The sequence below is a fragment of the Leucopleurus acutus genome (genome assembly GCF_964270905.1).
Source record: "Leucopleurus acutus genome assembly, chromosome: 18".
Classification (NCBI taxonomy): Eukaryota; Metazoa; Chordata; class Mammalia; order Artiodactyla; family Delphinidae; genus Leucopleurus; species Leucopleurus acutus.
In genome coordinates this window covers 24,187,419-24,464,587 of record NC_139160.1, presented here as the reverse complement: position 1 = coordinate 24,464,587, position 277,169 = coordinate 24,187,419, and the positions used below count along the sequence as shown (strand labels likewise).

At 39.2% G+C, this 277,169-nt stretch overlaps 2 protein-coding genes across 3 annotated transcripts in view; both read left to right on the top strand.

Moving 5' to 3' along the window:
* The first annotated feature begins 50,678 nt into the window (after positions 1 to 50,678).
* DGKH (diacylglycerol kinase eta) lies at positions 50,679 to 220,189 on the top strand. Of its 2 annotated transcripts, XM_082859567.1 has the most exons (30): positions 50,679 to 50,882; positions 115,913 to 116,023; positions 121,825 to 121,905; positions 148,295 to 148,399; positions 148,889 to 149,021; positions 153,367 to 153,473; positions 154,169 to 154,294; positions 157,751 to 157,853; positions 158,971 to 159,130; positions 160,948 to 161,056; positions 161,174 to 161,313; positions 165,140 to 165,224; positions 172,080 to 172,165; positions 178,758 to 178,857; positions 180,364 to 180,637; positions 181,329 to 181,451; positions 184,696 to 184,821; positions 191,022 to 191,139; positions 192,137 to 192,247; positions 192,390 to 192,486; positions 198,345 to 198,452; positions 200,510 to 200,623; positions 200,875 to 201,009; positions 202,182 to 202,345; positions 206,232 to 206,337; positions 207,342 to 207,434; positions 210,205 to 210,324; positions 211,507 to 211,615; positions 213,088 to 213,218; positions 218,110 to 220,189. In XM_082859567.1, the coding sequence occupies exons 1-30, from the start codon at positions 50,691 to 50,693 to the stop codon at positions 218,191 to 218,193; spliced, it is 3,651 nt and encodes a 1,216-aa protein (XP_082715693.1). In that variant the 5' UTR covers positions 50,679 to 50,690; the 3' UTR covers positions 218,194 to 220,189. The 2 variants fall into 2 exon arrangements, with proteins under 2 accessions (XP_082715693.1, XP_082715694.1); XM_082859568.1 differs by lacking the exons at positions 50,679 to 50,882; positions 115,913 to 116,023; positions 121,825 to 121,905; ... (2 more) ...; positions 154,169 to 154,294; positions 213,088 to 213,218 and having other exon boundaries at positions 148,619 to 149,021.
* Positions 220,190 to 251,400: 31,211 nt separating this feature from the next.
* The window catches only part of AKAP11 (A-kinase anchoring protein 11), a 48,505-nt gene continuing 22,736 nt past the window's right edge, over positions 251,401 to 277,169 (top strand). The window contains 9 exon segments of the mRNA XM_082859796.1: positions 251,401 to 251,469; positions 263,524 to 263,633; positions 267,653 to 267,769; positions 270,461 to 270,508; positions 271,949 to 272,083; positions 273,480 to 273,744; positions 274,302 to 276,443; positions 276,446 to 276,807; positions 276,809 to 277,165. Of these exon segments, the coding sequence (XP_082715922.1) occupies positions 263,574 to 263,633; positions 267,653 to 267,769; positions 270,461 to 270,508; positions 271,949 to 272,083; positions 273,480 to 273,744; positions 274,302 to 276,443; positions 276,446 to 276,807; positions 276,809 to 277,165 (3,486 nt within the window). The 5' untranslated portion in view covers positions 251,401 to 251,469; positions 263,524 to 263,573.

Genomic DNA, 277,169 nt, shown 5'->3' with positions numbered 1-277,169 from the left:
ACTTCCCATAAGAGTAATCTAGTCAAAATTCTTTATTAATCGTTCATCTGGTACAAATTCTCAGCTGCCCTGGGCAAGTGTCTGAGTGGTTATTGTTAAACCTGCTTTAAAGCAGTAAAAATAATTATCCTTGGATTTCTTTTTCACGCTCAATTTTCTCCTGGACTTTATTTCTGGGCTTTGTAACTTTTCTAAGGGAAATGAACAATGATTTTACTGAACTTTTTTGTGCTTCAAGCTCTTTATACTAAGCTCTGTGTCTAAAGGAATTTTTTCTTTTATTCTCTGTACCATGGGCCAGGAAATATTTTAACCAATGTTTTCTAGAACTTTTATTCTCTGGCTGTTATGCTCTGTGAACAATTTAGCAGTTTTTTTCTACCTGTCATGCCCACAGAAGGAGAGTAGGGTAATGTTGTTCTGTGAAAATATTTGGATCTGATCCCTACAATTGAGAGAAAAAAAATGAACTTAAATGGGCAAGAATCATGTTTATTTTTGTCTGGGTTATTTATTAACACATGACAGGAAATGTCATATTATGAAATAATTCTCTATTAATTGGAAAACATTGTTTTTCTAGGATGCTAAAAGCTCCAAACTTCTAAAGTTTTGAGCAGTATTTCTAGAATGGTTCTTACCAAATTACTTTTTTTTTTTTTTTTTGGAATGGCTACTTTTTAATATAACTTTACCATGACTATTCAAAATTCTCACAGATCTTGATTAAGTGAAGAGAAAAACTTTTATGTTAGCTAATATTATCTTTTATAATTTGAAAATGTGTACCTTAGTAGAATCACAGAACTTACGCTGGAGGAAGACCAGCAGATTATCTAGCTTAACTTCCCATAGAATGCGGAATTCTCTTCAGCCACATTGTTGACATGTGACCATTTAATTGTTGCATGAATGCCTCCATTATGGACAGCTCCCAGGAAAGCTCATTTTAGCCAAACAACTCTGAGATTAAAGAAGTCATTTAATTTGAATCTGAATCTGCTCTATTCCTTCCATCTTTGGTACCAGTTTTCCCTTTTGGAGTGACTCGTATCAGGTCTGCTGTTCATTCTGTACGGTAGCTCTTCATATACTTAAAGATTTGAAGCAAACATCACCTTCTAGTTCTCCTTTCCAGGTTAAACACTGACGCCTCCTTCAGCCATTCTTGGTTTTCAATTCTTTCTCCACCTCACCTAATTCATGGATGATACTCTTGTACGTGACATGCAAAGTTATACTCAATTCTTTTTATGTTTTAACATTTTTAAATTTACTTTTATTGAGATATAATTGACATATAATATTACATTAGTTTCAGGTGTACATTATGATTCAATGTATGTATATGTTGCAAACTGATCACCAAATTCTGTCCAGTTAGCATCCATCACCACACATAGCTACAAATTGTTTTTTTCTTATGACAGAACTTTTAAGATCTTCTTTCTTAGCAACTTTAAATATACAATACAGTATTATTAACTATAGTCATCATGCTGTGCATTACATCCCCAGGACATACTTATTTTATAACTGGAAGTTTGTACATTTTGACCACCTTCACACATTTTGCCCAGCCCACCTTCACTCTCTCTGGTATCCACCAATCTGTTCTCTGTATCTAGAAGTCCAGTTTTGTTTTGTTTTCAGATTCCACATATACGTGAGATCATGTGATATTTGTCTTTCTCTGTCTGGCTTATTTCACTTAGCATAATGCCCTCAAGATCCATCAGTGTTGTCTGTACAAATGGCAAGATTTCCTTCCTTTTTATGGCAGAATAATATTCCATTGTGTGTGTATATGTATATACATATACATACAAATACATAGATATTATTCATCTCAATGGACACTTGGGTTGTCTTAATGTCTTGGGTATTTAAATAATGCTGCATTGAGTATGGTTGCATATATATCTTCTAAAGTCAGTGTTTTCATTTCCTTCAGATAAATACCCAGAAGTGGAATTGCTGGATCATATGGTAGGTCTATTTTTAATTTGGGGGGGAGCTTCCATAGTGTTTTTCATAGTGGCTGCACCAATTTACATTCCCACCAACAGTGCACAAGAATTCCCTTTCTCCACATCCTTAACAGCACTTCTTATTTCTTGTCTTTTTGATAATAGCCATTCTAAAATGTAGGAAGTGATATCTCATTGGTTTGATTTGCATTTTCCTGGTGATAGTGAGGTTGAACACCTTGTCATGTACCTGATGGCAATCTGTATGTCTTCTCTGGAAAAGTGTCTATTCAGAGTCTCTGCTCATTGTTTTAAACAGTTGTTTTTTTCTTTTGCCATTGAGTTTTATGAATTCTTTATGTACTTTGGATATTGACCTCTAATCAGATAGATGATTTTCAAATATTTTGTCCCATTCCCTAGGTTGCCTTTTCTCATTTTGTTGATGGTTTCTTTTGCTTTTATACTCAATTCTTGTTTCAAAGGACACTTTCCAGAAAGTGAAAAGACAACCCCACAGAAAAGGAGAATATATTTGCAGATCATATATCTGATATGAGACTTGTATCCAGAACATATGAAGAATTCTTACAACTTAAGGACAAAAACCAAACAAATAATCCAATTTAAAAATAGGCAAAGGATTTGAAGAGACATTTTTCCAAAGAAGGTATGTTAAAGTACAGTAAAAACATGAAAAGAGGGGCTTCTCTGGTAGCACAGTGGTTGAGAGTCCGCTTGCCGATGCAGGGGACACGGGTTCGTGCCCCGGTCCGGGAAGATCCCACATGCTGCGGAGAGGCTGGGCCCGTGAGCCATGGCTGCTGAGCCTGCGCGTCCCGAGCCTGTGCTCTGCAACGGGAGAGGCCACAACAGTGAGAGGCCCACGTACTGAAAAACAAAAACAAAAACATGAAAACATAGCAACATAATTAGTCACTAGATAAATGTAAATCGAAACCAGAATGAGATACCACTTCACACATGGATTGCTATAATAAAAAAGACAACCATAACAAGTCTTAGCAAGGATATCATGAAATTAGGACTTTCGTACATTGCTGGTAGAAATGTAAAATGGTACAGCCACTTTGGAAGACAGTTTGACTATTTCTCAAAAGTTAAACAGGCCACTTCCATTGACTGAGCAAGACATGAGAGCTGCAGCTCCCAGGAAGGTGTAGGGTGAAGTGTGGCTCTTCAAATTCTTTTTATTTAGCAAGTCAAGTGCATCTTCTAAATCCCGGGATCATATGTGAGTTCTAGAGATAGAAATCAGCTAAAGGAAAAAGAAAGCTTTTATTTAGTAGATCAGAGGGAAACCAAAAGCCCAGATTTCATTTTATTTCTGGGGGGAAAAATTTAAAAATACTAAATTCATTTCCAATTCCCAGCCTAAGTTCTCCACATTAGCTCCAGTTGCCCTCCTGCAGCAGAAGTTTTTGTGTACTGTGTACAGGTGTTTTCAGAGAAAATAAAATCAAAGAGAGTGGAGCCTACACTCCCGGCAGGGCTGCTGTCTTAGTGGAGTTGGGAAAATGTGTGAGCATGTGTCAACGAATGTGTCAACAAATGAAAGCCGAGGCAAGGAAGCCTCAAGATGACTTAATTCCTCCCTCCCTCCCTCTCTTCCTTCCGTAAGGTATCCAACATTGCCCGAAGTACTAGGCTAGAAGAAATGGGACAAGATGCCCTCCTCGTCTTTTAGCAACTTAAATCCCCCCCTACTTAGGATAAAATCACTATTATCCTGACTCCCAACCCCAATCATCAACCATCCTCTTTCCATTTCCTTCTCCAAGAGCATCTTAGGAATTCTATCCCCACTGCTCCTTCTATAGTGAGAGTTCATTTGCATATTTTAAACTCTTCCTGTTCATCTGGGGCAAGCCCAGACTTGTGAGTCTTTTCTGCTCACACACAGCACATAAGTGTGAGCTGGGCCTCCTGTTCACTACCACTGCTGCCACGCGTGAACCTTTATTGAGCACCTATTATGTTCTGAGCATTCTGCTAAGTACATTTCTACATTGTCTCTGCTAGCTCTCAAACAACATCGTGAGGCAGGATCTGTTAGTATCCCCATTTTACAGATAAGGCCCCTCACGTAGCTATTAGGTGAAAAAGGCTGGTTTTCAACCCAAGTGTGTGTATTTCCACGGCCTTGGCTTGAAATTAACATGCTGTTACTGCTCTTCTGTGTTAGAACTCTTTGAAATCTTGGAGACTGAACCAATATCTTTTTCTGTGGTTAAAATATGCATAACTTAAAATTTACCATTTTAAATCATTGTTAAATGTACAATTCAGTGTCATTAACTATATTCACAATGTTGTGCAAACATCATTACTAGCCATCTCCAGAACTTTTTCATCATCCCAAACAGGAAATCTGTACCCATTAAACAATAACTTTCCACTCCCCGTCTCCCTAGCTCCTGGTAACCTCTATTCTACTTTCTGTCTCTATGGGTTTGCCTATTCCAGGTACCTTGTATAAGTGGAATTGTACAGTATTTCTCTTTTTGTTGGACCTATACAATTCTGGGAGGTAAAAGAGAGAATGATTCCGGCCAAATGCAAACCTTTGAAATGCATCTGGACATTCCTGCCCTGTACTCAATGTTTAGCTTTCCTGATTCTCACTATCCAGATAATCTTTCCAATCTTGCATATTTCTCTGACCCTTTTGATCAGGATCCCTGCTGGAATCACCCTGCAGCACTCCAAGTTCTGGCCTCTTCTGCACACCCTGTTCGGATGCCACCATATTCTGAACACACGACACAAATAAGGAACCTCCACATATCACTTCACTGCTTACAAAGTGCTTTATTACACATATCTTTTATTTTCCTGACAATACTCTTCTGAGGTAGCTAGTACAGTATTTTACAAGCGATGAAACTAAGAATTCAAGACAGTATATGACTTACCCACAATTTGATGGTTAGCAAGTGCAAAACCAAGAATCAAGTCTGTGGTCTTTTCTATGTGTCTATCTCTTTGCCTTCCTCCCAAATTCTGTCCCGTCCCTCTTTTTGAAGAAGTTCAACTACTGGGTAGGGCAGAGGAATGCTCAGGGATGCCGTGTGTGTGTGTGTGTGTGTGTGTGTGTGTGTGTGTGTGTGTGATTACACATGCTCACTAAGAAGGAGGGAGAAATGAACTCATTCCAGTGTTGCCCCCATTTAGTCTCCAAGTATGTATTACTGAGTTTCTCCACTTAGGTGTACCTGAATCCTGCTTATTGCTTATTGCTGGGCTATGATTTATAAGAAATAAAATACAGAGAATTATTCCAGCCACATGCATACTCTCCTAGAATTTCTTCTCTGCATCTTTGTCTGCTTTTCTGTCCTATTGAACGAGCTGGAGAGCACAGACACTGTAACATTCGGTGTGTCCTCTTCCTAAGCCTGTGGCCAACACGAAGCAGCCAACTTCTACATTCTCCTCTCTTTAGCCTCACCTGGTTTCCTCCTAAAATGCCAGAATCAAAGGTGTTGCCTGGGCTTCCCTGGTGGCGCAGTGGTTGAGAGTCCGCCTGCCGATGCAGGGGACACGGGTTCGTGCCCCGGTCCGGGAAGATCCCACATGCCATGGAGCGGCTGGGCCCGTGAGCCATGGCCGCTGAGCCAGCGTGTCCGGAGCCTGTGCTCCGCAACGAGAGAGGCCACAACGGTGAGAGGCCCGCGTACTACAAAAAAAAAAAAAAAAAAAAAAAAAAAAGATGTTGCCTAAGCTGACACATACAGCCCACGCCTTCTTCTGCAAGAGAGAGAGCACAGAGGAAGGAGAGGGAAAGATGGGTTTGCAATCGTGTCAGTCCTCCAGCTAGGTGTTGTGGCCCTCAGCCCTGAAGAGGTCTTCCCCGAGGGGCTGAAAGGAAGGGATGAAGCCAAGTATGTGGCTTACCACTTCTGCAGCTGCTGTAACATAAATCACCTTAGGTTTCACCAGCCTATGGATATAGATGGGATTATGTTACCAGAATTTACCTTTGGGTAAATGGACTTCTGCCCCATCCAGCTTACCCGGAGGAGGAACTCCCCTGCAAACACTCCTCCAGATACTTCTGGGAGTCCCCAGACAATATCTTATATGTCCCTGCAAACAAATTTCCTCTCTTCACTGGGTACCCCCAAAGCACACCTGGCATCTACCCACTTGGCTGGAGCGTCAGCACCTCCCGAAGCAGCTGATGACGCATCCGAGCTTTTAAGGCGTCAGAGCGCTTCAGTGTTGTGTTCCAAAGCAGAGGAGGGTGTCTCTTCCGTGTTACGCTCTTAAAGCAGAAGGGAGCCAAGCTTGTGCTGAGGTTCCATGGAGGTAAGGGTCTCCTTTAAGTTTTCTTTTATGGATACCCTCCTCCTAATAACCCAACAGAAGTCCAGTGAGTCCTGGGTCGGGAAACACATTTAAACATCAGTATTTGATACTTGAGATTGATAATTGAATATCAGTGCTGTTTCCATAATACTCCCTCCTCCTCCAACAACCAAAGCTTTCTTACCCAGTCAGTCTCACAATGTCTAGCATCTGCTTTCTACAGGACAAGTTCCTCCCAAGAGGCCTTTCAGAGCTCAGGAAACTGTGCTTCCAGAAGGCTCATCCCACTGTTTTGTCAGATATGCTCAGCCTCATCTGACTTCCCGTTTACCTGTTCTACAGATGTATTATTGCCACAGCGGTCCTTTCCCAGCCAAGAAAGAATATTGGTTTGGTTACAAAGGTGTTCCAGCTACAGATAACATGAAGCCTGACTAACAGTAGCTTAAACAAATAGGATTTCATTTGCGTCTTGTGACAAAACACTCAGACGCCACAGTCCAGGGCCTGTGCACTGGTTCTAGGAGGCTCTCGCTCCTCCTTTTTGCCCTGCCCTCCTTAGCCCATCAGCTTCTATTCTCAGGTATCCCACAGTCACCTTCTGGTTGCTGCACTTCTCAGCCACGGGTCTGCATTGTGTGCAAAGGAAGAAGGAGAAAAGGCACACCTGCAAACTTACACTGAGCTCCCTCCCACCAGTGCCTCCTGCGTTCACTGGTGTGTGTGTGTGTTAGTGGAGGTTGGGGGGAAGTAATTTTAACTTTCCATTTGGTCCAAGCTGGAAACAGATTCGCCATCAGGCATTACAGTGACATCTCCGGAGTGGGATTGTTAGACATTTCCCTGGCAGCAGCTGCTCTAGTGGACTACTGTCTACTCACTTCATGTCCTAGCCACACACCTCATGCCTCACCTGTCTCTGTGTAAATAATAACATGAAGCTAACTACTTAAATGACAGTGGAGGACCTAAAGACTTTTTTTTTTTTTTTTTTTTTTGCGGTACGCGGGCCTCTCACTGCTGTGGCCTCTCCCGTTGCGGAGCACAGGCTCCGGACGCGCAGGCTCAAGCGGCCATGGCTCACGGGCCCAGCCGCCCCGCGGCACGCAGGATCTTCCCAGACCCGGGCACGAACCCGTGTCCCCTGCATCGGCAGGCGGACTCTCAGCCACTGTGCCACCAGGGAAGCCCTCAAGACTTCTTATGCAGTTTTTTCAATGTGATTCTTAGAAACTACTAAAATATTTTAGAGCATTGCTTCAACTAACCGTATACCATACCAGACTATTCACGAATCACCAAGAATTCATCAGTATTTCAGTATTACTCAGAGTGTGTTTTATCGATGTTCTTAAACATGGATACTCATGCTGGAAATGCTACTTCTTGTATCCAAATCTTACAGCTATACAGTGCACATTGGTATGTTAAAGGTTATGCTGTGTGCTTAAAAGTTATTCAGTAAATAAGCTTGTTTGACTTTATTTAAACCATTGCTTCCCCAATTTTTTGGATAAAAAAACCATTGCAGGCATAATGGCAATGAACATGTTATGGAACCAGGGTCTATGGAACACTCTTGGAAAAATGCTAACCTACTCTATTTCTTATGTTAAACTCTAGCTATGTTATCTAACCAAGCTTATCAGATTGAGTTAAGTGTGAAATGTAAACAGTATAATGCTGTGTTAGCAGTTTAGTGAGCCTCTAAGTGATTCCTTTCACCTTTCCTCTTTGAAATTTATTTATACAAACCATTTCCATTTAACAAGAAAACCATAATGCAATTTGTTATTCATATAGATTAATTAAGAAAAACAATGTTTTAGTTTTAATACATGGCAGATCTTTTGAATAAGGAAGAGTTTGGTTTATTTAAAAAGAGGAAGACAAGTGTGTACATATTTAAGGAAAGAAAATAATATAATGAAAAAAAGTTAAATTTAGTAGTATATAGAATATATTAAAAAGGAGAAGAATTTTTTAAAAGAATGCCACAACCAGGAAAAAAAAAAAAGAAGCTAGACTGTGATATCATGGCCACCATGGTGAACTGAAAAGAAATTCAGTAGCTTAGGTCTATAGCCAAGGGGGAAAAAAAAAAAGAAAAAAGTATTGGATTGTAACTGCTGACAATTTTCCACAAAGGTAAACAATTTCAAGGAGTCAAATAATTGAACAGAGCCCAAGTTCAGATTATATGCTTCATTGAAATTTGTGGTCAGTGAACAGAACATTCTCAAGTGCCTCCAGCCTGGACTAATTTTGTATCATGTACACACATTCGCATGCAGAGTCATGGTGATGAAACACCCAATAGAGATAAGTGCCAAATATGGCTAGCGTCATGATGACACTGGAGAAGCGGTGGAGGCCGTGGCCTCAAACCCCACAACATGGGCCCGTGGGTGTCGACAGATTGGGCACAAAAAGGGGGTGCCTTCTGTAGCGCTGTAAGCATTTTGCAATTAACCCTATGTCATATTTAACTCCTAGACGCCAGTCTCTCTGACTCACGGGTGGAGAATCAGTAGCCTCTACAACAGAGTTAGGCATTAGCCTAAGTAATTAGAAATTATATGACTCCAAACCCCTGCCTTCAGAAATAAACAAATGAGTGCTGAGCATTACCATGATATATAAATAATTTTATGTAATTATATATGTATACATATATATAATAATGTATAATTTTACATAAACTTTTAATTGGCTTTTAATGGGGAGTTTACATCTAAGTCCCCAAGGAAGAGTACAAAATATTCCTCATTTTCAGATCTGTTCATTGTTTGCAACAAAATGCTGGTGTTATTTTATCACTATCATAAAAGACAGAGGCTACTATAGAAAATATGTAACCCATTGAGATGAGATTCTTTACTTTAAAACCTTTCTGAGTGTTGTAAAAATCAGCATGGGAAGCAGGGTATGGGGAATTTCAATATGTTTAATTACGTATACGATGACTTCTGAAAGAATGAAACCTCAAATACTATGCTAATGCCAAATTAAAAAATTCCTTCAGGGGTAGAAATTTTAAAATCAAATATTATATATGAAAATTTAAGAAAGAAGGAATTTGCAACGAGGGAGATTAATCTATAGTTTAGAAACAGACTGTAAAATAGGAACTCTCCTAGAAGTGGAAAAATAATGGTTAGCATTGTATGTTCCTAATAGCATTTATTTCTGGACAGGTCTTGGTCATGTTTAGCATTCGATTCTTGCCTGGTCTATATTTAGAACAAGGCATATTCAGCAACTAGACATGAATATGAAGGTAGGTGGAATTTGGAACCCTAATATTTACTTATTTGTACACATATTTTAGAGGAAGAGGAGGTCCTATTATAGATAACCTATTAACACTCTGTGAAGACTTGCCTGTTGGAAACAAGTCCTGGTGTTTGTGTTTTCTCTCTATATCACAATCTAGTCAAGTGGTTGTTTAACAATATGTACCAGACAAATAAAATAAATCAAATATATTAAAATAGTCTGTATTCAGAGAGCTATGCTCCTTTCCAATATGTAGCCAGCCTACGGCTGAAGTTCAGCATTCTTAAAAATCATTAAATTGAGATTGCCACAACATTGTTAATCAACTAGACTTCAATTAAAAAAAAATCATTACATTGAGTTGGGAAAAGTTTTTCCATGAAAATGCTTTAGTTCTGTGAGGATACAGTAGGAATCTCCAGGGAAAGATACTCACTAAGGAACTCTCCAACCTTTTCACTGATACAATCTCTGTTTTTAAAAAAATTTTTTAACATTGTGGTAAAATATGCGTAACATAGAATTTTCCATCTTAGCCATGCTTAAGTGTACAGTTCAGGGGTACTAAGTACATTCACATGGTCGTCCAACCATCACCACCATCCATCCACAGAACCCTTCATCTTGCAAAGCTGAAACTCTGTAGCCATTAAACAAGTCCCCATCCCCTTCTGTCTATGAATTTGACTACTCTAGGTACTTCCTATATGTCACGTCATGCAGTATCTGTCCTTTTGTGACTAGCTTATTTCACTTAGCATAAAGTCTTCAAGGTTTATCTATGCTATAACATGTGCCTACAATCTCCCATTTGGTAGCTGAAAAAAAGGCAGCCGCATTCACTTAAACTTTTCATGTCTATACAACATTTCATATCACTTTACTTCAAAGGGGCTTCAGAAAGTTTGCGTGGGGTATGATTTGAGTCCCCCTTTAAGAGAAACCCAAAGGAACAAAACAGTGTTAGTGGTGGTGGTGGGCTAAGTATATAATAAACAGGAAAAAGCATGAAAAAAAGAGGCAATTTTGACTCTGGGTAAAGATCATCTGCTCTACTCCCAGATTTTCTGGATCCACAGATTTGGATGAAGTCCCAGGATCAATATTTTTAAGAGCCTTAAAAAAAATACAAGAATGCAGAGAATACAAGTTCTTCTTTGTATTCCACTGCACTAGTTCTACCTGTGATTTCCACCCACAGGCAGCTGCTGCATAGATAAAGCCAAGCCATCCTCTTTGAACAGCCTTTCAAAATTTGACTTGGTCTCCTCCTCTTGAGGCAAAGCACCTCAGTTATGCTGCAGCAAGAGACTTTATTTTAGGTGGTTTTCCAGTCCTTTATCATCCAGTTTGCTTTCCTTTAGACATCCATTAGGTGGTCAATATCCATTCAAAAGGAAACATCCAGAACTATGGCTTGTTCAACATCATTTCCCCAGATTCTGCCTGTGCTAGGCAGAATTCTAAGATGGCAGTTGGAATTAAGGTCACTAGTAAGTTGAAAGTAACATTATCCAAGTTAGCCTAACCTAATCACACAAACCCTTTAAAAGCAACGAGTTTTCTCCTTCTATTTACAGAAGTAGTAGTTAGAAAGATTCAAGGCAAGAGAGGGATCCACTGTGAGGGGGGTTCTCTACTGCTGAAATGGAAGGGCCACATGGCAAGGACCTGACAGTAGCCTCTAAGAGCTGAGAGTGGTCCCCGGCCAAGAGCCAGCAAGAAAGCAGGGACCTTGTCCTATAACCTCAAGTCCTACAAGTGCCAACAACCTGAGGGAACATGGAAACAGATCTTTCCCTAGCCAAGCCTCCAGGTGAAGTTACAGCCAGCCAACACCCTGATTTTAGTCTCAGGAGACCCCAGGTGGAGGACCCAGGTGAAACACGCCAGACTCTTAAAAAACAGAAACTGTGAACTGATAAATGGGTGTTGCTTTATGCCACTAAACTTAGAGTAGTTTGTTACACAATAGATACCGAATATACTGCCCCTTCTATTTTATGTTCCAACAATGCTTATCTGCTTGCAGTTCCTGAACACAGGTTGCTCTTTTAGGCTTACATACTTTTGTCCACGATGTTTCCTTGCCTGGATATCCCCTCTTATCTGGTCAGATGGACAAACTCTATTCTTCACACTCAAGACACATCTCAGGCACAACTGCCACCAGAAAATGCCACTACCTTCCCCAGGTAGACTTACTGTGTATTAGGCCCTTCTGACTGTAGGAATTGGACAGAGCCCTGAAAAACTCCACTGACTCCAGTTAACAACTTCACGATTTTATGGAAAAAAATATGATGAGGACTGAATTTGAGAATAAATGTTTAAAAACCTCATAGATATTTTTTATATTCCCTAACTTAATGCAAGCAGTGTACAACATATAATAACATTGATATTCTACACATCATATTAGCAATAATTGGCAGTCTGCTTTTTGTATTTATCACTTTTTGCTAAGTAGAAACTTTTAAGAATTTCTTCCCTCTCCAAGTTTCAATGAGATGCTTGTAAATTCCTCCTGTTTTTGGTCCAGAGAGGGGTGTGTGTGTGTGTGTGTGTGTGTGTGGTCAGTCTCACCTAAATATTCCATGATTTTCATAACTTTTAACTTTGAGGTTTTTTCTCTTCTTCCTGCCTCCTCAATTCTGCAGGCAGTTTTAGTCTAGACAAGAGCAAAGCAGAGTCTTTGCTCTTTAGGGACTGGGGTACTGGTAAAAAAAAGACAAAACTCCCACATGGAAAATCAAATCTGTGACCCAATTACCAGAAGTAGGCCGCAGACTGTGGTTAGGTCTTGAATGCAGTTTTTAAAACTGGAGCAAGTCAGAAATTCCGTGTCATTCTCCCCATATATTTGTGCAAGTATGCAAATACATACATGAAAGGTTGTTAATGTCAGCATTGCTGGTAATAGTGAAAACCTTAGAAACAACCAAATGTTCGCCGGTGGGGTTATATAAAATGTGGTATGTCCCACCAAGGGAAAATTCTGCAGCTCTTCAATTCAATGAGATATCTAGCTCATATGAGCTGATGTGGAAAGATTTCCAAAATGTATTATTAATTGAAAAAAATGAAATATGGGATAACACGAACAGCTTGATATTACCAGTACAAATAAAAGGATATTTCTCTCACACACACACTCACACACACACATAGACACACACCAGTGTATGTTTATTAGTGAGTGTCTGTTCAGGAGGAAAAAAAAAAAACACTTGAAGCATTTCAGACAGAGGAGATTTAATACAGGGATTGGTTAAAAATTGTTGTAGAGCCAAAAGGGAAGGATAAATTTATCCAAAGGTGAGCAATTTTAGGAAACCGCTAACAACTGATGGAGGAAAAGGAAAAGTTGTTTAACTGAGTTCACAGTTGCTATAGTGCTGAGGCTGTTGGAGAATCTGTTTAGGATGAATCGTGAATACTCGACAATCTCAACCATGACGTCCCCTCCACGTGCCTTCTTCTTTCTTTTGGGCTCCCATTAGGCTGAGTCTATTAATATTACACATTTGAAATGTATATTAAATGGCAGTCTATTATTATTATACATTTTATGGACTTAGTACGTTGTGAAAAGGGGAGGGATCTTGCATCAATACTTTGATTTGTTTATTTTTAGATTAAGCTTAGACTTGGTTTCCTCTAAGAAACCTCCTCTTCCTCCACCACGCCAAGATCAAACTAAGAGCCCCTTGATACTCTCTGTAGCAAATACCTGCGATGCTCTGTGCCACATCCTGTGGCCCTACCTGGGGACAGTTTTATGTGCTTTGCCCACTCCCCACATCAAGTCCTCTCTGAAATGTCTCTGTACTTTGCTGCCTCGGAGCTTTCTCTGAATCAAGGAGAAACTGCTCAGCCTGGTTGCAGAAGGAGCATGGAAGTGTGGCAGAAGCTAATAGCCCCAGAGGCAAACCCCAATTAGTAGGGGAAAAGTCAGCGGATCGGGCTTCCCTGGTGGCGCAGTGGTTGAGAGTCCGCCTGCCGATGCAGCGGACACGGGTTCGTGCCCCGGTCCCGGAAGATCCCACATGCCGCGGAGCGGCTGGGCCCGTGAGCCATGGCCGCTGAGCCTGCGCGTCCAGAGCCCGTTGCTCCGCAATGGGAGAGGCCACGTACCGCAAAAAAAAGGAGTCAGCGGATCATCCAGTGCGGTGATCTCAGGCCCTTTCCACACAGTTACTTACAGGGTCTCCAGTGGGACTATGCCCCTGAGGACATCATTGCTCATAGAAGACATATTTTAGCTTCCCTCCTTCTTTCTCTCATTCACCCACTTACCTCTGCTTCCTGGCATGACCACCCAAATAAACTACCTGTATCCAACTATTTTTCTTAGGCTCTGATTTATGTGGATGGAGTTACCCAACTAAGACACGCGCTAATAGTATCCAGTCTACACTGCTGTCGTAGCACTTATTCCATTGAATTATCATTGAAGCTTTACCTTTTTCCGCTTTGCCACTTTGAAATGCCAGTGCCCTGACATTGTGGATTAAAATAGACATTATGTAAATAGGGAAAAGCAGGTAGGAGAGAGAGAAGGAGAGAGAGAGGTTAAGAGAGAAAGAAGAGAAATACGGAAGGAAGGAAGACAACTCTTTGACCAACAACACTTGCTTCGTGCTGTCTGTTCCTACTGAAATACCTCTCACTTTGTGAAGGTAAAAATTTGAATAACGCATTGCATATGTAGAATATTTTTGGAAAGTCATTTGAAAAGTAGGACACAGACACAGAGTAGGCTTTTGATTTGTTTTTCTGTTGATGATAGAGCGATTATGAGACGCAGCCTCTCCTTGGAACTGTGACACACCATCTCAGATTAGCCATGAACAAAACCAGAAAAATAATTCTCTGGGGGACCTGACTAGAACAAAGTACCTGTGAGACAGTGATAAAGATGGACTCAGTAGCGGCACTGCCCTCGAACTGCTTTCGTCTCCCTCAGGACGTTCGTAAGCAAAACGGAATACGGGAGATGGCAGCCAACGTAGGCTAGGCTCGGGGGGGGGGGGGGGGGGGGGGATTAAAAAAAACGGATGAATCCTTTCCTGGAATTTCACAGATGATTTCTTCAAAACAACTTTAAAGAGAGTAAGCTTCACTAGTGAATAATGTGATGCCCTGGCATATAATTATTTATGAAGTTCTCAACACAGTGGCACCTAAATACTTCAGAGGTATTCGAGGTATGGCCTAGATGCACCCAGAGCTTTATTAGACTGAGGGTCCATTTACAGATGTAATAAAGGCAGATGTCTAATGGATTCACAGTAAAAGAACAAAACAAAACAAAACTCACGGCCAAGGCACTTTCAAATGTTCAGTTGTTTCATACTACTCGAATACCAATCTCAGGAGAAAGAGCTGGAACAGACCATAAAGAAGTGGGCTAGAAGCTCTTGGTCTCTGAAGGGGATTGGTGCCGGGAGAGAAAATAATAATTTAGGAGAAGTAAGGATTAGCCTTTGGACTAAGGATTAGTCTTTGGCTCTCTTTGGATGTATTTTTTTCCTTTTAAATTTATTTTTAATTACTTTAAAATTAAGTTAAATCAATTTTAATCTTTAATAATTTTATTTTCCTTTCTCTCATTTTAATATTATTTATTCCACTATTCTTGCCCCAGAAGTTCTTTCGTTTATGTTCAGAAAATCTAGATAGCCGAGGGAATCCTTGGTACTCATCATTTCCTGCTAAAGAGACGTATGAAGTTAACAGATATTCCATTCCTAGCCTGTTCCACTGAGGCAAAGACTACCTATAGAGAAGGATTTTCACACAAAATGAATGTTTTAAAAACTTAAAATACAGCTATATTTGGATCTGTGAGCTATAAACAGCAGGAAGCCTACAAGGTTCTAAAACCTGCTATTTCCCCTTTTATTGTCTCTGTTTTACAAAGCTTTGTGTGTTCCATCTGCAGAAGCTATCTCAAATCTTCCAGTTCAAGCAAATTTACCTTTATCTAGTGTGCAACCTTTGGATTTTTCTGACTTTACCCACAGATGTCACCCAGAAATGATGCATACCCCTCAGTTCAATTTGCACCATTACACAAAAGGGACTCTCCTTGGAAACCTTTTATGTGCTTCTAAAACATAATAGCATTTCAAAGAAATATGTTCTTTTTAAGATAATAACTGCTGTTAACTCCCCCATTAGATCTTGCTGAAGTATTTGACAATTAACCCAGCTTACCACTGGCTTGAAATGATTTGACAGTGATTTAACTCTTTGGGGAAATGTTTTTCTTTAACTTGTACTAAGCATTTTTTTTTCTTTTCAATGTAATTTCGTGCATTTAAATTTCATCTCTATTCTTCCTTTATACTTATTCCCTGGGGTAGGAATCCATTTTTGGTTATGTATGTTTGTGGTTCTTAAAAACATATACAATCATTGAGCTATAAACTGAATTTGTCTCTCCCAAATTCAAATGTGAAAGACCTAATCCCCAGTACTTCAAAACTCGACTGTATTTGGAGATAGGGCCTTAAAGAGGTTATTAAGTTAAAATGAGTTTGTTGGAATGTGCCTAATCCAATCTGACTGGTGCCCTTATAGGAAGAGGAAATTTGGACACACAAAGAGACGTGAGGAATGTACACACACAGTGAAAAGGTCATGTGAGGACACTGCAAGAAGACAGCCATCTGCAAGCCAAGTGGAGAGGTCTCAGAGGAAACCAAACGTGCCAACACCTTGATCATGAACTTCTAGACGCAGCTGTGAGAAGACACACTTTTATAGTTTAAGCCACCCAGTCTGTGGTATTCTGTTACAGCAGCCCTAGCAAAATAACACACGTAGAATCCAAGTGGCCATTCCAGCTTTGGCTTGAGGCTGTTCAGATTCAGGGAATGGGTCGCTCTTCATTACCTGTTCTATTTAGGGAAGCCCTTTGGGAAAGTACTTCCTCCTCTTCTGAGTAACTATGAACTCCTGCGGTAGTTCCACTGCCTGAAAGGACATCACGATATACAAAGGGCCATCCCCTAATCTGCGAAGAAGCCCATGTTTTCAAAATAAAACGATAGTAATTTGATTAAAAATGGCCTTGGGAATTCCCTGGTAGTCCAGTGGTTAGGACTCAGAGCTTTCACTGCAGGGGACTGGGTTCCATCCCTGGTTGGGGAACTAAGATCCCACACGCCACATGGAACGGCCAAAAAACAAAATGGTCTTAAATTTTTAAATGTTCAGGCCATGCCTCTGCACTCCTTTAACTCCTCCATCTTTGAGCTCCTTTGTCTCCACCACATCAGAAGAATATTGAAGAATACTGATGATAATAACAATAGTAATAGTAACAAAAACATAGCCTTTCTTCCTGATTCTCTCGTTCTAGGCCTTAACTACCATCTTGCTGGTTTTCCTACCTACAGTTTTCAGTAATTACTACCCAAAAGAGATGACTTTATGAACGTTGGAGGGGCAAAATCATTGTGGCCTAATCACCCATCACGCTCGCCATTCTTACGTGGTGAGATTAAATTACAGTGAACAATGAGGCCTGCCTTAAAGAGAGAAAGAAGACACCTGGGGGCAGTTCAGAAGCACCACCTAGGAAAGACAAACCCTTTGTCTTGCACAGAATGTGTGTATTGCACTAACCTCTAACGAGGCTCTGTTTCTGCCCCTGCCCTGACAGTCATAGCAACCCAATGATGACGTTAAATTCTAAGTCGTGTTTGCACAACCTTCCCTCCCCTGGGCTTCCCATCGCACTCAGCGTAAAACTTGAGTCCTCATAGTGGCGCCCTGTGAACTTTCTGACCTGTGTGACCTCCTGCTGTCATCAAACACCTCAGACTCCCACACTGTGGCTTTTGCTCTTATAATTCCCTCAGCTTGGAATTCACGCCCCCCAGATATCTGTTTAACCTTTGCTCAAATGACACTTTATTCTTTTACCCTTCCCAAGTCCCACCAATAATAAGAAGAATATTGATGATAATAACAATAGTAGTAGTAATAAAAACATAGTCTTTCCTGCCATGTTTAAAGTTTTACAAGTAGTCCCTCTGTTCGTCACTCTGGGAAGAGGCAGGATTTAAACCTTGTAAATGCAGTAAAGACACAGATGCTCTTTTTTTTTTTAATTTATTTTATCGAAGTGTAGTTGATTTATAATGTTGCATTAATTTCTGCTGTACAACAAAGTGAGTCAGTTATACATATGTATACATTCTTTTTCATATTCTTTTCCATTGTGGTTTATCACAGGATATTGAATACAGTTCCCTGTGCTCTACAGTAGGACCTCGTTGTTTATCCATGCTATGTATAATGGTTTGCATCTGCTGATCTCAAAATCCCAATCCATCCCTCCCTGTCCCCCTTGGCAACCACAGGTCTGTTCTCTATGTCTGTGAGTCTGTTTCTGTTTTGTAGATAAGTTCATTTGACACAGAATTGTCATGTACATGTCATTTGACATGTACCACCCTTGGAAACTCACATGGTGAAAAATATTTCAAGGATACCAATCAATTTTTTTGGCTCTTATTTGCAAAGTTTGTTCCAATCAGACTTTTTAAAATGTTACATTTGATGAAAATACTCTGTATGATATTATAGCAATAGATGCATGTTATTATACATTTGTCCAAACCCACAGAATGTCCAACAGCAAGAGTAAGCTCTAGGTAAACTTTGGACTTTGGGTAAACATAGGTCATCAATTGTAACAAAGGTACCAGCGTTCTGGGGGATGTTGATAATGGAGGAGGCCATGCACGTGTGGGGAAGAGGGTATACGGGAAATCTCTTACTTTCCCCTGAAGCTTGCTGTGAACCTAAAACCACTCTAAAAATTGTCTTTTAAAAGAGAATTTTATTTGCAAGCTTTTGTATGGGTTCATATAAAGGAGTGAATGAATTAATATAATTGGATTGCTCAAGTTTTCATTTCTTTTCTTCCTGGATCTAGGTCAAAAATTTAATTCTTAACTCGTCGTCTCCTCACGGATGAGGTCCTCAGGAGACATCTGAAATAAACCTGATGGAGGGGCTCTCAGTGGACACTGCACCTACAACAGGTCTCGGAGTCTTCAAAGAGTCACCTAAATCCTTGCAGAGTCACCTCTAAGGAACATTTGTCTGGTCTCATTTGTGCTTCTTTGGACATTGAAATGGAGCGTGTATCACACTCTACTGCAAATATTTCTTTATCTGTCTGCTTGGTTTCATATATTCTGACCCTTTAAGGACAGGGTCTTTAAGAAAGATTATAAGATGAATACATGCTCAAAAATTCAAATGGAGTGGAAGTGAAAAGTCCCTACTGCCCCATCCCTTCACTTTTACTCCCCAGAGGTGTCCCTCGTTAAATTTCTGAAATAACTTCCTGAATATCTCTACTTATAAACAAGCATATATCTATACATAGCAGGCATGATTATTTTCAGGACACTACATTCAGAAGTGCAAAAATGTATCTTTTTTAAAAATAACATCTTAAGCTTTATTTTGAGCACCAGTTCTGTCAAGTGGCAGAAAATGTTTGTCAATTCAAAGGAAAGACAGGCGTTTCAGGCTCTTCTCAGTCAACTGAGGAGCATCCTCTGCCCTGGATTGCTGTTGTTCTACATTCCTGAGGTTGGCTCAGAGGCTTTGTGGAGGAGATGGCCAGCCACACGTCAGACCTGCACATGCAGGCATCTACCCTGATGCCCACCACCACCTCTGGCTCTGGGCCCTCTGGATTGGCATCTGGTGGCGGCCAGGTGGCCGAAGCTGCATCTGCTGATGGTGTTGCCTCATGCTGGCCCAAAGGTGTCCACTGGCTGTTGATTCTTTACAGAAATCCTGAGGCTGCTCCCCGGGCTCCAGCCAAAGAAGCTGCCTTACAGGTGTCTCTCCTCTATTCTGTGCCAAGGCAGCAAAAGGAACTCTCTGGGGGCCCTAGACAGGAAGCTGGGCACAGCTCCGCCTTCTCTCAGATGCCCCGATTCTGTGGCTCAGCCCAAGGTAGGCGCTGTGGTTATCCTCATCGCTGTATTTCTCCCACCAGCTCTCCGCTCTCTGCTTCTCTTTTCTCTCCTGGAATATTTTTATCTAGTTTAAAGCAGGAAAACTGGCTCTTCTATCAACATTCATTCATTCAAAGCTATTGTTTTACCTATTGTCTCTGCCAGGAGTTTCAAAATTCTCTTTTGAAACTAAAAAGCTGAGAATTGATTCTTTTGTTTTCTGTTCCATTGTGGCCCAGCTCCCCCAAGGCCTGGGCTGCCCTGGCTGTTGGGGGGGGTGGGGGGGTGGGAGGGTAGAGGTGGGGGAGTGGGGGGGGTGGGTGGAAGGCAGTGGCAGAGGAGGTGATGGTAGCAGGAGGGGGACACATTAGTAAACACTTCAAAGGATTATTCCACCACATTTATAGATATCCTTTGTTTGTTTGCCCACAAGTATAATCCCTCCATTCCCACTGTTCTAAAGCTTACTTTTTTTTTTTTTTTTTTGCGGTCCGCGGGCCTCTCACTGTTGTGGCCTCTCCCGTTGCGGAGCACAGGCTCTGGATGCGCAGGCCCAGCAGCCGTGGCTCACGGGCCTAGCCGCTCCGCGGCACGTGGGATCTTCCCGGACCGGGGCACGAACCCATGTCCCCTGAATCGGCAGGCGGACTCTCAACCACTGCGCCACCAGGGAAGCCTCTATAGCTTACTTTTTTCATTCAATGAAATATCATGGATGTATTTCCAAATCAGTACATGTACGTCTACCTCATGCCACTTCACAGTTGCATAATGTCATTGTCTGGATATATACTATTGTTTATTTGATTGTCTGGATATATACTATTGTTTATTTGATGTCCACTGTTGATGGACATTTAGGTAGTTCCAGGTTTTGACTTTTCAAAAAAGCAACCATGATAATCCTTCTAAGCACATATTTTTGGTTATGTATATGAGATATCCATAGTATACTTTGCTAGAAATGAAATTGCTATATCACAGAGTATATCCATTTTTTCATCTTGGTTCCTATTGCCACACTGTCTCTAAAAATGTGTACCAATTTACACTCCCACAGAAAGTATTTAAGAACATCAGTTTCCTACAGTCGTCACCAGTACTAGGCATTTGTCAAGGTAAAGGTTGTTCTTGGTTTCTTTTTGGCTTCCTTTTTGCATGAATTGCTTGTTCATTTCCTTGGACTATTTTCTTTCTCTTCAACATTCTGTTTTCTTATTGATTTGTATAAGACCTTTCTATATGAAGGAAATTAGGCCTTTGACTGTTTTCCTTGGTATGCTTTGTTTTTAACTCTGTTTATAGCTTTTCTTCTGTATCAAGGTTTGAATGGAGTAAAATCTATGAACTCTCTCAAACTTGTTCTTTTCTACCTTTGGTGACCTACAAAGAACAGCTTACTCCACTCTAATAATAAATGCATATTAATTTATATTTTATTATATATTTTTGGTTTTTCTTTTTCACACTTTAATCTATTGGAATTTACTCAGGTGTAAGATATCAGGTATAAGATGGGGATATAATGTTATCTTTTTCCAAATGTTTCAATACCATTTATTGAATATCATATATCTTCCTATTATGTACTTTTCAGGCAAAAGTACTAAATTTAGTCATACAATTCAGTCAATAATTTTTGGATTATCCAGGTCAGGGTCTTCTCTTCCTCCTCTTTTCCCCGTGTTTTTGATTATCATTTCCAGAAAGTAGGCAGAGGTATATGGTTGCCTTTATGTGGGTCTGGAAAGGAGAAGAGACCAAGGCAAATGACCCCGCTTGTGTCTCCCTCCTCCTAAAGGACCGATGCTCCTGTGAATGAACACAAACGGATGCTCCCAAGAGAGGTCATGATTGTTAAAGCTCGCAAGTTCTATTAGCAGTGTGAGGCTTCTTGTTGAAATCTAAGTGTTATCAGTGACTCAGCAGACCCTTCTATCGTAGGGTGTGCGACTTCCACGGTGTCATAGCCCTGAGCAAGTCCTAGCTAAGACACCTACTTGGAAAATACAGAAAACCTGTCCCTTTAAAAGATTGAAGCCCTGCTGGTTAAAACAGTTCTACCAAGGAGTAAAGAGAGGGCATCTCAAGGCCCCTTCTGGACTTAGAATTTAATGCCTATTTATTGAGAACCTCTCCGTGCGTTTGCTCAGTCCTACGTCAAGATGAAGTTCTCTGTGCCCTAGAAGCTTGGGTTCTAAAAAGGCCACAGAAATGGGTGAGACCTAAAAAAATGCCAGAACAATGCAACGGCCTTAATCAGACTGTCTTTGCTTTGCTTTGCTTATAAGTCACTGACTTTAAACTGACAAAAAATAAAAATAAAAAACATTAAGTAACCGGAAATAAAAAAAAAAACAAAAAACAAAGATTGAAGCCCTGAACCTAAGGCATCTTCCTCCCCTCTTGGCTGATACTGTGTGAACAGAATAAGCAGGTGGTTATGCCTTGTCTCTTTCTCAAAAGTGGGAGGGAGCCTCAAATTCAGCTTAAGGTCTGTCCCAGTAAGCACTAAAGCCACAAATTTATCACGAACATACATGCTATATGGAATGCTTGAAGATGAGAAGTGCTATGGGAAAAAGCAGAGCAGAGTAAGGTATGTGGGAGACCCAGAGTGTCCTGGGAGGGAGGGGCAGGTTGCAATTCTCAACAGGGTGGTCAGAGTTGGCCTGTGGAGAAGGTGACATCTGAGCAAAGGTCTGTAAGACGTAAGCTTGCGAGTCATGAGAGGTTTTGAGAACATTCCTGAGTAGAAGGTCCTCAGGTAGAGCATGCCTAGATATTTAAAGTACAGCAAGGAAGAGCTTCTGGGTTGGTGAACACGTGGAAATTCAGGGAGGTGCCTGGTAAGGGCTTGGGAGCTGCACACCCCTTCTCATATACCTTGCCCTATGCATACCTCTCATCTCACTGTTCCTGGGTTATATCCTGATACAATAAACCAGTGATCCAGTATAAATAAATAAATAAAGTACAGCAAGGGAGAGCAGTGTGAGTGAGGGGGAGGCAGAAGGAGAAAAAGCCAGAGAGTTAAGGAGTGGGACTGAGAGCACGTCATGTGGGGTTTTGAAGGCCTACATTCAAATTATGGAACCATCCCACCTCGTTTTTATCGCTTTTTTTTTTTTTCCACAGTCCAAAGACTAAATCTTAAAAACCAATTCATAGAGCCCTAAAATACTTCACTTAAGCAATTTATGGAAAGTCAATCAAAGTAGCAATTAATGTTTTCGAATGCAGAGTAGGCTGAATATTTACAGTAAAATAATCCAACGTTGTAAGTTAAGTAAGCTAAATGTATTCCGACAAGTGAGTTTGTTGTATTAAAAATGAACTTATGTGAATAAAATTCAATAAGAAATAATTCAAATGAATAATTTTGTTATATCATATAGAAACTCACTAAGTTAAATCTATTTAAGTGAAAACAACTTTTCAAAACTCTAAAAATATCATTAGGGGTGGAGGAGAGAAGGAAATAGACCAGATAGAAATATGCATGTTGTATATAGCTGTTTCTTAACTTCTTTCTCACAGAACAAACAGACAAATAAGTAAATTAAAACTGAAACAAGGACATGACAGGAAACAATGCCTGTTGGCATTTTGTCACTTCCCCGGGAATTTTTATTTGCTTATTATTTGAAGACGTAGTATTGTCTGAGGCCACAGCTCAAAACCAGGAGTCAGGCATGTATAAATGTCACTAGATCTTTGATTTTAACACATTTAAGAGATTTAAGTGCACGACTTCACTTCTAGTCTTGAATTTTTTTCTTCAGAAAAACAAAAAATTGAATTAACTCTCTGTGACAAAGTGCTTAAGCGTTGATAACCTGGAAATCTTTTTAGTGAAAGATTTTCTTTTTTAAATGGTTGCTTAAGTCATATTATAAATATTTGATTATCAGTGCTAATTTATTCAGCAAATATTTAGCAAGTGCTAAGGTAGGTGGAAGTAGAAGACCTTGTGAAGAGCCTGAGAGAGTGTGGTAGACAGGCAGGAGATAGGGGAATGGAGAAGTATAAGAGGAGCTAAGCAAAGAGAAAGTTTTGAGAGGAAGAAAGTGTCCAACAGCTTTAAATATTGCAAAGAAATCAAGTATATTAATGCTGTAAACTGTCCAGTGGATTTGGCATTTAGGAGTTCATTGGGGACTTTATTAAAAATGGTTTCCATTGTATGTGGTGTTGTAAAGCACTCTCGCATGCATTTTATCATTGTATCAAGTTCCATCTGTTGCAGTACCTAGAGCGATGCCTGACTGGGTCCGCATTAATACACAGCACATACCAGCTAGGTCAAGGCTGAAGTTTGAACTCACTGGGTAGGTGCAGTTATGTGGTACCTGCTATCCTTGCCCACCTCTGCTTGCATCACTGACTTACATGGAAGCCAGGAGACTCCTGAAGAGAAATAAAATCTGGCTTCTACCTGGACTGTAGACATAGATGTAGGCACAAGGAGAACTGATGTGTGGGTGAGTTATAAGGGTAGGGGTTGTGAGGAGAGGTGATAAATTACTAGAAGAATATAAACCCTGTGGCAGAGCCCACCATAAAAGGAGTCAAGCACGATGGGAAGAGAGTCAGAGTCAAAGGGGAGTGGTGGCCACAATATGAACGGTCTCAACCAAGACAGATAGTTTGTGCCCTGAGGGGAAGAAGCTGTGTGTAAACCAAAAGACAGACCTTACTATACTCTGGAACACAGCTGTAACCCGTTAATCTTACTGTGGGAGCCCTGTAACAGGCTATCACTCAGGTGGAAGAGAGCCGCCATTCACGTGAGTGTGCCAATTTGTCTTAACACCATGAGGTTTGAGAAGATCTGCACCTTAGAAGGGCAAAGACAGTGTCATCAGCAGAGCCTGGCAACAGCCAAAGAAGGCAACAACTTGGACTGATCACAGCTTCCTTGAAGTACCTTCTAGGGACCTCCCCCCAAATTTTGGGAGAGCCCTGTAGAACTTTGTAACATGTGGAAGTTTCTGCCTGATTGGATGGAGGCCAGAATCAATGTAATTCAGGTTACAAAGACAAGACAATGAAACGGACTTTATCTCAAACTTCTAGGGAGGGAATAATTTCCTGAGCTTTGAAAGAAAAGGAAGAATTCTCAGATTTTGTTTTCTATTTCATACCATGTCATAGCATATCATGTCTATTTCATATCGTCTTTGAAATTTACACTTAGGTTTAAAACCTTGTATACAAATTGTATATGACAGCCTCTAATCATTTTCATATTATTTATTATAGATCTTTCCTTATTTTAGAGTTTTAAATTTGGTTTCTCTCCCTTTTGGCCCAGTTAATCCTGCGGTTGAACGATTTTGGCAACACAGAAAAACCAGCCCTTGCTTCAGTTTATCAATAAAATTGGTTTCTAATTTTCCAATATGTTTATATCCTAGCTTTTTATAAAATCCAGCTTTTTTTTTTCACCTCTCCTTTGTTTCTTTGTGTTTTTACAGATTCTTTTGGTATAGGAAAGGAAGAAAATTAACATTTATTGAGTTCCCTACTATGTACCAAGTTTTATTATAGATTGATTATGTTTATCCTTTAGTATCATTTTCACACTTTAAATTTAGTTCAGAAACATTTTTCTCACTTTTTGTGTTCTCTTTTCGTATTTTGGATTTCATAACAATAACACTTTACTTAAGGTACTTAACTACCTTTGCTGTGATAGTCATCAAAATCACTTAAATTTACTGTTCCTCTCTATAGCTCTGATCTTTTGTAATTTATTTTGTAGATGCAGATTGTGTTCAAATATTCCTTCAGGTTCTGTGTTTGCAAAAGACTTTCTTCTGACTTAAACACAAACAACAACCCCCCCCCCCAAAAAAAAAGCCCAAAGCAAAATAACCAAACCAAACCAAAACAAACAAAAAACCCCAGGGCCATTAGGCCATTATGATGAATTTGCAGTGAAAATCAAGCATTTTCAGGAGATCTATGATAATTTTATTCTTAGGGCTTGCTTATGTCCTCTTTATTGTATAAGTTTAAAAAACTTCTACTCTCAGGATTTCCCTGGTGGCCCAGTGGTTAAGGATCCACCTTCCAATGCAGGGGACGTGGGTTCGATCCCTAGTCAGGGAACTAAGATCCCACAGGCCACAGGGCAGCTAAGCCCTCGCACCACAACTACTGAGCCTGTGCGTGTGCCGCAAGGAAAGATCCCACATGCCGCAACTAAGATCCCGCGTGCTGCAACTAAAACCTGAGGAGGCAGCCAAAAAAAAAAAAAAAATCTACTCTTTGAATCTTTAAGGGATAGCTCTCTCTCCTCTTCAACTGTTTCCGGTAAATATCATATGCCTCTGGGCTTCCCTGGTGGCGCAGTGGTTGAGAGCCCGCCTGCCGATGCAGGGGACACGGGTTTGTGCCCCTGTCCGGGAAGATCCCACATGCCGCGGAGCGGCTGGGCCCGTGAGCCATGGCCACTGAGCCTGCGCGTCCGGAGTCTGTTGCTCCGCAATGGGAGAGGCCACAACAGTGAGAGACCCGCGTAGTGCAAAAAATAATAATAATAATATCGTATGCCTCTATAGTTCAAGAATTTGACAAGTACACATCCAGGAATAGTCCTCCACATACTCAAGACAGACTTCTTGTTCTTTCTTAACTGAGGACAAGTTATTTTCAATTATCTCTTTCAGTACTCATTCTAGAATTTTCTTCTCTTTTTCTCTGGCAACACTGTTCACGGATTCAATTGGAGAGATCCGTTTCTTTGGGCCTACAGGTTTCTCTTGAATTTCTTTAAATTTTAAGACAGCTCTCTTAGGATTTGCTTTTCTATTACTGTTGAATTTTTAAAGATGCCTGCTGTTCTCTTAGTGAGCTTAGGATGGAGGAGGCACCTTGTGTTCTCTTCCTCATTACAGGTTAATTCAGTGGAGCTCCAGATGGCCAGTTAATAGTTTCAACCTCCAGTTCAATAAAAAAATGTTGTAGACTTTGGAGGAAACATTACTTCCTTGAGAACTGTGACCTTAAACCAGCAGAGCCTAAAGTTGCAGGCATACGAAGGAAATATTTGTGAGTGGGTTCTTACATGTGAAAGTGACCCAAGTGGCTCCCTTTCCCTGGATTCCTGGGCTGGCATTCTGGCTGTGAGAGAAATACCACCATATATTGATCACTGGCTCAAAGCATGAAAGGGTGAACTCCATCCTATAGGACAGCATGCCAACCTTGTACCATTTCAGCATTCTCTAAGGGGCCTCTAGATGATGGGGACTTGGTGAGATCAGTGAATTCCATGGACATGAGCCCATTGCACCACTAGTTTGCTGTAAAATTAGTTCCTTGGTCAGAAGCAATTCCAAAATTGGTAATTCTCATTGAGAATTCATTTTGATATATAGTATGAACTATGATTCTAAAAGCTCATTTATAGTTTACCAGAGAAAATGACTTCATTTATACTGTCTCAGTTTCCTCTTTGTCATCATGTCAAAATAAAACAAAAGGAAAAAGATGAAGGAGATGACAGAGGTGTGAAATGCTCTGATTCTTTTTATTCTCATGAGAGTATTGGTCCTTTTTCCAGTTAGTAGCTTAAAATCTATTTGTTTACCTAAAATATGTTAAATAAGTTAGTTACATAATCCTCAGAGGATGCAGAAGTAGAAATCTTTTTTTTTTAACATCTTTATGGAGTATAATTGCTTTACAATGTTGTGTTGGTTTCTGCTTTATAACAAAGTGAATCAGCTATACATATACCCCCATATCTCCTCCCTCTTGCATCTCCCTCCCACCCTCCCTATCTCACCCCTCTAGGTGGTCACAAAGCACCGAGCTGATCTCCCTGTGCTACGAGGCTGCTTCCCACTAGCTAGCTATTTTACGTTTGGTGGTGTATATATGTCCATGCCACTCTCTCACTTCGTCCCAGCTTACCCTTCCCCCTCCCCGTGTCCTCAAGTCCATTCTCTACGTCTGTGTCTTCATTCCTGTCCTGCCCCTAGGTTCATCAGAACCATTTTTTTAAGATTCCATATATATGTGTTAGCATACGGTATTTGTCTTTCTCTTTCTGACTTACTTCACTCTGTATGACAGATTCTAGGTCTATCCACCTCACTACAAATAACTCAATTTCGTTTCTTTTTATGGCTGAGTAATATTCCATTGTATATATGTGCCACATCTTCTTTATCCATTCATCTGTTGATGGACACTTAGGTTGCTTCCATGTCCTGGCTATCGTAAATAGAGCTGCAATGAACATTGTGGTACATGACTCTTTTTGAATTATGGTTTTCTCAGGGTATATGCCCAGTAGTGGGATTGCTGGGCAAAAGTAGAAATCTTAAAACAAAAACTTCTTCAAAGGAGCTTCAACTTTTCTGTATATTATCAGATGGATATTTGACAAATATAACTCTTTGGTACATGATTTATTGGGTAAATTGATATTTGGTTATATTGATTGAGTATATGTGGTATATCATATATAATTTTATAGTTTGGTTTGTGCATGAATATATACTGACTAATCTACAGGTATATAGATTTGGTTATATTGATTGATTGTATAAATGTAGATATTTAGAATATTTTTCAATTAACAAAACGTTCCTAGTAGTTTACTTCCAAACCTTTTTGTGTGCATGTATATGTGGACACACACAAGGGTTTTTGTTGTTTGTTTTAAATATGGCATCGTACTGTACATATTGTCCCATAAATTGCTTTTAAATATATTAGGGACATCTTTGCATGTTAATGTCTACAGATGGATGTAAGTGTTGGGGTTTTAGGATTTGCATTGATTTTGTAGATCAATTTGGGAAAAATTAACATTATATGTAATATAAGTAGTATTATATATTAAATATCTGTATATATAAATATTATATTTATATAATATTTAAATCTTTTCATGCAGGAATAGTATGTATCTGCATCTTCTTAAATGCCCTTTAGCTAAGTTTTATAAGTTTCTTCATATAAACCTTACACATTTCTATTTACCCTAGATATGTTATATCTTTTGTTTCTTTAATGAATAGGATTTTATAAAATTTGTTTTTTATTGAAGTATAGTTGAATTACAGTGTTGTGTTAATTACTGCTGTACAGCAAGGTGACTCAGTTATATCTATAGATTCTTCTTCATATTCTTTTCCACTGTGATTTATCACAGGATATTGAATATAGTTCCCTGTGCTCTACAGTAGGACCTTGTTGTCTATCCATTCTATATATACCAGTTTGCACCTGCCAATCCCAAACTCCCAATCCAACCCTATTTCACCCCCCTCCCTCTTGGCAACCACCAGTCTATTCTCTTTGCCCCTGATTCTGTTTCAGTTTCATAGATAGGTTTATTTGTGTTATATTTTAGATTCCACATATAAGTGATATCATATGGTGTTTGTCTTTCTCTTTCTGACTTACTTCACTTAGTATGATAATCTCTAGTTGCAACCATGTTGCTGCAAATGGGATTATTTCATTCTTTTTCATGGCAGAGTAGTATTCCATTGTATATATGTACCATGTCTTCTTTATCCATTCATCTCTCGATGGACAATTTGGTAGTTTCCATGTCTTGGCTATTGTGAATAGTGCTGCTATGAACATAGGGGATGAATAGGATTTTTTAAAGGACAACTGATTATTGCTATTGATTATTTTTTAAAATTTATTTATTTACTTATTTATTTTTGGCTGCGTTGGGTCTTCGTTGCCGTGCATGGGCTTTCTCCAGTTGTGGCAAGCGGGGGCTACTCTTCATTGCGGTGCGCAGGCTTCTCGTTGCTTCTCTTGTTGTGGGGCACAGGCTCTAGGCGGGCGGGCTTCAGTAGTTGTGGCACACAGGCTCAGTAGTTGTGGCTTGCAGGCTCTAGAGCGCAGGCTCAGTAGTTGTGGCGCACGGGCTTAGTTTCTCCGCAGCATGTGGGATCTTCCCGGACCAGGGCTTGAACCCGTGTCCCCTGCATTGGCAGGCAGATTCTTAACCACTGCGCCACCAGGGAAGTCCCTATCAAATGGTTTTTGAGGGCATTTATTTTGAGATGATTTTTCAAATATTCCTCTCAAGAAATTTGATTTTGAAAATCCAATACCAGACTCAGTCATTATGTTTGGATCTTCATATTACTGGTGTGCAATTGCCAGTTGTAAAAAAATGTCATATTTGTTGAAGAAAACCTTTAAAATCACTTTGATTAATTATAAGGTTAGACATGGTTGTGTGTTAATAACACCCGATTGGTAAACTGTGCCTATTATGGGAATTAATTCTACTGAATTGATGTATAGAAGTCAACTGGTTCTTACAGAAGTCAAACTGAGAATTTAAAAACACAGTCATATGGAATTAAGACTGATTGTTTTTATGTTTCTTCCAACAAATGGTAAAGCTATTATATATTCATGCAGAAACTAAAAACAGCTTTATGATCTTTACAGAGCATCTGCCTAAGTAAATTATAAATACCCCAGTTAAACTTTGAAATTATATTGGAAAATACCATCGTTATGTACCATGGCTGACAAAGAGGAAAAATTATTAGAAGTGTTTAAATACTTCTAAACTCGATACGAATAAAGCACAGGCTCCTAGCTCTAACACCTCGGGAGAAGGGAGCAAAAGGAACGTGTACCGGGAATGGTTAGAAGGATTAAGCAAGGTGGTCTCCAAATACCTGTCCACAGGCTAAAGCCAGTTCCTCCCCGGTGTCCCCTGGCCCACAGCAGCCTTCTGATATGGATCTCTGACTGTTCAGGGCTATTAAAGGCCTGAGCTGGGCAGCCCGAGGCAGAGAGTTCTTCTTGCAGCCTGACCAGCCAGACACCTGGCCTCATTCTCTGAGGATAAGATGGAAACAGCAGCTAAACTTGTGGGAACTGTTGTTCCTTAGCCTTTCTTAGTTCACCCAGAATATTGCTGGATTGTGTAAGAATGTGGCATCCATTGCTCGACATTCTTGGTGAACTGTTAAAAACCACACTACTAGAGCAAGTTGGACATTTGAGCTTTCCTTCCTTACTGCAGTGTCCAATAAAGATGCCAAAGTCAATAAACTTATATAAAAAACACTTACATAAAATGTGTATTTTAAATTATGGTGTGATTTTTCTACATTTGAAAACATTTTGCATCTTCTTAAAATAAGGTTGTCTCTTCCTAAATATTTTATATATTTAAAAGACCTTTCTATTATGAAATGATAGTCATAGTAGTTCTTTCTGCACAATTATTTACTTACAGTAATGATCAGTACTAAAATGAAGACATAGAAGATGCTATGTGAGCTTATGAAAAGGGGTCGGACTTCCCTGGTGGCGCAGTGGTTGAGAGTCCGCCTGCCGATGCAGGGGACACAGGTTTGTGCCCTTGGTCCGGGAAGATCCCACGTGCCACGGAGCGGCTGGGCCCATGAGTCATGGCCGCTGAGCCTGCGCGTCCGGAGCCTGTGCTCTGCAACGCGAGAGGCCACAACAGTGAGAGGCCAGCGTACCGCAAAAAATAAATTTAAAAAAAAAGGAGTATTTGAAAAGGGGTCTAGGAATCAGGGAAGGTGTTCTCAAGGAAATGGCATAGCCACTGGCTTCATTTAGTCAGAATCTGCTATATCAGTCTGTTTACCAACCTAAATGATGGTTATTAAAATTAAGTGGGATGACATCAGGGAAATACAAGGTACCTATGCAAAGAGAAAGGGAAATTTGGTCTAGGATGTTTCCTAGCTTTGAAATATTTTCTTTCCTTCTCTTTCTCGGTGTTTTCTCTCCTTAACTCCATGGTTCTGTCTTCTCCTCATTATCTCTCTGCCTCTTTCTTCTTTTTCCCTTGTTCTATGTAAGACAATGATCTAGAGAAAAAGACATTAATGGAAAATAAATTTCCAAACCATCAAGGCTAATGAATTTAGAATACTGTAACGATAAACTACTGTAGAAATTGAACAAATTATATGGCTACTTGGTAATGACGAATCGTCTTCACGGTAGAGATTTTTTTCTACAGAAGGCAGGCTGGGTATTATTCAGAGGACAGTAGCAAGGAAAAGATAGAGGAGGTGAGCTGACTTTGTTGTTTGCCTTTATTGAAACTGTCTGGAGGATAGAGGAACCTAAGATGTTCTCTGATGCCATGTTTATTAGCTCTCCCTGGGCTGATGTGGGATCGTATCTCCCTTCATTGCCTCCTCTAACTTATGTGTATTTCTGAATGAAAATTGCCACTCCCCACACCCGCACATACACATAGACAACAAAAGTCTTAAGCACACATGAATCTCTGATGCCAATTGATTGGAAAGGAAATCTTTTTTGTTTATAAAGTAATTTTATTTGTCAAACTAAAATAATAGGAAACTCTCTTGGATAGGGTTCTTGGTTGCAAACAAATAAATAAAAATCCACTCTAGCTAATTTACATCTAAAGGGATTTATTAAGTTGAAAAGATAGCCAGTCCTGGAGGCTAAAGAATTGAATTCCAGGTAAGAGTCCCAGAACTTCGCTGCAGAACTGGCTTCCCTAGTGAACAGCGGCTTCTCTCAGGATCAGGAACTTGCCCAATCAGAAGCCACCATCAGAGCAGCTAACACACACCACCCTGTCTAGGCTTAGACCCTTCCCCCAGAACAAGCCAAGATCAAACTCTCCTGGGGGGTGTGTCTTATTGGCAGAACCTCAGTCACAGATCTGAAGCCTAGAGACCAGAGAGGCTGAGAAGTGGAGCTTTGTGGACTTGACTCTGGGAAGGAGGGTTTCCAATATAGAGGATTATTACACGGTGTAGAGGGTATCCAGAAGGTTTTGAGCAGGCTTGAATGACAGCTGTCCATGACAACTTCCACATTGATCTCTCCATTAAACATTTCTCTGGTTTATGAAATTCCAGAGTCTGGGAAATGCAGTGAATGAACGATAATCTAAAAAAGGGAGCATGGGTGAAGCTAAATTTTTAAAGGTCTTGAATACACAGCAAAGAACTTGATTTTGAAAGTTCAAAGAACTTTGAATCAAGTTCAAAGAACTTGAACTTGATTCAGTAGGTGATAGTGTGTCATTGAAGGAGCAGAGGAATATCACTGGAATTCATATTTATACATAGAACCCTTCCCCTTTGAGGATGGGATGGGAAGGAATGTTGTGTGCTTCCACAGACAGAATTAAAATTCTGTGCGTTAGCCAGTTTTTTCCTTTCTCTATCTAGCTTTACCCACCTTGCTTGCACGTGACCTACTGCTGGTTATCTGCAATAGTGGTGAAATTCCACCTGGTCACTGTGGGTCACCCTCAGATAAACAGTGTTTTGATGTGTGAGAATTGTGGCTTTTAAATTGTGAATTGCGTGTGCCTCTGGGTTGGTTGCCCCAGGTCGTGCTCCTTAACTTCTTACTGTTTTTCTATCTTTGCTAGCATCTTCGAGCCACTCCAGGATCAAGGAAGTGTAGTATTCAACTCTGGGAATTCCTCTGGCTCATCAGCAGTCTCTCCGAACTTGCTACCTCAAGCTCACAGGTTAGTTCTAGTCACACATCTCTGTTCTCTGTAATTATGTGGGGAGATAGTCAGAGAAATGAGCAACAAAGCCTGGCTTGGCGATCTTTGTGGTTTGACAGCAGGACCAAAGGAAGTCCCTGTGCATCTTAGATAAGCCTAGATTGTGGCTAAGGATTTCAGGGTCCCAGAGTGGTGAAATCCATCAGTAACAAATACAAAGGAATGGGCAGACTTGTCGCATAGCAAAAGTAATTTCTTCCTGGACAGAGGCAAGACTAAATGAGACCATCAAAAAATCTAAACATTGGCCTTACTGAAAAAAAGTATTTGATGGGCTGGGCTAAGGGGAGTCCGATTGGTACAGAAACAGTGGGACGTCTTTTGTGGGCTGACAGAGGGTGTTACAAATGTATAGAGGGCTGTCGCCCAGGAAACAGTCTTAGCTTTAGACTAGACTTAGCTGAAGGAGAAAAGGATCCAGAGCGGTGGTGGCTTGAGATGTTAGTGGTCAGGTTGGCGTGGTGAAAGGGGGAAAGAATGTGGACCTGGGTCTGACTGCTTTGCAAGATTGAACTGTTCTGTGTTCAAGACTGGTGACTGGATTCGATGTGATTTATAGAGGCAGAGGGAAGATCAGAGATGAAACTAGAATCCCTGCTGAAGAGGGGTCTCATGTCCTGGGAAGGGTGAAAGGTGCCCTCTGAGCGCTGTGGCCAGAGAGACATAGCAAACTCATATGTGGATCTCAAGCAGCTGAGTCCCCTTCTCATGGGTCTGGGGTCCTAGGGGGATAACTCATGGGCAAGGGCACAGGTGGGCAGCAGCCTCTTGGAGGTATAGGCAGGGCTCTTCGTTGCTGTACTGATCTCCTCCCCTCTGACTCACCCAAATCAGGGGAATGCTGTCCCTCGTTCTCCTTCCCCTCTCTGCACTGGGGGTGGGGTGTGGTGGGAGTGGACACATAGACTCACACACACTCACATACACGGGGTGGTTGGAGCATCCCACTATGACGGCACTAGCCACAAAGGTCTAAGATCAGAATGACATTCTCTCTTAACGTAGTCTTCAGCTTTTCCTAATTTCTCTTAGGGTCCTCTGTTTCTCAGGGCTGTTAGGAGGACTGATAGGCTGCAGGGTCCCTCCCTGACCTGGGAAGGCCTCCGTGGGCGACGTAAGCCAAGCAGTATCATCCAGTATTGAAGAGCATAGACTTTGGAGCTAGGCTGCTTGGGTGAAATCCCAGCTCCTTCTTCCTACCTCTCACCTCTACCTTCTCCTCATCTGTAAAGTGCAGAAATCATGGTACCTGGCTCCAGGGGTGCTGTGGGGTTGAAATGAAGACGTATGTGTAAAATTTTTATAACAGTCTCTGACTCCTAGCAGGTGTTACACAAATGTCAGCTTTTAGACATTGAGACAAAGTGTACATCCAACAATAATTTATTGAGTATCTACTATGTGTCGGGCACGTAAGTACTGAGAATAAAGCAGTGAACGAGACCAGATCTGTCCTTACGTGATGCTTAAACATCCTAGAAGGGAGGCAGTTAGTAAACAAATGAAAGAGTAAAAAGACAAGATAGTATTAGGCCGTGATAAGTGCTGTGGAGAATATAAAAGAGGGTGAAGTAACTGAGAGAGTCTGAGACACTACTCTGGTTTGAGTGGCAGGGACAACCTCTTAGGGGAGATAACACTGCATGAAACTAGGGAAGGAGCATCACAGACAAAAGGAACAGCTTGTGCAGAGTCTCCAAGGCAGGAAGATAGATGCTTGACATGTTTGGGGAACACAAAGGACAATGTGGCTGGAGTATAGCGAATAGAGGGAGAGTGGCATGGCATGAGGTCAGAGAAGTGGGCAGGGGACAGATTTAAAACACCTTGAAAATTTCAGCACGTTAGCAAGAATTTTGGATACCTTCTGCGTGGTATTTGAGGCCATTAGTAAATACTAAGCAGATAACTGACATGATTTTATGCTTTAAAAAAAGTCATTCTTTCTGCCGTGTTGAACATGGACTGAGTAAGGGGGGCAATCGTGGAGACCAATAAGGACACTTGTGCAATAGTCCAGTGAGAAATCATGGCGGCTTGCACGAGGGTCAACGTGGAGAGAGCTAGAATCGGAGAGATTGATTCTGGGGGTAAAGTTGTCAGCATGTGTGATGGATTGGACATGGGGGTTGGGGGTAAAAGAGGATTTATTGTAGGTCTTTCACTTGAGCTACTGTGTGGATATTGGTGCCTTTTATTGGTGTGGGGAAATGGAGAGAGAAACAGGTTACAGGCGAAGTCTGTTTTGGATATGTTAAGTGTAATATGCCTATTAGATATCTAAATGGAAATGTCAAGAGTGTAGGTGGATATATGAGAATGGAGTTTGAGGAAGAGTCAGGGTTGGAGATAGAAACGTAGATGCCATCAGCGTGTAATTGGAAGGTAAAAGCCGTGAGGCTGAATGAGAGTCCCTGGGAAGAAAATGTACATAGAGAAGAGAAATGGCCCTGGAATTGAAGCCTGGGACACGTCAACATTCAGAGGATGAGCAGAGGAGGAGGAACCAGCAAAGGAGATGGAGAAGAAGTGGCAGGTGAGGAGGGAAGAAAACTAAACGAGTGTCATTTTCTGGTTCTTTGTAAACATGGATGTCAAGAGAAGGACATAAGTCCAAAAGCAGGGAGTGGTCAACTGTGTAAAAGTCAAGTATTGTTGAAAGGCTAAGTTAGGTGAGGACTGAAAAGGGTCCATTGGGTTTGGCAACGTGGAGGATGCTGGAGAGCTTGAAAAGACTGGCTTCTGTGGTGGGGAAGGGCAGAGCTGCATCGTACAGGAGTTAAGGAGAGGTTGGGGACTGGGGAAGTGGAGGGGGTGACTATATATATATATATATATATATATATATATATATATATTTTTTTTTTTGGACTGCTCTTTCGTCACCATTAGAGTAGTAAGAAAAGAAGGCAAGGAAAAGCCAGTTTGTTTTTTCAAGGAAGAAAGGGCAAAAGAAGCCTGCTTTGGTTCTCAACTGCAGGCCTGCCTCAGCCTACCCTGGCTCGGCAAGGGACTGCATCACGGTTTGGGACAAAGCCTCCTAGTAATTCGGAGGCACGCTGTCCGCTTCAGCATTTTCTTTATCTCTGAAGAACCCTTGAGGAGAGCTGGCCTCGGTGGGCCCTCGGTTTCTGTCACAATCTATCTGCTTCTCTCTCAATTCGCTGAGAACGCTAACCTACAGTTATCTTTACTACTGAGAAGAAACGGTTAGAATATTAATTTCATAAATCACCACTTCATTTTGAGGCGTATAGTTGTTCACAGCTAATGACCCTTTACCTTCAATCCCAGCTTTTGGAAAGCCTTTAATCTTGTTAATGATATGTTTCAACAAATTAAGCAACATGACTAATTCTGTGGCCTAGTCGCTGACTGTTTCCAACAGGAAATTTCTCTTTAGGAAAGTTCACTCTGTAGGTACACTCATCTGATGTCTAGTCATAGATAGGGTGTGTTTTTAGACTGTGAGGCAAGAATATCTTATTCTAATAATATGCCAGGTGAACCTGCAATTGTTTATACGCTTTGATTTCCTTATTCAAAGCAGTGCTTTAAAAGCTACATTATAAGAACTTGTGTTTGAAATAAGTTTCCAACCTTGTCCCCCACCCCCTCCCCAAAGGGTAAAGCCTGCTCCAGCCTGTATTCTTACTCCACCCTGGAGGAAACTGTTAATTTCCAGATCTTTCAAGATGCCAGACTGGTTAGTCAGAGGATTTCCAAGCTTGTTCAAAATACCTCCCTCCCCGCTTCAATCTTCACTCCTATGATTCCATTACTTCTTTAGCCTCCTTAAAAAAACTATTAGAAAAGAGATCTTTAAAAATGGTACCTGTGCTCTCTAGTTTTGAAGACATAATATCAGGGTATTAAAGATGGAAGATAATAAGTTGTTATAATCAAACCTAACTTGCCTTCTCGGAGTTCAAAGGATTCATTAATCAATCAGATGATGTGCTCACTGCTCGCTCTTATCATTATGTTAAAGATGTGAACTCAGGGACTTCCCGGGCTTCCCTGGTGGCGCAGTGGTTGGGAGTCCGCCTGCCAATGCAGGGGACGCGGGTTTGTGCCGCGGTCCGCGAAGATCCCACATGCCGCGGAGCGGCTGGGCCCGTGAGCCATGGCCGCTGAGCCTGTGCGTCCGAAGCCTGTGCTCTGCAGCAGGAGAGGCCACAACAGTGAGAGGCCCGCGTACCGCAAAAAAAGATGTGAACTCAGAAAGCCTTCGCTGCTGTATTAAGCCCTGCGTGATCCATTATCTGTTCTTTTCTTCAGCCGCAACTCTACTTCTCCACCTCATACTGTGGTTAACACCCATATGACAATTCTTTTCAGAACATGAAAGAACCAGCAGAGCTCTCCTTTGCCTCTGAGCTCTTATAGAGAATCCGTTCTTTCCCTCGGCCTTCTTTCCTTCCACGCCACCCCTCCATACCTGACTTGGTCCAGCTAATGAATGAGAGTTAGGTCTCACTTTAGATGTCACTTCCTCCAGGAAGCCTCCCTCAACTATCCGAGATTGGCTTAGGCATCCCTTCTGTGTGCTCTGGTAACTTATCGTGTATCATGGCACTTATCACTCTCTGTGTTAAAGGTCCAGCCATCTCCCTGATACGACGCCTCAGGTATAGTAAGTGCTCAGTACATATTTATTGAATGAATAAACTGAATACCTATGATTTGGTAAGTAATAAATTAAAAAAATATTTTCCTTTAACACATTCCAAAATATTACAATAATAAATAATACGTTAAATAAATAACTTCAGTGTAACCATTTGTAAAGTTCTAAAAGTTCCACACCTCACGACCAGAGACACTTAGCTAATGGGAACTGTTTAACATCATTTCTGGACAAGCCAACGTTAATGATTTGCACAAAGTCAGTGTTCAATGAATTCTTATCAGTAAAGAAATTAAAATGTGAGGTTTTGAGACACTTTCCGGCTGACACAAAAAGTAGAGGTATCATTAAGTGATTTTCAGGTTCAAGTTAGCGGCCCGGTGATATTTCCTCTGGGTGCTGCAGTGCCCAACCCCATCCTCCATGAAGATGAAATGCAAATAGCCCCACTCTTCCAGCCCCCCAGTTTCTACCCTTCCCCCACCTCTTCAGCCTCCACCCTTGTGATCCCCGGCCTGCTGCCAGCCTCACTGGGTGTCCACAGGGGCAGGGCTGCGTAAGTGGGAGAGGCAGGACTGGGCAGATGAATGACACCCGCTTTGTTCTGGGCTCAGTGACAGCTGCTACCCACCAGCTGGGTCAGGCAAAGCTTCTGAGGTCCTGTCCCGTCATCTGCTTGGAGTCCATCAGGTCCTTCCCCGGGCTAAAAAGGCCAGGGTAGGGATGAGAGGAAGGGGCACCTGAGGAAGACTGGCCAGGCCCCTGGGTGGGTGGGTGGGCAGGCAGTGGTGCAGGAAGCAGAGTGGAAGGAAAGCCAACCAAGGAACGTGTCTAGCAAAGGGGTGTCTTGGGCTGGAGGCCGGGGAAAGGGAGGGACAGACTGGACCCGGTCTGGATCAGACCTTTGTACTGAGGGCAGCTGCTGTATCCTGGGGCAACGGGAAAGAAAACACACTTGACGGCTAGATTCCAGTCTAGGTCATGACAACAGTTAACATTTATGGTGCGTTTCTCTTCCTTGATGCTTCTGTTATCAGCTCTGAAGAAACAGAGTTCTATAAGCCTTGCTCCTCAGCCTGGGCATCAGACCTTCTCCCAGGAATAAGTCCCTCTCTCTTTGGCATTTGGTCATTTTTCTTTCCACTAGCTCCTTCCCACTTGCCTAGTAACATGATTGCTTCCCTAGACTACAAACCAACACCAAACTCCGCCCCCCAACCAAGTTCTTGAAGAGTATGTAGTCCACTCTCCTTACTGCTCCTGCCTTTGTACCACTATTCCTGATTCTTCTACATCTTTGATGGGACTCCTACATGCTAAGAACTCGACATGCTGGCTCTGTTTCTTACAAGTTCTGTGACCTCAGGCAAATTGCTTAATCCCTGAAACGTAGTCCCCTCATCTGCAAAATGAGGATGCCAAGAATTACCCCATGTGGTTGTTCTGAGGATTAAAAACAAAGGGTCATTTACTTAAAAGGGAGCTTAAAAAATCTGTTACGTGTAAACTTCGGCAAAATCTATGGTTTTCTAATTCCAGGAGCTGCTAATTGCAGAGTATATGACTTCCCTCATTGAGGGAATGAGAGGCAATGTTCCCCATCTAATTTATGTGACATAAAAGTCATATTCCCTCCACTCCTTTTCCTTTTCAGCTGGAGCTTTTTTTTATGTTTGTAAGGAGCACCTATTTTATGCCAGACATTTTTAGTACAGTATTTCATTTAGTCCTCAAACAATACTGGGAAATTGGTTTTGTTAGGCTTGTTTTACAATGAGGAAACAACTTGCCCAAGGTCTCAAGGTTAATAAGTAGAAAAGCAGGAATTTGGGCACAGTTCACTTTAATAGCAAATCCCATGCACCATCCACTCAATGTTAGTATACCTCAAACGGCAAAGGGCCAAATCTCATTCTATTTGCCTTTATTTCTTCCTTGCGTAGTTTTCCAAAAGAAAACACTCCTAACCTGCTCTGAGAAAACCACTGTATAAACATCAGGGGGAATTAAAAAATACAAGATAGCAATAGATAGTTTATAAGAGAGGAACTTGAGTTAAAGTGTTTTAGTTTTTTTTTGTGTGTGTGTGTTTTAGTTATTTTTGTTTATTTGTTTAAAATTATCTTTAAAGAAAGGGGATGAAGATATTGACTAATCTTAGGTGCTACATCTGTACGTTAGTTTTAAGGGTAACCACTAAAGAACTGAAATAGAATAGGTATAAATTCCAAATCAGTAGAAGTGTTTAGAAAAAGGGAGTATATTAAGAAAATTCAATGACTAGAACAGGAGATGAGAAAGGAGAAAAAAGAAGCAAAGAGGAAGAAAGTTAAATACGAAATGGGAGGGTGGTAATAAATTCAAAGATAATGATCATAATGTGACAGAGTGTGCTAGTTTTCACCAAAAATCCATTCCCTTTCTTTCATGGTTATAGAGTTGTGGTTGAGACATGGCTACCCCGCTAGTGGCCTCATTTTCCTGCTCCTTTGCTGCTAGGTGTGACCATGTAACTAAGTTCTGGCTGATGGGATATGAGCAGATGAGAAGTGTGTCACCTCTGGGCCTAGGCCTTTGGGTTTGGGTTCCATGCTTTTCTCTTCCTCAAGCTGGAATTCCCTAATCTGCTTCTACCATGTAGATAAAGGCAACACCCTGGAGGATGGAATAGCAATATGGGGCAAAGGAGCCACCCAGCTCCCTGGACCGCTTATCCCAAGAGTGTTTTATGAGAGAGAGATAAATATTATGTTTGAGGGATGGCAGGGAGGAAGGAGCCTTTTACCCTAATTAATATACATAATAAATGAAAACTGGTTAACATAGACTACTAAAAGGCAGACCCTCAGATGGAATAAATAATAGCAAAATTCAACTGCTATTTGCAAAAACACTTAAAAATAATGACTCAGAATGGTTGAAAATGAAGAGATGGAAAGATGTATACTAGGCAACCACTAAGAAAAAGAAAGATAATTGTATCAGACAAAATAGAATTTAAGGTGGAGAAAGAATGGACCGATAAACACCTAATGAACTTCACTAGGCAACCTGGGTTATAGCCCTGACTTTGAAATTTATACAGTGGAACCCTGGGCAAATTGCTTTATTCTTTTCTAGTTTCAGTTTCTAGCTCTATAAAAGATGATAATAAGACTATTTGCAGAGTTGGGAGTTAATGCATGGGGAACATTTTCTACAGCCATAAAAATATAGTAAGTCAAATTCGATCATATAATTCACTCATTCGACATTTACTGAGCACTTCCCATGCATCAGAAACTGTACTGAGGGCTTCCCTGGTGGCGCAGTGGTTGAGAGTCCGCCTGCCGTTGCAGGGGACACGGGTTCGTGCGCCAACCCCGGTCCGGGAAGATCCCACATGCCGCGGAGCGGCTGGGCCCGTGAGCCATGGCCGATGAGCCTGCGCGTCTGGAGCCTGTGCTCTGCCACGGGAGAGGCCACGACAGTGAGAGTCCCGCGTACTGCGAAAACAAAACAAAACAAAACAAACAAAACAAACAAACAAAACAAAAAAAAACTGTACTGAGAACTAGGAAGATGGCGTCAGTCATATTACCTGTCATCAGAGAAATTATATGTAAAAAAAAAATGAGTTTAATAAAGTATTCTACAGCATTATGGAGGGAGGGGTGTGCATTTTGTCTAGAGAGAGTGGCCAGCACAGTCAAAAAAGATTTCATAAAAAAAGGTGACTCTTAGGTTGATTCTGGAAAGATGATCGGTGTTTGGACAGGCTGAGTAAGAGGAGGGGTATTCCATGAGAAGGTACTGTATAAAAATAAGTGGCCTGACAGGGAACTGCATTCGAGGAACTCAGAGTGTTTGATGAGACTGGAGAAATAGATGCTGGCTAAGGTATTGGGACTTCATCCTACAAGATGAAGCCATTTGAAGTGCTTATCCAGGGAATGACTTGCTTGATTTTGCATTTTAGAAAGCTTATTTTAGCCATGAGGTGAGAGATGGCAGAGGTGGAGGTGTAACCAGCTGAGGGGCTGTGAAACTAATGAGGAAAGGAATGCAGTGTTTCAGGGGCTTGAAAGAAAGGACCTGAAACCAGGCAAGAGCAGTGAAATGGAGAGAAGGTGATGGGCAGGAATGTCTGGTCCACGGAGGTGCAATGGGGGAGAGAAGGGGAGCCTGGGACAATTTTCAGATTTCTCCTTTGGTTGACTAGGCGGATTGTGGAGACATTTACTAGAACGAGACTAGAGAGAACAGGCAACTGGCAGGAAAGTTAACTCCTGTTTTAGTCAAGCTGAGTTTAAGGTCGGTGGGACGTCTGGGTAGAAATTTCTGATAAGAAATTGGCTTTACAGACTGGAGATCTGGGATAGGGATGGACACTTTACGAGTTACTAGCACATGGTTGGTAGTTGAAGTCATGGGTGGGTCTGGATAGACCAGGCAGCATTAGAAACAGACCAAGGGCAGACTATTTAAGCACTCCAACATGTCAGAGATGGCAAAGGGGCTGAGCAAGATGGTTAGAGAACTGGAAACTGAAGTGTCACAGTGGCCAATGGAAGAGATAGTTTCAAGGATAAAAGTTCCGGTCCCCAGTGACAAATGCTGCAGATATTTTATATAAGAAGGGAATTGGAGGTGGAGGGGGGAACAACCCAACGGCTTAGGGAATTTTGAAAACCCTAGGTGACCTTTGTCAGGGTCGACTCAGAAGAAGAGTGAGCACAGAAGTGGGTTTGCAGGGAAGAATGAGTGGTAGATGAAGAAATGGATGTGAGAATATTGAGAAAAGGCGTTTATCTCCCGAAGAGCCTGGCTGTGAGGAGGTGGGGACTGGAGACAGACTGGATCAATTAAGTGTTTTGAAAATTTCATTTTGTTTTAAAAATGTGTGAATATATTTGACATGATTAGGGGCCTTGGGAAGATGCTGACAGAAGGAGCCTGAAGGTCCAGGAGACGGAATAACCTGTGAAAAGCCATTCTTGGATTGGAAATAGACGGAAACCGTCTTCGATGCCAAAAAGATGATCGGAAACGCTGTGTGAAACGTTGTTTTCAAAGGGCGGGACGAGGTGACTTGCCATTTATTGAGCAGTCACTGCCAGTCCCTTCCCCTCTAACTTGAAGGTAGTGCTCGAATAGGAAGACAGATCGACTCCTTAGCAGGGTTTTTTCCCCATGAAACCGTTAATCATTACAAGTGAATAAAAGAAGTACTCCCTCAAGCTTAACCCCTCTTGCAGATGCTAACCCATCTGCAGTGCTTTTAACGTCACAAATAATAAACCATCCCTAGCGCAACTGGTTCAACAGCGGCTGTGGAATGCAGTTATCTCCCTCGCTCTGTCGAAGTCGGTTACTGTCCAGCGTGATTTCGTTCAAGCCTCAGCGCCCAGAGGAGGGGAGGTGCCTGCCGCGCGGGCCGCCGGCGTCTGGAGGGAGGCGGGCACTGGCTGCAGACACCGGGAGAGGGAGACTCGGGGAGAGGGGCGCTGGAGGCGTCTCCCGGGACTCGCAGCCACCGCCGTTCCCGTCGCCAGCGCATCGGCCGGCCCAGCCCGGGCTTTCCCCGCCGCTCCCCGCGCGCCCGGCTGCGGCTCGGCGTCGGTCCCCGGGGGAGGCCTCTCCTGTCCCCACCGCCGCCCGGTGCCCCTGACCACCCGGCGGCCGCTTTCGGTTCCGCGCCTTATAAGGCCTGACAGGGGGGTCACGTGCGTCCCGGGCCGCCCGCCGGGAGGAGGGGGCGGCGGGGAGGAGGGGCGGGAAGCTGAGAGGAAAAGGGGAGGGAGCCGGGGGCGGAGGAAGGAGCGAGGGGCGGATTCTGCGGCCGTGGGAGGCGGTGGTGGTGGCTGCGGCGGCGGCGGCGGCGGCGGCAGCGGCGGCGGCGGCGGCGGGGAGCGGACCGCTCGGAGCTGGACCGAGGAGGAGGAGGAAGAGGTGGAGGTGGAGGAAGGGACCGGCGCGGGGGCGGGAGAGCGCAGCGCGGCGGAAGCCGGAGACGGCGGGAGGGCCGGTGGCTGGCCCCGGGCGGGAGCCGGGGCGGCGGCGGCAGCGGCCGTGAGGACCGCGGCGAGGGAAGCGCATCCAGCGGCCCCGGCGGCGGCGGCGGCGGCGGCGGCGGCGGCGGCGGCGGGGGCCCGGGTCTGCGCGCTCGGGCGGCCGGCGGGCGCGGGCCGGCGCGATGGAGCCGCAGCACGTGCGCCCCGCGCCCGGCGCCCGCAGCCCGGCCTGGGAGGAACCGGTGGGTACAGCGCCCGCGCCCACCCCCTCCCACTTCTCCTCTGTTCCCCACCCCCGCCTCCGCCCGGGCCGGGTTCCGTTCAGGAAATGGCCCGGGATGAGGTCCCCAGCTGCTTCCCAGCCGGGACAGCGCTTCCTCCGCCGCCCGGGCTCCTCCTCGCGCGCCTCCCGGAGCGCCTTTGTCCGGCCAGCCGAGACTCTCCTCGAGGGGCCGCCGGCGATCCTCTGACCACGGCCCTCGGAGGACTGTTTCCGTGCTTCATCGACTTCTCAACTTTTTACTTGATTTTAGAGCGAGGAGGGTGGGTAGGGAGGGGGAAAGGAGAAACCCACTCTGTGGGTCCGCGTTCATGGCTCGGAGGAAACCGGTTTTCCCTCCCGAGACCGCGCCCTGGGCCGTCACCTGGGCACGCAGGTTCCTAGAGATACGCGCTGGCTAGGCGGATCGCGGCTTGAAGCCCAGAACCACGCCTCCGCCTCGTGTTCGCCGCTAAAGCCCCGGGCTTTTCTAGGGGTCAAGGGGTTTGCCAGGGATGAAGCGGGAAGCTGACCTCGATTTCGACGAGGATTTTCCCTGCCCATACAACGCAGAGGTCGGGTAATTTTAGGGGCCAGAGTAACGTGTGCGTGTGCGTGTGCATTGTGTGTGCGAGGATAAGGATCAGGAGCCCTGGGGGCTTCGGATTTGGTCCCTCAAACTCCAACTTCTTTCTTCCAACTCAGTCAGAATCACCTCGCATCTCTCCAGTGATTCTACCCCGAAACCCCCGTCTCGCTCAGAGCTCTGTAATCCTGTGTGGGCTGCCTTTTCCCTGGCATCGAATTTTGGCTCTCTACGTCCTGCCTCGATGTTTGCTACTCCGCCTTGGTTGAAATTCTTGAACCTATTTGAAAAGCCTCGTCCGAAATTTCTGGCCTCATCAGTATTTTGTTCAACATGTTCGGAAGCTCTTTTCCCAGGGACTCTGCGTTATCTGCTCAGGCTGGCCCCCTGCCTGTTGAGAGCTTCTAGGTCAGGTGCTAGGCTTGGTTATCCTTTTTTTTCTAATATGTACACTCCCAGCTCCTTCAACTCTGATCCATCTGTATCTGCAGCTGTCTTTGCTTTTGTAAATCTGAACATGTTGTTAGGTTGCCAATCTACTCGTATTTCTTCTATTGTGGTTATGCCTGGGGATTAAATTATTCTTGAAACTAAAAACAATTCAGTTTTGGAGTTTAAATCAAAGATCACTGAGAACTAAATTCAGTGACCTGGTTTTGTAACTTTTTTACTTTTAAACTCTCCTATGTGAAGTCTTTTTTGAACTTGCATACTTTAAGCCAACACCAATCACAATGAAAAATACTTTAGGATGCTGATGCCTCAACTACTTTGTGCCTAGAAAAACAGAGGAAGACTTTCATTTTTGCTTTACTTATAGTGACGAAAATGAAAATGTTCATTTATTAGCCTTTGAAGCTAGAGCCCGAACAGAAATACGTGAATGAATTGTGACACTTTGTCCAGCTGCAGAATTCTCCTAAAAAAATTAGGTTTATTTTCTTTAAACACTGAAAGCCTTTTTATTTACTCAACAGGTATTTTGTACAGCACCTACTATGTTCCAGGACTGTTGGAGCTGACAGCACAGGCACAAATCCTTAAATCCTCACAGTGTTCATTCTGAGTAGACAGAATGTCTTGTTTCATACATATTAATAGTTTACATTCAGAGAGTCCAAAAAAAAATCTTCAGAGATCTCATGTGTGGTATAAAATGATACTTTTGACAAAGTGATTTTATTTGAAACCCTGTGGCCAGCTATGTCTGACACAAAGTCTAAGAACTAATAAAGGGGATTCTCACTTAATTTCTTAGAAAAGTTATCCAAATTACTGAAAAGTGGCATATACAAGAAAAAAGAAGGGGTAAATTAGGGGAAATAGAGTATTTAAATGTTAATTATTTCAGACGTGTGGAGCTAAGTGGGGAAATACCAACTTAATCTAAGTATGTTGAAGGACAGTTTTCCTTTCAAAACAAATTGCATCAAAATCAGGGATTCTTGAACTTTTCTTGGATCAGTGATCCCTTTAAGAATCTAATCAAAACTATGAACTCTCTTTCTCCCCAAAATGTACGCATGCAACATACATATAAAAATTTAATAACATTTCAAGGGAATCACAGAATTCCGAAAACCGAATCTGTGGACCCTCAAAGACCTTGGGTTAAGAACATCTGCTTTGATCTGGACTCCATTTTGCTGTCATTTAAAATCTGTTTTTTAAATTCAGATATAGGCAATTTTAATACTTTAAAAGTATACTCATTTACATTTATGAAAAGGAGTATTCAATATTGAACAGGCAGTATTCACAGCACACAGATCCTGTTGCATTATCCCTTACTGTATATGCCAGCATACATGTAAGGATTTACTTTCCTTATCCTTTTTTGCCGGACCCCAAAATGATGTGATTCTACATAAAACTATTCTGACAGAAGAGTAAACATAGTTATCAGGAATCGATGCTGAGTAATAATAAAGAGAACGGCAAGTCTAACTTGAAATGCACCCATGTCTGGAGCTGAGAAGCAGCTGCTGGCCATCGTGACTTTTTTGTACATGGAGATGAAATGAAGTTATTTAGTTAAGTGAGGGCATTTAAATAAACTGTTAGCCTTATCATTACTCCACCTAGGGCACTGGGCCTACAAGAAGATAAATGTTAGCATTCAGGTGTCTGTGTATTTTCTTTAATGCTAGGTCTGGAATGTAATGAAATCAGTGGAAACAGAGACATTACCTAAATTTCTAATTAATTAAAAAATACTTTGGAAATAGGTGGGTAGGAAGATATTTAGCCAAGCAGCCCTTACTTGTAGATAATATCCTGGGGGAAAATGGATAGTTAGAATTCTAGCCAGAACTTAGAAGAGTGTGGGAGTATTTACAAAGTAGTTCTTAAACAGTGCAGGGATACTAGTGTACCTTTTACTTGTTAAAATTTATTTTTATTTCCAAATGATTTTTATCTAGTTGGCTCTGGTGAAACTATTCAGAACTACTGAAAAATTAGGAAGGGAAGAGTTTCAAAGGAAAAAGGGCCAAAACATAACTGAGAGTTTACAAGTATATTTATGTATTAAGTCTAGACGGCCAAAGGTTTTTTGCCTTAGGTACAGTGATGAGCATATGTACATGGAATTGATATCACAATTAATTTTGAAATCTTTTTCGTTGAGGTAACAACTAAGGAAATTTTAATGAAGTTTTGAATGTTAAATTCTAAATGTGGAATAGTGTATTACGGAAGTAGTTTTAAAGTTTGAATGAAAGCAGGTCTGTACCTGTTCAACCTGCAGTGTTCTTTGCATGGTTCCCATTGATTAGAAACTTGAGTCCTAGAACCTAACTCTTTTTAAAGTGCCTATGTACTTGGGTTCTTCAGAATATAAATGTAGACTTATTTATGTTTGATATAATATTTAATGTAAAACCATAGAACATGAGATTTAAAAGTTGCAAATGGATATTAAACCTCTTGTTATGAGTAGTGATCAATAAGAATGTAATTCAAAAAATCTCTATAGATATTAATATGTTAATATTCATAAAGTTGGTATCAGAATGAGAATTGGCTCTAACTTATACATCTTCAATATAATAGTTCTTTTTTTTTTAAATGGGACAGAAAGCCCTATTAAGTAGAAACCTAAACCTAATTTAGTGGTAGCTTCTATTTCCATTTCTTTTTGAATATAGTGTCTATGTGGCTTATGTCCAAGTTTGTAATAGTGTGTTTGTGATATGTTGTGTTCCAAACAAAGATTTCAAAGTAATAATAAATATGTAAGACACATCTAAGAAATTATTTGAAAATCTGAAAACACCAAGTAAGGAAAAATTCAAGGAAATCTTGTAAATTAAAGAAATAATGTAATATGCCACATATTTGAAATTTGTTTTAGTTGCTATTTTGAGGTACATTAAAATGGTTGCAAATATTGAGCTCTTGACATTGCTATTATATTTTTAAGGGAAGCGAAGTGCATTACAAGTATACAATATACAGCTTAAATATTGATTCTGGAAATTTTGCAGATAAAACCTGCGAAGTTGCTAGTGGGTCAGCTACTTTAAATCTGGGATTATTTGAAACAGTTCCTCAGAAGAGATGATTGAAGAAAAGAGGGTTTTTCACGAGCTGCCTTTTGTGGGAAATGATGCAACATTCCTTCACTTGCTTACACAGTATTTCACTCTGAGTATGTGCTAGGGAAATTGTAGAGCAGGGATCATTTATTTAGCATGAGCAGGCTAAGACTGGCTGTTCTTTCAAAGTCACAACCAAATTTTAGAACTTGTTACAGGAGTCTTGGAAGAGCAGGGATAACTGTGAGGTTAATTTTTTATGAAGTAACGAATACCTTTACTTTGAAGCATTAATTGCCGAGCTTTTGCACGGGAAGCTATTTTAATATTTTTAAGCGATCAGTGTTTGAATCAGAGTGAGAAGTGTATTCAGTCTTCTTTTTAAGATCACAGAATAGGCATGGACATTAAACAATGCCTTTTCCTTTAATCACTCTTTGCCTGGCTTCTGGAAAATGTTACTTATATAAAATTTTAAAGCCTAAAGTGTGAACAGAAACATAATTGACGAACTTTTGTTGTATGATGTGGTAAGGTGAATAGAACATTAGAATAAGACACATGATTTTGACTTTGGTCCCGCTTGTGACTTTGGGCCTCAGGTTCTTTACATTAAAAGAGAGGTCTGAACTAGGTTTAGTCTTTCAAAAGGCCCTTTACTAGGCGCTCTTATTTACATTGTCAGACCATTGGACTTGTCAGTGACCAAACAGTTGGGTTGGGATAAAGGCCATTATTTTGATTTTTTTTCTCTGAAAGAATTCCCTTCTCAGCAGTGCGTTCTTTGTAGATATAGAATTGCATTTTTACAGAGCCATAAGGGCTCTTAAAGTTTATTTTGCCACCTCCTTCCCTTCCTAAAGAAGACAACTGAGGCTGGAGAAGTAGCCTTTATCAATTAGTATTACCTGGCAGCAATCTCCTGTCTTTGCACATTCAAACTAATCAGCACATTTTACATTTCAGTCAATTTAATCTACCGTGTGGATAGACAGTAGTATTAGGATTGCATATTGCTTCTTAAAATCTCTTAGAACTGTTAGTTCTGTCACAGCAAATTATTGAGAGTAAGACTGAAACTAAAAACAAACAACAACAACAAAAATCCCAAACTAAAACATCCCTCCCTTAGTCTGGAGGACCCTCAAAGGTCATGTCAGTTGAAAAAATTCGAAGGGCACGAACACGCTAAAGAGACTGAATGCTTTCCTTAAGTGTGAAGAGACTGCATAATCTGGCAGGGACTTTTTGCCCTACTTTAAAACATAGCTAACACCAGTTTGGAATTCCCTGTGGACGACAAGAGGAATCTGTCATTTTAGTCTCTTCTCTCGGAAGCCCTCCCACACCTACAAGGGTTCTTTGGCACGGGGCGTGCACAACGCACCGCGAGGCTGCTATTCCCAAGTGTCCGCTCAGCCCGCTCGCGGGGGACGAGCTGTGAGCGGTGCCTGCCGCCTGTTGATCCCATTTCCTCCTGCTCTAGTCCGGGTTAGGGAGTGGCTCTCCCAGGACTTCCAATGTTTTCGTGCTCGGGCACTGGTGTTCACACAGCTCCAGTGCATTGTTTTCTTCCAGGCAGTCTCGGTTAGCGCTTCAGCTTAGATATTTATTTTGCATTCTGTCGTCTCGGGCTGCGGGTACTTGCTTGTCTCTCCACGCCCTGGCCAGTTTCCTGTTAGCCAAAGGGATCGCTCTTTCTGAACCAAAAGTTGTCAGAGCCGAGTGGAACCTCCCGGAAAATGCTTTTCTCTTCCGTGTGCGCCGGATGGGAGTGGGGGTGGGCCAGAAACTAAAGGCCACGGTCGGGAGAGCTGAAAGGACCCGAACCCCTAGGCGGAGGCGGGAGAGGTACGGGTCAGCCGAGAAGGGCTCCGGGGTCCGGAGACAAAGGGGGCAGCGCCCATCCACCTCGGGGCCGGAGGGGACTTTTACTCGTGGGAACTGTGCGGCGAGGCCCAAGTGTCTCTGGAGACATTCTAGGTCCAGGAGGTGGCGGGAGCACCCAGGGGAGCCGGGAGGAAGCTAGGTTCCCTTTCTACTCCCGGGGCCGTTCTTGCCGCTGCTGCTCGGGAACCGAGGGAGGGAGCCTCGCTACTGCCGGGCCTGCGGGGATGGGCTGCGGAGGCTTCGCGTCTCCCCCGCCCTCCCGTCCGTCCTGGGGACCCCAGACCCTAGGGGAAGTGGGAGGTTGTCCCAATCCCTCTGTCGCTCCCATCCTCTCTACCCGCGCCGGTTGTATTCCGGGTCAGGAACCCTGTAACATCCCGAGGCTGGGTGCGCTGGCGTCCCATTGGGCCTGGGTCCGTGTCCCCTGCGCCCCACCGCGGTCGCCACTCAGGCGGGAGCGGAGCGCGGGATCCTGGAGGGCCCCGGCCGCGGGAGGCGTCTTGTCCCCGGCGACCCTTCCCCCGCGGGGCCGGCTGGGGGAGGGGAAGATGGCGGCGGCGCCTCGGCGCGGGGCTCCGGGCCCGGCTCGAGCAGAGCACACCTACTGACCACCGCCGCCGCCCCCGCAGGGCGGTGCTGTGTCCCCGCAGGAGTCGGAGAGGATGGCGGGGGCCGGCGGCCAGCACCACCCTTCGGGCGCCGCGGGAGGAGCGGCCGCCGCGGCCGGCGCTGCGGTAGCCCCCGCCACTGCCTCGGCCGGGCCCGGAGAGGATTCGTCCGACAGCGAAGCGGAGCAAGAGGGACCCCAGAAACTGATCCGCAAAGTGTCCACTTCGGGGCAGATCCGGACCAAGGTGAGGCGGGCCCAAGGGGAGCGTGGAAGGCGGGAGGCGGCTGGGCGGGGAAGAGGAGAGTGGGCGCCTGGGGCGCAGGGCGATCCCGGGAAAGTGTGGAGCCGAGGTGAGGGCGGGGCCTGGGCCCGGAGGCGGGGCCTGGGGGAGCCGGACGGCGCGCCGCAGAAAGGGATTCCCGGCCGGCGCGCTGGGGCCTCCAGGGTGGGTTCCGGGGGAGATGGGTGGGCAGGGGCGGAGGAGAAAGGAACCAGGGAGCGTGGGAAAAAGCGGAAGCGCTGTTTAGAGTTCCCACTCAGGGATCTAAAAAGGAGTGTTTCATTTTTGGTACTACCTGCCGTGCAGTGGTTTGGTAGAGTGCGTTGCGCAGGGAGCGAAGTGCAGGCTGACCAGCCAGAGCTGCAGTGAACTTCGCCACCTTCCCTTCCCGTGGGCAGCAGCCTGCCTCTCCCTGGCCCACTCTGAGAGGGTGGATGGGGAGGTGACACCTGACAGTCCCTGTGACCCTTTGCTGCCCTTTGGTAAATGATGCTCGCGGTTAACCGCACCCTAACGCGGCACAAACAACAGACCTCGAGTTAGGTTCCCGCTAAGTGCAGTGTTCTTATCTTATCGACACACCCATGGTTAATTTTAATAATGAAAAGTAACTGCTTTGTGTCACGTGGAGATTAGCATGCTGTGCTACTCTTTATGTAGCAGGTACTGTTGACCTGTGAGGGCTCAAAGTTGAGAGTTTTAATTTGATTTTATATGTATATATAGCAAATGCTTACGACTGACTGAGGATTATTTATACACTCTAATTTTCATCATACTGTAGAAATCATCACGCGGAGAGTCAGTTATCACGGGGGGACTTTAACGAGGAATTTGAAAAGGGAACCAATAAAATCATTGGATATGTGTGCTCTTTAAGAATAAATTTGCAGAAGTTAATTCATTCTATACCTATTTTTATGAGAATTTGTTTTCTAAGGTTAATGGACCCATATATGAAAATAGAACTTTTATTATATGTCTGTGGATTCATGTTTGCACCTGCCTCCTTATTTTCTAAAATAAATATGTGTAAGCACACACACAACTGCTAACAAGCTGCACTTAGGGAAGAGTCAGAGATGCTTCTTTTTTTTTTTTTTGGTACACGGGCCTCTCACTGTTGTGGCCTCTCCCACTGTGGAGCGCAGGCTCCGGACGCACAGGCTCAGCGGCCATGGCTCGCGGGCTTAGCCGCTCTGCGGCATGTGGGATCTTCCCAGACCGGGGCACGAACCCGTGTCTCCTGCATCGGCAGGCAGATTCTCAACCACTGCGCCACCAGGGAATCCCAAAGATGCTTCATTTTTAAGTGCACATCTTGTAACCTCCTTTTTACGGTGACATTTTTAATTTAATATAATTTTGATAAATTAAGGATATGGAGTTTAATGTATTTTTAGAAGATTAAGGCTAAACAAAATAGGGACTTTCCTAACAGAGAGTACCTTTAACATTTGAAATCTTAGTTAAAAAAAAAAAGTTCCCAAAACTGTGTTAATAATGGGCAAAATGGCAGGTTTTAAAAAAATGGTATTTTTATACATTCAACTGAAATGGTAAAAATTCCATGTATACTTACATCAAGATTGACCAGTAAATTTATACTGTTTGGAAGAAAATTTAGAGATACCTCTAATTTGAATTGAGTAAAGTCAAACAACAAATTTGTTGGGAGTACCACTAAAATTTGAAGGGTTCTTGAACTCATGATGATAGCTACGACTATACTCTTTAAATTTGATATTATCTGTGGTTTGGGGTAAAGCATCTATATCGAGACTAAGAGTAAATTCAGAAAGCATGTTTATTCTTGGTTTTCCATTTAACTTTCTCACAAAAATATTTAGCACATAATGTTTTGCCATGATTAGGGATAATTAGTGATCATTAAATGAAATGTTCCTTAAATTTCTGAAGATGTATTGAATTTCAGAAGTTCTGTCTTTTATACTAGCTTATACAAGTGCATACAAGTTCATCAACATTATCATATACGGACACATGAAATCAGGGCCTAAACTGGCTGAAACTGGTGGGCCTTGTCCTCCCTGCCTGTCCCAACCCCCCAATCCAGACTGTTCATCTCTGCTACAGATTTCATCAGTTACATCTCTTAACCACAGGTACTGATTCTCAGGGTTGAGGGCAGGACAGTGGACAGAATTCATAGAATGGGAACTGCTAAATTTAACTGTTGGTTTCCAGTCTTCAGTTATGATCCAGATGAGAGTTAAGGGAAAAGATCTTTAGAAAAGGACAGACACGCTTGATCCCTTCCACAGGTGTGTAAGATGGAGGAGACTGGAGGAGAAGGAGGCCCTGAGATTAGCCCAAGGCTTAGTCATATTTAAGACAGCAGGAGCTTGTATATCCCGAAGATAAACCAAGGGACCACTAGGTGTCACAAGTTGTGATTACTAATGGTATCTTCTGCCCTGGTTATGTAGCAGCCTGGGGTGGTGTTTGTGGCACACGCACACGTATTTACACGTACATATCCATGTGCTTACATATGTCTGCACATATATGCTCTCTCTTTGGAAAGCACTTATATACAGACATACAAAGGGCCTACAGCAGAGTGAGTTGTGCATAGAGGTCGTAAGTATTTCTTAAATGAATGACTGTGTGTATATATTACATACATACATATAATGCTTCATATATATGGGTGTTATTGTTAAAATGCAGTGCTTATTTTAGTGTCCTTTAAGATCCTTAGGATTATAAAACTGTTTGGTGTCTAGTTTAGGTTTGGAGTGAAAAACAGCCACTAACTTAAGTAATTACCTTATTTGAAGTGAAGTGAAGTGAAGTGAAGTGTTCCTCTTTGTGAATGCTGGTTAATGTTTTAAATAATTTGAGTGTTAGTGAAGAACCTTGAGTTAATTGTGGCATTTGGAAGGTATCCAGACTTTTCTTAATTGAAAAAGTAACGTGTGCATATAGTAAGACGTTCAGACAGTGTGAGAGGATATTGGTGATGGTAGAGTATCCAGTGAAAAGTAATCTTCCTCCATGTTAGACCACATAGTCTGTCTCAGAGGCAATTGTTGACATTTTCTTGGTGTGTTTCCAGAAAATTTCTATGCACATACAAGGATATATATATGTGTGTGTGTGTGTGTGTGTGTGTGTATAAATATGTAGTATTTAAAAAATACTAATGAGAACATTCTCTACACATTCTGCATCTCGTTTGTTTGAAACATGGAGATCATTTCTCTAATGCTTGACTATGACTACCTCATTCTTTGTAATGATGGCAAAGTATTCCATTATATTAGGTTGAGCTAAGTGAAGTTGCTGTGTCAGTAGGTCAAAATGGTAGAGAGTAGGGCTGGGAGGTGGGGAAAATGGGGAGAAGTACACACTTTCAATTATAAGATGAATATGTTCTGGGGATTTAATGTACAGCATAGTGACTGTAGTTAATAATACTAACTTGTGTATTGTGTACTTGAGATTTGCTAAGAGAATAGCAAAGTATTCCCACCACACACACACACACACACACACACACACACAGACACACACTCTTAGCTGTGAGGTGATAGATATATTAATTAACTTAATTGTGGTAATCATTCCACAATGTATATATCTATCAAATCATCACATTGTGTACTTTAAGTATATACAATCTTACTTGTCTGTTATACCTCCATAAAGCTGTTAAAAATGGTCCAACATGGGAAATTTCATACGGTTTAGCCTGCATGTTATGTTATCATTTAATTAACCAGCTCTCTATGAAAGGAGATATGGGCTATTTTAAGACAACACTAATCTCAGCTTTTTTGCAGTGGATACGATGTACTTTTTTTTTTTTTTTTTGCGGTACGCGGGCCTCTCACTGTTGTAGCCTCTCCCGCTGCGGAGCGCAGGCTCCGGACGCGCAGGCTCAGCGGCCATGGCTCACGGGCCCAGCCGCTCCGCGGCATGTGGGATCCTCCCGGACGGGTGCACGAACCCGTGTCCCCTGCATCGGCAGGCGGACTCTCAACCGCTGCGCCACCAGGGAAGCCCACGATGTACTTTTTAAATAAAGAATAAATAAGACTGGCATGCCTTTTAAATTAGTGTGGTTTAATAAAATGCTCATGTACATTTTAGTACCCTTGTCACATCCTCGTATTGCATGCTCTTTGTTCCCGTTTTCATTTCCCATTTTTTCCTCCTGTTTCTTTGCCTTGCTGTCATCTCTACTATTTTTCTCTTTCTCTGTTTTTCACTTTTTTCCTTTCTCTGTATTAGCTAAATGGAATTTCAGGTAGTCTCATCTAGCTACCCAGGTGCTACACGCTAGATAATTTTATGGGTGCCTCGATTTCCCCAAAGGAAAAAAAAATCACTTATATACAAAAGTTTAAATAGTGCTGATGTGGGGAAGCCAAAGGGAGCTGTAACTCATCAAATCTCTTCCTCTCTCTTTACCCTTGGCTGTTATCCCTAAATTCTTAGTCTTGTTTCAAGGAGAAGCTTGATTTTGCATTCAGATTTACTATTGTAGAGAGTTTCACAGGTGTTTGCTGGGAGTGAGACATTCTGAAACAGCACCGATACAACCTCAGACCAGCTTGGTTTTGAACATGAGTGTGAAGGACAGTCGGTTTGCTTTTTGTCGGCCCATGAATACTGTAGTCTTTCATTTTGCAGCAAATGGCTGGAGGAACATTGGTCAGGCTTATAGACTCGGATTGTTCAACCGTCATAAGCCAAACAGTGTAAACAAGTGGAGCCATCTCAATGACTTTTTTTCACACTGACTCATCTTGGTTAAGGTCTTGAAGCTTCATGTGTCAAAAAATATTTCCTAATTTGGTTTATTATGCTCGCATTTATTTTTTGACATTTATGTCTTCTTACAGTTAATTTTAATGTCCATAAATGGGTCCCTAAATTTAGGTAAAACATACCTAAACACTGGAAAGATATTCAGAACTTTGCAACATTGTATCTGGATTAGGACATCTCTTTCAGCCCATTAAAAGAATAACCACCACATTCTTCAGTTGGTACCTTGGTTTTAGTTTAACACAAAGGATGTATAAATAAACTCTTATATCTTTATGGTAAGGTATAATCAATATGGAAATATTGATTTGTATTTTTCACTGCTTTATGAGATACAATTTGTGCGATTAAAACATTATTTTTCACCATAAACCTTCGATAGAGTAGATTAGGGAAGACTTGCTCAGTGTTTTTCAGGTTGTAGGTGGCAGCCCATTAGTGGGTCATGCTGATTCATATCCAGTATTTAAAACAGAAACAGAATAGATTCAAAAATACTATCTAAGACTTTTAGCCACAGTTCTGCGTGGAAACATTGGATTGGGTAATGATCCAAATAGGACGGGAAACAGAAACAAGGCCAGAAGATTGTTAAGAAATAAAGTAATATTAACAGGTTTATTGTTCAGAAACTCAACATGATGTGAAAGGCAAGTAAGAGTTTTTACATTTTGATAGGTGATGAGCAGGAAGATACCTTGAATTAGAATAATTAACATTCATCTAGGCAGAAATCAGCTAACTTTTTCTATAAAGGACCAGGTAGTAAATATTTTAAGTTTTGTGGGCCGCAGTCTGTGTTGGAATTACTCAGCTCTACTGTTGTAGTATAAAAGCAGCTATAGATAATACTTAAATACATATAGGAAGCTGAAATGTGGTATATGTGTGGTATATGTCTATATGTGGTAAAATGTGACTGCATTTGTTCCAATAAAACTTTATTAAAGGATGTTAACATTTGAGTTCATAATATTTTTATGTGTTAAAAAATATTCTGTTTTTAAAAAAGCCATTGACACATGTAAAAACCTTCTTAACTTGTGGGCTGTATACTATCAGGTGCCAGAAGTATATATGGCCCATGGATTTGTCTTGTGGGCTGTAGTTTTTTGATCCCTATCCTAGGTGATGGAAAACGGTTTGCAAAGCACTACAAAGTTAAGGTGCTGTGAAATGCAATCAGCGTTTAGGGGACCAAAAATAGCTAGATTTCAATCCATTTAAAACCCTCATCTTTGTAGAACATTTTATTTTTAGCTTGGTTTGTGTCTTTGCTTCCATTTTAATGTGAACTAAATATAGACTGGAAACTCTGAGTCTTGGTACACTAATATATGGTATAACAGCTTTCTTTCCATTTTGATTACAAGTTAAACATGATATCCCATTATTAAAGATAAGAGAAGTAATAGCTAATTTACTAAACCTTTACCTATAACTTAAGATGCATTATTTGAAGGTATCTAAATTTAGAAAGGTTTCAGTTAGTTTAAGGTTGCATGTTTGCTATTGTGGTGAGAGTGATGGAAGGTTATATGAAACTACTGTTGTAAATGACTCGGGGCTCCTTACTGTTTCCAGGGTACAGTGTTTCACTCATACTGGATTTGTTAGGTTTTACTTGCTCAGGAAATACGTATATAGCAAAGGTTTTAATTAAAGAGAGTTTGTTTCATGTCTAAAGATAGACCTTTGAAAAAGACCATAACATGTTCATTATATGTCCATGCCCACTACATTTTCCCTTGGCAAATTAGTTTGATTTTGTTGAGTATGGAGTATTTTTTTCTGTGAATATTTAATTATTTGAAACACATTTGTATTTTTTTTTTTTTTTTTTTTGGTATGCGGGCCTCTCACTGCTGTGGCCTCTCCCGTTGCGGAGCACAGGCTCCGGACACACAGGCTCAGCGGCCATGGCTCACGGGCCCAGCTGCTCCGCGCCATGTGGGATCCTCCCGGACCGGGGCACGAACCCGTGTCCCCTGCATTGGCAGGCGGACTCTCAACCACTGCGCCACCAGGGAAGCCCTGCACATTTGTATTTTTGATTTGGTTAAGTGGCTTAAGATGGTCAATAGCCATTGCTGATAATGGCCTTAATTTAAGATTCAATGTACATTGTTTCTACTTTAGATTGTCACTTATTTTTTTCAAATGAATATATATGGCAATAATTCCCCTACCTGCCTCCCCCTCTCCCCCCGCTTTTTGTTAGAAGGATATTGAGAAGACTTGTTAGCCTCTTGTTTTCGTTTTTAATTTTTATTGGAGTATAGTTGATTTACAATGTTGTGTTAGTTTCTGCTGTACAGCAAAGTAAATCAGTTATACGTTTACATATATCTACTCTTTTTTAGATTCTTTTCCCATATAGGTCATTACAGAGTACTGAGTACAGTTCCCTGTGCTATACAGTAGGTCATTATTAGTTATCTAAGCCTTTTGTTTTACACCAAGGAAATATGATTAACTTTATCATGTGTGGAGCTGGAATCTCTAACCTTCTCACTGTGCGGTTTGAATACCAGGACTTTCTCAAACCATCAGATTATAATTTAGTATAATAAAGCTTGGGGCATTTATGTCAGAAATTTGAAGATACCTTTCTCCTTAGCATTTTATTGTTTACAGAGCAGTTTTATGTACATGATCTCATTGAACAGTTGCTTAAAACCATATGAATTTTACAACTGATAAAACTGAGACCAAGTTTGAACATCTGCCGAGTAAATGGCAGGGTTGGAACTCAAAAGCAGGACTTCAAAACAGTGGATGGCTTCCAAACGTCTTGTTTTAAGTCCTGTAAGCTTCTTGGGTTTTGAAACTTGACATCTACAGTGTACAAGTATGGATGTATGCGGGCGTCTCCTTACCTCTCCTGCCTCTTCTCCTCTCCCCTAAATTCCCCTCTCCTCCCCCTTCCCTTCCCTCCTCCTTCCTGCCCAGCCCTTTATTTGTTTGTTTAATCTGTGAACGTATCTGTGACCAATGTTTTAGGTATCCTAATGCCTTTTTGCAATCGAAACCTCTGTTTTTAGTGAGACGTTAAAGAGGGTATGTTTGAAAAGTGAGTTGTGGAATAAAAAATTTCAGCTGAAATTTACATTAATTTTAATTACTGTTGGGCAAATCATGGAATCGCTTTGAAAATGTCTTTAGAAGGACTAATTTAGAAGAAATGCTTATAGCTATCTAACACTTCAAATAGATTTTCAAAGAAAACTGTTAGTTTCACTTTTATAAGGTAAGATGCTATTTTTAAAAGGTCATGGTATAGCGCTAAAAAGAATTATATAAAGTACTTTTCCATTGGCCTATTAAGGCATAGTTGAGGAAAAAATATGAGTAAAATTTATTTTTAAATAAAAGGCTAAGGAATGAAAATGACATTTTGAGGGCCCGATTTTCTCCATCTGACTCTTTTTTTTTTTTTTTTTTGGCGGTACGCGGGTCTCTCACTGTTGTGACCTCTCCCGTTGCGGAGCACAGGCTCTGGACATGCAGGCTCAGCGGCCATGGCTCACGGGCCCAGCCGCTCCGCGGCATGTGGGATCTTCCCGGACGGGGGCACGAACCCGTGTCCCTTGTATCGGCAGGCGGACTCTCAACCACTGCGCCACCAGGGAAGCCCTGGCTCTTTTATTTAGATTAAGAAAGGGTTCCAGGGTGTATACCTGAGCAGGCACACTGTTTTGAGTGGGATTATTTGTACAAACTCATATAGTACTTTAAAATTATGTTATAATATTATATGTATATATGAATATATACTATCTCCGTGGTTTGTGAAGCATAGTGGTAAAATGAACACCTGTGAACCAGCTTTGGAACGAGAACATTTTCAACATCACGCATCTACCTGTGTGCCCCTTGTCTTTTCTACTCCTTTGTTGCCCCTCAATTCATTCAAAAAGATATTTATGGTGTCCATGTACTGTCATAGGTGCCAGGGATAGAGCAGTAAACAAAACCAAAATAGATGAAAACCCCTGCCCTCATGGGGCTCACATTTTAATGCAGGGAGAATTTATAACTTATAAATATGTAAAGTGCATAGTATATTAGAAGGTGAGAAGTGCTATAGAGAAAAAAGCATGAATGGGAGCGGGGATGGGGTAGGAAGGGGAAGGTCTTCCTGAGAAGGTGACATCTGAGCAATGACCTTGAGGAAATGAGCTATGCAGACCTCTGGCGGGGGTGGGGGGGGAAAGAAGTCAGGCAGAAGGAACAGAGGCTGCAAAGATCAAGAAACAAGCTACAACAAGGAGGCGGTCCGTGGGGCTGAAGTGGGGTGGGGGGATGGGAGTGGAGGGGAAGTAGGTTAACAGTAAGGTAGTGTAGGGTTCCCTGCTTGGGGTTCATGCATTCCATAGTCTGGATGGGCTTCAGAGGGCTCCCCAATTTTTATGTCCACGTGTATGCCCCTCAGAAGACTAAAACCACTGATTTGTAGAGGGGAATTGCAGGACAGGCAATAAAAGACAGATTAAAAAAATACAAACACGAACTATAACCATCTGTTATTGTTATCCTTTGGAGAAATGCTAAAATTAGGAGTGGGTTCAGTGCAATGCAAGGAGAAACTCCATTGGACAGCAGAGTCCCTTGGGGCAGTTAGGTAGTGTCGGGTTTGCTTCTCAGCTATTCCACGTGCAATTAGGTGACCTTCACCATGTTACTTAACATGGCAGAGAATGCTGTGCCCCTCAGTATCTGGGTTCCCCCTGTCCTTCCTGGCCTGCTTTTAGACTTCAGTTCCCGCGTGCAGATAGGTGGGGCTGTGTAAACTGAGTTTGGGCCGCTGGAATATGCGTGGGCAGGATGTTTGTCACTTGGCTTCTGAAGCCATTTGTGGGACTCTCCATGCTTTGTCCTTTCTCTCACGTGCCAGACGGATGTCGATTATCCAGTGGAAGGAGCTTGGATCCCTGACTCATAGAGCAGAGCCTCTGTGATCCTGCCCCCAAGCCTCATTGGCCAGATTGGATCGTGACACAAAAGGGAAATGGACCTTTACTGTGTTAAGCCGCAGAGATTTGGGTATTGTTTGCTACAACAGTTAGCATACTCTTAACCAAGACACTTCATTTCTCTGAACTTCAGATTTCTCATTTGCAAAATAGGGATAGTGATTCTGACCTCAAAGAGTAGGGATGAGGATTAAGGAAATACACAGTATGCTTTTGTATCCCTGATGATTATAATTCTTTTCCAAAACTGGTATAAAATCCTGATAATGCAGTTATTCCTGATACACGTGCCTTCTCAATACTGTAATCAGTAGGCTACACAGACCACTGTCCTTTGTTGACTATTTAATGGACTTGATAAAACTATATATGTATATATAATTAATTTTTGCTGTGTTGCGTCTTCGTTTCTGTGCGAGGGCTTTCTCTAGTCGTGGCAAGCGGGGGCCACTCTTCATCGCGGTGCGGTGCGCGGGCCTCTCACTATCGTGGCCTCTCTTGTTGCAGAGCACGGGCTCCAGATGCGCAGGCTCAGTAGTTGTGGCGCACGGGCTTAGTCGCTCCGTGGCATGTGGGATCCTCCCAGACCAGGGCTCGAACCCGTGTCCCCTGCATTAGCAGGCAGATTCTCAACCACTGCGCCACCAGGGAAGCCCCAAACTATATATTTTTACAGACCGTTATTTTGTAATTTGGAAAACTGTCTTTGCTACCGTGCAGGGCCCTTTGGACATACGAAAACCCATACTGCCAGAGCAGTGAAGATGGGCTCCCTCGATGACTTTCATGAGGTCCAACCTTGTTTCTAGAGTAAGATATGCTACAAATGTCTTAGGAAAAAATACTTTATTAAGAACAAACGACCACTTGGAGGTGGAGTGGAGATAATTGGCCAGGTAGGCTTTTAGGTGCATCCATGGCCACGTCTGCTTTTATCCTGGACTGATCTTTACACCTTCCCTTTCTCCCCTTCCTCAGCTCTTCCTCAGCCCCCACAATCTGGCTTTTGCCCCAGACACTTCATGAAAACCTCTTTTGCAAAGGTCACTAATGATCTAATTGCTAACATCCAGTGGTCTCATTTTAGTTTTCACTCAGCTGTGTTTCTTGCAGTTTTGACACTGTTGACCATTTTTTTTTTTCTCACGCCTTCCCCCCTTTTTTCTTTTTTTTTTTGCGCTACGCGGGCCTCTCACTGTTGTGGCTTGTCCCGTTGCGGAGCACAGGCTCCGGACGCGCAGGCTCAACGGCCACGGCTCACGGGCCCAGCCGCTCCGCGGCACGTGGGATCTTACTGGAACGGGGCACGAACCCGTGTCCCCTGCATCGGCAGGCGGACTCTCAACCACTGCGCCACCAGGGAAGCCCACGCCCTCCCCCTTTTGCTTTCAAGGTTTAATCCCTCTTATCTTTCTCATTAGCTTTTACTCCCTCTCAGCCTCCGTCCTTGATTCCTTTTGCTAATGCTGAATGTGTGTGTTTCCTAGGATTCTCACTCTCCTTGCTTTTCCTTGGTTGATCTGATCCATTAGGTTAGGCTTTGACTACCAGCTGCACCCATCTTTCTCCAGCCTGTGCTCTCTCCTGAGATCTGGACCCTTTGCCTACTAGACATTTCCTATGGTGGGTCCTGTAACCGTCTCAGCCTCAATATTTTCACAAACAGATTTAAATACACAAGCTCCCCGCCTCCCTGGCCACATTTTGCTCCATTATTTTTATAGGAAGGATTTGCCTTGTAGTTAACTCTGAGTTTTTGTCTTGCTGATAATATTCGTTAATTCATTTGCTTTTAGCAAGTATGCGTTCAATGCCTACTGTGGCTAGACCGAGTGCCAGGGCCTGGGGAAACAGTGGTGTATAAAGCAGATACAGTCCCTTGCCTCGTGGAGCTCAGTTAGCAGTCACCAAGTTTGGTCAATTGTGTATTTTCATAGATTATCTCCTTTAATCCTCATAATAAAACTAAGTAGGTAGATACAAATATTATCCCCATTTTAGAAACAAGGAAACCAAGGTTTAGAGAAATCACTTGCCCAAGGTCACCCAGCCATCAGGCGACCTGCTGGATGCCTGATTTAACTATTATGATATATAGTACCGTCCCTTTCTCTACTGCTTGTATCTGTGGTGAGTTCATTCCTTCCTTCCCATTTCTATTGCTGTTTCCCCAACCTTCACTTAACCTTTATAATTTAGCATGTGGATTTTTGTCATGGATTTCCTCTCTGGTCCCTTCTCTGCTACTCCTCTGCCAGAGCTACCTTTATAAAAGAGAAGTGTGATCATAATACATTTTGCATCAACTCTTAGTCATTACCCATTACTGGTGGGATAAAGTTCAAATTTCTTAACATTGCTTCCTAGTTCTTTCTCAGTTTAATGCTAAACTACCTTTCTATTCATTTAATCATTATTTATTGAGTACTGTTGTAGTTGCTGGAATGGCAACATCACGTAAAAAAGCCTGCTTACTAGAGCTTGTAGTCTATTGAGGGAGAAGTTAATAAACATGTAAGGAAATATATATCAGATGTTCATAAGCATAATTAAGGAAAATAAAACAGGATAAAGGGAGAGGGAGTGATGGAGCGGTGTGTGTACAGATGAGTGTGTGTAAAGTATTTTGAGTGAATTGGTCCAGGAAAGACTGTCTTTGATGAGGTAATATATATATATATATTTTTTAACATCTTTATTGGAGTATAATTGCTTTACAATGGTGTGTTAGTTTCTGCTTTATAACAAAGTGAATCAGGTATACATATACATATGTTCCCATATCTCTTCCCTCTTGCGTCTCCCTCCCTCCCACCCTCCCTACCCCACCCCTCTAGGTGGTCACAAAGCACCGAGCTGATCGATGAGGTAATATTTGAACAGGGATCTGAATGAAGTGACATGAGCCATGCAGATATCTGGTGTCAGAGCGTACCAGGCAGAGTCAATACTGTGGTCTCCAGTCCTGGCCACTGTTGTCCTGTGGGCAGTCACGCCAAACCCCTCTCTGTTCCCAGAGTCAGGCAGGTGCTGTCACACCTCCAAGTCTTTGCATGAGTTATTCCATCTACCTGGAATGCCTCCTCTTTCCTGTTTCTCTGCCTAATTTATTTTATACCATCATTTCCCCACATCTCTGAAAATATCTGAAGCGGTTTACATTCAATTCTGTGTATCAAGCTTAGGTAAAAGGTAGCTAGGAGTGTAGGACCAGAAGGAAGCTTAGTGGGTTAGTCTATAGAGCAGAGACTCTGCTCTCTCTTTATAAAATATAATATAATATAATAAAATACAATGTATAATATAGTAATGTTTTATATATTATACACAATACATAATATGCACAACACAACATATAATTTTGTAACACTATAATATATAATATATTATGTATATTATATAATATATAAAGATATGTTGTATATGTATATATAATATGATATATATATATAATTACATTTTATAAATAGAATAAAGATAAGCTGTAAATTTGGCCCCAAGCTTCATGGCAGCCAGAGCAACAGGATCACTTACAAAATGTTATTGTCAGTGGTGAAAAAGCCCTCTAGATTTTAGCAGGAAAAACCGTTTTTCTAGATCCCAAAGAATGTGTTGTGTTCTGCCAGTCTTCACGGGGTGGGTTACTAAGGGGTGAGGTAGACACTCCCCTACATCATAACACAAATGCTAGAGGTGTCCTTACAGTGTCTCCCCTTGTAAGGTCCGGACACGATCTAAACGGCAACTTCATGACAGCAGTTCTGGAGGGGATTTAAGTAACGCAGTTTTAGTTATGGCTAAATCCAGGCATAAAATCCAAAATATTTTTGAAGATTGAATAAATGGCATGTACTTCAGACAATACTCCTGTTAAACTGGGCGTCTGCTGAAATACTTTCAAAGTATTGTAGCATCTCAGGTTATCTGAAGTTGTTATTTATTTATTCAGGTTCTCTTGACAAGAGGGGATTGAGTGGTATGTTTTTAGCTGATCTAGAAAGAAAAATCTGATGTTTCTCGGTGGTTCTCCACTTCATATCTCTAATAAAATGGTTCTACATCTAGGTTTTTAAAAACTATGTTTGCAGTGTTTTATGAGTGCAGTGCAGAATATTAAAAACATGTATACGTTTTAGGAAAATTATGAGAAGAGTGTTGACCTCATGGACCCCTGGAAAGGTCTTGGGGACACTTTGACAATTGTTATGTTTGCACAATGTCTCTGGACTGATTTTTTTTTTTTTTTTTTTTGAGAGAGCGAGCCAGGAGGATCTCTGGAGGAAGAGCAGAACAAGCAGAGGGAAAAGCAAATGCGAAGGCCCTGAGGTGGAAACATACCTGAGACAGTCCAAAAATGTTAGGAGGCTGAGGGTGGCTTGGAGCGAAGTGACGGCGGGGGGAGTAAGTTGCAGGGAAGACCCCAAGAGAGGTCAGGGGGACGACAGACATGTTGTGATGATTTTCATGAGACAATATACATATTTAGCCTGGTGGCTGGTACATAATTAACATTTAATAGGTGCTAGTTATTATAGTACTATTAAAGGAATACAGTTGCAAGTTTGATCTTTAAAATAAAAGCAGCCTCTAAAACAAACTCTTTAGAAGTAGGAGAGACATGGAGCCACAGGTAGAGAGAGACCTAGGGCTCAAGTGAGGGCTTCTTTAAAATAGTGAAATGATTCTTTATTTTAGGAGAAAGAAGAGAATATTGGTGGTCTGAGGAGAATAATCCAGTTGAGAGGGAAGATTAGATGATGCAGGAAAGAGAGGAAAATTCCTGGAGCAATGTTCTTAAATACGTGTGGCAAGATGGGATCTTGTGAGTAGCTGGGAGCTCCTTTGCTGGGAGCAGGGCTGTTTATCCATAGTATTGGGTAGATGCAGTGGTAAGCGTTTCTGGAAGTTCTTTTCTGATTCCTTCAGTTTTCTTAGTGGAATAAGAAGCTGGGTCCTCAGCTGAGAAGATATTAGCGATCTGAAGAGAGAGGAAAAGGTATGAAATACTTGAATGGGGAGAGTGGGAAAGTGAATGGAGTAGAGAAATATGGTGTGAGTATCACGTGGCATTTAGGGCACACCTGAAGTGAGGGGCCGTGAGTTTAAGGTAAGCACTGCCAGCCTGGTATGGGACCATGTTTGGCTGCAAGGGTATAAGCACGGAATCAGTGGAGAATTGGATTAAACCAGGGTTAAGGTTTGTCTCTGTAAATATGGCAAAGCAAGAGGGGATGGGGAAATTGAGGGTGGATACTGGAGGAGAGATTATCATGACAAGTCCTGGCATTTGTGTTAGGTATCCAACGAGTGCTTGAAGCAGGTCCTAGGAAGTAAGGGTGGGACCCAGCAGCTAAGGAAGGGTGGAAGGGAAAATCACTGCAGAGTTAAACTTTAGTCATTCAAATTAAAAAAGAAGAAGAAAGAAGATAAAAGAAAGACTACCAAGAGAAGCTGTCCAGTTTTAATTGTTTACATGTTTTACAGATGCATTACTAATAGGTTTTCCTGGAGAAATCGTGAGATCATGTACTCACAGCTTGTGTCCCTCCATCAGTAAAGTACAGAGAATATTTTATGTAGAACATGCAACAAACAGTTCCTCAAAGAAATAAATAGATCTGGTTTGGAATTTTTTTAAATCATGCAAATGAAACCCTAACATGCATGAAGTAACCCATGAGTCCCAGTTCCAGCTCTTATTGGTTAACTTACAGGACCTCTCTAAGCCTTGGTTTCCTTGTATTAAAGCTCTTGTGAGGATCAAGTCCTTAGCTCAATGCCTGGCACACAGTAAATGCTAGTAAATGTTAGCTATGTTATTCAAGCATCTTGAGGTGAATGGCCCTTTTTCAAGAAGGTGCCTCTGTGCTTACAAGTATATAAGTGAGTGAGGTGCTAGTGAAATCTTCAGTCATAGTGAGAAAAATGTCAGGCTTATTCTGCCTTTGGCATGCCAGAGCTCAGAGCTGTTTGATTGTAAACCTTTTTGTTAAGTTGGGAAGTTTACAGAGATTTTATCATAAATCTAGTTAAGATTCCACAGCAAAGGGAGGAATGTTGAAGGAGGAGATTCAACTTTCCCCTGGTACCACTTCTGCCTTATCATCACCCATACCTGTCATAACAGTTCTAAATTATTCCCATTTGAGTATTCATGGTCTTTCCCCTCCTCCTCTTTGTTTTTGGCGGTACGCCGGCCTCTCACTGTTGTGGCCTCTCCCGTTGCGGAGCACAGGCTCCGGACGCGCAGGCTCAGCGGCCATGGCTCACGGGCCCAGCCACTCCGCGGCATGTGGGATCCTCCCGGACCGGGGCACGAACCCGTGTCCCCTGCATCTGCAGGCGGACTCTCAACCACTGCGCCGCCACGGTAGCCCTCCCCTCCTCCTCTTAAAGAAGAAGCACTCTAGCTTGTTGGATCAGCTTCTTCATTCTCCTTGGTTATGGAGCAGGAGAGTAGATAGGATGAACCGACAGGAAGAAATTCCCTATACGGCATCAGTACCTTAAGGGTCTTACTATATGTGGTATAACTGAGAGGCTGGAATGAACAGCAAGTCACATGCGCTTGGCTTTATTCTTAAAGCAAAGTGTGAGCATGTGTGAGACATTCCTTGGGAAATATGTGGGCAAAGGAAGAGGACTGGGGTCCTATGTGAGCAAGTTAGAGAAATAGCCAGTAAAATATGGGTCACTGTCATCATTGTGACTCCATGCATATCTACAGGCTGATAAAGCCTGGGGACTTGATGTACACTTTAATCCAACATCGATAGTATACTATGAGCATGTTATATATAAAATATTTAAATTATAAAGCAGTGTACACCCATGTTCATGGCAGCATTATTCATAGAAGCCAAAAAAGCGGATGGATGAATGGGTAAACAAAATGTGGTCTATACATACAATAGGACATTAGCCTAACAAAGGAAGGAAATTCTGACACTGCTACATGGATAAACCTTGAAGACATTATGCTAAGTGACATAAGCCAGCCACAAAAGGACAGATACTGTATAATTCTACTTACATGAAGTCCCTAGAGTAGTCAAACTCAGCGAAACAAAAAGTAGAATGGTCGGTTCCAGGGGCTGGAAGGGGTGGGGAATGGGGAGTTAGTGTTTAATGGGTACAGGGGTTCAGTTTTGCAAGATGAAATCGTTCTGTGGGTGGATGGTGGTGATGGTCGCACAACAACATGCATGTACTTAACACAACTGAACTGTACACTTAAACATGGTTAAGATGGTAAATTTTACATTATGTGTATTTTACCACAATTAAAACAAATTATAAAGCAACCTTCACAGGAACAGCCCACTATAAAGTAGAATACTAATATTACAAGAAGTTTTTAGCGAAACACTCAAGAAATGTGCAGAACATCAAGACAATTATGAAAACATCAGGAAAACTATGAAACTTTGCTGAGGGACAAAAAGAATTCAAATGAATGGTCTAAGTTTCACCTAATTTATCTGTAAATTTTACACAATTACAAATACATTTGCTATTGGGATTTTGGCTTACTGAAATGATCTGAAAGGTCATACAATAATATCTAGTTACATATTGAAAAGGAAGAGTAATGAAGTGGGCCTTAACCAATCAGATTAATTAAACTTAGCACAAAGCTACAAAAAAATTAATGTGGCTTTGATACGGGGATAAAGTGGGAGATCAGTGGAACAGAATAAAAAGTCCAGAAACTTGCCCGTAACTATATAAGAATATATTTTACTATACAGATAATATTTCAAGTCAGTGGTGAAAAAGATGGATTACTCAGTAATTCCTCTTGTGGCAACTAGCTCACCATTCAATTAAAAAAACTGGAAGCCCAATCCTTACCTCACACTATGGACTACATAGTTTCCAGATGGGTTAAAGATCAAATTTATAATAATTAAATCATAAAAGTACTAGAATACATAAAGGTAAGTAATTGCATAGTCTCAGGGTTGGAGACAATTTTAAAATGTGATACTAAGGAAGAAAACAAAGTAAAAGCTTGTTGAATCCTGACATATTGAAACTCACCATGAGCCAAGTTGCAAGGCAGATGATTTCCCAAATTACTCCTGTGTTTAGCTAGAAAAATTCTCATTCTGAAAAGGGAACCCTCCTACCCTGTTGGTGGGAATGTAAATTGGTGCAGCCTCTATGGAAAACAGTATGGAGGTTCCTTAAAAAACTAAAAATAGAGCTACCATAGGATCCAGCAATCCCACTCCTGAGCACATATCTGGAGAAAACCATAATTCGAAAAGATACGTGCACCCCATTGTTCACGGCGGCACTGTTTATAATAGCCAGGACATAGAAGCAACCTAAATGTCCATTGACAGAGGAATGGGTAAAGAAGAGGTGGTACATATATACAATGGAATATTACTCAGCCATGAAAAAGAATGAAATAATGCCATTTGCAGCAACATGGATGCAACTAGAGATTATCATACTAAGTGAATTAAGACAGAGAAAGACAAATATCATATGATATCACTTATATGTGGAATCTAAAAAAAAGGGTACAAATGAACTTATCTACAAAACAGAAATAGAGTTACAGATGTAGAAAACAAACTTACGGTTACTGGGGGTAAGGGGGAGAGGATAAATTGGGAGATTGGGATTGACATATACACAGTATTATATATAAAATAGATAACTAATAAGGAACTACTGTATAGCACAGGGAACTGTACTCAGTACTCTGTAATGACCTATATGGGAAAAGAATCTAAGAAAGAGTGGATATATGTATGCGTATAACTGATTCACTTTGCTGTACACTTGAACTAATACAACATTGTAAATCAACTATACTCCAATAAAAATTTTAAAAAGATTCTCATATTATGTTTATGACACAAATGTCCAATAATAAAGCATTGTTTAAGTGATTATGCTATATCCATATCAAAAAATCACTGTTCCTTCAGGTGCACAGTGCCTGGCAGAAAGAAGTTGTTCAGGAGGTACATAAATGAACAGATAGACAAATTAATTCGCATCATGTTGACATGGAAGATACCCACAATATAATGGACAGAAAAAGGAGATTATAATACCATGTGTAGCCATGTGTAGCCATGTGTACCCCCGTGGAAGGAGATAACAGAGATACAGTGGTTTCTCATTGTATTACAGATATATGGAGATTTACTCTTTTCTCTTTATTTCTATTTTTAAATTCTTTTTACAGGTTACATGTTTGCATTTGTAATAAGAAATAACTTTAGTTTTTAGATTTGGATATATCTTATTACAGAAAAATGCAAAACAATTTTTGAATGCTCATACACCAAAGGAATTCAGATACCACTCAGTGTGCATTAATAAAATGTGTCTGATAAATAAGTGGCATAATTCTTCATATTTCTAGAGGTGAGTTAAACATTTCTGTAGGAATAATCAAAGGTGGATGGTATTATTCACCTAGCAGCATGCATTAATTTTTCTTCTTCTGTATAAAGGAATAATTGAATAATAATTCAGCAATTTATCATTTCTGTAAAAGCAAAGTCAAACAAAAAACCCCTACGGGTGTGATCCATACTTATAAATAAGATTACTATAAAGATGTTATTGAGATGTTAGAAGCTGGAAGTCTGCATAACCTAATAAAATCAATAGCCCTTAAAAAGGGTGGTTAAAATTTGCCAGATTTGTAAATATGGCTTGTAAGCTGAGCATACCTTAAGACTGACCTAGGCTTTTAATTTGTTTCTTTTAATAAACTTAATATTAACTCTTCAAATTTTTGATAATAAAAAGCCTTGGCTATTGGCAACATTTCTAAAACTTATTTGAACAAAAAATACTTAGCAAATTATAATGTATTGAAAGAACACTAATAGGAACTTGTCTGACAAAATGTACTCCTTTTGTGAAAAATTCCCTTCTTTCAGCCCCTGACACAGAGTATAAGCCTGTCAATTAGAAATGCTTCATATGCAGAAACTATTAAAATTTATCAATAATTTGACATTATAAGACAAAATACATGGCCCAAGTCAGTGATAACATATGTCAAATGACAAATATTAGTGAATTGCTGCCTTTGCGTCACTGTGAGGTCAGAAGTCATACCTTCAGGTATCCAGCAACCTTCAGTGCAACTTGCTGACATCATTGTGTAACAGCACAACATTTAGTATAATTTTTCACATCATAAACAATACTACATGCATTTACTTAACATTTTATATAATGGATCCTCATTATTCACATGGGTTCTGTACTTGCTAATTCACCTACTTGCTAAAATTTATTTGTAACTCCAAAGTCAGTACTTGTGGTGCTTTGGTGGTCGTTCGCGGACATGCATAGAGTGGTGGAAAATTTGAGTTGCTACACGTGCGTGGCCCCAGCTGAGACTGAACCAGGTGAAAACCTGCCTTCCCATACAGTCAACATGTGTCCTTTGTGTGATCTATTTAGTGAGATATTTTTCACAGTTTTGTGTTGTCTCTTGATGATCTCGCTGTTTGAAATGGCCCCCAAACAGTGCTGAAATGCTGTCTCTAGTTTATAAAAGCAAGAAGGCTGCAGTGTACTTGATGGAAAAAAATGTGTGAGTTGGCTAAGCTTCCTTCACGCTTGAGTTATAGTGCTATTGGCCATAAGTTCAATGTTAATGGACCAACAATATGTTTTAAAAGAAACACATAAAACAAGGTTATGTATTGATCAGTTGATGGAATGTCTCATAGGAACTTAATCCTGCATTTCCCCTTGGAGCTATGGTTCAGTATTTGCTAATTCAGTGTTCACAGCAACTTTTTATTTTGAGTTTTGAGGTGTTTTCTTTCTTTTGTTTCTGTTCTATTCAGTTTTATATTTTTAAAACAATTTTTTACTGAGTTATAATTGACATTATATTAGTTTCAAGTGTCACATGATTCACTGTTTGAATGTATTGCAAAATGGTCACCACTATAAGTGTAGTTAACATCTGTCACAATGCAGAATTACAAATATTTTTTCGTTGTGATAAGGACTTTTAAAATTGACTCTCTTAGCAACTTTCAAATATGAAACGCAGTATTATTAACTATAGTCACCATGCTGTACATCACATCATGTTCATGACTTATTTATTTAGAATTGAAAGTTTTTGTGCCTTTTGACTCCCTTTACCCATTTGGCCCCCTGCCCTGCCCTCGGCAACCACCAATCTGTTTTCTGTATCTGTGAGGTTTTTTTTTTGGTTTTTGGTTCTTGTGTTGTTGTTTAGATTCCACATATAAGTCAGATCATACAGTATTTGTCTTTGTGTGACTTATTTTACTTAGCATAATACCCTCAAGGTTCATGTATGTTGTCACAAATGGCAAGATTTCATTCTTTTTTATGGCTGAACAGTATGCCCATCGATGCATGAATGGACAAAGAAGATGTGATCACACCTTCTTTGTCCATTCATGCATCGATGGGCACTTAAGTTGTTTCCAAATCTTGGCTATTGTAAGCAATGCTGCAGTGGACATGGGGGTGCATATATCTTTTTGAGTTAGTGTTTTTGTTTTCTTTGGATAAATACCCAGAAGTGGAGTTGCTGAATCATATGGTAGTTCTATTTTTAATTTTTTGAGGAAACTCCATGCTATTTGCCGTAGGGGATGCACGAATTTACATAACCACCAATATTGCACAAGGGTTCTCTTTTTTCCACTTTCTCACCAACACTTGTTATTTCATGTCTTTTTGATAATAGCCATTCTAACAGGTGAGCTGATACCTTATTGTGGTTTTCATTTGCATTTTCCTAATGATTAATGATGTTGAGTGCATTTTCATGTACCTGTTGGTCATCTGTATGTCTTCTTTGGAAAAATGTCTATTCAGATCTTCTGCCCATTTTTTAATCATATTTTTATTTTTTGCTATTGAATTGTGTGAATTCTTTATATATTTTGAATATTAACTCCTTATTAGACATATGATTGACAAGTATTTTCTCTCATTCTGCAGGTTGTCTTTTCATTTTGTTGATTGTTTCTTTTACTGTAAAGAAGGTTTTTAGTTTGATGTAGTCCCACTTGTTTATTTTTGCTTCTGTTGTCTTTCCTTTTGGTGTCAGATCCAAGAGATCATTGTCAAGATAGATGTCAAGGAGCTTCCACCTATGTTTCCTTCTAGGAGTTTTATGTTTCAGGTCTTACATTCAAGTCTTAAATCATTTTGAGTTGATTTTTGTGTATGGTGTAAGATAGTGGTCCAGTTTTATTTTTTTGCATGTGGCTGTCCAGTTTTCCCAACACCATTTATTGAAGAGACTATCCTTTCCCCATTGTATATTCTTGGCTACTTTGTTGTAACTTAATTAACCATTTATGCATGGGTTTATTTCTGGGCTCTCTATTCTGTTTCATTGATCTATGTGTCTGTTTTTATGCCAATAAAATACTCTTTTGATTACTGTAGCTTTGTAATATAGTTTGAAATCAGGGCGCATGATGCCTCCAGTTTTGTTCTTCTTTCTCAAGATTGCTTTGGCTATTTGGGGTCTTTTGTTGTTTCCATGGCAACTATATAGGACATTACTGCAAATAATGAGAATCAACTGTATATTAAACCACTTGAAAGGAAAAATATCACTAATGTCTATGTTTTTCAAGGAAAACTGAAATGCGCTATGGAGTCCAGTTTAGAAAATGATTCTGCAAGAAAGCATTTATTCAAATACTTAATTTTGTTGAGCTCCTTACTTTTTGTTCTTCAGGAGAAAAGAATTATCAGAGATTTTAAAAGTACTTTTTATTATCCATGAAAGCAAAGCCAGTATTTGAGTTGAAACCCATCACTTCAGAACCCATCAAATCAGAATAGTGTACTGAAAAAATTTGTTCTGTCAGAAGAGAAACTAGTTTGTGTTTTAATTTTCAACACACTCAAAAGAGGAATTTTGAAGGTAGAACACAGAATTACTCATTTCATTAAGAGGACCCATTTTTCTCTACACCAAACACATATTTGACTTTGAGATAATCTGTTCATGTCATAGAAAAATGGCTTTTGTCCCAGAAAGATCATAAAGGCTTGAAATAACAAATAGATATCATTGTGTGTGTTGACCTCAACACTTTATATTAGTTCTTAATCTTTGGGTTTAATTATTAATTATTGCTACAGTTGATCTAGCAATCAATTATACATTTCTCACTCCTATGTTGGTTTAATTTAAAAGGAACTACTCTGAGACTAGATATATTCTTAGAGACAGAAGGATACAGTTTACTTTTGTTTTTATCGGTTACATTTTATTTCCTTTTCCATATCATAATGACACTTCTGGGATCACTACTCACTGTGTTTATGTAATAGATTCCTGAAGCGGTCTTTAAAAATAGGGGCTATTATTTTGCTTCTGTAAGTTCATATTACTTAATATCTGAATTACAAGGAAAGAATTTATTATGAGGTCTCTTTCCCTATTACGTTTATATTTGGACAGTTAATAAGCAGGTATACTGAAATGCTATATAACATAACTGCTCCCTTAAGGCAGTAGAGTGTGGTGATTAAGGACACTTTGTTTTTTGAGAAAGGCCTGGTCTTGAATCCCAGTTGTCCAACTTAACTATCTGAGTGACTTTGGGAGAGTAACTTAATCTCTCTCAAGCAATCTCATCATTAAAATTGGGAAAATAATAGTACCTACCTCATGGAGTTGTTGTGAGCATTTAAATAAGATAATAGGAGTATTTAGAACAGTGGCCAGAACATAACTGGTACTTAATAGTGGTCAGTTATTATATTAATATTAAAGGAATATAGATAATGTACCATAGCAAGTTTGATGTTTAAAATAAAATCGGCATCCAAAACAAACTTTACTGTGTGATGATCAAGAAAAAAGAATGTTTACTTTGCAAAGAAACATAGATCTGCCCATTGTCATCGGACAGTGGCATCCCATTAGTTCTGTTTTAGAGTTTCTAAATTTACTACATTGTGAAATCTCATTATGAAAGCCTAGACAAGGCATTGTCTGTTCTAGTTTTGTTTATAATCAACCTCTTATAGGACATAATGTTTTTTACCATTGAGTTTTTAAACAAAGGAAAAAATATCTAAGATTCTCTTCTTCTCTCAGATGTCTCCTTCTCAGTGAGACCCACTCTGGCAAAGCCGTGCAAAGTTGCAAACCCCACCCAGTCTGGCATGCTCCAATTTCCTTTCCTTCTCTCTTGTTTCCCTTAGCACGGATTACTGTCTGATACCTACGTTGTACATTTACTTATTTTCTCTATTGTTCATCTTCTAACTCCAGAATGTAAACTCCATGGAGGCAGAGATATTTGTCTGTTTTGTTTCCTGCTCTGTCTCCGGTGCCTAGAGCACTGCCTGTCACATAGCAGTTGCCTAAAAAGTGTTTGTTGAATGAATAAGGAAATAGGCATAGTTTTGAGAAATTCTTTCACATATTTTAGTTGTTGTGGTAATATTCATCCTCCCCTTTGATATCTGTGTAGTAAGAGTAACTCAATTTTAGACCAGGATCTGCCTGATAGACACTCTCAATGTTTTATAGTAGGGTATGAAGCCTATTAATCCCTTTTTTTTCTTTGCCATTTATGAAGGGTTCATTCTGTGCTGGTGATATAAAGTTAGTAGAACATGTTCCCTTCTTTCATCAGGGGAGGCAGCCATGAGTACAAATGTAATATATATATATATGGGGACTGATGCATGCTATAAGAGGCAAACGTAGAGGGCACTCTTGCGTGGAAGGCTTCCAGGGGAGGTCACACTGAAGTGAATCTTGAACAGTGAGTACTAGAAGTCAGGCACCAGGGAAGAATGGCATTCTGACAAGACTGAACTGCATACTGGCTTTTTCTTCTAGTACTCTGCTATAATTACTTTGTTACCCTTCCCTTAAGACCCTATGTTTTAGTGTCCACTGAATTCATGGAACCTTTTTCAAGGGTTCACACAGAACCATGGTGCTTTTGTTAGACTGTATGTAACAGGAAAGAGTAATTAGAAAATTTACTAAGTTCTGTTTATACTCATTATGATCTATTTGAATTAAAGATTTTTCTTTTCATTGAGCCATTATGGTTTTAAGATACACAGTAGAAAATCCCTAACAGTTGAAGGATGCTGGTTTATTTGCATTTTTGTGTTTTGGACATAGAGAATTATTACAGAAGTTATGTGTGTTTCTGAAAGAGTAACTTAGGCATATTAAGTAATTCTTCAAAACATGATTTTTGCCATTTAAACCCTATTATTCTTACAGTTTAATATCTTCTGTAAGGTCACCACATTTACCAAAATCTATATCCTGAGGATGATGAAAGTTCAGGTATCTCACTCAAAATCGGTTGTGAAAAGCACTAAATTTCATCTTCCCTTTCTCCTTGGAATAAATTATAAACAAAAGAAATATTTGGAAACTTTTTATTTATCAGTGGCATGTTAAGATAACTATTAAGAAGACACTTGAAACAATCTGCATATGGAAGGGAAAAAAAGGCATCCTTACCCTGCCTTGGCTTACGCACTATAACGTATCTGTGTATCTCCTGACTCAGATAATGTTTCAAAACAGGCTACCGTCCAGTATCCATCCATCCACTCATCCCCAAACAACTTGGACATAGGAACTATTTATGTTCTGGAACTACAAAGATTAATAAAACACATCTCCTACATTTTAGCTGTTCACTATCTGATGTGACTTTTTAATGTTGAATAATACCTCAGAACTTGCTTCTAATAAATCCATAGTTTGATCTTAACAAAACAAATTTTGGAAAAATGGAATTGAATATATGAAGGTATATGTCATTCTTGAAATGAATAGTACCTGGTGCTTTGTTTCACACCCAGCATTCGAGAGGCAATGCATGGTAATGGATAGTGTTGAGTTTTTAAGGACATACAAAGGCCCTTCTGCCTCTTATACTTCCTAGTTGTATGATAGTAGATAGTTAACATCTTTTAGCCTCAGTTTCCTAACTTTAAAATTGAGATAATTCAGTTCCACTTTTGGGGTTGTTATGAGGATTAAATGAGATGAGATTTGGAAAAGTGAGCTTCAGTTTGCTGTCTGTGTCTTTTGTACAGTTTCCTGCTTTAGGTCATATTTCTGCAACATGTTAAATAAGTTCACGTTTAAATTTACTAGTGTTGGGTAAGCTGGGACGAAGTGAGAGACTGGCGAGGACATATATACACTACCAGATGTAAAATAGATAGCTAGTGGGAAGCAGCCGCGTAGCACAGGGAGATCAGCTCGGTGCTTTGTGACCACCTAGAGGGGTGGGTTAGGGAGGGTGGGAGGGAGACGCACGAGGGAGGAGATATGGGGATATATGTATATGTATAGCTGATTCACTTTGTTATAAAGCAGAAACTAGCACACCATTGTAAAGCAGTTATACTCCAATAAAGATGTTAAAAAAAATGTACTAGTGTTGTTTGAAAGTGCAATAATCCTTCCAATTTGGCAGTACATTTAGGATATTAATTTTCAGGCTGGCAGGTTTATGGTGGTTATGCTGCTACGTTGTGTCTCACTGTTTAAAGTGAAGGAACTTTAAAATATTTACTTGATCATAAAAGTGTGTCTCCTGGGACTAAGGACATCAATGAATAAGACATCTAAGTGTAAAAGTGCGATACGTACTCGGCTTGACTTTTGCCATCATTATTTTCGTACCGTCGTTAATCTGTACGTAAAATGCTGTCATTCTCTTCCCTTAACTTGCAACTCTTTCAGAAGCCCGTTTGAAATGTAGCCCTCAATAGATTTGTCAGCTAGTCCCCATAGCTTCTGCCCGTTTGTTTAGACTCTACTTAAATGTTACTTACTAGTGTCTATGGGTTGCTGGAGCCACCAACTGAAATCTAAGGAGGGTGAAGGTGGGGACTCTCTTAGTAACAGCATGAGGCACCAATGGCTGTTCATCCATTATCATAGTTTCCACATCAGCACTTGCTGGTACCTGTTTCAGCAGCTTCTTCCTACTCTTTCCTGTTTTCAGGCTGCTATCTACATTCTACAAACTCATTGGCACTTCAGTTCCATCCCTGTTAACTATTTCCATCCTTGATTTCTATGCTCCTAATTGAACCTTCCTGTTTTTATTTATTTATTTATTTATTTGCCTGCGCTGGGTCTTCATTGTTGCGCGTGGGCTTTCTCTTGTTGCAGCAAGGGGGGGGGGCTACTCTTCGCTGTGGTGTGCGGGCTTCTCATTGCAGTGGCTTCTCTTGTTGTGGAGCACGGGCTGTAGGTGTGCGGGCTTCAGTAGTTGTGGCGTGTGGGCTCAGTAGTTGTGGCTCGTGGGCTCTAGAGTGCAGGCTCAGTAGTTGTGGCGCACAGGGTTTGCTGTTCCGCGGCACGTGGGATCTTCCCGGACCAGGGCTTGAACCCGTGTCTCACGCGTTGGCAGGCGGATTCTTAACCACTGCACCACCAGGGAAGTCCCCTGTTTTTATTTTTGAAGGCTGTAAATCTCCTGAACCATTTTAAACAATGTATAATGTACTAAGCTTGAAATCTCACTCAATAATAGCTTTTTCCAGAATAGTTTAAGGAAGAACAGACTTTCAATGTTTGTAGACATGGGGAGAAGGAAAAATACAGGAAAGGTAAATGAAACAGGAAGAGGCCACGGGAAAGATGAGCACATGTGGAGGAACTGGCCTTAAAAAAAGAGAAAGGATACAAGTTCTGACACAAAAGGGAAGGCAGAGAGCAGATGCACAGAGCACTTTTCAGGAGGTAACAGATGGGGTGAGACAGCAAAGTTCACAGGGATTCCAAATAATCTTCGCAGTCTCCTCATTAAAGGAAGAAAAAGTTGTAGTGAGAATTTTGTGGAGTAATGAAAATTTTTTTGGAACAGTTATCCTTGAAAATGTGAAAAGGTGTTCACCAAAAATGAATAAAAGTGGAGTTAGTATTAGTAAAGCGTGGGCTAAACTCAGAGCAGATTCAAGTACAAAGTTTTATGACTTTCAAAACACACAGACTGCAGCCTGATAAAATAGTCTGTGGGGTGCAAGGAAGCATGGATCCAGTGAGAAAACAAACGCCACCAACAACCAAGGTGTACTCAGAATTCCTCCTCGTGATTGTGTAGGGCAGTGTTTGCCTCTAACTCAACCAGCTTTTTTGTAAGCATCCATCAGTCAGGACCAAGGAAAACCACTTCTTATATAATTTATTACATGTATCATTTTCAATTTTAACTAATTGTTAATATAGCCCCATAAAAGGAAGTAACTGATTTCTGTTTTTAAATCTTGTGATGTTCAAAAACTACCAAATGTAAAACAGATAGCTAGTGGGAAGCAGCAGCATAGCACAGGGAGATCAGCTCGGTGCTTTGTGACCACCTAGAGGGGTGGGATAGGGAGGGTGGGAGGGAGATGCAAGAGGGAGGGGATATGGGGATATATGTATGCAAATGGCTGACTCACTTCGTTGTACAACAGAAACTAACACAGTATTGTGAAGCAATTATACGCCAATAAAGATGTATTAAAAAATAATAGCTTTTTCCTTTTAATATGAGCCCACTTTCAATGTGATTCCACTTTCCATTTTGGATCACTGTATATAATCCTCTTATAACCTTTTTTTTGGAAATTGCAGATGGAAATTGTAAATATTGTACAAATGGCTTTTATAAATAAATTTCTCAAAATTCAGTCTATGATTTGACAAAACCAAGACTCTAGCCTCCTTAAAATAAGCTTAAAAAATTACTTGGCTAGTAAAAATTGTTATTCATGTTGTTTATAGCTTGTGTAACAGACAGCTGTGTTGGAAAGGAAACAGCTCAATTCTTTATTGAGCTACAGAATAAAAGTATTATTGCTATAGACTGAATGTTTGTATCTCTATAAAATTCCTATGTTGAAACCTAATCCTCAGCGGATGGTATTTGGAGGTGGGACTTTGGGAGGTGATTAGGTTGTGAGGGTGCAGCCCTTATGAATGGAATTAGTGCCTTTACTGATGGGACCCCAGAGAGCTCCCTTACCCCCTCTGCCATGTAAGGACACAGTGAAAAGACAGCTGTCCATGAACCAGGAAACTGGCCCTCCCCAGACACTGAATCTGCTGGCTCCCTGGACTTCCCATTATTTTAGACTTCCCAGCCTCTGCAACTGTGAGAAATAACTTTATGTTGTTAATAAGCCACTTAGTCTATGGCATTTTGTTATAACAGCCCATATGGACTAAGAGAATTATTATATGACAAAGAGAATTCAATGTGTGGTATATTTGGATGTATAATTTGTGCTAACATAGTAATTTATTTTCTATTACCTGTAATGGAAAACTTTCTGCACTGGATTTTTGGACAATGACCAGCTGAAGAAAGAAGAGAAAAATCAACCTCCAACATAGAGCTGGAAGGCGAAAGACAAAATGTTTGTATCAGTAGAGTGTTTTGCAAGAAAACATTATAATCTTTTTTATTGTCCATTTTCTCGAAATCTTACTGCTGTTCACATTTAGGTTGACCATGTATTCCCTACAGTTGACTATTCTAACTTTGTTTCTATTTTTTGTGACTGTGGAGTTTTCACATATAGTGTTGTGAATTTGATTACTTTATAAGTAATTTATGGCTATTTTCCAAGAATACATAAGGAACAGAATATTGGTTTAGAAAATATGCCATTCATATGTGCCAGTACAGTTCATCCAAGGGAAGCACCTAAGGCCTGCTAGTTAAAATAATTTGATATAACTCCAGTTTCTATAGCATTGAGAAAGAAGTTATTAGAATGTTTTATGTGTTTTTAAATGTGTATATGTGTGTGTTTTTCTTTTGGTGGTTTGTAACTAAGACTTGTATCCTGTTAAAATGAAAGTCTCCAAGGACAGAATATAGAATTATGCACCACTTTCTCTTCCTCCGTAATGTTTATTCACACTTTTCGCAGTGCAGTTCAGACATCCTTGTTGGCGCTTTTAAGTTGCTTATATTTGTAGTAATCCCTTCACTTGACCATTTAATAAAATCTTTCACATACCCCTTGAGAAACTATAGTATATCAAAAGACTAGAAGATGCTTCTAGTCTTAATTAATCTGCCCATATTATGAATTTTCAACACTTTTTTTCTGATACGGTTTAGATCATCACTTTATTAATACTTAAAAGGATGATGTTGCAAACTTCAGACTAGAAATACATAATTAGTGAAATTCTGTTTAGAGCTTTTGAAAGCTTGTATGAAACTTTACTGTTGATTATTACTGATGGCACTGGGCTTAGTGTTGCAATACTAAGAAATAATAAAGTCATCTACCCAGGAAATTTTAAAAGGATTAATAAGGAATGACAGATACAAATTTCTGAATATTGTTCATCTGAATAAGAACAGAAATTGGAAAGTAATTTTTATCCTCTTTGGCCCTGTCCTTGAACTTCTATCTGTTTAATGGAAATGTTAGGGTGAATAAGGTCAGCCTGTTTAGAAACATCTCAAACTTGTTTGACTTTTGGTTCAAGGCAGTCATCTGCTTTTCCGGCTAAAGAAAGTAGAAGAGACTGTTGACCATCAAGATTTAAATGTTACCTACTTCTATTTCCACCAGAGAGAATTAGGATGAACATATCTAGCTATACGTGTTCCTGCAAGGGCAGTTTAAGATGACTGCATCAGCATTCTCAGTGGTTTTCCCAATTCCAGGCTTCCTTCTCCTCTAATCCTCTCTCTGCAGGTGAAATGATCTATTTCTTTCTTTCACAGAGAAATATTTTTGGAAAAAGGTATAGAAAAAGTTAAAAGAAGATATTAGCCTTTCATATTTCCACTGTTCAGAACTAAACAGCATGAGTATCTTGTCATATTTGCTTCCACTTTTTTAATTTGCTTAAACAAAATCACTGTCTTGTTTTTACAAAAAGAAATACGATACATGTGATTGTAAAGAATAAAAATAAATACAGTAAAGTACTGTACCAGTGAGGTTTCAGTGCAGGAAACAAAACATTCTAGGTATTTTAAACAGAAAGGGATTTAATTCAGGGAGTTGGGTCCTTACAAAAATCCCCGAGAGGCTGGATGAGTAAAAAATAGAGGCGACCCCTGGACTGTAAGTGTTTCGGTGCCATCAGGGGTCCGGAGGCTGCTGTTATTACTAGAAGCACCTCTGCCACTGCCGCAGCTGTCTTATACCTACGAGTCCTTTCGAGAATGGCGCACGGGTTTTTTTTTTTTAACTTCTTTTTAGGTTTGGGAATGTCTGCCTGTTGTCTTTTTACATGAATCACTTGGCAGAATATAAGTCCCATTTTCCTTCCCTTCAAATTTTGTTCCATTGTCTTCGACTTCTGTATTGTGGAAAAAATCTGAGAGCAGCCTGATTTCCTCACATTGCTTTTTCTATCTGGATGTCTGAATAATTCTTTCTTTATCCTTGAAGTTAAATTATGTAATGTCTTAGTTTTCCCTATACCCAAATAGAAAAAGTATGTTTCTGTTTAAACACTGTTATTTAGATTTCTTTATCCTCACCTATTGGTGTCCTTTTCCTTTACGCTTTTTTTTTTTTGCGGTACGCGGGCCTCTCACCGCTGCGGCCTCTCCCGCCGCGGAGCACAGGCTCCGGATGCGCAGGCCCAGCGACCATGGCCCACGGGCCCAGCCGCTCCGCGGCACGCGGGATCCTCCCGGACCGGGGCACGAACCCGCGTCTCCTGCATCGGCAGGCGGACTCTCAACCACTGCGCCACCAGGGAAGCCTCTTTTACGCTTTTTGACATGGTGCATTCCACAGAATAGCTCATGTTTTTCAGACCAAATGGAAGAGTATTAGGGAAGGCATTTAATTTTCCAGTTCTAGATCTAGTCTGTACCTTATGTCTGTACTTTATGAGATGCTGAGTTTTCTGCCATACAGATATGTGAGTACTTGTTGAATGGGTTGGGTTTCTGTCCTCTGGGATAGAAGATCGGACTATGTGACCAGTGACCCTTCCAGCTCTGATATTCCTCAACTAGTATTTTGTGACTTCCAGTATCAGCCTGTAACTAGGCAATATTCTGGTGAAATCCTTTGCTAATTATGCTTGTTGTAATGAAAATGAATGAACTAGTTCCAGTTCTTGATAATCTTTTGAAAACTAGCTTCTGAACCAACTCACCTTTTAGAAATCTTTCTCTAAGAGTTTTAGATTCTAGGAAGGCCATTGAACTTGACTACTGTAAATGTCAGGTCTGCAATACTAAGTTATAACAGAATCCTTCATGTCTATTTTTTTTTGTGTGTGTGTGGTATGCGGGCCTCTCACTGTTGTGGCCTCTCTCCTTGTGGAGCACAGGCTCCGGACGCGCAGGCTCAGCGTCCATGGCTCACGGGCCCAGCCACTCCACGGCTTGTGGGATCTTCCCGGACCGGGGCACGAACCTGTGTCCCCTGCATCGGCAGGTGGACTCTCAACCACTGTGCCACCGGGGAAGCCCCTTCATGTCTATTTTTTTTTCTTGCCCTACATATTTTTCTTGACATCTGAAAGCTCCAGATTTCTGAGCATTTTTCATTAAGTATACCCATTTTAGTTATTATTTAAATTCCCCTCAGAAAATTTTATCCCCAAGATGCTTATCTAAATTTTATAGACTGTAGCTTCCATATAAAATTTTGCTTCAGGGAGAGAAAAAAAAAGATTTCTCGAATTTAACAATTTAGAACCATGAATCTAGTTCATATATCTTTACAGGTGAGAAAACCAAGAATCAGAGAAGTAACTAAGAATTAAGTCCTGGCAGTAAGTCACAGAGCCGGACTCCTAATTTTTATGCTGCTTCACTCACGCAGTGCTGGGAAAACAAAAACTCGGATCATTCTTCATTCCACATTTATCATCTTATATACATATTTTAAAATGCTGTAGCATTTTGGGGGACAGTTATTTAGTATTTGCCAACTGGATTTTCTAATTTCATCATTTTCTATATTTATTAGTTGCTATTTTACTGAGGAAATGTTTTCTCTTCTCTCCATTTATTTTTCAATTTATTTTTTGCACACATCAGTATGGACTTACGACTTTCTATTTTACTCAGTGGGTTATAAGCCATTGATGCTCCCCACAGGGCTGTATAGAGACAGACTTTCATCACCCTGCTTGACCTCCAATAGCTCCTACTTGCCTGCCTTGCTCTGCCCCACCTGCTGGGCTTTTGAACTGAATTAGTAAAGAAGGAAAGGAAAACATTTTTTTTATTGGTAGAAATAATAGTAAAAAGTAAAGCTGTCTTTTGAAATGTTTTTCTAGACCTTCCAACTATATTTTTAGTGACCTTTATGTTCTTAGGATTTTCATATTCCTTAATATTTTTTTCCTGTGTAGTTTGCCTTATTATCTGAAATGATGTTTACCCATCAATTTCCATTTTTATTATTATAGGGTTTTTCCTCAATGTTAATACCTTTCAGAGGCAAAGGCTCAAGTTTAATATTTTAGTTTATAGTAGTGTTTTTGTTGGATGTCATGCATCATTCGATCTTATTGCTTGTCCTGTAGTAGAATTAATGTGTGTAAAATAATTCTGGCTTGTTCCAAGTAGTCACATTAGTATTTTCAAAGCATCATTTTTACCAGGTTCTAGAATGCTGTTTGTTTAATTTTTTAAGAGATATCCAGGGCTTCGCTGGTGGCGCAGTGGTTGGGAGTCCGCCTGCCAATGCAGGGGACACGGGTTCGTGCCCCGGTCCGGGAAGATCCCACATGCCGCGGAGCGGCTGGGCCCGTGAGCCGTGGTCGCTGGGCCTGCGCGTCCGGAGCCTGTGCTCCGCGACAGGAGAGGCCACAGCAGTGAGAGGCTCGCGTACCGCAAAAAAAAAAAAAAAAAAAAAAAAAAAAGAGATATCCAAGTTGTTGGAGGAGGTAGTGTCCCCCCCCATAGGCATCAATAATATTCCATATTCCTCTTTACAAATTGTATTATCAATTTATATTTGTTTTCCCACTACAATCCCCAGCCTTTGCTTGTTTGGTTTAAGTATCTCTGGGGCCCAGCATAGGGCTTGGTGCAAGTCTTTTGAAATGGATTGAAGAGTGTGAAAATGAGCCATCAGTTCTAGATCTTTGGGATAATGGAGAGTTGAGGGGATTTATGCCAGAGGCTCTGGCTGCCCAGACTCTTCCTATTTTTGGTCTAGGAAAAAAGCCTAGAAATGTCTGCATTAGCTAGACTAGTACTAGATAAGATCATGGGAATTTTTTTAAAGTTAATGAATTTAAATTAGGATCTTAGTAAGCATGCTGCCAGTTGTCAGCATCTTAAAATGTTTGAGAAGCAAAAAAAAAAAAAGATTAAAAAGATTTGCTTTTTGCTTCAAGGAACTTGAGACTTGAAGGGGGCAGTGAAACCAGTACGTAGTGATGTGACACTTGTGAGGTCACTGAAATTCTTTCTTCCATTTGTAAAACAGTGACGTGCCGTCCTCTCTTTCTGTTTTATTCAGCTGTGAGATTCAAATGGAGACACGTTAAAAACCATAAAGAGTTACAGAATGCAAGGCTGTGTTATTTTACCATTCAGAATGCAGGGAGTACAGTCATCCCTAGGTATCCAGGGAATTGGTTCCAGCGCCCCCTCATACCAAAATTCATGGACACTCAAGTCCCTTATATAAACTGGCAGAGTACAGTCGGCTCTCAGTATACACAGGATTGGCATCACAGATACAGTGGGCTGACTGTACCCGGTGCTCCTGGGATTCACAGCTGCCACCTCACCTGGCGCTGCAGCTGCCAGCCCGGCAGGGGGCGCCCTGCCCGCCCCAGACACTTGCCAGAGGTTGGGAAAAGTGGTTAACCCAACCCAACAGGGGTAGGGATAGGGCCCAGCCCTCTCCCTTATGGGATGCTCTGTGGTGTCTGTTGCTTCCCGGACGCACTGGTTGCGAATTCATGGCTGGCCCACCTATCCACCCGCTTCTCTTTGGTGACCCCTTTTGCTTTCCTCGTGTTATCCTTTATCTCCTCTTAATGCCTGGGACTCAGTTTTCTCGGGCACCCGAGCTAGGACAGATGGCTTTCTCTGTCTTTAAAAGCGTAAAAGAAATACTGAAAATGAAACAAGCCCCATTCCCCCCAATAAATGAACAAATAAAAAATTGAAAAAGAAAAAAATACCCCAGAAGCCAACATATTTTCTCAAGAATTATACAAAATAAGAAATAAAAGTGAGCTTGGTGTTATACCCAGTTTTAAGTGCAGGAGGCACATGGAGAGGGGCAGCTGGGGATTCCAAGTAGAAGTGGTGACCACAGCATAGGATCAAGTATGAGAGCAGATTAAGGTGAATAGTAGAATAATAGAAACTGGTGACCAGACTTAAATAACAATCTTTACATAGTGATACAAGAACTCCTAGTCATTGATATTTATGTAAATATATTAAATATTTAATATAAAGAACATAGACATTTATACATATGTGTACTTTATGTGTTTATGAATATTTGCACCATAAAGTGACGTAAGACAAAAATTTTTTGAATTGTTTATTCACAGGTATCTCTTGGAAGTTCTTTGCTGTTCATCTTATTGCTTTCCAAACAGAAATAGTACAATCTGTTCTTTTTTCCTTCACTACTACATTGTAGGAAATGATCCCATCTGCTATTCAGTGTTGTATATAAGAGTGCTTGTGTGTTTTTAGTTTAGGTGTAAATATTTAAAACTACCAGGATTTTTTTTCAGGAAGTTATTCACAATAGCCTCATTCATCTTAAAGAGCTTTACTATTTCAAAAAATTGATAGTAATGGTAACTTTACATAAACATAATAAAGTGTGGGTTACCTTAATGTAATATTTAAGCTTTAGCTCAGTAGAGCGCTGCCTATGTTCTTTTCATCCTGAACTAATATTAAAATAACCTCTGTGGTTATATTTGATGCAACCAATACAGGCTTAGAATGCAATTTTATATAGTTATCCTTGTAGGCTGTAGAGGGGTAGCTAAGGATTCGATTTTTGTTTTTTCCAGATTAGTAGCTTAAACATGCTAGATTTTAGTTTTCTGCAATATACTTATAATAATTTGGGTTGTCAGTGTCCTGACAAAATTACAAGGACTTTATAACTGCCTAGGTTCTGAATGTAACAGAGAAGGATAGCAAATTTGGTAAAACAGGTGGTAGTGATCAAATTAATCCTGCTATATTAAGCCAGTGAAAATTTTCATACTGCCTGTTCTCTGTTAGTATAAAATAAACTTTAATCCCATAAATGGATATTGTGTATGCACCCTGGATTTCTGTTTACTATTCTTCTTGCTCATGGTACTTTATGTTGCTATTTTTATCCCTGCTTTGAAATAACTAGCAGTCATCCATTTTGAGCTACTGATCCACTTAATGAATTGAGACTATGATGCAACATAAGAAAAAATGCAAATTTAAGTTATATTAATGTAAAATTATAAAAACGTTAGCTGAGGCATGCTGGATCATCAACTAAATAATAGCTTTGGTGCACTGACCAACACTATGTTGATAGGACATAGGGAACCTTTGAGAATATAATAACTGTAAATCATAATATTTCATTTCATATTTGTAAAATGTCTGTAAATAAAATAGTTTCAAAGATTCCCCTCCCCTCCCTCCCTCCCTCCCTCCAACTCCCACAAAATAATGGCAATCCTGCCTTCGTAAACTGCCCAGGATGGTCATGGCTGCATGGAATACACTTTAAGATACATCGATGTAAGGGGAAAGGTACAGTGATTGTGATTTGGAGTTTGTGGCAGTAGGTGGTTTGAAAGCTCTGATAGTTCTCAAAATAGACGCAATGAGGCTGATATGATGTAGCAGACGTACTTCTTGAAATGTTAAAAGGTGGTAGTTTTGCAGCAGAGCTTGTCTTTTATGTGGATGGAATGGATTGTTTTGGGAAAAAACGTAATGTAGAACAAAAAAAACAATGCTAGGATTTAAGGCTCTGAAACATAGTCCTATGCTTTTTTTTTTTTTTTTGAGGCTAGTGTAGGCAGAGTTTTTAAATTGAAATATGAGTTTTTAAAAATTATTTCAACTCTTGGAAGATCCAGGTATATTTAAAGTTCATAATCTGAGTTCGCTCTTTCCTCTGTGAATTTCTGTAGCACTTAAGATGTACCTTTCCAAAGATATTTACTACATAGTGATGTGTTTGTGTGATGTCTGTATTTTTAGCTCACTTATTATTAGACTTTAATTTTCTTCTAAGAGCAGTAAGAATAGAGATCTTTCAGGCATTTCTGTAAACACCCAAAAGAATCGAAAGCAGTGTCTCAAAAAGATATGTACACTCATGTTCACAGCAGTGTTATTCACAATAGCCAAAAGATGGAAACATTCCAAATGCTAAGGGATGAATGTATAAACAAAATGTGTTAAATATTATATATATATAAAATGGAAAATTATTCAGCCATAATAAGGAAGGAAATCCTGATACATGTTACGACATGCATAAACCTTGAGGACATTATGCCAGATGAACTAAGCCAGTCACAAAGAGGGAAAATTCTGTATGATTCCACTTATATGCGCTACCTACAGTTCTTAAATTCATAGAGACAGAAAGTAGAGTGGTGGTTGCCAGGAACTGAGGGTATGGGAGAACGGAGAGTTGTTTAACGGATATAGAGTTTATGTTTTGCAGGATGTAAAGAGTTCTGGAGATTGGTTGCACAGTAATGTGAGTGTAGCAGACATTACTGAACTGTACACTTAAAGATGGTTAAGACGGTCAGTTTTGTGTTATGTGTATTTTACGACAATTTAGAAAAGCTTGCAGAAACTATATAAAGGTGATTGTTAAAATAGCGCTCAGCGACAATTGATCGGATTTGGTTACACTTCTAGATTTTAAGAAGCTTTAAGAAGCAAACTGTGACTCAGATTTGTAATACGACATTCATCTTTAAAGATACATTTTTTCAGTCATGAATTAGAAAGCAGAATTTAGTGTGGGTCTGTGAAAAGCACCACAGAGTTCACAGAGATTTGTCCTGGTATCTCTGTAGTAATGCTTTGTTTGAATTTTCATGCTTCATAAAGCGTTTATATTTTTCCTGTTTCTCACTGACATAGATTTGTGTAATGAAATGACTGTTATCCGTCGGGTAGAGTTAAGAGACAAGTGTGCAACAGTGTGCCATTTAAGAATCTTATTCAAAAAGGAGATTCAAACAACAGGGTCCTACTGTACAGCCCAGGGAACTATATTCAATATCCTGTGATAAACCATAATGGAAAAGAATATCAAAAAGAGAATGTCTGCATGTGCATAACTGAGTCACTTTGCTGTACAGCAGAGATTGGCACAGCACTGTAAATCAACTCTACTTCAATTAGAAAAAAGAAGTGTCTTTATAAAAAAAAAATAAATCTAAAAAAAGGAGATTCAATTAGATTTATTTAGAAATTTTATGATTTTTATATATATATATATATATTTTTTTTTTGGTGGTACGCAGCCCTCTCACTGTTGTAGCCTCTCCCGTTGCGGAGCACAGGCTCTGGACGCGCAGGCTCAGCGGCCATGGCTCACGGGCCCAGCCGCTCCGTGGCATGTAGGATCTTCCCGGACCGGGGCACGAACCCGTGTCCCCTGCATCGGCAGGCGGACTCTCAACCACTGCGCCACCAGGGAAGCCCTGTTGTTTGTTATTTTCTTAAGAGTTGAAACTTTTTATTTTATGAATAATTTTATTTTGACTTATGCAAATTCAGTAGTTTAAGGTCATGACAAGTCATTTTTGAGAAACTTCAAATTCAGTTCAGATCCCATTTATGTGGTAAGTTTTCCACAATCACTCCAGACTTGCTTATTCTATCCCACCAGTGAATTTCAGTAACTCTAATTTAATAATGTAACATTGCACATTCTCCTATGCTTACTGGGATATGCAAGATGATTAAAGTTGCCAAACCACTGGGAGAGAATGTTCTGGTTGCCTGACTGAGCACTCTCGAGGAGGAGGTATCATTTGAGGTGGAGTGGGGAAAACCACAGGAGAAAGGAGAGTGTGTAGAGATTATACAGAGACAGATGATGCATCTGAGCATGTGGAAGGAGAGGGTCCCGGGCAGGTGGGTTTCCATGTCCGAAGGTGATTCTGTTTTTCAGTCACACCAGGTTGATGGCTTGGCTGGGTTTAGAATTCTGGTTTGGAAATTATTTTTTCCCTCAGAACATTGAAGGCATTGCTCCACTATCCTCTAGTTTCCAGAACAGAGAAATTCTTTTACAACCTGGACTTTCGGTGCTTGGTATATAGCTTTTCCCCCATTCACTTTGGAAGCTTGAAGGATCTTCTGTTTTCCAAGGGAATCTGAAACTTCATAGCAATATTCATGTGGGTTTATTTTCATCCACCGTGTGGGCTTTTCTTTACACCCTTTCAGTCTTCAGTTCTGGGAAACTGGCTTGAATGATCTGTTCTGTGTTCTCTGTTCTTTCTTTTCGGGATTGTTATTATGTGAATGTTGGACCTTCTCCACTCATCATCTCATTTTCCTATTCCCCTCCCCTCCCCCCTTTTCCATCTTTTTGGTTTTTTTGTTCTGTTTTCTCGAAGATGTTCTCAACTTTACTTTCCAGCTCTTTGATTACATTTTCCTGTCTTTAGCTAGCTAGACGCATATACAGGTATATATGTATGTACGTGTGTGTGTATTTGTATGTGGAGGTGGGGGCTTGGGGGAGGAGCTTGAGAGAGAGAGAGAGGGAGAGAGGGAACGAACCTTGAAGCTGAGTGGATTCTGTGTGTGTGTGTGTGTGTGTGTGTGTGTGTGTGTGTGTGTGTGTGTGTGCAGGCGGGTAGAGGCTTGTCATGGTATAATCAGGTTGGCCATTTTGTTGGTGGCCTCTGGTACCATTATCTTTAAGTCTTCTCTTCACTTTGTCAGATCCCCCCAAGAAGACTCTTCCACTGGAACGTTGTAGTCCTGGCTGCCAGCATCCATTGAGGAAAGAGTCTGTTGTGTAGTTCTCCTGTTTTTAATATTACATCCCTGCCTTCAGTTATGCCTGGGCTTCAATTCTAGGCATCCTCTGTGTGATCCTCTCCAGAATAAACCTCCTGTCTTATTCCAGCTTTGGGGAGGGCAGTTGCTAGGCTGAAGTTGAAGAGATCGAGGGTGGAGGTGTTGGGGGATGCAGGGATGAAAGGGGGTGCTGAGTGATTTTAAACAAGACTTTTCAACCACTTCCTTTTAGCTTCACCTTTATCTGGCATCCAGAGGCACCAGGTGCTGTCAGTTCTTAAGCCATTTGGGGATTGTTTGTTCAAGGGGGTTGATTTTCACCTTTTCCTCATTGCTGTCTTACATTGTGCTGAGGAGATCCACACTCATCCATCTGCTTTACATTTACAGAATTTTGCAGTTGTTGTCTTCTCTCATTTTGTTTATCTTTGTGGTTTTATGCCTTTTTAGAAATCCCTTTCTGGGATTTTGAAGTATTGAGAATGAGTAGAGCTAAAAGCATGTGTTCAATCAGCCATTTTAAATTGGGAATTTGGGAAATTAAAACTTCATAGAGGTGGTGAAAGAATGAATATCTTTCTTTTTATTAAAGTATAGTTCATTTACAATGCTGCCTTAGTTTCTGGTGTACAGCAAAGTGATACATATATATTCTTTTTCAGGTTCTTTGCCATTATAGTTTATTATAAGATATGGAATATAGTTCCCTGTGCTATACAGTAGGACCTTGTTGTTTATCTATTTTATATATAGTAGTTTGATCTGCTAATACCAAACTCCTAATTTAGCTCTCCCCACCACCCCTTTTCCCCTTCGGTAACCATAAATTTGTTTCCTATATGTGTGAGTCTGTTTCTGCTTTGTAAATAGGTTCATTTGTATCATTTTTTAGATTCCACATGTGAGTGATATTCTTTCTCTGTCTGACTTACTTCACTTCTCTAGGTCCATCGAGTGTTGCTGTAACTGGCAGTATCTCAAGGAATGAATGTCTTAATTTAAAAATTAATACTTAAAAGTTTGCTAGTGTGTAGTGGCCGTTGGACCATGTTTTAAGAGCCACTCTTTTTGATGACCACCCCAAAATAGATCAGAAGATTCTTAAGTATATGATTCCTCATGTGTTCACGTTCTTTAAATTCGTAGTGTAATGCTGCTCTTTTCGTGATCTAAATATGCGATGAATACTTCAGTAGTATAAATAATTTACTCCTAACTTTTTTTAAAGTAGTATGTGTTTCTGGGACTTCCCTGGTGGCCCAGTGGTTAAGAATCCGCCTGCCAACACAGGGGACACGGGTTCGATCCCTGGTCCGGGAAGATCCCACATGCTGTGAAGCAACTAAGCCCGTGCCACAACTACTGAGCCTGTGCTCTAGAGCCCGCAAGCCACAACTACTGAGCCCATGTGACACAAGTACTGAAGCCCACACACCTAGAGCCCGAGCTCCAAAACAAGAGAAGCCACTGCAATGAGAAGCCCGCGCACTGCAATGAAGAGTAGCCCCCGCTCGCCGCAACTAGAGAAAGCCCCAGTGCAGCAACAAAGACCCAACGATGAAGGCCCGACGCAGCCAAAAATAAATAAATAAATAAAAGTAGTATGTGTTTCTAAAATGAGTTATATTAAAAATCCAATAATTAAATTAATATTTGAGTGCATATATGTGCTAGTGCTATGTGAGCTATTCTTAAGCTAAAGGCTGTGCTTCAGAGCTACTGTTAATTGAGAAAAGTTAAGTTTTATATATTTAAGGGCACATCCCAGGAGTACACTGAAGTGTGTAAGGGTTTAGCAAAAACTTTTCTCGTTGGAACAATTACAAATTCACAGGGAACATGATGAAATGCTAAATTTTATATTAGTGCTATAGAACGTCACAGTAGAGAGAAATTCTTCTGGGCCAAGATAACGAAAGGATGCTTCATCTCGGCTCGGATAGCCTTTTGTCACAAATGCATGTTTAAAATTGAGCTCTTCATCTTCTCATCCACCCTGACAGAGTGTAGAAGGTTTGTGAGTAACTGTAAAGGTACCCAGTTCACCAGCTCTTTCCTGGCCCATTCCAACCCACAACCTCCCCACTAAGAGCTTGTCCTGCATCACAGCGCTTGGGCCACCCTCTAGTGTCTCTGCTTTCTGTAATGGTAGTACCGATTTTGCCGTCCTCCTCTCTCTCTTCTTTACTCTCTGTATCCCATGTTATCAGTTCTTGCTGATTCTTCCTTTGTAATGTGTCTCCAGTTTGCCCATTCAATTCTAGCATCTCAACATATTTGTTTAAGTAACTGATATGTGCCAGGGAGTGTGCAAAGTATTGGGGCTGAAGAAAGGCCATCAAGGAGCCTGTACCCCTTCAGGGTACAGAGATATGGACCTTGAAAATTTCAGGAAAAATGTGGGATGTGTTAGGAAAGTGCTTCGCATAGGATCCTATCGGCAGCGTGGAAGGTTGGTGTTTACCCACTGGGGGAGAAGGTCTGACACAACAGAGGATGTAATGGGTGTAGTTTAGTGTTTGCTGGAATAGAAGGTGGTGGGTCTGAGGCTGTTTTCACTGCAGGCGAAGCAGCACTAGTAAGCGAGGGCGGAGGCTCAGAAGATATTGAATTCATTCATTCAACAGATATTTATTGAGCATCAACTGTGTGCCAGACAACTGTTTCACAATTGGATGCAGCAGTGAACAAGACATACAAAAATCATATATAAATATAAATCATGTATCATCATATGAAAAGCATAAGTATAATAAATAGATTGTGCATCATGTTCGAAGGTGATAATTGCGATGGAAAGCCATAAAGCAGAGTGATGGAGCTGGACATCTTGGGCCCTAACCTGTGGCTGAATGATTTTCACACTGTATTCCCCAGAATGCTGGAGGCTGCAGAGGTGCTTCACGGGATCAATAAGCATTTGTTCTGGATTTCATTTTTTTAATATGTTTGAAAACATTTCAAAAACAGTAATGAGAAACAGCATGGGCAAACAAAGTATGTATGAAGTTTTACACATTAGATACCACCAAAGTGTTGACTGGTGCCAATGCAATAGTCATGTTTGGAAAAAGGCCTGGATTTTGAAACAGTTTGGTCGTGTTGTAATATACAATTTTTATTCATATCGTAATATACAATTTTAACCACTTAAACCGAAAGATGAACTTACTTTACTAAAACATCTCACATATACACTGAGGATCCACTACTAAAATTATTTGAAAACCACCTTGTAGAATTCAGTTTGCCTTCCTCTTGGCTTATCAGAGCTACCTTCAGACTTTCTCCTTTCTAATCTCTCTTGCATCCCACTGCTAGAGTTAATTTTCTTTTTTAAAAAATTTCTTTAAAATTATTTTTTTAAATTTTTGGCTGCACTGGGTCTTCATTGCTGCGCGCAGGCTTTCTTCTACTTGCGGCGAGAGGGGGCCGCTCTTCATTGCGGTGCGTGGGCTTCTCATTGCGGTAGCTTCTCTTGTTGCAGAGCACGGGCTCTAGGCGCGCGGGCTTCAGTAGTTGCGGCGTGTGGGCTCGGCAGCTGTGGCTCGTGGGCTCTAGAGCCCAGGCTAAGTAGTTGTGGCGCACGGGCTTAGCTGCTCTGCGGCCTGTGGTATCTTCCCGGAACAGGGCTCGAACCCATGTGCCCTGCATTGGCAGGCGGATTCTTAACCACTGCGCCACCAGGGAAGGCCGAGTTAATTTTCTTAAAGCGCTGAAGCTTATAATTAAATGCTTGAAACTCAAACCCTATTGTGGGGGAAAGCAAGACCTTAAGCGCATCTTTGTTTTCTCATCTGTAGGTATCTTCTCTGCTCTAAATTTTTATTTCCATGCTTTTTTCCCCAAGCTGTGTCAGTGGTCCTTACGGTCCATGTCTAGCTTACCCACCCAGTGCCCCCGCCCCGCCCCCAATAATCCCTGCCCTTAGAATGTGCCCTAATCTGCTCATCCTCTTCACTCCTGTCTCCTCCCTTCCCCAAAGCACACACCACTTGCTGATTAATTACTCTTTGCATATATTTATGTTGTTTCCCCAGCCCATTCTGGCCTCTTACTTTAGGCCATTGATTTAAATTATGCACACTCTTTAAAAATAGTCTCCTAGGGGCTTCCCTGGTGGCGCAGTGGTTGAGAGTCTGCCTGCCGATGCAGGGGACGCGGGTTCGTGCCCCGGTCCAGGAAGATCCTACATGCCGCAGAGCGGCTGGGCCCGTGAGCCATGGCCGCTGAGCCTGCGCGTCCGGAGCCTGTGCTCCGCAACGGGAGAGGCCACAACAGTGAGAGGCCCGCGTACCGCAAAAGAAAAGAAAAAAAAGTCTCCTAGAACTAATGGTTAAAGAAAAGTTCTTGGAGGAATGTTGGCAGTACCAAATGATGTAGCATTAAGGCAGATTGCAAACTGGGAACAAGCCACTTGATTTGTCTAGACTGTGCTGTCCAGCACAATAGCCACCAGCCATGTGTGGCTATTTCAATTAAAATCAATTAAAATTAACAATTAAAAGCTCAGTTTTTCAGTCTCACTAGTACATTTCAGGTGCTCAATAGCCACGTGTGGCGAGTGCTTCTGGGACGATGCAGATAGAGAACGTTTCCATCGTTGCAGGATGTTCTATGGGACAGCCCTGGTCTAAGAGGTCACAGGTGACTTTTGAGTTGTGTTTCAGAGACTTCTGGAGGAAAAAAATATATTTACAGATGGTCAGAGGAAATGCCTGACGAAAAAACAGAAGAGATGAGTTTAGACAGTTGGTCCTAGAGATTTGACAGTGGCAAGAGGGAGAGACGTAGGGGAACAAGTAATGGCCAAGTAGAAAGAGGTGTGTGGAAAAAAAGTTGTGAGAACAGAAGGACTGGATCTGTTCTAGACATTGGAGGAAGAGTAAGTACGAAGAGGTAGACATACTGGATGTTGGGATAAACAAGAGAAACAGGACGTTGGCATGGGTTTCACTCTGTTTCAGTTTTGGGTGACGCCCCAGAAGATTGCAAACCATAGGTGGCAGTGATATCCACATTGCCAAGTAAGGTTTGCACCTCTTAGTTCACCACCTTGAAGGTGTGGTCAAGCTTGAAGAGACCAAGACAGGGGCTGAGAGGGCGGGAGGAAATGGGATGCTTCCATTTTCACCTGAGTGAGGGTGTTGGAAGGAGACCACTTGGCTCTCTTTTTTTTTTTTTTGCGGTACGCGGGCTTCTCACTGCTGTGGCCTCTCCTGTTGCGGAGCACAGGCTCCGGACGCGCAGGCTCAGCGGCCATGGCTCACGGGCCTAGCCGCTCTGTGGCATGTGGGATCTTCCCGGACCAGGGCACGAACCCGTGTCCCCTGCATCGGCAGGCGGACTCTCAACCACTGCGCCACCAGAGAAGCCCCACTTGGCTTTCTTGACATGATCTGTGTGGACACTGGCTCTGGACTAGACAAGTTTAGAGGTCAAATGCGGTAGCTCTACCTGCCTGCCTGGCTTCAGAGCAAAGAGGCGCAGCTGCTCTGCAGCCAGCTGTGCTTTCGCTAATAACAAGGCAGCGTGTCCATCAACAGATGAATGGATAAAGGGTATGTGGTATATGTATACAATGGAATATTGTAAAAAAGAATGAAATGATGCCACTTGCAGCAACATGGATGGACCTAGAGATTATCATACTGAGTGAAGTAAGTCAGAAAGAGAAACACAAATATCGTATGATATCGCTGATATGTGGAGTCTAAAACATGATGCAAATGAACTTACATACAAAACAGAAATAGACTCACAGACATAGAAAACAAACTTACGGTTACCAAAGGGGGAAGTGGTAAGGGAGGGGGCGAGGAGGGATTAATTAGGAGTCTGGGCTTAACAGACACACAGTACTATATATATATATAATAGATGAACAACAAGAACCTACTGTATAGCACAGGGAGCTGTACTCAATATCCCGCAATAACCTGTAAGGGAAAAGAATAAAAAAATAGGTATATAGGTATGTATAACTGAATCACTTTGCTGTACACCTGAAACTAACACAACATTGTAAGTCAACTATACTTCAGTAAAAAACAAAACAAAACAAAAAGCAAGGCAGCAGGGTTTGTTTTCCATGGACCAGGAGAAGGCCTGGTGGGTGATCTTTTAAATTAAGAGTGGCCCTACTCAAGAGCCTTTCCTACCAGGGACAGTGTGACCTTTGCAGTACAGGCTAGAGGTGTGCCCATCAGACGCAGAGGCTGGAGGGTGGGCAGGCATTCTGAGTGATCACCTGAAGAGGCTTTGCTTGAGCCCAAACTAGGTGGAGCTGCACAAGGTCGTTTCCAGAAGGAAAATCTTTGCAGAACCCATGAAGAGGCCCCTTTGAGGAGACAGGCACTGTGGGTAGTAAATTGAAGGAAGGAGCTGACATATTCAAGGGAAGAAGGCTTTCCGGAACAGCCTGGACTGGGGAGGGGAGAATCTTGAACTTTGAATAAAGTTTCGAGTTTGGGCTGGACATTTTACTTACTGAAATATAATGGTTTTTGTGACTACAGGTGACCAGAGAACTTTGAATTTTTGTGAATGACTGGCAAAGCTTTGGAATGGATTTCATCCATGACGGGGAAGGCATAGGCTTCTGACTGGATTAAAGGTGCAGTGGATGAAGGACGCAGTTTTTGCTGCTTGCACTCCAGGGAGCCTTATTTATTTGGGGTAATGGCTATACTGATTTAGGAGTTTGATGAGAGTACAGAATGTTTAGAAAAGCTTTCAAGAGACTGTGTTGAGAATTAATCAGAAGTAAGCGAAAGGATAATAACCTGCAATGTGCTCCGTTGAAGAGAAACAACAGGGATTAATGGATCAGGCAAGTGGGATTTTTGCTGCTCTTTCCGTGAGTACTCTGTAGTCTGGGATAAGCAGGAGACTGTTATAGATTTATTTGAGGTTTCTAGTTTTGGAATCTTCAAGCCTCACAGTTTTGTGGATTGCCATTTTGAAGTAAGAGTAAAGCGAATGGAAGACGCTGTTTAACAACAGCTGAGTTCTTTTCTGTTTGTGGTGGTTCCAGTGCCTTTTAAAGCTATTAGGGGGCTAGTAATTAAATATGTTTCTTTCAGCTCATGATTAGGCTGGGGTAGTATATTATTTCTATTTTGTTCTTAGGATTGGTTTATTTATTATGTTTGTTCTATGGGGACTCTCGTTATACTTTATCAGTTAGGTGTCACATCCAGACAGCAGACAGAAAACAGGCTCTCTTTTCCGGTATACCAAAAGCAGTCCCTCGCCACCCCCAGACCTCCACTCACATCTCGTTGGCTGGAATTAGGTCTCATCCCACTTCTGAACTAATTACAGATGGCACGGGGAAAGGAATCCTCATAGCAACTTATTAAACTAATTAATATATACTTGCTAGAGCTAGGAATAGATTCAGCATGCCCTAAGCACATGACTTGCAGAGAAAGAGTGGGTATCTAATCAGGGTTCTGTGAGGAAGGAGAAAAAGATATTGGATGCTGGGTAGAGTCTTGTACCTGTTCCTAGAATTATATATACGGACTTATTACAGATTAGATGGTAGGAACATAGTATATGTTGACTAACTTGCTGTCACAAAAACCCCAAAATATAGTGGGTTAAATAATATAGCAATGTATTCCTCTCTCATCAGTAACAGTTCAGAGGCATGTGGTCCAGAGCTGGTGGGATGACTCTCACATAGCTTGAATAATAGAGTTGCCAAGTTGTAATAACAAAGAAACCCCCCAAATTCAGAGACTGAGAGAACAAAGAAGTTTCTCTCTTACATCACAGTCCAAGGAAGGTTTCTGAGGTGAGTGAGTATTTCTGCTACATGAGGCCACTCAGGGACCCTGGTTCCTTCTGTGTTGTTTCCTTGCCATCTCCCCAAGAGATTGTCCTTACCTGGGGGTGTCCCTTATGTTCCAGGTTCCAACCAGAAAGCGGAGGAAGAAAACTTGGAGGAGGGAGGCCCATGTATCAAGGCCTAGGCCAGAGGGCACTCATTACCTCTGCTCAAATCCCATGTGCAAGAGCTTAGCCACAGCGTTCATCCAACTGTGAAGAGTTTGCATTGTACTCTGTTTGGGGTGCTGTAACAAAATACCGTAGGCTGGGTGGCTTAGAAACAAAAAACAATTATTCTCACAGTTCTGGAGGTAGGAAGTCCAAGGTCAAGGTGCCAGCAGATTCAGTGTCTGGTGGGAGCCTGCCTCCCAGTTCGTAGATGGCCATCTTCTAGCTGTGTCCTCACATGACAGAAGGGACAAGGGAGCTCTCTGCGGTCTCTCTTATAAGAGCACTTATCCCGTTCATGAGGGTAGAGACCTATTCACATCCCAAAGGCCTCACTTCCTAATACCATCACATGGGGGTTTGGCTTCAACGTATGAACTTCGGGGGGACACAAACATTCAGCACCTGGGAAATGCAGCATCAGTGGGCACATTTCAAGGTTGCATCACCATTGCCAGCCAGCAGAAACTGGGGAAAATATAGTCCAAATCTAGGCCGAGTGTCTCTAAGGGGATGACACATGAGTTGCCCCCATCTCTTCTACTCACTTCCCACTGGCCTAAACTTAGTCACATGGCTGCATATAAGGGAGGCCAGGAAATGGAGTTTGTGGCTAGAAGGCCAAGTACCGGGGAAAGGAAGAATGGGCTGTGGTAGACCACTAGCTGTTTGTCTCATAAAAAGGTTTCTCTCTGATCTACATAGAATCTTTCTATCCTGAGACTGCTTACTTATTAACAAATTTTTATATAATGCTTAAGACCTATAGTCTCCCATCATAACGTTTCCGACTTTAGTTACTTGCCATCTTTCCACCATAGGAAAAACTGATATTAGTAATAAAGCAGTATTAGTAGAGTCATTATGAAAAAAATTTTTCTGAAGGTGCTTTTCATAAAAAAATATACATGACCTTGGCCTTCTAAAACAATGTGTATAGTTGTGTGCGTGTTTGTATGTGTGTGTAGTTTTTAAACTTTTATAACCTCAGGTTATACATTTGATAAAAGTAAACAGGCATCTTTTTGGAAGTGAGTGGTAAATTTTCTTCCTGTAGCCCATTTGGATTTAGGTTCTGCTACTCTGAGGTGATAACTTACTTTCTCATGTAGGAAATTATTCTTTGAGTGGTCATAGGATGTTGTCCTAAACTTTTATATGTATTCTTTCGCATGCTATTTTCAGACTTTTGGGTTCATACTTACAAACTAGTTTAGTGAGGTTTATAAGTAAATGAGTAGATTATACACACCTTTCATTTCTGGTTAAAATGAAATTAGATGTTGTGAAAACCCTTTCTAGAACCTTAAGTGTGATCTCCAATATACTATTAGCTCCAAGAAGGCAGGCATTTTTATCTGTTTTGTTTACTGCTCTATCTCCAAGGCTTAGAATAGTTCTTGACATGTAGTAGGCATTCAATATGTGTTAAAAGAATGCAAAGATATGTAAAATACGATATAATTCATGTGTGAATCGTAGAACCTGATTGGCACCTCTGAACTTAAGGAATTTGTATTAGGCATCGGAGCGAAGTAGTCTTTGGTTGCCTCACCTTCCAGGGGAAAAGTACAGCAAGCCTTAGAATCTTCCCTGGCTCTGTTTAACCTCAGCAGACAAATTCTATGTGTACACGGAGAATGGTGTACAATAAAGGTAACACATATGTGATATGGCCTAACATAGGCATCAAGATGTAGGGATATGTGAATTGAAGAGAGGGAAAAAGAAATGTTCCACTCCAGGCCAAAAACCAAACATTCACTTTTCTCAACACAGCTTTTCTCAAGTGGATTGGAGTTTGAGTAGGATGAGGAAGAAATAAAATAATTTGGATCCTAGAATGACTTTTGGGGGTTAGGGAGATAGGGTTAAACTATCGTCTACAGACCGAGTGGGTAAGTTGATCTGTTTTATGATTTATTTTTTTCTCATACTGTAATTAATATATTTTTCAGAATTCACGTGCCACTGATAATATTGAAAATGAGAGATAAGCTTTTTAGAGTAAACATAATCTGAGCACATTGCTCTCCTCTGCGAATCCATTACCTTTTGCAAATTGGGCTCCATGAGGACTGAGCACATGGAACTGCAAATGAGTGAGCTCTACATAGGTGGTGCATTTGGAAAGGAGGGTGTTTAAGCCCAGCAGTTAGAGGTGAGTCAGTGAGGAGGAAAGATCCTGGGGAAAAGCATTCCGGGCCTCTGGAAAGACATGTAAATGTGGGTCCCAAGATAGGAGGGTCCGTGTTTTGTTCAGCAAATGGCAGGTAGACCAGTAAGCCGGGAGCATAAGCTGCAGGACCAGTGAGGCTGGATGCTGCACGTAGAGAGGGGGCTACGAAGTCAAGTAAAGATGTAGACAGTCAAGGGCCTCAGACGCAGGGTTTTTGTTTTACTCTGTGGTTTATGAACAACCAACCACGATTTTGGACAGGGAAGCGGCAGGATGAGAGCTGTATCTTAAGGAAACAATTCTGGAGGAGAGGAGTCTAGAGAATTAATTAGCGCGGACTAGATTTCCTTTTATGAACAATAGGGAACGTTTGTTGGATTGTGCTGTTCAGTTGAGGCCTTCGCAGTAAGCCAGCATCCCTGTGAATGAAGAACAACTGCGAGGAAGGTTCCTCATGGTGGGTTTTGTTTGGAGACCTTGAATGTGGTGCCTCTTGAGCTCGTGCTCCTTGGCGGTCAGGGAACATCTGGTGTGCACCTGCTGGGAGAGCCAAGACGCAGAGGTCCTGGGTCCCTCTCTGGGCTCACAAGCCTGGAGGACAAGAGATATTTTGTTCATATTGTCTGGCAAGGTCTCCTCTGTGTTTCGTCCTTTTGTTATCGCCAGCCTTCGGTAAAGACTTGTTTGGGTGTTCTGTCTTGCCCCCATTTTATTGTGGGTTATTAAGAGTGGAGCTGTTTTCCACACTCGGGCCAGACTTTAAGGGGAAGCAGTCACTTCCAAATGAAGGATGGGTACTGGTGGCAGGCTGGCTGCTGGTCCAGCTCTGTCTCCAGCAGGAGATTCTTTCTGCACTGCTGTTCTTCATTTCTCCATAGGAGAAATCACAGGAGGTGTCTAGGTGAGAAAAACGGAGCTACCAGAATTGGGGCGCGGGCAGCAGGAACAGACAGGAAGACCGTGTTTCAAAATCATTTTGATGGCAAACTAAGGAATTTAGGGGCAAGAGAGAATTAAAGATAGTTCAGAAGTTTGGGGATTATGTGCTTAGGAAAATGCTGCTGCGGCTGCTGACAGATGGGGTCACAGGAAGAGGAGCAGAGCTGTCGTGGGAAGGTGCCGAGTTCGTTTTGAATTCCAGATTGGGTGACTTTTACCCAGTGTTGTGTAGTTATTTCCCAGAAGTTTCAGAATTAGAATCTAGGTTTCCTGGACGAGACAAGTGTGTTTTTTAAAATTACGCAAAAACATATATTACATGAAATAAAATATACTTGTTGAGTTTCAGCTGGTGATAGCATCTTCATGGAGCTGGAGTTAAAAAAACTGAAAATAAATGGAGAAATTTGTTTTAGGAGATCTGTATCTACTTAGAGGACATAATGGGAGGATAAGTTCACCCAGAGAGATTTGGCAGGTAGGATGTATTTGGAAATAGCCAAGGGGCAGTTTTCTTGAAAAAGGAGTGAAAGCTAGGCATTAAGCCTGAAGAAGATGAAAGAGGCAATAAGAATACTCTACTTTTTTAAAAAAAAAGAACTTTAAAGGAAGTTTAAAGGAGAGGCAAGCATAGATTGGATTCTGGGACATAATCAAGAGGTGAAACAAGTTTATACTCTTTAAGAGCAGACATGCTGGGGGAAAGAACGGGTGGAGAGGGAACAATCAGAGATGGAAGACAGAGGAAAGAGTTCGGTTCCGTTTAACAAACAAATTATAAGTACCACTGAGGTGATGGGCATGGTGTTGGGTACCAGGGATACAAAGATGGAGTAAACGCGGTCCTGCCTTTGGGGAGTTACTGCCTCATAAGGGACAGGAGCGAGAATAACATAAGACCAACTGATATCTGCTGAGCCCTATGTGCCAGGAAGTGTTGTAAATACTTTACATGAATACATTGACTCATTTAGGCCTTACCACACCCCTACAAGTTAGTTATCGTTGTTATTACCCACAGCTCAAAGGACAAGAAACTCAGGCACAGAAAGGTTAAGTAATTTGCTCCAGGTCTTTATCAACTGGTCAGCTGTGGAGCTGAGATTTGCACCCAGACTGTACAGCTCTGCACCCCTGTGCATCACGCCAAACAGATGACTACGCTAAAAGGCAAAGAGAGGAGTAAGAACAATGCACAAACATAGCACAAAGAAGGGAGGAGTTAAGTTTTTCTGGCAGGGGATAGAGTAGGGCAGGGAAGATCTCAGAGGAGGAATAAATGGAGGACAGGAAATGGGTCCTGATAGAGGAGCACACTGTTATGACCGAAGTATGGAACCCGTGTTGGTATGCGTGTGTGTGTTATCGTCTTACTTAGTGATTTGCCCAGACTTCGTCTCTCACCTTTACTCTGCCCTGTTCTGATCACAGAGGACAGTCACATTTGATTTTATCCATTTGGGGGAACAATTAAGATGGTCTTAAAAAATCTACTAGAACCGAGTTATCCTTTTAGGGGTATCAGTCCTGCCAATTGAAACCATCATTAGAGTGTAGTTTATGATTTTAAAAATAATCCCTCCCTGCCTCCCTCATTCCTTCCCTCTCATTCTTTCTTTCCTCCTTTTTTTCTTCCTCCCTTTCTTTTTTTCTTTCTTTCTTCCTTCCTCTGTCCCTCCCTCCTCTTTTCCCTTCCTTCCTTCCTTCCTACCTGTCTACTGACCTACCCATCTACTTACCTACCCATCTATCAATGAATTCAGAGAACTGGCAGAAATGTAACAGATTTTCTTTTGCACTTGGGACCCAGATAATCTCTGGGGAAGAACCAGTGAACTTGAAGAGCAGATTATTGAAGACTACAATTGAAATTCCAGAAAATAAACAGATATTTTACACAGATTGGTTAATAGCCCTTTCTGAGATAAATATATGTGGTAAAGATAGGACTCCTTGTTAGAGTCCTCTAACCAGAGGGCTCTAGGAGGAAATGGAGCATCACCCCATTTCCCGTCCCATCCCCGACTGTCTGGACCCTTTGACCACTGACCCCTCGGCTGCACTGCCGTCTGAACTGGGAACACAGGGCAGCAATATTGCGACACTTGGGCATGACGTGAGGTCGTTTGTTATGCAAACTTACTAGTTTAAAACAAAAAGTAATGTTCAGTGGTTTATTTTAGCCACATCAAAATGCCCCTGCATCAAAATAGTTGTGTCATTGTGGCCGAGTGGGAAACTAGTTACATCAAAATGTCATGTGTAGGCAAAGGGATTATTCTTGGAAGTGAGTGAATCCTTCCTTTAATAAAGGCAGAAGTGAATTCAGGATTAGAAGGATAGATCTGTTTACCCCTTTACAGCAGAGTTATTATGTGCCACTCATGGGATCTAGGCAAGGATCCGTCTAACTCTGACAAAAGGTCCATCTATGTTCCTGGCTCTGAAAGAAAAAGCTGGGCATCGGGCATAACACCACTACCACCCTGTGGTAATGTGTTGTAGTTCAGGGTGTTTCATGAAAAAAAGGACATCTGATGTGTACACAGCATGGACATTTTGTTCCTTCTCCTTTGAATAAAAGTATAAGAGCTCTTTATAAAACCATATATTTTTATCACTTTAATATTAATCCAAAAAGTAACATTTAGAAACTCCTAAAGAAGGAACATATTAAAAATGGAGAGAAAGCTTAATTTTAGGAACGAACAAATAAAACTTCACAAAATAACCACAGTCTCAGGAAGGTAATCATATCTATAGCTTTTCTCAAGACAATTACAAACCAGTGTAGGGGACAAACTACTTTCATCATCGTTAGATGGTCTGTTGACATAGAGGGTAATTAGAATATGTTGGTATAATGTCTGTTAGAATGCATTAATTTATAAATATAGTGCATTCTAAACTATTACATGTAGCATGGATGAACAGCAAGGTCCTACTGTATAGCACAGGGAACTATATTCGATATCCTGTGATAAACCATAATGGAAAAGAATATGAAAAAATATATATGTATAACTGAGTCACTTTGCTGTACAGCAGAAATTAACACAACATTGTAAATCAACTATACGTAAATAAAATAAATTTTAAAAACTAAAATAAAAAAACAGTGCACGGTCATATATTCTGATACACAAAACTGCTTGAGGACAACTGCTTCAAGTGGCAGTTTATAGAAAGGGAAATATTTTGTGGTGTAAACAAGGCACCTGCATCACCTTACTGCGTTATCCTTAAATACTGGTTCCGGGAACACATGCTGTCTCCATTCTTCTGTAAGCTGGGATCTTGCTGGCTCACTGTATTATCCTCTGGCTCCTGACGGAAACATGTCCTCATCATTGCCACTGCAGTTCCTCTGCCAGTATTCACTTTCTCAGTGAGGTCAGGCGGGTGCCAGCATGGGTTTGGGGGGTGGTGCAGGCTGGAGACATTATTCAGGAAGGGGGAAGATTAAGCATCTAGGGCTGCTCTTTTCTGTCCACGCGCCTCCACCCCCCCGTTTCCCGCCACATGGTCGTGTACAGTGCAGCTCCCAACTCCTCGTTTCCTCATCCAGATTAGCCTCCTTCTGCAAATCAAATCTGTTTAAGGGAAGAGCTTGAGTGAGCATGCTCAGTTATTAAACCCAAATGGCTCCCCCCACTGGCTGGAGCAGAGCCAGTGGGGTGGAAAGAGGGCAGGAGTGGTACACTAATGGGGTTCCATATACAGAGGAAAGAAACATTTTGAACATAGAGACACAGTACTTCCTAAAGCCATGTTTTAGAAAGATTCTAACACCAAATCTGTAAAATGTTCAGAGCTAAATAAGAGTAAATAATCAGACTGAATAGCAATTAAAGTGCTAAATTATATCTTTTCAAGGTTTTATACAAATTATTATACTTAAATATGTTTATGAGAGTTTATTAAAACTGACTGATCATCATAATGACGAACAGAGATTTTTTAAAATTTATTTATTTTTGGCTGCATTGGATCTTTGTTGCTGCGCGCGGGCTTTCTCTATTTGTGGCGAGCGGGGGCTACTCTTCGTTGCAGTGCACGGGCTTCTCACTGCGCTGGCTTCTCTTGTTGCGGAGCACGGGCTCTAGGCGCGTGGCTTCAGTAGTTGTGGCTCACAGGCTCTAGAGCGCAGGCTCAGTAGTTTTGGCGCACGGGCTTAGTTGCTCCGCGGCATGTGGGATCTTCCCGGACCAGGGCTCGAACCCGTGTCCCCTGCATTGGCAGGCGGATTTTTAACCACTGCACCACCGGGGAAGCCCACAAAAAGAGATTTTAATATGTGTAGGTTCATATACCCTACTCCAGACCTGTTGAATCAAAACGTCCCAGATATGTAAATTGGTGCAGCCACTATGGAAAACAGTACAGAGCTTCCTTAAAAAACTAAAAATAGAACTACCATACGATCCAGCAATCCCACTCCTGGGTATATATCTGCAAAAGACGAAAACTCTAATTTGGAAAGATTCAAGCACCCCAATGTTCATAGCAGCACTATTTACAATAGCCAAGACATGGAAGCAACCTAAGCGTCCATCAGCAGATGATTGGCTTAAGAAGATGGGGTATATATATACAGTGGAATATTACTCAGCCATAAAAAGGAACGAAATGTTGCCAGTTGCAACAACATAGATGTACTCAGAGGACATTATGTTAAGTGAAATAAGAAAGACAGAGAAAGACAAATACAGTATAATATCATTTATATGTGGAATCTAAAACATAATACAAATGAATCTGTATACAAAACAGAAGCAGACTCACAGACATAAGAAACAAACTTATGGTTACCAAAGGGGAAAGTGGGGGGGACAAATTAGGAGTATGGGATTAACAGGTACAAACTACTATACATAAAATAGATAAGCAACGAGGATTTACTGTATAGCACAGGGAACTATTTCAATATCTTGTAATAACCTGTAATGCAAAATAATCTGAAAAAATATATATATATAACTGAATCACTTTACTGTACACCTGAAACTAACACAATACTGTAGATCAACTATACTTCAATTTTAAAAAGTCCCAGATGAACGGAGGCTGTTCATGTTTATAAAGTTCTCCATGTGATTCAGATGATGAGCCAAACTTTAGAATAACTGGTGTATTTGATAGAGCTTAATGTCATGTATTTAACAAAGAGGCTTAAATTTGTTTTTAAGACAGTAGGAAATTCATGGTGGGACAAAATTCAGAAGGGGAAAGAAGAATACAGGGCACAAAGCCAAAGGGTCTGGAATCGAGAGGAACTGAGGGAAATTTGGAGGCTCATAGAAAAACCAGGCTTTAATCAATTTAATACTTGGATGGTAAAAGAGATTGACAGACTGGATCAGAATGACACCAAATGGTTTACGTTGCAAAGTCTTAAGATGATGGGCAGGACTTCCCTGGTGGCACAGTGGTTAAGAATCTGTCTGCCAATGCAGGGGACACGGATTCGAACCCTGGTCCAGGAAGATCCCACATGCCGCTGAACAACTAAGTCCGCGAGCCACAACTACTGAGCTTGTGCTCTAGAGCCCGCGAGCCACAACTACTGAAGCCCGCGCACCTAGAGCCTGTGCTCTGAAACAAGAGAAGCCACCGCAATGATAAGCCCGCGCACATCAACGAAGAGTAGCTCCCACTCGCTGCAAGTAGAGAAAGCCCACGCGCAGCAATGAAGACCCAACGCAGCCAAAAATAAATAAAATAAAATAAATTAATTTAAAAAAAAGGTGATGGGCAGTAGTCATTCAATATAAGTTCTGGCATATGTGTGGAGAAAAATAGTTCTTGTTTTATAATCAGGCAAAACATAGAGGAGCTAATAAAAGAACAAAGTGATATTGTCATAGAAGATGCATACGTTAAAGTGCAATCTGGTGATGAAGATAGACTTTTAGTTTAGAGATGTAGAGTAGAGTTCAGATCTGTGTGGTTTGCATTTGACCTTTCAAGCAAATGTAAGTTTAGCTGTTGGATAGAATAGGGAAGGATAGAAAGTTTATTACAAATAATCATCGATTTACACATTTTATAGATGTAAGTCTGGATACCACCCAAATACAATATTAATGCTGATGCGATAGATGGCCTTCCTTAGCAATGATGGAATGGTAGTGAATAAAAGCAGAATGGCTTTCAATTTGGGAAAAAAAGAAAAACCCAAGAGAATAGTCAACAACTAATTGCTTAAATTTGCTGCAGGGACATTTTCAAATGAGAAAGAGATGGCCACAAAATAAGCACCTCTGGGTGCAGTTCTCAGAATGCTGTCCATTTCCTGCCCAGGCTCTCCTTTAAAAGCTCTTAAGACAGTGTACAGTTCAAGTTTCCTCTAAAAGACGTTCAACTGCTTTATTTGAATATCAGTCTTCACTTCATTTATTCTTTTGTGCGATTAAGAGCTATTCTCTCTGCTAGGACCTATGGTAAGTGCTGGGGCTACGGTGGTGAATAAGGTGGGCCTGGCCCTACTCTAATCTAATGGGGAGATCAGTTTGAGCCTAATTGAATTTTGAAGAGTCAGTGGCATCCAGGTGGAGTTATCCGACAGCAGTTGTCATCATTTTCTAATTCTTACTGGTAAATAAGCCTGATGTTCTAAAAAAGTAAAATACTAACACTATATAGCAGTTTTAAACTCTGCTCCATTATTAAATACAATTTCATGATTGATTTCTCTTATGTAAAAGTTCAGAAAACTATACATTTTGGAACTGTATACTTTATGTGATTAAAGCTGATCTTTGTGGGATAATTTCTCTAAATATAAGCATTGGGCTTTTGTTCAGAAATGGTCTGTCTTTATTGAACTGTGTCAGTCCCACTAAAAACACATTTTCCCACAAGTATGACCTGTTAAAATAGTACCTTGCTTATTAATGACACTTTATACAGCATTTGGGAGTCTATGAAAGATATTTACACTTCATTTTGTTTTGTCCTAACAACTCTGAAGAATACAAGGCAGGTGACAGTGATCTTCACCTTACAGGTAGGGAAACTTAGGCTCATAAATGTTATTCCTCGTTTGCAGCCACAAATCTAGTAAATGGAGCCAGAAATGGAACTCAATCCAGGCCTTTTTTGGGGAGTCAGGTCTATTTCCTTTGTGCTTTCTGACAGTATATTGACTTGCTGGAGAGAGAAAAATTGAAATATTTTTCTCCACTTAATTCCTCAAGTTCTCATCAGAAACATATGTTTTAGTCCTCTTAATTTCTTACTTTTTGTTTCCTAATTATTGAATAAATTTATTAACATATAGTCATTATTTTCTTAGTATCAAGTCCATGGTTATATGTGTAGGATGGAAAAATCAGTAAGATACAGGAGACAGAGAGCCATGAATTGTTTAAAATTCCTATTCTACATGATAAATGCTATAAGTTATGTGTGGGCATAGCGCTGTGGATGCACCCAGTATATGGTGGCCGCCTGAGCCTTGGAGGATGATGGGATGGGGTGGGAGTTTTCTAAGAAGAAGCAGAGGAAACTATTATGAGTAGAAGGAAGAGCTCGTGTAAAAGCTTGGACGTAGGGAAGCATGGAGGATTTGGGGATTCGCAGGTACTTCTCTTTTCCTCTCCTGTTAGAGGAATTTAGGAGGAATGCTGAAGATGAAGCTGTTACAGAAAGTGGGTCATTTATGGAAGGAAGAGTGTGTGCCCAGCTCACAAGTCTGGGATTACACTGTGGGTGATAGGAAAGCACTGAACATATTAAAGCAGAGTTTGGCGGGATCAAAAATATTTCTTATGGATAATTCTGTCCATGGTGGGAACAATGGACTGGTGGTGGGAAAGACTGATCGCCTGGAGGACATGTAGGGTACTGCTGAGTTCAAGGAAGTGAGAGGAGCTTGAACTAAGGCAAAGGCAGGAGGAGTGGAAAGGGATGGATTGAAAGATAAGATCTGTTCTGTAATAATGCTTAGCACGGGGATGAATGTTAATGATGATGGTATCTTGTCATACCAGCCTTTTAAAAAATTATGTATCCTTTCAAATCCATTGTTTCACATGTCACAACAGCACATAAAGATGTACAGCATATAAGGATATTTCCACTTTAGAAATTAAAGTCTGTAAAACTAAAGATGCTTACCATTCAAGGAAGTCTAGACTCATGATGTTATAGGTTCTGTACATAGACAGCTTTCCTGGACCTTATATAACAAAATGGGTACGGCAAAGAAAGGTATAAGACAAAGACTAATTCTCTGTTTGGGAGGGTGGAGTAAGATAGAGAGTTAAAAGAGATAGGAAAGAAGTGATTACATACAAAGTATAGAGTGGTGAAAATTCTCTTGACCCATGTCCTAGTCTGTTCAGGCCGCTGTAACAAAAATGCCAAAGACTGGGTGGCTTAAACAATAAATATTTATTTCTCACAGTTCTGGAGTCTGGGAAGTCTAAGATCAATGTACTGGGAGAGATAGCCATCTTCTAGCTGTGTTCTCACATGGTGGAAGGGGCAGGAGAGTGCTCTGGGGTCTCACATATAAGGGCATTAATTCCATTCATGTGGGCTCCACCCTCCTGACACAATCTCCTCCCAAAGGCCCTACCGCCTAGTACCATCAAATTGGGGGTTAGAATTGCCCCCGAACATTTAGTCCATAACAGCCCACATCTGCCATCACAACAAATTCCATTCCCATTCCCTAGAAGAGAAATTAAGAGGTCGTGTTGGGGCAAGACTAGGAGAAGCTCGAGATTCTTCTGGAACTTTTGAAGGCATCTGTAAAAGAAGAGTCATCACTGACGTTTCCAGTTCTCCACATCAGGCTCTTCACCACACCTATTTGATGTCCCCCCAAAAGCCAACATAGGAAAGTGTACGTTTATCGGATAAATCAGGCAGTAACTGATGTTTTCAAAGATTTTTAGCTTTACAGAAAGGCTCACTGAAGGGCTCACCATCAAAACAACTTCAACTTGTGACACAGAGGTGTTTCTGAAATGTTAGGTGAAATCCTAGAGCACTCATGTGTGTATAATTTATAAGAGAAGTTACTTTTGTTTGCTTTTAGCGAGGGGCGCGAAATGAGCGATTGCACAGCTGTAAGACATTGGACAGCAAACAGTCTCAGAAAGCCAGATAGAAGAGAGATCTTAAAACTTTTAAAGCTTATTTTATTGAAACGATTTTTTTTTCAAAGCCACATTCATTTAACTTTTTGTGTTTAATATTTTGGAAACTGGGTTATTGGATTACGGTTAGGGGCTATACAACTTCACTGATTTTTCATGAAGGTCAGATTGTACTAAACCAATCTCTGCCAGATTATATGATGAAATGGCCATTAAACGCAAATGTTTCTAAGCCTTATTTTGAGGGAGGGGAGAGCTCATCCCTTATCCTAGAAATTGTGAACAAAATAAAATTAAAATCGAATGCTTATTTTTCATAGATTGTTAATAATAACGGATCATAGCTAATTCTTATGTCTGTTACTAAGTTCAATTTGTTATTCTAGTTGAACATTAATATTGAATATAATAAATATTTTGATTTTCAAGAAAGATTCCTTGTTTCTTCCTTTAGTTTGCTCATTATTTTGAGATTTTTCAAACCACAGCATTTTTCTCTGAACCATGCTTTGCCTATGTGGTTATATTTGCAGGAGCTGTTACAGATTAATCATTTTCGCTATGCTCCTTCTTTTATGAGAAGTGTTTGTTTAACTTGCCATATATAAACAGACGTTTATTTTAAGGATTAACTTTCATGTGAAAAACTGCCTCCTAGTTAAGTCTTTTTAATCACATCTCTAGAGGAAAGCAAGCTAGCTTCAGATGTTTTTCTCTTTCTTTTCTTTCTTCAAGAATTTAAAATTGACTGTTTGTATATTATAGAGAAGTTTGTAAATGCATGTATTCTCCTCAGCCTCACACACTGCAAATAAATCCATGCTTGTGCAAGATTTAAAGGACATAAAGTTATATAGTAAAACACAGATAAATTATTTGCCTTGAAAGTGACTATGTAAGGAGCATCTTTAAATTATCAGTAGCCATAATACCAGCATAGATAGACATTTTCCTGTTCCTCTGACTATCTCTCCCCAAACCCTCACCCAGGGAGTGCACCTCGGGGTCCACATATACTTTTTTGCATTGTATTTGCTGTTTTTTATATGCAGTGAAAAGAAGCAGACCTGCTGAATGCTGGAAACCATAAAATCATTTATAGCCATTCTTTCCTGTTTTCTTTCCTAATTCTATCTTCGTTTTAAAAGACAAAGTTATATACCCTTTTACACTTTAAAAGCTGTTTGGTTTAACATTTATGGAGGCCTTAAAGTGTCAGCTAACGTGTTATTTGGTGATATTATTAAAATACATAGGACATGGTCTTCGCTCCATGAAGGTCACAGCCTGGTGGGAACACAAACATGCCATTCAGTTGTCATAGGCGCTGTTATACAGGTAGAAGGACACATTCGAGAGACAAAGGTGGGAGTGTTCACTTCCTCCTAGGGGGTGGGGAAGTCTTCCAGAGGCGGTGGCACTAGATCAGAATTGAAATGATTGGGCGCTTTCAAGACAGGCGATCGAGGAGGGGGGGCATTTAGGGCAGAGGGAGGAGCCTCTGGCAGGAGGGGCAAGCGAGAAGGTTGGACAGCATCATGCAGGGGTCTTCTCTGATACATATAGAAGTTTGGACTTTACGCTGCAGGCAAAAAAAAAAACAAAAAAAAACATACAAATGAATTCATTTACAAAACAGAAAAGGAACCACAGACCTAGAAAACAAACTTATGTTTGTTACCAAAGGGGAAAGAGGGAGATAGGATAAATTAGAAGTGTGGAATTAAAATATACATACTTCTGCGTACAAAACAAGACAAGCACAGGGAAGTATACTCAATATTTTGTAATAACCTTTCAGGGAAAAGAACCTGAAAAAGAATATGTGTGTGTGTGTGTGTATATATATATAATTGAATCACTTTGCTGTATACCTGAAACTAACACAGCATTGTAAATCAACTATACATCGATTAAAAAAAAAAAGATAGAACTAAGGAAGGATTTAAGCAGTGGCATAATGTAATCAGGTTTTCATTTTAGAAAATTACTCTAGTAACAATGTGAAGAAATATTAGGTTATTTATGCTTTTTAGAAACAGCCTGATAGAACATAAGTAGACTAAACATTAACTTTTCTTCCTCATTGCCTTCAACAGAACTTTACAAAAATCTTAAAACACCCACTTTTATAATTTGAATTGCCAAAAGATGTGTTCTCTGGATGAGTTATATTTTTATAGCATTTCAAGACTTTGTGATCAAGTTTAAGAATATAGACTTTCTACCCTGGGTAACTTTGGATGCTGCAGCAGGGCAGCTCACCACTTAACTCTTCCTTATTAATACCCTTTTCTCTCACAATCTTTTGCATCTGGTTGCCCAAGGCAAATGCTTACACTTTCCCTTGGTTCTTTTCTCTCTCTTGCCCTTCACGTCTATCAGCAAGGCCGGTAGATTCTGCCTTCAAAATAACGTCTCAAATTCCTCTACTTCTGTCGGTCTCAGTGATGCTACAACCTTAGTTCTATCCTCCCTGGTCTCTCCCTGGGACTCCTGCAGCAGCCTCCTAATTGGTCCTCCACTCTATCTCACCCATTTCCCCATTCTCACTGTCCCGCTTCAGACAGTTCACTAGCTTTTTGCACTTTGAATAAAAAGCAAGCTCCCCTCTGTGGCCAGCATCGCCTGGCTGTTGTCTCCCTTAACCTCATCTCTTGACACCCTCCTTCTGCTCCAGCTGTTATTTGCTCTCACAGAGGCCTGCAAACACTTATTCACTTCTTCCAAGAAGCTCTTATAATTTGGTGCCTGGCAAATACTCCGTGAACTTAATAGCATAACGATATCATAATAACACTTTCTGCCATTTATTAAATATCTTCTGTAACCCAGATAGTGTGCTAAGTGCTCTCCAGGCATTATCTTATAATTAAATTAGATGCAACGAGCTTGTGAAGTTGGCATTATTATTTCCATATTTTAGGGGAGGAAACTGGGCACAGAGAGCTGAAGTAACTTACGCAGATTTATACTGCTAGCGTGTAGCGGAGCCTGGCTTGAAGTCTGTCTGTCTGATTCTAAGTCGGGCTCTTTGGTACTGAAGTTTCAAAAGTATTTTGTTATCATTAAATTTTAATGCTCTCACAATTCCTGGAGGACCATCTGAGAGCAGGCTCTAGAGGGAATCTTTTAATGAAACTGAAAGTAAACATGAGTGTGACCTAACTACCATATTAGAGACAACAAACTTTTCTCAATATTTTATGTCTTGTTGATAATAAAAGAGAGTATAGTGTAAAAGTTGGAAATAAACTCTGGAGTTCAAACAGACATGGGTTTAATCTCAGCATCTTCTATTCATTCATATGGATCTCCATATCATATGTGCCAGATAATATTCTAGGTATTTGAGACACATCAGTGTGCAGTCCAGTGGGATGGATATAAAATGTTGGTTCTGTAAGCTGTTTTTGCCCTGGAGATTCACTGTAGCATTACTGCTCTTCTGTGAATTCAAGATAGATGTGATCCATCTTGGACCCCCATCCCAAGGGGATCTATTTGAGTCAATCCCATGACATATTTCCTAAGGACAGTCTCATAGGAAGGCTGTAAGTTTAGTTTGCTATAAATAAAGTGTCCTTCCTTCTTCCTTTTTTTTTTCCTTCCAGTTGAAATGAAACATTAAATTTAACTTTATTAGATATAATAAACTCAGGGAACTTATATTCTAATAGGGGTAGCACAATAAATAAATAAGTAAATTACATTATACATTAGAAGATGGAAAGTACTTTGTGTGGGGAAGTAAATAAGATCTGGATGGGGGAAAATATGGAGAGCATGTGCAATAGGAGGTCAGTGAGGTGGGTCTCATTAAGAAGGTGAGAGACTTGAAGGAGGTGAAGGAGTTAATCAGATGGATATTTGAGGGAAGAGCAGTCCAGGAGGAGAGAATAGGTAGTGTCCAGTCCTAAGGGACGTGCATGCACGACCACTTAAAAGCAAAGCATCATTGTGAATGGAGGTGACCAAGTGAAGGAGAGATACTAGATGAAGTCAGAGGGGTTCCAAGGATGTTGTTGGTGGCAATAAAATGAACTTGTATACATAAAGCACTTAGCACAGGGTCTAGCCCAGATTCCCAGAGCCCCTGCCCACCTCTTCCAGCCACAGCTCTTGCTGCTCCCCGTTACAAGCTCTACCCTGTGTTTATAACCAGAAACTCTGTGAAGATTCCCCAAATATCTGTGCTGTTTTATACCTTTCTACTTCTGCACACACGTAAAATACCCTTCTCCCACTCCTTATCATTCTGATAAACTCCTTCAAGACCCACCTAAGGCTTTCCTCTGCGAGGACAACATCACTGACTCCCTCTGAGGCAGAGCTTCCTTCTTTGGGTTGCCATGCACCATGCTTTGAGTATGTGTTTGTTACAATAACACATAGCTGATGGTAACTGACATTTAATGAGCACTTACTACGTGCCATGCAGTAAATACCTTTACGTGTTTTTAAAATTAATTTCTCACAACAACAACCCTATAAGGTATGTCCTGTTGTCATCCCTATTTTATAGATGAATAAATAAAGCCATGAAGTTTATTGACTTGCCTAAGATCATCCAGCTACTAAGTGGTGGCACCAGGAGTTGATCACAGGTTTCTGGCTCCAGAGCCCATGCCTTCTTAACCATTACATTATACCGCACCTCCACCCTTCCACCATTTTACTATATACAAATATATATGTACTTATATATGTACATGTACTCATCACACTGTATTGAAAAGTATTAGTTTTGTGCATGTGTCTTCCATAGTGTTTATGACTGCTTTGAGTCACCATGTTGAATTCACCTTTGCTCTTTGGGACTTTGCACATGTGTTCGCTTGTTGAATGGGGAGAATAAAATATTCTCTCATGTAATTTGCAAAGCATGAGAAATAATATTCAAAACGTTAATGATAGTGTGTCATTAATTTTGAAATTTATTTGGTTTTGAATTTCATTTTAATCATGTTGTTGTGTTTCTGCTTCTCCCTAGACCAGTATTAAAGAGGGACAGCTGTTGAAGCAAACCAGCTCTTTCCAAAGATGGAAAAAGCGATATTTCAAACTTCGAGGTCGTACACTTTATTATGCAAAGGACTCAAAGGTAATTCGAGAGAATACTAGTTGCAAGGCCTCGAAGGCTGTAGATGGAATTGAAATTTTGGTTCTATAAACTGTTTTTGTCTTGGGGCTCACTATCATTACTGCTCTGATATAAATTCCATATAAATGTGATTCATCTTGGACCAAATCCCAAGGGGGTCTATTTGAGTCAGTTTCATGCCATTTCCCCTAAAGACAATCTTATAGGATGGTCCTAGTGCAGTTTTCTTTCTTTCTTTTTTCCTTCCAAGTAAAATGAACAGTTAAGTGTAACCTTATTATATATAATAAACTCTAAATTTGGGTTCCCCCCTTTCTTGCTACTTTTTACCCCATAAATCTTTTCCTGAAAATGAGAGAGAGAATTGCTGTAGTTGCTAAGAGTTCATACTCTGGTTTCAGACAAGAGTTTGTATCCCAATTCTAGCACATTCCAGTGGAGTGGCTGTGGACAGCATGTTGTTGAGAGGAAGCTTAAATGAAATTACATACATGAAGTGCTTACATAATACCTGGCACAAAACAATCACTCAATTATGCTAGCATTTAGAAATAAAAATCACAGTGAAATAAAATCAAGGCTTAAATAATTTTTATATACTAATTGAATGAAATAAGAATGATGTAGCTTTGGAAGAAAAAAATTGTAATGATGAGCTTCCATTTAAAATGGATATTTTACTGTTCCTTCAAAAATAAACATTAAGGTGGGTACCCTCAGCTGGCACTGGAGCCCCACCAAAACAGCCCCCTGCCCTGTTAGACCTGGTGGACACCTTTGGCCAACACTAGTGTCCCCCTAAAGTGGCTCCTGCCCCAGGGGTCAGCCCCACACACCAGAGCACCCACAACAGTTGCAACTGGGCCTTGCAGCCAGCCACACTGGGGTCCATCCTTGCGTACAAGCACCCCCTCAGCAAGTGCAGCTGAGCCACAACAGGAGGACACATGCAGCCCACAAAGGGGACACTCCTGGAGCATCTGGCCTTGGTAACCAAGGGAGACCATGCTACTGGGCCCCACAGGATACCTTCTACACAAAGCCACTCTCTCAAGACCGAGGGACGTAGCTGATCTACGCAATATGTAGAAACAAACACAGAAAGTTAGGCAAAATGAAGAAACAAAGGAATATGTTCCAAATGAAAGAACTAGACAAACCCTCAGAAATAGATTGAATGAAATGGAAATAAGCAAACTTCCAGATAAGGTGTTCAAAGTAATGGTCATAAAGATACTCACTGAACTCAGTAGAAGTATAGAAGAGTGAGAATTTCAACAAAGAGATAGAAAGTAATAATGGAAATGAAAAATACACCAGAGGAAACCAACAGCAGAGTAGATGATGCAGAAGAGAGGACCAGTGGTCTAGAAGATAAGGTAGTGGAAATCACCCAATCAGAACAGTAAAAAGAAAAAGAAACCAAAAAATGGATAGTTTAAAGGACCTCTTGGGCAACATCAAGTATACCAACATTCCAACATTCACATTATAAGGATCCCAGAAGGGGAAGAGAGAATGAAAAGGACAGAAAACCTATTTGAAGAAATATGGCTGAACACTTTTCTAACTTGGTGAAGGATACAGACATTCCAGGCCCAGGAAGTACAGAGAGACCCAGACAAAGTGAACCCAAAGGGACCCACACCAAGACACATTATAATTAAAATGCCAAAATGTTAAGCTAAAGAGAAAACCTTAAAAGCAACAAGAGAAAAACAACTAGTTACATACATGGGAGTCCCCATAAGACTGTCAGCTGACTTTTCAACAAAAACTTTACAGAAGGGAGTGGCACAATATATTCAAAGTACTCAAAGGAGAAAACTTATAACCAAGAATATTCTATCCAGCAAGGCCATCATTCAGAATTGAGAGAGAGTTAGAGTTTCCCAGACAAGCAACAGCTTGTCTACTTTATAGTTCATCACCACTAAACCAGTCTCACAAGAAATGTTAAAGAAATTTAAACAGAAAAGAAAAAATTATAACTAGAAATATGAAAATTATGAAAGACAATATCTCATCAGTAAAGGCAAAAATATAGTAAAGGTAGTGGATCAACCACCTATATAGCTAGTATGAAGGTTAAAAAACAAAACTAGTAAAACCATATATATCTACAATAATTAGTAAAGGGATACACAAAGTAAGATAACATCAAAAACATAAAATGGTGGATGGAGTAAAAATGTAGTGCTTTTAGAACATGCTCAAACTTAAGCAACTATCAACATAAAATAGACTGCTATATACAGAGGTTGTTGTGTAAGGACCTCATGGTAACCACAAGCCAAAAACTGATAACAGATATACAAACAATAAAGAGAGAGGAATATAAACATAATACTAAGGAAAATCATCAAATCACAAGGGGAGGGCTTCCCTGGTGGCGCAGTGGTTGTGAGTCCGCCTGCCGATGCAGGGGACACGGGTTCGTGCCCCGGTCCGGGAGGATCCCGCATGCCGCGGAGCGGCTGGGCCCGTGAGCCATGGCTGCTGAGCCTGCGCGTCCGGAGCCCGTGCTCCGCAACGGGAGAGGCCGCGGTAGTGAGAGGCCCGCATACTGCAAAAAAAAATAAAATAAAAATCACAAGGGGAGAGAGCAAGAGAAGAAGAATGGAACAGAGAAGAACAACAAAGATAAACAGAAAACAATTCACAAAAATGGCAATAAGTACACACTTATCAATAATTACTTTACATCTAAATGGACTAAATGCACCAATCAAAAGACACAGCGTGGCTGAATAGATACAAAAAGCAAGACCCATATATATGGTGCCTACAAGAGACTCACTTCAGATCTAAAGACACACACAGACTGAAAGTGAAGAGATGAAAAAGATATTCCATGCAAATAGAAATGAAAAGAAATATGAGATAGCAATACTTATATCAGACAAAATAGACGTTAAAACAAAGACTGTAACAAGAGACAAAGAAGAGTATTACCTAATGATAAAGGGATCAATCCAATAAGAAGATATAACACTACTAAATATATATATGCCCAGCAGAAGAGCAGCTGAATATGTAAACCAAATATTAACAGACATAAAGGAGAACCTGACAGTAATACAATAATAGTAGGGGACTTTAACACCCCATTACATCAATGTAATGTAGTCATTAGATCATTCAGACAAGATCAATAAAGAAACACTGGCCTTAAATGACACATTAGACTCAATGGGACTTAATAATATGTACAGGACATTCCACCCCATAACAGCAGAATATACATTCTTTTCAAGTGCACATGGAACACTCCAGGACAGATCTTTTATTAGACTACAAATCTCAATAAATTTTAAAATACTGAAATCACATCAAGCATCTTTTCTGACCACAACAGTATGAGACTAGAAATCAACCGCAAGAAAAACTGGAATAAAACTCAAACACATGGAGTCTAAGCAACAAACTCAGTAACAACCAATGGGTCACTGAAGAAATCAAAGAGGATATCAAGAAATACCTCCAAACAAATTAAAATGGAAACACAGTGTTCCAAAATCTTTGGGACTCAGCAAAGGCAGTTCTAAGGGGGAATTTGATAGTGATACAGGCCTACCTCAGGAAACAAGAAAAATCTCAAATAAACAATCTAACCTTACACCTAGAGGAACGAGAAAAAGAAGAATAAACGAGTCCAGAGTTAGTAGAAGGAAGGAAATAGTAAAGTTACGAGCGGAATTAAATGAAATAGAGACTAAAAAACCCCACAAAAACCTAAGAGCAGGTTCTTTGAAAAGATAAATGAAATTGATAAACCTTTATCCAAAGTCATCAAGAAAAAAAGAGAGAGAGCCCAATAAATAAAATCGGAAATGAAAGAGAAGTGACAACTGACATCACAGAAATACAAAGGATCACAAGAGGTTACTATGAAAACTATATACCAACAAATTGGACAACCTGGGAGAACTGCATAAATTTCTCAAAACATACAATCTTCCAGGACTGAATCAGGAAGAAACAGAAAATCTGAACAGACCAATTATTCGTAATGAATATAATGAAATATTAGCCATAAAGAATGAAATCTTGCCCTTTGCAACAACATGGATGAACATAGAAGGTATTATGCTGAGTGAGTGAAGTAAGTCAGAGAAAGACAAATAGCGTACAATCTCACTTATGTGTGGAATCTAGAAAACAAAACAAATGAACAAACAAACCAAAACAGAAAGAGACTTACAGATACAGAGAACAAATGGGTGGTTGCCAGAGGGGAGGGTTAAATGTCATGGGGGTTTAATGTATAGTATACGGAATATAATTAATAATATTGTAATAATTTTGTATGATGACAGATGGTTACTGGACTTACCATGGTGATCATTTGATGATGTATTTGATTGTCAAATTACTGTGTTGTACGCTTGAAACTAACATAATATTGTATGTCCAACTATACTTCAATTTAAAAATAGTAAGATTTATTGTTACTGTGCCAGTAGGATAATCGATCATTTCTATGTTAAAAAACACGTGTTTGTGATATAATTAGTAGAGTTATACACCAGGAGGTAAAAAATAAATAAATAAACAAACAAACATAATTCTTAGTTTATGCAGCTGTGGAAGTAATAACAAAATAGAATAATCTTATTTTAAAAGTCATTATGTTCATGGTTATCCCTGATCTGGCTCCATTCTGACCTCTCACATTTATCTCCAGACAGCACTGACCACTTGATAGTCTACAGCCTTGCCCCATGTTTTCGATCCCCAGGATGATTTTTCCTCTATCTCCACTTAAAGAAATTCCCTATTTTCTTTAAGGTCCCCCCAAAATTGTCTTCATTCCGTTATTCGCAAGAGAAAGCATTTGTTTTCTGCTGTGACCTTCCATAGCACTTTGTAGTGTCTGCTCTTCCACTTTTAATAGTCTCCCTTACTTAAAACGAGTTGTGTCTATTTCAGCTCCCGTGCTAGATGATAAATTCCTTGCAGTCAGGGAACAAGTCTTACGGTCAGATTGGTTGGGTTGAAGTAGAGTTGCATAACCCCCTGGAGATCTTGGGGGGTGGTGAACGTTACTAGATAAGGGAGCCTCTTTCTAGCAGTCCTAGAGGAGTGGTGTTATACCCGCCTCACTGGAAGAACATGGAATGACCGTGAACAAGGACCAACTCCCTCAGAGTGGGAAGGATACATGTATTTACTAGAATTTCCTAATTTTTCAATTGTCCATTTTAAAGATTTTAGCTCTATGGAGTTTTTACCACTGAAACTTTTTTGATTAAAATCACTTCTAAGCTTAAAAAAAAAAATGTTGGAGCCTGCAAAAAAAAAAATTAAATAAATAAATAAATAAAACTTTTAAGAGTATAAAAGAAATGTCATCTTATATTTACAGAGCCCATGCACCATCTCATTTGAACACATTTACAGATGAGGAAGGTCACGTTCAAAAAGTTCAGTAACTGTCCGTGATCTGAGCCAGGACTAGTTCTTCTCATTGTGGGGAGTGTGTGAGTATGTGTGTATGTCATACACTGAGTAGTAGGTTTCCCATAAACGATGCTTCTGGAGAGCACAGAGCATTTTTCAATGAAACAGTATGCCAGGGGAGTTCTTTAAAGTCCTTTACAGTTTGGAATTTATGTATTCGTTGAACTTTATGGTTTTACTCACCAAGCATCAGTAATTTCAGTTTTTCTTCAGTTTTTCTTTCTAATTCCTGACATAGCTTCATGGTCATGATGTGACGGTTAAAAAAAAAAAAAAAAGTACTAAGGAGCATTCAGTTAGGTTTGCACTTGACATGTTTGTGTTCTTTTCATTAACAGTCTCTGATATTTGATGAAGTTGACCTCTCAGATGCCAGTGTAGCTGAAGCAAGCACAAAAAATGCTAACAACAGCTTCACGGTATGGTTATACTCTGGTAACTCCCCCCCCTCAAAAGTTACAGAATGATCTTTCGTGAGCTTGTACTGAACGCCCTCTTTAATTGCCGGCTGTGTGTCACACGTGTTGGAGTTCTCACCAAGAACAGTAAACTTGATAAGTACGTTGTAGACGCTAACACCCAACGTGTCATGATTGTTTGGGTCAATAAACCAATGTATTAAATGTATTTTTTAAAAGTATTTATATAGTTTTCTTTTTAGACCTTCTAATTTTAGTGCCTTAAAATTTTCATCTCCCTTTAATGTTCAACTAATTCCACTGTTCTTAAATATTCAAAAAGTTTGGTTTTTTACCTTCAGTCTTAAAAATAATATTTTCTCCTTTCAATCTACAGTTACTCTAGTTGCTGTAGTTCAGGCCTTCGTTTCTTCTCACTTAGGTAATTCATCTGGCAGCTATTTAAAGAAGTGTCCTCTGTTCCAGTTAATTTTTTTCCAATTGCAAATCACATTGCTTAAAAGACCTCACTGGCTCGCCACCGCCTGTCAGGTTGCATCTGTAACTCCGCCGTAAAGTCCTGTAAATTCCTTCCTCAGCATTCTAGCATACTGATAATTATTTGTCCTTATACATCCCACCAGTCCAGCAGTTCTGTCTGAACCTAATGCTTTTTCCATTCCCTCTGACTTAAATGATCCCTCCTCCATCAACAGCTGTTGAAATTCTACCAATTCTTCAAAGCTTATCTCAGATATCCCATACTTTTTCTACTGCTTTGATTACAAAAATATGAATTAAATATGAATTGAGGATCCACCATTGCTAGGCACTCGTGCTAATAAACACAAGGGATTCAGAGAAATAAAATATACATATATATATATATATATATATATATATATATATATATCTCACTTCCCTCAAGATATTCATGGTGTAGTTCAGTGAAGTTCATCTGGGATTCTTTTTCTTAAAAAAATATTTAAATATTTATTTATTTATTTGGTTGCACCAAGTCTTCGTTGCAGCAGGTGGGCTCCTTAGTTGCAGCTCCCGGGCTCCTTAGTTGTGGCTCGCCAGCTCCTTAGTTGCAGCCCGTGGGCTCCTTAGTTGCAGCATGCATGTGGGATCTAGTTCCCTGACCAGGGATCGAACCCAGGCCCCCTGCTTTGGGAGCGTGGAGTCTTATCCACTGTGCCACTAGGGAGGTCCCTGGGATACTTTTACAGCTACATTTTCCTTAGGTCCTCTCAGGTGCAGTGTTCTTGCTAGGTCGCTGACCCCTTCCACACTCCTAGCCCCTGCCCTAGGGAGCTTCCACTATGGACAGCAGTGTTTTGTGTTCATCCCCTAGGCGTGCCAGGGCAGGGAGGACAGACAGATAAACAAACACAGAGCAGTGCCATGATGGAGGTAAGCACTGGTAAGGGTAGGGGATGGAGAAGAAGCAAATGAGTTCGGATTTAGTCTTATTGATTTGTGGGTATGTGCGATAATTCATGCTGTGAATATTCCTCCCCACCCCCTCCCCAGGGACCGTTGAGTTTGAGAAGAGAGAGGACAGCCAAGAATAGAATCCTGGGAAAAAGTTAAAATGTAAGGTTTGACCAGTAAAGACTGAGAGAGAGCATTCTGAAGTATAGAAGGAGCATCAGGAGGCAGTGATATATAAAAAGTCAGTGGAAGGGAGTTTCAAGACGGAAGTTGTTAAACATCAAATGCTGTAGAGAGGTCAAGTCAAAGAAGAAAGGAAAAGTGTCTGTTGAATCTGTGAATCGGGAGGTCATTTGGTCACACTGATGTGAGTAGTTGCAGTGGAGGGTGGCATGCAGTAGGCTGCATGGCGAATGCTAAGTGGAAAGGCAGAGAGAGCCAGCACGGACTCCTTGTCCTACAAGTTTGGCGGTTAAAAGAAGGAGCAGGGCTTCCCTGGTGGCGCAGTGGTTGAGAGTCCACCTGCCGATACAGGAGACACGGGTTCGTGCCCCGGTCCGGGAAGATCCCACATGCCGCGGAGTACCTGGGCCCGTGAGCCATGGCCGCTGAGCCTGCACGTCTGGAGCCTGTGCTCCGCAACGGGAGAGGCCACAACAGTGAGGCCCGCGTACCAGAAAAAAAAAAAAAGGAGCAGACATGTAGCAACAAGAATGTTTAGGTCTGAAGAGGCAGTTCTGGTGTTGTTGTTGTTGAGGATCTTTTGCTTTGTTTTTAAAATGAATTTTGAGTGTGTCTATATGAAGAGAGGAAAGAATTGTTAGAATCAAAAACTGAAGCTGCAGGAGAGAAAGGAAATAATTGTTGGAGCGTGATTGCTGAGTAAACTGCAGGGGGTGGGACCCGGAGCACAGGTTAAGAGATGAGCCTTGAATAGGAGACAGAAGGTTTATGGAAGTAGGTGTGGGCAGGAAGTTCCTATATTTCAAACCCAAACACTACTGTTTTCTCAGTGAAATTGCAGATTAGGTCATATGCTATGAATAAGACTTTAGGAGGGTGTGGAGGAGCTTCTATAGAAAATAAGAATCGAAACTGAACAGGGACCAGTAGAAGATTACTAGGTAGTAGATAGTGTCCACCAGAGATTGGAGATAAGTAATGTTCTTAATTCCTGGGCCTATAGCATTTTCTTAAAGATAGGAGTAAAGGAAAACAACTAGATTGGCCCAGGATTGATGGTTTATAGGGCATACTGGACAGAAAGATAAAAAGGGATTGTTGGGTGTTTGAGGGATCAGTAACTGATCCATCTTCCCCCTCTGAGTTCTCGGTTTTTGAGAATGGAGCATAAGGAATACGGGATGACTTTATTAATGGCTGAACAGGGTCCAATAACCACTAAATACAGAGCTTCTGATAAGTTGTTGGAGGCCGGAGGGCAAAATGGTGCTTATTCTTCCTTCCTCCCAGGTGAAGGTCAGGTAAGGCGATTAACCTATCAGATTAACCACTTGTCTTCCCTGGGAAGTGAGCAGTAGTTTTCTCCCCTCTGTGGAGACTCGTGGTGGGGTTGTGGATAAGGGATTCTCCCCGACAAGGATCTAGAGTTTAGTCTGAGTGAGGGTTCCGAAATTTAAGATTTGGGAGAGGTTATTCAAATCCTTCGTACAGCTCTTTCTTGGACCTCCAACTGCATGCAGTCTCTCCTTTTGTACCTTCTCACGGAACTTACTATATTGCCTTGTGTTTGGCTAAGTACTTATGTTTCTTATAACCTCCTTGAGGATAGGGACACTGTTATACATTTTTATCTCATAGTACCTTATCCGTAAGTATTTGTTGATTTTAATTAATAAGATGAAAGTTCATCTGGGGCATGAGGAGACTTTCGTTGAAATATTTTCGAGAAATTTCCAATGTTTCACTCAACCAAACTTCGTTTCTGAAGTTTGTTGGACGAGAAATGCGAGACTAAACTGTTAGGCAGATTGCTTAGAGGTTTATAGCGAATCAATTTGGTAGAACTTTCCAGGGTATAAAATGGAATAAGAGTTATGTTTTCAACCAGTCATTGACAATCCTTCCTATCTTTAAATATTTAAATGTTCCACCTTCCTGGGTTCCAGTGACTGCTACTCGTGGTGTTATTTTGGCCAGTTCGTGTCAGAGGTTAATGGTGTAGTTTGGTGGTGTTATGGCTGGGGAATCCAGCGACAGCTGAATTCTGCCTCATTACAGCCACTACTCTTTGCCTTGAAGTCCCTAAGGATGATGTATTGACAAGGGATAATAGTAAATGGAAAATCTATAATTAGTAAGTGGAAAGTGGAAGAGCTGTGCTTTACCCAAAAACCCAGCGTCAAACTCTGTTAAAATGGGTTCTACAGGGAGTGTTCTAGAGGGCAGGGCAGAAACTGACTTAGCTGGGGAAGTCATTCTGTGGTTATGAGCAAGCACTGAGACTGCCTGAGCTTCCAGAGGAGGGGACACAGACATCTTGAGGGTGGTGTCAAAGGATCTACAGACATGGTTCTACCTACACGATGATCACTTTTAAACAGGCCTATGCTCCCATCCCTGGAGTGAATAATTGTCTTGTTTTTTGGGTTGTCTAAATTGCCTCAGGTATTGTATTAGTTTTCTGTTGTTTCGTAACAGATTAGTGGCGTAAAACAATGCCTGTTTATTATCTCACAGTGTCTGTTGGTTTCACAGGATAGCTGGATTCCTCTGCTCCAGGTCTCACAATGTCAAAATAAATAGGTATGATAAATTAAATACACACACATGCGCGTGCACATACATATATACTTTTTAATTACCCTACATTGGGCTAATTTTGACCTAAGTTTGCATTTCTGGTTTTACAAGTGTCTTCTGCATCAGGCAACAACAACAAAACCTACTAACGTTGAATGCATTTTCTGTGACGTTAGGTGTCAGTGATGTGATCGGGGGGCAGAAAAGAGCAGTTCCGGACAGCCTTATTGGCATTTTATGAGCGTTTAGGTTAATGTTCACAATTAATTTATTTGTAGTTTAAAATTCTACCATGACATTTTCTATGACTGTGGAATCAGTGAAACATTCATTTTTTTGGTCCATTTTTAATTTTCTTTTTTATTTTATTGACATTTGCATGGTGTTTTGGAGTTTTATTTTCACTTTAACCTTTTTATCTTTAACATACCTCTGTGCTGTATGTGAATGTGCTCTTCTTTTATTAAACTAGAGAGAATTGATTTCCCTTTGGTCATACTGATGCCCCCCAGGGAAGGGATTGCAGATCTCCTGTTTAACTCAGGGCTCTTTCCTATTGCACAGTATTCTTTCCGTCTGGAGTCTTTGCCTCTGTTCTCTTTCTTCTCACATCCACAGCTCTCTTTGTCTCTTTCTCACTAATCATGGCATGTCTATCCCCAGCTTTTTTTTTTTTTTTCCAATTGCAGAGCTTAAGACTGAAGTCAAACAGCCGGGGTTTGGGTCATGGCTTGGCCGTGTCCAGTTAGGTGATCCTAGACAAATTAGTTAACTGCTATAAATCTCAGTGTCCTTAACTTTAATTGAGGGTAATAATGGCATCTGCCTCATAGGTTATGAGGATTAAATGAAATGTGATAGTGCACCAAAATACCTAGCACCGTGATGAGCACGTACAGTTTGATACATGTTGGTGGCAACTGTTATCACAAACTCATTACCTCTTGATTCCCTTCACAAGTGACAGTATTGCCAACTTTTAAAAGTTTGGGAATTTTGAAAGAGAATATGGATGAACTTTATCTTGAGAAAACATTCCATGCTGCCTATTTCTCAGAGGTGTAGTGAAGATTTATTTCCACCTTTATCTAATATTAATAAGTATTGTTGGGAAAAGCAACCATTTTGTAACAAATGGAATACAGTTGTTCCTTGTTAGGTAAATGTTATTTGCTAAAGAAGAGCTTTTTAATGATTTGAAAGCCATCACAATGATGTGGTATACATTAGGCTTTCAAAGTGTACTGTTCAAATGACTGTTTTCTTTAAATTTTAATGAAGTTTGGGCTAAACCTTAAATAAGTGAGTCATCATTTTTAAAGAAATTGTATCAACATTGGTAAAACTTCTTAGGAAGGTTTGTAAAGAGAGCTTTTTTTTTTTTTTTTTTTAACTAGAAAGAAATACAGAGGTAATTTATTTTGTTTATTTAACCACCCTTAGCATTGTTAGTGAGTGATCTACAAGTGTGTTTGAAGTCCCATGGTTACTTCATATCCATGCTGGCTTAGTTGTAGGGAAACAGATGCCGTGTGGCAGTACTTATTTTTAGAACTAAATGAGCACTGAAACAGAGTCATTTTAGTTCAGGGGTCACTTGCCAAGGTAGACATGACCGAAAGTTGATTAGCATTAGATGATGACTCTTCTGATGAGGTTTTTAAAAGTAGACATAAAAACAAACCAATACAGAGAATACTCTTACTGCACATAAAGTACTGAAAATTATGCATTCATAGTGTAGTCGAAATGAGCGGACTGTGTTTTCATGGAAGGGGAAAATGTTAAGAACTTGTTTCTTTCATGTTTACTTTCTGTTTATTCCGTTTTCCTCTTAGCTTCCTCTCTGTTAATATAATTCACTTCATCTTCTCTCTTAAGAGAGATATCACATCCTTTGAACCTAAGGAAGTGTCAGTTTACTTTTATCCATTAATAACTCAATCTTTAGATACATGGAGATAATGAAAAGTTATTTTCTTTTTACGTCATTTGTGAATGCACATTGCAAAACAGGCATTTAGATAAACATGTTAATATATAATCACTTAGATAAATAAGTTGCCTATTTTATTTGATAATATTTAGTCTACTCTGTACCTCTTATAACTGCTTTATGTCTGATCACTCATTCACTTTTTTATATCAGTCTTATAAGGTAGGTTCTATTATGCTTCCCATTTTATAGGGGAGAAATCTGAAACAGAGAGGTTAACATCCAATACATATAAATAGCTAGAATCTGAACCCATCTGGGTTATATGGCCTCAGTCTGTACTCTTGACTGCTCTGCTATCCTGCCTCTTTATTGTGGAGTTGTAAATGAGTATGATTCAGATAGTATTCCTGTGGTTGCTTTTTACACGTTCAGTTGTCTTTTCTCTTCCAAGTCAATCATAGAGTCTTTTTTTTTTAAATTTTATTTATTTATTTTTGGCTGCATTGGGTCTTCATTGCTGTGTGTGGGCTTTCTCTAGTTGCAGCTAGTGGAGGCTACTCTTCATTGTGGTGCACAGTCTTCTCACTGTGGTGGCTTCTCTTGCTGTGGAGCACGGGCTCTAGGCGCGCGGCCTTCAGTAGTTGTAGCACGTGGGCTCAGTAGTTGTGGCTCACGGGCTCTAGAGTGCAGGCTCAGTAGTTGTGGCGCACAGGCTCAGTTGCTCCTCGGCATGTGGGATCTTCCCGGACCGGGGCACGAACCCGTGTCCCCTGCATCGGCAGGCGGACTCTCAACCAGCAGGCGGACTCCCAACCACTGTGCCACCAGGGAAGCCCAAAGGGCACTTTTTATTTTAAAGACTTGGGAAGATGTGACATCTTTTCAATATTTGAGGGATTATTATGGATAAGAAGCAGTAGACAGGTTTGGCGTACAGGACAAAGATCCGTGGTTGAATTCACGGAGGGACCGTTTCAGCTCTACACAAAAGAGAACTTTATAACTGTGTCATCAGATAGAACTGGCCTCTTTTGAGGTAATGGCTCTGCCCATTATTAGAAATCTCTAGTCATCTCATTCCCTGTGATCGGAAAGTGGCCTTCAAGAAGAGAGTCCTCAGAGCAGACTCAGGTTCAAGGAGCTGAAGTGACTATCTCAAGGTTGGATGACTGACAGCTATGTGCAACTAGTACAGAATTCGGGGCTCTCAGCTCTTGGCGCTTGTTGGGAGTAAGGAGCAAGGAGCAGTGGATGTAGAGCTTGCTCGACTCCATGCTGGACATTTTACACACTCTGTCTCATTATAGGACACAGCGGGAGCTAAGGGACCTTCCTTCAAGAATGCTGTTGTTGCATGGTGTGTGTATGTGGGAGGGGAGATGGAGGAGACTGAAATTTCCTTAGGCACAAAGACTGTCTTCTTCACCACTGAATCCCCAAGGCTAACACAGGGCCAGGCATAGAGTGGAAAGACAATAAATATTTGTTAAATGAATGAAGGAATGTATCTTGTTGAAGGAATGAATGATATTTGTAAACTCTAATTTTTCTTTGAGAGAAAGGTGTTATTTCAAGTTTTAGCCTAGAGAGCACAGTTTCCTAATTTTCCCCCGTGGTGTAGTATTATAATATACCCATAAACATGTGTATCCTTGTTTGAAATCTACACATCATGACTCAGATTATTTTTATACCGACAATAAGTCTTACAAACATGATTCTTGCCTATGATTAACCATTGCAGTATTTCCACATAATTATTAGATGCCAGGTAGTAGCAAACCTCATATTTTTTAATGTCTATGTTGGTTAAAATATTGTATTGCACTCTCAAGTGATACCACGTTCATGCGATTTGAGGGGTTATTGTTTTCCCTTTTAAAGTTGACTTATATACAGTTTAGGTTAGACTTTATACTATGAATCTGATAATTTATACGTTAAGTTTGAAATTTGTATTTGGTTTTCTATAACTTTGACACCAGGCTTTTATAAATGAAATGTCTTAGCATTGTTTCTGTGGGAGTATCATGTTTATCTTTTCATTGAGTGATGTAGATCTTTTCCAAGAGTATAACCCAGAGAACTACTTCTTAGCATTATGGTGAGCTTCCTTAGGCCAAAGTCTTAGGGGGTAAGAAAATATTGGTCCTTTTGTAGCTAGACTAAAATCTTGGGGTGGAAATAAGGTGTGGGTGGGAGAAGTGTGTCTTTGTCTTCACCTTCATTAGTACTCTTCCATGAACCTTTCAAAGAGATTAACTGAGGTCTCCACCATCACTAGTAACCTTCCATCCATCTTTCAAATGGACTTTCTAAAGTAAGGCAAGAACCAGTGAGCATGTCCTTGAGTTTTCTGGCAGCTCGGGAGCTCTGGGAACCTGGGCTTGGTTGCATAATCAGACCATGGGTCTCCAAATCAGTTTCATCAGACAGACCCTCTGATGAATGATGGTATGAATAGACACCATCAAAATGTTGGGAAAGAGGGCTCATCATCGAGAGAACTGTGTCCCTGGAGGTCCAGACAGGGTACCATGTTAAGTAGCCGTGCTCGGCATTACCACTTGCCCCTTACCCTGTCCTGGCCTTGCTGAAGATCCACGACTCAGGGAGAGAATGGCGCTCCTGGTCAGTAACCTGCACCTGCTGCCTCTATACCTTTCCTATCCCCCTAGGCTGTTGCACAGCAGCCCACTCCCCACCTGGTCCTCCACTTCCAGAACTGCCCTTAGACATTCGTTCATTCATTAGCAAATAGTTATCAAAAGCTTGCTGTATATATCAGACACTGCGCTAGATTCTGGATATGCAGTGGTGACTAAAAGGAATTGGCCACTGAGTACCGTATTTTGAAAAAGTTTAAAAGCCTCCAGGAGTAGGTCCCTGTCTTTAGAGTATGTGGCCTTAGAATAGGATTCTTCGGATGCAAAAAGCAATGAACTGCCTCCCAACTAAGACTAGAAACTGTGTCATCACAGGGGCCCAAGTTATAGGTAAGAGAAGAGATTACGCAAACTCTTTGACCATTCAGGATTCCATAGACAAAATCCTCTGGACTGCTTCATCTGCTTTTCTCCGCAAACACATACCCGGTGTCAGTATTTCTGCCACCAAAATATGGTGAACCATGTAGAACTGCTTATTCCTGACCCTAAACACCAGTGTTTTATGAAGCTGGTTCCCTGGGAAGCCTTAGCCTCAGGCACCTTGGGGATGGCCAATGGAAGATGTCCACCCAGATGAAAGGTCAGGCCTGTATCATGGAGGGTTGACCTCCACAGTGCCCGTGCCGTATTGAGGCTCCCAGTGAATGGCTACATGCTGCACAGCCTCCTGTTCTTGGGCTAGTTGTAAATCTACATTTCACTGATACGTTCCACGTACTAGGCCTTTCCCAGGTTCCAACTAGATGGTCCTGAGCTGATGCTATCACTCGCACCATGATCTTGGAGACAGCAGCTGTAGCTACGTGGACTTAAACTTCTAGATCCATTGTCTCTTTTGAGAGATTCTGCGTGATGACGGGCAAGGGTTGCTCAAGTTTCAAAAGAGCAGCCCCAGGCTGACCAGCCATCCAGTTGTACAGAGGCTTCTAAGCTGTGCAGACTTCCACAGGAGATCTCTTCATTCTGCCAGCCTGGCTGCTTCACCATGCCCCTTTTGGAGAAGGGCTATGCGATTTACTTGGTCTTCACTGTGGTCTTAACATGGCTGAAGCCTCTTAGTTGACGGCTCCTTAGTTCCATACTCATTTAGGTTAGCTCTGATCCCCGTTTGTGGTACAGAAGGAAACCTCAAACCCTGTAAGAGATCATATCCTGTCTCACAGAGGTACCTGGAATAGAGGCCTAACATGGGAAAATAAACTACTAGTAAAAAAAAATTAAAACAAAAATAACCAAAACCATCATCAATGTCTGGATATCAGCTAAAGATACCCTGTTATCTTGTGGCCTCTGACTGAAACAGCAGAATCTTGAAGAGTTTTAGTATCTTGGAAGTTCTATACTGACCAGCAGGGTAGAGTGAGTCCTGTTTTCTAAGGAGTCTGACGTTCCAGATCTCCCAGGAAGTCAGAATCCTTGGTTCCCTGTTAAAAAACTGGGAATAGTGAAGAGCCGTGGTGGTGCTCAAACGCTCCAGAAAATTCCAGAGATGTTCGCCGTCCTGGGCCTTATGAGTGGTCCAAGCCTCCTGCAGTCTTGAATCACCCTGACAAAACCCAAATGATGTGCACACAAAAAGGGCTGATTTGTTCATCACACCTGGTCTTATTGATGACTTCAGAATCTGGCCTTGCATCTGGCATGAAATGCGCTAAAAATGAGAACACGTCATTACGCTTTTCAGATTTTGGCTCCATTGGACAATTTAAAACAACCACTTATTTTTTTTTAATATTAAAATAGTTTTAAGTCCTCCTTGAATGTTAATGAAATATTAAAACAGTACTAAGGAAAGGCTATTATTCTACATGTTTTAAAAATTTAAGGTGTTTATAATATAGATAAGAAAAATAAATGATTATTCATTTCCAAAACCTCTTTGGTCGGTCCTGTAACCCGCAATAAGGAGTAATGCGCACATAGCAGGTAATTTTTAGTTTATATCTCACCTCATTATCTCATTAAGCCCATGAAGTAGTTATTCTTCCTTCCCTTCAATAGATGAAGAGGTGAGGTTCAGAGAACATAATTTTGTAAATTTATGTAGTTAACAAGTAGGATCATTAATATTTAAAGCCTGTGATTTTTCCATGAGGATGAATAGCATATTGGAATTTTATGGGTGCAATAGCAGTAATCAACATTTTAAATAGGATTTAGTCCAGTCCGGCCATTCCTAGTGAATCCTCACTACCTTACAGGTGGAAAGAAGGGTGTGTAGACCGGTGTACCAGCTAGCAGTGATTAGAGTGCTTGCTTGGTTGCCACCCAAGGTCAATGTTGGTGATAGTCATTAGGTGAATTATCTTTAATGGAAGAGAGAGGATTAGCAGTTTTTTGGGGTTTTTTTGGGTTTTTTTTTTTTTTTTGTGGTACGCGGGCCTCTCACTGCTGTGGCCTCTCCCGTTGCGGAGCACAGGCTCCGGACGCGCAGACTCAGCGGCCATGGCTCACGGGCCCAGCCGCTCCGCGGCATGTGGGATCTTCCCGGACCGGGGCACGAACCCGTGTCCCCTGCATCGGCAGGCGGACTCCCAACCACTGCGCCACCAGGGAAGCCCGGATTAGCAGTTTTGATTGCTCTCTGCATTGTGACAGGTCTCTGGTAAGAATTTAATTTGCAACAAAAAAGTGTTTAAAGGAGAGATTTTTCAGTTCAGTAGTCTCTGCCTTAAACATTTCTATGGACCCAGTTTAAACTTTGCCAAGATCAAATCTCAATGCATGCAGGCAAAGGTAGGTTTTTACTCCTGGAAAACAGATTACAATCTAGTCAGCAACAGACAGGGGGCATCAGAAGCAAGACCTTCCTATTGACAACATGCAGGTGGATTGCTCTCCGGTTGGAGATATTGTTCCTTTTTAGTTTTTCTCGTTGTCACAGGATGAGACTTGCTGGTAGCAGATCTGAAGGCTTTTGGACAGTCCTGACACTCAGGCTGTGTTAGCTGATCAGGGTTTATGAAAGATCGGGCAGCTGTCTTAGGATACTCTCAGAAGTTTCTTGTAAGCTGCCCCCCGCTATGGGACTCAAGGCAGAAGATGGTCTTTAAATCTTGGAGAGAAACAGATTATTATCAAGACGCTATTAAACAGAGCTGGCATCTTAGAGTAGAGGCTGTGGCCATAGGATAACCTGGCCCTTGACATCAGTGCTTAATTGGGCCCCTTCCAGCAAGGTTGAGTTATGTCTTCCATTGATCCAGACACTGGACATCACCTAATGACATGGTCTGTCTGGATCAGTTGGTAGGGTATCTTGTCCCTGCAAATGGGATGCTTTTGCACACTTCACTAATGCTTTGTCATAATCTAGCACAACCCTCTACAGTATGAATGTCTGATGGTGGGTAGTTACTGGGACAGTAACCAGAAGTCATATGGGCCTGCTGCTAATATTTCAGGTGGGAAGAGTCACAGTATTCTCTACGTTGTACGGATGTATGTTCTATGGATCTCATGTCTATAAGCGTTGAATGTTTGGCCTATGTGGTCTGGTTTCTGCACAAATGGCCATTTTCTCTTTCAGAGTTCCATCAGTAAAAGATGCCAACAATAATGAATTTTTCATAGTTGCTCAATTAGGACTTCCCTATTTGTTAGGTTCATAATATAAGAAAGGCTGTCAGGACAAAGCAGCAAATCCTTCTCCCTTTGGAAACCTTTGTAAAAATCAGAGTGTTTTGTTTTGTTTTGTTTTCGTACAGGTAAAGTGTTGTTCCTGTGACGATGTTCTAGGTTGCATGTGCCTTTTCAGGATGGGTAGAAGCATGCCCACCAGCAAGTACTGACATGAGTACTCAAAATGACTGCTGAAAAAAATTTTAACCTGGGCCTTAACACAATACGATCAAGATACATACTTTAGGGCTTCCCTGGTGGCGCAGTGGTTGAGAGTCCGCCTGCCGATGCAGGGGACACGGGTTCATGCCCCGGTCCGGGAAGATCCCACATGCCGCGGAGCGGCTGGGCCCGTGAGCCATGGCCGCTGAGCCTGCGCGTCCAGAGCCTGTGCTCCGTAACGGGAGAGGCCACGACAGTGAGAGGCCCGCGTACCGCAAAAAAAAAAAAAAAAAAAAAAAGATACATACTTTATGGAGTAGATTGTAGAGAAAGTTTTTTCAAGTCTTTTAGATTCATCAATACCTTTACTGCCCACATCATCCAGAATTAGCAGAGGTGATGAAATGTATCAATTATGTGTGCAAAGACATGTGTACAAAGATATTTATTGCACATTGTAATAGGGAAAGATTGGAAACAATCCAAATGTGCAAATTAGAAACTGGTTGAAATGAATGATGAAATATATCACACGGTAGAATGTTATGCAACCATGAAAAAGAATGAATCAGCTCTCTGTGTAACAATACACACCAAATTCTCAAGTTTTATTCAGTGGGAAAAGCCAGATGTGAAACAGCATGCATGTATAAAATGTCACTCTGTGTGTGTGCATACACGCATACATTTAAACCTCAAAAGACCACATATGTGTTGTAAATGCAAAGAATGTCTCTGGAGGGGTAACAGAAGCTTACAGATATTTGCTTTCAGCAAGGAAACTTGGTAGCTGGGGACACGCTCGAAAAGGGAGAGGTACTTTTCCTTCTAAATACATTTTGAATTTTTTTTTTTTTTTTTTTTTTGCGGTACGCGGGCCTCTCACTGTTGTGGCCTCTCCCGTTGCGGAGCACAGGCTCCGGACGCGCAGGCTCAGTGGCCATGGCTCACGGGCCCAGCTGCTCCGCGGCATGTGGGACCTTCCCAGACCGGGGTACGAACCTGTGTCCTCTGCATCGGCAGGCGGACTCTCAATCACTGCGCCACCAGGGAAGCCCTGAAATATTTTTTGTACCACAAATTACTTATTCAAAAAAATTTTAGATGCTACATGGGAGCCCTTTCTGACAGCTTCCTAGCAGATGCATTTGACAGGAGTGATGGATCCAGTAGGAAGCCCAAGTTGAACACTGCTGCAGTGTCAAGGAAACCATGATAAGGGTACATATCAGAGCACCTGTAATAGGAGGGAAGGGAGGGATGGATGAGAGTTGTTTTGGGAAAGTCAGGAGAACTATGGCCAAAGGGAAGGGAGAAGGGAGAGGAGCAAACTAACGTAGGGTTGTTGAATTTGGGGGGGTCGGTATGTAAATGATGCCTTTAGTTAAGGGTCAAAAACAAGAATACAAGCAGGTCTGTGGGGCCTGAAAAGAAGACATTGTGAATCGGACACTGAGAATTTAAAATGATGGTAAGATATCCTGGTGATGTCTAGGAGGTGATTGATGGAGATGCTTTAAAGACTATTAAAACGATTTAAAGTACTTTTTTAAGTATCGTTTTCCTGGCTCTTTTTACATTTCTAGCATATTCAAACATCTTCCCTATTCCTTAAGTATGATTATGGTGTAATGGAAATTTTAGATTTTAGACATGTTTTCGTGTTGTAGTGAACAGTACAATCAAGATGATTATTTTGTTTTGACAATTCCCATCGCATATGTGTTCTGTCCAGAGCAATGTGTGGTTACAAACCAAAGGAGCGGTGCCAAGGGAATGGGGCCAATGCGTCATTCCAGCTGCTGGTGCAGCCGAAAAATATTAGATGAGTGGTAAATCTTTTACTGTGTCCATTAACACACAGCCACTGCTAGTTTACGGGGGAAGTGTGTGTTACAGCCTCCGTAAAGAATTTCTGAAATCACTGTGCTCCTTGTTACTAAAATTAATACTGAACAAACAGAAAAACCTTTCAGTTTCCCATGGACAGTGTAATACTTCAAATACAGTGCTACATATGATTATCTAATCTTGTCAAAATTTTGTTCTCCAAAGGTGTCTGGTTTGCAGAAACCTGTCTATATTAGTAAACTAAATTTATTATTATAATTTTACCAGTACCTTTTCTTGTTCGTCTTTAAAGAATGTACAAGTACATATAGGATTGAGATATAACTGTAGTATCCCTGATTATCTTTTAAGGGGAGAAAAAGTGAGTAGCTTGTGCAGCCTGTTCTATCTGTCCTTTTAGGATAATGCCGGTAAATTCTTTGCTATTCTTTCATTCTCTAGTAGATGGCTAGGAAAGCAGACACAATTTAGTTTCAAATTCTACGTGTGCTTTGTGACCTTGGACAAGTTACAAACCTCTCTGAGCCTTAGGTTCCTCAAATGTAAAATGGATGCTACTTTTTGAGTTGTGTGGATGAAATTTGATATGGTACGATATGATATATGATGTGATATGGTATGCTATGATATATGATATGATACATTTTAGCACACACAGATCCTGGCCTGTTATAATTACTCCATAAATAGTATTTTGGGCTTTAAACTGATTTTCATTCTAAATGTGAAAACTGGAATCATCTAAACTGCTCCCTCATTATCTCTCACAGCCAGTCACCAAGGCCCGTTAATGCTGCCTCTGAAAACGCTATTAAACCCATAATCATCTCTGCTGTTGGCTCCAGTCTTCATAGACGGCTTCTCTCCACAGCAGCCCCATCGCCACCCTGAACTCTTGTCCTGTCTTGCCTTTCCCACAGTTTCGTAAGAGTCTTCTCCCCTGTCTCTTGACTGCCCAGCTGACCCACCCCATTGCTGCCAGAGTTATCTTTCTAAAATAAAGTATTTTGTGTCTCTTTCCTGCTTACAGTCCTTTCGTAGTGCTGTGTCACTTTGAAGATCAAATCCAGACTCCTGAGTGTGATTAAAAGGTTTTTCGTAACTACCTCTCTGGTTTCTCTTTGTTCTGCAACCTGTGATTGTCATATCACACTACTTAAAATACCAGTCCTTACCTTGACCTTTCTTCATCTGTGTGTTTGTGTGTCCCTTCATTTGCAATATCCCTTCCTCCTTTCCCCTTCTCTGGCTTCCTCCCCATCCCCTCCGAAATCTTACTTGACATTCATCCTTAAATGCTTGAGTGTCATCTCCCACAAAGCTTTCCCTGATCCTTCAGTTTTGGTTAGCTGCCCTTTCACTGTATTCTAGTTGCACCCTGGGTGCTGAGAGCATAGATAAGGGTCCAGATCTTGAAGGATCTTTTAAGTCAGGCCAAGTGGTTTGGAAGATGACAGGAACTGACTATATTGAAATTACGTATCTGTGTTCCCCATTGTACCATGAGCTCCTTGAGTGAAAGGACAGAGTATTTCCAGGGCTGCAATATTGCTCGGCATATAATAGGCGCTCTTTACATTTTCTAGTGACTGAATGAGTAGTTTGATGGATGGATTCAAATAGAGAGTGTAAGTTTTTAAACTATCACCGTAGGTAACCTTCAGCACTTTTCTCGTAATGTTATGGCTCATCTAACCCATTATCTTTGCCCATTGCTTAAGACATTAATATGCTCTGTGCTACACTTATGTTTGACTTGTATTTATTATTATTTATTTATGTTTTGTGTGTATGTGTGTGTTTGACTTTTAGAATACAGTTGTGCAACAGACATGAAGTGGATGGAGTCCGAAAATAATCAGATGTTATTATCTAAATGGAGAAAAGTGCTATAAAGGGGAGAATAGCACCTTGTGGTGGAGAGTGAAAGTGGGACCTTAGATAAGGTTATCAGGTTATTAGTCAGCTCTGATTTTCAAACACTTGGGTGTTGGATTCATGGGGAGCTTGCAAACTTGCAAACACTAAGCAAACTACATAGAATTACACAGCTGATTTGTGTGGCCCGACTTTCAGTTCTGAATTCTTTTAATTCCCTTTGGTAGTTGTGAAATAGGCTTGCTTTATATTGGCAGTGTAAGTATTGCTTGATTTTGGTCTCCTCTTAGAATGCTGATCAGTAATTTTTAGATCTTATTTTAAACCAATTTTGGTGAGCTAAGTGTATTTTTAGTGATATTTTAGTTATAAATACTATTATATAGTTAAATGAAGTTGTAGCTTAATTATTTACAGGAAATATTATTTTGTTATTGCTAGTCTGAAACTTGCGTTATCCTAACCCTTTTGTTTTCAGTCGACATAATTGTTTTGATGACGCTTGGTTTCTGAGAGTTGGACAGGTCAAATTATAGCACAAGAGATTTCACTTTCAGCAGGGTTGTATGGTGCACATAAAGGCAGCTGAGAAACAAGCTCTACTTGTCTGGTTTAACAAGGAAAGAGGTTATGATATGAAGCCGGAAGTTCTGACTGTAAACTCTGGCTCCCCTGTTTAACGAGTTTGTGATTTTAAACAGGCTAAATTTCTTTTTATCTATCACGTAGGCCAGCTATAGATATGGATGATTAACTGAGATAATGTATGTGACCATATTGACAGCAAGGCACTCTGAAAATGTAGGATGCTGCGGGAGTAATACTTCTGTTTATTTATCAGCATGAGAGCCTCCTATTTTTAAGGAACTTAATTATTAATTCCTTTGAAGAAAAGTTGTTTGCACCCATGGATATTAATTAAAATTGTGACTATAATAAGAAAATATAGTAGAGTTGTCATTGATTTACCAGTTCATTATTGCAATATCAAAAGTTATGACTGTGTATTATATTTACTTTGTGGGTGTGGTAAGCTGAATAATGAACCCTAAAGGTGTTTACATCCTAATTTCTGTAACCTGTGAACACCCCTTTATATGGCAAAAGGGACTCTGTGGTTGTGATTATGTTACGGATCTTGAGAAGAGATTATCCTGGATTACTGGAGTGGGCCCAGTGTAATCACAGGGGTCCTTATAAGAGGGAGACAAGAGGAATCAGAGTCAGAGAAGATGAGACTGTGGAAGCAGAAGGTTGGAATGATGCAAGGAAGGCACCACAAGCCAAGGAATGCAGGCAGCCTCTGGAAACTGAAATAACAAGGACATAGATTCTCCCCTACCATCTCCAGAAGGGATGCAGCCCTTTGACACCTTTGATTTTAAACTTCTGACTACTACAACTGGATGAGAATACTTTGTTATAGCAACAATAGGAAACTAATACAATAGGGATTGACTAACATTAATAATTATAGTTCATTTGAATTCTAAGAGACTTTTAGTACTGACTTGGATCCAAACTTTCTTTATTAGTCTTCAAAGAAACAGTGGTTTGTCATTGTACAAGTAATTTATCTATGTAAATGATACAGTAGCATACTCCAGCAGGTAACACTTACAGCCTTTCCTGGTAGACTCCCTGAAACCTTCGCCTTGTCTCTTTTTCCAGGGAGAGCAGGGAGAAGAGCACAACCTCAAAGGGACTGTCGTCTCTACCCTGTAAGATTTCACTATGTCCTTCTACCTTTGGCTCTCTAGTGAACCAGATGCTTCTGGGAAGTGACGGTTAGGACCATTAGTATGAAACAAAGCCTTAAAGACAAGATATTCCCATAAAGATGTTAAATAGACTGGTTTCTTTTACAGTTTTTGTAAGGATTCTAAGACTATGTAAATTATATAATGTTGAGTTCAGTTGCTCATTTGAAAAATATTTGGATTCTGCCAGCTTACGCGTCTCTGTTTTATTGTGTTAACATTTCATTAAATGCTTTTCAATAAAATTTTGATTTTAGAGTATTTTATATTTTTAAATTCAAGTAAAGGGTAGCTTTGCTTTTTAGAAAGTGAGATCCTGTGGAAATACTGAGAATATTGGTACTGATAGTATTGACATCTGTGGTTCCTTTTTTCCTGGAAACAGGTACCAGAATTTATGTTTTATTTATATTTGAGGAAAATCAAATTAGCACAGAAAACGACATTGTTGTGAAGCCATGATTCCTTAGTCAACTTTTATGATCTACAGAACTAATCTTAAGCAGAGTCATTGAAACTCCAGAATTAGATGGAAGTAAAATTCGCACAGCTCCCTGCAGCTTATTTCCACCCCATCTCAGTCAGTGATCAGAAGTCTTACTTCACTAGCTCCTGTGGACATCTTAGGTCACTTGAGAAAGGGAACCACGTTACTCATCTAATTTGAGTTTGCTATGGGAGAAAGAGGTAGGAGGTCAGAAGGCTTGGGTCCTGGTGGGTATGGCCTGCAAGCTGAGACTTAAGACACCCACGTCCCTCATCTTCTTAGTTCCTTGAAGGGTTTTGCTTGGGGTTCCCAAACATTTGGTCCGTTTTTTTTTTAATTGTGAAAAATTTCAAATATACACAGACTCAGGATAACTGTGATGAACGCTCACATGCCCACTGCCCAGCTCTTACTATTATCTAGATTGTTGCCACACTTGCTTCATCCATTCTCTCTTCCCTATTTTATCTGAAGTGTTGTAAAGCAGATCCTTCACATCATTGTATTGGCCCCTCATTCTTCAGTAGGCATCCCTTAAAATATGGTTGCCAGTTTTAGCTCTACCTCTTTTCCATCTTTCTTCTCAAACAAAAGCCTAGGTATGGAGAAGCTGTGAAAGAGATCTACTGAGTTGACCGTAGTTACTCAATTCAGTATTTTACAGTGAAGGAATAATCTTTTTTTTTTTTTTAATTTGCTGTAACACTTTTTAAACTCCTCATGTAGGAAGTGGGTTAAGTAATTGTGGAAAACTCATTGAGCTTCTAGATTTTTTTTTTCTCTTCAATATGTTGTAACAAAATTAACACCATACTTAATTTACAGAGATGATTGAAGAGTCAATGTGTTACTGCCTTTTTGCCATAGTCTGTAGTCAAGTGTTCTTGTAGATAAGAAGACACATAGTCCTAGCAAAGATGTTCTGCTCTCATCCAGGAGTCTTTCCCTTTCTATAATTAGTAGATTTTTCAGAATAAATGTTTTATGTACTTACAAACAAATTTCCATTAGAATTTATTTTTTCAATACTTGCAATTTTTTCGTAGAATCTTGCCCCAAGGGATTAACGTTTCATATCTATGCTACAGAATTCTCAAATATTTATATCAATGTATAGGTAGTTATTGTTGTAGTTTGATTTTTGAAATTAATATCATATCCAGATGATATATACCTTCTTCTTGGATAGGATAATAAGCAGCTTTGAGACAGGTTTCCTCAAGTCCATGACTAATGCCTCCCCCTTTATTATGAGAGCCTATGGGGACGTTTGATACGTCCTACTCTACATTCCAGGAATGCCCACTAAGATCAGTAGGTTGTTATTCAGCTGAAAGGACTCATCAGCTAGGAGGATGATCACTCAGCCAAAAACAAAAGCGTAGAATGATTTTCAGATATCCTTTTTGACTCTTTCCATACCATACTCTCCGTAAAGGGTCTGTGTGTGTTTGTTTATAAATCTAAACGTGGTCCTAAACAGACATATGAAAAGATTTTTAGATCATTCTGAAAGAGAGTAGGGAAGACCTTAGTTCAACTACCAAGCAATGTGAATTAGCATCCTATTGATATTTACATAGTGTGCCGCCTGCATAGCAAAATTGCTTTATAAATTCCAGCTGTAGATTGATAGGTTCTCCCATGTACGTGAATTACCTGTTGATCTCGGTCTTACCATTAGTCCCTTACATCTTTATAAGTTATTTTACATTATTTTAGATATTGTGAAATTTGGGTTCCAGGATTTCATGGAACCTAGTCTTTCATCGTGAGCACTTACTGCAGACTCCACAGCGATTACAGCTATAAAATGAATAATGTTTATGGTATTGCGTCAGTATGAGAAAGTCTCTTCCTAATCTAAAATTCTTTTATTTTAATTATACTATCTGATTTAAATTACACTATCTGTTGAAAATACCTGTGGTACTTCCTTTGGTCTTGGTGCCAGAAATACATTCGTCGTGACCTTCTGTACTTTTATTAGTCTCCTGTTAAAATTCAGGCACCCTTAGGAGAAAATAAACCTTTATCGTCTATCAACACCTCAGAAAAAATTACTCTTTAGATCAGTAGTTGTCACCTGAGAAAACCGATGGGGCTTGAGGCGACTGTAATAAAATAGGGAAGCACTGACCCTAGAAGGCAAAGGAGTCATGGGAGTTTGTATAGGATTTGCAAATTCAGATGCCTCCATGGACCGTTACGTGTGTGGAGTGGCCAGCTGAAGAAAATAGATTTAAGCTGCTTGTATTGTGATGAGCAAAGAACCTGTCTAATGTGATGGATATTAACTTGTTGTTTTACAACACAGCACTTCATGGTTCAACAGAAATGGCCACAAAAACCTCGGAGATCACCACTTTGTAAACTCTGTTATATCACGTGGGGTGCTATAGGTGGGAGGCTATTACAGATGGGTCCCACACAAAGAAATATTACTAGGGGCAGATGAGACACTGGAAATTTGGGAGCAGAAGGGTGCAGAAAAGGGAGATAGGGGCCCATAAAGATTAAGAGCACTTTCTTTACATTATTTTAGACCGGATCCTGCTTTGACTAATGGGAAAGTTGGATGCTTCTGTTACCGACCCTTCGTGGTTGATAAATGGGTGTGCACCAGAATTACCTGTATAGCTTTGCCAATGTACAGTTATTTCCATCTGAAATTATCCACGTCTCCCCCCAAACTAAGATTTTGATTCACCAAATCTAATTTGGAGTGTGGTTGTCTATGTTTTGAAAAAACTCTTGTCTTGATTCAGGTACAAACACATCATTAAAGACCTATGCCCTTGGATGTAGTGATCCCTATTTACTCTTTGAAGTATCTCTGCTCTCAGAATACATAAGATGTATTTTGTAGAACACTAGATATGTGTGTAGTGTTTTGCAACTACGTTGCAGTTTGGCACATCTAAGCTGTTAAAGTGAATTACTTCATTCCAAAAATGAAGAATGGAAAAAAAAAAGGAACATATATAATTTAAGAGATGGATATAGACGTTATGAGGAAGGATGGAAGAGGAATATTAAGACTGAGCTTTAGGCAATTTCAGGTATAGCAAACCTAGTGTTATAAAGACACGTGTTTATACCTGATGGGGCTTTAACAAAAGTCAAATTATATCCCCTAAGTTATAGTAAGTATAGACAACAAACATTGTTATAGCGCAACTAAACTTTTTGTTTGTCCTGCTCTCCAAGAAAGGCTTCTCACTGCAAATGAATCCTTATTTCAGTCAGGGCTATTCAGGATTAATCACTAAAGATACAACAATAAGTATGCCAGGGTGCGGATGTGATCAGTATGTTGTAAACAACTTGAGATTAGAAATAAGAATTTTTGAACAGAAGAAGTTGTTGGACCCTTAAAGTTACACAGAAGGTTGCAGAATTTCCTTCATTGCAGAATCAGAAATCTGAGTTAAAAGGAGGAACCCTCTATCTTGAACAGTTTAGGCATGATACCTACTAGAGACGGCATTCTGAACTCTTCCACTGCTGTACTGGGATCTCATGCTCTTTGGTAAGCCTTTTGCCGTTATATTCCTGCTTTGGGTAAGGTTAGACGCAGTGCAATGAAGGGGAGGGGAGACCATTTCTTCTTAATGAGTTTGTTGATGTTTTCCTAATGTCTTCCAAGGCATAGGTCATTATCTTTATTTCTGTTTTGGTGGTTTGCTAGTCAGTGACTATTCCGTTGGCAAAATGCCTCCGTTTTTGTCCTAAGCTCCTGTTACTTTTGTCTGTGTACCGCACTTACATAAGAAATATATACCTTATAGAAGAAAGCTGTAAATATGTACATCATCCCTGTCAGCGCTGAGAATAATTGTGATGCTAATATTTAGTGAGGCTTGGCTTGTAACAGACACTGTGCTGAAGGCTTTGCTTGGGTTGTCTCTCTAACCCACACCACACTCAGCAGAGCTCTTGCAGATACGAAACCGAGGCTCAAGGAAACGTTCATAGCCACACACGTAAGAAGGGATGCTGTTGGTATTCATCCTGAGTCCGTCTGACTCCAGGGTTTAGGCAGTGAATCACTCTGCTGTTACATGAGTGGTTTCCAGTTGGGAATTTGCAATAAAATATCTTTAGAACACAGGTTCCCAAAGTTGGCTGCACTTCAGACTCACCGGGGAGTTAAAAAAAATAAATCAAAAACTGGTAGGTGAGTCCCACCTTCATAGGTCCTGAGTTCATTGGTGTGGAGCATGGCCTGGACGTTGGGGTTTTTAAAAGTCTCCCATGCGATTTTAAAGTGCAGCCAGGTTGGAAAACTCCAGCTTTGGAACAGTGCAAAGTTTTAAATTCTAAATTCCCATTCTTCTGTTAGTAAAAAAATTAAAGAATGTTTTTGTTACTGAAACACTACCTATTTACTTTAGAAACCATAAACCAACCAAAAAAATCATATTTAAATGATCTGCAATTCTTTCACTGAAAGATAACCAGTACGGTATTTGGGTTTTTTTTCCTGTGCATGTTTATATATTTAAAGTCTTAACTATAATGGTACTCTTTGATGGAATTTTATATATTTAATGCCAGATTGTTTTATGTCTGTTTTATGTATTTACATGCTTTCCCAGACTGAGAAATTCTTGATCCTTATACAACATAATAGTGTTGTTGGATTAACCCTTAGAGGCCAGTAAGTCTCAAAGTAGAACAATATCTCTATTCCTGTGGAGTCTGTATATTATTTGAAGTAGCACTTAGAAAACGAATTTAGATGTCTTTCCTTCGTACTCCATCTTATATAGCACTTTTTCGGACAGGCAAATCTTGGTTTACTTACCCATCTCCCTTACAGATTGGTAAGGCAAAGCCCATATGGTTGGTTTGTATGCCCAGGCTCTGGCATGCAGTAAACACTCAATAAATGCTGGGGTGGATGACAGGTGTATTTCCCAGGACCTGAGATGGGAGTGGTGGTTATAGTTTGAAGAAACTAATTACTGACGTAAGTTCAGATGTGCCTGAAAAAAGTCATTTGGGAATGTTGCGGTAGTGGGAAGAGAGGGTAAAAGGGTTAAGATGAGGCCAGGGGCTAGGGGACACTTTAGGGTAGATAAACTGCAGATCCTTCCAGAAAGTTAAAGAGTCCTCTAGTTCTAGAAACATCCTGGCTTTGGCCCCCAGCAGGCTCAGAGAGTCTTCCCTGGGAATAGCCCCCACCTCTATCCTTCCATCTCCCCACCCTACTCCCTTGTCATAATAAAAAGGCTTTCAGAATTTCAGATAAATTTCAGATAATTTTCAGAGTCTGCGGCTCCTCAGATATTTTCCTGACAAAGATTTGGATGAGGAACTACTGTAGTGTAATGAGGTTCAGTGAGGATACAGCTAGAGCCTGTCAGTTAGCAGATGGGACTGTTGGCATATTCTTTTCTACAAAGGTCAGCGATGAGGAAGAATTTAAGTAAAAGCTGGGGAGGGGACTCAGAGCATTGGAGGCCTGAGGAGTGATTAGCCCAGAGAGGAAAGGGACAATCTGGGAGATGTTACAGGCTTGCTTGGTAAACCAGCCTTGTCTTCAGTTGGGCCGAGGCTGCTCCCTGAGGTATTTTTCACCCTGCAGCCACAAAGCGAGACATCTCTGCATCGCACGATTTATGAAGGATTTTCTTTCCTTGTGTCAACATCTTATAATGTCACTTTATAATAGATTTCGTAATCACAATTATTTATAATTTCTGTTTGGCTCTTAAAAACTTAGCTTTTATTTTAAGAATATGTCATGATCTTTACTTATTACTGCCTATTTTAAAACACATATTTTTAAAAAAGGAGAAATTGCAAATGTAAACGTTTTACTTCGTCAGCGTATGAGGTACATGCATGATTTATGTTGCCGAAATCCTTTAGAGTTGAGGCATTTATGTAGTTCCAAAAGCTACAAGAAAAATTAGAAGCTATTTCTCTATCTTTTCCCCTCTTTTTATTGAATTCACAATGGCTTTTAAAGAATAGAAAGGCATTAAAGATAGTTAAAAACATCAGACATCCTGCTTTACTTAGAATTCAACAAAAAAACAAAATTGAAGAATACAATAGAAAGCCTGGTTTATTTACCTAAGTAATACATGTCTCACTCACTCTAAGATCTTAATGAGAGAGAGGGAATCCTTAGCGTTACATCATATAGTATAGCAGAAAATTTAAATAAAACATGCTAGAGGTGATATTTATTCAGATAAATATCAGATTGATTCAGTCAGTCCATTGACACACAGATTTCTGGAGTGCTGTGCCAGTCATCAGAGCCAGGGGTGTATTATGATTTAATGGTCCCTCTCTGCGGCATTTCATGAGCTGTCCTAGAAAAACATTTTGAAGCAATAAAGCATCCATTTGGCTCCGAAGTAATGAGGGAGGCATTGCTCTTTGCATTAACTATTTATTGAGGAAGAGGAGTGACCAATTGCTAATAAGCTTTATCCAAGGAGCGTAGTGGAAAACAGAAGAAAATGCAAAAGTGAGGTTCTGTTCAATTTCATATGCAATTAACAAATATCCAGTGCTGAATGGTTAATGCTTGAAGTCCATGTGACGTCTGGCCGGCTGTATTTAAGCATGAGTGCCTGTCCAGTGTATTAAAGGCCCCTTAGTCTATGGAAGGATTGTGTAGCCTAAACTAATGAGAGATGAGAGGAAGCAGTGACTGGTGAGTAGCTACAACTGCGCTGAGCCCTATAGCTTTGAATAATGGACTTATTTTCTAAGATGAACACTAGTGATTGAGGCTTGCTAGTTTACTCCTTTTGGGAAGGGTTCCTTTTTTTTTAGAGATAATTATTGCTTTTCCGTAACTTGGGAAATCTGCTCTCTCTACCGCAATATGTAGATTATCACTTGATCAAATGGCTTTTAACCTGGGAAAATTTCTAATTTTCTCTACAAGTAAATATATAATTTATTATTTGGAAATAGGTTCTAGGTGGGAATGTAACATATTGCTTTTCTTTCACAAATACGTAAATGGTCTCTTCTTTGAAGTAAATGCTTAAGATTTAGCAACTTCAGGGTTGCAACCAGAATATTGTATTCACACATAAATAGGGCCTGCTTTCAAGTCATTTCAGAATCTTACTTGGAAGTTTCTGGTGCTGTAACAGCATGAAGTTTTATTCCTCTTGCTTTAAGATTCTTGATATAATTAATTTGCCTTCTTTGGTAACATGATAAAAAGATGAAAGTCACAATTATTTTCATCCCTTAAAGCCAACTAAAGGACTTATATGCTAATTCTTCTTCCCTGTTCTCGCCAAAAAGTAGTACAGTGGAGTTCTACACAATGGGAAGAAAATCCGTCACATAAATCATATTAAAATAGGCCATGGAAAGGATCTGTAAACCCAACATTATTTAAAGTAGAATAGTCTTGATACTATTATAAACCAATTATGAAATCATTTAATAGTGAATTCCTTTGATTTTTCAAAATTTCCATATTGAAAAATATGGGTTAATTCTAGCTTACTGTGAATTATTTTGATTTCTATTTAGAATCCATTTTCAAGATATATTACATGAAACAAGAATATCCTGCTTATATGAGTTCATAGCCTTGGGTAAAAGGCTAGAAAGCCTGATAAGTAAATAGCATTGAAGGCAAAGAGAAGAAAAGTCTCCTTAGACTTTTTCTTTCCTGGACCACCTGGTATCACACTGAGAACTAAATCCATTTACCTTACAGAGAATCTTACTTTCTTCATCAAGGAAGTAAAGACTCAAGAGATTAGAAATGGTACCACCTTGTAAGCTGTTAGGTCTTGCAATAATCTCTCTTTGTTGGTTAATAACAATCAGGTTGCACTATCCCTTTCAGATAATCACTCCATTCAGAAGACTAATGCTTTGCGCTGAGAATAGGAAAGAGATGGAGGATTGGATCAGCTCGCTGAAGTCTGTACAGACCAGAGAAACTTACGAGGTAAAGTAGCCTCTCTCCTGTCATCTCGTGTTCTTAGAGAATAAATGTGAACCGTAGCGCTAAAGTTATATTCTGCGAAAAAAAAAAGTATGTGTAGATTCATTCAGCAACTTGTTTAAACCTGGTACTGATTTTTTTTTAAGTTAAAGCAAAGTGTTTTAGTTTTAAAAATTGTGAATTTGAGGGCTTCCCTGGTGGCGCAGTGGTTGAGAGTCCGCCTGCCGATGCAGGGGACGTGGGTTCGTGCCCCGGTCCGGGAAGATCCCACATGCCGCGGAGCGGCTGGGCCCGTGAGCCATGGCCGCTGAGCCTGCGCGTCCGGAGCCTGTGCTCCGCAACGGGAGAGACCACAACAGTGAGAGGCCCGCGTACCGCAAAAAAAAAAAAAAAAAAAAATTGTGGATTTGAAATTGTAATCATAACTATATACATTCCAAACGTAGTCCTGTTCTCTTGTTTTGCAAATCTGTGCTAACGTCTCATTTCTAGGTGGCCCAGTTTAATGTGGAACATTTCTCAGGGATGCATAACTGGTACGCCTGCTCCCATGCCCGACCCACTTTCTGTAACGTCTGCCGAGAGAGTCTTTCTGGGGTCACCTCCCATGGCCTGTCCTGCGAAGGTACGGTAACATCCAGGGTTTGTTCTCCCTTGACACTGACCTTACTGTAAACACGCTGCCACGGGTACATCTGTGAACAGAGAAACGTCATCATAGGAAGACATTTCCCTTGGGTGGAAGCAGTAGCTGGGAGCGTGTCAGTGGGACCAGAGTGTTTTAATTTTACTGTGGCTTAAAGTGAAGGTCTGCACACATAGGACCAACTTGGAAAATATTTTGGCTCAGGAAAAGATAACATAAAATCATTTGAAGGGACGTATAAATCAAAATGTAGCATTTCCCTCCTGAGGAACTAGCAACTACCCTTAAAGAAAATTCTTTAGACTTTGGGTATCCTTCTAATTTCCTAGTATTCTTTTTCTGTTCTGTTTAATTACAGAGAACAAAACTTTCTGTGAGGACAGTATGTACTTTTTGGCAGGATTTAGATTGTTACTTATGTTGCATTGTTTTAAATGTTTTATTTCATTTATGTTTAATTTAAACGGATGTCATCCTTTTAAATTTCTTTAAAGTTTTCTAAAAATAAGGTCTATGCTGCTGTTCTCATCGCAGGATTTGTGGGTTATTTTTAAATTTAAGAACAGCAACCACTTAAAAGAAATACATTAATAGTCAACAAGAGAAAACTCATACGTTCTTTAGATTTATTTAATCTAATACCTCAGTGATTCCATCACTGTGTACTACTTTTGAACTACATATAATACCATTATTTAGCTTTTCTCTCTAATACAAAAAATTCTTAGGTAATCTTGTAATAAAACTATATCATAAGTAAATAATAAAATAGAAATGGAGTCATAGTTTTAATTCATTTTAAATTACAAAATCCAAGATATGTCAGTACTTCAGCTATTTAATATGACAATGACACAGCCTAGTGGATAAGAATAGAGCTCTGTAGTTAAACCCTGTGGGTTCCAATTCCAGTTTTACCACCACAAACTATGACCAGGAGTAGTTTAACCCTTTTAGACTTTTGCTTCCTCATCTGTACAATGGGGATAATAGTCATTTATACCTCACAGAGTACTATGAAAATGAAATGAGAGAGTACCTACAATAACACTACTTTTCTAGTCAAATATATGGTAGACATTTGTGACTGCGTTATATAAGAAGTTCACCAAGTAAACAATTACAGATTGCATCATGGCTTGATGCATTAAAATTCATGAAAATGAGAATTTGGAGGAGGCATTAAACTTTTTTTTAGATTTAAAGAATGATTGCAAACAAAGATATAATTGGTCTTTATGACTTTAGTGATCTAAAAGTGTTCCTGTAACTCTACTAGGGCTGTAATATTATATGGGGTTATTTTGAAGGTCTTTTTACTATTACCTTATAGTCTATTATCCTCAAAATGCTAAAAAAAAAAATCAGATCTAAAATAGCCTTAGATCTGATCTGTGGTATCCTTCTGTTTTGAGAGTTATGTGTTATTAAATATAGTTAACTGTTTAGGAATTGAAGTTAATAGTGGGATGACTGAATATTTTTCTAAGCATTTTAAAAGAAAAATGAAAATTATATTAGCTGGTGAGAATAAAAAACTTCAAAGTCTTTATATATATGTGTTAACATTATTCTATTACTAAGTAAGTTCCTGACTTTTTTAAAGTCTCAATTATAGTATTTTTAAATTATATTTTTAGGGGAATATATGTTAGTATTCATTTTCTCTGCTAATAAAAATTCTAAATCTGCAGCGTCTTGCCCATGGAGTATTTTTAAAACTGCAGCAGAAGGTTTTAAAAATCCCAAGGGTTTTATGAATATACAAAAAAGTTGCCTTTTTATTTTATGAGACTGTAGTTATTTAGGATATTTTTACTGTAAGCAAAGTTAAACTTTAGAAACCCCCTTGAAATCTGAATAAACTGTTGCTTGATAAAACTAAGGGCTTAAAATACAAGACGCTTTAAAAGTTATAACAGAGATGCAAATACAGGAAAAATTCATTCAACAATGACAATGAATAACATTGTATTAGAATGGAATCTCGCTTCCAGTGTGTAACGCCACCACTAAATTTACTTAATCTTTCTGCCCTTGTTTTCACAGTAAAGAGTCTGTACTGATTTGTCTTGTGTTGAATAATAACTAAAATTATGATTTTAAAGCCTTGCATATGCAAAGTATATTAATGAAAAATAGAAAACAGAAAATACATTTCATAAATAATCCCCTAAGTCAATTGAGAATGTTAATTATAATTTCAGAGCATAATTGTGTTTCACAGTTATTTATACAGCACTCTTAAGAATAAAAAGTTAAGTGGTGATTTTTTTTTTAAATCAACAGCATAAATATCTCCACATGGGTACTTATTTTTATGTTAAGTACCCATGAACACTTACAAAGTGGTAAAGATTGAATATTGCAATAAAGAATCATAATTTGTTTCATGTCACTGTATTTTTTATGTTTTATGGTCTTAAAATAATGAATTTACAGGTCAGGAAAAAGTGCCTTATTTCAGAATAACTTGTTAGGAGAAAATTAATTGTCAGCTAATTACTAGGCACAAATTAAGGTGCCTAGTAATCAAGTCCATTCCTTAGTGTCCATAGTTACAGCTCAGTTTGTTTTATTTTTATCATTATATGTTGTATATGTTGTATTAAGCAACTTTGTAATTCTCAAGGCTCATTGCATGAAGAACTTTATTATTACAAAAGTGATTTTTATTTTTAATGAGCTGTTTGATTTTTAATGGCAAAATCTTCAAAAAGCCATGAAATTATACTCTGTTGCCCTCTTTTTACTTCCTTCTTTACCTCTTAGAAAAAATACTGACTGTTAACATCAAGTACTTATTTGTACTTAAAAAGCAGCCTGCTTTTTAAAACTAAAACTAGAACCATGCTCTTGAGAAATACAGTAACAGATGACAACATTTAAATAGTTTAAAATATTAAGTAATTTAAAAGTCACTTGGAGCAAAAAGGAACGGTCATGCTAAATTTTTTTTTCAAACTAAGCTAATTTCCTATGGTGCTGTTTCTTTATACTGTTGTTTATCAGCAGTAAAATTCAGTTGAAAACTTGTTTCCTATACGAAGTCTGTGCTTAGTCACAAAGTCATTTATAACAAAAATAGTATGATTTCTAGGAAAGAACTTGTCATTGTACACAAAAGAGCAGGTAAATGAAACATTGCCAGTGTGTATAGACTAATATTTTTAAAGGAAAAACCAGCTCAATTTAAGTGGCCATTTATTTATATATCGGCTATTCATGATACTTGAAGCATTCTGAACATTTGGCTATAGGCATCTTAGTTATTTTACTTGACCCTTTCGTTTTCATGTTACATCAAACTAGGACAATTTAAAGAGAATGGTGCGTAACCCGTCATTTCAAATTTGTTAATGATTTACTGGTAGAAATTCCAAAACCATGTGATAAGGAGCCGCCTGAAAAGTCAGAAACTCTTTTATAATAACATCAGTATCCATTAACGCTTGGATAATGTGTGTCCCTAGAGGGATGGATAAGCTTAGTAGGAGTCAAGTTCTGATTTTCATAAGCAAGAGTTAATTTTTCAAATCATCTGTGGTTTATTTGTTTTCTCACGTATGTGCGGCTTCTGTCTCGGTTGTTTCCTCTTACTTCTCCTTTGCAGGCACCTTTTTGATAATATGGCCTGGGAGAATTAGCGATGCCTGAAGTAGGAACGTCACTTCATCATTCCTTTCTTCTACATTGTCATGTAGTCATCCCAACAGGATACTTTCAAGACAGTGCCATCTTTGTGACCCTCGTCAACCTATTTCCCATGATGCCTGGATATTTTCTTGACGTACTTGCACTTTAAAATTCCCCTGAATTATCTTGGTCTTTATCTCTCTGGTAGTTTCAAACTTTTGATTTAAGTATATTATACGTACAGAAAAAAGCAAATATCAGAAGTGTGCACAGCTTGTTGCATTTTCACAAATTAAACGCATTCATGTAGCCAGCACCCAGACTTAGAAACTGGCTGTTACCAGCCCTCCTGTATTACTGAATTTTATTTTCTTCTGTTGTGTGTATGTTGTCTCCCTCCTCCTCAATAATTTTTTTTTTGCATTTATTTCCTTTCTTTTCTTCTTTTAGAGTAAGTGGAATCTCTTTAAGTAGCAATCCATAGCTTGATCAAAGTGCTTCATAAACACATAGCCATATTTGCTTTTTAGAATATCATTGAAGAGTAATAGAAGCTTTTACAAATATTGTTTTTCTTCTGCCCCCCGACCACTTTAAAATTTCATGCTGTGATTTCCTTTCATTGTTGGTCCAAAAGTGCATATTCATTTAGCAATGGTTCACTTTTTTTGTTTTCTTTTTTTTTTAGTGTGTAAGTTCAAGGCTCATAAAAGGTGTGCAGTGAGAGCAACAAATAACTGCAAGTGGACGACCCTGGCCTCCATCGGGAAGGACATCATAGAGAACGAGGATGGGGTAAGCTCGTACTGTCTCCCACCTCTCCCTGGCACCTCCACCTCCGCTCTTTTATTCTCCTCTCCTGTGGAAATTAAGTGGGAGCGTCTATTAGTTCAATTACGACAGAGGGTTCAGCGGAAGTGTTTATTATTATGATTAGATGGAAGGTTTTGGTTGATTGTGACTTTTTATTTTCAATCCAGTTCTTTGCAGCTTCCTTCAGCTCTTAAGTTTCAAGGGGAATGTTGTGTAAGGGCTTAGGAGTGGTCGCTGTGCTGGGCTGGTGCTGTGGGCCCTTATCTGGCCAACTAAGTTATTCTTTAAGGCTCAGCTCAGCCGTTTACTCAGATGTTCACTCCTGAGACTTTGGGGCCTCCTCTCAGTGGTGCCCCCCACCTTCAAAACCTTGACTGCCTTGCATGTGAATCGCTGATAACACTTCGTGGTCACTTTATGATATTCTCTCTATGTGCCTTTCTCCTCAGCGAGACTGCAAATCCTGCAGGGCAGGGGTTTAGTCTTACTTATCTTTATATCCCTACAGTGCTCGGGGCATAATAGATGCTCAATAAATGTGGGGGAAATGAACGTATGCCACGAATGATACATGGTGCTGATTCCATAGAGTAAGAAATCATTGTATCTCTTCCCTTGGCTAAGAATGATGTCCTCCATGGTCTTTAATTTGACTGCCCTTTCTTCCTGCTGCACAGCTGGCTATGCCCCACCAGTGGCTCGAGGGTAACTTGCCCGTGAGTGCCAAGTGTGCTGTCTGTGAAAAAACGTGTGGCAGCGTTCTCCGTCTTCAAGACTGGAGATGCCTTTGGTGTAAAACGATGGTGAGAGTTTTATAATTATTTTCCATTTAAAATGTTTCTTTCTGTACCTTTTCCATCTGTGTGGTTTAGAGACAAAGCTAAGAATTTATGGCAGAGCAGAGCCTGGTAGTACACGCACCCGTTTGTAAGGTTCATCTTTTTTCAAGATGCGTTCCTTCCACTCTGGTTACTTTTGCAAATGCCCTTTGTGTGACACCTACTCTTGTCCCTTTGTGTGAGGACCTCTTTCCCACAGTTTTATTGTTTTTCATCAAGCTTTAGCCACACTTAAGTGGTTTGCTGTTTTCAGCCTGTTTTACTACCTGTTGCCCACAGAAAGCCACCAAATTTTGATTAACAGGCCAAGTGTAAGTTTGCTACAATCCCGTGTGTGTTCTCCGAGAGAAAGAAGCCGAGTTCAGTAGGCTGTGCACTGATATAATTTAGGTTATATACATTTATGTTATATAAGTAAGTAAATATTTGAAAACTTCTTTGCATGTGCAAGAAAGTGGTGAGAAGCAGACACAGCGTAACGTGGAGCCAATGGCAAGCAAGGGTCCCATCTCTGCCAGACTGTGTGAGGACTGGGCCTCCACCCTGCAGGAGGGCAGTCGGTGCAGGAACTCAGAGGGTGACCTCACGCCCCTCAGAGGGTGATGTGGGGCTAAAAGACAGCAGGACGAGGAGGCAGTGAGTGCTCACCTGAGCGCCGGGTGATGCTGTCTGATTACGATGCTGATTGCCTTGCTTTGGGGCAGAGTTGTTTGGTCGTGTTTTGAGTCTTGGAAGTCAGCCCCTCTCCCGCCAACAAAAAGACGGAAAACCATTGCTTTTAATAAGCACGGTGAAGATGAGCAAATGCAAGAGATGTGCGTGTGATATGTTGATTTCATAATCAATGCGATTGAGTCCATAGGCCACAGAGAAAAAGAAGTCCTATAATTTTTTAGTCAGGCCTGATAGACAATCTTGTGTTTCTTTTTTGTTTTTGTTTTTAATTTTTTTTGGCCGCGCTGCCCGGCACGCGGGATCTTAGTTCTCCACCAGGGGTGGAACCCATGCCCCCTGCAGTGGAAGTGAGGAGTCTTAACCACTGGACCGCCAAGGTAGTCCCCTCTTTTTCATTTTTGAATCGAACATGATTTTCTTCATCCCCATGCTTTTGTTATTCTTCATCGATTGCCTCTTTTATTGACATAGATGTTACTTTTTATTTCTTTTATCCCATTTAATATAATATGCAGACTATATTAGATACCTCTCTTTGGAGTTTTGGTGCAACCCTAACCCTGAAAACCCCCTTCTGCTGTTCCTTATTTTAAAGGAGTGCTCACGTAAACAGGATTTTAAATCAAGATTCCATCCCACCTAAGATTTCTTTTTTGGGGGGACAACCACTGATGTATGCATCTACCACTATTTTTATTAGTCTGCATTTACTGAAGTCTATTTCTCTACTTCTGGAACTTCAGCTGTTCTTTTCTAATTTTTTGAAAAGAAAGCAGGTCATCTGTGTGATAAATTATTTTAGAAAGGTTTTGTGTAAGTTGTCTTTACCTGCAATATATAGGTCTCTACTTGTGTTTAGTCAGTAGTTGTCTTTTTCTATTGTAGTTGATTTGCAATGTTGTGTGAGTTTCAGGTGTACAGCACAGTGACTCAGTTATACCTACATATATATGTTTATATATTCTTTTTCAGATTCTTTTCCTTTATAGGTTATTACAAAATATTGAGTATAGTTCCCTGTGCTATATAGTAGGTCCTTGTTGGTTATCTATTTGATATATCATAGTGTGTATATGTTAATCCCACACTCCTAATTTATTCCACAGACATAGCAAACAAACTTATGGTAACCAGAAGGGAAAGCGGGGGAGGGATAAATTAGTCAGCAGTTTTTAAACTTTATTAAGTTTAACGGTAGGAGTTAGAAAAGCAGTAGGAGTTAAATTAGGTTTTTTACTTGCTTGTTCTACTCTCTGCCACATTTTTAAAATTTCGCAAATGGGACAGAAGTATTATTATAGACTGTAGAAGGGATGATTCTGGAATGTCTTTCCTCTTTTTTCCTGGCAAACTTAAATATCACCTTTGCACGAAATCATTCCATGTGTCAGTTAGACATGCAGGTTTCTGGGCCGCCATCACTTTTGTTACATGCCTCTTAATCTTGTACTTCCTATACACTATCATTTATCCATTATGATACTTTGATGCCTTTAAAATATGAGTTTCTAACAGCAAAACATCTAGTGTCTAAACATAGTCACCTGGTTCAAAACAAAACAAAACCATAGTTCCACAATCCTAATAATTCTTAATTTTTCCAGCTGTTGTCCAATCTCTGGGCATAGTTTTACCTTTTCTGTAAAAATAGTGAAGATACAATTTTATCTCTGCTTTTCTCATTTAACATTGTTGTAATCATAGAGCAAAATACCCTATGATTCTCATACGTTTTAGATTCCTTTTAAAACTATCTGTGCCTGCTCATTTTTCTAAAATCCATTTGGATTGTTAATGATTATAAGTCATAACAGGAAATGGTCCAAAATTAGGTCATCAGCAGAACAAGAATCGCTATTAAATTTCAATTATTTTCTCAAAAGTTTTGATAAATACATGTTTAATTGATATGCCAGTTTTCTAAAAGGACTAATGAAATAAAGCCTTGTTAAATAAGTGCTTTAGGAAGTGCCTGCTCTTACTAATAAAACATTTAAAGGCTCTCTAGCTGAGTACATTAATTATTCTAAATTGCCTGGGTCCTACTTGATACGTTTGCCCTGCTTGCGTGACCTTGAAACTTTTTGTTCTATAGAGTTAACACACTTGCTGAGTGCCTGTGATGTGTATCATTTTCCAAGATGAGGGGGCAATAATAGGACCTTTTCCTTTTCCTTACAGAGCCAGAAGTCTAGCTGAGAACATAGGCACGGATGTACTTATAAGTATAATAACATGACAATATTATAAAAGATGTGTGAATAGAAAGTTATAGATCACTGCAGAAAGAGCAGACACATTACAGATTGTATTAATCTTCATTAAATTCTGTAAGAATTTTATAAGATAGATGTCATCATCATTTCCTATGGACAATTATATTGACACTCACTGGTTCGCTTCCCTTCTTCCTTCCCTCCTCCTCCCTTCCTTCCTCCCTTCCTCTGCACTTCTTCCTCTTCTCTTCTGCTCTCCTTCCCTTCACCAAGCATTTATTGACTACATACTACTTGCCTGAGACAATCATGAAAACAGGCTGTACAGACAACATCAAATTCCCATCTCTAAAATGATTAGGCCATTCCTTAGAAGTATAAATATTGTGCCATTAAAGTAATTTATGAATTACTGAACATTTTGGGATGCACTTGATCTTCATTTACCAGTTCCTTAGATATAATTTATACCATAATAAAACATTGATGTGTTTTTATGATTCCTGAAGGTTTATTTCATTGTTGTTAGGTACACACTGCCTGCAAAGATTTATATCATCCTATATGTCCACTTGGCCAATGTAGAGTATCCGTCATACCTCCAATTGCACTGAACAGCACCGATTCTGATGGTATGTAGCAGTAGTGTAAGTATGTATATTCCTGGTATATCAAATGTTGATATGTACGTCTATTTTCCTAGAATAAATAGAACTGTAATTGGTTATTCTGGTTAGTTTTTATATAATAATTCCATTTCAATTGCAGAACAGTACATTTAATTTATAAAAGAACGTTTTAAAATTAAGGTGTAAAAACATAACTATTAACACAGCGGTGAAATTACAGTGTATAAGATTTACATTTCAGCAAATAAAATTGTTATTCCGTAACAAAATGCAATATGAAAAGATTAATTTTTTATAAGCAATTTTTCCCCCTCCGTAATTGAAGCTGCCCGTTAGCATAGCTCTTATTGAAATGTGTTTTCTTACCATTTCATTGTAGGAATTTATACTCCTATAAATTCATTCACTTTTTCTGGAATTTTACAACTTAATTGTACGTACTGAAGAACCTGTTTACAGCACTGGTTTTGGAATAGCATACTAATAACTTCCTTGTAAGCAAACCATATTACAAAAGGCTTTTACCATGAACTCTTATCAATGTTTTGCATCGATAAAGTGCCTTATGCTTTTCAAACTTTTTATGTAAATGATGCCAGAGGATATCATAGATATTATAAGCTGCAGAAAATATGATTTGTTAACCTGTGTTATTAACAGCCCCCCAACCAAACCCTGATATATCAAAGTTCTGTTATTTATTATAAAATTTTAAAATATTTTCTAAGGCCTTATCAAGGAGGAGTTAAATGTAATGCCGAAAATGAACATGAATCCTTTAACAATTGTGAATTTATAGACTATGACTGGTTTCTCTTAATAATTAAGTGTTGTTAAGGCAGGTGGTAGATCTCAATTTATGTATGATTAATACTTTTACCATCTTTGGTATGATTTTTCATTATAGTGCACATTTTAAAGGATAAGTTCTATGGTCTTAGTGTGTAAATAATAAACCTATCTCCTTTTGGGGGCGCTAAATGATAACATTGTTAAAGTAATAAACAAGGTTCTTTATTTATGAATTTATCTTTTTTCCTCTGAAGTTTTTTTAAGAGTTTAAAAAGAGAAAGCTGTACGTATTGATCTTGTGCTGTGTTTTGTTTCTTTTTTTTAACAGGTTTCTGTAGAGCAACATTTTCATTCTGTGTTAGTCCTCTATTGGTTTTTGTCAATTCTAAGAGTGGAGATAATCAGGGAGTAAAGTTTCTTCGCCGATTTAAACAGTTACTAAATCCAGCTCAGGTGTTTGATTTGATGAATGGCGGTCCTCATTTAGGGTAATTGATTATTGATAAATCTCGTTTGAATGATATGTAGCACTGAGCACGAAATACACTTGGTTTTTCAGCTGATGAAAATTGCAGATTCATCTAGACATCTCTGTGTTGATCTTCTGACATCTCCCTTTTTTTAAAGTTCTGATTATAAATTTTAACATAAACTTTTTGATATTTATATATCTTCCTTGGGTGCTGAAAGTTCTAAAGTTTGTTTAGAAAATGTTTCAGAATATATCCTACATCAAACAATTCTGTTTGCTTAGCTCTACAAAGTAGATCAACTTGTGTAAATATAGAAATACAAAAAATAACTTGAGAAAATGATTTGCATGGGAGGGTAGTACTGAGTTGTATATAATACAAATAATCAATTATTTAACCAAAGCACAGATACGGTTGTGGGCCTCAAGGACAGGCCCTCAAGGATTTCAGACTCAGTTCCCATACATGACAAATAAGTACTTTTGTTCATTGTTCATTTCAAACTTTCTGGAATGTCGTATAACCTAAAAACTGGGGGGAAAAGCTTAAATATATTTTCAAGAGGGAAAATATGCCTTGAGGCACTTTGAATACATTTTGTGCCTCAATTTGAATCATATATATACAGTGTATATATATATATGATTTTTGTTGAAGAGGCGATATTGTGTCATCTGACCCAAGAGCCTGTGATCTCCTTATAATTTACTTACGCCAACTCGGCTTTTCTCTTGGGTTCCACTGTCACCTTAAATCATAAACACAGAAGTAGAAATGAAGATTTTAGATACCAGTTCCTGAGAAGGCCTTTGTGTTTTAGCACTCTCCTATCTTCTCTGTTTCTCTCCTCAGTCTCTCTTTGTGCCTCTTTTCACTGTGTCCTTTCAGGGTCTTCCTTCCCATTTCCATTGCCTTTTTCTTGCTGTCTCAAGCCCTTCTGGTCCCATGAGTGTTGGTCTTCTTCATTTGAACCCAGCTCTTTCCTTATGTGCTCGTACCTCCCTTCCTTTCTCCTGCATGTGTCCTGGCACTTCCTCATCTAGCCTCTCTCCTCACCTTTGTCTCTCCCATTGCTGGTTAGCTTTGTCCCCCTTTCTAGCATATCTGTTTTATAATCCTCGATGGTTCCAATATCTTACCTTTTTGACATTTATTTTTTCTACCCATCCTCTAAAATTCTAAGCAACTCCCTTTGTGAAACTTCTCGAGATTGTCTCCATATTTTTTTCGATTTTCCACAATACTTGAGGTGTACAAAGGTACATTCTCAGGGTGAAATGTGTCAAAATTTGAGATGAAGGAAGACAGAAGTAGAAAGATTGACCTGAGAATAGGAAAAGAGGAAGCAAAACAGCTACAGGGAGTATGGCAGGGGTACATTGGGCAAGGTTTGGTGGGTCTCTTGAGGAACTGCCCCTGTGCCACTCAGGAGCACCAGTGCCCCAGATTCTTCTCCCTAGTTTGTAATATGCTACTCATGGAAATAACATATCCTTGTGAAGTAAAGAGAAAAGTCAGTACTCTTACCGTCTCCTATCGCTTACCTTTCATTCTCTTTCCTGGGTTCTGCTTCTTTTTTGTTTTCTCATTTCTCACTCCCCTTTTTTCCTAATTTTATCTCCGTTTCTACTTATAATCTCCTTTCCGCTTTATGATTAAGACATTTTCTTGAGTTACACATTGCACTCAAATTGATTTTTATAGTATAATTCATATGTAAGAGTTCCTATATTTAATCTGAACATGAATACCAATAACTAACAGAATGACAAAGAATTGGGGAACGTGATTTTTATTTACTTACACTAAAATAAAATACTTTTTTCTTTCAGTTTAAGATTATTCCAGAAGTTTGACAATTTCCGGATTCTTGTTTGTGGAGGAGATGGAAGTGTAGGTTGGGTTTTGTCAGAAATTGATAAGCTCAACTTGAATAAACAGGCAAGTGGTCATTCCTTTCACTGCTAGTTATCCTAACCTGCTGACCAGTGATGTACAGAAATGTCAGAGTCCCTATGTGTCAACTTGTCTGAGGTCTCCTGTGGGGCTGTCTTTCAGTGTCAGCTGGGAGTACTGCCTCTGGGTACAGGAAATGACCTTGCCCGGGTTCTTGGCTGGGGAGGCTCATACGATGACGACACCCAACTTCCTCAGATACTTGAGAAGCTGGAACGAGCCAGCACCAAAATGTTGGACAGGTAATAACAAATTCTCTTCTAAAATTGTACTGACGGTAACCCCTGACGGGGGTCCACCCCTGAGGTCTAGAACAGAGCCTGGCACAGAATAGACACTCAATAAATATGTTTTTTTGAGTGAATGAATGAATTGTAAAAAAAAAAAAAAAAAAAATGAGGAAACTAGTTTAATGAATCCATTATTATTATTATATATATATATTTTTTGGCGGTACACGGGCCTCTCACTGCTGTGGCCTCTCCCGTTGCGGAGCACAGGCTCCGGATGCGTAGGCCCAGTGGCCATGGCTCACGGGCCCAGCCACTCCGCAGCATGTGGGATCTTCCCGGAGCGGGGCACAAACCCGTGTCCCCTGCATTGGTAGGTGGACTCTCAACCACTGTGCCACCAGGGAAGCCCTGAATCCATTATTTTAAAGATAATGTAGAAGGCTATGTTGATACTAATTACTTTTAACTGCTATTTGGCTCAGAAAGCTTAAATAGTTAGTGGGGGGGGCTTTTGATGAGTATAATAGGTATGGTCCCTTCATCTCTGGTTTCATTAAAACTAAGAAAGACATATAAACTTTAGATTTTTTAGAATATCTCTTCTTAATTATACACATTGAGAAGGAATTGAACCAACAAAATACTAAAAAACAATCTTTTCCCAGGGACAGGGAAGTGTTAGGAAGACAGATTCACATGAAGGAGCTATCACTGATTTTATGTTATCCTCGACTGCATCTCTTAACTGCTTTCTCTCTAAACGCCCCACATGTAAAAAAGCAATCGCTGTGTGTGTGCCCTGAGTATTATGCAGGAGGTGTTTAGAATTGGGGTATAGGGAGCAACCAGGGCTCAGTAACCTCCATCATAAGTGGGACACAAATGTCAAAATCTCATTATAAATTGGAGCTAGCATGAATCAAAACAACTTTGATAGGATTAGCCATCTGTGGTACTCTTCCCGAAAATAATGAAATCCCATCAGGGAGCCACCAATCTAAAATGTAATTACTCTAAAATAAGCTATAACCTAATTAATTGTAACCTTGCCTGACATAAGGTAATGTTGTAATGGCTAATTCTTTTGCTGACAGAAGATTTAGAAAGAAAGCTGGGCTGGCAAGCATTTGTCTGTGTTTATCCCAAACCAGTCATGGGAGGGATCCCCCAGTAGTTTGGGAGCATAAAGTGGAGTCAGTTTCCAGTCTTTAAGGAGCCTGGAGGTGATTTCCCAGATGACTGCCCAGTTCAGTGCTAACCAAACCCCACAAGGTATTTTAAATGGCTTTTTGTTGTAAATTTAAATACCGCTCTCCCGGCAACCTAGGAAATGCTGTGAGGCATTTCCTCTGCTCTGGGTGTGTGCTTTCCCCTTGTAAGTTATAAAAATTAATTTCTCTAGGTGGTTAGCAGAGAAACAACACCCCCTTGGTAAAATTCCTTAATACAGACCTGCAAAAAAACCCAAAAAACCACAAGAAAAAACAAATCAAAGGGGATTTAAAAAGCTAGGACTGTTGTTTAGAAACATAAGAATATTTTGTTCCAGTGCTTTCCTTACTAATTTAAGAATACCATTTGTAAAGAACAGGTGAAAAAATTGATGTTTAATAATATTCTACATCATATATGCTTTTTCATATATATTAATTTATTTGACCCTCAAAACAACACTGGCTAAGAAAAGCATTGTTATGACTGTTTTACAAAGATGAAAATTGAGTCTTGCGGAGACAGTGGAGTAACAATGAATAGTATTTTTTGTCTGCCTGGCACTTCTAGTTACTTTACTTGATAGAGTATCATCTCCTTTAATCCTCACTGTACATTTAGAAATGGCTAATATCATTATCATTCCATCTCACAGGTGAAAAGGCTCAGGAGGTTTTTATATTAGCAGTGTCACATAGCTAATAAGTGGTTGAACTGGCTGTCTGCAATGAAATCCAGACTCTACTTCCCAGGGGCTTTCAACACTGCACTCTCTGTTTAATGCACATACTCACCAAATGGGTCTGTAACTTCTGCTTTCAACTCTACTTAGCTGGTACCAATAAGCATCCCTTCCTGACTTGTGCTGCCACTTTCTCCTATTTCATCAGCTCCAATCATTGCCTATAAAGGGAGGAGGTATAGCATGGAAGGTGCAAGGACATTTGGGTGGATTTCTTTCCCAATTCTTTAACCATCCTTTGAACAGAGAAGTATTGCCAGATATACGGAACTGGACTTTCATGTTTCCAATTGTGATTTTCCCTATTTGAAAGTTTACAAAGTTTAATTATTTTACTTGTTGCTTGTGTTACATCTGTTACTGCACTAGAATACAAGCTTTATTAGAAAAGTCTTATTCAATTTTGTATTTCCAGACTGACCCTGGAATACTGTCACTTTGAGACGTTCAGTACATACCTGTTGCGTGGATGAATGAAGGAATGGATGACTTTTTGTGCTCAAATGTGTATTTACAGTATATTCATGTCAAGAGTTGAATAGTAGCTATACACATCTATTTCATTTATACATCCTAACATATAACCTGTGTCTTTTGGGGAATTCTCTCAGAATTTGAATTTTTATGCAAAGACTTATCAGTCTGAATGATACACTAGGCTCTCTTTACATACTGATGCTAATCTTGGGATTTTCCTCTAGGTTCTATCACTGGCATCCACTGTGATATGCTTTTCTTAAAATCCATGTGTTACAGTACTGCTCTTATTATGCTTTGTGTCTTTGAAAGACCTTTTATTTCACATCCTGTTACTGACAACAATAATGTCCCTACCCAATTGTTCTTCCCAAATTTTGAAATTAGTTTAGATAGAAGACTGGATTTATCTGGAGTTCATTGCTTTTCTCTAACACCAAATGATTCAATGTTTGGTTTGAAATTAATATTTACAGCTAATTGAAATAAAGTTGTCTCAATTAAGTATTATTTCTATTAATTTTTTCCTCTCAATCCCATGCTTACTTTCTTAATGTAAGAAGGACTATTTATCTAATTTTCATAATTTTCATTTCATGTCTGTATAAGCTGACTTGGCAAGACAGATTGTTACGTGCAGAATGATTTATTTTTCGTAGGTACTACGCGTTTGTTTAATCTAGGACATGTTTTAGAATTTGGGGCTGTGACCCATTAGCAACTTATATAATCTAGTTAAAAATTGCAGTGAGCGGGCTTCCCTGGTGGCGCAGTGGTTAAGAATCCGCCTGCCAATGCAGGGGACACGGGTTTGAGCCCTGGTCTGGGAAGATCCCACATGCCGCGGAGCAACTAAGTCCGTGCGCCACAATTACTGAGGCCCAGGAGCCTAGAGCCCATGCTCCGCAACAAGAGAAGCCACCGCAATGAGAAGCCCGCACACCGCAACGAAGAGTAGCCCCTGCTTGCTGCAGCTAGAGAAAGCCCGACGCAGCAAAGAAGAACCAAAGCAGCCAAAAATAAATTAATTAAATAAATTAAAAAAAGAAATTGCAGTGAGCATTATTTAAAAAGTGAGACAGAAAGGAATAGAAAAGTCAGAATGCTTTGCACCCAGTGAAGAGGAGAGGTCTTGTTACATATCTACATTTCTTACTGTGGGCCATAGCCTTCAGATGTTTGGAAGTCACCAATCAGAGAATTGGTAAGATATGGAAATCATGAATTATGAATTCAGCATTTTATGAGATTACCAAAAGTCCATCTCTTCCCATATTTGGTTATTTTAGACACAGCAAACCATAGTTCATGAATATATGTGCATCTGTGTGTATGTGAGGTAGGAACAAAGTCAGTTTATTAAATTTTAAAGGAATTTTAGACCAAGGATTTTTCTCCCTTCAGGTGGAGTATAATGACCTATGAACTCAAATTGCCAGCAAAGGCTTCTCTACTTCCAGAACCTCCAGAAGCATCTGAAGAATTTTATGTAAGACTTTAACTCTTTATCTATTTGTCATTTGAAAACGGGGGTGAGTGTCTTGAACAATAAAAAACATATAAGATATGGTAGTATGTTCACTTAATGGTAATTTTTCTTGTTTGGGGTTTGGTCTCATTGACTGCTTCTGGTCTTCTCCTCCAGAGGAAAGAATCCTTACCATCTAGGTTAGTGTCCTTCCATGACAACCACCCTGGGCGTGTGAATTCAGCCACATCACTCGCCTTTGTGGGTCACATCTTCATGGACCTCAGCTGTTGAGGAGACCACAATGTTGGGAGGATTAAAGGAGGTGATGAGTGTGTGGAAAGCACCAGGCATGCAGGTTCCCTTGCTCCCACCCTAATAGTTCTCCCTGAATATTCCACCTGCCTATTTACTCGTACCAGCCAGGCTCCAGGGAAGCCAGCTGATGCCAGGCTCCTGTTAGCTTTCACTCATCTTCTGCTTCACCCAAGAGCACCTGTTTGAATATTAGATGTTCGCCCAGCTCCAGACACACATCAATGCTTACTCGTCACCAGAATATTGTATTAGAATTTCTCTCTTCCTGCTTTCCCTGCTGTGTTGAGGATGCATCAGGACAGGCCTCTAGGTTAAGTCTGTGGATCAAGATAAAACAAAGGAAGACAGTGCACTTCATTCCATCCCTGCTACAGACCATTAATAACTGCATTTTTTAGACGTTCTTAAAGATTCAGCATTCTGATTAAACCTCAAAGCACTGGAGATTTAAAACAACCTAATTTTCAAAGGATTATTCTCTGACTCACTAAGACCATTTGATCTATGATAGCTTATTTTTCCCTCTAGGAAAATTCATCTGTTTATTTTACAGTTGAAATCTTTGTTTTGTCATCAAGAAAAATTAGGATCATGTCAAAACTAAGGAAAGGAATGATAACTAGAAACATGGGCTATTCCTTAAAGAAGCTAACTGTATTTAAATTTTTTCCCTGATATAAAAGTAGCAAAAACTGCTTCTAAAAATTTTGGAAAATACAAAAATATATAAAAAAGAAGGGAAAAATTTTATTTACAGTCCTGCCACCCAGAGGTAATTACTATGAAAGATTAATATATTTACTACTTTGTTTCCAGCAGCATTTTTGTTTATATTATTATTTTATTCAACTATAAACATGTTTTCATAGGAACCAATCTTTTTTCTTAATAGTATTTTTTAAATGTTATTAATTTTCTCTCCAAAGAGACAAAAGGGGCATTATTTTGCTCTTCCTACTTCAAGATGTCCATTTCCTAGCATATAAGATAAAGTCAGACAATTTACTTTTATCATATATGTAGTCACTAAATATGAGGTACAATTGTAACTACATGGAAGAAAGCTCTTTTTTAGTGTAAAGGAGTTTTGAATGAAACTTCATGTATTTTGCTTTTTTATTAAAGTATTTCATAACAAAGAGATAGTGTGCCTTAAGATTACAGGTTAAATGAGTGTTCTTTGTCACTCTGACCAGTCACTTTGTGACTTCTTTGCCTTGAAAACTGAAATAAAAGTGAGCTAAATATTCCTTCTTCGTAGGCTCAATCTAATGTTCCAGCTTATATTTTTTAAGTAAAATATTTATTTTGGATTCCCTTATGCATGATTGTGAAATTACTGTTTTTTTCGATTTTCCCTGAAAGGCCACAAAATGTGGTCGATCTTCTTATTAACTGTTAGCATTCTGCTGGCGCCATAGAATTATAGAGCTTAAGGAATTATGACAGTTTTATTGATTAATTCCTTATGGCCATAATTAAGTAATTCTATTTGTTGTTGTACTTTTTGAACATTGTAAGAATAGTGATTCCATGATTTCCTTCAGTAACAATGATTCTATTGCTTAATGCTCACTATCAGAAAATGTATTGTTTACATTTAATGTAAAATCCCTATGCCATCAGGTTCTTCTCTCCTCTACCCCTTGGCGAATGAATATGCATCTCTCCATTGGCCTCATACTAATTCACTCTGTTCTCACCTCAAGTCTCAGCTTAGGTATCACTCATTCCAGGTGTCCACCACTCACTCCAAGTGGTCATCCCTCATCTCCCAAGTCCTACGTCTGTGTCTTTCTTCAGTAGTTCCACAGCCCACTTCACCTTCCATCATCTTACTGCTATCACACTGTAAGGATCAGGCAATGTATATTATTCACTCACCATTAATTATATTGTCACTCACCATTAATTATATTGTCATCTGGTACGATGACTAGCACAAAGTAGACAGTGAATTAAAAATTAGTATTGTTAGGGAATTCCCTGAAGGTCCAGTGGTTAGGACTTGGCACTTTCACTGCTGTGGCCTGCGTTCAATCCCTGATCACGGAAATAAGATCCCACAGGCTGTGCAGCACGGCTTAAAAAAAAAAAAAAATCATATTGTTAAATTTCTTTTAATCTAAATACCAAACTGTATTAGAACAATGGACATCTTGACATCAAAGCCCTCTGGCCTTATGTATTCCTTGGAAGCCAGATTCCTACTGCTTTCTTGTTGGATTAAAAGCTTTTTGATGCAGAGGTCATGTTTTTGGTCTCTTCTGTATCATTCCCCAATCATACAAGTCTAGTAAGTCTACAGATGCTTGTTATCAATGCCAAGGTAATCAAAGAGAAGGTGTGAGCTGCTGTACTCCAGTCAACTCCCTGAAAACACAGGAGAGAATGGCCTCAAATTTCTGGAAATGAAAATCTTCTGATTAGTTTATTTCTAAATTTACTCTTACTGAATAATAAAACTTCTTTCCCCTCAATTCTGTCTGTTTTCTAGCTGCTTGGCAATAGCATGCTATGAAGTTTCAACTTTATGTTTTCTTTCCTTCATTCAACAATATTAAGTGCCTGTTGGTACCTGGGACTGGAAATAAAAGACTTACCCTCTAGTTTCAATCAACTTAGAGCTATGTTTGCCAAGCTGTGTGCCAGGCACCTCAGTGAACTCAGAGGGCTACCATGAGATTCTTTTAAATTTCAAAGAAAACATTGTAATACTCAACATCTGTTGGACATCACAGAAACTACTAGCTTGAGGTAGCACACAGTTTAAATATTAGGTTGCACTACATTCCTTTTGATGACATTATGTTTTTGTGCAGCTGGATTTTCAGTAGCTGCTGTGATATAAAGCAAACTCCACACAAAAATTAGTGTTGAATAGGAAATGAGGGTATCACGGTCCAATCTGATTCTAAGGTTTGAGATGTATACAGTGCCCACAGGCTCACGACTAGTTATTTAAGAATGAAATGAGGTATTTCTTTTCTTTTAATTTATGTGTATTATTTTTTCAAATAGTTATTAAGTTGTCAGGACATAAATACTTATTAAGCTGTTTGGACTTAACTACTACTAAGTATTTCTTTTGGCCCAGGGGCACTGTGACGAAATCACTAAGACGCTAAGGATGCATGAGCCCAGAAAGTTTGGGAATCTCTGGTCTAGTGGGAGGGCCAGACAAGGAAATGACCAGCAATGTTTAAGTTATTTTCAGGGTATAATGATTGCACAGAAGAGCGGGTTCTTAGCCTGGTAAGTTCAGTGACGTCTTTACAGAGGAGGTTGTACCTAAACTGGGTTTTCAGCACAAAAAAAGAGAAGTAAGAATTAGCTAGTTGAAAAAGAGCATTACGCAGAGCTTGATAGTAAGGACCTTGGTACATCTGGGGCACTACAAGTAATTCTGTAGAGTTAGAGCGTGTGGTGCAGGGGAAGGGTGTCAAAAGACAGGGCAGAGGAGAGGAAAGGAGGGTTCAGATCATGGAGAGTCTTACATGTTAGCTGAAGACTTTTGACTTTCTCTAGAAAACTTAGACATGTTAAGCTGGGTTGTGGCATGATCAGAGTTGTGCTTTAGAAAAAAAAAGCACTCTGTTATGAAGTGGAGAATGGTTTGAAAAGGGGCAGGAGAGACAGAGGAACCAGGAGGCTGTTATAGTAATACACCTGATCAATTATGAAATTTATATTTGACAGATACAATTAGGCAAAGACCAAGACTTGCTTGGTCCGGGTGTGTGTGGGGGGTGTGATGGAATAAGCTCCAGAATCCCTACTTGTAGCTTGTCTGCTCTTCATTAGCTGTGGTTCTTGGGCAAATCACTCACCTGAGCCTTAGGTGCCTTGGCTGTAAAACAGGACAATGAATAGAATAAATACATACAAAGTATTTAATCACAGTGCCTGGTACACAATAAAAAACGTCAACTGTTATTACTTTACCTTCCTACGGCTGCTAAGTGACTACATAATAGCTTAATAAGTGGCATCAATAATTTTATCCCAGCTTCCCTGGTGGTGCAGTGGTTAAGAATCCGCCTGCCAATGCAGGGGACATGGGTTCGAGCCCTGGTCTAGGAAGATCCCACATGCCGCAGAGCAACTAAGCCCCTGCGCCACAACCCAGTGAGCTTGTGCTCTCAACTGGCGAAAGCCTGCGTGCAGCAACGAAGACCCAGCACAGCCAAAAATAAATAAATTTATTTAAAATAATAATAATAATTTTATCCTTGGATATAGAGGTTATTTCCTTTTCCTCTGGAAAAGGTTGTACTCTATGCCTTTGGTTACTTTTAATGGACAAAAACTTGGATTTTTTAAATGTAAATTCAAATGGAATTGATAGTTTGTCTCGACCCTCTTATGTGCTATGACAGTCTACCCTGTAGGGAAAAGAAATAAAATCAATTTTTTGGAAGAATATTTCCTTCCTTTGCTTTTTTTAAGAAGATACATTTTCATTTTTCTGATCTTAACTGTAAAGATGTAGTTTTTAATGTTTAGACCAGGGATCAGTAAGTAGATTTATCAGTCAATACAATATTGTGTGAAACTTTGAGGTTCCTCCCCTCTCCTCCTTTCTTTCAGGTGAAATTTCTTTTCCATATGTGCTCTGCCTTTGAAGGCAGTAAGATAGAAATTTAAATTAGTAGCACACTGGTTGCCATTGGTGGCAATGGGTGTAAAGCAGGACTGAGATTGCTTTGGGAAGAAGCTAGTCAGGAAGGCTTTATAGGGGGACGGGTAATTGAATCTTCATTTGTGTGTGAATAAACTGATGCTGATTGGTAAAAAGCAATGAAAGGTTACCTGAGTCAGAAGAGCGTTGGAGGCCAGCTTGAATAGAGCAGATAGTTTATAATGGACATTTTTGAGCTGTGTGACATGGAATAGAGTAGAGGCAAACATTTGGTGGAAGGCTCTGAATATGAGGCTGTTTAAATATTGTGCACATTTTTACGTATTAGGAAGATGTGTTCTTTCAACAGAATGTTAAAGTTTGAGTCAAATAGATCAGGGGATATGGGATTCCTTTAGCATTTTGATTATTTCGTTGAGAGAAATACTTATTTACATGATTGAATGACATGGATTCAGCATTTTAAAAACTTTTTATTGAATTACACATACAGAAAAGTGCACATATCATAAACATACAGCTTGGTAAGTTTCCAGAAACTAAATGAACGCATGTAATCAACACCCAGACACAAGGCAGCATTACCGGTACCCCCCCTCCGCCCCGTGTCCCCCTTTCTTTCATCACCCCACCTCCCACCCCAGTAACCACTATCTTAACTTTTAACAGCATAGGTTAATCTTGTCCGTTTTTGTACTTTATAAAATAGAATCATTTTGTATGTGTACACTCCTTCATTTCTGAATTCTTTCCCTAAATATTATGTCTGTGAGATCCATCTATATTGTGGCATAGTGGTACATCATGCATTCTCATTGCCCTGTCGTATTCTGTTGCACGAATATACTACAGTTTTTTATCCATTCTACTATTGAATGGATGCTGCTGTGAACACTCTAGCACATGTCTTTTGGGAAAGCACACCTGCCTTTCTTTTGAGTACAAACAGAAGTTGAATGGCTGAGTCCTACAGTGTTATGCATACGTTCAGCTTTAATAGATACTACCCAGCAGTTTTCTAGAGTGTTTGTATCAATTTGTGCCTCCACCGCAGTGTACGAGCATTCTGTTGCTCCACAACCTTGCCAGCACATGGCATTTTCCAGTCATTGCTGTTGTTTTCCTTTTGGCTATTCTGCAGATATACAGGGGTGTTGCATTGTGGTTTTAGTTTCTATTTCCCTGATGGCTGATGAGATTGATCACCTTTTCATCTGCTTATGGACCACTTGTATATCTTCCTCTTTATTTATTTTTTTATTTATTTTTCATTTTTAAAATTTTATTTATTCATTTTTGGCTGTGTTGGGTCTTTATTGTGGTGCGCGGGCGTCTCATTGCGCTGGCTTCTCCTGTTGCAGGGCATGGGCTCTAGGCGTGCGGGCTTCAGTAGTTGTGGCATGTGGGCTCAGTAGTTGCGGCACACAGGCTTAGTTGCTCCATAGCATGTGGGATCTTCCCAGACCAGGGCTCGAACCCATGTCCCCTGCATTGGCAGGCGGATTCTTAACCACTGCGCCAACAGGGAAGCCCTATCTTCCTCTTTAATTTCTAGTCTTTTGCCAATTTTTATTAGATTGTCTCGCTTTTTTTGTACTGACTTGTAAGAGTTTTTTTTTTATATATATTCAGCTATTTGACATTAGTGAAATTTTTAATGGATTTTATGGATTTTTCTAAGAATATGAATTAAAGAATTCCAGAAACAAAGAGCCTTTCAGAGAAAGGAAATATTTATCTATTTTGTATAATGACTCTTTCATATATATTATTTATTTCATTAAATCCATTTATATTTCATTACAGCCATTACCATGTGTCAGATGAGTCAAAATGGTCCCATTTTTGAAGCAGTAATAACTGAGTTGTATAAATGCCAGAAACGATAATACAGTGTGAGTTTTTTATTTTTTCAGATGACAATTTACGAAGACTCAGTTGCAGCTCATCTTACAAAAATCCTCAATTCTGATGAACATGCAGTGGTCATATCGTCTGCCAAGTGAGTTGTGGAGTTCAAGTCATGATATAGTTATATGGTGAAAATGAAAGGAAAGCTGTTTCCTACCACTTATGACATTTCTTCGTGACTTCCGCCCCCCAAAATATCTGTGAAGTAGGTTATAGAACTAGATATACTAAATTCACACTGGTGTTTTAAAAGCCACCTTAGCATCTTATTTGCAGTGGAGTTTATTTAGAGGCTATTTTTTTGAGGCTTAATTCGAAACATTTTTGTCAAAAAGGTACAGTGAATGTTTAGAATTTGATTAATCTAAGTTCTTATGTAAAGAAACATTTATGATTAATTATGATGTGGAAAACACATTCACTATAATTCATTATTTCCATAAACACTATTATTCAGAGATTGTTTACACCAGGAAAAGGAAAATAATAAAGAGATTTTTCAAAATGACATTTCTCAGTATGTTTAAATGATGTAATTATATTTGAATTCAAAGTTATCAGATTTTAGTTAAGTTGATTCCGTACATGGAGCCAAAGCTCCTTGATTTTATTATCCCGAATGTTGCCTGTCTGGCATTTAGGATTTAGTCTTGAAGCACCCTATACTGCTGTCATGAGAACTGGAAAGTCAAACTACAGGAAGGAGTGAAACCCACTGAAATTTTCAACTGACGAGCAAAAGTAACAGCATGCTTTAGGATTCAGGCTTAGCAAGGAAATATTACTGATATACAGAAAGAGGAGAGAAAGGGAAGGGAAAGAAAGGGAGTGGGGAAGTGATGGAGGGAAAAATACACAAACTTTACATGTTACATACTTAATTTGCAGAGAAGTCAAGGAAAGACAAAATAAATCACGAAAAACAAATTTGCTTGTGACCAAAGCACAGATGTAGTGACAGTTGCTTTTGGCGCCATAACCTTCAGCAACAGGAGATAGGACTGAGCAACAGGAAAAGAGTTAACAGCAAAAGGCAAGGGAAGCACACTGGTTGCCCAGATTAGTGGGCTCCAGATGCACTTTATTTGATGGGCAGTGATGCTGATGGGTTTTTTGGTTGATGCCTCGATTGGGTGTTTTTTAATTAGTTAGATTGCTTTATGGTGAAATGTACAAATCTCTACTTTGTCCCAGGCCTTAGCACTCCCTATCGTCTTTCTCCTCTTGGGCCAAATTCACATACCAAAGTTACTTCCTCTGGTATTTCTTAAGTGACTTCTATGAGGAAGACATTTGCATTTGCCACCCTTGCCCTATGAGTCAAGTGCCTCTTTATGGGACATTTTAGAGGACGTGACTAGAAAAGATTGAAAGTTGCAATGGAAACTTTTTAAAGGTATAACAAGTTATAGAATTATTCTTTAATACAGTTAAGTAAATATTTTATTTGGCCACCTTTCTTAGTTCAGATGTTAGCAAAGCTTTAATATTGGCTTTCGGGTGTTTGATTACTGCCTCTTTTACATTTTATGTGTTTTTTATTTTTATTTCTTTAAGATGGTAATTGACTTATAACTGTCTTTTTTCAAATAAAATTTTATGCAGAATCCCAGTATTAAAAAACTAAAATTTTATTTTGTTGGCATTAATACATTGGATAGGATTAAATTATTAGTTATTTAACAGAGAAATAAGCAATAAGGTTATAGGTGGCAGTTTTATGTTCTATGCAGTTTCCAGTTATTTCTGTATTTTATGTTGGTTACATGGTCGTAAGGATGCCATTTTTATTTAATCGAAGACAATTTCCTTACGACCATGTAACCAACATGAAATACAGAAATAACTGGAAACTGCATTAAATATAGTACGAGATTTGCACAAAAAAATAGTGAATTCTAAAGTAAAAGCTCTTGTGTACCTAACAGTTATTTTAAAATGTTAAAATCTTATATTCTATATTTTAAAATGTTAAAAAATTATATTCTAAATGAAATTTTAATCAAGCTTTCGTGAAATCCTTGAAATATTTCTGAAAAACAGCTTGAAAACCACTGACATAAGTCACAGTGCTGTACTATGTCAGTCTGAGGCCCTAGATGAGATTCAACCATTTGCTGGCTTTGTGACCTGTGCCTGTTTTATCAAGTGTAAGAATGGAAAGAATGCCTGTCCTTCCTGCCTCATGGAACTGTTAGGGGAATTCACTTGAGTAATGAAATAAAATGAGAGCTTATAAACTACAGAGTGCTGTATTAAATGATGGTATCATCACTTCATGTTTTACCCAACTGCATTTCACAGTTTTTCCTTGACCTTCGCCTGGCTCCTTGTCTAGGCTCTACTCTTAGCTTGGCTTTGGATTCCTCCCTGACTAGCTCATTTGCCTTTAAGCAGATTCTATTACAACCGTGGTCCCCTCTTGTCACTTGTCTGAGCTCCCAGGCCCACCCAGATGCCTGAACTGTACAACAGCAGGTTAAAATTCTGGGGGATTTGCCATAAAGAGGTTCAAGAGAGAAAAGAGAGGACAATATGTAATAACTTTGTACCAGTGAAATAGTATATTTTTACTTTGACTTTTGTTATGGATTTTTTTCAAATATGCAAAACAGTAGAGACACTAGTATAATGATTTCCCACCATACCCATCACTCAGCTTCAGTATTTATCAACATTTTGTCATCTACTCCCCACTTTCTTTTGCCGGAGTATCTGTAAGCAAATCCCAGAAATCATTTTATTCCACCTTCAGTATGTATATCCAATAATCTTTTTAAAAAGTCTAATAAAATTAATAATAATTACTCAACCGGGCTTCCCTGGTGGCGCAGTGGTTGAGAGTCTGCCTGCCGATGCAGGGGACACGGGTTTGTGCCCCGGTCTGGGAAGATCCCACATGCCACAGAGCGGCTGGGCCCATGAGCCATGGCCGCTGAGCCTGCGCGTCCGGAGCCTGTGCTCCGCAACAGGAGAGGCCACAACAGTGAGAGGCCTGCGTACCACCAAAAAAAACTAAAACAAAAAAACAAAAACAAACAAACAAACAAAAAATTACTCAACCTATATTCCATTTCCCCTAATTTTCTTGAAGGTTTTTTTAGACAATTGATTCGTTCAAATCAAAATCCAAACAGGGCATGTATTGCATTTGGGTTTTATGTCTCTAAGACTTAGAAAATCTATAATAGTTCTCCCTACTTTTAAAAAACTGTGTTATTTGAGGCACGACATATACACAGTAAAGTACTCAAATCATAAAGGTACAACTTTATTAGTGATTAGAAAAAGATAATACACACACACATTTACATCTACATTCTTTTAACTACCACCTAGATAAAATAAAGAATTCCCTTCTTTTGTTAATGCCATTTACTTGTTGAATGATACATTAAGGCAGAAGGTTTTAACTAAACCTCTTGTGTATGTTTATATTTGTTTCATAAAATAGTAATTCCCAGTAGCTTAAGCTATTTTTAACCATGTTAAAATGTTGAAAATGCTGATGGAAAAGCTGTATTTCATCAGCATAGCTAATAAGTAGGTTAACTAACGTAGTTCATCAACATAAAGTCAACATTTCCTTGACTTTGTAATTTTGTCAGTTCAGTAATGGTAACATGAGTTATCTTCTGAGATTCAGAAGGACTAATTAGTCATTATAGATGTGATTTATTAATAAAAATAAAAAACAAGTTATTAAGTAAATGCAATTTATTCTGTAGACAAAAATTCTCAGGGACTTCACTGGTGGTCCAGTGGTTAAGAATCCACCTTCCAATACAGGGGACACGGGTTTGATCCCTGGTCGGGAAACTAAGATCCCACATGCTGCGGGGCAACTAAGCCCATGCACTGCAACTACTGAGCCCTTGTGCCTCAACTAGAGGACCCGCATGCCACAAACTGCAGAGCCCATGCGCTCGGGAGCCTGCGCGCCACAACTACAGAGCCTACAGTACTCTGGAGCCTGCGTGCCACAACTAGAGAGCCTGCACACTGCAACTAAGACCTGATGCACCAAAAAAAAAATAATAAATAAATAAACATTTTTAAAAAAACCTCTCAGAAAATGGGAACATTAGCAGGAAAAAATAATAAAATTGGAACCATTGTCATAGAACCATAGAATTTTAGATTTAAGATCTATCTTAGAGATAATTTAGGCAAACGCCCTCACTGAATAGATGAGGTAAGATATGTAGTTAGAATCTTTCCTCAGAGCACATAGCTAGGGGTTTTAATATATTATGCATTGATGTTTGTAAATTACCTTTAATTTCTGATTGGAACTTTTAAATATCAGATTAAAAATGAAGTTTTCAGGTACTGACTACCAACTTGTGGTTCTGTTTGGGCACCATTGCCGTATTTTTCTTAGTGTAGCATTTGCATGTTTTATTGTCATTTACCCCTATTAAAAATAAGTGGAAAACTGATAAATGAAGATGCTGTTACCAGTGATAAGTATAGATCCCATATATAACATAATTAAGATGATAGTGGAAATCATGAAGCATGCTAGCTGTGTGGACTGTTGTTAGCTTCAACCGAATAATTTGACCATGTTCAGCTTGGAAGAGAAAGAGCAAAACGAAAGAAGTACAGTGCTGGATATACCTCATCAAAATGATAACTAATGTTAATTAAATGTGGAATTAGGAATTTAGAATATTTTTAGCTCTATGTGAAGGTCCAGTTTCATTCATTTGATTTTTTTACATATTTTCTGGAAGTCTTTATGTGTTAAAGTGGGAAACTATATCAGTTGGAGGATGTTTTTTGTGTTACTATAGCAAATACATCTTAAAACTGTTTTTCCCCAAGTTTGCAAGTTCCTAGTTGGTGTGACTTTGAAATCCCACTGCTTTTAAGTATACGTTTTATTTCTATTTTAAAAACCTCTGCATTTACCATTTAGGTATAACAAAAAGTGAATTAATTCCTCCAGATTATAAATATCCTCTGTCTTCTGGAATATGGAACTTAGTGGACCATAAGATTCCCCCAACTAAGTGGCAAGCGTTCCCTAACACAGTACCCTCCTCTCTCCCTGAGCCTCTGTCTGCCTCAGCAGCATGGCACAAGTGAGGAAGCACCTCTGCTGCCCCTTTCATTCCTAGACTGATGGACCGACAGGCTCTGTCCCTAGGAGTTAGTGAAACGCCAGCAAAAGTATCTATGATAATGTTACGGCATTATGCAATTTCACAAATCCAAGAGGAAAATTTATCAACACAGTGTTGTAATAATAACAAGGAAAACTTTTATTTTGGAGTTCCGTAAAGAGGAGGGAATGTCATTGTTTCCTCTTCTTAAACGTGGGACGTCTTAGAAAAACTTTCAGTAAAGTTCATAGAAGAAATTTCATAGTAGCCTGTCTGAATATTTCAAGAAATTCCATAAAAGTATTATACATGAACAAAGAAGACCAAACTTGACATGAAACACATGAATGAATCTCTAATAAATGGTTAGCTAGAGTCTCTGTAGAAATCTGTTTAAAAGCCCAACCAAGAAGGTTAAAGGTTAGGAAGTATTACCTTTTGTCCAAGTGAAATCTAGAAATGGTTGCCAAAAATAACAAACAAAACAAAAAATGTTAGGAGTGATTCATTTATTTCTTAGATGATAGATGTGAAGGTTTGAAGACTGTGTGTGTGTGTGTGTGTGTGTGTGTGTGTGTGTGTCTACTGTATCTATTGAATGGCTCGATTTCCTAAGACTTAAGTATCTGGAAAGTTTATGTCACTCCCATACCAGAGAAAATTGTGAGTATAACAGAAAAAAAATAATTGCTGTAATCTGGGGTTTTTTTTCCCTAAAATTCCTCAACCTTTATCAATGTTAAAGAGAAATATTATTATTTTAAAATAGTCTGATTTTGTTTTCAAAATCACTTTATAAGTGCTTGCTACAAAAAGCTGGTCCTATACCATTCTGTTGGTTGTAGTTTCTAATCCAACACCAGTTCTAAAGACTTTTGACAAATTTTTTGATGTTTCAGATTTTTTTCTTCTAGTCTATTTCTATTGCAAAGAAACCAAATGTAATTAAAAGAAACAAACAAGTAAACCATATATTGCTGACACGAACAAGACCTAAATTCAGTTAGTCTGCATGGTATTACATTGGTTATCTTAAGGGAAAAAAATGAATGGATTTACAGAGACTATAACTCAAGTCAAGAGGCAGGTTGGTTTCCAGCATAACGCACAACCTCTTTCCTCTTCAGGAAGAATATAGTTACCTATATAATGAATAAGAGAGCAACAGTGACACCATTAGTGACAGATTTATTCTTGTCTGCTCAACACTGAAAGTCCTGTTATAAGGATACATAAGGTGCGGAAGATAATGCTTTCTTTTTTAAATAAGGTCTACAACTACTCTTCTCAAGAATTTAAAAAATTTAAATATTTGAGAAAGGCTTGTTATAACCTTAAAATGACTTATTTAAATTATGTACAGCAAGGTTTATTCATGTATCCGTTTATCACTTCTAATGTCTTGAACTTCTATAGGACATGTTACACAGCAAATACAAGTATGGGTTTCTAAACAAATGATCCCGGTATTTTAACAGTTTACTTAATTGTGCTTATTTTTAAATATGTTTGTAAATCAAAGCGAATCAGCCTACCGAGTTTCCTGAATTGCACAATTTCTTTTCTTCAAAGGGTACTTTGTGAAACTGTAAAGGACTTCGTTGCCAAAGTAGAGAAGGCGCATGAAAAAACGTTGGAAAGTGCTGTTGCAGCCGATGCCGTGGCCAATAAAGTAAGCGGGAAGTGTTCAGGACATGAAGGTTTTTTACTGACAGTGTTAATATTGAACTGTGTTTTACAGCTAAATTGATTAAGTGGCTTTCTGGCCAAAATATCTTAAACCAAGAGAAAAATTACTTTTGAATCAGATAGGAGGGTTTAACACATGCTTTATGGTTAGTCCCTTTAATATGTAGGAAAACTGCATTGCTGAAGACCAACACGCCGAACTTGATAACTCAACTCCTTTTTCCCACTGATTGACATTTTGAAGGAGAAATGCACAGTAGTCGGGTCACATGGGGGGAAATGCTGGGAAGTTGGCTTTCCAGTGGGAAGAGGAATGGTTTTCCACTTCCAGGCAAACCTTGGCCACTCAAGTTCCCTCCCAGCATCACTGCTTGGATTTCCCAGATGTTATGATCCTCGGCCTCTTTCAGGGTTCTGTTTCTTGCTTTGCCTTTTTCTTTATAGATACTTCTTTTCTGTTGTGAGCTTTCTGAGGCTAAAATAAGAATAGTTTACTGAACCTTGAAAGCTATCATCTTTGCTTTCATTTGTTCACGACAGGGCATTCTCACAAAAGGCTTGGCTCTCCTGGGCTTTGCAAAGGAATGATCTTCCCCAGCTGTAGATAGTGGTTTGATTGAGTGGAAGGAAAAGAAAATAGAAATATACATTTGAAGTTTTCAGCCTCTTTCTCTTGTTTTTCTGCTCTGTGGAGAGCTTCAGAAAACAGAAACCCTCTGTACTCACACTTTTTTCTCGTAACTATCTCTGCTGTAACTCTTTTGGCATGTCATCAAAAACAAAGGGAGGCGGAAGGGACTGGAAATTGTGTGGAGGTAGAATGTATATTAGGCAGTAGCATCAATAGCTTCAGTTCTAAATGTTTCTTTACTCTTAAAAATTCAAGAAAAGCAGAAAGAAACAAGGGCCCAGTACTTGTTTTCTTTCTGTATCGTTCTGCATCGTTCTTCCTTATCCTGTGCATATTCCTTTTTCTCTTTCTTTGAGCCAATAATCCCTTAAGTACTGTCACTCCTTTGCAAGCCAAAGGTTTGAAGGTGAGTTTACAAGACTCAGACAGGCTTGGCAGTGCCGTAAGTTGATTACTTAAAAAAAAAAGTTTATGCAATGTTTTGTATAATGTACAGCAAAGTTTGTATAATGTGTAAATTGTTAACGTAATGTGTCACTTTATCGTGAAGCTTTCGTTGTTTTCTTTTAAAGAAAAATAGCTTTTGGAAGATTGTAAAGATTTTCACGTGTGCAGTGGTGCTTGAATAGTTCTGGAAGTATAAATCAGTAAATTTACAGAATAATTGTGCTGTTTTTTAAAAAAAATTATAAATTATTAAGTCCATAGCTGTCTAAGATATAATTTATAATAGATAACCAATTAATGATAAATATCAGTGTAGGCATCTTTCCTCTAAAAATCAAAAACCATTCATTTAAACTATCACTTTCCATCTCCACTAAATGAAGATTCATTACCACGTTTTTGTTTTCTTAGTGTTCAGTTCTAAATGAGAAGCTTGAACAACTGCTCCAGGCTTTGCACACAGATTCCCAGGCTAGTCCGGTTCTCCCGGGCATCAGCCCTCTCATTGTAGAAGAAGATCCTGTGGAATCGTCCAGCGAAGAATCCTTGTGTGAAAGCAAGGAACAACTCTTGGATGACACTACAAAACCTTCCTCCCAGAAAACTGTCAAACCGAGGGAAATAATGCTGCGGGCAAACAGTTTAAAGAAAGCAGTGAGGCAAGTCATTGAAGAGGCCGGAAAAGGTACACATTAACAAAAGTAACTTCTGAAGAAGGGAGCAGCATTCCCGTGGCAAGCACAAGGGAATTTTCCTATTGGTCAGTCTGGACACACTTTAAAAAGTTTCAGAGATAAAGTACACTGGAAACATTAAAATAAAATTAAAAATTACCTTTAAATCATATTTCTAAAATTAAAAAATTTTTAAACTGGAATCTGTTAAATTCTTAAAGAATATCAAACCTATAAACTACTTTGAAAATATTTTAACATTTATTTCCTAAACGTTGATGTTGCTTTTTTAAGAGTTTATAAAAGTTACACCTATATTTTAATTTTTTGTATTAATGTAACATGTATACTTCTCTTAGAATTTTAGTAGTAGATTAGAAGTTAACTTTAATATAAATAATTAATATTCAGAAACAGATTGTAACTTGTAATTGGACTTGTATTTCATTCTCTAAAGTTCTTATATTTTATTTTTCTCTTCCACTAAAAATGTAATTTTGACAATTTAAAATATTTCCTTTTATAATCTCTAGTGCTTAACAGACATCACATGACCCCAAAGTTCATTGCCAATCAGTGCTTATTTGTGAATGTGGAATCTCTTTGGGTTTCTATTTCAATTTTCCTTTTTTAAGCATATTTTAATATTTATGGATCTTATTTTTGCTTGTTCAAACATACTTCTCTTCTGGGTACTTAAAGTGATGGATGACCAGACAGTTCACTCCTCTGAACCAGTTAATCAATCATTTGATTACGATAGCACAGAAACAGATGAGTCTAAAGATGAATCAAAAGAAGATGATGCAAAAGCGTCATTAACTGGTAAGAAAACTGTGATAAAATTATTTTGGAATTAAATAAAATGTAATTCTGCTTTTAGTTTTTGAAAGGCCTATCAGTTTGAAATAAACTATTTGTATTTTTATTTTTAACAAGGTTTTTCAGAAGTTAAAGCTTAGATATTCATGAATGCTAAAATAAGGAAGGTAACATTATTTAGACCGTTGTCAAGTACTCTCACATCCCTTTTTTATCACATGATCTAGAAATCATCATAATAAACTAAGGATTTGGGGACCAAATGTGGCTAAATATCTTAATTTTCCTGAAGAAAGAGTAAACACCAACACAGCAGATTTTAACCTATTTTAACCCTCAGATTCCTTTGAGAATAATATGGAAGCTGCAGGCCTCACATGCATAAAACTTGACATTTAAATAATTTATCAGTCCCTTGAGTTCCATTGATCAGCCTAGATGGCTGATATCCTTATCGCTAAATTAAGTTTTTAAATCATAGGACATCTAGTTACAACCCTATCTCTACTGAAATTATTTTTGCCAGGAAATTATTGTGTAGTTGCTTGGATAATATTGCTTGAATAATATTAACTATTTCTCTACCTTTTAGGTTTTAATTGAAAATGAATTTATACTTTTAATTTTTCATGTTGTATGAGGGAAAAAGTATTAATTTACTAGAATAAAACAAGCAGAAATATTAATGAAGATGAGAAGATAATATGAAAATAATTACATAGTACTAATGAAAATCAGTTGATATTATATCACAACTGTTTGCCATCATTAAATTTTCGCTTTTACTTTCATTACATATAAACTTGGATAGATTACTTAAGTTCTCTGTGCTTTCCTCATTTGTGAAATGCTATAATGATAATAGTGATAAAATGATAATAATGTACCTACTTGTTGTGACCTTTAAATTAGTTAACACACATTAAGTGCCTAAAATAGCACCTGGTACATTGTGCTGTAAAGGAATGTTTGCTGTCATTATCACTATTATGATTATTGTTACTACTTCCACTGTTGTTGCTAACTACACTAACTTTGAAAGAGTAGTCCTTAATCGTATTTAAAACTCTTAGAAACTTTGAAATTAGACCATATTATAGACCTCACGTGTCTGACATACAACCAGTGCTTTTATATTCTACATCCTTAGTCCTTTTAGACCTTATGTGTACCTATTCCAGCACACAACCCAATTTTATAACCTTAGATCTTTTAGACCTTAAATGGCCCCATTGCAGAATATAATCCAACGCAGGCATATTTTACAACCTTGACCGATGGTCACTGAGCCTTCGGACTACTCACTTTCACTTCGTCCCCCTCTTATGGTTAGCTCTAATTCTTAGGAAGTTTTTTTTTTTGTTAATGTATTGAGCTTTATATATTCTTCCTTAAATTTCTACCCATGATTACAGTTATTATTAATAAACTTTTATGTATGATAATGTTAACAGTAACAACTACTGACATTTGTGTAGGGCTTTATGGCTAGTTTAAAAGCAATTTTACACACATCATTTCACGATATCGAAGATGACTCTGCTGTGCGGCAACCCTGAAATGATACTGAAAACAGCTTTCATGGCATCATAGTCTCTTCCCACACATTACATCTTCTTTTCCAGATTCTCTCTCCTAAATTGTTTTACCAATCTAATTTGATGATTTTATACTTTTTTTTTCTGGTTGCACCCATTTGGTCACTATGATACCCCATTAAAATACGATGCTCCGTTTTGAGCAATATTCTCCAGATATTTCTGTAATGCAAGAATACTCCAATACCTGTACGCTACTCATTCTGGACATAATGAATGGCTCTCTTTGGAGGATTGGTTTTTCAGCACTCATTGGTAATGGTTTTCTAACCAGCGACCATCCCACCTTACTATACTCTCATGAATTTGACACTTCCATTATAGCCTGCAAAGGAAACCAAAAAAATACAGATATAGTGGTGTAGATATCGTTATTGAAATAGGCATAGATTATACAAGTCTTTATGGAGCAGTATTTGATCTTATTTTTTGGCTAGTAATCCAATTTAGTGGGAATCAGTAGCAGTAGAAGTGTTTCTGTATTAATCATTAATTTTTTGAAGCATATTCATTGTATTATCATTGAATAATATAATAATTCTTACATCTGAGATGTGCAAAATACACATTAATATGATCAATGAGATGTTATGTTTAAGAAGAACCATGAAACATTAATTCAGTTACCTGCAATGGAAGATCAATCTTAGTCACTAGAACACACTCTGTTTTTTATCAGAGATGAATATCAAAAGGTTATTTTTATTAGAAATTAGTTCCAGGGCTCCCATCTGTCAAAAAAAAAAAAAAAAGTGGCTGTTCTGCTACTTTTCTTTAGTGCACCTGGACTGTTTTTGAACAGAGAGATGAGTGTGTAAGATTAATATAGTTAGTTTGTAATTAGTCTTAGGGAGAGTAAAGATAATTAAGTTTTAGAGTATTTTTAAATTGAGTTTGAGGATTACTGTTTTTTTAAACACCTGCCGATCGCTCCTAAATTAGTTAAAGATACTATTTGCTCTCCATTAAATTGCCCCAGTTTAGATAGAATTAAATCTCTCTTTTTGTTGTTTACTTTGAGAGTAATTCTGTTTTGGAATAATTTTTTAAACATATTGAGCTTTTATAAAAATATGATAAAACTGTTTTGGACAAATCATTGTCTTGAGTAAATAATTAATTGGGAAGTACAGGGAAAGTATATTGGTTTCATTTGAAAAAATAATATTTTTCCTTCCAAGTGTAGAAGAAAATGCTACTCATGTTTCACTGTTAGCTCTGGGAATTACATTCCTTAAATTTTATCATTTATCCAACATTTTTGAGAAAAGGATTGCATTGGTAGTATACACTGCAACACATGTTCCGTTTTCAAAAATTGTCAGGCTTCAGAATTTCCTTTTTTTTTAATAATGGGTTTCTCACATTCAAATTATGAGTATCACTGACCTTTAATTACAGTAAGCATCTATTTTTTATTAATTGCCATCTGTTCAAAATGGGAGATCAAGACTTCTAACTGTGGCAGACTCCTTCCACATAGTAAATCCCAAGAAAATGAACAGAAAATGGTAAAAGAATAAACACAATGTAATTATTTTTGGTTCTACTGATTAAGCATGTATGAAATTGTTTCATGTCATGAGTGTGTAAGGACTTGCTTATTTTTATAACTTTATCTCCTTTTAATCTGGACTTTTTGCCAACAGTTAAAACTGCACCTCGGTCTCCAGATGGCCGGGCAAGTCGTTCCCAAACTGACTCTGGCTCTGGTCCTGCTGTGGCAGCCAGTAAAGAAAACCTCCCAGTGCTCAATACCAGAATAATCTGCCCAGGTAGTACAGATTCTGAAACATGGTGTATTTTTAAGTATTTCCGTGAAAACGTATAAGTACTCATTTTCCTGAACTATAGAACTGTGTTCTTTTTTTTTTTTTAAGATTTATTATTTATTTATTTTTGTTTATTTTTGGCTATGCCGGGTCTTAGTTGTGGCACCGGGATCTTCGTTGAGGCATGCAGGACCTGTCGTTGAGGCGTGTGGCCTCTTCATTGTGGTGCGCAAGCTTCTCTCTAGTTGTGGTGTGCGGGTTTTCTCTTCTCCAGTTGTGGTGCGCAGGCTCCAGGGCACGTGGGCTTTGTAGTTTGCGGCATGTGGGCTTAGCTGCCCAGCGGCATGTGGGATCTTAGTTCCCTGACCAGGGATCAAACCTGCGTCCCCTGCATTGTAAGGCGGATTCTTTACCACTGAACCACCAGGGAAATCCCTAGAAATGTGTTCTTAAAGGTAAATATTCCTTTAAGAAAATGTTCTTGGTACTCTTGTCAGTCAGAGTCCAGATCCTTAGACTTTGGTGTGTACAAGAGTTGCCTAGGAAGTATTAAAGCAAGTGTTTCTGAACCCTGCCCCGAGAAATTCTGATTGAGTAGTTCTAGAGTGGAGCCCAGGAATCTGCACGTAGGTACTCATGGTAAATTTGATCTTATATTCTACTACCTTTTATGTATCTCCATAGCCTTCCCTGGATAAAGACTTGGGATTAGGATAATATTAGCAGAAACCAAAGGACTTGTGTGGAAAGGATGGGATGTAGATGTAGATGTCTCAGAGGTCTCCTTTAGTACCATTTGTTTGACTCAGTGAAAACTTTCCAGATTCGTTCCAGAGTAGATTGGAACCCAAATTACACCCTGAAAATCAATTTCTCCTACAAATTATTTTTAAAGGTGAATCATAATTCAATAATAATAGTTGGAGACTTTATTATCCCACTTTCAGTAATGAATAAAACAACTAGACAGTAAGAAGGAAATAGAAAATTTGAAAAACACGTAAGACAAGTATAGCTAATATGTCTACAGAACACTCCACCTAACGATAGCAAAATACACATTCTTCTCAAGTGCATATGGAAAATTCTCCAAGATAGACCATATATTAGGCCATAAAACAATTCTAAATAAATTTAGAAGGATTGAAATCATACAAAGTATGATCTCCAACCACAATGGAATGAAATTAAAAATCAATAACAGAAGGAAATTTGGGAAATGCACAAATATGTGGAAATAAGTGGGTCAAAGAAAAACAAATCACAGAGAAATTTTAAAAAATACTTTGGTATGAATGAAAACAAAAATACATCATACCAAAATTTATTTGATGCAGCTAAAGTAGTGCTAGAGTGAAATGTATTAAATGTCTATATTTGAAAAGTAGAATGACTACAAAAACCTAACTCTCCACTTTAATAAACTAGAAAAATAAGAGTAAACAAACCCATAACAAGCAGTAGGAAGGAAATAATAAAGTTTTGAGTGGAAATAAGTGAAATAGGAGAATATAAAACATTACAGAAAATCAATAAAACCAGAAGTTGGTTCTGTGAACAGTTTAACAAAATTGATAAGCCTTTAGCCAGACTGACCCAGAAAATAAGAGAGAAGATTCAAGTTCCTTAAATCAGGAATGAAAGAGGAGACATTGCTATGGACCTTACAGAAATAGAAAGGATTGTAAGGAAAAACTATAAAATATTGCATGCCAACAAATTAGATAACTTAGATGAAATGGACAAACTCCTAGAAACAGGCAAACTACTGAAACTGATTCAAGAAGAAATAGAAAATCTAGCTGGATCTATGACAAGGAAAGAGATTGAATTAGTAATCAAAAAACTTTCTCCAAAGAAAAGCCCAGGCCCAAATTGCTTCACTGGTGAATTCTACCAGATGTTTAAAGAAGAATTAATACACCAGTCCCTTACAAACTCTTCCAAAAACTAGAAAAAGAAAGAACACTTTTCTTAACTTACATTTTATTTATTTTTAATTAAAATGTAGTTGATTTACATTATCATGTAAGTTTCAGGTGTATAGCACAGCAATTCAGTTTCATACATATATTCTTTTTCAGACTCCTTTCCTTTATAGGTTATTACATAATATTGAGTATAGTTCCCTGTGCTATACAATAGATCCTTGTTGGTTATCTATTTTATACATAGTAGTGTGTGTATGTTAATCCCAGCCTCCTAATTTGTCCCTCCCCCCACGTCCCTTTCCCCTTTGGTAACCGTAAGTTTGTTTTCTTTGTCTGTTAGTCTCTTTCCGCTTTGGAAATAAGATCATTTGTGTCTTTTTGTTGTTGTTGTTGAAAGAACACTTTCTAACTCATTCTATGAGGCCAGTATTACCCTGACACCAAAACCAGTCAAAGACATCATGAGAAAGCTATAGACCAATATCCTTGATGAATAGTAACACAAAAATCCTCAACAAAATCCTAGCTAACTGAATCCAACAACATATAAAAAGAATTATACACCATGATCAAGTGAATAGTATCCTACTATTGCAGAATTGATGCAACATATGAAAATTAATCAATGTAATATACCATCTTAATAGAATAAGGAGCAAAAACTATACAATCATCTCAATAAATACAGAAAAGGCATTTAAAAAAAATTCGACACCTTCCAGTGGTAATACCACTCAACAAACTAGGAACAGACAAAAACTTCTTTAGCCTGAGAAGGGCATCTATGAAAAACCTATAGCCAACCTCATATTTAATGGTGAAAGGCTGAAATCTTTCTCCCTAATATTAGGAACAAGACAAGGATGTCCAAACTAGCCACTTCTATTCAGCCTTGTTGGAGCTGGAGCTTCTAGCTTGGGCAATTAGGCAAAATAAAAAGAATTAAAGGCGTTCAAACTGGAAAGGAGAAAGCAAAACTGTATCTCTTCATGCTTTGACCTTGTATATAGAAAATGCTAAGGAATATACACACACACACACACACACACACACGCACAATTAGAGCTAATAAACAAAAACAACAAGGTTTCAAGATAAAAGAGCAATATATAAAAAATAATTGTATTTCTGTACACTAGTAATGAACAATCTGAAGATCTTTAGAAAATAATTTCCAGTAGCATCCAAAATAACCCAAAAAACTGAGTAAATTTAACCAAAAAGCTGAACTATTTGAACACTGAAAACTACAAAACATTGTTGAAAGAAATTTTAAAAGACCTAACAAAATTGAAAGACATCTGTGTTCATGGATCAGAGGACTAGATATTACTAAGATGGCAGCTCTCCTCAAATTGAGCCAAAGATTCCACACAACCCTTATCAAAATCACAATTGCCTTTTTTGAAGAAATTGATAAGCTGACCTTAAAATTCTTAATGGAAATACGAAGAACTCAGGAGAGCTGAAAAGTCTTGAAAAGGAAGAACAAAGTTGAAGGAAAAACACTTTCTGATTTCAAAATTTCCTCCAAAGCTACAGTAATCAAAACTGCATAGTGCTGCCATGAAAATGGTCATATAGATCAATAGAATAGAACTGAAAGGCCAGAAATAAACCCCTACATTTATGGTCAATTGATTTTCAACAAATGTGCTAAGACAATTATTTAATGAGGAAAGAATAGTCTTTTCAATCAGTGGTACCAGGGCAACTAGATATTCACATGCAAAGAATTATGACGGACCCCTGCCTCACACCATATATAAAAATTAACTCATTATGGATAAAAGACTTAAAGGTAAGAGCTAAAAATATGAAACTATAAAATGAAAACATAGACATAAATGTTCATAACCTTGGATTAGGCAATGTTTCTTAGCCATGACTCCCAAAACACAAACAACAAAAGAAGAAAAGATAAATTGGACTTCACTAAAATTAAAGATTTTTGTGAATCAAAGGGCACTGTCAAGAAAGTGAGATCCAATCCACAGGATGAGAGAAAATAGTTGCAAATAATATATCTGATAAAGGACTAGCATCCAAGATATATAGATAAATCTTAAAAATTCAACAATAGAAAGACATATCCCAATTTAAAAATGGGCAAAAGATCTGAGTAGACATTTTCCCTAAAAGTTATTCACATGTCCGATAAGCACATGAAAAGATGCTCAACATCATTACTCACAGGGAAATGAAGTCAAATCCACAATGAGATACCACTTTACCCTATTGGGATGACTATCAAAAAAAGACAGATAATAACAAATATTGGCAAGGACATGGAGAAATTGGAACTCTCACACACTGCTGGTTAGAATGTAAAATGGTGCAGCCATTTTGGAAAACAGTTTGGCAGTTCCTCAAAGGGTTAAACACAGAGTTAACATATAATCCAGAAACTCTACTACTACATATATACCCGTAAGAACTGAAAATACATGTCTGCACAAAAACTAGTACATGACTGTTTTTAGCAACATCGTTCATAGCAGCCAAAAAGTGGAAACAACCCAAATATTCATCAGTTGATGAATGGAGGAACAAAATGTGGTATATCCATACAATGGAATATTAGTCAACCATTAAAAGGATGAAGCGCTGATATATGCTACAACATGATTGCCCTTGAAAACATTATGCCAAGCAAAAGAAGCTCAACACAAAAAGGCACATATTATATGATTCCATTTACATGAAATGTCCAGAATAGTCAAATCCACAGAGAAAGAAGATAGTTTAGTGGTTCCCAGGATCTGAGAACAGGGGGCAATGGGAGGAATGGAAAATGACTGCTAATGGGTAAGGGGTTTCTTTGGGGGAGTAATAAAAAGTTGTCAATTAATAGTGATCATTGCACAACTTTGTGTATATACTACAAACAACTGAATTATATACTTTAAAGGAGTGAATTTTATGGTATGTAAATTATATCTTAATGAAAATATTAAAATAAAAAAGATAAATCCAGGACACATTTGGTTCTGGAAAGGCTTCCATGTCTAGAGGTCATATCTCTCTTCAAACCTGGAGCCCTGGGATGAACCTTTCTGGGCTGAAGCTGTAAATATGGCTAACCTTAAAACATTTTAGAAAATACTATACTTTTCTATGGGGCATCTGAAATATGACTCTTCACCTCTTCAAACTGTTCTTTTCTCTCACCAGCATGGTTGTTTTGTTCATCTGTTTACTTATTTAGACATAAAGGGAACTGTCATAGCAGAGTATACCATTGCATATTCAAAACTATGAAATTAAATGACAGAATAAAATTCATCTTGATTTTTTGATAATCAGCTAAACTTTGTAGTTAAATAATGAACGTCTTCTAAGAGGAGCACATTGTTGAGGAAAGAAATGTTTGCTAACGAAAGGACTTTTTTTCCTCGTGTTTCTCAATTGCATGACATATTTTTCTGAACTATTCTTTCCCTTTTGTCGATCTGTTCCCTTGGGTCCCTATTCCTTTGTCTTCTCACCAGACTTTAGTGCTTCTAGCCTTAATATTGGGTTTGTAGATCATAAACTTCGTTAGCTTTGAATACCACAACTAGTTAGTCGAAAGCTAACTAGTTGTTGAAATGAATTTGAAGTTTTGCATATTTAGAGGTAATATAAATGCTTCATTTTTATGTTCAATACTGTATTCTTCTAAAAGTCATAAATACCTGTGTTTAATATTTTGCTACTTATTCTTGACACCAAAACTGAATTTTCACCTTAGCATGTCAACATTTTTACTTGAGTATCATTATCTATGTTTTGAGAGTATGGGAGTGATAACTCTATGACATTCTGGATAATGCAGCCTTTATTGTAAATTCCTTACAGGCTTACTACCTTATTTGCTAATAAAAAGGAAGTAATATTTACTTGTTGAAGTTACAGAATCATTGATGGTAAATAAGAAACTGTCACAAAGAGATTCCTATTTAGGTCCTCACCTGCTTCATTTTTTATGACAACATATAGATCCCAAGAAGCATCAACAACCTTGTATTTACCATGTGTGGCTGAGTTGTTTTGCTGTGCACCTGATACTATCACAACATTGTTAATCGGCTAGACTCCAATATAAAATAAAAAGTTTAAAAAAAAACCTTGTATTTACCAACGTCATAGTTCTTAGTTATGACTAATGAGAAGAACAGAGACTGAAAGCCATGCTTTGGGAGCAAGGTGTTTCTGATTAGGTCTAAAAACAATGGACTGGCTCTTTCTGGTTTTCTCTTAACATGTGATCCTGTATTTTTTTCCGTCCAGGTTTAAGAGCAGGACTAGCTGCCTCAATTGCTGGGAGTTCTATTATCAACAAAATGTTACTAGCAAATATTGATCCTTTCGGTGCAACGCCATTTATCGACCCAGATCCAGATTCAGTGTAAGAAAATACTTCTGCAAATATTTTGTTTTGGCTTTCCTTGTTTCTGTTTTATACGAATGGTAACATTTTAAATGCATTGCAGTAAATATAGTTTCACATCCAAAAAGGATCATCAGAAAATTTCAAAAGTCGATAATGATGAGTACGTTGACCCACTTGAAATACAGTGGTTTTCATGATCTGAGGTAGGTCCCTTCCAGTGCGTGGTCTTGGATAACAACCCAATGGCGAAGTGAGTCACAGCTCTGCACACTTTTCCCTGGAATATTTTATTCATCACTGCCTTCCTCCTCACATTTTGCCTATTCCTTTCACCTCATTTTTTCTCTGTCTTGCCAATTCTGCCATCTTTCCACATTCGGCCTCTAGGTTTACTTATTTCAGAAAGCTTCTGGCCCACCTTGGTCCCTTCCCTTCTCAAAACTCCTTAAAAATATTAGCTGTTCAGTATGTACTTCTTTTTACTTCCATATTTAATTTTGCTTTTGTTATGTCTCATTTCTCTAATGACACTCTTGAAGGACACTACTGTACTCCTTTGTATTTACTTTCCAGAGCACCTAGAAGAAGGGACTCGATCTAGTTGTTTTCTGCTCAATAAATGTTCAATAAAAGTACAAGTGTGGAGGAGACTTTCTAATTAAAAAAAGAGGACAATTGACATCTGACTGCAAGGCCCTCCCATCTGTGTGCATAGTGAGGGGCTTATGTGGGAGGTAGAACGAAGATTTTGTTACAATTAATAGAAAAGCATTACCATGACTCTGTCTCTGCTTTGCCCTGCCCACCATCACTTTACATCATATGTAGTGAAACTCACAGACATGTACTGGGGTCATGCGCATGGCATGTGAATAGGAAACGATTCCTGCTAAGCTTCCCTTTCTTCTATAAGAAATGGAGGCTTGAATGGTGTTAAGCGCTATTTTGTGTGCAGATTGTAATTGTTTTTAGGAACCAGAAATTGACTTTTATGTACTTTTCCTTATTATAGAGATGGATATTCTGAAAAATGTGTCATGAACAATTACTTTGGGATTGGATTAGATGCAAAAATTTCATTAGAATTTAATAATAAGAGAGAGGAGCACCCTGAAAAATGCAGGTAATTTTGGTAATAGCAATAATGTAATTATGCAAAGGCAATTTTACGTTAATTTCGTTTACTACCTCTTTTGCTCTCTCTGCCTTTCAAGAGTAAATAAATGATAGTTATACTGAAATTCTCTGCCAACATTGATTTTCAGGAGCCGAACTAAAAACCTGATGTGGTATGGAGTCCTCGGAACCCGGGAGTTACTACAGAGATCGTACAAGAATTTGGAACAGAGAGTTCAACTTGAGGTAAGTTCATCTGGAAGTCAAGACATTTCCGATTATCTTACTTTCAAAAAAAAAAAGATTTATTTGTGAAGCTGATTTGGCCTCCGTTTCTCTTGAATAGTGTTTAAACACCTGAGGGGAAAAAATAAACGTGGTTATCAACTTCACACCAAAGGAGGTATAGACACTGGATATGTGTGACACAATTACCATTGTCATTAGATCCTGAAATTTGGAGGTTCCTGTGGAATTGAGGTGCTCTGTGAAATGGTAGGGCCATGGGAGTACATATATATGGGATAGCGTTTTTTTTAAGACGTTTTTTGATGTGGACCATTTTTAAAGTCTTTATTGAATTTGTTACAATATTGCTTCTTCTTTTTTTTTTTTTTTTTTTTTGTGGTACGCGGGCCTCTCACTGTTGTGGCCTCTCCCGTTGCGGAGCACAGGCTCTGGACGCGCAGGCTCAGCGGCCATGGCTCACGGGCCCAGCCGCTCCGCGGCATGTGGGATCTTCGCAGACTGGGGAACAAACCCTTGTCTCCTGCATCGGCAGGCGGACTCTCAACCACTGCGCCACTAGGGAAGCCCAATTGCTTCTGTTTTTTATGTTTTGGGTTTTTGGCCAAGAGGCATGTGGGATCTTAGCTTCCTGACCAGGGATCAAACCTGCACCCCCTGCATTGGAAGGCGAAGTCTTAACCACTGGACCGCCAGGGAAGTCCCCAGGATAGCATTTTAAACAGATTTTTCCATTTTAAGTTTCCAAATTCTGACCCAATTCTACAATGCCTGAAGTTTCACAAATCCCTCAAAATATCATAGTAAATAGAACCTTTTAATTTAAATGTATTTTTTGTTTTAATTATCTCTAACAAGTTACTTAAATGAAAAGAGATTTTGAGCATTTAAACTTTTTAGTATTTTTAAACTAATTTAAATAGTAAATTAAGGACAGCAAAAGTTATTTAATCTCTGATTAACAGGAAAAAGACAATTGGGGACATGACTCTGAAAAGTCTACTGCTTTCTTAGAATGTTATTTTCTTTCACCTTTGATCCAGGGCTCACTGTTTATGCTGATAAGCATGTCTTTCCTATCTTGTATCTTTTTATAACTAGATACTTTAAATTGAGGTATAGACTGCATACAGAAAAGTGTGCAAATCTTAAGTTGAAAACTCAGTGTATTAAACAGGATGTTTTTATTTTAGGTGTTATCTTGATAGTGGAACGTAGACTATCAAGAGGTGCCTGGCTCATTCATTATCAACTAAATGTCCTAGTAAAGATAAGCCTGTTCTACCTTCCACTCTAGAGCATAACTACATGATCAGCTGGTTTGATTTATCATTGCTTGTAAAATTAAGATAGACGTTACTGGCTGAAAAGGTACAAAATGAGGAAGGCTCACACTTAGTAAACACTATCCTTGGCAGCCCCGTCCGTTACTCAACTTGGGTTCTTGCCTGTGGATTGTAGTGTAATCATTCATTTTCTTTATTCACGTCCCCTCGTCGGCCACACTCTCCTGAAGGACAGGTAGGAAGTTGTGTTCATCTTTGTTATCCCCGTTGTCTTGCACAGTTCCTGGCCCTGAATTGAGAAGGAAATAGGCAAATGATCATTTTACCCTAATTTGTTAAGTGCTGTGATCAAGACCCGTAGCTGGGCATCTTTAAGATTTAGGGAACTATCTGGATTCAGAATGACTCCATTGCCTTTATTTCTGGAAGAGTCTTCAGCTCTGCAGAAGTACTACTTCTGTCCTTTTTTACTGGTGGTCCAAATTCTGAACAATATCCTACACAGCTGCTTTGTAATCTCCATTTAACGGAGGTTCTTAACACTTTTTGAGCTGTGGACCCCTTTGGCATGCTAGTGAAACTATGGACCCCTGCTTAGAATATTATTTTTAAAGCATTAGTTAAATATATATACATACAAAAGAAAATAATATTGAAATAAATTAACGAAATATTTTTTAAAGTGTTATAGAGTATTATATGTGTTTCTTCATTGCCACATAAAATGACAAACCTCTAACAGCATATATAATAAGTACCATACTTTTGAAGTAATGATGAACAGAGATCTTAAGAGATATCTGAAACATCTGTAATATAATAGAAAACATCTGTTTCTAATGGTGATGATGTCACGGGCATTGCTAATATGTTGATTGCTATCTACATTTATAATTGAGTGCAATGCTAAATTTCAGAGGTTGCTGACCATAAGAGATAAGTTTTTACCATTCCGGTTAACAGACCCCTGAATCTATCTGAATCTATCCACAAATAAAACATTTAACATAGAAGTTTACGTTGAATGATTAAAAGGAAAGTAAATTTAGTAAAACAAGATGAATGAAAGCATGTTAATATACACAAAAGGTAAAGTAGAAAAATTAGAGAATTCTTTGCCAGAGTTAAAAATAAACAAACAAAACACCTGCTACCCCTGAGGACTATGGAAGGTCCGTTGTTTAAAAATTCATTTCCCTGATGCCGGATCCCTTGGGATAAAGGTAGAGAAGAAGACCCAAGGCTTGGGAAACTCTGCCCAGAAAACGTCCCTTTCACCAGGTGCCAGTTGTTAGCAAAAAAACTCTTAACATTTTGCTCAGAAGTTTTCCTTCCCCTGTTGTGTTGTATGGAAGAAGTGTCTTGACTTTGTGCAGAAGAAAGACTTTAACCTTGGTTTCTCCATCTGCAAAATGGATAAAATAATGCTTTTGTGCAGAATCATAATTCATCGACCTAATGTTCAAGAAATCACAGTTTAAACTGAAAAGAATTATGCAAATATAAACCCTGTTTTCAAGCCACATAAACTGTGAATCTGATACATACCGGAGCTTTAGAACATTTGAGTGAGGTTTACAATCCTCTCTACAATCATGGGAATGCCAGAAATGCAGAATAACATTGTAACATCAAATTTTCCTAATTTTAGAGGAGAAACACGTTTGACCTATGAATGAAAACCGTCGTTAAGATTCAAATTTTTTTCTTAAGGATGACTTTTTTGTCCAGATATACCTAATTTACATGTATCTCGCAGCTTGTTCTGTTTTTTAAGTGAAATAATGATCAAATACTGTTTTGAGTCCTTTAAATACTAAGATACATGAAAGAAAAAAACAATGTTCACCTGTAATCTATAATGAAATGCATGATAACAAATAGTTAATTCATGTTTTTTACTTCATGTTTTTTGTAATTTCACATATTTCCATAATCTCATAACATGTCTCCATAATTTGTTAAATTTGGCTTGTTATATAATAGTACTTTCTATCTTTGTTTAGTTCATTCAATAATAATTATTATAGCTATATTTTACGTCATAATAATTGAAGTTTCCTAAATGCTTCCTATCAATACAAATCACCTTTAATTCTTAAACTTTATGAGGTAGTTATTTTCATTCTTTATGAGGCAGGTATTATTAGTTATTTCAGAAGCATGAAGTCACTTGCCTAACTAAAATCAAACAGTTGATAACTGGAGAAGCCGAAGTTTCAACTCCAATGTTTTTTCCCCATAAAACATTAATTCGTAATTGTGACTGAAGAAAGACATTTACTGACTCCTTACTATGTGTTTTAGATGCTTTCCTGTCCCTTACCTTATTGGCCACACTATATGGACAAGGTATGGCAAAATGAGTCTCTGAAAGTTTAAGGCTCTTGCCCAAATAAATGACAGAGTTCAAAACGGGCCCACTATCTTCCCACTACACCACATTGCCTAGTGAAAGGAGCAGAAAAAGCAGACACTAATCAGAAAAAAAAAAAAGTGTAGCTGCAGTTTTAAAGCATTTTGCCACATTATGGGCCACAAGTGGAAATGTGGGGAGATAGAGAAGATTATAAAAGAATGTAAGACTACTGAAGTTACTCCCAAATATGAGAGCAACAGTTGAGTCAGGTGACCTTAATTTATTGAATCTGTACTGCTCCTTTTTCCCTATGAGACTCTATGAAATGGATATTAAGCTCTTAACCATGGGTGTTTTGCCTAATGCATATATATTAAACTCAGCAAAGTATGTGGAACTTCTGACAGCTTTCATCTTTTTCCATATTATGCTTGCAAATAGTGTATCCATTATAAAATCTTTAAGGACGTCTCTGAATTTTTTTTTAAATATGCCTTTTATATTTACAGAGGTAGCATTTTTTCCATTTCCTTTGTTAGCCATATGATATTTGTTCAATTTCTGGGTTCAGAAAAACGTTTATTATTCCACTAAATATTTTCATTTAACAAATACACATCGATCACCAGTTATGTGCCAGAAATGGCCCTAGGTGCCTAGATACAGTGTGGACCTTTGAATGTGTTTTTATGTAAAAGAAAAGAAAGGTTGTAAAAACACCTGTAAGGGTTAGTGTTAGGAAGTATTCTCAGTTATTTAAAATATTTGAAAAGTGGGTTCAGACCGGATTCTCATTTGTTCTAAAGGTTGAAGATAATTTTCATTGGGCATTAAAATGCAATTTTTCTAAAATTATGTTAATTATTTTTAAATTTGGGAATTACTTAATGAAAATATAGCATCTGTTTTAAGTATGACATCTGCAAACTCCTCTCTTAAAAACGAAGGCTTAAACCTTCTCTTCAGTAAGAATTTACTCATATGTCATATGTAATTACTTTGCCAGCTATGTGATAGTGTATGTTTCTTTTAATTTAAGTGGTAATTCATTTTCATTTACGTGATTAATTAGAAGGCATGGAGTGTAAAGTGCTTTCTGACATACATGTTTTTTCCTTAAAAAGCTCAGTCTTGAGTTTAGCTAGTCACCAGTTAGTTACAGAGCACAAGCAAACTACCAGAGAGTGCGAGAGGTGCTAGGTGAGATGGTTAGGAGCCAGAGTTTACCCTCAAAGAGCCTGCTTTCAATGTTTAAAGTAAGAACAAAGATGACTATTATGCAATTAAGAATATCTTAAGTGACTTGGGAGAGACTCATGAAAAGTACTGCCTGATTTTGGAGGAAAGAAGAGATAAAACATTTGTTTTCTTTTTCTTTTTTTGATGTATAATTGACATACAACATTATATCAGTTTCAGCTGTACAGGATAATGATTCAGTATTTTATATGTATTACAAAATGATCACCACAATAAGTCTAGTTAATAAATATCACCATACACAATTACAGAATTTTTTTTCTTGTGATGAGAACTTTTAAGATCCATTTTCTTAGTAACCTTCACATACTCAATAGAGTATTAACTATGGTCGCCATGCTGTACTTTACATTTCAATGACCTATTTATCTTATAACTAGAAGTTTGTACCTTTTGATTCCCTTCACCCATTTTGCCCACTCCTTACCCCCTTGCCCCTGGCAACCATCAAGCTGTTCTCTGTATCTATGAGCTTAATTTTATTTGTTTGTTTGCTTTGTTTTTAGATTCCACATATAAGTGAGATCATACAGTATTTGTCTTTTTCTATAACTTATTTCACTAAGCATAATGCCCTCAAGCCAATCCATGTTGTTGCAAATGGCAAGATTTCCTTGTTTTTCATCGTTGAATAATAGTCCATTTATATATATATCACAAGTTTATAATATCACACGTTTTTAATCTATTCATCTGTCAGTGGACACTTCGGTTATTTTGTAAAACATTTTTTCAATTTGGTTTTCTGTAACAACTTCGGCTATAATTATTTACCCTTTTAAAATTTTTAAATTAAAACAATAAGATAAAGGTAATGTGGAGGAATATATTTACAGGAAAGCACACATTACGCACAAACCTTCCTCCATCATCCTTTGTCGTTGGTATTCTAGTATCTTCCAAACTTGTGGTTTTGCTCTTTTTATCTGACCTCTAAGCTTTTGACCTTACAGTGTGATGGGCAGTATATTCCTCTCCCCAGTCTGCAAGGGATAGCAGTGTTGAACATTCCCAGCTACGCCGGAGGCACTAACTTTTGGGGCGGAACTAAAGAAGATGATGTAAGTATTTCCTTGCTCTTTCTAGAAGCTGCCCACATTCCTTGGCTCAGGGTCCCCTCCTCCATCTTCAAAGCCAACAAAGGTGGTTGAGTCCTTGTCACGTTGCTTTACTCTGATCTCTTCTTCTGCCTCCCTCTTCCGCTTCTAAGGATCTTTGTGATTACACTGGGCCTACCCAAATCATCCAGCATAATCTCCCCATCTCAAGGTCCCTAATTTAATCACATCTGCAGAGTCTCTTTTGCCATGTAAGGTAACATTCACAGGTTCCAGGGATTAGGACATGGCCATTTTGGACGGCAGGGAGGAGAATATTATTCTGCCTACCAAAATACCTTTCTATACCTTTAATTTTCCAGATTTATATTATTATTATTATTTTAATTTTTAGAAATGTCAAAGGGCTCATTTGACCATTGAGGTTTAGGGCTATTTTTGTTTTTATACTTTCCTGTATTAAAAAAGAAGAAAACACAACCTAAGAAATGCATTTGTGCCAGGGACTTCCCTGGTGACGCAGTAGTTAAGAATCCGCCTGCTAATGCAGGGGACACGGGTTCAAGCCCTGGTCTGGGACGATCCCACACGCCTTAGAGCAACTAAGCCCGTGCGCCACAACTACTGAGGCCCGCGTGCTCTAGGGCCTGCGTACTGCAACTACTGAGCCTGCATGCTGCGACTACTGAAGCCTGCACGCCTAGAGCCTGTGCTTCACAACAAGAGAAGCCACCGTGATGAGAAGCCCACGCACCAAAAAAAAAAAAAAAGAAATGCATTTGTCCTAAAGATAATGAGAGAAGGCACAATTATGAAAGTATATATAACAATAAAAATGAGAAGTTTACCATGATCTTTGAAGAGTCACATACACTGAATGATAAGCCCTTTGACTTGAAGCTCATGATGTAGTGGTTCCACTGAACAAATTTCTCAGGGCTCTTAAATGTGCAGGCAGGGATTAAAGTATAAAATAAATTGGAAAGTATTTTTAATTTTCATAATGTGAATATATTCCAATCCTATTGGAGTATAAAAATTTAAATTAGCAACCAATTATTTGTCAGCCCATCATCACTCTTAAATATTTTAAGGAGAAGAAATCAGTGAGATTAAGATAAATAAAGATAGGCAGACAGGATTCTGAGAGCTTCACATTCATAACTTAATACCCTCAATTTTTATCTAAATTTTATCAGTGAAGAAACTGACACAAAGTTCACACAGTTCATAAGTAGAAGAGACAGGGTTTAAAGCCAGGCAGTCTGATAACGAAAAGTTCCCAAATTTGTGTCCTGATATTTTCAGTAAAAATTTTAATTATGATACTACTTCATACTGAATATTTTTTCAGAGGCATAATTATTTATGTTATAGTAAAAGAGGACATAAAAGGAACAAAGTAATACAACTGAAATTGAAAATTTTTAGGTTAAGTTGATTTTGTGAAAATGCATTTAACATCAAAGCAAAGTAAGCCCACGTGTTTTCATCCTTTGAGATTTCTTTCCATGTTCTCAAATGTGCTGAAAAGTTGTTGTAGATATAAAGCACATACGCACATTGCTTGTAACACCTTGAAAGATTTCCCTTAGAACATATCAAGTGAATTGGATCATAATTTGCATGTTCATTAGCTTTAACTTTATGAAATCTGCATCACCTTTTGAAATTTTAAAGTTTCCTAAAGTTGCATGCATCATTGTATCAAGATATCTGAGTTAGTATGAACAGGTATTTAATACATCTTATATCAAGATGAATTATGTGGAAATATATTAGTTCATTGGTCCTACGAGTGCTTTATAAGAGGGACATGGAGTATTTTATCTGTGTAGGTTTTAAAACATTTTTATTGTGTTTGTTTATTTTAAGCTATGTTCAGTGATTTTTTTTTGTCCTTAGATTATCATTTCATAATAATATTTACTTACCGTTCTGCTAATGGTTTTTATAAGTTTTTAAAAATATGTCTGTTGCAGAGTTTACATTGCTTGAAGTGCCACTTCACCTAAACCTTAACTTTATCCATGGAAGTGTAATGTCGGTTTTTCTTTTAGATATTTGCTGCACCATCATTTGATGACAAGATCCTGGAAGTCGTTGCAATATTTGATAGCGTGCAAATGGCAGTTTCAAGGGTCATTAAACTGCAGCACCATCGAATAGCCCAGGTTGGTTTCTCTACTCTAACCTGACTTCACTATTTGGGCTACTGAGAAAGCTATTCCAAATGACTCCTACACTGTATATTCATCTGTAAAATAATGGACTTTCTTGTCATGTCAGTTGTTACCGTGTTGTCCTAAGTGGAAAAGCATAACATTACATTCCACAGAAGGGATTAAAAGTCAAGTGTGAATACAAGACTGAGTGTCAGCTTCTCAGGATGATTTGTACTCTAAAATAACTTGTTTTATTTCAGTGCCGTACAGTAAAAATCACTATATTTGGCGATGAGGGAGTCCCAGTGCAGGTGGATGGCGAAGCATGGGTTCAGCCTCCAGGGATTATCAAAATTGTGCACAAAAACAGAGCTCAGATGCTCACAAGGGACAGGGTATGTAACAAAACAACATTCTTCTAAATTTTCCTTTAAAAAGAATCTTAAATTGTTTTGAAAAATAGAAACCAAGGGAAAAGATTTAAATTGTCTTTTAAGTCTGACATTTAGATTGTGCTTTAAAATATGAACAAATATTTATTTAGTTCTTAAAATAATTAGCTTATATTTTTAGGTTTAGAGAAAAATTGAGCCGAAACTACAGAGAATTCTGATTCCATTCCCAAATACCTCCTCACCTCCCTATTCCCCTATTATATTCCCCTAGTGTGTTCCCCTTAACATCTTGCTTTGGTGTGGTACATTTATTACGGCTGATGAGCCACTACTGATACATTATTATTAACTAAAATAGTAGTTTCCATTACTCTTTGTGTTCTACATTCTACAGGTTTTGACAAATGTACAATCACTTGTCCTCCACCTACCCATCCTCTCTTATCCCAACCCTGGCAACCCCGTCTTTTTACTGTCTTTATAGTTTTGCCTTTTCCAAAATCTGTATTTTTTTAAAAATTATATTTTATTTTTGGCTGCGTTGGGTCTTTGTTGCTGTGCGCGGGCTTTCTCTAGTTGCAGCGAGCGGGGACTACTCTTCGTTGTGGTGTGTAGGCTTCTCATTGCGGTGGCTTCTCTCGTTGCAGAGCACGGGCTCTAGGCGCTCTAGGCACACAGGCTTCAGTAGTTGCAGTGGGTGGGCTCAGTAGTTGCAGCACGTGGGCTTAGTTGCTCCACGGCATGTGGGATCTTCCTGAACCAGGGATCAACCCCCTGTCCCCTGCATTGGCAGGCGGATTCTTAACCACTGCACCAGCAGGGAAGTCCCCAGAATATGTATTCTTAATTAAGGTCACACCCATAACAAATAAGGCTGCAATATCCATCCTCTCTGTTACGCATATAATAGTAAACATTGAAGCATAAATTGAAGCTGTCTTTTTAAAAACTTTTCAGTCATATAATCATCATCATCAATTACATTACTTTTTATTAGTTGCAGTCCACTAGAAAACTTTAAAATATCTTTTTTGTACTTATAGATTTAATGAGATGTTAGATTAGGGAAAACAATAGTCATTTCAAAGTCACTCACGTACTATCTAAATACACATTTATTTGGGCCTCGGAGCTCTAAACTAACAATTCATTGCAATATTGATTTTAAATAGGCCTTTGAAAGCACTCTGAAATCTTGGGAAGATAAGCAGAAGTGTGATTCTGGTAAACCAGTTCTTCGAACGCATTTGTACATCCAGCATGCAGTTGACCTGGCGACAGAAGAGGTGTCTCAGATGCAGCTGTGCTCACAGGCTGCAGAGGAACTCATCACCAGGTACCGAAGTCCTGTGAACCTTGGGAGCTGTGAGAATGCTGGTCTTGGCCAATTTTGGTTTTTGTATTATTTTTTTAATAAATTTATTTATTTTGTTTATTTATTTTTGGCTGCGTTGGGTCTTCGTTACCTCGCACAGGCTTTCTCTAGTTGCGGTGAGCGAGGGCTACTCTTCGTTGCGGTGCATGGGCTTCTCATTGTGGTGGCTTCTCTTGTTGCAGAGCACGGGCTCTAGGTGCACGGGCTTCAGTAGTCGTGGCACACGGGCTTAGTTGCTCCGCAGCATGTGGGGTCTTCCCGGACCAGGGCTCAAACCCGTGTCCCCTGCATTGGCAGGTGGATTCTTAACCACTGCACCACCAGGAAAGCCTGGTTTTTGTAGTTTTAATACATCATTGCAGTTGTTTGGGGTATCTAGAAGAGATGCCTTTACCCTCCTTCTTCATTTGCTGCTTCATTTATGCCTCAGTATTCACTGTTTTTTTCCATCAGCTCGCCTCCAACACACACGTGCACAGACCTGTGTTCTCCACAGGCCAGATCTCTGACTTCCTGAAACACAATGGAGAACTAGCCTAATGAACCCTGTCATGTTTTATATATATACATAAAACCCTTCCATTATTATTTCCCCAGTTTACACATAATCTTTACACTATACTACTCACTTATATGGTGCCTCATAATTTTTAAGTGTTTATGGGAGGTAGAAGGAAATGCAAACATTAACCATGCAAAAAACCCCCAAAAAAGTCAGGGGGTGAACGTGGGAAGAGTCCAAGAATCAGTTTCCGGCAGACGTATCACAGAGTTTGTGAGACCACAGAAATTAATTTTAGGAGACAGAAAGAGACGATAAAAATAATAAGTTCTGTGACTGCAAAACGGCTAAAAATCACTATGACCAGGGGCAGACTTCAGGGGGGAGGAGGGACGGTGGGCAAGTTTCTTATCTCCTCCTCACCTAAATCTTATCCACCAAATGGGGATACAAGCTGCCTGACCAGGTCGCTGTGAAGGTTAAGTGAGACCCACCATGTGAAGTGCTTATTAGCACAGCATGTCTGGTGTATTCAGTGTTCTGAGCATGGTCACTCATATTTTTCCCACACCTTCACCTGGTCACTGATCAAAATGTTGAAATAGAAAAGAAGGAAAGGGGCTTCCCTGGTGGTGCAGTGGTTAAGAACCCGCCTGCCGATGCAGGGGACGCAGGTTCGAGCTCTGGTCCAGGAAGATCCCACATGCCACGGAGCAACTAAGTCCATGAGCCACAACTACTGAGCCCACATGCCACAACTACTGAGCCCACGTGCCACACCTCCTGAAGCCGTCACACCTAGAGCCCATGCTCTGCAACAAGAGAAGCCACCACAATGAGAAGCCCACGCACCGCAATGAAGAGTAGCCCCTGCTCGCCACAACTAGAGAAAGTCCACATGCAGCAATGAAGACCGAATGCAGCCAAAAATAAATAAATAAATAAATAAATTTAAGAAAGGAAAAAAGTGAAGTTTCACCAGATTTGCTTTTGGTCTACCTAATTTGATTCCCCATATCTCTTTATAAATTTTGCAAATGATGAAAATCAGGATCACTCATTAATTTTCACAATGTATTCATTCAATATTCAACAAATAATTTTGAGCCTCTTCTGTGTGCCAACCATCATATTAGGCACTGGGATGCCACGATGACTGCAGTCCCTCTTCATAATTTGCTGGCAGAGTAGTAGGAGGGAGATGTGTGGCCAAAGATCTGTCACAGTGGGCACTGTGGATGCCCAGAGGAGGCCAGAGGCAGTGAGGGAGGCCTGCCTGGAGGAAGTGACTTCTCAGCCTAGTCTTGAAAGAAGAATAAGAGAAGGAGTAATCTAAGAATGGGAGCCAGCCTGGGTAATAAAACCCAGAGGAGTGTGAGTGCATGGTACTTTTAGGAAATCTCAGGGTGTTTGGAGTGACTGAAATGTTAACATGGTATATTTGAGAGTGTGGAAAATGTGGACAGAGAGTTGAGCGGCGGCGGGGGGGTGGGCAGATCTTTATCAGGATGTTTCTGGAAGCAATGTGAAGCACTGTCCACAGAACAGCAAAGCTGGGGCAAGGGTGAACACTGTCAGAATGGTCCTGTTAGGAAACAATGGACTGAGGCAGTAGAGATGGGAAGGAGAAGAAGGATTTAAGATAGGTTAGGGTCTAAAGTTGGTACACAGACACGTTCAGGATGATCCTAAGTTTCCTAGTGAATGGCTGGTTAGACTAAGGTGCCTTTGATGAAGCCATATTATTCAGGAAGAGGAACAGATTTTGAGAGGGAAAATGATGGGTTCCATGTTGGACTTACAGAATTTCAGTTACATTAGAAATACCTAGGAGGAGATTCAGTTAGCAGTTGAAAATGTTAATTTGAAGTTGATTTACAACTTTCTTTTTCCTTGAAAATTAGAATAACGTTTATCTATCTCTGTTCTTCTTGTTAATAACCTCTTCTTCATGATTTCTCAAGGTTATTGGTAAGGATGCTTAGGTGACATTTGCAAGTTCCTTTGTGCCTTGGATATCAGTGTAGGATCCTTAAGAATTAAACTCTTGATTCAGCCATGTGGGGCTTCTGTCTCTTCTTTTGTTCTTCCCTTTCCAGATTGAAGATCATTTTCCTTGAAGATGTTAGAAGCAAAAGGATTAGGATAGTCTTACCTTCTTGTCACCTGCAAAGCTTGCATCATTTTCTAGCAATCAGTAGAACTTCTCCTCCTTTTTATTTTTTTTGGCTGCGTCAGGTCTTAGTTGCAGCGCACGGGCTCTTCATTGTAGCACTTAGGCTTCTCTCTAGTTGTGGCATGCGGGTTTTTTTTTTCTCTCTCTAGTTGTGGCACATGGGCTCTGTAGTTTGCAGCAGATGGGCTCTCTCGTTGAGGCTCCCGAGCTCAGTAGTTGTGGCACGCGGGCTTAGTTGCCCCGTGGCATGTGGGATCTTAGTTCCCCAACCAGGGATCGAACCCGCGTCCCCTGCATTGGGAGGTGGATTCTTTACCATTGGACCACCTGGAAGTCCCTCTCCTCCTTTTTCGTCTTGGCCTCATTGCCTCCAGAATCGTGTCATTCTAGGACTGTTCTTGAAGGTTTATATTCCAGAGGACAGTGGCACTACAGGCTTTGGCGTTGGATAGACGTAGATTCAAATCCTGGCTCTATCACTGCATGTGATTTAGTATCACATACTAAATCTTTCTGAGCCTCAATGTCTTCATCTATAAAGTGGAGAAAGGTAACCACAGCTACCTTTTAGGTTGTGAATATTAAATTAGATAATGAATATAAAGCACTTAGCATATAGAAGATAGATGTGGCAATGTTTTTCCCCTAATCTGTTGTATTTGTGCCTGGTTGAAGTTTCAGCGAATAAAAGATGTGTCTACGCTCTACATTTGGGACCCCTCTCAACTTTCCAGTGATACAGCAAAATGAAATGTTACTATGCCCTCTTCTTCCAAATAACACCTCACTATGCTTATCTCTGATTCTAGGTCTAACTTTTTTTATATAGAAGATTTGGGGTTAGTATTTTTTGTTGCAGTAGGGTTTGAATTTTGTAAATCTACCCCATGCCATTCATAATCGAGCAGTTATTAAATAAATTTCCTTTCATGACCTTTTTTTTTTTTTTTTTTTGCGGTACGCGGGCCTCTCACTGCTGTGGCCTCTCCCGTTGCGGAGCACAGGCTCCGGACGCGCAGGCTCAGCGGCCATGGCTCACGGGCCCAGCCGCTCCGCGGCATGTGGGATCTTCCCGGACCGGGGCACGAACCCGCGTCCGCTGCATCGGCAGGCGGACTCTCAACCACTGCGCCACCAGGCAAGCCCATTTGCCTCGTTTTTGCTTTCAGGATTTGTGATGCAGCCACCATCCACTGTCTTTTGGAGCAAGAGCTGGCGCACGCAGTGAACGCATGCTCCCACGCACTGAACAAAGCCAACCCACGCTTCCCAGAGGTGAGGAGCCAATGGTAAATGCCCATTCCGCAGAGTTTTTGGTGTTCCACATATAGCTTGATACAAAATGTGCCACATCCTTTGAAAGAACATAATACTAGTCTATACGCGTCTCAGCCAGAAGCTTATCATTCGATTGTGGCCAGGTTTTTCTTTATTTTCCTTTTCTGCTGTGTTTCCATTCCTGCTCTTTAATTTGCTTCCTTTGTTTCTATTTCACTTTCCATCACTTGTCACCTTCCCATCTTTCTTGTGCTCCTTCTCTTTTTAAGTACTACCATTCCTCTTTTTTACCTTCTCCCCTGCACCTTCGTATAGGGCAAGCCTAGATATCATGCATTTAACTAGAGCTGTTCATGCGTTTTTGAGGTTGTCCACTGAAATTATTCTCCATTTTGTTTTAGTAAATCAGTAAATTTAGTTAATTTTCTAATGTAGAAGTTAATAATAGAGTGGATAGAATATAAATGTGATGAAATGTGGTGTATGGCATAGAGAAAACTGGTAACATTATTTTTACCCTTTCAATTATTCAGTTGATTTACCTAAGTTATTATACAAATAAATGTGAGTCCTCAAGATTATTAAAATCTAAAAATCAATCCGGTTGGAACTATGGAGAGTGATACTCAATGGATAGAATTAATTATGATCAGATAATGTCCCTTTTAAGACCTAATTTTCTTTGACTTAATTCTTGTGGGAATATGTGTCTGTTGTCGCCAGCATATACATGTTCGTGTGTAGGAGATGTGGTCCTGGGTGTATTCACTGCAGTCAGTGCATTCTTCTGGCTCTGTGCTCACAGAATTAGAAGAGGTAATCATGCTAACGAATGTGAGTGTGAAATTTTGCAATTACCATAGAATTTTGGTAGACTTTTTAAAGTATTTGCGATGTGAATTTAAATCGGAAGAGTAAAGTGTAAAGTACTCGCTGATGATTGAATCCCAATTTAATACAGAACTACTTGTCTTTGATGTTTTGTTTTGTTTTTTTCCTAGAGTCTTACGAGAGACACTGCCACTGAAATAGCCATCAATGTGAAGGCCCTGTATAATGAAACAGAGTCTTTACTAGTTGGCAGGGTTCCTTTGGTAAGGAAAAGAAATGGTGGATAACATCAGAACGATGATAAATGTATGGTTCTTGTGTTCATTAGGGAGCACGCATTCATCAGATTCTAATGCACAAGCAGCCTCCGGCCTCCATCCCTAGAGCTTCCTTTTTACCTAGCTTTTGCCTTCAAGAAAATTTATGGCTACACCTGGGAGTTACACTTTAGGCTAACAGGAGTAGAGATTTCCCCTCATCGTGGTTTTTTTTGGTTTGTTTTTTAATAAATCCTTATTGGAGTATAATTGCTTCACAATACTGTGTTAGTTTCTGTTGTACACCAAAGTGAATCAGCCATATGCATACATAGGTTCCCCCCAGTCGGCTTTGAGAATCTTGAACTTTACAGAGAGTGGTAGACATTCCCTAGGGACTCATTAACCCATTAACGCAGAAAAGTAGAGGAAATCATGAGTTGTGTTCCTGGAATTAACATTTGAAATATGATTGTTATTTTCTAGATTTGCTTAGATGATGCTTTCTAGATTCCGTGTTTCAAGAACTAAATTTCAAGAACTAGACCTATTCGTAGATTAACTCAAGATTGGTGTTGGAAATCAAGTTGCAGCCAAGTCTGAATCAGACCACAAGTTCATGGACCTCAGTCCTTTACTAATCAGCCTTTCTTCCCTCACCCTTGAAATGTTCTAGCACGTTGGGTCTTTTCGCCACCTAGTGTTCCATTGTAGGTTATTCACACATGCTGTGGTAACTGTAGAAGGCCAGGTACATTAGCTATTGTTTTCTTCCTTGTAACAATTTTGATTAATTGATAGGTGATGATCTTAAAACATTTCTCTTTACTGTAATTTTATCTCTTTCTTGGGAAAATGTATACATCTAAATAAAAGTGAGAATAAAAGTCATAGCATCTGGCACAGTGGAAGAACGAGAGGTGTGTTCCATAGCCTAGCCAACTGTAAGTGATTGGTTGGAATACCTGCTTGACTGGAGTCCAGAGTAAAATGTATCACCCTTGGAGCATCCTTTGCTCTTAGAAGAGAAGCTTCAAGGCTGCATGAAGTCCATTGCTTTTACCCACCTCCGAGGGAAGCTCAAGTATAACTTCCTTGGGGCCAGAGGTGGCTGCCTCTGCTATGGTCGTGAAGAGAAATTTTTAGGAAGAAACATTGAATATCTCTTCTGATAAAACCAATGGGAAAGTCTTCTTGGCTGTTCTTGGCACTTCTATTATTAACCTGAATTCTTCTTGCTGCTTTTCTAAAATTAGTCCTATAGGAAAGCCAGTGGGCTGTGACCTTGGTCCCAGTTATTGGACGAAGGACATGTATTGTTTTCATGTTATTTGAAATACATTTAAGATAATTTCTGATTGACGAGAACTAAAAGCATAACATACGCTGTATTTTAGCTCTCTACACTGAAAATACCCATTAAATGTTACTTGGTTAATATTAATCAATTATATTATGTTAACGTATAAGGATTCCCCTCCACTTTTAATTCTTCTGTCATTGTCAAATATGGATGTTTGGTTTGAAATGTATACCAGTGAATTTTTTTTTTTAATATTTGGCAATATTGATATCAAAATAGTCGTGTTTGAGAGCAACTAAGTTATATTCTTCATTTTGCTTGTAGAATGAATATGCAATAACCATTTTATCAATTTTGTAAGACATATATTCTTAGACTTAAAGGAAAGTGGTAAATTTCATTTGACCTGGTGGAAAATCTCCATAATTTTATGAACTTCTAGAAATGCTAGATCCCTTGAATAACAGAGGGGGAAAAATAATGTCCCTAATAAATAACAGTAATATTCTCTCTGAACCTTCAGCTTAAAATTCTGTGAACCTATATGTAGGTACCCTACAATTTTAAAGTAGTTTATAAAAGTATTGATTAGCTGGAAGAGATCTTAGAAAGTGTGTAGTCACTTTCTACTATTTATTGAGAAGGAAACTTAAGACCCCTGAAATCAATTCATCTTCCCTTGGTTGCATAGTTAGTAAAAAGGCCAGGACTAGAATTCAGTCACCTCCCTTTCAATTCTGCACCTAACAGTGTTTGTTTCACCTTTATTCATTTACTGAATTTGTAAGTGACTTTTAATAACTGCTTCAAATGGGTGGATAATAGGTGACCAGTTAAATTCTCTTTAAAGTTTGCTAGCCCTCTTCCAGGTTACAAGCCATTTAGCTTTTTGCTTTGCCCTGATTTGTGCAACAACTTTTTGTCACAAATTTTTCTGAGATCCATGGGTCTTTTTTTAACCTGTTATTTTAATTATCCAGAGGATTTTTGTGCCAGGCAGTTCTTATTATATGACATATTTTTGACCAATTTAAAATATTATTATTTGTTCACACAGCGACCTATGTAAATCAGAATGATTTTTGCCACAAAGAAGTAGAATAATGAGATTACTCCCTAGTGCAAGCCGGCAGAATGGGCGGATGGATGCATGGATAGGAAGGGAGGAGGGTTGGATTTACATAGAAAAAACATCACCATAAGTAATACTTTTCTCTGTGAAATTATTAAAGTCACACTAGCTACTTATATCATCTTTGGGAAGTAAGGAATAAATCTATTCAGATTTGCTTAAATGAACTCAGTATAAAATAATTTGTCCTTTTTTCCATATTCTTTTGTATTAAAACCAACAACAATCTAGCCTCGTCTGATAAGAGATGAGGATGTTCAGTGTCAGTAAAATCATTTATTCTATTTGAGGTTGGTCACTGAGGCTTGTTTTATTTTGTTTTTAATCTGCTGGTCAAATAGCAGTTGGAATCTCCACATGAAGAGCGGGTATCCAATGCCTTGCATTCCGTGGAGGTGGAGCTACAGAAATTAACAGAGATCCCTTGGCTTTATTATATCTTACACCCAAATGAGGATGAGGTATGTAAAATTTGTCCTGTTTCTTTATAAATGTGTACGCTTTGTGACAATAGAATTTGAATGCATCCTTTGAAAAAGAGATGTTCAGGAGAAAATACATTTTGAATATAGTCGTTCTCCCTTATCTGCAGGAAGTACGTTCCAAGACCCCCAGTGGACCTCAGAGGAGTACTGAACCCTATATATACTATGTTTTTCCCTATACATACATATCTAAGATAAAGTTTAATTTATAAATTAGGCACAGTAAGAGATGAACAACAATAACGAATAATAAAATAGAACAATTATAACAATATACTGTAATAAAAGTTATGTGAATGTGGTATCTCTCTCTCTCTCAGAATATCTTATTGTACAAATGTAATGCCTTTTCCATATCAGCTAAGCACTTCTCATGCACTGTGGCTATAACCTTTGCAGTTTGAGATGCAACAGCAAAACTAGCATGAATTTCTTTTTCCTTCTTCACAATTTCACAGACAGAAGATTCGTTCTTACCGTAGGTCTTAGCAAGCTCAGCATACGATTTTTCTCTTTGCTTATTAAGTCGAGAACTTTCAGCTTTTCATTAAAGGAAGCAATTTTACAGCTCCTTTTTGGCATATCTGAATTGCCAGCTTCACTACTCTTGTGCCTCGGGGCCCTTGTTAAGTAAAATAAGTGTGACTGGAACACAAGCACTGTGCTACCACAACAGTTGATCTGATAACTCAGATGGCTACTAAGTGACCAACAGATGGGATACGCTGGACAAAGGGATAATTCACATCCCAGACGGGATAGATCAGGATGGCTCACGATTTCATCATACTACTCAGAATGGTGCACAACTTAAAATTTATGAATTGTTTATTTCTGGAATTTTCCATGTAATATTTTCAGACCGTGGTTGACCGCAGGCAACAGAAACCGCGGAAAGGGAAACCACAGGTCAGGGGAGACTACTTTCAGATGCACTTTTCTTGAACCAACAAGAAAAAGCTTTTATGTGAACAAAGGCATCTTATGGGAATCAGTACCTTTTCAGGAGTACGTAACATCGTGAACTTTTGGGGAAGAAGTTATCACTTCAACAATATTTTGTGTGGATAACTTACATCTATGTTATCTGTGCTATCAGAGTGGGTTTTTCTTCTCCTAATATCCTGAGAAAATTCTCTTCTTGCTCGACTCGAACAGGAGCCCCCCATGGATTGCACCAAGAGAAACAGCAGAAGCACAGTATTTCGTATTGTGCCCAAATTCAAAAAGGAAAAGGTTCAGAAGCAGAAGACAAGTTCACAGGCTGGTAGGTGATCCACACGGGAAGGGAAAGGATAACATTATGAAAAAAATAACGTATTGAGGTGGTATCACCGAGGGGATGAAAGTGATCTGAGACTAGAGAGTGGTGCAGCATGTTATGAATGTACTAAATACCACTGAACTGTACACTATAAAATGGTGAATTTCATTTTATGTTCACTTTACCATAATAAAAAAGTCATATCACACCTAAAATAAATCCAAACACGAGTAGGAGTCTGTAGTCATGCAGTTAACAAGTCTACAGGGCGGTTGCCGATTTGCTTCTACTTTGCTGAGTGAACGTCAGCATGTCTGTGAGATGGGTCTTCGTCTTGCTAACAATAATTCAAGGCTTGTAACTCGTTTTCCTTCTTCAATGTGCAAAATCGGTATCATTTTGATAAATGGAACGTAGAAACTTTCGTTTACTCCTTTAACTTGCTAGATATATTTTCCACCTCAAGTTATATATTCTCTTCCTTCTCTTTTAAGGACTTACGATGCCATTTCAGCCCCTCAGTAATGACAGTCCACTGTGACACTTGTATTCTCAAGCAAAGATTAAACTCTCTCTTGGGTATTCTTTCAAGTTCCCTTTCCACCTTTCCTTAGAGATTAAATTTAATGCTGTACTACTGCTAAAGACCTTCAAGTTCTGTGTATATGATGGTAGGTGCCTTTCATAATCAAATCATTTTGTAACTCTTCTGAGTTAGCCATCTCATTTCGAAAAGTGATACATAACCTTATTTTTGACAGTCGTAAAGCAGCTATTGAAGGGCATTTTAAAACCAAATGTGGCAAACAAGGAGACTTTTCTTAAGCTAATCAATGTTGGGTAAAATGTATAAAAGAGTGATTGTACATACTGTAAAATAACAACCCAACTAATCTTAGAAAGCGGTGTTGACAGTTTTTAGATGACATTAAATTGATTTAACAATACATTTATTGCTATAATTATCAATAATGGTAATCATCAAAACCAATAAAGGCAGTACTTGAAGTCAGCAAGACCTGAAGCAGAAATCTGTGTAAAATTGTACCCTGTGTCAGATTTTAAATTTTAATTAGCATTTGTAGCTAATTAAACCATAATAAGTTTCATATATGGTCCTTAAGGAAATCATCAGAGCTTATTTAGACCTTGTACTACTGATCCTAATCATGAGAAATACATTTTTTATACATACTGTGCAGTTTGCATGGCTTTAAGGAGGAAATTGAGCTAAAGAGAAAGGCACAGGTGCGCAGCAGTGAATGTCCTTGTAGAGTCAGATCCTTGTGTTGACTGATAGTCTGAAACTTGCATGGGAAAACGTGGAATTGCAGTTTTGTTGAGACAATACCTTGAACCTTTCCCTTTGCTAGCACTGCCGCTGTACTCTGTTTCGCATCTTCTTTGGCCAACCTGTGCTTTGTAATGCATTGAGCATGTAGAAATTAAGGGGCTTTTGCTCTTAACTTTGGTAGTTCAGAAATGGGGCACAGAGGAAGTTGCTGCTTGGCTGGATCTGCTCAATTTGGGAGAGTACAAAGAAATCTTCATCCGTCATGACATCAGAGGGGCTGAACTCTTGCATCTGGAAAGGCGAGATCTTAAGGTATTTCCTTTGTGCTACTTCTGCTCTTAAAATTTTTCTTGCAAAACAGACTCCTTTCTCCTGTGCTGTTCTGTTCTGTGCTTATAGCTTGGCTTATGTTATGCAAACGTGCAGTAATCTAATATGCCTTGTCCTGTGGTCTGAGTTCCTGGTATGCATTTTGAAACAAGAATGTCAGCAATATTCTTCTGTCAAAATCATTGACTGTTATAGCTAAAGCTTAGCATGAACTTAGTAAGTTTTCTCTGCATCCATTGGTATGGCTGTTCCTGTGCTAATATCTCCAAATGGATCATATTTCCCTCAGCTCATTTTTTTGGATCAACGTGAAAGGCGATATTTGTTGCTGAAAATATCTAATAAAAGGTTAACAACTAAAAATTAATTCAAAATACCAATAACAAAGCCTTTCTAATATATGGAACTAGATGAGAGACTTACAGCAGTGGCTACTTGGAATCCTATGATTTGGTTGTGTTTCAAAATTGAGCTTTCAGAGGTCACATGAACAACTAGACAAATAAATTCAAATTTCCTTTCCATGACTTATTATTAAAATTGTATTCTTCTCAAAAATAAATTTATTATTTTCTTTAGTAAATGAAGTAAAAATTATGCCTTGTTTTTGCTAGAAGGCAGCCCAAAGTCTATTTGTCTTTTATGACAGGGAATGAAAAGTATTAATTCATGGTCTGCAGCAGTTCCCTTTTATTCTTTGGGTGGAGACGCAACCATAGAAATGGCCAAAGAAGCATATTCTGTCCCAGGGTTAGAAGTAGGATTTTGTAATGTTATATTTTCTTACCCCACGCTGCCATTTAAAAATTCCAAGACTGATTCGTAAGCAACTGACAAAGCCTTCAACATTTGTTGGATTGATTCCTTTCCTGTAGACCAGGTTCTAAAATGCGTAGAATTACGAGACAGTAAATTCCTGATAAATTCATGAACGGTTGTGCCTTTATCTACAAATACGTTAGCAGAGATCTTTGACCCCCATGATGGGTAACCTAAAGTATAGATTTTTATAAAGCAGAGTCATAAAGTTTTAGCACATCAAAAGTAGACACCACTTATACCTAAACATTTTTAGCCAGAATAATAATAAAATAATAGATTAACTAATTATCTTAGTTGAGAGTCCCAAATCTGGAACATAGCAAAATATAGAGTGTTACAGTTCATAAAGTAAAAATTACTTCAACACTTGAATACACCAAAAACTAAATGTAGAGGATCATTACGTGGAACATATTTGTGTAGCTTCTGATATCCTTGGCAGGCAGCAATATTTATTGAATAGCTACTGATTAATATATTATGCCAGCTTCTCTAGGTGGCATCTGCCCTCTAGAAGCTTGCATTCCATTTGCCGTGAATAATCGTATGTTCAAGGAAAAGGCTGTGTGTGTGTATATAAATAGACATGTATATGTTACATATATGTACATATAAACATATATAAACATACACACACAGTGAGTGAAGCAGTTATTTGCAGAGTGAAAAAACAAAGCTCACACAGAAAAGTCAAAGTTAGACTGATAGGACCTGGCTGGAAAAAAAATAAGAGTACAAAGGAGCTGCTGATTAAGAATTATGTTAGTAAAATTTCTATTTAGTTTTTCATGAAACTTTTTTGTTGTTTTTATTTTTAATGCAAATTACATTCTTTCCCTTAAAACTTTTCTTTTAGAAGTTTTATTGACATAGTCCATTTTAACTCTTTTGGTTCTAAAACAGGGTGTGGGGCAATGGGAAAGGAAAGTAATTTTACAGAAAGAGCCTTCAGTGGAACAAAACCGAGCTAGAGAACGAGCTATCCTCGTACTCTGTGGTTATAGCTGTAAGAGGGAGCAGACCCTTCAGAGGAAAGTCTCTTAATGTTGGTGAAGGGTTACCTACTCCCTAGGTAATCTTGTCCGTTCCCATTGCTTCGAATACTGTCTGAATATATCAGTGGTTCACAAGGTTGTGACCTCATTTGTAAACTTTAGGATTATATCACCAACTCTACTTGCTACTTGGCCATCACACAGGATGTCAATCTTAACGTGTCCACACCAAACTTCTACTCTCCTGTCCTACTCCCATTCTGCCCCTTCTCCAGTGCTCTACATCTTAGCAACTCAGGGATGTGAGCTAGAGAAACCCAAGGTCATATTTAACACCTTCCTCTTTCTTATCGTTTCCCCCCTAACTCATTAAACCCATCACATAGTTTGACTTTAATCTCCATACATTTCTCTTTCTCCTTTCCACAGTCCTTCCTCTTGCCTGTGTAAGGTCAGTATCTTCCTAACTGGCCCTCGCATTGCTACTCGTGCCCTCTCTCGTCCATTATCCACATTGCACAGTGACATTTTAACATCAGGTGTATCACTTTTCTGCTTAAAAGCTTTTAGTGGCTTCCCATTTCAGTTAGGATAAAGACTCGCATCTATGGGAGGCCTACAAGGTCTGCCTGTATAGTCAACATGCTATGGAATACTGGCCCTTGCTGGGCTATATACCCTTCCACCCTGGCCCTATTTCATTTGTTTAAAAATACTGACCTCTCTCACCTTAAGGGTGTACCCTCCTATGGTATGCTTCCCCCCCCCCCCCCCCCCCCCCCCCCCCCCCCCCGTCACCTGGCTAACTCTCCTCAGATCTTGGCTCAGGTGTTACTTCCTTATCATCAGAACAACTAGAGATAGCAATGTGACAGTCTAAAGGTGGGAACGGGGAAATACTGCTAATGTGTTTTAACAGACAAATAAACTGATTGCATTATTTTACCTCCTAGAAGGCAGTAGGAAAAAGTGAGGGATAACAAAGCAAATGGTAAAGACACAGGGGTTTTGTTTGGTTGGTTTTTTGTTTTCTCCATTTGGAAAGTTGTATATGTGTGCGTAGAAGGATAACAGTATCTACAAAGCATGCCTCTGCAAAGTTAAAGCTATTCATCCAAAGAAAGAAAAAGTCAACCCTAAAGAATATGAAAAAAAATAAATACATAACAAACATCATGGCATAACTTTATCACAGCCTAACTCCTAGAAGATGTGAATGTATTGAACTCAAACTAAAGAAAATATAGCTAAGAAGTTAGTGTAACTCTAGGGAAAACATTCATCTCGAGACACCAAAATAATAATTCTGGGTAGAGTCTGCATCTCTCAAAGAAGTTTTTATTCTTGAGAATACAGTGGGCACATGGCCTAAAATAAAATATTTAATATTAAAGATATTTCTTAATCAGATAACTATGTTATCACAAAGTATAAAGAACATTAAAATATGCCACTCAAATCAAAGAATCTAAACGCCTCTGTAAATGCATCTGCCTTTCTATCTTCCTGTAGGGTTTGGCCTTGCTTTTAAGTTTGCTGTTATAGCACACACTGAGGAAATGTGTAGTTGCCTTAAGACTAATTGTGGATGACCTGGTATCATATGAGCAAATATTTTTCAGGGTCAGTTAAATATTGTAAGAATGATACCCTGAAATTATCTCAAGCTCAAAAAGAGCACTGGCTGTGGAAGGAGTATTTTCCAGAAGGATTCAGAATCATCAGTGGCATTGCTGCTATAGAATTCAAGGAGATCATAAAGTATATGGGAGAGAGAGAGCGCGCGCGCGTGTGTGTGTATCTTCTCAGACAAATAATCTTGTGGTACCTTATATTTTCTAGGCTGCTTTGAAAGTCATCTTTTTCCTAATTTTCAAATATTTCACATTCTTTGTTTTGTGAAGAAGTTGTCTGACTTCACACAAATTGATTATGCCCATTACGCTTAAAGAAGCTATAGGGAGGCCTTCACCATCTCTTTTAGTTTTTCAGACAGCAAATACTATGGCTGTCTTGGATGGGTCTCATTTATCACTGCAACAAGTATTTGTTTGCCAAGCTCCTGCTCTGTGCTGCACACTCTGGAATCACCATTCATTTCTAAAAACTAAATATTGGTTCCTTGGTTCTTTTTTAGGAAGATAGTCCTTTAAGAAACAAGAATTCTGAGGGAAAGGGTCAAAAGTGTTTTGAGGAAAAGCATCAACCCACAGATACATACCAATGTTTATGTAATTGTTTATACTTATACATTACAAAGTATAAGGAATATTTAAATATTTCACTCAAATCAAAGGCTCTAAATGCAAGTTCAAATGCATTTGGATTCCACATTTAGGTCATGGGCACTGGAGTCTTCCCTGAGGATCAGGCCTCACTTGTAAGTTTAATATTTTAGCAAGGAAATGTATAGTTGTTTTAAGACTAATTGTGGATACCCTGGTGTCACATGTCACTTCTTTCAGAGATCACAAAAGGACCTGTGGTTTTCTTGTTTGTTTTTTTGTTTTCTTGTTTTTCGGTACGCGGGCCTCTCACTGTTATGGCCTCTCCCGTTGCGGAGCACAGGCTCCGGACGCGCAGGCTCAGCGGCCATGGCTCACGGGCCCAGCCGCTCCGCAGCATGTGGGATCCTCCCGGACCAGGGCACGAACCCGTGTTCCCTGCATCGGCAGGCGGACTCTCAACCACTGCGCCACCAGGGAAGCCCGGACCTGTGTTTTTTAAAACAAAAAAAAAAGAAGAAGAAAAAAGAGGAAGTAATTTTGACTCTTAAAGAATTGCCCTTGTGTATAACTTATGAGAATGTTACATTTAAGAGTTGTGTAAGATGTTTTTACCGGTTGGCAATTTTTTAATGTCAGGGTTTTTTTGGTTTTATAAACTTACTTTTCTAACTTTTACTTCCTAAATCATTGAATGTAAACTAAAATGAATGAGCTGAATGCTAACTGTGTTATTAGCTAGTTAAATATTTAATCCTCAGTTTTTCTCTTGTCAGTAAACTTCTTCCTCTTTCTCTTTTCTTTCTTTCTACCTTTTTTTTTTATTTTTAGGACCTGGGGATACCGAAAGTGGGTCATATGAAGCGAATTCTCCAGGGAATTAAAGAGCTTGGAAGGAGCACACCCCCAGTCTGAGGTGTAATCATATTGGTGCTGTTCCTTGGAAGGAAAGTAATTGCTACTTAATACAAAGTGCTTGGGAGCCATTGGCTGTTCTTGTAGTTTTCTGCCTAGATAAGTAAGCACCACTGAGGCACCTCTACGGCTTGATATGGGTGAAAATTTTGATTTGAGGTATTAGAAAATATTTTGTGCCACAAAAATACATTCCACAAAGCCATTTTCTTATTGTGCAAACCTGACACATTCAAATTTGCTCATATTAGTAAAAAGGTGGGAGGAATCTGAGACAATTGCATTGTCCAAAAGGTGGAATTGCACAATGTTTACTTTCCTTTAACCTGGTCAGATGGAATGTTCTTACCGTGCAAACACATAACAATATGTAGCTGAAATTTCTTGGGTTTCATTATTGGAGGCACTGGCTTCTTACTTAAAATCACTGGCTAGAAGACTAAGATGTAAATTAAGTGGTGTTTTGAATTGGTATCACCTCAGATTCCTAGCTCTCAGTGGTCAAAGAATATGGTTAAAACCCCTCAAATACTATGAATGAATGCAAATCTTAATGCACGATGTTCCTGCCTGAATTGTCTTTCTGTTTCTTGCATGTCACATTTAATATGTAACACTTAGCTTTAATGTCAGTTTTAATGGAATTTAATTTATTACTACCTAAGTACCTTTTGGTTGGCTAAAGGCACTTTTCTGTTCTTTGATGTGGAATTTTGCATAAATATTCTATATCTAAGAATTTGTGAACATGTGTCTGTGCCCTAATCAACAAATGATATATATCTTATGCAAGCCAATTTTATACCAACCTATCATAAACAGTAGGTGTGCACATTAAGAAAATTCTCTGGATATTTTCATAAAATTATATGTTCTGTTGCCTAACAAAACTTATTATAGCTCTCCGTACCAAAATTCCCACATTCTGTTTTAAATTTTTCATTTCCATTAAATAATTATTTAATACTCTGTTTGCATCTATAATATAGCAGACTGTTGACATCCAGGAATTTCCCCAATGTCTCAACTGGGATTGGTATACTGATTGGTCACCCAGACTCGTCCACTGGCTAAAGGGACTCCTGACACAAACTTCCCAACAAAAGAGATTTAAATTTTTTCTTAAGGGCTTTCCATTATTTATTATTATCTCACTTAATTCTTATATTCTATCAGGTAGATATTATTTTCCTTTTTGTAAACCACTATACTTCAGTCTAGCGCATGAGGAGTCAACATTACAATGATCAAAATCTTTGAAAGCCAAAGGCATACATATCAAAAAGTCACAAAAATGTCCTTAAATAAATTTTCTTTAGACATTACATACCAAAAAATTAATTCTAATGTTTAAAAATCTTCCATATAAGAGAAGTAAACAGGGTACTACTGACCCAGTGGTTAACAATTTTCATAAAGTAGCCTTCTAGGTAGGTGCTCAAAAGATATACATATATACACGTATACATTTATATGTACATTCACACTTGTGTACATGTAATCTGAACTACACTCTCATTGATATTTTCTAGACATTTATTTTCCAGATGCTTAAAGAGAAATATAGATGGGAAAACATTTAAAATGAGCTATTGTCTGACATATAATTTAATTATATCAAAAGGGTTTAAACATTTGATGCTTATCCTTATTTATAACTTGAGTATTTACTAGTAAAAATCACAAAATTTGGGCATCTGAAAAATAAATGAAACTTGATAGGTTCCTGACCAAGTGTGTCTGACTATATATTTTACCTAAGTTGTGAATAAATGGAAATTTTCCAAAGCGAATTGTATCAGGTAGCTTCAAAGAGCAAAGAGCTACTCAGTTAATTTTAATGTTATCCACACTTAATAAATCAAAGGTCTTCCTTTCCAGTCCCTTTTAGAGTCCCTCACCCTGCAAAGTATCCTGCTCTTTCAAGCACTTCCCTGTGTTCTCAGAACTCTCTGCTGAGATTGCGGATCCCTGTCCACAAAAAAAAAAAAGGAAAGGCGGAGGCAAGGAGGCAAGAAATCCTAGAAAAGAATGAATTAATGCAAAACTCGTTACCGATTTTCACTCTCCCCAAATTCTCCTTTGCCAATAGGAAAGATTATCTAGTTATCACATGTTCAGAATTTAAGAGTAAGATGTAAATGATTAGATTTTGTATTTGATGTTGCTTTTTCACTCTTGAGTAACATCCATTATATATGTTGAACCTCAGTTAACAGAATCCTTAGCTAGAATTTTCCAGCAAATGGGTTTTGAATAGGAGCATTTTTCACTGTATGCATTGTCTGTGCATAGCTATGTAGGACCCAAAGGACATCACTCACGCCTGTTTGCCAGGATGGTGCCCTCAGAGCCTCCAGAGGCCAGTGTCAGCCTCGCAGAGGAATCAGCTTCTCATGGTAGATGGGGTTACAACAAAGATAGGAAGAGCTTCTCCACGTGGCCTGATCCCGGCTCTGGGGAGTGCAGGTGGGGCCTCTGCACTTTGGTCCATGTGTAAGCTGAGGTGAGAAGCTCAAGCCTGGGCCTGATTGCCAGCTGTAATTGCCGTCTTTCCTCCCCACCAGACTCCGCTGCATGTAGATAATTTGGGAGGGCTGGAGGGGAATCACAGATCACATCCACTTCCTTTCATTTTCCTTCACTGCTCGTTTTCCTGAGGAACAACTTACTTGTCAAGAAAGGGACAGGGTCAGGCCTAAATCAAATTTCAGAGTACTCAATTTTTCTCTTCCATCTGTCCCTCCACCTCACTTTCTGAGTTGCTTGCTTATTTCCTGGCTTCCCATTTTTCCACGTGCCCAATAGAGATGGTTGCTCAAATTCTCACTGCCACGTACTACCCTTTCCTCATCAACTGTCCCACTACAAACGGACTCCTTTTATCTTGCCCCACCTTAGCACCCACTGTGGGTCATCTAGCCAAGTGTTAGGAAGAAAACAATGTAAAGAAACTGATTTTACAGTTTGCATTTTATAAAAGGAAAGTTACTAATCTAAATGAATTGATGGATTAGATCATTTGAGGACCATCACATATATTGCTGTGGCTGAGAAGAGGTGATCCCTGAATGTCTAAGATCTGTGCTGTCCTACATGGTGGCCACTAGCTCCATGTGGCTGTTTAAAGTTAATTTAATTAGAAATTAGTTTCTCAGTTGCACTAGCAACATTTCCATCACTCAATAGCCATAGTAGACAATACAGATGTTGAATAGTTCCATCACTGCAAAAATTCTACTGGATAGCACTGCTCTGCATCATTGCTACTCAAAATGTGGTCCATGCACCAGCAGCATCCGTATCACCTGGGAGCTTATAGAAATGCAGAATCTCAGTCCATTCCAGCCCTGTTGAGTCAAAATCTTCCTTTTAATAAGATTTGTTGGGTGATTAGCCCTGGCCTAGATGCGTTTTTCTCTCTCCTAGCTAGGAGGGATCTGAGGTCTTTGAAGTTTCTCAGAATAGCTTGCTGTCCAACCCACTGTTTCCTATCCCTTCTCCAACTAGTCCCAGAAATGAGCTGAAACTCATTCATCACCCAGCTGAGTTTTCTTCTCAATCCTTATTCCTAATCCAGGTTCTAGATGAGCCCTACCTACCCAGTATATATTTTGGTTATATTTTGGTAGATAAGGTGGCACACAGGAGATTGGCCAACACAACTGGCCTCTCTCCAGCCCCTCACCCCACATCTAAGTCACTAACAATCTGCATTTGCTCATGTGACATTCTCATTTGTTCACAACTTAAGTCACAGGGAACATTTCAGAAGAATATGTACTGAGATAAGTAAAGACCGGGTTGATCTCCAACAACTTGTACTTCTCACTTTCGTTTATCAGTAGATTATCCTATTGACATAGTTCATGCTTGAGGACACATGCACACATTAAATGAATCATTAGGCATGCAAAAAAAAAAAAAAGAGAGAGACCCAAAATGATTACAGGTAAAGTGAATGCGTCACTAAGACCCTAAAAGAAGGCATGTTTTGCTAGACTAAAGTCTGGCTTTCTTATTATGCTAACTTATCCTGATTTTCAGATAGTTAATAATTCCTTAAAATAATGCCTGAAAAATAATATATTCTTGACCCTCAAAATACAAATTATTTAATTCTATAATAAGATCTGTCCGAGTGTGACATATGGTCAGTAAGCCTTTACTTAATTTTTACATAGTTATATAATTGACCAAAACATTATTGCCTAGAGATTCTTTAGCTAATTTTAATGAATAAAGAGACCACTACTTTAATCTCCATAGAAGTTATTTATAACAGGAATTGAGGAAGGAAATACCCATGCAAAACTATGACTTAGAAAATTAGAGTGGAAACGTCTCTACATCATTTCTAAAGTAAATGACCTATTATCTCCCACTGGGTTGACAACATAGTGGGCTTTTCTGTTGTATAGATGTGAATTCCTTAAAGATACCGCTTTTCATTAAGCTGTAGAAACATTACATCTTTCAACCTTGACATCTAGGATCTCTCCTGCTCGCTCCTTCCAAAATGAACTTACCTTGCATTTTTCAAATGCAGGTTGGATGAAACAATGGGTTTAGAGATTGATGATATTAGTGGCAGTTCTTTAAATCAGCTGAAAAGAGTAAGAAGTGAAGATTCCTCAATATTATTGGTCAATGGAATAGCTTCCCAAGTGGTTTCCAGAGCTTGGCTGCCATGCCTCTGCCCTCACTGCCCCACGCCAAGTGCCATGGGGCCTGGGGCTTGTTTCTCTCTGCTATGGCATCTCCCCCAGTGACTCTTGTATAGCAATCTCTGTGTCAGTTGGGGAATATGTTGCCCTTGCAATAGGATGCCTTTTAAAGAAACAAGCAAAACTTTAAAGAGGCAATGATTATTGATTTTTCTAATACACAAAGCATTCATTTTTATTGTTATTATTGTTTCCTCTTTATTTCCTCCAAGTTTTGTTGAGAGACATCTCCTTTAGAATAAAAAACTGTAAAGGTTTATTGTGACAGAGAACGGAGAGATAAAAAGACAGCTGGACTGTACCTATTTGTATACTTCTTTCTGTTATTTTCAGGAAAAGAAGTTTAACAGAGTAACTGAGGCTGCCTTAAACTCAGTAACGATGTTTAAGAAAAACCCCATATTACTAATATAGATGAACAGGTTAATTCCCTTTATGTAATTCAGATTCTATTTACATATATTTATATCCTCTCCCTCTTAATTTTGTATGCACTTCCAAGTTTTAGTTGGAAAAATAGAAACCAAGCCACTACTCAGACGTTATAAAAACTCCACATAAAATATTTCATTTTAGCTACAAGTTATTCATTGTATAGGAATTTATGAATAGTCTGGATATTTCATAGAACTGCATTTCAAGAGCAAGTTAATCAAACCTAAAGGAACATAGGGTTACTTTCTCAATGGATTAACGTAAGTTTCATACGCAGTTGATAATGCCACTGAAGTAGGATAATGCAGTTAGATATTCAAGCTAAAAAGGAAAACAAATATATTTTGTTGTCCTTACTGTTTGCACTATTGTTTGCCACTGCTTAGCCATATCTGTTTCTATATTCTAAGTATTAAGCTGATATGTAGCTAAAGATTTCTTACAGTTCTGGTAACTGGTAACTAGTGCTGTGAAAGGTTTTGGCGTTGTAACATTCCCAGTTTTGTGAGTTATATATTGTATATTGAAGATGACTAATAAATTGGAGTAATATATTTATCTAGAGCTGGGAAAATATAATTATTTTCAAATCTTCAAGTAAGTTGTATCGAATTTTTTCTTCCTCTTAAGTGAAATGAAAGTCTCAGTTTTACATTAAAATGTCTATTTATACAACAGGTTTCTCCTTTTACTGGTTTTATTAATTTTCATATTAAAATTTTTCTTATCTTTTTATACCAAAAAACTGGTCACGCTGGTGATTCAAACTGCCAAGATGTATTTTAGTTTGTAGGACTTCTGGCAGACAAAGTATTTAATAACAAACCAGCTTTGTATATTTTGTGGCTTTGGGGGCAAGTATTTTACCTTTTGAAACTCTATGCGAGGCAGTGCTGATATCAGCAAAGTCAGTAATAGACAGTATTACTCATAATCATCAGTAGAAGGTTTTTACAAGTTGTATAAATCAGTGCATTTATTTATTATGTCGTGAAATGTAATCTTTATACAAAATGCTTATGCTAGATCTTTTCTTTGTTACTGCTGTTGCTTAGAGTGTAACAGCTCTGTTAACGATTTACTTACGTACTTGAAGTACTCATTTCTGTCAAACAGATGCCCAGTTTTTTTCCGTGTAAAAATCTGATTCTTTACCATCATAGATAACTGAAAAGTAATAGGGAGTTTGTTAAAAAAAAAAAAAAATTCCATGTTTAAGATAAATATGGAAAAAGGCATAAAGCCAAAAATGAAATCACCAATATTAAGTATTTACTGTAACCAAGGGATTCATCATGCTATATTTTGCCAATATATATTTTATCTTCAAGTCAGGACTGCTTTTCTGTAGTAAATTTTCAATTTTTGTTGTAAAAGAGATCTCAGTTGATTATACTGCCAATATGACATTTGAATGAACATTAAAAATCTGGAACCCTCCAAATTTCACATACCTCCAGCTCTAGGTTTCAGGGTGTATATTTTTAACAGGTTTGCATTTGACTCTGGGCTGCTTTAGTCAGAGTACTTATGAGGAATAATGGTTTGTCTGTTTCTGTCAATTAAGTCAGTGAGATTTTAATTGAGTTTTGAATTCTTTCTGTTTGAAAATATTCTCTATTCAACTTTTAAAAAACTAAAAATGTTAAACATAATAGCACAACATGCCACACAGAATAAAATCACGTTTTCAAGGAAGAAAAATAACTGTTCTGATTTACCATGAGGCTGTGTCATATACCAAAGAAATCACTTTAATAAGCCCTAAATTCAACTGTTTTATTGGTTTACAGTGTAAGCAGTAGATGAAATGTAAGCTATTTAAGAACTATAGTAGAAGATTAAGAATTAATTTACTAGAATTTAAAAGACATAGTTTTATATTAATTTTATTGTTGCACAAGCAATTACTGAAGGCAGGAAAAAAGAAAATATATGAGAAACATTATATGGAAATTAAAGGAAAAAGGAGCTTGGTAATTGGTGAAAGTTTTGGAAATCAAGAGTTTGAACATAGGTATCTTTCAGTTTATATTATAAAAATGCAAAGCGTGTGAGATGTATGGTGAGCACAAAAAACCACAAAAAACAAAAAAAAAGGTCACACTGGTGAAGTCTGGGATTGTATCTGTATCTTTTCAAAATAACCAGTGAGTTTAGGGAGCCCATTCTACTGTTGAAATTTGGAAGTCAATTAAGCAGGTAGTTTGGATAACCTGATCATTTGTGTTTATTACATGAGGCAAATGTCTGTATTTTCTCAACTTAGTAAGTGATGTAGGGAGAACTAGTCAGAAGGGCTTAGCAACTTCCCAAAGAAGAACTCTGGTACATGTAGGTCAGACCAGACCGTACAGAGTAAAGAGACTGATTTTCATGAACCTTTCAAGGCTTAGAGGCTTGAAATTTGTTAGCAAGGATGGATTTTCCTTTCATTTGAAACAATAAAAAAGTATTCAAATTTATAATATTATAAATAGCTAAATTCTGTGATTCTGGAGATGGGAATATGGTTTAGGTTTATTGGGTTCCTCAACTGACTTTGGCGCTGGCTCAGTGTGTCCTTACTACGAGCGAGATGTTTTGGTGCCTTGGTTTCCCTGATTAGAAATGGCACACAATATGATCAATTATAAGTACTTGTTAATTTTTCTTTTACAAAAGGAACTAGCTAAGTGTGAATCATACTTAAAGTTACTACTTCTTTCCCACTGTCGTTTTAGATGTGTAGAAAAGCTTCCCAGACTTTATCCCATCACATGAAAATTAAAAGCCCAAATTAATATCCCTTTCTGTTCATTTTTAAAATGAGTGAAGTTACATTAGTACTATCAGCACCAGAGAAGGTTATGGGTATGTTCATCTGTGTACTACAGGTTCATATTATTCATTTTAGTATAGGCTAAAAACTCACTTCTAAAATCTTCAGAAATTTAGAGTAACTTAATTTTTTTACACTCACCCCAGACAACAATTTTATAAATATATATATATTTTTAGCTAAGACTTTCACATCTTTTCTTAGATTAACTCCCCAAAGAGGAAAATGTCTCTTTAAATCAGCGTTTTTAAAAACGGAATACCGGACTCCCTTACCTTGTTTTACTCTGTGACGTCACTTACTTTCTATACTAAGTGAATTCTAAATGGTTTCCTTGCTGTTTGATCTGAAGCATGCATCACTATCTACCTTCTTTGGCCATGGAATGGTACTCTCTCATGCAAAGTACCTTCAAAACTTCCTGTAAAGAAACTAAGCTAGAGATTGTCTTAATTATTACCATAATGGAAATCTAAGTACAATTAAGGGGAAAAAATTCGAACAACCTAGTTAAAATTATTAAATATAGATAAGGGTAAATGAATATTGACTTTATTTTTCCCTGACATTTGAATTCAGTCACTGTCTGATCCTTGACTTAAAGATTTCCTTGCGGGCTTCCCTGGTGGCGCAGTGGTTGAGAGTCCGCCTACCAATGCAGGGGACACGGGTTCGTGTCCCGGTTTGGGAAGATCCCACATGCCGCGGAGAGGCTGTGCCCGTGAGCCATGGCCGCTGAGCCTGCGCGTCCGGAGCCTGTGCTCCGCAACGGGAGAGGCCACGACAGTGAGAGGCCTGCGTACCGCAAAAAAAAAAAAAAAAAAAAAAAAAAAAAAGATTTCCTTGCTAAATTTGGTATTTATTTACAACATTGGAGCTCCTGCTACATCCCCCTCCCCTAAAAATGCTGGAATTTTAAGAGGGTGTAAGCTGCATGACATAAGGGAAGAGACAGATTCAGAGCTCATTTGCATATATTTTGATCTGTCTTAATGGCACAACTTAGTTTTCATAATAACAGATCTCTAAATGATGATTCCAGAATGATTTGGTACAGTGATGGGAAAAAATTATTTTTTCTGGAAATTTGCTTCCTGCAATGACCTGATATACAGTTGACCTTAGTATAATTAAAATTAATTATCATTTTAATTAGACCCTACCCTGTTTACAGATTTCCATTTTGCAGCAATTTTTAAATATACATAATGATGAGCATGAAAGAATTGCAAACTTGAGCAGTTCTTTTGTTTCCTTGCCTCGCCTCCTTTTACTTGAAAAGCTTTCAGAAAGCTTTTGAGAGATGACACAGTTCTCATAGCAACATTATGTGATTATGTTTTTCTGCCAAGACACTCATAAGCTAAAATATGGAACAAAACACTGGCTTAACTTAATCTTGCTTTGGAATTGTATAAGCCAAAGCCTTTTCTATATCAAAGTGGTTTTTTAGTATTTATACAGTTGCATATTTTATTTTTTGTCCATCTCAAAAATTGAATTGACATTTTATGTTGTATTTCTAATTAGTTGCAGTAAAGCAAAGCGCTAATGCCTTGGTTCAGACTTTTATCAGTACAAACCTTTACCATTTTTCTCTCCTATGCTTTAAATTTTTTTTTAATTTATTTACTTTATTTATTTTTGGCTGCATTGAGTCTTCTTTGCTGTGCGCGGGTTTTCTCTAGTTGTGGCGAGCAGGGGCTACTCTTCGTTGCAGTGCACGGGCCTCTCATTGCGGTGGCTTCTCTTGTTGTGGGGCATGGACTCTAGGCGTGCGGGCTTCAGTAGTTGCAGCATGCAGGCTCAGTAGTTGCAGCACATGGGCCCTAGAGCACAGGCTCAGTAGTTGTGGCGCACGGGCTTAGTTGCTCCACCGCATGTGGGATCTTTCGGGACCAGGGCTCGAACCCATGTGCCCTGCATCGGCAGGCGGATTCTTAACCATTGCACCACCAGGGAAGCCCCTCTCCTATGCTTTTGCCAAAGTTTTTCAGCGACCAGTTTTCCTACCTTCATTCTCCCCTGCCTCTAGTCCATCTTCCACATGGTTGACAGATTGGTCTTTTTTTTTTTTTTTTTTGCGGTACGCGGGCCTCTCGCTGTTGTGGCCTCTCCCGTTGTGGAGCACAGGCTCCGGACGCGCAGGCTCAGCGGCCATGGCTCACGGGCCCAGCCGCTCCGCGGCATGTGGGATCTTCCCGGACCGGGGCACGAACCCGTGTCCCCTGCATCGGCAGGCGGACTCTCAACCACTGCGCCACCAGGGAAGCCCCAGATTGGTCTTTTTAAAACACAGATTTGTTTTGTCATGCCCCTGCTAAAAATTCTTAACTAGACTCTCCCTCCTTTACAGCATGGCAACCTAACTCCTTAGCGAGATGGATAAGGGTCTCCATGACCTTGCCTCTTCCCACCATTTTTAGCATTGTCACCCACCATTTCCTCTAGAGACCTTTTGTAACCCAGGAGTTTGGAACTTCTCACAGTTCAGTGCTTTGCATAATCACATGCTGTAGATCAACTCATTCAAGACTCAGTTCAAATTTTACCTTCTATGACACTCTACCTGACTTCCCAGGCAGGTTAAGTATTTCATCCATGCTCCATAGCCTCTTGAAACTTCTTCTATTAAAATAACATGGCATTTCAATAATTCAATATATATATATCACATTTCAGTAATTCAATATATATATATATATATCTGCTTGCCCACAACTGGATTTCTCTTTGTAGTCTCAGTGTCTAGCTAGCACGTAATAGGACTTTAATAAATGTTGAGTGAATGAAGGTAATATAGGGCCCAAACTTCTTTGTGTTTTTATACTTTCACAAATGAACGCTTAGACTTCCCTGAGAGTCCACATGAGGGGGATGTGTATTCAGAAGCCCGCATGGACTCTGGGAGAAGCAACAGAAGAGAAACAGCAGGGAAGAGCAGTTGCTTTGTGAAGGATAATCATTTGTTAGCTATTCATGAGAAATATTTACCAAATCTGAATTCTTGTTTCTAAAATTGAAGCTTAGTAAATTTTCACATAACTGCCAACTTCTTCTTATTCATAATCCATAAATATGCCCTAAAGATGATCTCTCTCTTTGGCAGGTATTCAGTGTATACAATCTACATAAATACATGCACTAATTACCTACACAAAATAATGAGACTTGAGAAAGAATTTTTAAAAAGGTAATGAAAGTGTAATTTTCTGAAAAATAGTTTTCAACCAGAGATAGAGACTGAATTTGTGCAATATCAGGTCATCTATAGTTAATGATTATTTCATTTTTTATTATGCAAATATAAGAAGGCTTGTTTGCCACTGCTATCACCCCATATAGAACATAAAGACTAAAAACTATTACCTAAGGGTTTGTTTTCTCTTTTGTAATTCTATAAAGGCGTTCTTCCATGTCTCCAAATTATGATAAAGGTTAACATAAAAAGCCCTATATCGGAATTCCCTGGCAGTCTAGTGGTTAGGACTCTGCGCGTCCACTGCAGGGGGCATGGGTTCGATCCCTGGTCAGGGGACTAAGATCCTGCATGCCACCTGGCATGGCCCCGCCCTAAAAAAGAAACAGCCCTTTAAAGTCAATAATTTTAAAAATTAAATAAATCCAAAATTTGCATGTAATTAAATGGCCTCTTATTTCACTCACTTAATAGATATTTTTCTACCTGCTCTACACTTGACCTTTGATTAATGCTGGGGATACCAAGAAAATAAGACATAGCTCTTGTCTGAAAGAGTTCAAGTTCGTTTTCATGATGATTCTTCTACAGTTTGTTTAAGAAATTGGGAGGACATGTTTTTAAATCAAGTAGTATTCCTCAGATTTTTTCAGGGAAGTGGTCACCTTCCACCCAAAACACTAGATTCTGTGTCATAAATAAGTAATCCCATTCTTATGTCCACAGTTTTTGTATTTTCAGGTCAACCACAAATAATTTTTGACCATCACTTGTCAAGTACATCTTTCATCAATCCTACAGAACCCCATTTCCACAACCATAGGTGCTATGTGTGATCCAAGTGACTAATGAGTTTGTAGGACACAAGTTCAATTTTAAGTCCATTTTAGGAAGGCATGTATCCTCATTAATGACACACACACCAAAATATATGAAGTATACATTGGGAACCCACAGTAGAGGGGAAAAATAAATAGTGCTTTCTGGTATACTTCAAAGGCTCCACTTGAAGTTATGGGTTGATGTTTCCACCTCAGTTATTTTTAATGGGGAGTAGGGAGTAATACTACTTAACAGGTAGCATACTTATCTAAGCATATAGTAAATCTACTACTGGTATTTTTGTGTCACAATGCACTGATATATAGATGAAACAAAACAAAAATATGTGAGTTATAAAAAGTTAACTTCTCTGAATATTTATTGATGGTTAGGCAATTGGGTTCCTTTATGAGAAGGAAAAAACTATTGTCGATCAGTATGGAAAAAACCTTACTTGTATGTACATTTACATTTTGATAGGCATATTTGGAAGTCACCGTTTTCCATCAGTATAAAGTATCAACCATTTCTATGTTCTCTAGCAAAAGGAAATTCTTAGTTTGATAGAGCTTTACTCTTCGTTCGATGTTGTAAAAGGACCACAAAAGAAAGAGGCTCAGAAGGCTGGACACTTGACCGTCATATTCAGCACATTCATTCTACCTTTCAATAATCAGTCATGGGACTTCCCTGGTGGCACAGTGGTTAAGACTCTGAGCTCCCAATGCAGGGGGCCCAGGTTCCATCCCTGGTCAGAGAACTAGATCCCACACGCATGCTGCAACTAAGAGTTCACATGCCACAACTAAGGAGCCCACGTGCTGCAACTAACACCCGTCGCAACCACATAAATATTTTTTAAAAAGATAATCAGTCGTGATTTACCTCCTATTTATCATCATGTTGAAAACCTAACAATATTGTTCCTTTTGTCCCTTGCATTGCAGAAGATAGTTGGGATCTAGCCTTTGCCATATTATTTATAGATAAGAATTTACTACATTTTGGTAGTCTGTTTTGAAACTTGTATCTGAAAGATGGAGATCCTATCTATTTATTACACAGTGGGCTCTGTTTGCTGCAGAAAAGAGTGAAACTTTAAACTGCTTAGTACACTTGCCAGTGAAATATACCTGACAGAGCAGAGGTTATAACTTTAGCTCTAATGACTTTTAATAATGGTAAGAAAACGTGAGTTTTGTTTGTTTACATGCTGTTTACAATGGCATAATTTTTAAAATATATACAATTGAGATATTTATTGCATACTATTTTAAAGATGTTTTATGTGTTTTCACCTTTGGAATATATTGTTACAGTTCCTTATACTGATAATTTGGGTGGCTTTGTTAATGTAGCTAGTAATTTTTATGACTACTAAGTGACCAGGTTTCTGTGCCTTTTATTGTGGGATGCATGATTATGTATTTATTGTATGAAAGTCACTGATGCGTGTATTTTTGTACTTTGCCGAGAGTAATGGTTGATCTCGATGTACATGATGATGAGAGATGCCTTTTCCAAAGGGCACTGCCTTGAGATCGTCCTTCTCAAATAAAAAGAATGCATTTGGACAATGTGTGAAGTCTCCATTCTTTTTGGTTGGAATCCCTCTTTTTTTTTAAATTAAACCTTTTATTTTGAGATAATTGTAGATTCACATATAGTTGTAAAAAAATAACAGAGAGAGAGAGAGAGAGAGAGAGAGAGAGATCCTGTGTACCCTTTACCCATTTCTCCCTGGTGATGACATCTTGCAAGCCTATATATAGTACAATATTGCAACCAGGATATTGACACTGACACAGTCAAGATGCTGAAACATTTTCTCATCACATGGACCCATAACAAAGATACCTCGTGTTGCCCTTTTATGACCACACCTACTTCCCTCCCACCTCCACTTCCCACCCTTAACCCTGGGAAACCATTAATCCATCTCCACTTTTATAATCTTGTCATTTCAAGAATGTTATATTAATGGAATCATACAGGGTGTGACTTCTTTATTTCACTCAGTCTAATTTCCTGAGATTCATCCGGTGGTTGCATGTATCAATAGTTTGTTTCTTTTTATTGCTGAGTAATATCCCACCCGGTGGGGGAATTCATGGTAAAAACATAATTCGATTTATCCTTAATGAGTTCTTGAAGTTCACCAATAAACACTTGTTCAGAACCAAATATGTGACAGGTGTTGTTTCCAGTGGAAGTGATCTATGAATAGTCCTGTCTAGTGAGAAAGAAAGCTTATTGTAACACAGAGTGTTATGTGCAGTGATGAAAATCTGCAACCAAGTATGTGGGGAGCAGAGAGGAAGGGAGGATTTAGAGGAGGTTTAGGGGCACCTTCCTGGATACGTGACCTTGAGTTGAGTCTTCAAGCAGTTAGCCAGGCAAAGTGTGTGTGTGTGATGCAGGGGTGACAGTGCAGCAGAAGACAGCGAAACAGCATGGTGGGTACAGCTCGGTGTTGCTGAAGCATGAAAGGAGTACAGCAAGAGACCGGAGATGGAACTTGCGTAGGTGAGGGCAGAACAGTGCAATCAGATTTGACCTCCGTGGGTGGAATTGACCTGCAGAGGACTAAGGACAGGAAGATCAGCTGGAGGTCTAAGAAACAGATAATGAGGGACTTCTTTTTTTTTTTTTTTTTTTTTGCGGTACGCGGGCCTCTCACTGCTGTGGCCTCTCCCGTTGCGGAGCACAGGCTCCGGACGCGCAGGCTCAGCGGCCATGGCTCACGGGCCCAGCCGCTCCGCGGCTTGCGGGATTTCCCGGACCGGGGCACCAACCCGTGTCCCCTGCATCGGCAGGCGAACTCTCAACCACTGCGCCACCAGGGAAGCCCTGAGGGACTTCTTTAGGGCAGTTTTAGTGGAACTGGAAAGGAGGGAACAGATCTGAGAAATACTGAGATGAAAATGGCCTGCGCTTGGAGACTGGCGGTGGATGAACAAAAAGGAAAGAAGAATTCCAGGTTTCTACCAACTGAAAAGGAAAGTACCTTGGTCAAATTCATATTCGGGCATCATGGGTTTAAGACGACTGTAGGATGTCCATAAGATACATGACAATGTTGGAGAGAGGCATGGGAAAGAAATACAGATCTGGGAGCCTCATCTGGTGGCTTGAAGCCATTAGAGAAGATGAAGTTATGGGAATTCCCTGGCGGTACAGTGGTTAGGACTCGGTGCTTCCACTTCAGGGAACAGAGGTTCGATCCCTGGTCGGGGAACTGCCAAGATCCTGCAAGCTGTGCAGAGGCCACAAGAAAAAAAAAAAAAAGATGAAGTTGTCCTGAAAGACCCCCAGGGACTCAGAAAAGGGGCTCCACAGATCTAGGACTCATACCTTGGAGGAGGAGTTGCTTTCCAGATGGTGCTTCTGGGAGATGGGTGTGATGAAGCTGGTTCTAGGCTGGAGAATGGGACCCACTGCCCTTCCAGGGTGAGAACTGGCGCCCAGGCGACGCCGGCAGCAACAGTGAACAAAACAGGAAGAGTAAGCCTTTTCCCCTCCCACTTTCCAATTTCCCTCTTGTGTAGCCCATTGGCAGAGCGGGTAGAAAACCAGCTGGCAGGGAGCAATGCCATTTGTATTGCAAGAGCCTTAACCCCAGCATCGCAGAGCAGACGATCAAAGTGGGAGCTGAGAGGTAACAGTTCCTTAAGTGGCCACTTAGTCTAATAAGGCACTCTTCTTTAAGAACAGCAATCTTTATTACATTCAGTGGAAAGTGGGGCAAGACGCTGCCCCAGGAGGATTAGTTGAGGGACTGGAGGATTCTTAGCTTGAAAAAGAGAAACTGTAGGGTTGGGGAAAGGAGGTAGAGGTGGGAGGAGATGAGGTTGTACGTAGAATTGATTTAAGTATTTGAGGGACCGTTGCGGGGAGTTGGACTTGCATAAGTTCTTTTATACAATTTTTAAAGGTTATGTTCCATTTACAGCTATTACAAAATATTGGTTGTTAGTGTGTTCTGTAAGATGTAGGTATGTTGATTGCTCATCCTTATTTTTGAGATTAAAAAAATTTTTTTTCAAGTTTTATACAACGTTTAAAGGTTCCGCTCCGTTTACAGTTATTACAAAATATTGGCTATATCCCCATGTTTTACAGTACATCCTTGTAGCCTATTACAATACATCCTTGTAGTTTGTACCTCCCACTCCCCCCACCCCTGTATTGCACCTTCCTTCTCCCCACTGGTAACCATAGGTTGAGTCTGCTTCTTTTTTGTTATATTCACTAGTTTGTTGTATTTTTTAGATTTCACATATAAGTGATATCAAAGAGTATTTGTCTTTCTCTGTCTGGCTTATTTCACTTAGCATAATGACCTCCAAGTCCCATCCATGTTTCTGCAAATGGCAAAATTTCATTCTCCCTTATGGCTGAGTAGTATTCCACTGTGTGTGTGTGTGTGTGTGTGTGTGTGTGTGTGTGTGTGTGTATACACACACATACTATTATCCATTCATCTATTGATGGATACTTTTAAATGAGACAAGCAAGTGAAATTGACAGGAAAAACTATGATATCCAAAGATGCCCTGGACTGTCTCATTGAATGAGTTCCCCTTTGAGAGAAGGGTTCAAACAGAGGCTGAGAGAATGTGAACTCTGTGTAGGGAAGAAAATGTTTTCACCATAGGACCAGAACATCTTGGGGTCCCCTTCAATTCTGCAGTTGACTATATATAAAGGAAAACTATGCAGAATCCTAACCAAATTAGGAAACAAATGAATCAGAGTTTGAACTCCAAAAAAAGCTTGTTATACAGCTTCCTTTTAAAAACAAGTCACTAGTAACCAAAACTTTTATGCATCTCCATGGTGACCCTGAGACACTGCCTGATTCTGAAGGACTTTCTGAGTCACCGTATTAAATTACTTATACTTTAAAAGGCAAATTATATGTTATTCTGTAATAATTCTTTAGTCATTTGTTTATATAGCCATAATTCTTGATTAATCAGAAGGTCAATTCCCTAATCCTGGCAGCTAACAGTTTATCGTCTGTCTTTGTCCATTTGGGCTGCTGTCACAGAATACCATAGACTGGGTGGATTTTAAACAACACAAATTTATTTCTTACAGTTCTGGATGTTGAGACGTCCAAGATCAAGGTACTGGGAAATTCTGTGTCTGGTGAGAGCCCGTTTTCTGGTTCACAGAGGACCATCTTCTCCCTCTGTCCTCATACGTTGGAAGAGGCCAGGAAGCTCTCTGGAGTCTTTTATATGAGGGAGGCACTAATCCCACTGATGAGGGCATAGCCCTCATGACCTAGTCACCTCCAAAAGGCTCCGCTGCCTAATATCATCACCTTGGGGGGTTAGGATTTCAACAAACATTCAGACCATGGAATAGTGCTAGGAAATTAAATTTTCACTGGGAAATCTAAATACAGTAGATTTCTCTGCATTATTATTATTATTATTATTTTAGAAATAAGAATTGTCACAGTAGTCCAAGAATCTGACTCTATCTTTCCTTCCCTAGCTCTAGCCTTGATATCTGTCTCCCTCAGTCCTTGTGCCACCGCTGGTACATTCACAAAATGTGACAATCAGTGCTATGGTTGGTAACATCCTGGAACTTGTCTATGGCTGGGGTGTGGATTCCAACCACAAGAAAGAGAGGCTACAGATGAAAAATTGTAGCGTCCTGGCCTTGTATAGCACTTCTTAGTTTGAGACACTCTATGTACATTTAATCCTCATCACAACCCTGTAAGTTTAGTATTAGTCCCATTTGAAATGTCCTCACACCCTCACACGACTCAGGTTGGTCCTACTTCTGGCAATGACATTATGGATAAATACGGGCATTGAGCACTACCTTTCCTTAAAGGAGAGACACTGACTTACTAAGTAGGAAGCAGCCCCTAGAAGCATGGTGTCAGTAAAGCACGTTCTCTGCATGTCTCCTCTCCCCCCTAGACCTCCCTCCCACCCCAATCCACGCTGCCATAGCGCCCTAGCAACTGAGAGAAGGTCCGCAAAGGGAAGGGACCAAAGATCTTACTGTTTAGGGTTTTTTTAGCTTTTTTGACTGCTACTCACAGTGAGAGATACGTTTTTTTCCCAGTATATACAAATATATACATATGTGTGTGTGCATATATATGTACAAACATATATGTTTACATATTAAGTTTAACAGAGCAGCACTTATGCACATGCAATGTGCTTTAATATTTTCTTTTCTATTTTGTTTTTTTAAATACCGGTTGCAACCTATTAAAGTGATTTTATAACCTGCAAATGAAAGGGTCAGCAAACTTTTTCTGTAAAAAGCCAGGTAGTAAATACTTGGGGCTTTGTGGGCCATGTGGGCTTTTCCAGTTCTACTCAATGCTGCCACTGCAGCAGGAAAACAGCCACAGACAACATGTAAATAATGGGCACGACTGTGTTCTAATAGAATGTTATTTACAAAAACAGACGGCAGCCCAACCACTGCACTAACAGGTCACAGCCCATAGTTGTACAGTTTTAAAAATGCAACCTTGGTTCAACAGTTTCCAACGCTCAGCTGACTTCCCAAGAATCATCTGAAAAGCATGTTAAAAAGTGTCCAGGACCTATGGAAGTAGAATCTCTGGGGAAGGGGTCAGGGCACCATTTTGATCACCCTCCCTGGATGACTCTTACCTTTGACCAAGGTTAGGAATCACTGATCTGATCTAACCTCTCCACTCAGCCCCTAGTTTACAGAAAATAAACTAGAGCTTGAAAGGCTGATTTCTGGGCTTCAAGCAATTGTCAACAAATTTAAAGAACCCAGGTCATACAAACTAGGGACTCAACCACAGTGCTGTTAAGTTGGAAATTAATAACAAGAAATATGCAACAGAGCATAAAGCTTACCTCTTATAATTTGTTCAATACATATCCCTGCAGAAATTCAGCAAAAGTGACAACCAATTAAAGGACAGAAGCCAATGCCCATTAAGCTGACAATAAGAATACTAAACATCTCAAGACTACTATAAAAAATTGTAATACTAATACTGCAGACTAGAGAATGGACTTGAGGACACGGGGAGGGGGAAGGGTAAGCTGGGATGAAGTGAGAGAGTGGCACTGACATATATACACTACCAAATGTAAAAGAGATAGCTAGTGGGAAGCAGCTGCATAGCACAGGGAGATCAGCTCCATGCTTTGCAACCACCTAGAGGGGTGGGATAAGGAGGTTGGGAGGGAGAAGCAAGAGGGAGGAGATATGGGGGTATATGTATATGTATAGCTGATTCACTTTGTTACACAGCAGAAACTAACACAACATTGTGAAGTGATTATACTCCAATAAAGATGTTACCAAAAAAATGGAAATTATAAGAGAATATTTTGTGTTGTTGGGCTATGGAAGGATTATTTTAAGTAAGGCATAAAAAGCGTAGCCCATTTTTTAAAAAGGATTCAAAATCTCACTGAATAAAAATGTTAAGTTTCTGTTCAATAGTAAACAACATACAAAAGTTAAAAGACCACAGACTGGAAAAAATACTTTCCAACATAAAAACTACCATGGATTAGTATCTATTATATATATACACATATGTATATATGATATATAAGCACATATCATACAGGTATATATAATATATATACATATATCCTATAAATCACTTATTTTATTTTTAAGTCAGGTTTATTGAGGTTTTGAATTTTATTTATTTTTTAATACACTGGGTTCTTATTAGTTATCCATTTTAAACAGATTAGTGTATATATGTCAAGCAGTCAGGTTTATTGAGATATAATTTTCAAACAGGAAAACTCATCCTATTCCGTACAGTCCTATGAATCTTGACAAATGCGTAGAGTTGTGCAATCAGCTCTATTATTAAAGTAGAGAATATTTATTTCATCTGCAAAAAAGTTCTGTAAGGCCTGTTTCCAGTCAACCCATCCCCCCTCCCACAGCTTGTGGCAATCATTGATCTATATTTCTCTGTATATTTTTGCCTTTTCCAAAATGTCATTTAAATGTAATCATATGTATATAGCTTTTAGAGTCTGGCTTCCTTCATTTAGCATAAAAATATTTTGAGATCATCCATCTCATTGCTTATATCAGTAGTTTTTCCTTTTTATTGTTGAGTAGGATTCCACTATATGGGTTTACCAGTTTGTTTATCCATTCACCTGTTGAAGGAAATTGGGATGTTGCCAGGTTGGGGTGATTATGAATACAACCACCATAAAAAATTGTGTACAGGTTTTATATGAACATGTATCTTCCTTTCCTTCAGGTAAACACCATAGGATTGCTGGGGCATATGGTAGATATATGCCTCTATATCTACTTTATAATAAACTACCAAACGGTTTTCCAAATTGCTGTGCCATTTTCAATACCACCATTGATGAATGAGTATTTGTACCTGTTGCTCCTGTCCTCATCATACTTGGTATTGTCAGGTTTTTTTTGTTTTTTTTTTTTAATATTTTATTTATTTATTTGGTTGTGCCGGGTCTTAGTTGCAGCAGGCGGGCTCCTTAATTGCAGCATGCGAACTCTTAGTTTTGGCATGCATGTGGGATCTAGTTCCCCGACCAGGGATTAAACCTGGGCCCCCTGCATTGGGAGCTTGGAGTCCTAACCACTGTACCACCAGGGAAGTCCCGGTATTGTCAGTTTTTAAGGCGGTTCTAATAGGTAAGTTCTAGTAGGTGAGGTTATCTCATTGTGACTTTACTCTGCATTTATTTAATGACTAATGATCTTTTCATATGATGCTTTGACTTCTGTAAAAATTCACATAAAATGATTTTCAGAAAGCAAACAGTCCATTAGAAAAACGGGCAAATTGTACGAACAGGCAACTTCCATCAAAGGAATTCAGAATAAGCAATATCAACAAACATCTAAAAATATGCTCAATAATACTGTAGTCAGAAAAATGCAGGGAAATGAGATATCATTTTAGACCCCTCAGGTTGGTAAAACTGTGTGATAACACAGGTTTTGGCAAGGATAAAAGAAAATGGGAATTCGTACACCCTGCAAATGGAAATGTAAATCAGTACAACCACCTGGAGACCTATTTGGTAGTACCTTATTAGTTGAAGATACCTCTGGTCTATGACCAAACGATTCCATTCCTAGGTATGTACATATGGGCACAAAGATATGTACGAGAATGTGTATTGCAAGATTGTATTAATGAAAAATAGAGACATTTAATAAAAGGAGAATGCATAAATAAACGTGTCTATTAATACAAATCAATGAATCGTATAAACATGCATCAATCAGTAGGTTGGATTTTTTAGTGTTGAGTGAAAGAATAAGCAGATTGCCAAATATGTACACACCACATGATACCGTTTATGTAAAAATTTAAACACTCAAATAGCATATATTGTTTATGAATTCATATAGTAAAAGCATAAAAACATTTGTGGTGATGATATGCATCAATTTCAGGATGGTGGTTTCCTATGGAAGGGAAGGAGAAAGCACAGTGAGAATAAAGCTTTAACTGTACCTGGAACATTTTACTTTAAAAAAAATCTGTTATATTACCTTTAGTTTATTTTATTATTTTGAATGTTTCATAATTTAAAACTATAGTTCCCATCATCTACCTCCATATTCTCCTGGCAAAACAACCTGAACCAGGTTCTAGGATTTATCCTAACTTCAAAACTTCTGTTCACTCTGATCTTATGTCTCCATTTAATACCTTGGTTGCTGATTCATACGATTGATTCCTCTCTTTTCATTGAACCTGAGGTCCTTGGTAACTAAGGAGTTGATCCAGGAACGTAAGCTTCCCTTGTTTGGGCCATTTCTCTTCCTCAACTGATGTCCTACTTCTGCACCCATATGGATAGAGATTATTTTATTTGTTGATACACATTCTTAGTTCCTGCCAGCTGTCAGCCTGGATTTCTGAGTGTCTCCGGAGCCTAGGTTCCCTGAGCTTGGATTTGTCCACTTTTTGGATAACCTCTTATACTCGTTGTTAGATCCTTTGACACCTGCTGCATTCATGAACTATTTTGGGGATATGGAACTCTGAGTTCCAGATTGGATTTCCACCCAGCTCTGTTGTCTAAAACCTGTCCCAATCTAGTGGATGAGTGTAATAGATAGCCCAGCTAAGAGTGATGAAAATTCACAGCTCTCAGTACTTGCTAAGCTTTCAGACTTCCTTCCTAACCTGTGTCAGACTGATCAAATTAAATGCTCTTGAGATCCAGGCCTTCAAAATAAAAACCACTTATTAGGACACAGCTGTCTCTCTTAACCTTCCCTCACTTCTTAGACCTAAAGGTCTATAATATGTCTATATTTCTTGGAAATATAATGCTGTCTTAGAGATGACTGGGGCATCATGAGTCCTTTAAGCGTACACCCAGGATGGCATGCTTCCAAGCTACTTGCCTTGTGAAATACAACATGTCAGCAACCCTTTGCCTTAGATCTCCTGAATAGCCCTGCATTTGAACAGTGTGGTCTTTCTGCTCTCTGAAGATTCCTCTTTGGCTCTACCTAGGTTTCTTCTTCTAAGACCTCTCTGTTTATTGCACTTTTAGAGACTACTACAGCTCATGCCTGATTTAGACTCATTAGCAACTGGATCACCCGCACCCTGGAGCTCCACTATCCTCAAGGCTACTAACTCTGATCCCAGAGCTCCACTTTTTGTTGCCATTCCTCGCACCAAGCCTCCAGACCAGCGTATGAAAAGAGAGGGCTAAAAGATATAGTGGAGCAGCAGAGATGAGTCTGCTGCCCAAACGATGCCTATTGCCTAATTCTGTGACAGAGGAAACATCAATTATAAACAACACACAGTCCCTGTCTGCCTTCAAGTAGCACAGCTGTCAAGTAGGTTGCATAGAGGCAAAGATAATGGGTGAAGCAGGAGCTAGGCAGAGTCAGTGTGGAGAAAAATTTATCCTATGGAGACTTCCTGCCAAATGCCTTTTCAGGAGTTCTCAGGGGGAGTCAGACCTTTGGGGATAGGAGGTGATGCCACTTCCTCCAAGTGGACTAATTAGTTTTCTAGACACCAGATGGCAGTAGACATCTCAGCATTATGGGATTCTGCATCTGTGTAGGGCAGTGGCCAAAGACTCCAAATGACAAGCAGAGATGAGATGGTAGGCTCTCAGCTCTGGTCTTCTGCTTGTATACCATTTATTGAAGTACTGGAGTTTTTTCCAGTGCATCCAAGAATCTGGTATGACATGAACTATGTATTCCTAAATATCTTTTATTAGTGTGAAGGGTGGGACTTGAATTTGGCGGGATAAGGGAGAGGCTGTTAGATTTGAGAGTTGTAGAATTTGAGAGCATTTAGGAGCTGTAGTTGTAGGTCACCAATATGATAGGCTTAATGCTGAGAAGATGAGAAGGGTGCCATGTAGCTTTGTGAAAGGTTGTAAGGAGTGAAATTACCAGGATGTTATTGAGATTAGTAACATGCCAATAGGGTTGTCCCTGGGTACCACTGCTGACATAACATTTGAAGGTCACTTTGGCTTCCCTGAGAAAGCTTGTCAGTTACCCTTTGTGGCTTAGAATTCCTCAACATATTCTATAGCTACAAACACTGACAAAGGAATAAATCCAAGAAGTACCTTGGTTAGAAAATGTAGTTCATGTATATTTGATATTCTGAGGTAAGTGTGGATGACATTTAAATAAACAATTTAGATGGTGGGAAGGAGAAATGACCAATTAGTTACCTTGGTAGTGGGAAGAGTGAGGCTGAAGATATAGCTTTAGGCCTGGCTGGTTATTTCTGTCTGGCTAGCAGTCTGGGGTGGTATCCGAGACAGGTCCATTTTGACCTGGCAGGTTAAAAAAGGGTCTGTCTAAGGCAGGATATAAATAGGATGTCATTATAATTTAGTTTACGAACAGATTTTTTTGAGAAAGAAAAGAGGCATTAATAACAGCAAAAACTGTGATTATACCAGGATTGTGTATGATTGTATCAGGCAAAAACAGGATGTAAAGTGACCCTGCATATAAATACTGGGGCCTGGGGGGGAGGGAGTGGTCCTCAGACTGGAGCAATTTTGTTGATGCCTTTATAGAGGTAAAACATGACCAATATGAGTATCCCAGTGGCTCCTGGCATAGGTGGAAGTGAGCCACTTGTTATTGGAACAGCCATGAAGTTGGTGTTATATCACTGAGAGGCAGGGTGTTTAATGAGGAAATCCATCATGAAGGTGGCCCAGGGAAACTGAATGCTTGGCATGGGGCACAGAAAGCCTTTGGCTTCCCCCAGCAGGTGTTTGTTCTTATGTATATCTTGTACATCATTACATCCTGTAACTTTCACTTTTTGACCTGCAGGTATTAGAAGTCGTGAGTCAAGGAAAGTAGAACCCAAGTTGGCCGAGGTGGTGAACAAATGAACAGAGGGCAGGATTCATGACAATCTTCTATGGCTTGCAGGTAATTTGAGAGAGACTTCTCCCTGAGGGCAGGTGGAGGATTTGCTTGGTCTCTTCATATATTATTGCCATTTCAGGAGGAGGGACAGGAGGTGGAATACAGGCTGGATCAGAGGACGGAACATTGTGGTGTCACAAAACCCTGTCCCCAGGGGAGGTGGTGAATCAGATTGTTAAAAACAAGGAGAGGAAGCATTTGCCGCGTCCTGGCAGAAGGGACTGGTGTACAGATTCCGAATGGTATCTGAGAATCAATTATGTCTGCAGAAAGAGCTCTCTGTTTGCAAAATGGCATTGTCCGGTCGTGTTTTAATGAAGGGATGCTGGAGCAGAAAGCTGCATTGACTTTTTCGGTAGAGACCAGGTAGAAATGCAAGCACTTCAGAGGATGCTGGTGTGGAGAGGTAATAATGATCCAGAATCGAATAGGATAATGTATGTTTCGGCAGACATCAGCTGAGGACATTTTTTCCTCTTGGAACTTAGCTGAATTCCTAGAATCACGTAAAGTGAGCAAGAAATGTTCATGATAATTAAGAACAGTTATAAAAAATTCAGACTAATATTGAAGTTGGCAGGGCACAGGGTTTGACACTAAAGCCCAAGTAGTACCTTGTAAAATGTTGACTTCTCTTTCCCATAAAAGAATGACATTTCCTCAAGCCATACACAAAAGGTGGTGTGGTATTCTATCATATTTTATTTATTGCACATCTTATTTTCATCAAGAGTTTATACAGGAGTTTCAGAATAGCTACTGACCATCTGAAAAAGAGAGCAAGAATTACAGGTGGTTAGAGTGTAAAACAGGACCTCTGTAGGAATCTTGTTACACCCATTATGCCCTGCCTTTAGGCATGATGTTTCGAGATGACAAGATCTTTGTAAGAATCTTATTACAGCAACTGATAAGGATAGCAACCTGCACAATCAAATGTGAGATAAGGACAGGCTTTAAAAAGGAAGAACTTTTAAATCAATTTAGAAATAAGAGCAAAATATGACAAAGTCAGAGATTAGGCCCTTACCAATTTGGGCTCTAAAAAGCGTATCTTAAAAATAAATTGCATGAGCGTGAGGAAGTGAAGCTCAATGTGAGTACTTAGTCCAAAAAGGAAAAGAAAGAATACAAAAAACCAAGATATAAAAATAAAAAATTGCACATAGCTCAAGAAATTTGACATCCACTGTTTATAAAGATAACCCATTGCATTCTAAGACACTGCTAATTATTTTCCGCTTTATATTTGAACTCAGATCTACTCCCTTCCCTCTGGAAGAACAGAGTCTAAGACATTTCTTGTATGACAGTATTTCGACTTCAGTTTATTATATCCCTGTGAATCTTCCCTTTTCCAAGTGAAATACACAGGTGAAATTTTACTTATGACATATTTTCTTACCCCCTCACCTCTGGTCATATCTCACTGGTTAATGCAGGTGTGGACTGACTAACTTAGAGTAGAGTAGGGCCACCACCTCTTTTGTTCTGAGCATCATACTAGCATTCATGTAGCCTAAGGTTGCATTTTTATATTTCGGTAGCCACATCCTTCAGAGGAAGAGGATAGTGCTGACCATGAAGTGATGTAGGCCAGTAAAGCAGAGATGGTGGGTTGCTTTGAAGTTCATGAGAACTGACTATGAGGACTCCTAGTTATCCTCTGGAAGGTTGGCTGATTTCACAGGTTTCATTGCTGGGAAGAAGAGCAAATCTGTCTAGGACAACCCCAGGGGATCCAAAACAAATAGGGATCAAAACTAGTATGGGGGGGCTTCCCTGGTGGCGCAGTGGTTGGGAGTCCACCTGCCGATGCAGGGGGCGCGGGTTCGTGCCCCGGTCCGGGAAGATCCCACATGCCGCGGAGCGGCTGGGCCCGTGAGCCATGGCCGCTGAGCCTGCGCGTCCGGAGCCTGTGCTCCGCGACGGGAGAGGCCACAACAGTGAGAGGCCCGCGTACCGCAAACAACCAACCAAACAAACAAAAAACTAGTATGGGGCTAGACTAGACATCTCTAGCACAATTTAATGGCTTAAAATCCCACAAAGAACAGGGATTTCTTAAAGCCTGGGAAGCATTCAGGGTATCTTAAAAGTTCTGTGATTTTTCAGCCTAGATTTTTACTACAGTGTTTAATGCTTCTGCGGCCAGAAGTAGGCATGCAGTATTCATATTTCGCATGTATGAGTATTACCTACTTTTAAAGATTTAATCACATAAGGATATTTCTGTTGAATTTCATGTGAGTTAACTAATGAATACAGATGCTCTTATCTCATGTTAATGTTTCATTTGAAAAGCAAAGCAGCCAAGCAACAAGGAATGATAGTCCCAGGAACAACTTGTTCTAGGATCTGTTTTCTCTTGTCATAAGGTGATGACAATATTCAAAGGACTTCCCTTGCCCTTTAGATACCTAATCCAGGGTAAGTCATCTAATATCTTTTTTTATGTAGTAAACATATATGCTGTTGGCTCATATGAAGAGGAAGTCTGTTTCACATTTTGCAAACGACATTTTTGAAAAGTTGTACATAAATGTTTTTGTAAATTATTTTTCCATTTAATTATGCTAAATGCTTTAAAAATTCTTGATTACATTTGTGCTTCTCTGAATTAGAAAGGTCTGTAACATAAGTGTTTTATGAACCTTTGCTCTTCTATTTTATAATTAACTCTATACCAACTATTTAAAATCAGAAAGGCACTGATATTTTAAAAACTGTCTTATGAAGTAATTACATTTAGACATGATTATTTGTTCTTGAATTTCAAACAATACACATTATGTTTTCTTAAAAGATGGTATATCTGTATTTTACATATTGGAAGTTAAGTTAGTAATCTAGCCATACCTATGATGTTTTAAATCAGAAGAATTATTATATGTGAGTAGGATATATAATAGTACTCAAATTTATTTTGCTAATTCAAGATGTCTAATTTGGAGTGGCACTTCTGAATTATCACCTGTATTATTCATATATATATATATATATATATATATATATGAAAACATTACTGGGATAAACCATAATGGAAAAGAATATTTTAAAAAGAATGTATGTATATAACTGAGTCACTTTGCTGTACAGCAGAGATTGGCACAGCATTGTAAATCAACTCTACTTCAATAAAAAAAAATTACTACGTATCATGTTATAAGAATGGTTAAGATGAGTTTTATCCTTCAAGAGACTCACTACAAAAGAGTAAAGTAAGTATAAGTTATAAACGATACAACAGACTGTGGTGTAATATACATGCTAGTAAAACAGTCATGAATGAGAAACTTCACCTTTTAAATTTAAAAAGCATTTTTGTTTTTAAATGGCTGATGAAATTATAATTTTCATATTTTCCCACTTTCCAAATGTTTTACATTGGTTTATTATTACTAAATAATGTTTGTAAAGCAAGCACCAGAAAAGGTAGTCTGCTCTATTATCTTTTCCTGTATCCTTTGTAGTCAAAAGGTCATTAGGAGGATGACAATGAGTAGCTAGCTTTGTGCAGCACGCCTAGTTCTGTGGAAAGGTAGAACCAGATTGAACCAGCTAATTTTAGTCAGAACTATGACATTTAGTGCCCCCAGTGACCAAGAACAAATCATTCATCCGTGCTGGGCCATAATTCTTTCATGCGCTGATAAACCAAACATCTTGGCTCCGTCAGGCTATGTAAACAAATGAAAGTAACATTTCCATTAAATAGCAAAATTACTTTGGAGGAGACCCCACCAGCTACTAACTTGATTGCTAGAAATTAGCCCACTAGAATGTGTCCTGGGGACGTGTGAGGCTTTCCTAGGCATAATGTTAGGTGCACTTAGACACAGCCTGTGTTCTCTGACTTGTCACTCTGCTGCCTCAGCTTCACTGTACACCACTGGCCTTCCCCTCTCTATACCCCCTTCTGCAGGGAGCGTGGGCAGGGGACATGTGTGTCCCCTGCTACACCATCTCAAGCATGGGACAGGCTTTCTACTAATTCCCTTTGGCACCGCACAGATTGGGCTTACAACATTTATCAAGACTTTACTGAAGATTCCTGGTGTTAAAAAAAAAAGATTAAAGAAAACAATTTAGGTGATACAAATAAACTACCTCTTCATGAAGCAGACGGTCTCCATTTGGAGAACTGCCAAATGGCGTGGAAGCCAGGAAGCTTTTTATAGAATAAAGAATAAAGGACACGGAAAAGAAAAATAGAAAATATCTGATTGGGGGGCCACAGAGTTGATCTTGCTTGGGGAGAGAAGGAACAAGGAAATAAGTCCAGAGTTGGCTTGGCATTTGGGGATTGGCTGACTGGATATACTGTTTCTGGTCTAGTGGACAATGTACAGGGACATGAAAGTTCTCTAAGGTTTGGTTTGCTGAGGTGGCACTGTGGGCCCAAGAGCCTCCATCGTGAGCCTAAAATTTAGTTCAATTCTAGCAAAAGAGGTAAAACAGAACTCCTTTCCTTCCTTTCTTCCTTCCTTCCTTTCTCCCTTTCCTCTTCCTCCTCCCTGTTCCTTCCTTCTCTCCTCCTACATCTCCCCTCCCTCCTCCCCCCTCTCCCCCTCCTCCTCCTTTTTCTCTCTCTCTTTCTCTCTCTTTCTTCCTCCCTCTCTCCCTCCCTTCCTTCCTTCCTCCCTTTGAATAGCTATTGAATAACTACTAACACCCGCTATGTACCAGGCATGTATAACTAAAAACAGATGTGGTTCTTGCCCAGGGATCCTACTATCTAGCAGAGGATAGAGACAGACGTTAACCAAATAATTACTCCAATAGGAATCATTGTAAGTTGATGAATGCTTTGAAGAAAAAGTAGAGTCCTAGATAAGGAGGATCGTACTTAGTCTGGGGAATTAGGACAAGAGTTCTTGAGGAAATGAGAGTAGAGCAGGATGCTGAAGGATTCATGGGCATTCAGAGGCTAAGGGGGGGATGGAGAGAGAAAGCACATTACTACTGAAGGAACAGCCTGTGGGAAGGCCCTGAAGCAGGGAGGGTCTGGCCCTATTTCAAGCAACCGAAAGGAAGACTTGTCCAAGAAGGAGAATGATATCAGAGCAGAGGAGAAAGTTAGGAAGGTCATGGGCCGAACCATAATAAGCCACTGAATGGTTTTCAACAGGGGAGTGACATGGTCAGATGTGAATTACCCAAGTAGAAATGCCAACCCTCTGGGGATAGAGTGCACATATTTCAAACAGCAGGCAAAAAAGACAAAGCTAGGAGAGAAGTAGCTGTGCTAGAAAAAAAAAAAATATGGACTTTGTAAACTGGATATATTTTATTTTTTAAAGTATTAAAAAAGAATAAGCAACATCCCCACAAAACTTGTACACAAATATTCAAAGCAGCATTAGTCAGATAGGCAAAAAGTGGAAACAATCCAATGCCTATTAACTGATAAGTTGATACATAAAATGTGCTATATCTATACAATGGAATCACGATTGGGCAATAAAAAGAAATGAAGTGCTGATAAATGCTACAACAGGGTTGACCTTTGAAAACATTGTGTGAATGAAGTGAGACACAAAAGACCACATATTGGATGATTTTGTTAATATGAAATTTCCAGAATAGGCAAATTTATAAACGCATAAATAGATTAGTCATTGCTTAGGGCTGGGGACAAGGTGGAGGATTGACTGCTAATGGGTATGGGGGTTCTTTTGTGGGGGAAAATACTGTTCTAAAATAAGATTTTGGTGATGATTACACAACTCTGGGACTATACCAAAACCACTGAACTGTACATTTTAACTGGGTGAATTGTATTGTATGTGGATTATAGCTCAATAAAGCTGTTAAAAAAGAAAATAAAAACAATCCAGGAACTAGGGACACCTGTAGAAATGGATTTCAACCCTAATTTCTTCTCACTTTATATTCGTTGGATTCAAAATAATGGTAGCTGGCAAGAGACACCACAGTGACTGTCTTGCTAGTGTGACTTGGGAGGATTTATGGCTGTATTAATTTAGGTTAGAATGGTAGAGCTGAGCCCATTGTTCATCTAAATTAGCAGTAACAAGCAGCTGTTTCAGTTAATCATTGTAAGGACTGCAAACAGCACTCAAAGGAGTACTCAGTTCCTTCAGCAGTTTAAAAGAATGATCTTAATGTGTTAAAATAATACCTTTTCTCATTCAGCACTTTTCCTTTCAAAAAAACGCTACAATGTTTCTTGAAATCTTATTTTCATTAAAACCAAGGTGTAAAGTTTAAAATATTGCTCCAGATCTTTTAAACATTTCTTTTCTAGTTCTTAAATCTTGATTAGGAAAAGGTGCATCATTATTCACTAAATACTACATAGGTTCAAAATAGCTACAGAGAAAGGGAGTATGAGGTTGAGCAGGTGGCAATGCTTCCGTTTTCACACTCTGAGAAGGCCAAGGTTTCTTAGGGAAACATTCCTGGTATCTGTATTAATCAGTTTCATAGTTCCTCAGCTGGTGTGTGTGTGTGTGTGTGTGTGTGTGTGTGTGTGTGTGTGTGTGTGCGCGCGCGCGTGCGCATGCATTTCCAATTTCATTTGGCATGTGCTGACGACTCTGTTAGGTTTTCATAAAAATTCATTTCATTTCCCTTTTCAGCTTCCGTCTTGCTGGTGTGTGCATGCCAAAGTGTAATTCAGGCTTAACCACTTTGCGTGTAGGTTAGTTCATTGCCTTGTTTTTTGTATGAGGAAGCTGAGATTCAAGGATGATAAGGTACTTCGATTTGGTTGAGTTAATGAGTTCTTCCAGTTGGAACTCAGGTCTCCTGATTTCTGTTTCTGTTAGTGAAACATCTTCATTTTCTAGCCTTCAACCTCTATCTTTTCAAATCTTATACTTAGGAATAAATATCTGCATTGAACATCATTTTACGTTGGTTTTTCTTAGAACTGACTTTTGGACAGAAGAGGTGGTTATCTGTGTGTTGTAAATGGAGGAAAACAAATCAAAGGTGACTTTCCTTTTGGGCCATTCATTTTCCCAAGTAACAAAATTTTCCATTTATTTCTCCAACCGTAATTAAACAGCAGTAACTGAAGGATATCTAGATGTTCTTAACAAAAAGTGGCAAACAGAACCAGGACTCTGACCTAATGGATTTTAGAGTAGGAATGTCAAGGTCATTGGAAATTAAAAATTTTCAGGAGTCTCTCTTACATAGATTACAAATCTCCTAATCTCCCTGCTTCCTCTGTGGTCTCCTTAAGATCCATTCTCCACAGCGAAGAGCTTAAAAAAAATTAAACCATAGGTGTCTCTCCCCTATTTAAAACTCTCCAGTGCTTTCCACTGCACTCAGAATAAACTCCCTAATTCCTTTATTGGCTTACAAAGCCCTACAGGATGTAACCAATGCTTGTTTACTTCTCCAAGCACATTTCCAAGCTTATTTCCTCTTACTTTCTCATACCTTCCCCCTCAAACCCTATTTAGGGCCTTTGAATTAGCTGTATCCTTTGCCTGGAATGCTCTTCCCTCTGATATTTGCATGCCTGTTAAGCCAACCACTTCTTAAATGTCTCCTCCTCAAAAGGGTCACCCCATCACAATCACCATCACATCATTCACTGTATTTCCTCTGCACAGAGCTTAACACTAACGACATTTTTCTCCCCTCCCCCCCATAAGCTCCCTAGAACCTAGATTTATCTGTCTTCGAGGCAGCTCAATCAAGAGCCTGGAGGAGTGCCTAACATATGTAGGAGCTCAACAAAAATTTGTTAAATGAACATACAAATATACCCTTTCTTCCCTGCCCCTTTCTCCCAACCAGGGCAAAACTCATAATGAGGATACACTTAAAAACGTCTTTCTCATCTATCAGGTATTTCCACCCTTGAGGGATAGATGTCTTCGAGGAGACTGCAACATCATTGGATTCGCCCTTCTGATTCTACCTTGTTTCTACATATTAGCTTTTCATCTAGAGCTTGGTTTCTCCGTGACCAATGCTTTACTTCCCGATTCCGATATCGCGTAACGACGGAAGGGTGAGCACTAGGGCCCGGAGATCCCTTGATGCTAATCGTTGAGGTTAGGATAGGGCAGTTGGCCTGGTGCGCTGTGAGTGATCCTCCCTAGAGATGCTGGGGAGAAGGGGCGGAGCTATCCCAAAGGATGAGCCTTTCTTGGGCCGTCCGATCTGGTGGGGCTGCCGCTATGAGAAGGGCCCCGGGAATCAGAAGAAAGCAAAGCTAGCCTGGGGCGAAGAGGGAGCCCAGCTGACCCCAGGCGGTAAAACCAAGGGGACTAAGGAGAGGTGGCAGGGCCTTAAACCAAAACTGCAGAAAGAAAGTCAAGACTTGGATATTTTGCCAGAGGAAAGGGTTAAACAGTTTCCAAGGTAACGGACCAGGAAGCGCGCAAGACGTCTGCAGCAGGTTCGAAGGTCAGCCTCGAGTTTAAAGCTCCCCTGGCCCAGCGGATTCTGGCCAATGGAGGGGCAGCTGGGTGTGGTCACATGATGCGCGGGGCGGTCCTGCTAGCTGCCCTGGAGCACGTGGGAAGGTTTTTCCTGTTCCTTTTTTCCTTTTTAAAAAAGCCCACCCACTTTTGCGCGGGCTTTGGCGCGGGGTTCTTCTCGCGAGAGGCGTGCCACCCTCTCGCGTGAGTGAGTGGGAGGCGTGAGGACTAGGAGGTGTTGCGGGCTGGAGTTGCTGCGGCGGAAGCCGGGGGTGGGCAGGCCGGGGGCGGGCCGCGGGGCGGGGAGGGGGGGAGGGCTGGGGGGCCGCTGCGGGAGGGGGCGCCCGCCTGCTCTGCAGCTCGTGCGGCTGGTCGTTGCGGGCCGGTGACATGCCTGTGAGCTGCGGAGGCTGCGGCCCCCAGGTGAGCCGGGCGCGGATCCGCCCGCGGCGTGAGCAGCGCCGTTGGCTGGGGTGGAGGCGGGGTGTAGGGCCGCGGTGGATATAGCGGCCTGGCTCGGGCGCCGCAGCCCCTTCGTCTACCCGCAGTCCCTGCCCGACTTCGGAGCTGCCCCGAGCTGCGCCTTCGTACGGCGGTGGGAGGAGGGCGGGAGGAGCGGGGCGGAGGTAGGAAGCTCGAGGCACCGGGCCGTGGGGGAGGGGTGTCCTCGGGCTGGAGATGGGTCTTCCAGGGGTCCGAGTGTGGCGGCGGAGCAGCATCCCCCTTGGATGACAAGCTTAGTTTCCATCCCCAGGGTGGTGTTCAGAGCCGGGTCCCCTCCGTGCGTGCTGCTGCGTATGCTTAGTTTGTGTTCGTGGTGCGCGCACAGGAGCATATGGAGGAGGAGGACATTGCACTTTGTCCTCGAACAGCATCCTTCACTGTCAGAACCGTTGAGCCCTGGAACCAGGCACAAACCAAATCTTGTGACAGAAACGGAAAGCGTCCAGCAGCTCCTCGGAGTGTTTTGATTTGGATTTGCTGTCAGATTTTCTTCAACGCTGTTACATGGCTCAAATGCTGGCCATCAATGTTCCGAATGGATTGGGTGTACTTACGCTTTTATTCCAGGCACTTAAACTGCTTTATTAAAAAAAGTGTATGTGACCAAAGTATTAAAAACGTTGGTAAAATGACAATGGCAGTAGAACCTAAACCACAGTGGTATGACGTGGTAGCAGTTCTGCTTTCCCTCCTCGGAGACCTTATTAAACTGGAGGTGGTTTAGCTTAAGATGCTAAGGAAATTTCAGGGTGAGAAATACTGCTGAGGTACATACCTAATGGCTTTAGTGCAGATTGTAGTTAAAAATTCTGGTTCTCTTTTCAGCTTTGTAATTATTCAGCCCCTTGCAAAACTCATAAGCTTTCCCTACCTTATTTCCACCTCGTTAAGGATGTTATATTGATTGATACTGATTTTGATATGTCTGGAAATAGAAAATATAGAGTACTCAGAAAATTTAGGGTACTCAGCAATGCAAAGAAGATTTTAATGTGTTATTATTATTTATGATTTTAGGATAAATGGCAGCACAGTTCCTAGCACAATCAGTGTTAATTAAAATAGTGCCATTTAATGAATCATTTTATATACACAGTCACGTTTTTCAGTTAGTACGCTGGTTATGCATACTTTTTTATGGTCCTTCTGGCAGAACTGACCCAAAGGTTGACAGTGAATTTCACTGTTAGTTGTAGCTGTGACTAACAGTTTCTAAGTGATCAGAGAATGTAAGGCAGTCAGAACAAATGGCTTCCCAGGCTGGACTGGTAGTGACGAGTGTCTGTACCCACATAGCTGCACTACTAATAAGGGCCTAGTGGTTTACCTCCAGGCTAATGATATTTCCCAGCTGTTGAGGATATGGGACTTGCTGAAGTCCCTGAACCACAGTGAGAAATTCTCTGGCTTCTGAACTCCTGGGATAAGTCTAGAAGCTGAAGAAGTCTTCCTTTGCCTTTTGAGGCTGGTAAAAGGATAGTACGTTTAAATTGTCTTTCTTTTTTTAATTAAAAAAAATTCCAGGAACTTAATGTCTGGGAAAGTAAATCAAACCAAATCAGATGATACATTTTAGGTTATTCTTAGGAAAATTTCTAGTTATAAATAGGCAGTGGAGCTGTCTATACTTGGAGAAAATGTGAAAAACTTTAGCAGTGTCTTTTTGAGAATGGGCGAAAGAGACATGTTATAGAGTTAAGAAGTTCTCTGCCATTTCATCTTGGCAAACTGATTCTCAGGGACAGAAAACCGGAACTTTTTGCTGGTCTTTATCACCGTTTGGCGAGGGTTTCAAGCTTAGGATGTAGATACTTGTTTCATAGTGCCTTTGAAAAGTAATTGAAGTCACTTTGGGAAAGCTAAATATTTAGGTAAGCTGAATTATCCTTTTTCTGTTAAGTGGCCTGAATTTTAGTAGTCAAATCAGCCATTCGGAGGAAATGAGGGGTGGGACAGGTCAGGAAAAGATCTAAGCTGGCCTGGGCTTGAGTTAAGGGTGTATAAACTGGTAAAGCAAGGAGACAAAAACACTTTATCAATTTAAGAACAAACCAAACAGATCTGCCACTCATCTTTATATATACACAAGTTTATTTTATTATAAAATACTAGCATAAAGGCATTTGAAATGTATAGGTTAGAGACTGGACAGAAGAAAAGTTAACATTTTTGGATTAATCTGAGAATGTTTCATGGGGAAAAAAATAAGATAAATGGCATAGAGGCTTGGAATGGATTGGATGTTATGTGAATGAAAATGAGGTACCGTGTAAAAGAGTTTGTGTTTGGGAGTCCAGCAGATCTGTTCATTGATGTTAGTGGAGCTCTTTTTCTTCATCCCTGATAGGAGAGCTAACAACCTCAAAGTTACTGTGAAGCACATAGTGACTGCTTACTCAGTGTTTTTTCTTTGACCTCTTCTGATGTCTTGAGATTATTTGGCTGCAAGGAACAGAAACCACTTGAATTAACTTACTTAAAAAGGGCGTTTGTCCTACAGTTGCAGGACTGCCTCTGAAGCCCAGCTCAGCGTCCTGGAAACCAGAACATCCTGAGGCAGCTACTCTGCCAGTTTTTCTCTGGAAACACATGACATAGTCTTGTGTCTCTATGACTCTGTAATGTCTGTTACAGTTTCTTTCAGATTGACTCTCTTTAAAGCTCTTGGTCTCTGCCTCCCCATACCTTTGGTTTGCATGAAACTTTGGTTTGCTGTGGTGACAACACAAGATATTTTGATGTTGTAGCATGGTTCTCAACAAGTATCTCCATATCTTAATTCAGAAATTTCTGGAGAGATACTTCAGTTGGTCAGGTACCTACCTGTAGTCCAGTTGGCTGAGGGTGGGGGAAGATGGAAATGGGAAAACGGGTGGGGGAGGAGATGTAGGTGTGTCTCACAGTTTGTACTTTTTCAGACTGGGTACTGCAAGTTCTCTAGTGCAGGGGGTGTGAACAAGGGGAGAAAAGGTGGGTACTTCTGGTGTACTTCTAACATCCTGCAGTTTTGAGTTTTTCCCTAGTGCTGCGCTAAATTTGCTCTCAGCAATGATCTCCTTCAGGACAGATTCTCCTAGGTGTGTGAGGGCAAATTATGTAAATGTTTTGTGCCTCAGTTTTCTTATGTGTAAAATGGGTGCAACAACAGCACCTTCTGTTGTGAAAAACATGGCGTGACTGTGACTGAGGGCAAGCTGTGTGGCGGGCACTGTGGCGCGGACTCCTGCAGCGTTTGGAGAAGGAAGGATATCATTCCTGCCCTCAGGAGTTTACAAGTCTACTGCTGACCACTCCATGCTTAAAACTGTTTCTTGACTTCAGTGACACCTAAATTCTGAATCTCTGCCTCACCTGCTTTGACTGCCACTTACTTGTGGTTCTTCGTTTACCTGCCGGGAACCCTTTATCATGGTTGTCCTCTTAGATTCCCTCTTGATCCTCTGTTTTTTCCCTGTCTCTAGGATCAGCTTTCAAGCTCTGGATATGCGGATGATTCCTAGAGTAACATCTCTAGCTCTCACCGCGCCAACTGAATGTATTTTTTAGGTGCCCTTTGGATAGTACCTTGACATAAAATAATGCTGTCTGCCAGTTATTTCTTCTAGCTCCCCAAGCGTGAAACCTAGAAATTATCCTCCACACTCTTCCTGTTTTTATGCCTCATGTATTGTCGGTTAATAAGTTAATAAGTTAATAAGGCTTTTAGAATGTCTCCTCTGTGCCGAGCACTGGACCATCTACAAAGCAGATCCGTTCACTCATTCCTGCCGCTGGCAGCTTAGGATAGAGCCTTATTACTATTTGCAAGAGCTGCTTAAATGCTTTTTCAGCCATATACTCTTAAGAGTCGTGGCATCACAGATGTTACTGATAAGGAAAACTGTGTTCCTGAGTTAAAATTCTGAACATATTTTTTGTTAAAAATAATCTTGTAGGTGGGAGTTATGCATAAGGTTAAGAACATTATTGCTCTACCTTCTAGGGAGCGTATTCACATTGAAAGCACAGCCTCAATATTTTAGGGTTTTTTTTTTTAAAGTTGTGTTTATTGTTGGTGTACAGGAAACTATAGAGAAGCAAATATCTTAATAGATAATCAATTAGGTTACAGTGACATCTTTTTTACATGATTGACTATTGTTTTGAAAGACAAAGTAGTAACTGATAGCTGTGGTATTTTTAGATTTTGTAAGTTAAACAGCAGGTCTGTACGCAAGGAAGAAGCTAACATTTCAGTTCCTTCTATATGAGGTACTGTTTTTAAATGTATTATTTAATTGCATTCTCATAGCCATCCTATGAAGATGAGCCTCAGCTTCCTTATCTGCAAAAAAGGGATAGCATCCCCTTCACACCACTGTTTGCTTCTTAGGTCTTATTCTGGTTTGTTTGTGATGGTTGCTCTGGGGTTTACAAGGTAACTTAGCAATATCACTTCTTGTATAGTGTAGGGACAGTATTTTTTCAGTTCCAGCACACCATATGCTATGTGTTATTTTATCATACGCTTTACTTCTAAACCCCATATTACACTGTTATTGTCAGTTTAAAGTTGTTCTTTAAGGAATTAAAAAAGGAGAAAATATTTTTTTATATTACCCTCATATTGACCCTTTGAGGTATTACCCTTAGTTTAGACCCAAATTTCCATCAGGTATTGTTTTTCTTTTGCCTGTGGAATTTTTTCTTTCTTGTTTTAAACAGTGATTCTAGTGATGGTTGGCTGGTGATGAATTCTCACAGCTTCTTTTAGTTCAAATTATTTGCCTTAATTTTTGAAAGATATTTGGGTGTGGATGTCTGGGTTGACACTCTTTTTAGATGTTGCTCCATTGTCTTATGGTTTGGCATAGTTTCTGATAAGAAATTTGTTGTCTGTCTTTGTTCTTCTGTATGTAATGTGTACTTTTCTGTCTGGTTGCTTTTAAGATTTTTCTCTTTATCACTGGTTTTCAGAAACTTGGTTATGATGTATATTGGTGTGGTCTTCCTTGTGTTTATTTTTCTTAGGGTTTGTTAATCTTCCTTGCATCTATCGGTTTTTGGTTTTCATCAACTTTGGGAAGTTCTGAGCCATTGTGTCTTCATATATTGCCCCCTTGCCCCCCCCCCCCCAATTTTTAGGATTCCAGTTATTCACCTTTTACAGTGGGCCATCGATGCTGCTTTGCTTGTTTGTTTTTAAGTTTCTCTGTGCAGCATTTTGGATAGTTTCTATTGCTAGGTCTTTAAATTCACTGAACTTTTCTCTTGCAGTATCGAATCTGTTATTAATTGCATCTGGTATGTATTTTATTTTCGTCTCTAGAAGTTCAATTTGAGTGTCTTCCCTCTTCTTTTTCTTTCCTTATCATGATCATGTTTTCCTCTCCCTTCTTAAGTGTATGGAGCACATTTGTTCCAATAATATAGTTTTAACATCTTTTCTGTTCATTCCATCATCTCTTTCATTTCTGGAGCTGCACTTAGTGACTTATTTCCTCCTGCTTATAGGTCATATTTTTCTCCTCTGTTGTATACCTGATAATTTTTGACTGTGTGCCAGTCACTGAATTTTATGCTGTTGCTCGCTCAGTTTTGTTGTAATCCTTAGGAGTGTTGGGTTTAGTTGGGGTTAATAGGTCGGTCATTTGGAATCTGTTGGGTTGTTTTGAGGCTTGCCTGTAAGCTTTGTTAGGGTGAGTCCAGAACAGCCTTCCGCGTAGTGCTGACTTAGTTCCTCAACTAAAGCAATTCCCTTCTGAGGAGTCCATCCATTACCTGATACATTACAAAGTTTTCCCACTGTGGTTGGTGGGAATGCGGACTGGTCCCAAGCCCTGTCTGGCTGCAGGTGTTGTTTGGCCTACTGCTCTCTAGTCGTTATTTCCCCAACCTCAGCTACTCGGCACAGATCAGCATTCGGTCAGGGACCCTAGGGAAGCCCACCTGCAGATCTCTAAAGCTCTCACTCTTTCTGAGCTCTCCCTCCAGTATATCTGCCCTGCAAGTTCTAACCACCTTGGCCCTCCCAAACTACGACCTCTGTTTCTGCAGCTCCATGAGACTGCAGACTGCTTAGCTTTCCTCTCCTTGTGTTGTGACCTGGAAGTGTTTCTCTTCTCTCAGGGATCATAGTCTTGCGTTGTCTCTCGTCTGATGTTTGAAAAGCAATGTTTCATATATTTTGCCCTGTTTAGTTATATTCAACAGAATATTTTTAACACTTGGACATTTGGGATTTGGCCAAAATATGTACTTGGAGCATTTATTATAAATATTATAAAAGTAGAAATTATTGGAAACTTTTAATTATATTTTCACAAATAAGTCATTAAATGTAGAAGTGTCCATTCCAACATTTAAAGGTCAGCTTTGCTCTTTAAAAATAATTGCTTTTTATTTATTCAGCGGACGTTTGAATGCTTACTGTGCTAGAATACAAATACAATAAAAAACACTTGTGTTCAAAACTCACAAAAGGAGGGAAGCATGCAAACAATGGCATCAAAGGAATAAAGGACAAACCACTGTGGGGACATAAAGGAGGTGGCTACTTGTTCCGGCAAGAAGGGATACAGGAGATGAGCCAAGCGTTCTCAAGAAGGGAGGTCCTTGAACTGATGTGTGAAGAGTAAGTAGCAGTTCAGCTGATGGAGGAGAGGGTACATCTGAGGGAAGTTCAGGAGGATGATGGGTTAGGGTTTGGTTATTGACTAGATGTGATAGTCAGTAGTGACTGAGGGAAAGACCTACTGGCTTGACTGGTTTACTGGGTGTTACTGATACAGAGAAAACAGGAGGAGATTGTTTAGAGAGGAAAGTTTTATTCAGTTTTTGAACATGCTAATTTTGGAGTAACTGGGATATTTACTTGGAAGTATCTAATAAAAATTGGGTATAAGGAACTGAAACTCAGGTGCAAGAACTGAACTGGAGATATATGTTGGGGAGTTATTTGCATAGTTAAACCAGAGGTAGAAATAAAATATCCTTGGAAGACTAAATAAAATGAGTACCAAAGAGGAGGTTAGAATTATTAGTCCTTGAGTAACGAGTTATGAAATAATTTTGGAAGGAGGCTAATGTAATGGCTAGAGAGATAGATAGACAGCTGTTTCTCAGTCAGAAACCACATAGGGTACTTGTAAAAGATACAGATTTCTGGGTTCCATGTAGACTTCCTGAATTCAGATCTTGTTGGAGGGAGGTAATAGATTTAAGCTGATCCGTACAGGTACGGAGAACTAGTGCAGGAGGAGGAGGGTCAAAATAGGACAGTATTGTCGATAGAGGGCTAGGAAGGAATTTCAGAGAGTCCTTGGCTCTGTTAGCTCATGGTAAAAAAAAGATCAAGAAATATATGATGCTGACCTGAATACTTAGGCCAGAGGAGAGGAGAGGAAAGACTTTGGAAATATTTTTCTTATTATAAAAGAATTTATGCACATCTAGAAACACATAATTGCATCTACCCAGATAAAGCCAGTGTTTATACCCACCTAGTGTATGTTCTCTTTTATATTGCATGTATTATATAAATGCACACATGTAGTCATAGAGGTTTTACACAAAATGGGATAATGTGAACATGCTGGAAGCTGCCTTATTTTATTTAATAATCTATCATCTTTCCATATTATAGGTATTTGACATTTTATGACGTTAAAAAAAATCCTAGTTGTCACAAGTGGCCACTATCATGAGTTTAGTCTATATCTATCATAGTATTTCCTAGGCCTGTACAAACACACAGGAGTGTCAGTTGTGTGTGTATATAATTTTAAAAATAAAAAATCTCAAGTAGAGAGCACACTATTTACATTGTCCTGTAACTTGCTTTTTCCCTTAATATATTGTGGACATGCTGTCACATCAGTATGTGTTGCTCTCTTTCCAACAGCTGGGTAATAGTCATGAAAGTATTATAATTTATTTGAATTGATGGGCTTCTAGGTTATCTTTAGCTTTTCATCCTTTTTTGTTTTCGTGAATATTCTTTCACATATATCTTTGTGAATTTTGTGCAAGTACACATGTAGGATAAATTTTCAGAAGTGAAATCGCAGGATCAAAGGGGTAGGTGTAATATATTCAAAGTGTCCAATACCTGTTTACTGTTTATAATTGTTTCTCTATCTTTCATTTGTTTTCTTTTACGTTCTGTGATATTTCTTAAAACTTTCTTGGTTGTAATGTCTATTCTGCTTTTTTGCTGCTTCTCAGGGGATTTCATTTATTTTATGGTGGTGTTTTTATATCCTGTGGCTTTCCTGAGCTCCAGCAGCTTACTTTTCAGTTGTCTGCGTTGCCCATCTGTACTTTGCCTCTGATCTGCCTTTTAAAAAATTATCCAGGTTCACTTTAATTTATTTGACTCTAGGGAAACACCCTTAGTTATTCCCTATTTAGGACTCTTGTTTACTCACCAAGAATGGGACACAAAACAAAAAAGCATTAAGTGAAAAGTTTATTATTGTAACATAAAGGTGTTCCAAGGGAAAATACTGTATTTTTGCTCCATTTGTGAAATCTGTCTAAAACTACGTTCTCTCTAATTATAAAAGATGGTGAGGGAACCCTGCTGTGTTACTTTCTCCCCCCATCTGCCTTTGTATCTTTTCAAAGATGATTTTTGTTTCTTTGCTTTATCAGAAGTATGAGTCATGTCATCTCATGCTGGATTCACTTTTATGGACTGTTGCGTAGATATTCTCTCATAGGTTTTTTTTCTTTGTGAGGTTAATATTTTACTTATGTTTTAAGTTGAACACGAAGCTATGGAGTAGGATTCAGTAAGTGTATTTTTCTTCAATGAGTGAAGCGAGTGTAAACGTGGAACTAAATTTAGTTTCTTTTTTATTAATATAAATTCTGAGGTACTATTCTAAAAACAGATAATGTGAGTTTTGGGTGGCATGAGTATATTTGTCTGGAGTGTTTTTCTTTCTTTAGTATATCTCTTATGTGGTTTTTTGTTTTGTTTTGTTTTTAAATGATTCTTCATAGGTCCATACTGGATTCTTTAGTACTCAGCTTTGAAAAGGGTGTTCTATTTAGGTCGGCTGTTCAGGAATGTTGCAGGTAATGAACTGGGGTAGCTTGAGGTGTCAGATCCGGGATGTTGTATCAGAGCCCCCTGATCTTCCCCTACTTCCGTGTGACTGTTTCTTCCCTCAGGGGCTTGGCCTGTTGCACCTCCACCTTCAGGTGAGGTAATGGGTCAGTAGTTTCTTGCCTGGTGAAGCCTCCAGTGAGTTCAAGTTTAATCTTTGCTCTTGTTGACTTTAGTCAGCAGCTGCAAAGGTCATTGCTGTCTCTCATCTCTTTTCCCAACACCGCCCTCTCTGCAAGGTTAGGGGTCTGAGAAAGTAAAGATGCTCTGTGTGCTGGTCCTCTGTCCTTCCAAGTTGTGTGTAATGGCTGCCCTCCTGGCATTGTGGGAATGCACTCTAGGTAATTCAGTCTCTCTCCTGTTTCTGGCATCTAGAGTGCTTCTTTATTTCCCTCTATTACGAAGTGTGGTGAACAGCTTTTCAAGCCTGTATACACTATAGAGAAGAGGGTAAGAGCCTGGGTGCTAGAATTTGAAGATTTGGATTTGCACCTCAGCCCTCTACTGCTTACTGTGTGGGCCTGGTGAATTGTTAACCCCTTCCTCTTGCCTCTGTTTTTCTTATGGTAGAACTGGAGTACTGCTCTGCCAGTCCTAAGGATTAAATGAGATGTGCAAGGAAATCTCTTAGCACAGCAATTGGTGCATTATAAACTGTCCTTAGAACCCTCGCTGCTCCAGGAGCATCAGTTCCTTTGATGAATTCCCAGAAATAGAACGGTTGTGTCATAGGATAGGAATATTTTCAGGGTTCTGACATGCAGTACAAAATTGCCCTCCAGAAAGGTGGTGCCGGTTTACTCAGGAGATGAATGTGAGTGTTTCACTTTGCTGGCACCCTTGTGTTGGCCTCTATATTTTATATGTTTTATGTGAAGTTTGAGGCAAGTCCACTTGCCCCTGAGGGTTTTTGGCAGCTGAAAAGAAAAGGAGAGTGACTTGGCCTGGGACAAAGAAAAGAATTATTTTCTTGCCTTGGTTACATAGACCTGTGTATTTACACCTTGTTTTGAGAATTTGGGTCCTTTTGATCATTTTGGTCCGTAAGTAAATATTTAATTTTCTCTTACCTATGTTCTATGGTTTCCCAAGTGCCTCCCCTAAATTTTCCATTTGATTCTTACAATAAACTTGTCCAGTAGGTAGGGTAATATACATCGAGGTAATATACATCATACACACCTATGTAATATACATGGAGGAAACAGATGCAGAGATATTGCAGTTTACCTAGAGGAAACAAAGCTAATGAGAGGTACAACAGGGACACAAATGCTACTTTTCTGCATCCTGGTGTATGGTTCTTTATCTTGTGCTATCGGGACCTCCCTTGCCTTTCTGACAATTTTGCTGCAATTCCAGTCATTAATCAAATTTTATTGTTAAAGAGACCACTAGGATTTTTCTTAGTTCAGAATAGAATAGGAATTTTTTGTCTAAAAAATAGAATTCTTTGTGAAAAATCAGAATATAGAAATCTCTAAAGGGAGGTGCATGTGTGTGCCTGCCTGCACACACACTTAGTTTTATCTCTGTTGTGGAAGAATATAAAATTAGAACTCCACTAAAATTTAGGGATTTTTTTTTTCAGTTCTGCAGGGGACTAGGTTGTGGTTTTGCCTATAAATGTCTTCATAGTATAAATTGATATTAAGTAAATGTCTTGAAAACCTCAACTAGGTAATTCTTGAGAAGACCAGTTTGATTGAAACTAATTAGCCATTTCTCAAATCTTTATTGATTCAATTATTTTAGTGTTTAGTGATTTAGTATTCAGTTCTCACTCCTGCCCTTTACTGTAATAAAACATTTTCCTTGTAAGACTCTGATCCAAATGGGCTATATTTGCCTTGTTCTCCTCCGTATCTATAGCATGTAGTGCAAGTAGATTTTGAATGAAGGGACAAGTTACTGTGGTCAAATGTGGATATTGAGTGGTTAATGCCCAGGTTGATTTAAGCTCTAAAAGATATTTCATTAAAGCATTGATAAAAAGCTGAGACTTAGTTTCAGAGTTTCTCCCAAGGAGGATGTGTATAAACACATGTCTGTGCATGTGTTTTAAATACTACAGTATTAATCATTTAACTTGGATGTTTTTGAACTCTCGTCATTGGTATGCTGTTGAGATTCCTATATAAGGGCTTTGTTTTTATCTGATTTTATTTGATATGTACAGATTTCGTATTCTCATTTGTTTATTATTAAACCTTTCTGCCCAAGAAATAAGAATGTTTAGAGCATTCACAGTTGCTGTAGGGATAGAGTGACTTTTAGGAGGCAAGAAGACTGAGATTCTTTTTGTGACATTCTCTGCTTTAGATTTTTAAAAGGCTTTTGAAATACTTCTTATTGAGGCTTTCAAATACTTTCTTATTTGTAATAAAAAAGGGCAGTGAGGGCTTCCCTGGTGGCGCAGTGGCTGCGAGTCCGCCTGCCGATGCGGAGGACACGGGTTCGTGCCCCGGTCCGGGAGGATCCCACGTGCCGCGGAGCGGCTGGGCCCGTGAGCCACGGCCGCTGGGCCTGTGCGTCCGGAGCCTGTGCTCCGCGACGGGAGGGGCCACAACAGTGAGAGGCCCACATACCGCAAAAAAAAAAAAAAAAAAAGGCAGTGAGATTGACTAGATAAGGATAAACTAGTTTATAATCATTTTGGTTCACTAAAAAGATTTTTGTAATAATTTGGTATCTCGTTAAGGTGCCAATATTCATATTTTTCAAATATTCATGTTGGATTGCTTAATAAATTTTTACGTCTCAGAATTCTTATTATTTTTTTTTGTAAATGACTGAATTTAAAGAAGTTAGCACAAAATGCTTGCTTGAATCACTAAGATCAGTAAAATAGTTATTTTCTTTTCATGTTTTTTCTTTAGGTCTTTTGTGGACTAACTCTTCACTGATTACTTACAACAGCAATATAGTTATGGCGACCTTCCAGACTTTCAGAAACAGTCACATGAAAACTAGAGCATCTGTCAGAAAAGTAAGTTCACTGTATTGGATTCCTTTTAGTGATAGTTTTAATAAAAATGTTGATCAGTTTTTTTGAAGTCGAAGTCTTGTTAAGCAGCTATGCTATGGTATTCTTGTTTTTAAAATGAATCTTATTATTGAAATGAATAATGATAAAATACTGCAAAGATTGGCATGTATGAAAATAGTGATATGAAATCATGAACTTTATTTCCCAAAGATCACATCTCCCTATTTCTTCTCAGCCGATAGTTTCCTCTCTTCTTTTTAGCAATATAAGCATCAGGTGTGACGTTTCTTACACATCTTTAGCTTTACCCCAAAATATTACCATCCATTCATTCACTCAGCAAATATAATATAAATTTGACTGCTGCTTATGCGCCAGGCCCCATGTTACGTATTGGCTGTACAATCAGTAGTGAGCAAATTAAATGTGATTCCTGATCGTCTCTGCTTTCTAGTCTGAGGAAGAGCCCTCTCTCCTTTCCTCCCTTGAGACGATTTGGTTACCCTTTCATTTCTTGACATTTTTGTCTTTGCTAAAACTGTGTGTGGGGGGGTGTTACTTAAAGGCAGAAAGGAAGGATGAATACTGGGGGATGGTCAGCAGTCTTGGTGAACCCTTTTTTTAGCTTCATCTTCTGCATTATATGACACTCTTGACAAGTCCTTACATGTTAAGACGGCCTTTGACTTCTTTCGTTACAGCTTCTTTCTTTTCTTCTCTCTTACGATAACACTTGTCTCCTTTGCACATCTTCTGTCCAGCTTCTAATTGTTAGTGTTGTAAGCTGCTAGGCCTGCCTTTTCATTTATTTCCTCATTTCTTCAGAGATCTGAGAAATGTTTGGATTTGACTGCTAACTGGAAGAGAGTGGTTGTCAAATCGAAAGGTGCCGGCGGAGTTGGAAAACAGAAAGTAAACTTATTTTGGAACAGTGTAGTAATTACACTTTTAAGTAATATGCCCCATGTGTTTTCCAGGTACCTTTAAACTTAGAAGGTCCCATTTTTAATTTGAAAAAAGTACAATAAAAACTATTTTCTCTATTTCTTCTTTCTGTAAGCTAGAGTATATTGTGACTTTTTTTCAGATTAGCAATTGGACCCGTAGCTTTAAATTAATATTTAAATTGTACTGATTGCTTTAAATTAATAATTAGAACTAAGAAATATATATATACAAAATATAGTAGTGAGCTAGTGATCTTGTTCTTCAGACATTATACTACCTACCTACCTATTTGACTTGAATTTCCCAATATATTCCTGAGATAAGGAATTAGGCTGCAGCTGAAACTTCATGCTATTAATTTCATGTCTTTTTTATTCAGATCATTATTTATATTAGGTCCATGATAAAGATTTGGTTTGAATTCACTTGAATACTTGGAAACCCTTTTAGATAAAAATACATGAATGTAAATATTGTATTATATACTATTGATGTGTATGTGTGTTATGCACGGCCTCATAATTCTTTGATTGCTTCCTTGCTTTCTAGGACACAATTGACCCAGTTTCACTTTCTATTTTACCTTCCTCGGACCTAGAAGGGGCTATTTCTCCAAAGAACCCCTGAATAGTATTTCTGCCCTTTGTTCCTTCACTGTCATGAGTTTATAATGATTGCTCATGTTCAGATTTCACATTTCATATTTTTTCCTTTTTTCAGTTCATGTTCATATCTTAGCCTGAAAACTTACACTTATTAATGAATCACTTAAACTTTTGAATATTCAGATATTGGGGGAATACACAGTGCAATAAACACCACATATACTCTTCACTTAGATTCACTCTCTGTTAACATTTTGCCACACCCATTCTGTGTGTGTACATATATACACACTTCCCTTTTGAAACCAAATGAGAGTAGGCTACAGACATTATTTTACTTCTCTTCTTAATATATCAGCATGTGTCTCTTAAGAACATCATTATTACCACCCCTCAGGAAATCGTTAATTCAGTAACACTGTCTAACATGCAATCCATGCACAGATTTCCCCAGTTGTCTCAAATATCCTTGTTACTTTTTCCTTGTCTCTCATCTAAGATCTAAGCGAGGTTGACACTCTGTGTTTGGGTATTGTGTTTCTTTGGTCTCCCCCAGTCTGCTCCAGTTCAATGGTCTAGATTCTTTTCTCATGATGGCAAATCTTTGGACGAGTCTGTACCAGTTATCTTGTAGAACATTCCCATATTCTGAGTTCATTTGTTTTTCCCTGTGGTTCGTTTCAGCAGGAACACCTCAAAGATGATGTCATGGTCATTCCACTCTGTCAGATTAGGCGGTGCATATTGTTAGTGCCAGGCTTGACCAGGTAGATAAGTTGTAACCACCAGATATCTCCAATCTAAAGACACATAATCCCTTTGTAATTAACACTATTAATAAATAATCTGTAAGGTGATGTTGCAAAACAGTGTATCTTGTTCCCCAATAGCTTTTAACGCAGTGGATTAGGGTAATGGGTGATCCTTTCCTAAGTCAGTAATTACGTTGGAGGGAGTTACAAACGGAATTTTTAAATTTTGTCATTCTGTTCATATCTGTTAGCCAGTATTCTAATGTAAAGTAGCGCACTCCCCCAATCCCCACCCTTTTTATCTGTCTCTTTTAATGGACTTGTAGCTTTTTTTTTTAATTCAGTTGTTATACTCCATTATCATTTTTATTTTTTGATGCTCAGATTATCCCAAATTTGGCCAATGGGAATTCCTTCAAGTTGGCTTCTGTGTTCTTTTGAAATAACCCAGTTAATCTGCATGCCCTTGCATTCTTTCACAATAAGATGTCCCAGCCACACTTCATACATTTCTGCCTCAGACCTGGAACCAGCCATTCTGTCAAGGGGGATCTAGTTCTTTTAATTGGTGGATGGTGTTTAGAGATCAACATCTGTGTGCTGGGTATGCTCATTGCTGCTGAGGGTCATTGCTTCTGTGATGTATCAATGGGAAAAGGTAGTACATGTTTCTAAAGAATCTTGAGTTCACATTGAAAGTTCAAATTTAACATTGCATTTTTTCTTAACTCTTTGATTTCATATTTGTATCCCTTCTCTTGGATAAGATTTCCACTCATTTTTAATTTATTAAAATTAGCGAACATTTATTGAGTTCATCTTGTATGTGAGGTACTGAAATCTGGGGAAATAAATAGAGTAAAAGACAATCTCTGACCTCAGTAATTTGGTTTAATGGGTAAGAAAGACAGATATATGAAAGCAGTTATTATAATATGTTGTGATCTAGGTTAAATGATCTTCATGTGCAAACAATACAGTAGGAACTTAGAGATTTATTATGACTGAGGGATGGGAAAATCTTCACAGGTCTTGGGATGGGTAGGATTTCTACAGGGGAACATTGGGAAGTAAGGACATTTCTGATAGAAGAGCAGATCAACAAATCAGAAGGTAGAGAGAAATTAATGTTCTGTTTATGTGCAAATTTAATACCCATTTTTTAATGTAACTTTTTCCTCCCTCTGTTTCTTTGCACTTGTGACATCTTTCTCTTTCCAATCTGGAATGCCTTCCTTCATTTTCATCATACAGCTGCTTTAAGACCCCTGAAAAGCTGTGTTTTGAGTTATTATATCTTTCTTTTTTTCCATCTCCAACTTTGTTATGAGAGTCATCACGTTGTTAGCATACCTTACTGTTAGCTTCCACATCATCTCCTTATATAAATTGTTGCTCCTGTTCTGCCAATGACTTGGAAATCAGTTACGTGATCTGTTAGGTTTTAGTGCAGGGTGAGTGTGAGAGAACCTGGCTGAGGACCTCGTGGTCTCCAATAGGTTGAGTGACTGGGCTGTGGTATGTGTGTGTTGAACATGTGGAGCTCTACTTTAGCCTTTTGTTCTTTCTTCTCTCAGCTGAGTTGAGTTCTGTTACATCAAAAGGTTTCCAGTGAATATCCATTGGAAAGTTAGTGACGCTTCATTTAATCCATCACCAGGATTTTTTACCTTGTCTTAGAATTAAGTAAATTAAGAATATCTTTTATTTTCAGAGCTTCAGTGAAGATGTGTTCCAGTCCGTAAAGTCTTTATTGCAGAGTGAGAAGGAGCTATGCAGTGTATCAGCAGAGGACTGTTTAAAGCAGGATGAACATGCCAGTTTGACTGAGGTTTGACAGATTACACTAACCCTTTCCTAATACAGCACAATGTATTTTCATGTAGCTTTGTAGAACTGCATGGTCTATTTTTAGAATGCCTAAAATCTCTGCACATTAATACATGTGTGAGAAGTACCTGTTCTAAATATTAAATACCTGCTAACATTAGTGTATTATAATGAGCACATTTAATTCAGTGCACAGGCATTACCGACCACTCATCAGACACACAGCACTATATTAGATGACTTCTGCTATGTTCAGTAATTGGGACTTTCATACTAAAATTTTCTATTCTGAAACAAAATGTATACTTATTTCTTATATTCATTTTTTGGGTTATTGTTTTCTTGCTTGTTTAAATTCAGTGCCTTGGTTCAAAATGAAAAAGTAATGGTACGTTTATTTTGAAATTAAGATATTTACCACTTAAGGATACGATAGACTACTTGCTCATCTGTTTCTCTGTTGCATCAGCGTTTCCAGCCTCTGTTTGAATTTATTACTATAAAAAGGAGTAAAGTTTTTTCAACAACATTGCCATAGTCCATTAATACATTTATGTTACCAAAGAAGAGAGATAGGGTATTGGGCCATTGAAGCTCAAAACCAATAAATATGTGAATTAAAAAATTTTTTTGAAATCAGGGTTCTAATAAAAAATCTTGATTATTATTTTTGGGAATGATTTTCTTTCATATTCCTTGAGAAACTGTATTTGAAGTAGTTCTATAGGGTGGTGAGCACACCTTTCAGACCCTGTAATGGTCTGTGACCTGTGCCTCTTCTTTTTGTATCAGCTCAGTGCTGTGGCACTTGGCTGTTCTCCTCTTTTTTATCCTTTTTTACTTTATTTTAGTAAAGCCAAGCCACTCCTAATATCCTCAGCTGTTGCCAAGCGTGACAAGTCTTCTGTGTCCTCTGCCCTCAAACAGTTTTCCAGCCGTCTCTCTCTAGTTGCTTACACAGTGCCCCTCTGAGCCCACATTCCTTAATCAATGGGAAATTCAGACTTCTGCTGGCACCTTCAAAACCCTATGCCAGCTTGTCTTCTCTTTTGTATTCAGTAAAAGGAAACTTGAAAGAACAGAAGGATTTTCTCATTTTAGGCTATAGATATCTCCAAGTATCTTTTTGAAGAAAGGAAGGAAACTTGTTATTTGAGTGTCTCTTTGTTATCGAGTGCCTATGATGTGCTGCTAGGCACTTTCCTTCACATTATCCAATTAATCCTCACAACTGGGGGAGAGGAGGTGTGTTACCTTAAGTTTTATAGGTGAGGGGACAGTTCCTGCAGGTTAATAACTTACCTAGGCACCTGGAAATTAACTGTAACGTTTCTGTGAAGTGGTACCCATAATTAATGAGAATAAAGATTCTGGAATAATCTAAGATTCTGACTTGCTTTTTAATTATCAGAAAGAGATCAAAAGTATATTGAGTGTTGCTCTGTATTTCAACTATGCTGTTTTCCATTAATTCTTGAGAATTGATTATCCATATTGCTGCCATTTAAATGCTTCATATTTTTAGTCACAGTACTTGCTTAGTAGACAGTTTACTAGTCTATCTTCAAGTGGCCAGAATTTCTCCTTATGATGTCAAAGACATAAAGGGAATATAAATTTTTAAAATAATACTTTTTCAGGTTATAAAAGTTTACATCATCTATATAGAAAAATAAGAAATACTGAAAGCATAAGAAAGAAAATGACTGTCATTAATCCTGTGAATTAAGAAAGAAAAAGCCATGGGGGAAAAGAGTAGAGGAAAATAAGATCACTTATAATTCCATCACTGAGAGTTAATCACTGCTTATAAGTTGGTATATTACCGTCCAGTATTATTTCCATGCATATGTTTTTAAAAATAAGGTTGAAATTGTGTGCATAGTCTGTATCATATTTCTGTAACTTGTCCTTTTTACTTAATAATGTGACATTTCCTCAGGCCATTAGATTTTCTTCAGTAACTTAATTTACATAAAATTTTGCAGAGAAATCTCTGTGTAAAGGCATTGAAGGAAAAAAGTGATGATATCCCAAAGAGTCAATCAGGAGGTAGCCTTGGGGTTGCCCAGGGAAGGCGTCTCTGAGGAGGCGACATTCAGGTTGGAACTTAAAGAATGAGGAGGAGCTAGGCATGTAAACATCCAAGGAATAGAGATCCGGGTTGAAAGGGCACCACTCTGAAGCCCCTAGGCAAGAATGTCCTGGCGTGTTCTGGACCCAGAAAGGGGCCCATGTGTATGAATGAAAGTGAGGGGAAGTTGAAGGCACCAGCTAAGCCAGAGCCTTGGGCCCTGTGTTAGGACTTTGCACTGAGAAGCCTGGAAAGGTTTCGACAGGGAAATGACAGGATAATTCCTGGGGCAGGTGGGAGAGGATTGGAGGTGCACAGGTGAGAAGTGGCATCAGGGGCTATGGAGAGAAGTGGGCACATGTGAGAGACGTTTGGGGACTGGAATTGGTTGAACTGGCCAATGAAGTGGCTGTGGGGGAGGTTTAGGAGCCTCAATTCTGGAGCCAAATCTTTGGTGAAAACACTTTGTGATCATCTTTGAAAAAATTACTCATCCTGTTCACAACAGCAGCATTTTAATGCTTTGTGTGCTTTTTTTTCTGTTTCTCAGCTCTGTCAACCGTCTGATTGAGATACGACTTTAAAATTTTAATGGATCTTTATTCCTTTTTTATTCAGGTCACATTTCTAGGTTTTAATGAAGAAACAGATGCTGCTCATATACAGGTATGGTCGATTTATTGAACTGGAAAGGGCCCTGGGAGATGATGTGGAACAAATTTTAAGAGCATGGAACATTTGCCTTATTAGCCCCAAATTTACATTAAACTCTTCTGTTATCATTCCTATTTAAAGTTCAAAGATGACATTTTGAGATCAATTTTTGAATGTGCCTTGGACATTTTCACTTTCAGTGTTTTCACCGAGCGTTCTTGTTATGACAGAAAGCAGTTTTAGGTTAAGAGACCACAAAAGTCACTTATCTGAGAAGGTTGCAAACCACAGGCTGACGTTTTCTCCATTGTCATAATGTAGAATGAAAGATTTATTTTTTTATTTTGATGTTTTTATAATCTAGCTCCAACAGTCATATTCTTACGTTTTTAATTGAGATAGAGTTAAATTTAAAATATAAAATTTGTAAAAAGTTGTGATTAACCAGTGTAAAAATTTTAGCCTGTTTGATTTAGGCAGGTATTTATAAAGGGACTGACAGTTGAGATTAGGATCAGCAAAGGAAAGCTTCACAGTTACGTGAAGAGGAGTTGAAGCTCGTGTAGATGTGGTAGGCGTACTTTTTTTCACCTCGTACCGCTTCTTAAAATTTGTGATTGCCGTGCTCCCTTTTGTGGCAGTAAAGCATCTCCTAGTAGAAGAAGCAACACTGCATTATTTATAAAGACAATGCATATCAGGTGATGACGAATGAAAACTCTGCTGTGTGTCTTGCCTGAAAGAAATAGTTTAGACAGAAGGCACAAGAGAAGATACAGTCCCGAGAACGTAAGGCTGAAAGAAGTATCCAGAATATTTCTTTCATACTCTACTTCCTCTTTAAGAATTACTGATAAAACCAGGAAAATACTCTGTGAAGGGTCAAAGATGTTAATTACTCTTTTCACTGGGCAAAACAGTTACATAAGAAGGGCAAATGAGAAGAAAAACAAAGGCAGTTCCTTTTCCTTTACATCTTCATAAAATTTTCAGTAAAGTCTGATATAATACCTTAGAGAGGAAAGGCAGAAAAATAGACTTGGATTTTATAAATATGTAACTTAAGCTCCAAGGAAGTATATTCTATAGGCAAGAATCCCATTTGAAAAATTCCATGGTTAAACTTTAGGACTTCAGGTTGACATTTGCAGCTAAAAACTATTAAATGCCTAAATTGTCATGGATGTGTGAGATAACCATGTAAAATTTTGTTATAGCTTGGTATCATTATGTTTAAAAGGCTACAGAAATAATCATTTAAAAATATTTTAGTACATTTTATTTTTGAGTTTTTAAAACATTGTGGCCAGTAAACTGCGTATGTTAACTATTATGAAGTGGAAGATGTATTAACCAGTAGACCTTATGATTTTTTTGTCAGGCCGCATTGTAAGGACTTTAACAAAAGTGTTAGGCTGCAGTGTTATTTATTGTGTTATTGCTTTAAATTAGGATTCGGCTGCAGTTTCTTTGGAACTGCCAGATCTTCTGAATTCACTGCACTTCTGCAGTCTAAATGAAAATGAAATTATTTGTATGAAGGATATAAATAAATCATCAGATATAAACACTGGTCCTCTAAACCAGGTAACTTTTATATATTATTCCTAATGAGTTTTTGTTGGCAAATTTTACAGTGACATTTGATTTAGTGTATTAAACTTTTAAATGCATGGGTGAAGTTTCTTTTTGTTTAATGCCATCTCAAGGAAATATGATTCATAAGAAATCTAACTCAAGAAGCTTTGAAATCACTGAAGGGTAAAATAATTTTGGTCATAGCTTTAAATTAGATTTTCCATGTGTGAAGCTCTATAAGTGGTATGCAAGTACATATTAATTTTTTTCTAAAATATGATTATTTCTGGATTTCTTGAACTGCTACCTGTGTATAAGTCATAGGAATTTTTCCCTCTTATTTCCAGTTTCAAATTTGTAAATATTGTGCTGTATGTTTTAGAGAACATACTTTAACTCATTTTCTTGTTTAAAAAATTCCATGTAAAATGGATATCTGAAGATATGTTCTTTGTTTATAAACAAAAATGTCATCATTTCCGAGAGGTCATTAGTTTTGTGACATTGAGCTTTTAGTTCTTTATTAAGTGTTAACTTTGTTGTTAATACCTCAAAGAAAAATGAATTGCATGTTTTCCCTCCTGAAAATTGAAGTATTAGTATATTTAAAATTTGAATTACTTATTCCTTGAAGTATAAAATACCACTGTGTTCGTTATGAGATTTACAGATAAAAGTAGAACTGCTCTCCTCATTTCCTTAATTAAATTTTTCATTTATATTTACTTTGTTTTATTTGCTAGGATACAAGAGGTGATTAGCTATTTTATCTAATTTCTAGTTTTTTGAGTAAGTCATTTGTCAATATTTACATTTTTAAAAATAATATGTGTGGAAAAATCTGGCGACTTTTATTTTTAATCAAAGCTATAAACATGATTGTAAATTGAAATACTAGGGGAATTTAGGTAAAAGGAGGGGACGATTCTTTTATGATAGGAGAGAATGTGGTATCGTACTAAAAGCTACAGGAAAATGGGATACAGAAAGACTAAGACCTGGTTCCTGTCCTCAAGCAGTTTACAGTGTAGTTGGTGAACTAGGTGAATGATTAAATAAAAATCACAGGACTGTACAATAATACAGGAAAACATAATTGTCAAAGGAATGGATAGCAAGTTCTCTGACATTTAAGGAGATAGAATAGGTAGAATTTGAATACCTGGATAAGAGAAAGATGGGAGAAAAAGAGTGAGAAGTATTGTAGAGAAAGAATGAGGACAAGAATTAAACATTACAAAACTGGGGAGCCTTTCAGGATGCATGTGTTTCTTTTCTTCTTCTTCTTTTTTTTTCTTTAAATGGAATCATGTTATTTCTAGGCTTCATTTCCAGGTAATATGTCTTATAAGTATAATATATTTTGAAATTAAAATTATTCTTATCATCTTTTATCTTTCCCAAGAGTCATCATCCTGGAATGCTTTGTGTCATGAGAGTGTCATCTACATTACCAAGACTCAGAATTGATTTTCTCTTTAGTCTCCTAAGTAAATATGCTATGGGTATAAGGTACACCCTGGACACATGTTTGCATCAGAAGTGCCAGCTTGAGGCCACTAATGAAGATGATGACGATACTAACCAGTCAGTATCTTCCATCGAAGATGACTTTGTCACTGCCTTTGAGCACTTAGAGGATGAAGAGGCTTCAAAGCCATATAATGATGGTTTGTTCTTTACTAGATTTATTTCTTGAAATAGAGAATTAAGGTGTAAAGTTCAGGTTTAAAAGTTTTAAGGCAGACTTGTTCAGTTGAAATTTATTTTGAAATTTGATCAAGTTTAAGCATCTAAATCTTTTTTTCTGATTGAGGAATTAATTTCCTTGTGATTTTAAGTTCATCATTACCTGGTTTTTAGTTTTGTTCTTTCTCTTCTTATTTAGGTAGTACTGTTCAAGTACTGTTTCCCTTATTACATTAAGCGTTTGGAACATGCCTAAGTTCAAATTTGAGTAGACTTAGCTGGCAGAGTCACCTAAATATTAGTGTTTCTAACATGCGACAGTGTACTAGGCATTCTGTAGACCAGGTATTCCCAGATGTGGGGTAAAATAAAGCATGTACTTGCTTGTAAGTGTGATTTGGGATGAATCTGTTAAACAACATAGTGTAGAAGACACAGTACAAACAAATATCTCATGCTTCAAGTCTACTTATTCCCATTGATTTACATTAATTAAAAAATTCTGTTCAAGAATAATCATTTTATTCTTTTCCTGTAGGAATAAACATTACTGCACTAAGGAGCCAGTGTGATGCTGCTTCACAGACTATTTCTGGTCACCGTTTAGAAACCCATGATTTCAGGGTTCTGGTTGGCTCTGGGTGGCAGAAGTCATTGGCTAAACCTTCTGCTTCATTAATAAGTATTCTGGGACATAAAGAACTGCCTTCTGTGAAAGCTTCAGTCACGACATCAATTTCTGAGCCTTGGGTCCAAAGGAGTTTCTATAGGTCCTCTGCTGCTTCAGATAAAGATAGTGATGCTGATGTGCAGAAACAGTTGTTCTCTTCTTCTCCTGCCTACTCGTCTGAATCTGAATGCTCAAGTCCAAGTCCTGTTATTTTCTTGGATGAAGAGGGATATCAAAAAAGTTTAAAAGCAAAACTTGAGTTACCTAAAATTCCTGTGATGAAGGATGATATTGAGGATTCAGACTCAGAAGTAAGTGAGTTTTTCGATAGTTTTGATCAGTTTGATGAACTAGAACAAACTTTGGAGTCTGCTTGTCCATTTCTAAAAGATCCTGCCATAGGGAAGCTGTCACACAAAAAAGGGCACAAACATGAAAAATTGTGTTCTGTAACCACTACTATGAATCCTCAGAAATTCAAGTTTGATCGTCCAGCTCTCCCAGCTAATGTTAAGAAGCCAACTCCTCGTAAACCAGAATCCCCTTACGGTCACCTGTGTGATGCTCCAGATTCTCCCCGCCCAGTGAAGGCATCAGGGGAAGACAGTGGTTTGTTTAGCCCTATTCGATCCTCTGCTTTCAGTCCTCTTGGAGGCTGTACCCCTGCTGAATGTTTTTGCCAAACAGATATTGGTGAAGATAGGATTCATGAAAATCATGATTCTGTTTATTATACCTATGAAGATTACGCAGATAGCCTTTCATGTGACGTACTGGGCTCGGTTCTTTATACCCAACATACAAATGCAACATCCAACATTAATAGTATTAAAAAGGGAGAAAATAAAATGGTAGCTCTTAAGTGTGGAAGCCTTGATCAAAAAAGTAAATCTAAAAATAAATCCTCAGTGATTAAGGATAGCATTCAGAAGTTTGCAGCAGATCTTGTGGAGAAAAGTTTTGGCAGTGCATTTAAAGACTTACAGAAAGGAGTCTTTTCATGTACCAATGCTTTGTGCCAATTAGCCATGAAATTGACATCATCCGTTTTTCAGATGGCATTTAATGAACTGAGAAGGCAGCGTGCGTTTTCGTTGAAAGAACGTGCCATTAGTGGTCTGGCTACCTTTTTGGTGAGTGAAGCTTTTGCAAATGCTCTAAAAGATTTACAGTATGTAAAGAAGCAGATCTTCACAAACACTGTTGCTAGGTTTGCTGCAGATCTTGCTGAAGAACTTGTTTTTGAAGGCATCATGGAAGTGTGTCAGTTTTCGTATCCTCCAACACCTGCATCTCCACAGCGTCGGTCATTTGACTATGAAGACAAAGTAGTGAAGTCCTATGCAAAAGATTTGTCTGAATCTGTAATACAGGAAGCGTTCATTGAGCTGTCTCAAGTTGACGTGACCTTCACAACAAAGGCAGCAGTCAGTGTTTCCACAGATAACATTAAGTATGTGAGTGCAGAAAATGTAGTGCCACCGACACAGACTTCTACATTTTCCCCTACTTTTAATGGTCAAACAATTATGGTGACAAAACCAATACAGGAATATAAAAAGGAATACACAGTACAACAGGCCTTGTTTTGTACTTCTGGAGTTGTTACTTCTATACCAGTGCCCTTGGCAGGAGGTGCCCTTCTCCCATATCATATTTCATCTAATATGTATCAGGCAAAGTCTCATCCATCATCTGATGATAGCAGCTTGAATGGTGGTTCTACCCAAGCAGGGGTTGGCACAAAAAACAAAGAAGCGGAGGTAGCTTGTCTCAGGAATATTTGTTTACCTTCAGAACACCATCCGGGTAACCAGAATGATGTTAAACCAACGAATGATGATGTTGAAATGGAAAGCTCTTCAAAAGTAACAAGTGATCCTGTGATTATTAGCAATTTTTCTGTGGCAGTGGTGCATGCAATAGTAAATGAAACTTTAGATTCAGTGGCGTCATTCAAAGTTACAAAAACAATGGATAAACACAAAGATTGTTTAACTAAAACAGTAAAGGGAAAAACCCTCCTTTTCACTGTGATCAAGCAACACTGCAACAGAGTGAGGCTAGCAAGAAGGACATGTTTGCTGACCGATTATCTAAATCTGTTGTTAAACATTCCATAGACAAAAGCAAATCAGTGATCCCAAATGCAGATAAAAATGTACTCCACAAGGAAGACTTGCCTGTTCCTGGAGATGAGTCACGGTTGACCTCGGAAAAGTTCCCCAAGTTTCTTGACGCTCAAGATCATTTAACTCACTGTTCACTTTCAGAAAGAAAGGATTGTGTTCTGGAATGTAAAGGTTATATGGCTCATGGATTTTCTTTAGAGACACTACCACCTTGTCCAACTGCAGCAGGTCAGAAACCCGATTTTGAAGGAAATTGCTAAGGACAGATCCGTGAAAAAGCATAGTTTGAATGATACAGCACTTGAGCCCTTGCCTTTGGGGCAGGAGAACCCTTTTGCCCATTCACATAGTTTCTCATCCCCAGTGCTCACATGTGCAGATGGTTTGCACGTGGAAGATAAACAGAAAATCAGAGACGGGAATGTGATACCTGATACTCCTCCATCAACTCCTCTAGTCCCATCCCAGGCTGCTTCTGAATGGGATATCAAGAAGTTAACCAAAAAGCTCAAGGGGGAATTAGCAAAAGAATTTGCACCTGCCACACCACCTTCTACACCTCACAACTCGTCTGTTGGCAGTTTGTCTGAAAATGAACAAAATA

What these genes read in the sequence shown, in the direction of transcription:
- DGKH (XM_082859567.1), top strand. Translation starts at nt 50,691, where the DNA reads ATGGCGGGGGCCGGCGGCCAGCACCACCCTTCGGGCGCCGCGGGAGGA. An exon ending in GAGCACCCTGAAAAATGCAG is followed by an intron (nt 192,248 to 192,389) that starts GTAATTTTGGTA and finishes ATTGATTTTCAG; the next exon opens with GAGCCGAACTAAAAACCTGA. An exon ending in AACAGAGAGTTCAACTTGAG is followed by an intron (nt 192,487 to 198,344) that starts GTAAGTTCATCT and finishes TTGACCTTACAG; the next exon opens with TGTGATGGGCAGTATATTCC.